Here is a 288,358-nt window from a genome sequence, read left to right as displayed (position 1 = left end):
GTTAATGTCAGTTATTATGTAACTAAAAGCACTCTCCAACTAGGTCATTGTGATCTTTCAGTGGTGTGAGAGTGAGGGTACTAATGAGGAAGCACTGTTTTAACATCATCTGTTCTACATTTAACATCATTTGTTCTACAAGAAATAAAGTCATGATTGTTGAGAGCAATAATCACTAATAATGACTGCAGACATTCTGACTTCTATTAAGGTCCTTCAAAGTCAAACATGGTGCCATTTACCATTTTACTGGCCATCAGATTTGTAATTTGTAATGTTCTTTTTATGTATTTTATATACATAATTTAGCTACTCGCTACTTGTGCCATGACATTCTATCTGTATACCTTGTTTGCTTTCTAGTATTCAAACCAAGGAAATGCATTTCTCACCCAAAGTCTCAAAACAGTGTCTTTGGAGTTCATGAAATAACCTATAGATGTTCTCATGACATGCAATTAATAAAATAAATGCATTCATGCAACAGTGTAGCATTTTCATATCAAATGATTTGCCTAAAGGTGATGTGTAGTACTATGTAAAAGTCTTAGGTTATTCTAGTAATGTCAAGATGACCACTCACCCCCTCACTCTCCTCACACACAGGAAACACACACAGAGCACCAAATAGGACAGAACTAGAGGTGCGTTCAACTTCACAAACATGTTGGTGAACCGTTTTCAGTTTGCCTTGAGTTTTCGGAGAATGTTTGCGAACAGTCTGCGGAGGTAGTTCTCCACAAACATAGTGTGGAGTATGGTCCTCACAACACAGTCAAGGCAAAACATGCACTTTTGCACAGTGATATCCTGTACATTTTATGATTATTTCTGGAGAGTGTTTATGTTGACGTATTAAAGCTGATTATCTGCATTAGAGCAGAGTCCCGTGGCCTTGGCAGATGTCTGTGCCCTCTCAGTGCTCTGCTAGTTTTCTTTTGCGATCATTCTACTCTGCAAGTCTATTTCCCTCACTAGCTCAGTCACAGTGCTCTTTATCTGTCCATCATGCTGTCTCACCTTCTTCCTCAATTCCTGTCAAGCTTCTCCCCTCCCCCCAACACACACACACAAGCATACACACACGCATGCACACACACAGGCACAGGCGCACACACACACACACACACACCAACTTTAGATCTTAGCCGACTCTTGAAAAGTATTCTGATACAAACAAATGTGAGGTGTTCAGGTGTTCTGTTCAAGAACAGGCGGCCTTTCACAGACATGAAAACAGAAGAGTGAGGTTTGCATAGCGTAGGCCTTTAACCACTATGCAGCAAATGTTCAAAAAGATCAAAGACGACTGTCAGATAGGGAAGAAGATCTGATGTCATGCCCTCCATGCTAATATGTATACCACCAGCCTAGCTTGAATACAATTTAATATTTCCCAAAACCAAACAAAAGTAAATATGATGCAGACTATAATATTTGACTCACTCCCATCACAATTACTGCATTGTGACAGGCAACATTTTAATGGAAACAAGTTCAGCCTTGAACAACAAAAAAAAAACAGCAAATGCAATTCTCAAACACTCATTTCAATTTTGTCACATTACATCTTCATTTTACATTGACATACAGCGCCTAGAACTGATCTCGGCCATACTTTATTTTTGTATTAATGTGTTCTCCTTTTGGCATATTGAACACAAAGAGCATTCACTCAGAAAACAGCCTCACGCAGAGAGCCAGCGCACAAAAATCTCTACAGGAATTTCTTTCAGTGGCGAAGCGAGCTGGAGTCGATAGTTCTCCATCTCATGATTTTTTTCCCTCTCTCACCCTCTCTTTCTCTTACTCACTTTTTTTTTATTATTATTTTCACCTTTTATGCCTGTGGTAATGGGAGTTATGCAAGTGCGGCCGTGGCTGCCTACGCAATAAATAAAAATACCCAGCAGCTGCTGGGAGGAAGAGAGGGATGAAGGGAGAGGCTGAGGCGAGGAGGAGGGAGGGAGAGAGAGAGAGAGAAAGAGAGAGAGAGAGAGGTCAGTGAGTCAGCCTTCCATCCAGAGCCATCCTCATCACCCCCCCCCCCCCCCCTCCATTTTTCCCTCCCTACATCACATTTTCACCACCTCTCTTGATAACCCTTCTCAGTCTCAACCTGCATCTAGGCATCTCCATCATCTCCATCATCTCCATCTCCATCATCTCCGTGTTCGTAGTTCTCTAGAGTCCACTCCACCGCCCTCTCCCTCCCCCTCACCACGCGCACATGAGACAAGAGGCTAGCTATCCCCTCTGGCAAACGAACGCAGTTCAACAGGGTTCAGCATCTGCATCCACACACACACTCGCACGACCCTTCTCGAGCCGAGCCAGCTGAGAGAGCAGCTCAGAATTACTGTGCGTTTTCGCCCGCTGAAAGGACTCCATAGTCCCACCTATGACGAAAATCACTGGGCAGTGTGTAGGTAATGTGATACTCGTGCACTCTGTGAAGGTCTTTTGAGGCAGAACGCTGCGGTACTGGACCGCTGCTGCGGGACCGCGGCTCTCTCCCCCGGACGTGAGAGCGGAGAGCAGGTCGGAGGGGGAGGCGATGCGATGTGATTGACAGCTGTAAACAGTGTCTATATTTACACTGGCAGGCGACGCGGGCTGGCCAATCGGGCTCTGGCGTCTCTCGCTCAGAGCGCTGGTGTGGTGGGAGACACCTCTGAGTGGGGAAACAGAAGAACTGGAGGAGAGGAGAGGGGGGGGACAGAAGACAGACTGAATAGAGAGAGAGAGTGGGGTGAAAGGGAGAGACAGACAGACAGACACAGAGAGACAGACAGACAAAAAGAAAAAGAGAGAGAGAGAGAGAGAGAGAGAGAGAGAGAGAGAGAGAGAGAGAGAGAGAGAGAGAGATAGAAGAGGGGGTGAAAATGAGAGCCATAAATCAGAGGCATAATCACACAAAATGAGACTTACTCACAGACAGAAAGAGGTTGAGAAAGAGTCATGGACTGAGGTAGAAAAGATAGAGAAAAGGTGAGAGGTACAAGGAGAGAGAGAGAAAGAGGAGTGGGGGGGGGGGCATGAGTCAAACAAAAGAGGAAGTGAGAATGTAATAAACAGCAAGGATGGGAGAGACAGCGAAAGAGAGATGGAGAGAGAAGAGAGAGAAAGAGAGATGAAGAGAGAGAGGGAAGAATGAGGAGAGCGCAGACTGTGTATACTGTGTGTGTGTGTGTGTGTGTGTGTGTGTACATACATGTGTGTACATATGTGTGTGTGTGTGTGTGGAGAGGGGGGGGGGAGATCATCTGTGGGGTCGTAGCCTAGAGGGGGCGGCAGCCTGTGGAAAGAAGCTCTTCAGATACTGCATAGGGACACCCTGGACAAGAGGAGCTCTTACACACTGCAGGCTTCTCTCTCTATTCTCTCTCTATATTCTCTCTCTCTCTTCTCCCTCTCCTGCACAAATCCCTATCTCTCCCTATCCACCCACACAAACACTGACGAGTTGGGCTGGAGGGAGGTCAATTCACTAAACCAAAGTGAGCACACTATTCAAAAATGGCCTTAACACAGGCCAGTGCAGAGTGGGGAGAGAAGGACCAAGAGGAGGTTTCTGGATAGAATAATCTAGAATGGAGTGGGGGAACCGAGAGGAATGAAAACAGATGAAGACGGAGGAAAACAACGAGAAGCAGACAGACAGACAATGAGGGATGATGAAGAGTTTGTCAATGTAATTCTGAAAAGAAAAAAGAGGAAGAAGTAACATGGGTACTTTCCCATGAAGTCCTTCCCAGATGCACAATGTGTATGTGTGTGTGTGTGTGTGTGTGTCTTGTCACCAGTCTTACACTGAGAACTGTGTGTGTCGGCAGGAACAGCAGGCAGGCAAGTGCATACACCCGCAGTGTGCTGCTGGTGTTCTAATAGATCCGGTGTCATAAATAATAAGGAGAAAGCAGCTTCAGCTCTATCTCCATCTAATAATTACCCCCCCCCCCCCCCCCGGTGAGCTGAAGGAAGCCAGCGTGCATTGAAAAGTAAAAAAGAGAAAAGAGAAGAATCTTTATCCTCTTTTCGCACTTTTGCGTTGACTAACAGACGTGCGACATCAAAAAGGGAATCTCTCTTAGAAAACGGTATTCAGAGAGTTTGGTTTTAACCACTTGGTTTTAAACACTGAAATTAAAAAGCGGTCACAAAACCCTATGCATAAAAAGAAACAGGTAAATGCCAATCCAACTTCACTGTTGAATGAAATTGTTTCACAATAAACATATGCAGTGGTCCTCATCGGTTCTCTCATGTTCTCACAGCTTTCTATGGCTTTTTCAGTGGGATGGATGACAGCGGTGGAGAAGCTGGCACTAGGCTCCAGGGCAGGGCAGGGCAGGGCAGGCAGAGCTCGGGCTACAGTGTGGCCATGTCAACTGCCCCCTCCAGACCAACACACAGCCCGCAGGACATGAGTATGGGGACACAGAGATCAAAAGTGGGGGAGAGACAACCACAACACAAGAGCAGAGAGGATATACTGTACCTGCCAGAACTGGGAAAGGATTTGCTGCAACTGCAGTGCATTGGGCTGCTATGTACAGTATTCTAAAGCTAAAGCTAAATTATGGGAGTTTTTTTTATCCAAGTGACAGGAAGTCACAATGTTCAGTAACCAAACCTGGACCAAATGCTTACCAGATGACAATGCAGCTCTACCAGAAGCTATTTTACTACACACTTGGCTAGTAATGACTAGTAATTACTAGTAATGAATTAAATATTAAGCCGAGTCTAATATTTCCATATTAACATGCATGATGATGATGATTCACATGATGATGATTCACCTGTGGAACTCTGGAGTTCAGAGAAAGCCTCCATGTCGTACCTGAAGCCAGCACAGATAAACATTCTGCTCACAGAACATACTGTACCTGAGGCGGTGCTAGGGTACACGCGCATACAGCATCTCTACACAGAGCAGTCCTTCCCAGTCTCCGCTAAGAGAAAGATGCGTCTGACAATCAAATACCATGTAATACCGCATACAGATTACAGATTGCTTAGCAACCGGGGGGGGGGGGGTGGTAGTGTCCAGACACAAGCAGACAAAAGGCCCCAACTACCTTGCACTCAGTCATTCTCTCAAGGCACAGTAGTGTGTTGCTAAGGGGGGAATTATTTCATCACCATTAAACTTCTCACATTCACCAAGGTCATCTACATTTGTAGATCTCTGCCTCTGAATGGAAAAAAAATGATCCACTATCCCTTTCACTACATTACAGTTAGTCTCATCTAACGCAATAAGCCACCCAAGGGAAGTGCAAACCATCACAGTCCGTCTCATTAAGAAACAAATACTTTGGAGCAATCCAGTAGGGAGACTCTATTTAACCGCACTGGTGCAATAACCCAAATATTAAAGGAGCGCTTGGCTGAAAATAATCGGTGGCAGTGCTCGTATGTGGAGCAGCATGGCTGCGTGAGGTGTGCCGGGCACCGCGCTGATGGACACTCTGTGACAGCGCGCATCCTCTCGTCTCAGCAGCCTGTTGCTTAGCAACGGCAACCGGCAAAAGCCTCGCGGGTTAAGTCATTTCAAGAGTGCCGCAACACAATTATCCAAGTCTTCCTACAGCTAGGACACACACAAGCTCTCTTTCTCTCTCTAACACACACACACACACACACACACACACTTGAAAGCTGACAGCCTTCGCAGATAAACTATGACCATGAAAACAAAGCATTGAGTCATCATCATCATCATCATCATCATCATGGCCTGGATGCTCCTTATACAGTGCACCCACTCGGAGAAATTGTCAATAATGTTCCAGAATGTTCCACATAAGGAGGCCACATGGCTAACAACATTAACAGTGCAGTTGACAGAAAGCCTCCATGGGGGTCTTTGTGAAGGTCAACCACATGTATTCCCAAGGATCACTGAGAAGGGACAAGATTTCACCAGACATACAGTACTGGTCACAGACACAAGACAATGGTTTTACTGACTTCCTTAGGTTCCTCAGGAAACACATGCACACAATCACATAGAGGCTTCTAATGCCATTTATTTGAATCTCTCAGGAGCAGACAAGTAGCAGTTTTGTTTGCTAATGTATGAGCTACAGTAGCCTCCATGAAGCTTCTCTTGGTCATGATTATGATCCATTGGACAATTCCAGGCAACTACACAAACACAATTTCACTCAACTGAATTTCCGGGAGCGTTTAGAGGCTTCCCGTCTGAGTGCTTTGCACTCTGATGTCCCTTTTGACTATTTCTGTGATAAGATCAAGAGAGAAATGAATGAACTTTTTTTTAAATGTATGTCTCATAGAAAATATGGTGACATCCTGAAGGCTCCAACAGGATTTGCTGGAAGGCTGTGGGCAAAAAGGCCACATTAACATCGATTGGGTTGATACGGTAGCATTCATGTCCTGTCGGGGTCAGTATTGATCGGCTGTCAGCTGAGGTTCAAATGGTGTCTCTGGAGTGACGATTGACAGGGCATTGTTAATCAATTTTGTCATTATTAGCAGAAACGTGACAACTACCTATAGATATACAGCACAGCTGAGGCTCATGCTAGTCAGGGCAGCCTTTATGCTGCCTTTGACAGGGCATTAGTGGCTTTTTGCTGGTTGGATAGGTTCAGATAGACTCGCTTATGCTCTCTCACTGTCTGCCCCTCCCTCTCTCTCTCTCAGGTAACTGAGTTTCCAGAGTGAGCCTGTGTCCTAAAATAATGCCGTTTCAATTAAAAGTGTGACTAACAGCCCGAGGATCCTTTTAACCTAGCTGGGCTGACTCACCAGCGTAAGACCGTTTGGATGGGACCAACCGAGCGGTCCCAGTGCTCAGCCCGAATTAGCTCTCACACAGGGAGAACGAACCACCAGCTCCATCCCTACTCTCCCCCACCACTAGACCCTCGGGGCTCTCTCACTCTGTCTGCTATCCAGAAGCATCCAGAACATTGCCGTCGAGGATATGTCTCTTAGCCATTTCAACGATTTTTCGGGAAAGATTTCTCTTCACGTGAATCATTGAAGTAAAAAGAAAAAGCTAAAACAGCATCACATAAGGGAAATTGGTATTTATGTTTTCCAAATGGGAGTATTTGCATTCCACATTACTGCTCTTTTTTCAAATGACATGGTTTGGCATTACCTCAGCAAAGATACCATATTAACTACCTCTATGTATTAACCTCATAGCTGAAGAAATTTTGCAAAATCAATGTATAAACCTTGGCTAATAAATGGGAAATTAGAGTAATGGGGCTTGCACCAAAAAGACATAGAGGGTATGTTCAACCGTGTCTGCCCTGTCCTCTTCCTGATCTCTACCCAGAATGCAGTGCGTGATGTGGCCCAGCATACTCTGCCTCTCTGTGATGTCACACTTTAACGGTGTGACATTACAAGCTGTTATACACTAGACAGCTCAGCAGAAGCTTTAGCCAACTAGCCTACTTCTGTTTACAGGGGCCTGCTTGTGAAGAGGAAATAGCCAAACCATACAAACATGCTGTTTGCATGAACACTGTTAAATGTTTATCAGTGCTTATGACTGTCTGTGTGTGAGTGTGTGTGTGACGTGTGTATGTGTGTGAGAGTGAGTGTGCATGTGTGTGTGTGAGTGTGAGAGAGAGAGAGAGAGTGAAAGGAATAGAGACAACGTGCCGGACCCAGAGATGACAGTGTGCAAGAAGGAAGTTGGTGTGCATGTTTGTCAGTGTGTATCTCTGACAAGTGTCATAGGAGCCATCGCTCAATGGCTCATCTGATCTGTCTGTCAACGGTTCCTCATCTCTTGCATTCCATGAAATCATTCAGATTGGCAGAACAGCCAACCATTCAGAAAGACAGCTCTGCTGTGCACTGTTGGGTGTCTAAAGATGTACTGACAAGCTGGTGATAAGCTCCACAAAAATGATGTCATGAGAGAGAAAGGCGGGAGGAAAGAAAAAAAGAAAAAAAGATTATTCAGTGAAGTTATTCGGCCAGCAGTGTTAGGCAGAACAGGCATGTGTCTCTTAAGGGTGGCTCAGAATTTGGAGGGTTCACTTCAGCCAGTTAGCATCCACCATCTTTAAAAATGGCGTCCCTCGAGTGCTTACTTCTGCCCACATGTTCACAAGCAAGGCAATTAGCTGCCACATCACTGGTGTACACAAAGGGTGTGTTCATCTTCAGGGAGCCTCTCCCTTCAGGGAGACAACGCTGACTTAAAGCAATGCATGTTGGACTTAACACTATGCATGATGCCATTGTGCAGAAGTCCAGCATGCATAGCCATCACAGTAAGCCGCTGTATGAATTTGAACGGCTTGTTTTTTTTTTTGGAAGATGGCGACAGCCCACACTGAGTATATTTTGAGTTAGCTAGCCTCACATCAGCCATCGAAATGAATGGGGCTGGAACTTCCTCCCTCTTTGCCGGTCTGTATAGTACCTCCATGGTCTCTTATCCTCTTATCCTCATCCCAATTGGGCCCAACCTGTAATGACAGGACCTGTTCAAGCTGAAACCCAGAGATGACAGGCTCCGCCTACAGCCCAGCAGGAGCCAATCAATTGCTGCTGTTTCACTCCTTTCTAATCTATACACTCTCAGTGCCTCACACCTTTCAGCTTATGCCAAAACATACTTGATGCACTTACTTTATATATGACGGCACTTTACAAAAAATACTGAACACCTAGCAATACTTTATATTTGTGATCAGTGAGAAGCCCTATATTTGTCATCAGTGAGAAGCCCTACCTTACTTTGTTTTACTAAAGCACTGAAATGGCATTCTTTAAAATGTTCCTCTATTTCTTCATCTCTATATCCCTTCCCCATTATTATGCTGTCAGTTTGAGCACTATCCCTACATACCAGAATGTGCAAAAAACAACATGGCTAAAACCGTATTACCACTTGATTGGACCAGGCAGCCTCACAAGGTGTGTCAACAGGGTGTGCATGATTGTGCATGAAATTCCTTTTGGAACTTTCGCTGCAGATATAAAGGTCACTCTTGCTTGTGTCAGTTCCATTCCATTTACAGCAAGAATTCAAGTTTATATTTAAGAATAAACTAGTGATTTCTTGAAAGTGGCTCAACTTAATTAGATTGAGGTCAGTTAAAAAAAAATCCCATTCATAAATTGTTTAATAATATCACAAATCTGGCCACACTACCGTTCTTGCCATTATTACATTGTCTGTTTTGTATTCAGTTTCTTAACATCCCAAAAGAAAAGATTCTGATACTGTGATACGCCTTCAAGTTTCTCCAGCACACTCAAACTTGATCAAGGTACAGTACATTAATCTGGATGACGTTCATGACTTCCGCATTTTTCATTTTATCTTAATCTAAGTCTTTGCCACTGCCAGCTTTGATTAGCTAACAGAAGTGATCATGACTGCTATGTTTTTCTACTCATAAACTCAACAAATAGAAAAGTACATGCTCGCATTGATCACTCAACACTGAGGAGACATATCTTACAGTGTAGCACAGCAGTAGCTAATGGAGCCAACTATAGCAGCAGCACTGTATGGTATATAGCTTGTCTATAATGGAAAGTGTACATCTGAGAAGCACACACACAACCATGCTGAGGCAAGGCTTCCCCTTTACGACTAGGGGTCGGCGCGTCATTTACCCCTGATAGCGCTAAAACCCGGACAGTGTGGGGCTGCCCCTGACCCAGCCCCGTCTCTCCACTCGTTTAATCCACCCCTTGCCCGGTCAGCAGCCAGTCAGTACACACATCAAATAGGACCGACCCCGACACGCACATCAAACACAAAGCAAAAAAAAGAGACTAGCCAGACCAAAACAAAGGTCACAAAGTGGAGGCCTTTCACCAAAGTATCCTCTAATTAAGAGCATTGAGTTTGCTTTCAGGTGAAGGGGTTAAAGCCGACAAAATGAATCTGCCGTGGCTGAACGTTACATTGATTAACCAAAGCAATAGTAATGAGCGAGAGAGAGAGAGAGAGAGAGCGAGAGAGAGATGGAGAGAGAGTATAATCATGCTTCACCCATAAGGATATCGGCTAAACAACAAACAATGGTGTCTTCTAAACAGTAAACGGTGTGAACACAGTAAGCAAGTTGAAAATAGGGAGGAAGTAGCAACTGATAATCAAATCAGTCGGGCGTGGGGTTAATGGCATTCAAAAGGAAACAGAGTTTGTGGACGCCACGGAGTTCACACAGAAGGATCATAGAGGTAATTGGAGGCCATTATTGTATTATAGCTGAATAGCTCTTTCTTCCCCTGATGCAACCCTCAGGTTGCCATTTCATTATTCTAATGGCTTGACAGATCCCTTTGATACAGCTTCCTCAGGGGAAAAAAGAAATAATGCAGAGGTAATGTGATCCTTAAGAACCTACCGAATCCAATAAACCACATCTGGTTAAATAACCATTGACCATTTGTATCGCCACAAGAGAAAAACACACACACAAACACACGCAGAGGTTAGACACTGACCATTTTTATCATCACAAGACACACACACACACACAAACACTGACCATTTGTATCACCACAAGACACACACACACACACACACGTTAATGGGAACACATAACCATCGATTGTTTCTCCTGTCAAATGTGGAAGAAAGACTGCAGAGTTAGCACTCGCATAGTAATACCTGAATATGGAAATGACAGTTCTTTGATATACTTGCACCTAGAATTGCAGCTAAACAAATGTCTCTTCGTGGCTTACATTCCCATCTTCTCTCAACAAGCCTTTTACTTTTACACCCCATATTATTTCAATGGATCTCCAAAGAGGTTTTAAATACAGAGCTAAAATCCAAAGACATGTTCTCTCGACCTCTAGGACCAAAGTGGAAGGAAGGCACACTGTGGGAAGCTACGCTTTCCAAACATTAAATAATGGAACTTAGATGTCGATGTACATGTATTCAAGAGTAACCCATTCATGAGGCTCAGCTAGGGTGGGGGCAATCAACACCTCCAACCCAAAGCACCTCATTAATCAGACCCTGGCCCATGTTAATGTGCTTCCTCCTGTGTGTGTGTGTGTGTGTGTGTGTGTGTGTGTGTGTGTGTGTGTGTGTGTGTGTGTGTGTGTGTGTGTAAATGAGATGGGCCTATACAGTAGTTCACACAGCCCAGGGGTGGTAAGTTTCTAACAGAGGATACAACAAGGGGGTTTGTGTGGGGAGAGAGTGACGTCACCAAACACACACACAAAAAAACAAATCACAACATTCCTTTTTCCTCGAGCTTCACTTGTTTTCTAGGTGTTCAGATGGGACTGTCACATTCACGGCACTCAACCAACAAGCCTACTCGTAAAAGGGACTGCCATTACAATCAGTAATGTTTCCGAATGAATAATCCAGCTATTCCTTCCCAAAAGAAGCTTGGCCTCTTCAAGCTCATTTTCATGTGTGTGCTTCCACACAGGCCGCCATGCTGGAATATAAATGTATTTTCCTACGCATTCAGGAGCATCGCTCAGAGCTCCTCTCCCCTCACACCTACACATGCCCCCCCCCCCCCCCCCCCCCCCCCTCCTCCTCCTCCTCCTCCTCTACCATTTCACTGGATCTCCATGGAACACTTAGGCTATTTTTAGCGCCTTCAAAGGGTCCACACCTTCACATGCCTGGATTCGCTACAGCAAAGATAAAGGGAGATCGAGCAAAAGGGGAAGCATAAGATACAGACAGAAAAGGAGATAACGACTGAAAAACAGAGAGAAAGAAAGAAAGAGAGAGAGAGAGAGAGAGAGAGGGAGGGATCAATCCATTTACATGTATCTGTAGGATAACTAACATAGATCTATACACAAGCAGCTCCCTATCAGTCAATGCAAAACTGTGGTGATACTGCGATTCACCACAATATGCCACCTGAATGATTCAGCTTCAGATTTGATACGCTGCAGGGGCGATGAAAGCAAAAACATGATGCATGTTGCCGTCACTGTTTTATTCATGAAACAGATTAATGACGCACGCACGCTACAAAAATTCCCCTAACATATACTGGACATGACTTGACCCCATTCTCTCAATCATAAAGGGATCTTATCTAATAAATGCCCAATCCTTCCCCATACACAGGACCATTTTTATGCATGGGCCCATTCAAAAGTGGTGAGAATGCACGCAAAAGCAGAGAAGCTCTTCATTGATAGCTGTTGCTTGGGGCTTGAAGTGTCATTGGGAACACGTACTTGTCTCTTCACTCTTCACATTTTAAAGTATGTGGCTTGAACACACACATTAAAACTTGTTAGGGGCGCTGGCAGTTAGCAGAGAGTCATGTCATGTCACTGCTATTCTCCCCAGTCATCTCCTCCCCATTCTCTCTGTCACTTTATTTCTCTCTATCTCTCTCTCTCTCTCTCTTCCTCTTTCTGCATTTGCATCTCTGCTCATCTCTCAATTCCCCCTCACCCTCATTCTCTCTTTTTCTCTCTCTCTCTCTTCACCCCTTCCCCACCCACGCACAAATTGACACATCTTTTTTTGCTTTTCTGACGCAGGACCCTCCATCCATCATGTCTCGTCTGAATCATCCCTCAATCTCCTGCCTTTGTGAATCGGTGCGACTGCGCTTTATCCACACCGATCGCTCCACCGCCTCCACCTCCACTTTTATCGCCGCCGCATCCTCCAGCGACAATTAGCGATCGGTGGCATGAACTCTTTTATCGTCTCCCCTTGGCACACGTGGGGCTATTAAGTCCCTCCCTGCCAGTCAGAGATCTGGCTCATCCGCAAGTGATAACGCACCTGGCAGCCTGGAGGGAAAGGCCGCTAACCGGCTGAACTGTTTCACCAGCGCCCAAATGAGCCCATTTCAGCACATTCGTCTCTCTCAGCTCCATTAACACTCATTACACCCCTAAAGTGTTACCTAACATAGATGGAGGGATGGTGGGGGTGTAGAGGTGAGGAAAGGGAGAAGGAGAAAAGGAGGGATGAGAGATGAAGAGAGGAAGGGGGGCTGCCATAAGGGGTTTTTCTCACGGCTTACTGTGTGCTACTACCACATGCACGGTACATTCCACCTTCCGGCTCCAGTGACAATTCACTGGAAGATATCCCAAACACAGAAAAACTGAACCTACAGTATGTTACAGGAGCTCTGGTAATGGCTAGTGGTAGATGGGGGTTTTGGCGGTTCCCATATAGGAGGCTATGCCCTACACAGGGCTACACATCACTGATGTGAAATGTTTTATGTTTTTTAATTGATGTACTGAACGGTTTGTGGTGCGGTGGGGTGGTGGTAGCATGGTGGTTAAGGATGGGCTGGGCTAGCATGCAGTAGCCTGAAGAGTTCCACTGCTGCGCCTTTTATCAAGGCACTTAATGCCCAAGTGGGTCCAGGGACAATGGCTCTAGTAATACAAGTCTCCCGTAACAGTGGAATGATAACACAATGCTCTCTCAGCCTCTGAGGCAGAAGCTCCTGTACAACACGCCCAGAGAATCTCCGCAGGCACCATGGCAGGCCTGGGCCTGACCTTGCAAGGGAGAGGAATTCCCTCTTCCCCCGCTGGCTCAGAGGAAGGGATGAGGAAGGGATGGGAACAGGAGATAACAGCCGATCAATACCAGACTTCAACAGAGAGACCCTAGAAAAAGGAGCCTCAAAAGAAAACAAGGAGTGTTTTTTCAAACAGCCTTCCAGTTAAAGGGCACACAAACACAAACACACACACACACACGGGAGACTTCTAACCTCTTTCAACAGTAAAGCTGCAGCAACTGTTGAAACAGCAGGGTATTAGACACAAGTTGCAGATGGACATGAAAAAACTATGGACTGGCCAAGTATGTCTGCTGACGGATCATACACACCGACATCAACGTGGTTCAGACAGTTGGATTTATTTCTCCAACAGGTGTCTGAAATGGTATGTTTTTTGCTTTTTCGGGAGGTGGTCAAGGGGGTTGGGGGTTGGAGGTGGGGGGAATGTGTGTAGAGGACGAGGGGGGTACTTTGCCAGCCTTAAACACCGCAGTAAACGGTGCCCTCCTCCCATTGCCCTCCCTGCACAATTGCACTCACCCCTGCACCAGCAATTAGGCTGCTACCCGCTGCCCGCCACTGGGAAATGGAGGAGAGGAGAGCTGAACCGCTCCACTGCTCGACACGCCAGTGCCATTGACCCGCTGTGACCGGTAATTGTAGCCTCCTCATGAAGCCAATTTTCCTCCTTTCAGCAGGGTGGGATTGGGAAGGGAGGAGGAGGGGGCATTTAAGGAAGGGAGAGAGTGTGTGTGAGTGTGTGAGTGTGTGTGAGTGTGTTTTTTCAGGATTGAGGATGACTAGATATGTGGGTGGGTAGGTAATCAACCCCTGGAGAAATTTGTTCTGTGCCTAAGTCAAGAGAGTCCCTTCTGAGGCCGTCCTCATGAACTACGTCTCTGAGCTTCTTTTCAGTGATACAATTCTGAGAAGGGGCCCCACAAAGCAGAAAACCACACAAGATTTGCACAACAAGCAATAGGTCAAAATATCTTTTCTGTTGAATTTCAAATGTGTGTGTGTGTGTGTGTATGTGGACTTTGTAGAGTCAGACAATGTATGTCCTCATATGATTTCTGTGTGTAGCCTGAGTGTAGCGGTTATTGGTTTGCACTGGAAACTCCATCAATTAGTAAATAGGGTCAGTGTAGGCCAGTGCAGAACACAGAGGTGTGACTAGCTGGTGAACAAGGAGCAAGAGAGCCTCCATAAAGTGATGTGTGTGTGTGTGTGTATGTGTATGTGTGTGTGTGTGTGTGTGTGTTACAATAGGAGTTGAACAGAACATGGAACTAACCCACATCCTTGGTTTCATCAACACGCTGCTCTACCTTATAGTCTCAGAAAAAAAAAAACTGCTTCATCCCATATCATATGCAGCAAATCACATCATTCAGCCATGACTTCATCCAACACAGCCAACAGCCAATTGAGATTCAAATGGTGACAGCTTCTACAGCTTACAGTAGGTGATTAACAATACAGTGACAAGCAGGGGTCATTATTTTGTATCCAATATCTCTGGCACATCTAAGCAGATGATGATTTCCATAGGGGCGGCAGAATAACTTCAGTATTGCTTCATTAAGATACAGATTTGCAATGCAAAGGATTTCAAGGCACCCATCAGACAAACACATATTGAGGACAACAAACCCTCGGTTAACGCAGTCTTAATTCTATTATATGAATACAATGTATTAATGATGCCCACTGCACCATGTGCTGTGTGATCATTGTAACGATAACCTCTCTAGATTGCATTATTGCTTTTAATCACATTCATTACCTGTCACTACCTATGAAAATATTAATTCAAATTCACTTGCATTACCGATGGTGTTATCAGCCGCGGAAGCGCATAGGCTACCATTCCGCAAATTAATATCTATGTGGTATAACGAGATCATGCATTTGTGACATGTTCACAAAACAGAAAAAGTCACTTTCATACAATTCTAAGTTTAGGATACAAATGTTGTCAGGGTCGCGTAGTAGGCCTATGTTAAATACAATAGTTACAGCCAACACAAATGACAGGCTACAAGTTGCGGCATGTTGATTGTACAAAAGAAATCTCTGACCAGGTTCCCCTTGTTGATTGGTTTGTCTTGACTAACGGGGTGGTACAGATGGCGGAATGGGAAAGAACAATCAGGCCACTTTTGCACACAAATGCTTACCTTGACACTGGAATCCCTGTTTCCCGAATCCCCTGCAACAAAACACGGAAATGTTTTACAGTGTGCCTTTGATAGAAGTTCAAATTTTTACAAATTACATCAGACACTACTAGAGCAGAGTCCTTGTTTCCTTTTGTGTTATTTTTGATGATAATGTGTTCATTTAATTCCGCAATAAAATCTAACATCTAAAGACACAAAATTGCGAAAATCACGGGATAAATCCACGTTATGAAGTAGGCTACACTTTTCTAGCTCTAAGCCTAGTGCGCAAGGACGATGCAGTGTGGTTAACATTTAATGACATGTACATTCCTGTACTTTAAAGCGATGAGTTTTCCACCTGTTTGCAGGAATTTGTATGATCGGTTAGCTCTGGCGAAGTGCTGCACAGGCTCAAAGAGAGACGCATCTTATCAGAACTAGCTGTTGCTCACCAGATGAAGTCCGTGCAGTGGCTGCAGAAGGTCGGCTGCTTGAAGAAACGGGCAATAAACTTATGGTCCTTCACTTCGTGAACATTCTTCTGTCTCAGCGCACCTTGTCGAGCAAACCCTCTGGGTACGCTCCTCTCCTCTCCATCGCTGTTTGTCTGCGCTTGGTCAGCCATTTTGAACACGGAAGTATTAAAACTTGTAGTTTGTAAAATGAAAAAAAAAAGTCTGCCAGACTGGACACTAACGGACGGGACGTTAGAACAGCACAGCTCTCTCTTCACTTCAGCACAGTGCCACGAATTGTGCCTTCCGTCACCGCGCAAGTGCGTCCGTCACCGGAACATCAGGGAGTGGGAGAGCGAGAGCAGCGCCAAACACAGGCAGTCTGACATGTGATGATCAAAACTCCTCCCTCCCCACTATCACCTTTTCGGAGCATCGGAGAGTGGTAGTTTGCTGTATCTCAATCTCTGAGTAGCCTAGGCTACCAAGTACGATTTAAATATCTATCACCTAAACTATCTAGGCTACTAAGCAGTGTGAGGAATATCTGTTAGATTATGTTGAACGTAATCTGCTTTGATACAAATTGTTCGCTGAATAATTCGGAATCACTCTGAGAGGGGGATTTCAACAGATAACGCACCCCGGCTTTCACTTCATGCAGAATATTCTACAAACACGCAACAAAGAACAGGTGTTCGTCTTAAAGGTCCAGTATGTAGGAAATAATGGAAAATAAACTGTAACCATTCCAAAAATGATCACCATATGTTGTCAGAGAGTAAGGAAACACGATGAATTGAAGTGATGGCTTATTTGACAACATTACTCTAACCCGTAAAACCCATGAAAAAAAATGAGTTACGGGGCGGAATCTCTTGGAATTTTCGTTTATGTTTTGAACGATTAATTCTAGAATAGCGTATTAATAATGGACTAGCGCGTCCTCCTATTTGGGTTGTCAAATTAGCAAAGGCCAACTGTCAACAGCTGTCAGTTGTAGTCAGGAACGCCTACGAGAGGCAGGCAAATTTCCAAAATTAAAACAAGAAACAAATTAAGTGGACATCGGAGGAGCTTCCTGAGATGGTGACGTCTTCGTCAAACGAAGAATATCAAATCTGACAAATCTTACACAAAAAGAACTGCATTTCCTGGACTATGATAATTGTATTCACCTAACCTCTTTCTATGCTCATCTCCTAGCAAAAAGTAGGTCTACAAGAAGATTACATGTAGGCTAACACCAGGAACACAATAGTGAAATAGGCTATTTCATACAGAAGAGTGACTAATGGGGACAGTACAACTAGAAATCATATAATCAATCAAATAATGCGGACGGTATACTAGAAATCAATTAATTCTGTAAAGTCCCACATGGGGAACGTGGCATCATTACACTAACCTAGAGATTGAAAATTATCTTCTATTTTGCATATGAGGTAAATGTCCTGAATATCAACCCCAGCCTTCAGGCATGCTTCTGCCTGTAATGATGAGATAATGGTTTGTGACTTTGACATGTATTGCCCAGTATTATCCAAGATGGATGAAAGCAAAGTTGCCATTATTTAAATATACATAAGGTAAAGCAGTGGAAGAGAAGGGCTGGCAATAGCTTCACTAAGAAGACATTTGCCAGGTCCAGTATTTTTCCACTGCTGTCTCTCATAAGTGATCTGTCCTGTCTGGTTTCTTTAGCTTTGTTATATAAATTCCTTTTTATATTGTGCAGCCCGGCTCACAGACTGCATTGAGCAAAGATACTTTCATTGCTATTCTATGACGCACAAACAAGTAGGAGGCAAGGACAGCTGAAAAGCATCCACTATGCGCACAGTATACTACAGGGCCATGCTGCGAGGGAGGAGGCTAGCATCCACAACACATGGGGAAACTTGAACTTTGGAATGGACGTGGACATATTTACACAGTATGCTGCTGACTTTGTGGATGCTACTGTCTCTTGTGTGTGCAGTTTTGTTTGTGCAGTTTATTACAGTGGCATGGGGATTTGTTTCTGCATGAGGTGGACTGCATGCAGTACCCAGCATGGGTTTGACCTGGGTATCAACTGTATGGAGTGGTTGTGAAGACAGGGTGATGTAAGACTGACCATGAAGACACAGAGAGAGAGAGGGAGAGAGAGAGAAGGCATAATCAGAAATATCTACAAACACACACATACTCAAACAACATAATACACATTCATGGTTACATAACACTGCAGATGAATATGCTATTTGAGTGCCGCACTTCTGAGCAAGGTGTGGTGGATAGATAGATCCTACACCACTGAACGCATGACCAGCCATTTACATAACACACAACTCTCCGCACTTCTCCAAAACACAACGACAGACAGTTGATCTTTTTGGCTTTACCCTTACAACCCGCTATATCACACACCCCTTCTGTGTCACTGGACCCGTGACAGCCTCTTAGGCTTCACAGTTTCTGTGTGCTCTGAGCTGTTCGATTTGCATGCATGCATCTTTTTTTTTTTTTTGTCACTTGTGTGTCTGTACAACTTGTGTTTCACACACAAGCTGCATAGTGCGCACAAACTCACACTCACACCCCTTAGTAAAAACTGTCACTGCCAGGTTGGTTACATTGGTTTGTTTCTTTTCCTGTAGTGGGTCATAGCAACAGAAAATAGCATTGAAAGTGGCTTCCCGTCCCTGTATTCGTGCCACAGCCCCCTGACGAAGACAGAGAAACCTGCCTCAGGAGTCTAATATTGATTTTTATCTGCCATCTCCCCTTGTTTTGTTGTAAGAATAGACCCAAACAGCAGCTAAAGTCTAGTGTATCTTGCCCATAGCAGCACCATATCATAAAAAGAAACTGAATCATTGACTGTGCATTTGCATCATGGGCCATATCCCATATAATTCTTTTTTTTTGTGGATCATTCATTTTTAAGGCAACTGTATTAAGGCAACATTTACTTAACAACCAAGTATTACAGCATTGGTCACACCAATTCCCGAACAGTGGATGTATATAGATATACGCTGTATATTGTTGATGCAATAATATGTGCATTTGGTCACAAGAATGTCTCACATGTTAACATACTGAAACAGAGAGCTGCACTGAGCGCAAGCTGGTAGTGAGAGGCTGGCATCCTTCTGACAGGAAGTACAGGGGTCGTGGAAGGCCACAGGGTGGGCAGCGCTGGCCCACTAGCACGCTGCTTCTGAGAGCCCATGTACCTGTGCCATACGCCCCCACGCGGACTGCTTTCTCATCTGCCATGCGCCCACTCGCTCGCTAACTAAATTCACACCAGCCATACACAACAGCAGCTTATTGAGTGAGCTGGAGCCGAGGATGGAGGCTCCATGATTTTTTCTGAGTTGGAAGGATGAACCTTCGATGTAGGTACACGAAGGGGGCACAGCCTGTGGGCATAGGCTTCTGCTATTGGAGTTCTGTTGTGTTGGATTTATTTTGATGTTGTTGGTTATATGTGAGTATAAAGAGGAAAAAACGCACGCACATCCCGATCTAATCCTGGGTGCTGGACAAAACACTTACGATGAGAGAGAGGGGAAAAAAAGTCGGCAACACCAGTATATGCTCCCAAGTTATAGTTTAATTACCGTGACGTTTCGGGCCCACTCAAACGTCTGATGAAGGGCTTGAGTGGGCCCGAAACGTCATGGTTATATGTGAAGCATAAGTTGTTAGTTCATCTAAGTCCCTGTTATAACAGGATGCACATTGCTAGTTGCTGTGTGTAGCCTATATATATATATAGTATGTAGGCCATGTATGTGTGCACTTCTGTGTTGCTGTGCACAACCTGTAATCATGTTTTTTGTTTGTTTTTGTTAGGCAGGAGCCAAAAGCTCCGAATTCACACAATTAAATTGCGCCCCCTGCTGTCAACACATGGAAGAAACAAGAATGCTTTCAGAGCCACTGTGCTCTTTATGAAAACACAGTTCCCAGGTGTGTTTATTTCTTTCTTATCGATGTTCTAATGCTCTGTTGGAACTGCATTTGATTTCACTTTATCATTCCATGTTTTAAACAAATCCTCAAGGTGACAAAGTATTGTCTCTTTGTCTTTTCTAACAATGGAGGCTCAGCAAATTGGTTATGAAGACATAGGAAAAGGGGATTGTTGAAGAGTGAGCCGGGCTTGCTCATGACCTTAAAAAGAACGGCTTGCTCCTGTTCTCCACTCTCATCCCCCTGATCACCCCCACCGCTGGCAGCCCGCAAGCTAATTAAAAACACACAGAGAGGGGAAAAAGCGTTGCCTCGGCGTTGCTATGGAAACGCCCTTCCAAAGAGAAATCAGACCTAAAAAGTCTCTCTCTCTCTCTGTTCTCTGTGAAACATCCCCAAACGCTGCTGTTGTTGCAGGCAGCTCACTGCGCCGGGATTAGTGTGTGCTTCACCTCACTGTGTGTTCACTGTGTGCTGAGTGTGTTTCACTAATTCACGGATTGGGATAAATGCAGAGACCAAATTTCCCTCAAGGTATCAAAAGAGTATGGGCTAGGGCAGGGGTCTCAAACACCCGGCCCGCGGGCCAAATCCGGCCCGCGTCCTGCCCAATTCCGGCCCGCGACGTATGACAAAATAATAATGTAATCCGGCCCTTGAGGCTATTAATTGCGACAAACAACGATACTGATTAAAATAGACGATAGATCCAGGTACGGTGACAAATCTCATTTGTAGGCCTACTCTGCTCCACTATGTGCAAGACATCCAGAGCTGGTTCAAACCCAAAATCGCTGCGCAAAGTTTTCAGGAAATACTTGTATTACACGCGAGAAACACAAAGACGTGCATTTGTAATGACGCGGAAGCGATGCATGCCATAGTGTTGCAGAAATTGAAGCAGAAATTAAGCAGAAATAGGCCTACACCAAATGTTGAAAAACGTTCACGTGTGATGAAGTTTTAAGTAAGCTTTGTTATTCACCTATTCTAATTCTGAAGGAGAATATCCTTTTGGAGATTATGATCGATCGTCTATGACAGTGATAGTCATGGTGCGTCTGACCCTCTGCCCAACATAGCTTGGAGGTTGCAGTGGTAATCGTGATGATAGTGTCCGTAATTGATGTGGTACAGACAGCAGGGCTAGTAGAAATAGGGCTCTAAAGAACTACAAAGTCACCCGCAATATGATGCGAACTTCTGGGTACTGCAGATTACCCGCGACAGGAACTGTTTGACCAGAATACTTTATTGTAGGCCTATTTTGTAGTAATCTATTACTAAACCACAACATCTTAGGTGTTGGTATACATCTTAGGTGTTTTCCTGTTAATTTGTTATGTGGGTAATATGAAAAAAGGAAAGTAAACCTGCTTAAATATGTTCATCCAGTATTTAGTGAAAGGTGCATAATTTGAGGTGCTTGCCATCCAGTGACAAATTAGATGGGTAAATGTACCCCCTTCTTAGACTTTTGTTTTACTCAAAGATTTTTACATTTACAGTAGGACTTTATCTCTGACCACTTTCAAGCAATGGCCTTTTGAAATTTTGATATAAAAATCCAATGGTGTTGCTTTCTTAACCCTGATGCCTAGTTTGCCAGGTTTAAAAAAGTTATGAGAGGAAATATTTTTATTTGGTGTGAAACACACACACATACCTGTTTTTATGTTTTTCATTTATTTTATAATTTGTATTAATATTTATTTTATCATTATTTTATTTATAAGCTAAGGTTGCTAGCACAGGTGTCTAAAACTAGATAAAAACACTTGCACTTTGTTTGCAGTTTTGTGTGGTATTTGAAAAAAAAGAACATTGCATTTTCAGAAAATAGCCGGCCCTCCAATCAGATAACGTTGGCAGAATTGGCCCCCAGCTCATTTGAGTTTGAGACCCCTGGGCTAGGGGCTGTATTACGCATGGCTAAAGTTCGTTTTCCACCCGCGCAAAGTTTAATTCGGTATTTTGCACGTTTATTTTTTAAACATTGCGCCCAGGGGTGTGGCAATTAACAACCTAGGGAGGGGCCTGGCGCGTTGTCTAAAAATCGCTATCTTACACCACCTAAACCTGGTCAGAAGTCAATGGCGAGTTGTTCATATGCTATTTTAGGAGCGCATGTCAACAGTCATATTGGCAGGTGCACGCACCATCCTTCTATCATTCATGAACGCACACCAGTGCATGTCCATGCAAAGCAATACAAATTGCACGATTACAATGGGAAACATAATTAGAATAAAGATATTACGAAATACTGTACATCTCATGATGAGTAGTTATTCACCATCATGATAAAAAGATTGTTTTCCTAAAAGCATGGAGTTGACGAAAGAATAAACAAGCAATGTCACGTTAATGTTAAATAGCCTACATCTGGACGCTAGGTGGCAACTTTGTATTACATTTCACTAGTGTAGCCTACTATTGTTGGAAATGTTATTTCTTGTTTATTCTAATTGCAAACCACACACATCCATTCGGAAGCACACGTACACTTTTAATACCTTGAAAAGACTGTCATTTCGTTTATTTGATGTTGCTTAGCAACGGGGACAGACTTCAGAGCAAAGATTCTAAAACAGAGCTTCAGAGAGACATGTTTTGAGTTCGTGGCCAAGTACCTAAAATATCGGTTTCCATGTGTATGTGCTGGATGGTGTGCTTCCTTTATGAAAGTAAGTGATTTATACAGTTAACGTTACAGACATAATGAGTCATGTTGTAGTGGTCCACATAAATGTGCCCCTTCTGTTATTAGAATGCTAAGCAGATATTTTAACATCATTCATTTCTTGTGTGGCTAGAAGCTAGCTAGCTAATGTAGGTCATAGGAGGAGATGTTGCTGTCAAAGATTGTTAAGGCGGAGCACAATCTTTGTTGCTGTAACGTTATGAGATTTATGTTGCTTAGCGTAATGCCATGGTCATTTGATATGAGATGCTTGTACTCGTAACTTCGTCACTTGTAACTTTAGGACTCCTATTTTTTTTTACTAAGAGTAATTCAGGAAGCATTTTAGCCCTAAAAGTAGCGCCTGAGTCTGTGACAGCTTAAGCGAGGACTCCTAATAAGACCGATTCACAAGCAATGTTTTGTTGTGGCATTTCACGTCGCGATGTTTTGAAATGCGTCTAACAATCACGAGGGAACAATTTTGCATTGTAGGCATAACTAAGGGATGCAGTAACACCACCAACAACAACCAAAACTAGCTTACTCATTGTTTACATGTACATTAAATGTAACGTTTCATTGGGAATCAAATTAAAAGATTATCCTCTTTGCAAACGTTGGCATAGGCATATGGTGACAGATTCATTTAATAATGTTGCTGTGTGAATCACGGTAAGCGCGAATGAAGTGGCCACTTCTTAATAGGAGTCACTGTATGGAAGTAGGCTAAGTAAAATAGAGATGTTTAAAGGAACCATATGTAATATTGTGGTCAAAACTGGTACTGCAATCACTTTCAAATTACTAGAGCGGTGTATCCCCTCCCCCCTGACTCAAGGTTGCCAACCCGGATGCCGAAACACTACTGACTTTGTGATTAGTAGATAGGTGGAGGGTGGCGCATCAGGCCAAAACACAACATGACATGACAAAACACAACATCAACATCAGTTGAGGGCTGCAACTTCACTTTTTAAATGACAATGTCCTGGCTGTACTACTGTTGTCAGTGATATAAGTATTTGAAATGAACATGATTTCTTAATGCCTAGTGACATATCAGGGCCATTTTATGATTAATTGAAATACATTTCTTACATACAGTTCCTTTAAAATAGGATAAAGTTAGGATATGCCCGCTTGACAACGGCAGAGATAACTGGCCTTTGGCCATAGCAACCATCCATTTAGAACGACTGGCCTTCATAGCAACCAAGGATCTTAGCTGTGATTCATGTAGCTACAGTATGCATACAATGTGATGCAAAGTATAGAAAGGTGATGAAATATACAGAGACAGGTCAAGAAATATAGTGCAATGTAGACAGTAGTATACAGTTGATTTACAGAAGGTGGTTTAGAGTAATATGAATTAAATATAAATATGTGCAGTGTATTAGCAGTTATCTCATACAATAAGTAGAATAATGTATGTAGTAGTAACATTATAATAGTAGAAATAATAATACAGATATATGCAGTGTATTAACAGAATATAATAAAACAGAATAAATATGGATATTCAATATGACAAATATATAACAGATATGTACATAACATACAGCTATGTGCAGTGTGGAAACAGTGTCATTGTAGTACAGAAACAACATTATAAGAGTAGTAAGAATAAGTTTATGTGCAGGATGAATAGTATAAAGATCAGTAGAATAACTATGTATAAATGTAATTACAGTAGGCCTATGTACATTTGTAAATAAATAGAAAACTATGGGTGAGAGGGATAAATTAATTTTATTTAATCGTAAAAGTAAATTGCATTCAATTAAATTGCAATTAAAAATCTTTCCAGTAGGCTTTAATGTCACGCAAAAAGTACAACCAAAGCTGAGCTTGATCAACTAGAACATCTAAAGAACCAGAACTTGAGTGTAGTTTTTTGCTGGGTCCCAGGCCATGTTGGTCTGAGGGGAAATGAGAAAGCAGACAGTGCTGCTAAGCAAGCCCTCAATGAAAAAGTCACAGAATGTCAAATGCCTGCCCCAGACCTTAAACCTATACTGAACTCTTACATCTCAGATAAGTGGCAATCTGAATGGGATTAATGTACCAACAACATGCAAGGAATGTGAATTTTGGCACATTTTCATGATCCACTGGGTCGTTATGGGCCACACAAAATACGGTGTTGCTAAAATGACTCCTATTGTGGCTATTAGAGACATGCGTTCATGAGTATCCAGCTACATTCAATGAGTTAAGTAAAATACATTCACACACAAAAAAAACCCCCATCACTAATGTTGTGGACATTCCTTTATTCTGAGATACATCAATAGGCTCTCAAAACAATCCCAAACAGACATAAGGTCTTTATAGAGCAAATCCATATAGATTATTTGTCAAATAAACCAGTAAAACAGAATTAGGGGATGGAATATATAACATTCACACTCATAGCTCATATTTCTAAAATAAATCAGTGAAAAAATATCCTGACAAACAAGCAGCATTTTAATGCCTTAGTCATATTTCATAATTTCAAATTTTTCTCTAGGTTACCTGATAGCCCAGTTTGAGAGGTGCAAGACGCGTGACATTATTTATTTTTGCAGCCAATCACTGCTGTTGTTTTATTTTATTGATTTGATTTTAGTCATAGAAGCTAAATTCGAAGGCAGGCCACAGGTAAAAGCCAACGAACCGCATTCACCCCGCAAGGCAATAGTTGAATAGAGCTTTTGAGGTATTGCCACTGCTCCAACACTGAAAGGCACTGTTAGAATGCTTGGATCAAGCCAGGTTCAGCATAGCGTATGTCACTGTCTGCTCACGTTGGTGACCGGACCAGGGCAAGCACACTTTCGCAGTTCCCGCCGGAAATGCAGTCTAGTTTATTATTTTTGATTTCTCCTCCATCTACCCATGTCCTTGATTGCCTAGCCCTTCTGCCCCCCCCCCCCCCACCCCCATCCCCAACACACACACAAAAAACACACACACTTACATCATCACTGTCATCACTTCACATACATACAGCACACTGCTTGCTACAGTAAGCCTCCTCTACATACTTGCTGCACACTGCCCCCCCCCCCCCCCCCCCCCCACAGCACATTGTCTTCAGGATCTTCTCCAACACACATCCTCTACATACTTACAGCACACTGTCCCCACCTACCCACACACACACACACAGTCACTGCTCCACTCCCCTCCCGCCCACATACACATCTTCACTGTCATCACTCACATACATCATACATACAGGGATGGATTACTGCACGGGCCTACTGGGCCCAGGCCCAGGGTCCCTTAATTAGGGATGCACGATATATCGGCGGCCGATATATTATTGGCCGATAAGTGAAAAAATGAAAATATTATTATCGGTCCGATAACAGAATTCTGGCCGATAATTTGCGCCGATATTTTTTAAAGTCCTAATTTAGGCCTACGTAAGGTCCGTCTGGCTACACTAGCTACTTGAGCTTGGTTGGCTATACTTTTTCCTCAATATAATGTCAGCGGTGTGAATGTATTTCACCACTCAAACAAAATCTGTGGATATGCGTTCATTTGGGAATCTGCATCTCAAAATCGTCTCGTGAATGATCCGCCATTTAACCTTACCAGAGCGGAGCTTAGCCCTATCTAGAGCCGTCTTGTGCTGGTGTGTTTGCACTTTACCGCGATGATCGGGGAAACAAATAAGCAAACTCGTTAGTGGGACGAGTACATAAGTAGGTTCTAAGTTCTAAGGTCCTAGTTCTAAGTTGTGTTTTAGTATTATATTTGCATTACGTTTGGGTTACTTCCAGTAACTATATGCATGTGACAATAAACTTCCTTGTTTGGTCGTAACGTGCAATAAACCAATCAGAGCGTCACCTCACATTTCCTTTAACAACAGGCACGCTTGTTCCATAGCGGATTGCTATTATGATGGCGGATTTGCCAGGCGCAACCAGGAACGGTTCACAGTGCTAGTCAGTTGTGAACAGTTTGTTATTGATTTTTCCTCTTGACAAAATGTAATACAGAAATGTCACTTTCCGATGTTTTGAGATCACTCTGACTGAATCACGAGCTTATGAATGCATGGTGATATTTTTGCAATGTAATATAACATTACCTCACTATAGACAATGCAGATCTGTCAGATAAGCTCTCCTCTCCCGTGCTGCTGCTGGGGCATTTGGGTTAAATGGAATCAGCATGCAGTTCGTCTCATTAAGTCCTCTAATATTTCCTAATTTATGTCATCAACACATCCGTGATTCGTGGAAATGTGTTCACAACACAGGCGCCCAAGGAAGCGCTCCTCCAGGTGTAAGCTATGGCTGTACCTTACCAACAGGCAACTAGAAACACTTTCTAAGTTGACCTAACTTTCCAACTCTGCACAATATCCCATTAACTGCATGACAGTGGGCTATTTACAATATTTATTTTGTGTAAAGTAGAGTTTGTAAACACGTTATCATCAACTTAATGCACGCACAACTTTTGTTTGAGCAGGAGAGAGAATAACAATGAATGGATGCAGCAACTACAGAAATTGTAGCGAAGACTACTTGCTGCTTTCTTTTGCTGGTTAACAGCACATAATAAGCTTGTTTAAGCGAATTCACAAACTCAAGACTTCAAGGCCACCATGGATATAAAAAGTTTTTTGAAAACAACGAAAGGATGGAGGGAACATAGCAAAGTTTTGGAGTTATTTCAGATGGGCTACAACAAGGTAGGCAAATTTGTGGTGCTTGTCAAAACTGAAGAAATACAGACCTCGATGTCAGATTACTTGTTTAATGACAAAGATGAAGAAGCCCTGCAGCAATATACAAAATAGCAACATAAGCTACAATCAGTAATTCCTACATGCACATGTCTAACATAAATATCTGTAGGAACTTAACCAACCTTGACAGCAACAAAATAGTAATAAAGAATGACAGTGGACTTACATGAATTATGTTCACAGCTTAATATTCAACCTCTGTAACAGGAACGTCTGTAATGCTGGCAACAACAATATGGCCGACTCCTAACTGAGCTGGTAAGGTAACCTGTCTTAATGAGATACTACCCCCTAGTGGCCAGTGGTAAACTCTGCATCCCCCCCAGTCCGGAAAGCTATGAATGGGTATAGGTTAACAGACTCAGTCCTGTATCCAATGGCCCGACTCGGGTTCGTAGCGTTTGGGTGGCTTCCTTGTGCGGCTCAGCTGTGCAAGTCGGGTCAGCGACGGCAGCAATGCATCCGGGGTGACGCCTGTCGGAACAAGGTGAGCTCGGTCCCTGAGACAAGTGGTTGACTCACCAGATGGCACGGGCGGGGAGGCGTTTAAAGCTGTGTCATGGGGCCCATCTGCTGCTCGTGGGATGATTCCCTGGGGCATCACTGGCTCCGGGTGGACAGGCGGGGGCTGGCGTGCCAAGGTCGTGGGAGGTGGCAACAGCACAGCCGGCCGCTGCTGGTCATATGGGGTAGCCGGCGTGTAGCCGCGAAGGAATCGTCGGTTACGCAAAGTTAAGCGTCCCGACCCGTCAACCTTAATCCGATACTGATCATGACCTAGCGACTCCACCACCACCCCGGACCTGTCCCACTTGTGTGGACTTGATACCTTCTCACCAAGTGCCAATGGGCGGAGTGGTCTTGAGTGAGTCCTCAAAGACTCAGTGGTGCGGGATATCCGGGTCCGAAGGGCATCCTCCTTTGCCGGCCATGCTTGGCGCCAGAGCGGCCGGATGTGAGGGTTTGAGAATTTTTCTAGTCTGTTGACGAACAGAAATGAATCTCGAAGGGGAGGGCCGAATATAATCTGTGCCGGTGAGAGGTTGCAGTCGGAGTCAGGTGTGTTGCGCAACTGTAACATGGCACGCAAAAAGCGGTCATGATCAAGACTGCTAGTTGGGCCAGTGTTGGACATCAGAAGGCGCTTAGCAGTCTTCACTGCAACTTCCGCTCTCCCATTCGATTGTGGGAAACCGACAGAGGACACGCGATGACTGACGTGCCATAGGCGGAGGAAGTCCTCTGTATGGCTAGCTTTGAACTCTGGACCACCGTCGCTTGAAAGCTCCTCTGGCACGCCAAAGGTGTCGAAGAACGTGCGGAGGTGGTGAACCAAGCCAGCTGAGCCCCCTAGATCGGAGCCTGCTGTGGAGCTTAGGACCTCCACCCAGCCTGAGAGTCGTTCCCCGATAACTAGGTAGTGGCAGCCTCCGTAATCAAAGAAGTCAGCAAACACCGCCTCGAATGGGGTGGACGGTGGCTGGTGGCTCGGATGTCCTGGGCCCGCTGCTCCATCGCAGAGGTTCCTTGGTGGGCAGCATGGAGGTGCCGAAGGATTCTGTCACGAAGGGACGGCGGAACTATGACACGATCACGATACAGGAGCACGCCATCTTGTGCATAGATGGACTCACAGACTGGAGTCAGACTCGCCAGGACAGGGTCATTGACGTCAACCCTACCCTCGTGCTCGATCAGGTACAGAAGGTGGCCAAGGCATGTGTCAGCTGCCGTCTCTTGTGCTAGAAGGGACCATGATATGGCTCCAAGTGCTTGTGCATTGTCACGGATGGACGCCATAAGTGCTGATTCTACAGCGTCAGGTATGCTTGGCGATCCCAGTGAGAGGCCGTTTGCAGAGCCCGAGATGGAGGGGTGTCTCGAAGTAGCATCAGCGGCATGGTTGCTAACGCCAGGCAGGTACACAATGTCAAAGCGCCAGGGGAGGGTACGCTGCTTGAGTCTGAACAGGCGTGAGTTTGTAATCTCATCTAGCGTCCGGTCAAAGATCTTCACAAGGGGTTTATGGCAGTGACCACGACGAGGTTGTCACATCCTTGTGTGAAATAGCGCATTCGCTCCAGGCTCCAGGCCACTGCCAGGGCCTCTCCTTCGACGGCCGCGTAGTGTTGCTCCGCCGAGGATAGGAACTGTGAACCGGCGAGGGTGATCCTCCATCCTCCAGAGCAGCAGTCCGGTATGCCTGAAATGCAGCTACAATGTTGCTGGAGCAGGAAGTAGCCAATACCACGCCTGGACCAGTAAGGGCGGAGGCAGGTGCGCTTCCGCATATCGTAGATCTCCATGCCCTCACGGATGGCTCCGATTATGGCTCGCTTGGACGTTTGGAAGGCTTCCTCCAGTTCAGAGGACCATGAAAATTTGCAGCGTGGGCTGAGGAATGGCTTGAATGGCGCCATTCCGCAAATTGAAACTTATCTGGGTTTAACACAATACCTGAACGGCCGACATGTGTCAGGAAGTCGATGGTCCTCCACCAGTGTTGTACAAGGTCAGTGTCATAATGGATAGTGTCATCCACACAACGTTCTTTGCGCTCGAAGTCTGAGAGGACAGCGTCGAAACGGCGGTTGTAGCCGTCCCCAGATGATAAGAAACCCTGTGGCGCCCTGGTGTAGCGCCAGCGGCCAAAGGGCGTGATAAAGGTGGTAAGATGTTGTTCTCCGGAGTGCAGGGGAACGGTAATGCCTGAGGCCGTGGTGGAGGGACTGTACGCTGGGGGCATGAGCACTGAGTGTCATGGGGATTATTTTGGTCTTTGCAGCCACTATTGGTGGACCTCATTGAATTCACAGACAAAGGCTTTTCCGGTGTGTCTCGGGTGCCAGGGCCATGCCCACTGGGCCCTCCTCCACTGTTACTTGATGGGAAGTCCTTAGGTAAGAGGCCGAGGTCAAGCAATGACTCATAGAAGAGGTACATCGCCCGAACTGAGCTGCTCACGTACACCAATGAGCGGCAGGACACCACACCTATATCGCTGGGGGCTGTCGAGAGCTTAGCGAAGAAAGCTCCCTCAATGGCTATGGGGGAACGATTGGCGGCCGACAGGCTGAGATTGACGGGGCGCAGGTCGGCACGTGAGAATCCACAGGCGAGGAACTCCTCCAGAGACCACAGATCAGATTGTGCGCCAGTGTCTGCAATAGCGGATATGGTCACCTCATTGTCCGAGCCTTGGTTGCTGATGCTGTCCCTCGGCCTGACTGACCTGTCAACCGAGATGGTGATTAAGACTCAGGGGTGGTCTTTTAGCTTGGCCTGCCTCCATTCACCCCTGGAGAAAATGTGGTGCTCAAGCCTGATGGGTGTGGGATTATTGACAGTGCTGTGTGTAATCTGAGCGTGGCGACGGCCCCCGCAGTGTCGGCCAAGGCGTGCTCTGAATTGAACCACTGAAATCTGGGAGATCGGCTCTGACTCCAAGGCAGCCTGCTGACTGTTGATTAATGGCTGTCGCCGCCGCTTCTGTCGGCGGGCCCTATAGCAATCGATGCAAATCTGGTGAGGCTTGGTATTCCATCCGCGAGAACCCTCTGTGAAGACCTTAAAGGTGCTTTTACAGTCCGGGCATGAGGCTTGTTTAGCCCTGTCTGCTGGGGCAGGGGCTGGGGTCGGGGCGGGGCTTGTCTGCGGGTTTTTCTTTAGGCGCTGGAATGATGACATGGCTGACAGAGTGGATGAAGGAAAAGCATTGCGGGCCATTTCCTTGTTTTCAACAACTGCAATTACATTGTTTATTGCTTTTGTCAGAATGTCAGGTATCCCCAGTGTTTCACGGCGTATGTCTGAATCATAAATACCGTTGAGTAGAACATCACGGATAATGTGGCCGGTATAGTCCACATCCTTGCCACACTCGCATACTGCGCTGTAGGCGCATGTCTCTGCTTTTCCTCGCACTCTAGCAGTGAAGGCACGGAATGCTTCATCTCGTTCCTGGTGTAACTGAAGCAGCTCGGTGCGCAGGACACATGTGGCAACTGGGATGACAGCTAGTGAACGCATAGCAGTGGTCAGATCCACTAGGGGTCCGGACGCGATTTTGGGATTGGCTTTCAACAGGCTATCTCCAAGTTCAGGACCAGCGCACTGAAATAACTGGAAAGGGGCCTGGGCAGCTCCTATGCCCGAGCCGGTGCGAAAGACATCCCAGCGACGGATGAACACGTTCCATTCCTCTACCATTACGCCAACGTCGACTTTAGGCCGATCAAGTTTTGGGCCCTGTGGGGTTGAGGCTTGGGACGGCGGGTTCTGATGGACAAGTCCGTGATTCGTCAACAGAGCAATGGCGAGTGCTTCAGACACATCTCGGGTTTTGAAAGCGCAGCCAGGAACAGAACATTTAACGACAACCATGGCTTCTTCATGAAGAAATACACTCCTCGATGTCAGATTACTTGTTTAATGACAAAGATGAAGAAGCCCTGCAGCAATACTAGGGTTGGGCACCGAAACACGGTTCTAATATGGCACCGGTGCCGACGCAAACGGTAGTAACTGCATCGAATAACAACGTGGATTTCGGTGCCTCATTTCGGTGCTTAAATAGCATTTTTTAATTTATTTTTTATACGAGGCATCACTGCATGTCATGCGCCATCTCTGTCTTGCTCTGATAGCAACACATTCAGATACAGTTAGCTAACACAAACACTGGATGTATAAACCAGAGGGGTGCACCACATAGGCGAGTGGACAGTGACAGCTTGCGTGAGCCCAAGTAGCTTACTTTAAAGCGATATCGCGAGCTCCTGTCAAAATCTAGCAGTGGGCCTAACTACACACAAGCAAAAGGCTATGAAACAACATCCTATACGTTACACAATATCCTTGCTAATGCGCTAACTGGCATTTATTTGAAATGTTATCAGCATGATATTAATATTTCATGTGCATGAGGCCCATATAGCATCACAATGAATATGAAGATCATGTTAAAAGTTAGCTGGCAAAAACATAAATATGTAGGTTACATACCTGATGTCACTGAGCTGTCAGAGGCTACGAAAACATCTCCATACGTTATTGCTAATTAAACTCAGCTGACTGGTGTTAGCGCATAGCCATAGTTGCTGTTAAAATGCCTACTAGGCTAGCGCTGGGAATCTAAACACTTCAACACCGACATGTAGCCTAACATGTTCAAAACTATTATGTGTTATGGATTAAGACATGACATTTCTTGAAGCATTTGGGAACACACTGAATTAACTGGAAAGTAGAGTCCCTGTTAGATTAGCTTGCTTGCAAATGCAGTTGTCCATGATCTGGCAGTTCTATGGCAAGCGGTTTTAACATACCTTATGGCAAACCGCCTACACTGGGTAAACTTGAAAGCAGAGCTTACCATTGTGTGTGCATGCATGGCAAGCTGTTTTAACATTTAAATGTATTATTCGTAGGAGCAATGTGATATTGATAGGAAATTGAATTTAACAGTTCAATTTCATGTTCAAATTTGTCTTATCAATAAAAAAAAAGCAATTCATGCTTTAGACCATTTTAATTTAAAACATTTTAAAAACAAAGTACCGGTTCAGGCACCGTTTTGGCACCGGCACCGTTTTAAAAGTATCGATTTAGCACCGGTATCGGATAAAACCCAAACGATACCCAACCCTAAGCAATACACAAAATAGCAACATAAGCTATCAGTATTTCCTACATGCACATGTCTAACATAAATATCAGTAGGAACTTAACCAACCTTGACAGCAACAAAATAGTAATAAAGAATGACAGTGGACTTACATAAATTATGTTCACAGTTTAATATTCAACCTCTGTAACAGGAACGTCTGTAATGCTGACCGACTCCTAACTGAGCTGGTAAGGTAACCTGTCTTAATAAGATACTACCCCCTAGTGGCCAGTGGTAAAGTCTACAAAAACCTTAGCGCAGCTGGAGTAATGCTTATAGGCTGATGTTAAAGCGCACACAATGTTTAAAGCCGTACACAACGGTAAATTGGAACAAAACTAAAGGTAGCTTTAGCCTTTATAGGGCTGTATAAAGTTGTCCAAATTAATAGGTCGTAATTAGGCGTTGTTGTTGTAAAGATATTGCATGTAGATGTACTATATAGGCTACTAAATTTTTAGTTGACCAATGCACGAACAAAGCCGGGAAACGGACAAATATTATCAAGGCTTTGAATGTTTCCATCTGTGCACAGGGTGTCTGTAGATCGGTGTGCATAGAATTAATTTCTGCAGGCTTGTGGCCATGTAGGCTATGTGCCCTTAAAATAGCATCTGAATTCGCGCCACTGACTTTAGACCAGGAGGTTCCTGGTCTGTGGCGGAATTTTTTTCTGAAACTGCAAAATATCAACAGGGACCGTTTGCGCCTGTGATGTACGGTAACTGGCTTTCATGTTAACTGGCTGGACTGTTTACTTTGCCTCTGGAGTTAACGTAACCGCCCCCTTCTCTTGCAGGTGTGTTCAGCTGATGATTTGGCCTCCGATACCTGGCCGCAGATTCGTCTGTTTAACTGACGAATAAAAATAAACATATTTCTAATATTAAGTAACTTAAATTGACAGATATTGGATTAACAAAAGTGATCCAGCTGTTGTCGCAAGTGCTGGACGAAAACAGACAAATGAAAGAGGAAATCAGCAAGCTGGGGAGTGACATTAGAGGGCCCTAAGGAGAGAGACGGTGAGGCAGGCAACCCCTGAAGCTTCCCCGTCAAACATCAAACTGCCTCTCAACACAATGGAGGAGTTTGAACAGGCAGAAGCTCTCATCAAGGAAAACCCGCTCGAGAAGCAGAAAATGGTACTTAAATGAGCACTACCAAAAAACTTTAACTTACATTACATCAATTTAAATTATTATGAACATACCTCTTCTTTCCAGCCATCCACTACACCACTCACAGTAATTGTAGAAATAATCCTTGAAAACAAAAGGAACACATTACTCATTATGTGACACAGATGAGTTCGCTAATATGGTACATAATTATTCATGCAATGTTTCTTTTCATCTGTTTGTTTGTTGGTTCATTATGTCTTGTCAGATCTTTACATTTACTCTTGTTGGTGGGCACACTGCTGAAGTGACCGTAAGGCGGATGCTGCAGAATGGCCTCACCAACAACCTGGCTAGCCTTTTCAACTGGGCAGGAAAAGGCCACAAGAAACCTTTTAAAGAAACGATGCTCAGTGATGTACTGTATGGTATGTTTGTCAAAAAATGTAATGTGTTACTATTACAACTTACCCTATCTAAAATGTAATAGGCTAGTAGTGTAACTATTTCAATTACTTTAACAAAGTAATGTAACTAAAAGAAGTTGGGACAAGTCAAAATGTATACATCGAGAGATCATAGGCTTTCAGAAAATATGTTGTTTATGAGTATGTGTTCTTGGTTCATTCTTGATTCAAAAGTCTTTAATATAGGGGACAGATTATGTGTTTTTGACTTTTAGCCTTGAGGGAAAACAGCAAAACTCTAAAGACTAGACCCAGGAAGAACCGGAGCACGGGGTACTTTGCTTTATTTGGTGCAAATAACTGACGGTTCGACGCACAGCGTCTTCCTCAGCGTCTTTATGTTTTTGGTGAGAGAGAGAATGTGAATTCTTTCAACATTCTAAATCCCGTTTCCTGCATTTTTTTACACTGATCACTAAATTTATCATAACTTTTGAAAGATTAATGATATTCCAATTCAGTCTTTTTTGTTAAATAGCCCACAACTTGCTGAACATGTCATACACTCTATATTTTTCTCTATCTTGTATAGAAATATGATGAAAATGATTTTTTATGTGAATGAAATGAAATTTTAACGAATTTCGGTATACATCTGGAGAGGATTTTCAAAGACTGTTCATTACTATATCAACATTACCATAGGTATTTTACACCATTTGATAGAACTGATCCTTCTGATGGTCTGTATATCCCATTGATGGTATGTAATATACTCAAGAAATAAGTTTTTTTGTGTAAGGAGGTCATCCAGCACCAAAAATGGAATGTTCGGCACGGGCACGAAAGGGTTAAATGTATACATTTTTAGACAAGCAATGCTTCCTCAATTTAGGCTGAAGATAGACTACGTGGCCGTGGGCAGCCTGACCAGCAGTCAGTGAAACGTAAAAACCATTAAGCCTAGGCTATACTTTGAAGGTCTAAATGGCTTGGGCAATGCAGCAAGATAAACACAGTAGCCAGTTACCATGATCCACTGTGTTAACCTGCTACAAACACAACAACATACTAGGTGACCTATTTTACTTGTAGGCCTAGTAAATAAGTATGGCCAATTTCTCTAGGCTGTGTCAGCTTGGTTAGTGGCACAAGCAGGTAAATGTCAGGTTATCATGCAAGCAGTTTAATTTAGTAGTGGTTCGAGACCCACGTGGAGTTTATTTACTTTTATTTATTTGGTAGCATATTCGGGTCCAGCGCATGTAGCCTACTACAGACAACCTGACACTTCCAACGCCGACACATCGTGTTGTAAAGCTTTATTAAACAACAAAGTGGAGCATCACAAACATTTCTATTTGAACTGCAGTTAAACAGACGAATCTGCGGCCAGGTATCAGAGGCTAAATCATCAGCTGAACACATCTGCAAAAGAAGGGGGCAGTTATGTTAACTCCAGAGGCAAAGTAAACAGTCCAGCCAGTTAACATGAAAGCCAGTTACCGTATAACACCGGAACACGCCCCCTCTTTTCGCTGAAAAGCCCCCGTGGGCGCACATGTACCTGTGGAGGGAAAATTCCAATATGCGCTGACTGCAAAATAGGAAAGACAAAAGCGCGAGTATACAAAGTCAATTGCGCTGGTGTGCAAAATAGAGCCCTATATATACTTAAGCAATGTAGCACGAGTGAGAGTGGGGTTGGTCATGGATATTCCCACGGGTGTTGTTCGGCCGTAGCCACGAGGCTGGAGGCCGAGTGGCGCAGGCAACAACAGCCGTGGGAATATCCATGACCAATCCCACGATCACGAGAATATATTATATTGCTTTTATACAACAATACTACCACAAACTAAATAATCTGAAAACATCCCGTTATTGTTTAAAAATGTTAATTTCGACATCGTTCTTACGCACCAAAAAATAGTTCCCTTTTCAATAGACAGCGTCTTGGTTGCTAGGTAACCAACATTCCAGATCCCTCATTACGGGTCTTTGTGGTTTAGAAGCTACGTGTCTTCTTGAAAGAAATGTTGAAACTCTGGCTGAAATCACATTCATATCTAGGTTTGCTGCATGCATGTTACAAGGATGGGCCATGTCATGTAAGGGACATGGTACTGCAAAAAAACGGAAACATAGTCTACATTGCAGAACCACTCAACTTTATTAATTTATGGTGAATAAATGTTACACTACTGTGCACAGCCTGACGTGACGATGCTAGCAGGTTAGCAGCGGTTAGCTAACTATGCTAACGTTAGTTATCTACAAGTCTCCTCCAAGTGACAATCATATTACAGTACAGGTGTGCAGTCTTAGGTGAAGAGGGAGTAAAGGAGAGGGCTCAGCACACATCCCTGTGGTAGGCCGGTGTTCAGGGTGATGGTTGAGGATGTGCGGTTATCTAACCTTACAGACTGAGGTCTGTTGGTTAGGAAGTCAGAATCCAGTCACAGAGGGAGGTATTGGTGCCCAGTTCACTGAGTTTGGTGATTAGTTTGGAGGCACCTTTTCAGGTTAGCCCTGGATGAGCTATAGGCTTGAGCATTACCTAATCTGAATGCGATGTCTCGTGCCTTCAGCAGAAGTCTGATCTCACTGTTCATCCATGGCTTCTGATTAGGGAAAGTCATAATCCGTTTGAGGGTGGTGACACTGTTGATGTTGGAGTCGATACAGTCCAGAACGGAGGAGGCATACAAATCAATGTCCGTGTGGGAGTCACGGGTGGCCTGAGTTGCAAACACTCTTCAGTCATAACATAACATAATGTTTCCAAAATCAACCAATGTCTTTACGGTAAAGAGTGCACTCTTAACCGAATGTGTTAGAAACAACACAAATTGTGTTGTCCCTATCTGGACATAGAGACGCGTTAAAAACAACACAAGTTGTGTTATTTTCAACACATACTGTGGACACTCTTAAAACGATAACAAAAGCAATATGTTAGAAACAACGCAAACTGTGTTGTCCCTATCTGGACATGGAGATGTGTTAAAAACAACACAAGTATGTATGTATTAGGGCTGTCAAAATAACTGATTCATTTCGATTAATTAATTTGAGAAAAAATAACTGATTAAAAATTAGTGCAGATTAATCGATTCCATATGACCTTTGACCGTACCGTTTTAGTCAGTAAAAAATAGACTGTAAAATGAAGGAGAGAGAAGAAAATGTGCTGCCTGGATCATTGATTGGAACATTTACTTTTAAAAAACGGCCTGATGGTGTTGATAAAAAATAAAGTGTTGAAAATAAAGTCCTCTGCAATGTCTGCAGCAAGGAATTTGCATATCACCAGAGTTCATCAACTCTATAGTCGCACATCAATGCAAAGAAATAAGTGTTGACATTGAGGGGAGTGTTAATTTATTTTCATTGTGTCCCCTAGGTTATATCTATGGCCTGAAATGAACAGTGAAAATAATAATAAAAGAGTCTTTGAACTTTAATGTCACTAATGCTGATTATTCAATGATTCATTTGAATTTAAATATTTAAAATACTTTCACAGCAAAAATTATATATGCGATTAATTTAGATTAAATAATCACAGAGTATGTAATTAATTAGATTTTTTTTTTTAATCGATTAACAGCCCTAGTATGTATATGTATACGGTTCATTTGCTAAACAACAAACAATGAACCATTTAAAAGTTGTTACAGTCAAAATTATTCACACCCCTGCCCAATTTTAAAACTATTTCTACCTTTTTATGTCTATATAGGCAGTCTGCTGAGAAACATGGCCAAATAAGCAGCAGGGCCTTGATACAAGGCAATGATTCAAATGAAACATACAGCCAAACCAAGAAAGAGATGGTTAACAGAAAACAATATCAACAGTCGCCCACCCAGCGTCAAGACCTGAATGCAATCAACAATCTATGGAAGGAGCTAAAGACCAGAGTGATTTCAGAGTACTTTTGGACATGGCACTTTTCATGAAAATCAAATCTGATAAAATAAATGAATAAATATATGTACTGTGGTGCATGGTAAAATATAAATATGTGTACATAGTGCCTTAACATATTTTGACATGAGTCTGTATCATTTCCAGACAGAAGAAACCTATTGATCAAATGGAAAATCACTTACATTCTGTACTTTGAGCTGTATAGTAAACATGGCTAGGGGGAAGAAATACATTATTATTTGTGAGAGGGATTATCATGACCACAAGAGGGAGCTCTAACATTTTGTATCATTTTATAAATCATGTTGCACCTCCAGCAAAGAATGTTGAGTACACCAAAGATTTATGTTAGACTATGGATGTATACTATGGATGCTAACTTGCATAATGTCTGGCAATTTGCAAAATTAGCACAATTAGCATACATTACAACCACTGATATTTGAGTGGTTTTGCATTTCAAAATGTGAAGTAAAACCGCAAGTGCTCATATTTAATCTCCTAGTGGGATGATTTTGATTAATATTGGGTTGATTTGTAGATTATTTATTGAACAGATATTTCAGAATCAAGAGAGCTTCAAATGTCTTGATTTAGAATTTAAAATTGATTTCTGCTCAAATGAAATGTTTTAGAGGATATTACTTAGAGGTGTTTGGGGAGATTGTACTCTGGATACAATCACATATTGTATATTTGCTTATAGCTTTTGGACGCTTGTTCTACCTCAAACAAGAATAGTCTGGATTGCATGTTAGTATCTTAACATGTTTCCTGTTGGGGATGGCTGAAAACCAGGCATGCTGCTGGACAATCTAGGTTTCACTATCACCCTTTTGAAGGCCATTACATATTGTGTGCACTGCAGTAATCCTTATGTGCATTATTACACAACTCAACTGGAAAACTTTCATCAAACATCCTGCACTTACATTTACTCATTTAGCAGATGCTTCTATCCAAAGCGACTTACATATGTCAACTAGAAATGAAATTCCAAGGAATTACCAGTGCATGAAAATAATAAAATAGTTTAATAAAAGTTGATAGTGTAAACGCAGACAGTTTAAAAGTTGAATGAAGATAGTTTAAAAGTTGTTGATAGACAGATAATTTTATGAATATTGATAGACATACAGTTAAATGAATGATGACATACAGATATTAATGGATGTTGATACAAGTTTAATGAATATAGATAGTTTAAAAGTAGATAGTTTAAAAGTTGAATGTGGATAGTTTAAAAGTTGTTGATAGACTGATAGTTTAATGCATGTTGATATGCAAATAGTTAAATGCATGTTGCTTGGCAGATAGTTTAGGCCTAATGCATGTTGATAGGCAGATAATTCAATGGATGTTGATAGACAGATAGTTTAATGAATGTTGATAGACAGATAGTTTTCAGATAAGTTTTCATTTACACTAACCCGTATATATATATATATATATATATATATATATATATATATATATATATTGTCAAGAGCATGCCAAACCTGTAGGTAGCAGTGTAACGAGAAGCTCAAGCCCACGTTAGCCAATCAAAATCCTGAAAATAGCAACAACAGCAACAAATCAGTTCCTCTTTCTCTTTTGAACTGTGTTTGCAACTGCAAATAGATGACAAGGGTTTGCACCAACATAAATGTGACTGCTACTCTGAATGCATCCATGATCACCATACAGGGCTCTACACTTGTGCGCCCAAGTTAAAAAATTTAGGAGCACAGACAAAAATTTGGGCGCACAATCAGTTCTGTACTTAACTTAAACATAATCTAACATTACACTGCAGCTAACACTTAAACATGCCAGTGCACCAATTGCGAATATTAAGAATGACTGACAACATTTAGGGTACAGGAAATAGGATTTTAAAGATCAGTGCCTACTTTATTTTCAGTCCGTTCTATTTTCCTACATTTTCTTAATGTAAAATAGTATAGTAATAGTAATACATTGCCATATTTGCATTTAGCCTGTATATCAAGTATCCTGCCAAATGTAGGCTAATTTATTTATTTGTGAATCCATCTGTAGCTAATCCAAATATGCCAATGGTGACCTATCTGACTGCATTCTGCCTAATACTACTACTACAAAAGTCCATTTTCTCTTTCACAAAACCCAACATAGGCTAATCAAGGATATATATATATTTTATACTTGTACTTTTTATTTGAAATATCTGCATTGATGGGGGCAGTAGGCAAACGTTAGGCCTACATTCGTTTTGCACTTCAGCTTGTATTCGGTGTAAACAAACAAGCATGCGTGGAAGCCTGGAGTTGTCAGTAGCGTTCTACCTTTGAATATAATGGGAGTATTACGGGAAGCTACTTTTGTGCCTGTTTGCTACAGCTATATTTTGCATATTGCAGCCAATACGTCAACTGGGCTAAAAGGCATGTTAGGTTACCTTTTCTTCTCTCACTGCATTCTCAGAATCTCATCCTGTTCCTCCGATATCCGATGAATTCGGTGGATAGAAGAACTAATTTCTTCAATCTTTGCATCTTGGCTGGCTAGTCTAACTTTCCACTTTTTCTGCGTGCTCTTGGATTTGATAGAAGCGACTACTAGCGAGTCAAACGCGAAACTGCTAACGTTGATGGGAGGTGTAGTTTTTATGCTGCATTCGCGACGTGATTCTATGGTTTGCACCAGTAATGTTTTTTAATGTTGCGGTGTATTTTGTAGACAAACATTGACATGGTTAGAAGTCATTCGCACCAGTGCGCCTAAATATTTTTTTGCACTCGCACGCCATCATTTTTACTCGCATGTGCGAGTGAAATGGGCGCACTGTAGAGTCCTGCCATAGCCAAATTAAAATGTAAACATAGGTCACACTTTTGGCACAGGTGCAAGTTCTGGTGCATACTGTGACGTCAGCTGCCTAAACTCCTTTTTTAATAGTACATGCAAACGTGCAAACAATGTTTTCCAAAATCTCCACTCTGGCCGGAGTTTTTAGAAAGAGTAATTTTCAGAGGAGATTTCTCCGTTTGCGTGTAAATGAAGGGTCCAAACGAAGGGAAATGTCTCTGTTTTTCAAAATAACCATGTAAACGGGTTAAAATGGATGTTGCTAGGCAGATAGTTTAATGGATATTGATAGACATAGTTTAACAAATGTTCATAGACAGATAGTTTAAAAGTTGTTGATGGACAGATAGTTTAATGCATGTTGATAGGCAGATAGTTTAATGAATGTTGTTTAATGGGTGTTGATACACCTAGTTTAGTGAATGTTGATAGTTTAATGAATGTTGATTGGCAGAAAGTTTAATGGATGTTGATGGGCAGAATATTTAATGAATGTTGATAAGCAGATAATTCAATGGATGATGATGGAGAGATAGTTTAATGAATGTTGATAGGCAGATAATTCAATAGATGATGATAGACAGATAGTTTAATGAATGTTGATAGGCAGATAGTGTAATGGATGTTGATGGACATAGTTTAATGAATGTTGATAGACAGATAGTCTAAAAGTAATTGATAAGCAGATAGTTTAATGCATGTTGATACACCTAGTTTAATGAATGTTGATTGGCAGATAGTTTAATGCATGTTGATACACCTAGTTTAATGAATGTTGATTGGCAGATAGTTTAATGGGTGATAATGGACAGAATGTTTAACGAATGTTGATAGACAGATAGTTTAATGGATGTTGACAGGTAGATCGTTTTTGATGGATGTTGATGGACATAGTTTAATGAATGTTGATAGACAGATAGTGTAATGGGTGATGGACAGAATGTTTAATGAATGTTGATAGACAGATAGTCTAAAAGTAATTGATAAGCAGATAGTTTAATGCATGTTGATACACCTAGTTTAATGAATGTTGATTGGCAGATAGTTTAATGGGTGATAATGGACAGAATGTTTAATGAATGTTGATAGACAGATAGTTTAATGGATGTTGACAGGTAGATCGTTTTTGATGGATGTTGATGGACATAGTTTCATGAATGTTGATATACACATAGTTTCAAAGTTGTTGATAGACAGATAGTTTAATGCATGTTGATAGGCAGATAGTTTAACCCTCTAGGCGCCACTGTCGAGTTTACTCGACAAGATGCGGTACTGAATAAAACGGCCGATTTAGTCAAATAGGGTGTCATATTTCGTTCGACATCCACTCCACTAGGTGGCAGACATGTCATACGTCATCCCCGAGTCCGAAAAAGGTCATGGTTTAAACAAAACTTTTGAGCTACAGTGCATTGAATCAGTGCATGCAATACCGGAGCTAGTGTGCGTGTGAGCCACTTAGTCAGAGCGATATTGTCAACTTTAGCGAGTATTTGCATTAGATTATCGTCTAATGGCATCAAAAAAGTTTACCTGAAATGAAGTGTTGGGTCTTCTATTCGCGGACCCTGATTCTGAAGGGGAATATCTGCCTTCAGGAAATGACGGTGATTCGTTTAGTGAGGCTTCAGATGCGTCCCTGCCTTCAATGATGCAGCTGGACAAAGTGAGAGTTTACTCCGTAGTTTAGCTTACACCAAGCACAAACGTTGAATCGTTTGCCCAATGTCACTGGTGGGAATAATGTTTCACGGGTTCGGAGTGTTCATCGGGAAGTTAGCAGGGTGTTAGTGGTGTGGCGAACAAGGCTGGAGGTAGCCTAATAGCGCTAGCTTCTGTCTTTTGCCTCTCCACAATCGCGGCGACAGTAACGTGGTGGAGCCTTTGTCTAATGCGACTGGGTATGTTAGACGAGGTCGAAGTGCTCATAGGAGAGTTAGGGGGAAACGTAGTGGCAGTGTGGGGAGTCGCAATGAGAATGACAGTAGGCCTAGTCCGAGCTGCGCAAATTCTCTCCACTCGGCGCGCGCGAGGCAGATCTGGCCATGCTGCTCGCATGGTGGAGGTGGTGACACGCTCTCTCCCTCTCCCACACACACACACACATACATTAGGTCATGCATAGTCTATCACAAGATGATGGGAATGCCGGCCCTGTATGGATAGGGATAGGGAGTCATTATCTCTACAGCAAAAGGCCTGCTACATAAAAAAAAAAAATGTCAGCCATTTATTAGTAATGATTTACACTGTTGATTTGCTATCTATTTCCCTGATCATTTAGGACATACACTATGTGTTCCTTTTTGTGTGTTCATGTCCTTGTGATGTGTGTGTCTTTGTCAGCTAAGAAAAAAAACATCAACAAAAACAACAAAAAGAAAAAAAAATACTAACATTGTCTCTTGTCTTGTCTCGTCATCTCACTCCTGATCTGTGCCTTGCCGTGGCAAATGAGCTTTTGAACTAAACAGGTCTTGTCTACTTGTGTTTGTGTGTCATCTGAATAATCTATATGTGCCCCATACATGGAATCAGAGTGCCTACTGTATGTAGTAAATGGAAAATCTCTACAGCAAAAGGCCAGTCTACCGCTACATGCATTTGGTTTGTTTCGGCCATTTATTAGTAATGATTTACACAGTTTGTTCACTACTTACTATTTACCTGAGCATTCAGTATTGTGCAATATAGCATACAGAAGGTGAGGGACATTTTGGGGGGAAAGAAGTGGTGCATTTTATCATTCAAACATGCGACTTTTCATGAAAATTCTATAATCCAAGATGGCCGCCACCATATGACGTCATAATATGCAAATTAGATATAAACATTTAATCTCTACATAAACTTTGGGTCATCCTTAATAGTTCTCTAATTTACAGAAAGTCTCTATCTCTTATCACTTTTAAGATATAGCCTTTTGAAATGAAGATGTCAAAATTGATTGTTTCGGAAAAAAACCTCTGGCGCCTAAAGGGTTAATGGATGTTGATACACCTAGTTTAATGAATCTTGATAAGCGCCAAAGTTGCAAAAATCATGACAAACAGCAGTTATGTGGATGAAATGACAAAAAAGAGAGATAATCTGAAATATTCAGTATTTACTGAAAGGTGCAAAATTTGAGGTGATTACCATCCAGTGACGTCATAATATGCCAACTGAATGAGTAAATGTACTCCCTTCATAAACTTTTGATCATATGCAATGATTTTCACATTCACAGTAGGACTTTATCTCTGAGCACTTTCAAGCCATAACCTATTGAAATGTCAAAATCCAGTGTTGTTTTTTTTTAAACCCTGGTGAATAGATTTGTTCTCACAATTAGATTGTTTAAAAGTTGAATGTAGATAGTTTAATGGATTTTTGATAGACAGATTGTTTAATGGATGTTGACAGATCGTTTAATGGGTGGATGGGTGAATGGTTTGAATGGCCTTATATCCTTGTAGAATGGAGAGAGACACAGAAAGAGTTGGCCTAGTTTAGCAGAATGCAATTGATACAGTCGCAATTCAGTTTAATTGGCTCTTTGTTGGGGCCTAGTTGAACAGCTGGTAGTTGATACAGGTGCAAATCAGTTTAATTCGCCCTTTATGATGTCAAAATGCTAATGCAAAGTCTATGTGGGGAAAATAAGCTTGTTTTTTGTATATATTTTAGTATAAAGTATAAAGTGTACAAAAATGAAAAAAATAAAGTGCTTAAGTGTCCTTTTCAAGACCTACGTTACAAAGTTTGAACAAAGTTTCTATGGTAAACGTTTGAAGCTGAATTAGACGCAGAAATTTGGTTAGAAGAAGAAGAGGAAGACTTTGGATAACAGAACAATGCATGTTCATGCACTGTAATTATTAGGAATCCCATCTGCCTATAATTTACTAGCTTACTGAGCTAAACATCAGCGCTGTCTATTGTTTCCAGTTTGTTTTTTACTAGCAGCTAACTATCCAAGATGGCAGAAGTGAACACTGACTGAAGTTGATTTTAAAAATCCGATTGGTTGGAACATTGACTGACTATCGCTTTGTCCAGTTAGAATCCCAGAAAATGGTAAAACAAAAAAATAAAAAACAATGACATAACATATCACCCCAAACCTCATAGATTATGATTATTTATAAAGTGTCAAGCTAAATCAGACCAGTGATATGACTATATGGTTATTAATCATCCCGTTAATGCAAAATTACATACTCCCATTGACTTTGAATGAGGACAAAGGTGACAACAAGCCCGTTAGCAAACTTCACCGTTTCCCACCAGTTATTCCTATATGAGATGACGTTCACAATGACGTTTTCCCTGGGAAAAAAGTTCTTCCCATGCACATGAACACACCAAAGGATTCCTACAGTATATCTCTAGTAGCCTATGCTGATTGCTGTGTGCATTTGATTGACATATGTGCAGGGTAGAAAATTAACTAAATTTGCATTGAATCAGGTTGTTTTAACTAATATTATGCTGCAAGATTTTTTAACTACAATCAAATTCCCTGTTATAGACTAACTTGCAATATTAAAAATTTCCAGTTTATTCCCATTATTCCCCCAGTTTATTCCTGTTTATTCCTGTTAATTCCCATGGAAAGTTCCCAACTTTGAAAATTCCCAGAATTTTGCAACCCTAGTCATAGCACAGTGACCTCAAAACACTCAAAGGCATTTCTACACATTTGTAATGGGATCTGGGAAATCACATAGTGAAACTTATAAATCTGGTACTATCCTTGTTGTCAAGGCATTTTTCATTCTTTCTGCTCCTTTGTGTTGTTCTTTATCCACGTTAAATTTAATACAAAACACCACTTTTTACAGTATCAGATAGGTGCATGTTGCATAACTAAAAGAATGTCAAGTACCTGGCTGTGTCTATGTATTAATTACTGTGAAATAATGACTGTGTTTTTATTTTATTTTACTAAAGCCACAATACCACAATATTCAAACATTTTATACTCCAAACATGGTTTAGAGGTAGCATATTGCAGTCGCTGTAAACAAGGGGTATCAAAGATCAGCGTTGGATCCAAACTTTTACTGTCTATGGATCCAACCTTTTACTCTCTATGGATCCAACCCACCAGCAAATTGCTAGCAGCTAACAGTTGCTAAAATATTCATGCTAACTATGCTAATTATGCAAATTGCCCAACTGTGTGTTTCACTAATTCACGGATTGGGATAAATGCAGAGACCAAATTTCCCTCACAGGATCAAAAGAGTATATATACTTAATACTTATAAGTTAGCATCTGTCTCTCTAAATGCTGGGTACCTACTGTACATTTCTAACATGAACCTTTGGTGTGGCCTACTCTGGCAAATAGACTATTTCTGGAGGGTGCTCTGTTGCACTGGCTGCTTTGTTATTCTCTGCATAAAATGGAAAATATGAAAAGCACTATATGAACTATCCATGTTGCAATTTCATTCAATCATGTCAATCCTGTCTAAATGAGAAGTTATACACCCCCCACACATCTTCTGTGTTTGCTGCAGGAGACTTGATTTAGGTTTCTGTTAAACCTCTGTGTTGTTGATTATGTAGGCCAACTAAAGGTTACTACATGAAACTAGCATGTGACAGTCAAGATTCCTCTTCTATATCCTTCATAGGAACAAGAGCAGTCATTTCAACCAGGGGCACTGTTTGAGGGAAGAAGAGAAAAAAGAAGGAAGAAGTCAAACTGAAACTCTGCCAGAGGAAGATACAGGTTATTGAAAAGAAATACAATCTATGTTATGCAAATGAGTTGACAAGCATAGCTAATAATTTTTACAAACATGTCAGTGTTCTCTTTCTCTCGCACAAAACCTAAACATTTATTATGATTCCTCATAATAAATGTGCATTGCAGGCAAGACTGAACATGCTTGTTAGCTAATCCCCCTACATTCTGCACTGCAACTATTCAGATCTCTGCACTACAGTTGATAGCCTAACAGAACCCATAAATGTGTTTGCACTTTCTTAATTGACATCAATTGAAAAAACAAATGCTGCAAAAATTATATTCAAACATATATACCCAAATCAATACAGTTGTGATAAGTTGTAATAAATGCAATCGACCACTAAAGAGCCTTTAACTTTCATAAGACTTTGATAAGTGAATTTGCAAACCTGCATTCATGTCATCAAGGAAAACAACTTCCAACTGCAACTTATTATCAAAACATGAGAGTACATGCAGTTGCAGTAAGAGGAAATGATAGGTGAGGCTTGATGTCGATTAAAGGCCTGATTTATTAGATTATCAGAGCACTAGTTATCTATAGAGGTGGCTTTTCCAAGCAGTAGCAAGTGGTAGAGGAAACTTCATAAAGCCTGATAGTAAAACTATAATGGAACCACATGGTTTAAAGATAGGATGTGGCAGTCATGTGACTTCAGGGAACACAGTGCAAAATGAAAGTAATCCAGCAGCCGACAAACTGAACTGAAGCTTGAAAGAATGATAACAAAGCTGGAATCCAAGTGATTTTATTCAAACATCACATCTCTGTTTAGGGTTGTGTGTATGGGTCACACACACACACACACACACACACACACACATACATGCCATGCAGGGATGTAGTGGAGGCTAAACGCAAGTAAACACAATTTATCCACCTCTGAAATTTCAGAGATAGTTATTCACCTCTTATTACAGTAGAGTTTATTCACCTCTCAAAAGAGTTAATTAACCAATTGCAACTTTTAACGTTCAAAAATCACACTGTATTATCCACATTTACAATATGTACACTCATCAACAGTCTAGGAACCATTTAATACCACTGGTATGGTTATAAACTTAATAAACATTGGACAATAACCTTCGCCATCATCAAACATGTTCTGAATGGTTTTTAAAAAAATCTGATACCGCATGGCGCAGTCATACCTTACCGTGATCACATAATTACATAATTAAAATAATTACCTACTTATTTTACCACTACATCCCTTATGCCATGCAATGCAAAGGCATGGAAACTGGTATAATAATGACTATGTACTTAGCAGGCTAAGCAGAAAGTATGTTTCCATATTATCTCTCCAGCCCCTCCCATTCCCCCCCTTTGTCCTGTCCAAAAACTGTAAATACATACTTTCAAAGTCCAAAGTGAAAGAGCTTTCTCTGTATTCAAACAGGTGTTTCTAGGTTATGAGAATAGAATACTATCTGGCCTGCTGAGGGTCTTTCAGTTTCTAAATGATCATCCCTTACAAAAAATAACTGCAGTTTTTTTTTTAGTAGGCTACAATGCGGTTATAGCCTACTACAGTAGCCTACAGTGCAGTACAGTATATTTGCATGTCCAAAATACGGCATTTCTGCAGTAAAGTATGGTACTATGCAGTTTTTTGTGTGCAAAATACTGCATTTCTGCATAACTGCATTTTGTTGTCTCTTGAACTCTGCCCAATGAAAATAAAGTTGAATCTAATCTAATAAGAACTATTTCCTCCAAAAACTGCAGTTTTGACACCTGAAGTAGGCTAATGCAGTTATTTTTTTGTAAGGGATATATATATGAAGATATATATAGATATATAGGCTAAACATAAACTCACACACTACAGACTTGCCACTGCGATTGCGTAAACAGAGCTTGGCTTTGCTTTCACTTTCGCTTTCCTTGAAATCATTCTGTTCTGAAAAACGTCGCCGTGTAATTGCGTGTAGGCTATGCCTATCTGCCCATCTGGAGTAGAAAAGAAGTCGTATTCTTAACGATACCGAGGTGCAATTATGTTTTCACTTTTCGGTTTGAAGTGGTTCCTTTATCCCCGTCCCCTTTCTGTGTCTTCTTCAGCTAAGTCAAATCTTCTCATCCAAGGTGAGTCACGCTGAGGCTATTGCCAAAGTATGTGTCCACATCAGATGCGTGAACACCTTGAACACAGATTGTGTTTGTGATTTTATTAAAGCTTAGGCGTCTTTAACATAGTCCAGCCCATACCGGTCAACATTTAGCTTTCCAAAAACGGGAGATTTTTTTTTTTTTTTTTTTTTTTTTGGGGGGGGGGGGGGGGGGGGGGGGATGGGTCGGTGTTTATACTGGATCTGTGTTTGCATATAATACGTTTCGTTACGTTACGTTCGTTGCTTTTACCTTACCATTACCTTACGCATGCCAGTATCCACCAGATGCCTGCCTGCAGCATCCACCAGCTGCCTGCCTGCAGCCTACTCCAAAACTCCAAAGCTGGAAATTTGGTTCAGAGGGCACAAGTTCAGTGTATCAACAACACTAAATAACAGTTTATGTGATGTGTTAATCAATTAAATTCCCAACAATTTCACAACAGCTAGTTCTGGAGTAGGCCATTCAACTAGCCCGCTTGCTTACGACGAGACTCAGGCTGCGCAGTCGGCACCCGCTTCCTTATTTGGGTTTTGGGTTGCCAGGTTGTAGCCTATGACAAAACGGTTGACATTGAAACTAAGTGATCGTGTATGTGTAGGGTGTATTTCATACACAATCTGGCAACCTGAATGGATCATTGATTTTAAAATTAAGTTGATGGCCATGCAAATTACGGGAGTTTTACGGGAGAAATAACAAAACGGGAGGGTGCTGGGAGATGACCTTGAAATACGGGAGAAACCCGGGAAAAACGGGAGTGTTGACAGGTATGGTCCAGCCATGCATAGAGGCTAATCTTGCATCAGGCTGTGCGCTGTAGTCGACAAAGCTTGATTTTCGTCTGTCATATGTCACCATAACAACAGTTAGTTTTTTACTTTCAGTACCTCATGCATATTCAAAATCACATGTCAGTCTAGCTTGTGTAGGCTAATAGCTTATTTTGACATCTAGGATACAAGTGCGGGACATTCTAAAACGCTTAACGTGAAAAAGCTTAACGTGGCTTAAGGTAGGAAAACAACGATGAATCATCACCAAATTTCGCCTGGCCATATCTTGTCATGAACACTTAAGCCTGTCAAAAAAAAAAAACAACCTAAATCCAACGATTATAGAAGATATCTCACATTAACGTTTTCTCCCGATAAGTGCCACCAGTGTACGTTTCCCTTAAATGAGTAATTCTCATTTCTGTTTTACAGTCGTGCTTTTGAGATAGGCAACAAGTAGGCTATGCTATTCCTATAAGTAGGCTACTGCCACCTAACCTGACCCTAGCCAGATGAATTTCGTTCCGCTTACTGTAGCTCCGCCTAGCTTCACTCACATCCATCTGGGACCTCTTCCATTGAGAGTGATTTCTGCAACCGACTTTATGGTTCAGCCAATCAGGACGCAGGGCGGGAGTTTCATAGATGTGATGTAGTGGAGAAGCGACCGTGAGACTGTTATCAGCGTCACGGGTTGGCTTCGATGTGAGTGGTTGAAGTAGCACGTCAATAGATGACGGACAAGTGGCTTATTCAATCATATGCAAGCATTTTTTGATTAGGCCCAGCCTTCTGAAACACCATTCCAATGGATCGGTTCCAGATGGATGAGTGGAGCTAGGCGGAGCGAAATTCATCTGGCTAGGGTCAGGTTAACTGCCACCACCACCACCACCACACACACACACACACCCTTCGTCCTGTCCAAAAACTGTAAGGCCTACAGATACAGCCTACGGAGAGCAGATAGCTAACAAACGTTCAGAAAAAGTCCTGTTGGCAAATTTGAGGAAAAGTCGGTAAAGGGGCTATTTCACACAATTTGAGTGTGCTGAATTCAAATATTTTGTTTACCAAGCTCAATTTTGAATTTTAAGCTTGCTAATTAGCATAATTAGCATAATTCACATACTTTTTGGTTTTGCCATCAGATATCATAGGAATTGCAAAAAATAAGGCATTAATATAGGCCTACTCTTTATGTATCAGATATGTTGTAGGATAGGACAGGAATTACCCCAATGACCCTCAAGTAGCAAATGAAAATAAGCTAAAATTAAAATATGAATTGAAATAATAGCTAAAATTCAGTAGGCCTATGACGTTTAGAAACAAAATAGATTCCTTGATAATAAATTGATAGAATAGTAGGTGACTGCTCATTTTTCAGTAAAAAGTCCTTTGTCACTAACTATTATGAACAGTCTTTAGGGCAAGGACAGTCAGTCTTTACAGAGGATTTACACTGTATTTTTTTTTTTTTTGTACTGTAAAGGCGACTGTGCTTGCCTAGTTAAAACATCTCACTGGTGCTCTTTCCTATCATTCAAATTCCAGCCATGCAGAAAAATGGAAGGGTGTGCATGTTTGATTACTGAAGAGTGCTATGGAGATTGCATTATTGCAAAAAATTTAGACAAGATATCCTTTATAGTGCAACAAAAAGAAACATTCTCCAGTGCATCATCACTGCATATGATGCTGAAAGGGAAGTGGACCTAGGACAAATCCTCAGCTATGAACTGATTAATGTCCCTGTACTGTAGCTATTGCAGATAGCGATGGTTATTTGTGAAGTGGAAATAAGTCTATACTCACTCAAGTGCTGTCTAGCAATGTGGAATGTACAGTAGTGATCACTGCAAAAACTGCTTCAACACTGGCAATAGATGCTCAAGATCTAGCTATGTCTTTAGGACACCCATCTGACTGCCGCACATTTAAGAAGTATGCAGGAAAGTTTGTAAGAAACTTTTGTATTGTTATTTGGTATTTGTTATGTGGTAGCAAATGATGTTAACTATCAAATAAATAGACCTAATGTAGAAATACAAATAGCTATTGCAACAGATAATGGTGTAGGCCTATCTGATTAAGACCTGAGTGGTTGAAACATACTTATTAATACACTGGGAGCAAAGACTATCTTCACTTATTTCCCTTTGCAACTGTCAAAGAAATCCCAGAAACACGGGAAGGCCTAGGGTAGCCTACATCAGATGGCCTTAAGATTAGGTTCTTCTGCATAGCATTAAAGGAGAATTCCGGTGTGATATTGACCTAAAGTGTATTGAAACATGATACCGAGTGTGATTGTATGTCTCATAGCCCATCTCGGCTTGTCCCCTGCACTCCAAAATCTGGCGCTAGTTAGCCGATGCTACCAACAGCTTTTTCAATAGTGGTGCTGTGAATGAACAGGTATGATAAGGGATCAGATTCCAAAAAGAATTCAGTGGAAATGCATGGATTCCAGTTGCTGCTACTGGAAGAAACTGGAATCCATGCATTTCCACTGAATTATTTTTGGAATCTGATCCCTTATCATACCTGTTCATTCTTACTCGTCGCTCGACTTATCGTGACTAAATTCAAGATGGCTGCAAACGCTAAACTTTGTGAAGATACTGTCTGTATAAATCGTCTTGTAAGTAAACTACCAGTGCTTTTTCAAAGTTCTCAATGTCTCGTTTTAAATGTCAGGGCCCTCGGAAGTCTACCAATGAAGTGTGGAGATACATTGAGCCTCGTAAATGGGTGTAAAACAGTGATTTATTTGCATGGCTAGCCCGATGCCGAAGCACCACTATTGAAAAAGCTGTTGGTAGCATCGGCTAACTAGCGCCAGATTTTGGAGTGCAGGGGACAAGCCGAGATGGGCTATGAGACATACGTTCACACTCGGTATCATGTTTCAATACACTTTAGGTCAATATCACACCGGAATTCTCCTTTAAGTGATTTGCATGCAGTAATTTGAACACTGACCTTGATCTAGCTTTGGCTATTTAATGGTAATTTATTGCCAAAACACCACACAATATAAACATAATATGTTTACAATATGACATGACATAAACAATAAAGGACTTAATCACAGACTAACCACTATTTTACTGACTACAAAAAAGAATTAAGTAGGAAGTTTTGAAAGTTTAAAACCCAGAATTGACCCAAAGTGCACCAAATTCAACACAAATGACTCAATACACTTGGAGGAGGCCTGCATTCTTTCTTTTCCAGATATTTTGGATTTGGATATCGTTTCAGTATTGAGTATCAAGATATTTATGGCAGGTATTGTATCGAAGTCATAATTTTGGTATCGTGACAACACTATGCCAGAGCCACTCATATTAGAAGAGCACATTATCAAGCTCTAGTATGGAGGCAAGCACACATACTAAATCCAGTGTTACTAGAAGTAAAATGTTTTTTACTTGTCAGTTGTTGCTAACGGTAGATGCAGTTCTGCATTAGGCTTATTCCCGCTATCTAAATTCATATGTACTGTAGGATATATTCTGAGTTGAAGGTTATCTGTGCAACTTGTTATTGTAATGAAATGCATTAAACACCACATGAGTGACTCACTATGCAATAAAAATATGGTTGTGTTTTGATTAGAATTTCGGAGTTTATTACATGTTAACTGTAATCATGTTCCCATTAAATACATTAATAAACTATAGTATGGGTTCTTTAATGCTCAAACATGTATTTAGAGAACACTTTTATTTGGTTTTAGTGATTACTTTTGAAATCAACCCAATTTAGGGAAAAATAAGCAAAAAAAATCGCTATTTTATGTAAAAATGCTGATTATGCGGCTTAGAACTCAGAATTGAGCTTGGTAAACAAAATATTCAGAATCAGCACCCTCAAATTAGGTATGAAAGGTGGTTTACCAACTTTTCCTCAAATTTGCCGTCAGAGGTTCTCTTCTGTGAAGCTGCTCTCCCTCTATTTAGGAGAAGTCCTAAATGAAAGAGCTTTCTCTGTACAGACGTTTCTATATGAACCGTAGGCTACTATCTGACCTGCTGAGGGTCTTTCAGTTTCTGAATGATCAGATCATCCAGGTGAAATGGCCTAACCTCATCCTATCATTGCAATGATGGGACCCTGGGCTTATCCTTGCAGACGTCGATGACCAACTCTGTTTTTTTCATAAAAGTGCGCAGATAATATGGAAACATACATAGGCTGGTCATTATTATTATTATACCAGTTTGCATGGCTGGAATTAATGCACCTGGACCGACCAGCTGTCTCTCACTTTTCCAGAACTGAAACTCGGGATGAATGGTCTGTCTAAAGTTTCATTTAGCTCGGTTAGCATCCACAGCAAGCCTTGCACTTGCACCACAACCTACCATCAAGTGCTCTACATATCAATTTGTCTATCTATTGTTACATTTGTATTCTACTGTAAAATAGGTTACAGCATTTTCCTGTTAGAGATTAGTATGCTACGAAATTTGAATGCTGCATGCATGCATGCATGCTACATGTACAGTATGTGCTAGACCCCAAAGCGGCAATATGTATAGGCCTATTTATCTCAGCATAGCACATTATGAACATTCTCATCATGTTTGCATGTCCACACGCAAATGATCAAGTAGGCCTAATCTATCACTCCAAATTATGTAATGGGTTATTATATCTACGTTGCTTTGACATTGCAGATCGAAAGACATTTCATTTTAATAGGCCAAATGAAAATAATTAAATGCCAAATAGGTGACAGGCAAGTGTGAAACAGGCCTATACATTTCATCAGTCACTGCAGAACATGAATGTGGTCGGGGGAAGCTATGTTCAACAGGGGGCAGAACAACTTAAAAATATTCACGTGCAGGCTTAGGCTATGCCCTGCATATTCGTATGTAGGCTATGTTGTATGTAGTATGTACAAATCATCATGTTTTATGATATGCCAATGGTCCATGGCCATTTTACTTTGTTTTAACTTGACCAAGTGTAATTTGATGGTTGTGAGAAAGGAATCCATGACATGAAAGCATAGCCTTAAAAAACTGAATATAAAATCTTGAAATCAGAATACAAGCCCACGGAAGGCATCGACCTTAAATGAGTCGCCCTATTGGAAATGTATCTGTTCAATGAAAGTGAAACCCGTTTGTGAGGAGCGTAGAGCCTACAAGAAATGGCAGGAGCCTATAGTGAAATGCTGTTCTATGAACTTGAGGCTCTTCCAGGAATTGCTACGGGGCGGGGCTTAGGCTAATGAAACTTTGTGTAGCCTATAAAGCATACAGAGAGGTTGCGAGTTATACAGTAAACTGTTTGGCTTGGTACGAACTGGATATAACTGTGGAACATGTATGCCCAGTGGAATAAGGCTAACTAATGACTGTGGGAATAGTATCACATCGTATTTGGAGTTGTACAAATGATAATTCACTGTTTCCCATCGTGGGAAGAAAGCTTAGATTTTGGAAGCCTCTCTCCGCACAGATACATCTACGGTAAGGTTAACGTAGTTTTGACACTATAAACAATACGATCATCGTCAATCAATACGATCATGTTATTCACGTCGTTACTTTTTATGTTCACAAGCCATGATTTTATTGAAATTCAGTCTTATTTATATTGATGGAGCGGTCCGAAAAGTGTCATAGAGAGATTGCGATATGGGGTGGGGGGGTTACGTTCACAGACCGAGCAGGCTTGCCAGCGATTTCTCCTTTGGCCGGTCAGTTCTGTTTGTGGGATTGTATGCCCAAGTTGGTTGTGGAAAGCTATTTTCTGTTTGTAATAGGTTTGGTATTTGTCAATTAATTGAACTGTTCAATTGTATCTATTAAGTCCGTTTAATATTTCAGCGCTGTAATAGTCTATCAGTTAGGCTGTGTTAGTGTTTATTAGCCTACGTTGGCGGTGGCATTCCGTCGCTTAGGCTACAACACGCAACAAGTTGTGGATAGCGGTGACCCTCTGGACATTTAATTTATTTGACAAGGATTGTAGCATTTTAATCTAATGTCTAGCCTTTTGTTTTGCAGAGTAGTGAGACTCACCTGGAAGACGTTAACAAAAGACTATGGGAGACCACACAGGCTGGTCTTCCATGTAGGATGGTAGCACACAGTCCACTGGAAGGTAACACAGGCCCAGCTGAATGCAGAGTGAGAATTGAGCCCTCAGTGGCTGACTCCCTGGCTCACCGGCCCCGGTCCTGCCAGCAGACCACCAGGCGGGACGGACAGACACACTTCCGCCCGTTCAAGAGCGAGCAGGACTTTAAAACCATTACACAGACCACCTCTATGTTAGAGAACAGTGGCTTCTACTGGGGACCGATGACCGTGGAGGAAGCCCACCACAAGCTGAAGAGCAAACCCCTGGGGACCTTCCTCATCCGTGACAGCCGCCAGAAGGACGTCTTTTTCACGCTGAGCTACCGGGCGTCTGCGGGGCCCATCAGCATCCGGATCAACTACCAGGCCGCACGCTTCAGCCTGTCCGGGAGCAAGGAGTCTTTCGATTCGCTGTTCAAACTGTTGGAATACTACATAACCTCGCCCAAGAAGAGCCTGACCCGCCCATGCAGAAAAGTACAGGTACAGTCTTTGCAGGAGCTGTGCCGCCGGACAATAGTAGAGGCATGTGGGGAGCAGCCGGACATAGACAGTATTCCTGTCAATCCCATCCTCAAAGACTTCTTACACTCATTTCCCTATCGACTCTGAAGATCATACTGAATGCATTAAGCTTGCTGAGCAACATGGAGGGACTAGCCATGCTCTGCTGGCCAAAGAGGAGTTGTTATTATTTTTGTAGCACAAATTTGGGACCAGCACAAGAAAATTGTGTATGGAATGTTTACACAACCTGTCAATGTTTACACTATTCAAGGAGGGTACTCCTTTTGAAATTATTTGCCTGCTATGCAGGAGTGAGTATTTCTAGATATTTGGAAAATAAATATGATTATCAAAGTTTTACAACATTCTTCTACTGGTCCTTTTTAGCTGTTTTTGACCTTCTGGGATCGAGGTATTCTGATTGTTTTGGGTGGGTGGGTGGGTGGGGTCGAGGAATTGTTCTGATATTCGCAGAGTTGGGCTATTAAGACAAATCTGAGTGCAGAATTGGGTAGGTTATAAATGTTAAAAAGAAAAACTCACTGGTTACAAAATATTCTCTACTAAACAACATCCATCTTCAAATTTAAACTCAAATTAGTAGTAAGTAGGCAGTTATCTTACCACATGCCTTTATATGTCTGAACACATAGAGTAGGATCAAATTGGGACATAGTTCTAGAATATGATTGGCATGGTGAGATTGCATAGTGATATATAGTGTCATCACATGGGAACTTTCCTGTCATTGACTCTTTACCTGCTTGGCTTGACTACCTGTGACTGTCTCTGTGAGTGTGATGTGTGTGATTACTATTGTGATTCATACGTGTAGGATAAGTGGTGGATAGGTGGAGCTATGGTGACAGTAATCGCTGTGCGCCCAGACACACATTTACAAGAAATGAAAGAGGTTGCAATAACTCAGTGTGAGGGAGAGGAGGAGCCATATAGACAGATTGTTGCTAACTCGAGTCATCCATGCTACCAATAAAACAAGATCAGAACAGCCTGATGCTCAGAAAGTGAGTAAGAGTGAAAGCCCTTTATGTTCGCCACACCAGTTCAAGTAAACTTCAGATCAAAGACTTGTGATTACTCTGAATGGGGAAGTATGGGGAGTTTTGTGTGTGTCTGGGTATTGACAGTTTCCCCTTACACATTTGAATGACTACAGGACTGTATTTGGTCCAGACAGACACACACACGTCACTTGAGGTTGAGTTCATTACTTGCAAATCTGAGTGACATAAAATGAAAGAAAAGATTATCCAATTGGCCAGCCCCTGACTGGAGTATTCCAGAAGGATTCCAGGGAATTCAGTTATGATCATGTGTCAAAACAAAAACGAAAGCAAGGGCTGTAAATGCACTGATAAGGCCCATGTGACTTAAAAAAAAACCGAAACCTTATCAGATCAAAATTACTGCTAAATAATAGCTCGTATTTGTTCAGCCAATAAGAGAAATAAATCAAAGTGCAGTCCAAAGAGCACTTCAGCTTTCCTCAGATACTACAAATGGGCAGGTAATGCTTCTCCCTTTTGAAAAGCTTCTGGCAGATGACTAGGGTATCATCTAAGAGATGATAGCTAATCTTCTGTACATGCTGTGGTCAAGGGCTTCCTTGTTGGGCTTACTTGGTGGTTACTAGTGCCCATCAAAACAGTCACTTCCAGGAAGAGACAGTTGTGTTTCCCTGAAAAGTCCTAATCTCTACTGAATCAGTCCTCAGCATGTGTGCAAACACAGACAGACACCAACACACTGACACACCGACACAAGCAGCTCTAGCTCTGTTCACAAGAGGCATCTAATCCCTTAATAGGTTGTCAAGTAACCTTAGGTAGTACAGGCTTTAACTAAATGTTATCTTGTAAAACGGGGAGCTGCTCCTGAAGGTCTCAAGTCAAGTCATGTCAAGGAAAACTGATAATATAACTAATATAAATAAACTTAAAAACACAGAATCTGTGGATCTGAAGAAGGCCTTATGGCCAAAACATTATTAAATTAATCAATATGCATATGGAGCAGAGTGTATAGGACTTTTCCGTTATTTCTGGAAAAACAAACCACAGAAACAAAAATGCCGTTCACAGGTAGCTTTACACAACATCACAAATCACAAATAAATAATGAACAAAATCAATAACACTTCCAAAGACAATTAAAATAAGATTTTTTAAATAAAAGATGAATTAGTTCAATTACTGACTTCAACTGACTAATTAATTTAACTTGCACACAACTTCACATTTTAATTTCCATTTAAAATGAATCACTTACATTTCTATTACATTTATATTTATTCATTTAGCAGATACTTTTACCCAAAGCGGCTTACAAAAATTAATAACATTCAAGCTATAATACAGAGGAGGTAACAATAATTACAACAATAAATACTACTTCCTATATTTCAGCTGTCTGTGGCATGTGCCTCAGCATGAGAAATACTGGTTAACTCATGAATGAGTGCTCTACTCTTAAGTCAACCCATCCAGAACTTCAGACACTTGAGGTAAGTAAGAGTTGGTCTATTTGTGTGTGTGTGTGTGTGTGTTTGAGTGCTTTTCAGCTCACTACTACCTCTGAAGCCACAACTCTGAATTCCAAGAAGCTGCTCTATGAGGCTGTCTGCCTCATGGTTACTATGACAACACTTCTTGTCACTCCACATCAAGGCAGAAGGTCCCTTGTGGTCGACACCGAGAAACAGTGGGCTGGCCTGTCAGCTGCACCTAGAAGCACATGTTCCACTCTACCAGCACAGAGGGGGAGGGTGTCTTTCTGATAAAGCTCCCCCGACCTACCAGCGTCCCCATAACTAGTCGCTTTTTAGTAAAACTGCACAGTTGATAATAACATGAGAATGATCTAACAGGAAGTGATGTCTTAACACATTGTCTGTAAAGGTGGAGGTGGTGATGAAAAAAGTTGCGGGGGGGGGGGGGGGGGGGGGGGGCGAGAAAAAGGAAAAACATAAAAGTCAAACATTGAGTGGATATGAGTGTGTGTGTGAGACAGAGAGAGTTAGAATGACAAACAGACAGAAGGTTGACTTCAATGTTTCTGTTTCAGCCCCAATTTACTAACCCTTTCCTCTCTGTGACAATACACACATAGCCTAATGGGACAGAAGACTGCACCTATAGCCCCAGAGAGTTCAAACTGATAACATCAGTGCTTGAGGATTACACACGATCAGCCCCTTCCTCATCATGACACATCTCATCATGACTTTGCTGGGAAACAAGGGGCCAGACACATTCTTAGTGTTGACTAACACCACAGGCAGCAGTTGAATGGATCAAGGTAAAAGCTTCATGTGATACAATACTTCCCTCACAGTGCGTTTCATGTGAAATTAGCTGCTCATGTCCTTCCTTCTTTTCTTTATTTCTTATTCCCTCCGCCTTATCATTGTTTCATTTGAACTAGGAGGCAATAAGGTAATTTATTCACCCATTTACCAGACTTTGTGTGACTAAATCATGGACATTTCAGTCAACATTTTTTTTTGTATATAAATATACACATTTGTGATTTACAATGGTACTTAATTGACAAACATAACATTAATGGACAAACATAATGTAATCATTTTGAAAATAAAAACTGAATTGATAAGTCTTCCATCAATCAGAAACTAATGTTCAATCATTGTTTCAATTTCCTGGAACAACTATGACTGAAAAACAAGCAAAAACAAGTTTATTATCAGTTGTGAAATCAATTCATACGGAAGCTTCCACAGAGCTTTGAGATCACACAAAGCTGTGGCTGAACTGGGATCATGGACACCAGAGAGCCTTCAACTTCAATAGCAAGAGCTCTCACATGGGACTACACTGTTTGTCAAGTCAAGTCAACTTTATTTATATAGCACATTTCATACACAGAGGTCATTCAGTGTGCTTTACATAAACAAAAGCAAACAGCTGATAAAAGGGCAAAAGTAAAGAATAATAATAAGAAGAATAAGAAAACATAAAGCACACAAGGCGATAGTACATAAAAGCATAAAAGGGCAATAATTTAAAAGTGTTTAAAAAGCATTAATTAAAACATCATAGAAACTACTAAAATGTTAGCTGAAAGACTTTCCCAGATTTAGAAAAATAAAAAATAAGTGATCAGTTAGCAGAAAGCATCTGAGAAAAGTTTGGTCTTAAGTCTAGATTTGAAACTGGCTACAGTTGGGGCAACTTTGATCTCATCTGAAAGTTGGTTCCAGAGCTTACCTGCATAGCACCTAAACCTTGTTTTCACCATGTTTAGTTCTAACAGTAGGTTTTACTAACAAGTATTTCTCCTGAGACTCAAGAGGTCTGGAAGGTGTGTACTGCTGAAGCATGTCTGCTAGGTAATTTGGTCCCGTTCCATTTAGTGATTTATAAACAAGCAGAAGCGCTTTAAAGTCAATTCTGTGACTTACTGGAAGCCAATGCAGGGATGAGAGTGGCAACCTTGAAGTCTTTCCTCCTTTTTACCAAATACAATTACTTCAGACATCGAGTTGTTAATCTTGTCAATACACTGACAAAGAGATTCAAGGGGACCATAGTCATTAGGCGAAAGAGTTAAGTTTGTACCAAAAGGCATGAGTTACTCAATATTACCTAACCACAGCTAGCAAGTACAAAGGATGTTGAATGAATGACTCAACGTCCACCCATATTTTGATATGTAGAATACAGAGTCTGTTGTAGTGTCTTCTACCATCATCTGTTTCACTTTATTTGTGCTTTAATTATTTGCACTTTCTACCTTTGTTTTACTGTATGTGTGCTTTAATTATTTTCCGTACTTGCTCTTTGCCGTTTCATTTCTCTTCACTGTGAAGCTCTTGCAATGGCCTCTGAGCATCACATGTTTAGATTAGAGTAAACTTTGTCACAACACTTGCACTGCACCAGCATAACAAAATGCAGTTTTACATCTAACTAGAAAAGTACAAATTGTAGATGAACTGCTGTTGAGACAATATTTACAAAGTATAGAAATAGTTCCTAAATAGGTAATGAATATCAAGTGCAAATAAATGAGGGCCACTAAGGCCCAAGGTAGACAGACATAGTCTATGTGCAGTATAATAGCAGTAGGCTATAAGGCCATGGACTAAAGAGGGAAAGGGGAGGGAAGTTGTCCGTAGATGTGAGGGGGAGTGGGGTATGGGCTAATGCTAGTGGGGTAGGTGGGCTAATGATAGGTCTGAGGGTTACAATGTGTTGCTTAAATGCTGTACAAACAAACATGCCTTGCCGAGGATGGGGCAAAAACACAGCGGTCCAATGACGTGGAGACAGACAGGAATTCAGACAATGGCATTGATTGATTGTGGATCCCTTCAAACAGCATCACTTTCCTAGCACACGTTTAGCTGGAAACCATTTGACTGAAGAATAACAATACAACAGACAGGAAATAGGCTGTTGTAGGCAAATCAGTCCAGTTTCCAAGGTAGAACTGATGAGGGGTAGCGCATGCAAACAGTGCCTAGGGAAAGCATTTACAAGCCAGCCTCTATGGAATGGTAGTAACTTGAGATCTACTTTCACATTGCTAACAGGGCTGAACTTAGAACATTTAGATGTGTCTGGAGTGGCTGAGAGAGCGAGAGAGAGAGAGAAAAGAGAGAGAGATGAAGGTATATAGCAGGGAAAAAGGGAGCCAAAGGATGAGCAGCGAGGAAGGGACAGTGTGTCCAGTTCCACATGAGGACTGACCAGTAAGCCCCTTTGAAAACACACCGCGTTCAGTCTCTAAGATCAACACAGCCTGTTGTCTGAGCCAGGCCTTTAGGAAATGTCATACTCCCATCCGATAAGCAGACAGGATGTCCCCCAGAGACCACTCAACTAACGGATAAAAAAGATTTTTCAGAGCTTCCACAAATACACTTCATGCAAGATTCCTAGGAATGAAGTGGCATGAAGATTCATGAACAGACTCATTTGGGATACAGGGAAGACAAAAGCATTACACATTCTGTGAATCACTGCAAGCTTTGAATCATAAATCCACCTTTTTTTTTTACCAACATAGAGTTTTTAAGAGAGATTTAATGAGAAAAGTGAACAGAGACAAGGCCAGACACAGGAATAAGTAGAATAATTTATTGCAATTTCTTAGTAATTTCTGCCGGTATGTTCATTACAGAAGCAGATTAAAAGCAGGTGGCATTTATACAGCATACAAACATTCAAAACCACAAATTATACTGTCTGGTTAGTTTCTTCTTCACAAACATATGTACAGTAAACCACAGTATGGAGAGACTGTCGTTCAGTATATGAGCACAGGTAATAACAGTATTGCTTCAAAATTGTGTCCATTTTCCCCCCTTCAAAAACAAAAACAAACTTTGTGTGTGTACTGTATGGAACACTACCCTGGGGCATTGTAGCAATCTAGGACAGAATGCACACAAAGTCATATGTACTCCCAAAGGGGGAGGGGGGCTTTAAATCACTGCAACTAAACATGACGTTTACAGGGAGAATGTGTTCCATGTTATGTGGCCAGCACAAGCATTTAGATAATTCTGTTTTTATTTATTTTTTTACACATCACTTTATCATCTTTTCTTAAGGCGTATGACAGATATACACCTTTGCTAAGAAAATATACACCTCTTTAAGCTTCCGAAAACAGGATGCAACCGGTTTGGTAATGCTGGCTGTCCAGTGGGTATTCCAAATGTGTGTCTAATGCCTCAAATAACTTACATTTAAAGACACTGCACAAGACTTTTACACATACGATTTTTTTTCTTCAGTAAGTGTGTCTTCAGATGTAACTGTTAAGTGTATATGCATGTGTATATGTTTGTTTAGTCATATTTAAAATACAATAGGACGGCTTCTCAATTTGCCTCACAGAATCATTTTTAGCAATTCAACCTCTTCCTTTTCAAAACTTTTTAATACATTTTTAAAGTGTGAGCAATTTAAAAGAGGATGAGAGACAGACAGCTTTGCACTGGAGTGAAATCATATATGCTTTTCTCAAATTCAACAAGTACAAAAATGCCATTAGACACAGAGCACAGTGCCCTAAGGAAACAAAAAATGCATTCTAAACACTACGCTAGATTGGTGTTTCACTAGCTGCAGCAAAAGCAAAGGGGTAAGCCCATGTCTGGTGGGAGACCTACGTGATGATGAACTGCACTAATGTGTCAATCCTGTGGAATCCCTGTGTGTTACAACAGTTGCGTGTTGGAGAGGTGTGAAGAGTCTGTGAGCGTCTGAATGAATGGGCAGTTAGAACAGCTGTGTCCAGCATAAGCGCTGCTGAGATATCGGGGCAGGGCCAGAGCAGAGACCTGTATGTGTGTGTGTGTGTTTGGGGAATGGGTTGGGGGGTGTGTGGTGGTGACATCGTCCCTCCTGAGAGCACCGCTGGTCAGACCCCCTGGGTCAGACCCCCTGGGTCAGAGTACATTCTTCAGTGTTAAGACTGTAAAAGCATGGACACACTCCCTTATTTTCACACTCACTCTCTCACAATCTCACACACACACAAAATAACAAACACACATACATACACACACACACACACACACACACACACACACACACACACACACAAACACACACTTTGACAAACAATATGTGAATTTTCTGACAGAACGTCTATGTACAAACGCAATGAGTGCTTTCCAAGAATACTAAAACCAAATGAAGCAATAGGCTCTCTCACTGTCACTCACTCACACAAAAACATATGCACAGCACCATACTGGATAAAACTGAAAACTGCTGTGCTTTGCAAGGGACAAAAACACCAACACTAATGCCTCACCCTGAACAACTCATTCATTCAGTACTGAAATGCATTCTGAAGAAATGTGTGTGTTTTCACAGAGCAGAGCTGTGGTGAGTTACCAGAGCTTCTAGCTTCTAATTGCATGTGTGTACATGTTTCACTGCAACAGAGGGGAGTCCGAAGCAGCACTCATGTGTGTGTGTGTGTGTGTGTGTGTGTGTGTGTGTGTGATTGCTCGTGTAATTGAAGACCTGCGTGTGTGGGGTTCGTCCGTTTGGTCTCTGGTCTCGCAGCCCGTCCTGGTCCAAGGTCCCGGCTGAGTGTGCGGCTACTCTGGCTCATCGCCGGCTCCGTCTGCTGCCGTCTCTGCTTCTGTTGACTCAGGGTCGGGGCCTTCGCTCTGCTCCTGGTCGGCCTCGGCCTCGGGGACCGTCTCTAAACTCTGACCTTGAGCCTGAGGAGTGGACTCCTCGGGATTCGTGCCCAAGGTTGGACTCCCTTCCAGCTCCAGCTGACCGGATTCGGCTGAATCCTCATCCGCCGCATCCTGCGCTGAGGCCTCCTCTTCCTCCTCCTCTTCCTCCTCCTCCGTTTGTGGCTCTGGATCCTCCTCGGACGGGTCGGGCAGTGGCACCGTGGGCATCATAAGCGGCGCGTCACCCTGCGTGCTGAAGTTGCGGAGGCGCGGGGGGTCGGCAGGGGGCAGCAGCGTGAGCGAGTCCGCGCTCAGGGCGTCGGTGTTGGGGTCGGACAGCAGCGAGATGGTGGGCTGAGCGGCTGGCGTCAGGCTAGGGGCCAGGGCCAAGGCTGGAATGGGAGCAGGCAGAGGGGCAGTGGCCGTCAACGTCTGTGCCAGCGCCAGCTCTGCGCACTCGCCCCCCTCCCCCCCCTCGCCCACACAGGAGGAGGGTGGAGGCGTGCGCTCGGCCAATGCTGCCTCATCTGTCTCACACACACACACACACACACACACACACACACACACATTCACAGAAACAGACACACACACATTCACAGAAACACAGCCAAGCACACAAAAAAAAGACGCCACACCACAGTGGTAGATATAGGCAATTGTGACCTCTGACAAGGACTTGTCATCTTTTTATCTTTCTTAGTAAGCGAGGGTGGTAATTTCGGTTCTTCCAAGTAAATGACAGCATTATTAAGAGTATGTGTCTCTCTTGCTCTCTTTCCTCTCTCTGTGTATGTGTGTGTGTGTGTGTGTCTCTATCTGTGTGTGTGCTGTTCACAGCAGAGGTGTCGCTCCTTGGTCTGATGCCTCAGACACAACTTGTAATTAAAAATTCTCCCACCTTAGTGACAAGTCGTGAATGATCGTGTTTTACACAATGATAGATGCATGGCAATGGAGAATGACTTCATGAAACAAGGAACGTTATAATAACAAGGAAAAAAAAGAGGGGGAAAAAAGATGAGATAGATTGGGATTATAGCTGTAGCTTAACCAGAGCAGAGAGAACGCGCGTGAAACCCAAATCTGAGGCTGGGGATTTGACTGGGACTCAAACTAAGGACTGAAAACAGAGGAAGAGGGCAGAGGAAAGAGAATAAGGGAGACGGACTAGCCCTGAGACTGCAGCTTTTGTGTGTGTGTGTGTGTGTGTGTGTGTGTGTGATAGAGAGAGAGAGGGAGACAGAGAAAGTGAAAAAAACATGAGAGGTATTGGCAGTCAGTGCTGGCAGCGGCTGGAAGCCTTTTAGGTTTCACAAATCTAACTAAACCCAAACTCCATTGGCCAGCTATGTCCACTTACAGAGGAACATGATTGTTACCACAGAAAAGCTCTGTGCGAACTTGCATCAAGGCAGGAAGGATATCATGTGTAAAGATCCTATAGAAGGTTTCAACAGGACCAGGAAGGAGTATTGTAACTAACCCTCATGTCACCCCATTTCCAAAGACAGCTGGTTTATCTGAACTCGCATACATTTGTCAATGTTGTCCCAGTGTTGATGAAAGTGAAAGTTAGTTAAACTGAAAGCAAGCATTCAGACAGCACAAAGGCGGATTTACGTTGGAGACTGTTTTTTTCCATTGGGGTTTGTGTGTGGTTGCACCTTTGCAGCCACACACAAACCTCAATGGAAGGTGAGCTGCAACCAGATTTATTGGTATTCCTTTATCGTTCCTTCACTCTGGATAAAGATAATCAAAGTGCTTCATGTAGAACAAAAACTGCACCGCCTGTTTTAATACTCATTTTTTAATACAAAAAGTAGAATTGTAAGCATTTTCAAATAAATGTGTTTTTCCAGTTAAAGGTACATAGATGTTCTTTATTTTCTGGTTGCAGATAATTCGCCATCAGCGAAGTTTAAAAACACTGAACTTCATCACATGGCTGATTATAGGTACTCTATGAACCATTTGTATGGTTGATGGTCCAATTTGCACAATTACAAATGTAAAAAGGGGTTATTGTGACTAGTTTGGTAGAACATTAAAGATATTGATCTATGGGGAGTCAAGTGTGCTAGGAGGGCATTTAGGGTAGCGCTAACTGTACTATTCTTTGAGAGCAGGACATGGGAGTTGGCCTTGGTGGAAGGGGGGGGGGGGGGTGGAGCTGGGTTTGGGGGTGGGATGGGGGGTCAAACAGAGACATGCCTGGTCTGCGTGGAGCTCTAAACCCATTGTCCACCGCCACTGCCGTCCTCTGACGGACCAAACACGCACCTCCGGCTTCCCCTGCCAGACCTGACTAGAGGAGAACAGAGGGCACAGTTCACAGGGTATGCCAGACCAGACCAATGGAGCACAGAGAGATACAGAGAAAGAGAGAGTGAGAGAAATAGAGACAGAGAGAAAGAAAGAAAGAGAGAAAGAGAAAGAGAAAGAGAGAGAGAGAGAGAGAGAGAGAAAACTGAAATATGAAGGTGACTCTCAAGCAGAGGTGTTAAGATGAAGGTCTGACAAAAGTTGAGGGGTGCAAGTCAAGGGGATGCATTTTATGTAACACAGTGAGCACACAGCACATTGCAGGCAGACAAGCAAGGCAACCGGACTACCAGGTCCACAACAGAACTCAGGGAAGCAAAGGTTATCTGGATGAGGTCAACTTGAGCTGTGGGCTGAGGCTGATAAGCGTTTTTCCCATTTGAGATAAACAATGTTGAAGTGACTCTGTCTGAGCATGTGCATGGCTCTATGACCGTGAACAGAGTAGCACCATAAGGGTGCAACCATGTTGGGTAAAAAAACCAAAAACAAATACTGTTAGATTTAGTTATTTTTTTGGTTGTGGAACAAAATAACTGAAACCCTTCTAGGCCAACAATACTGACATCTGAAGGACTGTCAAGGGATGTTTTAATCCTATCCACTAGTTAAAATACTGGCATGTATCTAAAGGATAATGACTAAGATTCATTCCTGTGTCTTCTGGCGTGCTGATATGTCATTTGAGGCATGTTTTCTGCATTTGGTGTCTATTTAGAGGGCTGAAAACATGGCACAAATACATAAGAAGCAAAAGTAAGCATAGGCAAAGTGTGTAAAGTGGCAGTAATATTGTAGAACTGTTTATTTATCATTCCCTCAGAGTTACCATAGTGTTTAAGTCGTTTTCAAGAGTTTTTGTTGTTTTTACAATGCATGCATGCATACACAGACACAAACACAAACACACAAACACTGATGAAATAAGTGATACTTTCAATTGCAAAGACATAAGGATAGAAGAAAGTTCAGCAACATTCCTTATATGACACTGAGTAAGATGGACTTACTCACTCACTTAAATAACTTGTCTGATGGCAAAACAGAATGCCTTTGCTCTTTCCAGACGAACCATAAGCTTTCCACAAGACACACCGGTCCCTCTCCCTTTCTAGCACTTGCTAAAGATCCAAGCCTGGCTTACAGTCTGCTTTCTACAGAACAAACAACAGGTTCCAACGAATCATGATAGCTTTGGTGTAGACCTTTCTGTGGAAGACCAAAATTATTATATTAGGACAGAAGTGCTGGTCAGGGACCATCTGTGAGCTGTTGCTAAGATGATGTGTGTTTATCACACGTCTATAAAAAACGCATCTTCAGTGGCGGACACGTTTGTGTGTATGCAGATGACGCGGTTGCCATCAGTGTTTGTTTAGGTTAGTGTTTTGAGATAATGATACACTTCCTTTCCCAGAAGTCAGCTACAAGGAAGCTTCCTTTTTTTACCAGTTAGTTAGTACAGCAAGTTTGTGATCTATAGTATCATAGTATCATCGGCTGGCCTGACAGTATTTCAAAGCGTCCTCGGCCTCGGCTAGTCTCAAATCTCCACCTGGTCCACTAATATGTGGAGGCGTGGATGGCACAAAAAAAACTTTTGTGACATTCATGTCACTCGGCTTCCAAGCCCTTTAGGAGGCTGTTTGACCTCACCAAACAGCTCAGTTGTAAAAGTCGTGCGTCCGTTCGCCCGAATTACTACAGAAAACCCAGTGATGAGAACAGAGAGCGACACCTCCCCCGTCTACTGCTGTTCACTATTCATTGGCTTAGCTTAGCCTAGCAGCCTGGTCTGGTAGGTGGAAATGTTCGTCGTGAGTGATTCACCACGAGGCTCGGCATTGCCAGACAAGACGTGCAGCTCTTCAAGGAAGTAAGACAGGGTTTTTTTTATAATGCGGTATCACAATCAAAAGGAGCCGTTTTTTTTTTTTTTTTTTTTTTTTAAATAATCCTCCGCCATGCTGAGCTGAGTTTCTCTTCTCTTCTCTAAATATGCGTCTCTTTCTCTCTCACTCTTAGTTTGTTCCTCTCTGGTTTACTTTGTGGTCTTTCCTCCTCTTCCCAAACTCACTCTTAATCACCAAATGAATTGTGCTACCTGTGGGCTTACAGAGAGAGAGACAGAGAGGGAGAGAGAGAAAGACAGAAAGAGAGGGGGACGGAGAGAGACAGAGAGAGAGAAAGACAGAGAGAGAGAGAGAGAGAGGGAGGGAGAGGGAAAAAGAGATAGAGAGAGTGATGTGTCTGTGGATGTCTGATATCGGGACCCTGTTAGTCTTGTTTAACACTAAAAAGTTGCCTCAGAGCATCTTTTCCTTTAGGTCATCCATCCTCAAAGGAGAATTCCAGCGATTTTTCACACAGATCTCTGTTTCTCGAGGTCACGAGTACTGTCTGTACGAAAAGCCAGGCATCTACAGTGTTACACTCTGGGGGCGTAAACATGGGGGAATTCTCCTTTTAGAGGTTTGTGGGAGTCCAGGTTGGAGTTTCCGTCTGGAGTACATTGGCAGGACATTGGACATTGGCACGATTGTGGGATTTTTGGGGGAACCCTAAAATCCAGTGTCGGTGCAACAGGGAAAAAATGACTCACTGTTGGACACATACTTTTTGGACAATACTTGCTAGCTTCTTGGTGACCTTTGTACACGCAAAAAAATTAACTCACTATTTATTTTAACAATATAATAGCGCTATATTGTTGGTATGAAATAATATATTTATTATTAATTTATCTGAGGTGGCGGAACTGCGACCCCCCTCCCCCCCCCCACTTTAACCCCTGCACACACACACACACAAATTGACATGGCCAAAAGAACAAACATCACATGTATTGCATTACACAGATGCACAGAAACACACATACTCCCAAACATACACACACAGAGTTTATGTATGCAATGGTGAGAAATGCTAATGCATTTCAGTGGGAGGCATGTGACACGTTGGATCACACCAAGCAGCAAACATTACACTATGAACCTCTGGGCTGGTGTGTGTGTAGGTGTGTGTGTATGTGTGTGTGTATGTGTGTGGGGGAGGGGGTATTATACAGACATCCCGTGCATTATGCTACAAAGCACTAGCACTAGCACTCAAGTGAGGTTAATATACGCCTGCCAATAAGCTAGTTAGCCATTTAGTTAGTGTTGTCTGCATGTGTTGTTAGGTGAATTTACAGTATAAATGTATTGTAACTTGTACAATACATTCATACCATTTCCAGTCTTTCAGTGTGTGCAGTATACAGTGGGCAGTGCTTCGAATTGGCCAGCTTCACTCGCGGTCCGCGCGTGGGATCACGCGGTATCACGCGACTTTAATTTGTATTTTTCCAGTGAGACGCTGCAACAACCCAAACAACCGGTAGATGGCTCAAGTGAGCAGGGTGTCTCGTAAAAAGAAATGGAGCCTGGAAAACCCTACACAGACTTCACTACAGACTTTAGCAGACTGGTTTAGAAATAATGTAATAGCCAGAAATATGCCTGCCCTAATAAAGAAATATTTGGTTAACTGCGAGTGAATCCCGTTTGCAGCCGTAGAGACGCAGGACAAATGAAACATTCTGGTTTTCTCCGAGTGCAACGATGATAGACAGACATCATTTGGACAAAATATAGAGTATTAACCTCCGTTGCTCAGCCAAATGCCTTCCTGTTACGTCCTGTTATCACGGAGTTAGGCCTACAGGCGATAAACGATTTTTGATGGTCACAAGTTTACTTCATTAGGGACTGTTCGTTATTTATTTAAGGGGCTACCGGAGGAGTTTGGGGAGCATTAGTCCAAAAAGACGTGACCCTCCCTCGCCAGCAATACATTTTTCTATGACCCTCCAAAGTGATTATGAAAAAATCACTGTCAACTTTTTCCGGGTTTATCGCCTACTGTATTTTAACGTTTTCACATATTTGGCCATAAGCCGTTTATCATAGGCTATCACGAAACCAAACTACAAAGGCGAACACTTTAACAGGGGGAATTAATTGGGCATGAATCATGCTGAACGCTATTTCGCTACCTTAGAATAATAAGGTTCTATCTGCGTTTTGAGTAGGTACAACCGGGACGATTGAAACGGGGACGAATGAAACATTCGTTTTCTCCGAGTGCAACGATGATAGACAGTCATCATTTGGACATAACATGGAGCATATTAACCTCCGTTGCTCAGCCAAATGCCTTCCTGTTACGTCCTGGTATCACGGAGTTACGAGCGATAAACGATTTTTGATGGTCACAAGTTTACTTCATTAGCGGTTTATTTTTTTGGATTATTAAATTGTGTTTTTCATTTAAAGGTTTGACTTCGTGCTTATTCAGAAGAGCATTTAGTGCTCTCCCCAATCCCAGACGTTCACATTGCATGTTTGTTTGTAATGGATGCAACCGCGAGATAGGCTATGCGTTTGACAATAAGTTGTTAACAGAACCAAGACATATAGCCCAGCAGCAATCTAGGGACTGATCGTTATTTATTGAAGGGGCCACCGGAGGAATTTTGAGTGCTTCAGTTGGAAGTTGCATGACCCTCTCTTGCCTGCTAGAAATTGTTCAATGACCCTCCGACAGAATTGTTAAAAAAAGACATGACCCTCCCCTGCCAATTGTCTTCCGCCCGCGCCACAACCACACACTTTGTGATAACATTCTTAAATCAATCTTTCCCGTGAGCTTGCATGCTACCAGTCCTTCCTTTTCAAATGTGTTGCGCCTGTTTGCACAATTTCACAAATAATCATATGTGATTAATAGTATGACAAATAATCCATGTGCACGGGGACCGAAACAATGCATGCCAACTTTTTCCGTGTTTATCACGTATTTTAACTTTCCCCGCTGTCTTGCCGTTTTAATGTTTTCCCGTAGAATATCCTATATTTTAATACTCTCATAACAGCCCTGCCATCGGGCCTGTCTCTGTGTTGCCCTGTTGCTACCCATTGCCCTTCCAACGAAACAGATGTCTTCAAATCATCGTTTTCCTTGCTTGAAGGCGAACTTAAGCCTAAAGTATGGTCCCGCGTCTGCGTCCCGCGCACGCGGCACTGGTGAGCGCGTGACGAGAATTGCGTCATTTTTACAGCATGCGTCGCGTCTTTGAGTCGACCGAAATTTAAGACCGCGCGTCAAAGTGACGCGTAGACTGCGCATGTGTGAAACGGAACTGCTGTAAACACTCCCCTCCAGTAGGTGGACCACATAGAAGAACAACACTTAAACTTAGAAACAAACCTAGACAGAAGAAGACTTGTTTGGTTACCATAACGACGATGGAACAGAGCGCCTGTCCTCAGCTTGCCTGGCTTTGAGTTACGTGAGACACCACGACATGGAGTCAACTTCGACCAATGTAAAGCCACAATCCACAGATACATTCTTTAACATTATATTTAACGGTCACTTTACCATCTATGGTGTAGAACCCAAAGTATTTCAAGACACCACATTTTAGATGTAATTATCTGTCTGCTGGCCGTTCTGTGCTTTACCTTTGATTGTCGAAACAGGGTGGCTGCATGGGCTCATTGTGGCTACTGGCTATTATATTGGCTTGATTTGGCCATGAGCCCTGGATCATATAGCACTGAATGAGATGGTAAACAATAAAATAAAACTAATCATAGACAGTGACAGCCTTTACTCCATGCATGGAGAGCTGACATGACTTCGGATTAAATGCATCTTTTAAAAATGAGCGTATGCTGAAATCAAATCGCAAAACCCAGAGCCAATTAAAGGTATCTATCTACAACGCTCAGGCGAAACCCATGTAACACTTGCTGATCGAGATGCATTCTCGCCTGTTCCTTATATAATACGTTATCAATAGTGATTATAATAATAAAGGGAATGTAGCCTACCTCTCCCAGGTGCAATCATTATCACCTAGCCTACTCCTGAACAATGCTGAATTCAAATCTCGAAACTCGCCTGTCAACACCGGGAAATGCGCTACACAGCACTAAAAACCGAATAGTTTATTTATAGTTCGACTACGGATATTTCACGTCATGTTCGAATAAAAGTGACAGCCCTACTCCCTGCATAGAGAGCTGACATGACTTCGGATTAAATGCATCTTTTAAAAATGAGCGTATGCTGAAATCAAATCGCAAAACCCAGAGCCAATTAAAGGTATCTATCTACAACGCTCAGGCGAAACCCATGTAACAGTTGCTGATCGAGATGCATTCTCGCCTGTTCCTTATATAATGCGTTATCAATAGTGATTATAATAATAAAGGGAATGTAGCCTACCTCTCCCAGGTGCAATCATTATCACCTAGCCTACTCCTGAACAATGCTGAACTCAAATCTCGAAACTCGCCTGTCAACACCGGCAAATGCGCTACACAGCACTAAAAACCGAATAGTTTATTTATAGTTCGACTACGGATATTTCACGTCATGTTCGAATAAAAGTGACAGCCCTACTCCCTGCATAGAGAGCTGACATGACTTCGGATTAAATGCATCTTTTAAAAATGAGCGTATGCTGAAATCAAATCGCAAAACCCAGAGCCAATTAAAGGTATCTATCTACAACGCTCAGGCGAAACCCATGTAACACTTGCTGATCGAGATGCATTCTCGCCTGTTCCTTATATAATGCGTTATCAATAGTGATTATAATAATAAAGGGAATGTAGCCTACCTCTTCCAGGTGCAATCATTATTACCTAGCCTACTCCTGAACAATGCTGAACTCAATCTCGAAACTCGCCTGTCAACACCGGATAATGTTATCATAATAATAATTGAAGGAATAACCTAGGCTACCGCTCACTCTAAATACACCCATTATCACAGTGAGACATACATTATGAACACAAATAGTTACTTCAAAACTTTTATTGACACGTCATATTTACAGGTTTTTGGTTCATACTTTTTGGTATGAGGCAGGTGTGAAGACTCAATACAAATGTAATTGAGGACATCTGTACGCACAACTCTTTCTTACCATGACACTACTGCATGTGTTCAGAAAAATGTCTTTACTTTGTATCGCACCAATATTGCTGCCCTCGCAGCACCGAGTCACTTAGCTACATGAGTAGCCTAATAAGCAAGTAGGCTAAGCTAGTCTCTCAGCTATACCAACAGGTGTGCTGTGTGTGTTCTGGTGGATGATAAATGGAGCGATGTGATGGGCCAGCTTATCAAACTTCCCAGCAGACAGGCGAACGTACTCGTGGTGCTTTTTCCTTCATCAGCTCTTCCTTCGTTTAGTGCTCGCACATCCCAAGTTCTTCTTTTCTTCAGGCGTTTCAGGCTTCTTTGGTGGTTGTGTCCTACTTTCAGGCTCGACGTACCGCCCCCAGTTGGTGGGGCAGAGTATCACAGTTAATCCGTAGTGCGCAGGCGCTAACCTTAACAATTTAACGCGCATTCAGGACAGCAGAAATTGGAGTATGCTTCACGTCCACGGCAAAAATGACGCACGTCTTGGACACGCGCAAATGTGACGCAGGAGCATGCCAGAGCCTTTAGAGTGATGTTAACCTATTTAAGTTTAACGGCGCGATTGCCGTGAGAGCACGATTCATTGGCGCTTGCATGTTCGGCCTTATGTCTACGTGCGCACCTGAGGCTACTCAGCTGCAAGATAAATAATTTCCCCTCTTTGTATGTTCACTGCAAGTTGGCCTACCATAACTTACCAACTCTGCACTGTAGACTGGCTATTTATATTTTTCTGTGAAATAAGCAAATGTATTTGTTCAACTTTATGAAGCAGAATTACGCATAGGGTACTTGGAACATAATACATTTGACAAAGGACAGATGAATGTTGCTAGTGACAAAATATTAACTTTCAGTGTTTTACGATGTCTTTGTCATGGGGAAGTGTTTTTCCCCATGCATTTATTCTAGGTTACTGTCAGTGACTGCCGTGAGAGAAGCGGGTTCTGTGTTTCGTTCATGTCAGTGACTGACGCGAGAGAAGCGGGGTCTGTGTTGTGTTGTGTTGCGTTGCGTTAATTTATTTTCATTGGGCATACCGTGCCGTGCCGTCCACAGCTCTTCAGTTCTGACAAAGCCAAAATTACTCCTTTTGAAACAATGAGTGCAGGAAGGGGGGGGGGGGGGTGTCCCAAGCAGCTTTCAGCCATAAGGCTACTTTGAGAACATTTCAATTCACCCGACACTAATATTCAAAATGTTGAAAACTATTTCGGCATAGCCTATAAAGCAGTTTAATTAAATGGAATGTTAGTTGTAAACAAACGAGCTACTTGGTGAGGCTTGGCCTCACAGATGCGCTCGTGCCTTAGATGGCAGGAAAAATCTTCACGATAGGCCTATTAACTAACCACCCGATTCACGTTGGCTGGGGGGAAGGGGGGCCATCAGACAATTGTGCCCAGTTAATCCGGCCCTTCCCCCAAAAAATCACACCTTCCCACCTCTGACAGCTTAAAAGAAGTCAAGAGGACTCCTTACTCACAGACCTATTCACAAACCTGCGGTTTTGAAATCCTATGCAGCTACAGGAGCTTCCAATCGCGAGGAAGCAATTTTGCATTGTAGGCATAACTAACATGCAATAACGCCGCCAACAACAACCAAAACTAGGCTAGTCATTGTCAACATGTAAATTAAATGTAACATTATTGTGAATCAAATTAAAATGTTCTCTTTTGCAAACGTAGGCATAGTAACAGAATAATTTAATAATGTTACAAGATACTACATCAATCCGTATGTTTCATTGGGCTACTAGGCTATTTGTTTTGCCTTGATTCATTTAGGCTAGGCCTTTTTATTCAGGGGCCATATTCACAAAGAATTTTAAGGCTAAAAGTAGCTCCTAACTGGCGAATTTAGGAGCAACTCCTAAAAATAATGGGCGTGTCACTCCTAACTTTAGGACTCCTAATTTTTTCACAAAAAGTAATTCACGAAGCATTTTAGACCTAAAAGTAGCACCTAATTCTGGGACAGCTTAAGTCGAGAGGACTCCTAACTCACTAAGACCTATTCATAAACAGCTTTTTTGTGGCATTTTACGTTGCGATGTTTTGAAATAGCCTATGCGCAACAGGAGCTTCCAATTGCGAGGGAACAATTTTGCATTCATAAAGGGATGCAATAACGCCACCAACAACAACACAAACTACTCATTGTTAACATGGAAATGAAATGTAACGTTTCATTGTGAATCAAATTAAAATGTTCTCTTTTGCAAACGTAGGCATAGTAACAGAATAATTTAATAATGTTACAAGATACTACATCAATCCGTATGTTTCATTGGGCTACTAGGCTATTTGTTTTGCCTTGATTCATTTAGGCTAGGCCTTTTTATTCAGGGGCCATATTCACAAAGAATTTTAAGGCTAAAAGTAGCTCCTAACTGGCGAATTTAGGAGCAACTCCTAAAAATAATGGGCGTGTCACTCCTAACTTTAGGACTCCTAATTTTTTCACAAAAAGTAATTCACGAAGCATTTTAGACCTAAAAGTAGCACCTAATTCTGGGACAGCTTAAGTCGAGAGGACTCCTAACTCACTAAGACCTATTCATAAACAGCTTTTTTGTGGCATTTTACGTTGCGATGTTTTGAAATAGCCTATGCGCAACAGGAGCTTCCAATTGCGAGGGAACAATTTTGCATTCATAAAGGGATGCAATAACGCCACCAACAACAACACAAACTACTCATTGTTAACATGGAAATGAAATGTAACGTTTCATTGTGAATCAAATTAAAATGTTCTCCTCTTTGCAAACGTAGCCTAGGGATATGGTGACAGATTAATTTAATAAATGTTGCAAAGGTAGGCTACTGCATCAATCCATAGACCTATGTTTCATTAGGCTACTAAGCTATTTGTTTTGCCTTACTCTTTATTCATTTAGGCTAGGCCTTTTTATTCAGTTATTAATCATCTTCCGTCCTTCACACTACTTGTGTAGCGCACGCATTCTCCGACCTGTCACCTGTCAGTCATCATCGGAAGGGAGGTGTTTGGAATTCCCGCGTTACAATCGTCAGCCAATCAAGGTGGTCACTTCAGTCAAGCTCGTGCATGAGTAATGACGTCATCCATAGCCACGAAGACTCACTCCTAGTTTAGGAGTTGTCTGAAAGGCTTTGTGAATAACTTTTAAGAGAAAACTCCAATCTAAAATCTTTAAGTGCGATTTAGGAGTAGCCTACTCCTAGTAGTAAGATAAAAGCCTTTGTGAATAGCCTACGGCCCCAGTTATTCATCATCTTCCGTCCTTGTGTAGCGCACGCATTCTGAGACCTGTCACTCATCATTGTAAGGGAGGTGTTTGGAATCATGCCCGCGTTACAATCATCAGCCAATCAGCCAATCAAGGTGGTCACGCTTGCCCATTTACCCAAATTAATGGTCGAATATTACTGATGATCATTGTTATTTAAGAACATGCAGTGTGCGTAGGGTACCAAAAACATCTTGCTCGTAAAAAAGCATCATAACGCACATTCTGGCGGGTCTGTTATTTACTGTAGGCTGCGCAAACAACATGCCTTTATTTTGGGCAAGCCTGCATTCATTCAACCTTTATTTATTCTTGGAGGGTCATTGAGGGAAGCCCTCATTTTCAATGAAGCCGAAATTACAGAAGCGAAGCAAAGCACTCCACAAACAAGACAACATTCGAGGCCTTCTGTTGAAGAATTTTATATAAAGCCTGCGCTGACAGTAATCCTCCTGCCCCTGATAGGCCTACCACAGCTGTGGATAGTGTGGAATGTTCAAGTAATAACACAATCCAATGTGTGTCTCAATTGTCCCCCGCTGACCACCTCACACATTTCTCTAGATTTTGCAACGAACTTACATGACACAATGCCATAAAATATGCCAGTTTTAGGACACAGAATAATGTTTGTAATGATACCAGGTAGGCCAGGTATTGTCGAAGGTGCATGGTGAAGTGAAATTCTTACTTTGGAAAACAAACATTTGCCGATATCATCGCCGATCATCAGAATATTGCAATAGATTCTGTGTTCTGGACTGCAGGTAACTTGTTAAGCCAGTGGTTATCAAACTTTTATTTCATTCCCCACTTTGATCAAGGGGCATGACTGATGATAGTGGAGATAACGTGTTATCCCGAGGCTTTTGCAAGTCAGCATCTTCGACGGTAGTCTATTAAAAATTTAAAAAAAGTTTTCGATGTCCCAAACGGAGAGCCATACTTTATTGTTTTTAACGATCTCTATGCTACTCACAAAAATGTAGGCATGGGGACATGATGAAGTAGGTTATCCAACTGTCGTGTGTTAAATTATTGTGATTACGAGCCAGTGGTTTTCAAACATTATGTGTGACTCGGACATCTAACTAAATGCAACAGGCTCATATCGTCCTCGCATTCGCAAAATGAGGACCAGTGTTTTGTCAAATTGCAAATAGCTATTCGTTTTAACTATTTTTTTTTTATGATAGTAGCCTATACAAAAAGCACTTTATACTATCTTAATATTGGAATATGGGGAGGGAAGTGGCGCGTCTGCAGTCAGCCAAATATGAATGTAATTCTGCGGCATAAAGCAGATGTAATTGTTTACAGAAAAATAAAAATGACATGTCAAGCAGTCAATTGACTACATTGCAGTCAAGAAGTAGGGCAAATTAATTTACGAAACCAAAACGTGGGTCATAGTTGTCTAAGCCTCTATTGCGTAGCCTGTTAAAAACGTCGCCAGATAGTATTAAATCGGCAACAACATTGTTTTCTGCAGAAGCCTACCCAAGGCTACAGATTAATTCTGAACAGTTATTTCTCTACTGGCTCAATTATCACACCACTGTTTTGATTTGCGTAGTTGCGTTAACCCCAACACTGACAATAATGTAGACGGCAAATTTCGATTTCGATTTTCGTGTAGTCAAGCCTTAAGCCATACCCAAGTAGCCTAAATCGAGGTAATGTTTAATTATGCATGATTTATTTTGTTATTGAATTCGTAGGCTGGGATTACTCTCGGCAACAATTATGTAAGGGACGGCAGGCAGAGCGATGTACAGTGGCAGAGCGACGCACAGTGGCTGAAAGTGGTACTAAAGCTTCTCGCAGCTTCACGCCGCGTAATGCGCGAATGAAGTGGTCATTTGAAAGCGATGCCCACTGTATGAGTTAATAAGAGAGATCAATTAATTCTGAACAATCAAACCAGTGTGTATGAGCATGCATATGCTGTGTGTGTGTGAGTGTGTGTGTAAATATACATGAGTATGTGAATAAATGTGTGCATATATGTGTGTATATGTAGAGTGTGTGTGCATGCGTGTGTAAATGTGTGTAGACATGCCTGTGCAGTGTGTGTCTGTGCTTATGTGTATATAAATGCACATGTGTAAAATGTGTGTGCATGCGTGCAAGTGTGTATGTGTGTGTTTGTGTGTATGTGTGTATGTGTGTGTGTGTGTGTGTGTGTGTGTTACCTGTGGAGGGGGTGCTGGTGGTGACTGAGTCGCACTGGCCAGTGCTGCCGCTGCTGCTGGAGGGGGGGGGAGGGGGAAGAGAGCGGGGAGGGACTGTGCTGAGATGCAGAGTGGGCCACCGCGAAACCTGCAAGAGAACACCAACCAAACCCCGCCATTAACACAGAGAATACCACCCGAACCCCACCATTAACACACAACACCAACCAAACCCCGCCATTAACATAGAGAACACCACCCGAACCCCACCATTAACACACAACACCAACCAAACCCCGCCATTAACATAGAGAACACCACCGCAACCAGGACGCTGCACCGCCGCAACGCCATTAGAGTCCCACCATTAAGACCGAGAATGCCATTAGAATCAAACCATTAAAGGAGAATTCCGGTGTGATATTGACCTAAAGTGTATTGAAACATGATACCGAGTGTGAACGTATGTCTCATAGCCCATCTCGGCTTGTCCCCTGCACTCCAAAATCTGGCGCTAGTTAGCCGATGCTACCAACAGCTTTTTCAATGGTGGTGCTTTGGCATCGGGCTAGCCATGCAAATAAATCACTGTTTTACACCATTTACGAGGCTCAATGTATCTCCACACTTCATTGGTAGACTTCCGAGGGCCCTGACATTTAAAACGAGACATTGAGAACTTTGAAAAAGCACTGGTAGTTTACTTACAAGACGATTTATACAGACAGTATCTTCACAAAGTTTAGCGTGCAGCCATCTTGAATTTAGTCACGATAAGTCGAGCGACGAGTAAGAATGAACAGGTATGATAAGGGATCAGATTCCAAAAATAATTCAGTGGAAATGCATGGATTCCAGTTGCTGCTACTGGAAGAAACTGGAATCCATGCTTTTCCACAAAATTATTTTTGGAATCTGATCCCTTATCATACCTGTTTATTCTTACTCGTCGCTCGACTTATCGTGACTAAATTCAAGATGGCTGCAAACGCTAAACTTTGTGGGCTCTTGAGACTAACATACCATAAATATTTTGTCATCTTGGGTGCAACGGTTCAGGTAGGGCTAGTTATTTAGGGGAGGGGCCACCAAGTATTATGTTCCCTGGTGTTTCAATAACCCGGGAATCACTGACCAAAATTCATGACGGTAAAAGAAAAAAAATAATTTATTTTTTATATTTTAAATTACTTGTTGTCCTGATTCTTCCTGTGGATCTTAGTGGGCACTGAGGAAGCAATAATTTCATTGCTAGTTTTTCATGATTACTATTTCAATTGTTTCATATCAAAATTCACTACTTAATTATGTGTTTTATGTAGTTTGTCGAGGACTGGTTCAGACACGACACATCCATAACGTGAAACCGTCACATCCATAACGCCAGTTTTTCCTACATAATGCATTACTAAAATGATGCATAGTTTCAAAACACACTTTTTGTGTTCCTTCAAGTCTCCTTCATGCTACATATATCATAGTTTCGGCAGTTTCCTTCAAAATTCACAGAGTTTGTAGAAAACCTGTAATCTCTCACAAAAGTGTGTCCATATTATGTCACATCCATAACGCTGATAAAATGCCTTGTATTCTTAGGATGAAATTGATTATATGAAATTAGAGGATTTCTCAGTATTCAGAGGACAGAGGTTACATTAAAAGTTATGCAAATTAATTCACTGATACTAATTTTGCCCCCACTCTAAGGCATTTTGTTTACCAATATGAGTCCAATTGTCACATCCATAACACTGGAACTGCCCCTTAACAGTAGGCTACTTCTCACTGAGGTCACCAACAGGACATACAGAGGAATTACAACTTAGAATACATAATCCAACTTACGTTCCCATTCTTTATTGTGTTTACCTGTGATTTTAGCGTGCAAAATAGACATACTGTATATTCATCATTCACATAACTAAGGACTATGGTTGGACTACTGTTCGCATCCTCACCATGACACTCACTCCTTTTAGCACCTCACCAGTCCCGGCCCTGTCACTACAAGCGTCTTATGCTTGATTACCCTCAAGCACATTGCACTTTCTTAATTTAACTTATATAGTGTATTTAGTATTTAGTTTTGTTAGTTTTATTATCTTTCTTATGTTTAGTTAGTGGAGTTTAGTTATATGTTTATACTTATACTTATGTTTACCATTTCTGCTGTAAGTGCATGTTGTGTTTTAGGTCTGTACTGTATGCTACTGAGACCCTTGAATTTCCCCTTGAGGATCAATAAAGTATCTATCTATCTATCTATCTATCTATCTATCTATCTATCTATCTATCTATCTATCTATCTATCTATCTATCTATCTATCTATCTATCTAATGGTCGTAATAATGTGATGAAGAGCAGACAAAAATGCGATCAAGTTATGAAACGACACGTTGCCAGAATAGTTTGCCATTATCTTTGCTAAGTGAAGGCTATATTTTATTAGGCCTATGAGGTAAAAAGCAGAGAAAGCAACATGTGGTTTAGTCTGTAGCCTACTGCATCAAAATCTAAGCCTACACATTTCCTCACTTTCTTACTCGACTTCTTTCTTATCTTCAAATGTGTTCTTAAGTGACACCGCGAAAAAATATTGCATGCATGGTGCAACAATCTAATCTTAAATAATTACAATTATTTATGTCTGTGTGTTGCATATAACCTACTTGGGATGCTTACATGCAGATGTCAAAGTGTTTCTATTTTCGTATTGATGTGAATTAATGTGTAGATCCGAAGTTTAAACGGTAGGCCTATAGCTGTGACGTACAGTCACCTGACATCACCGTCAAATTAGAGGAAATTTCAGAACTATTAACGTGGACAGCTCCCCTTAAGAGCATCTTAAGAGCAGTGCACGCGCGTTCACGCTACGAGCATGTTCGGGAATCAGTCGGAAAAACCAAACGAACGATCGTAAGATGAATCGTAGAAAACCCTCGTAAGAGTGTGTCTCCGTCGTTATCGGGAAACTGGGCCCTGTTCTACAAGATCATGCCCCGTGTAGATGTGCTCTATGCACAGCTGCAGAAAAGAGCAATTGATGCAGTGGAGGCACACAGGGTTAGAGACAAGTTTGTGGCCAACATGAGAATGATAGGCCTACGTGATGTCCCGTGCCTTTCTGAAAAACATACCGGTGTCCAGGATAAGCGCAGGTCCGCTTTTAACTTTGCGCAAATTGCCTATGAAGTGTGTAACAATCATAGTTACCGCTACCGACAGATTTTCATTCACTGGCCATTTGTCTGCCGCAGGGCTCGAATGATCTTTTTGTCTTTAAGGGGGTCTCTCTATCTCATAAAAAGTTGGCACACCCCGTGCATTGATAACAAGGCGATACAATTAAATAGCCTAGGCGCAAGTGGCGCTTTTGCGCAGTACAGTATATGCGCACGGTAGGCCTAGGCTTTACCTTGACACACGCACACAACAGACATAGATTTTTCATAGAAATGTATTACTTTTAATTAATTTCAACATATTATTGATTGTAATAGTCCATATCTCATTTCAATTTCACAATACAAAGAAATAGACTAAACGATTTAGTCTGTGCCATTCTCAATTTCACAACGTAACTCATTTAAACCAGACCACCGTCTCAGATAGGCTATCCTCAGTGTCAAACACAATAATGCATGTAGTGTAACTTATACACAGGGGCAAAAGCACTAACTGGCAGAAATGAATAAAGCCAGCCAAACTATGTTCTAGTAGGCGAATGTGTTGAACCGTGGAAAATTAATAGACGAACAATTTTGGAGTTTGCACTGAGATATTGTCGGGTAGCCATTGAATATTCCGACATCAGAGATTGCTAACAGGTGTTTCAAAATAGCTGGGAACTTTCCGGAGCTCTAAATGGCAGAGGATAGCTAGATCATCAGACAACACAATCATTGTAGGCTGCATTATGGGCCATAATTTATGGCTTTATCAATCAACATAGAATAGGTGAAGCGCAGGTTCAACAGCAAACAGGACTTTTCAGCACGTATCAAACCACGTAGGCTAGCCCAATGAACGCCTATGCAAATAGACAAAACACTCACATCAAAGCAGGGTGACAGATTTGCGAGTGCGGTCAAATCGATACGGTTTGCTCATATAGTCTAGTGGTGTGGTGGTGAAGTGTCATGCTGCGTTCAAGAGCGTAGTGTAGGTCTACGTCCCTTAGTGGCCTATATTTTAATTTAACGTCTTTAATGGTAAGAGATTGCACAGGGATGGATAATGAGCGGTTGTTTAAGATTAAATTACAATGCCAGACACCTTCAGATATGAGAGACCCCCTCAGGTTTTTGACTTTGTTGCTTTCATGGGAGCCAGTCCTCACTCTATGGGAGCAATCAGGATGTTCTACCAGTCTGTTGTTGCCAGCGTCCTTATCTATGCAGTAGTATGTTGGGGAGGAAGCACAAGGAAGAAGGATGCGGGGCGAATTGACAGGCTGGTAAGGAAAGCTGGCTCTGTAGTGGGAGCTGAACTGGAGTGCATCACTTCACTATCTGATAAAAGGACCCTGAACAAACTGATCAACATCTTAGACAATGAGTGTCACCTAACCTGACAATAGCCAGATGAATTTCGCTCCGCCTAGCTCCACTCATCCATCTGGAACCGATCCATTGAAGTGTTGCTTCAGAAGGCTGGGCCTAATCAAAAAATGCTTGCATATGATTGAATAAGCCACTTGTCTCTCATCTATTGACGTGCTACTTCAACCACTCACATCGAAGCCAACCCGTGACGCTGATAACAGTCTCACAGTCGCTTCTACGCTATGTCACATCTATGAAACTCCCGCCCTGCGTCCTGATTGGCTGAACCATAAAGTCGGTTGCAGAAATCACTCTCAATGGAAGAGGTCCCAGATGGATGCGAGTGAAGCTAGGCGGAGCTAAGCGGAACGACATTCATCTGGCTATTGTCAGGTTAAGTGTCACCCACTCCACAGCACTATTGTTAATCAGAACAGCCTGATCAGCTGGAGACTTCGCTCACTGCCTTGCACAACTGACAGACTGAGAAAGTCATTTGTCCCCAGGGCCATTGAACTGTTCAATGCCTCACTTAAGGGAAGAGGAGAGATAGACTTCTCTGCATAGTCTGTCTGCCTCTTCACCCCCTCCATGTTTGGATACTGTCTGTCCACTAGCCACTTTTACCACTGTCTTTATGCCTCACTGTTTGCGTGCTATATTAGCACATTAGCACATATGCATACCCCCCCCCCCCCCCCCCCCTCCATGCCACAGCCGAACTGTGGCCACACTTATACATGTTCTTTAAATAGTTAAATATATAGATATATAGACTTTACTTTACTTTATTTCTGCATTGTTGCACTTACTCATTTGCACTATCACCATGACCACCATCACCATTGCACTACCACCATGACACTCATTCACACAGAGCACCTTAGAGCACCTTACCATACCTTACTATGCACAGAGAATCACAGGCTCAGTCCCTGCCTCAGTCATTGCAAGCGCCTCTGATTGATTAATCACCACTATGTGGATACTGTTTTTAGAATCGATTTAGATTAAGTGTTAGTTAGTATAATTTGTATTTTAGTATATTTAGCATATTATTTATCTTCTAAAGTCCTTATTGCTCAGTTGTGTTTTTATATTATATACTTTAATTACTCTTTCTGCTGTTAAAGAATGTGTTTGTGTTGTCTGTATGCTGCTGAGACCTTGAATTTCCCCTGGGGATCAATAAAGTATCTATCTATCTAGCTCGGCTCCCTCTGGCTCCCACGTAATTCGAGCCCTGGTCTGCGCCATCCTATCTGATAGTTCAAGCTTCCTCAAAGCACTCACGCAAGCACTCATTCCATGCTATACCCCCCCCCCCCCCCATACACACAGAATATTTACCTTTTTAATGAATAGCCTACTTTTAATTTACTCTTTAAAAGTTGAGCTGGCTCTTGAACACATTAATTTCGTTACTTACAATTTTATGAGTAGGCCTACAGTACATGACAATAAACAACTTGAACTTGACTATGAGAGCTGAGTGGTGTAATGCGGCATGAAGCCTACGCTTGAAGCTCCAGTGGGATTTTGATTTTGATTTTGAATTCTCGGTTAATTTGTTTCCCTCTTAAGTTTTTCCCCCAAAGTAGTTCTCCACTGATCTGAGCTAATGAGCTGATTACCGGTACCTACCTTGTAGCTTTTATTTGTCTGGAATCTTCACTTCTTATGAATAAAATAATTATTAAGTAGGTTAACCATAGGTTAATAATGCATGACAAAACGGTGTTTTGACCGCAAGTGGTAACATTATGGGATTCCACTCCCCAGATTTCGCTCATAGCCTAGCCATAGAAAGAAAGAGCCGTAAAAATGAACAAAATCTCCATGGACGCCCTTAATGTGCCTTTTTTTTCTAAACTTGATCATCAGACTCTGCCCCGCCTATTTGTCAACCCAGGAGCCGCTACTGCTCTTCCATGTAAAGTTAATGAACTGACACAAAAATCATTAATTTCCTTGAATGAAACACATCTGCACTAAAGCTGTAGACCCAACCATGCTTGACAATTACAGTTCCACTACAGAAACGGTCTATTTGCTGCAGGCAGCTGGGTAACAGTTCCTGGAAGAGAGTGAGCTTCATCTAAAAGGACGTCACACCACAGCAGCGGGCAGCGAGAATCTCGTTTTAGTCAGACTTCCCCAGCTGAGGGAGGGGGGTGGGGAATACATTTGTGGTTTTGATTGACACTCAAATCTAATCACACCTACTCACATCTGCAGTGCCCAGGCACAACATCAGGTGCCTCACACTTATCAAAGCCTACCACCCAGTCAGTCTGGTTGCTGATTGGACCGCATTGAGGAGAAACTAAGCAAGAAGTGGAAACTGACTGATAGACTGACTGATTGAAAGATGGATTGACATCAGTGGGCTACAGGTCAAATCAGCATGACTCAGAGTGACAAAGAATGACAGAAGTCTATACTTACTTTGAGTATACCTAAAATAAAAGTACACAGTTCCTCATTAAAGATAAAAATAAAACAGGTCTTGACGTGGGCCATGCCTTCTAATAATGATAAGCACTAAGAACTACGCTATTTCTAGGTTTTGAAAAAGCCTACTGTTTGCAGTTCCACGTACTGCAACTTTCTGGTGGCGCTTCTGAGAAACCCATGCAAAAAAAGATGGCCAACATGAGTCGAATTATCTTTCCCTAAAAAACAATGACTCCATCTGTTCCCTTAATGAATTGGTGGAACAGAACAGATTACTCGAAACTCTAGAACAGAGGCCGTGTTTGCACTCCTGACCAACAACATGGGAAAGGCAGGCAGTGGTTGGTAAGCAGTCTTTCAACTAGTATTTGTCACTCTCAGATTCTAGAGAGATTTTCACTTCTGCATTTCAAAATGAAAAGTACCCCCAAAAGGGGGTGGGTGGTGGGGACAGCAAAGGGACAAGCCTTTCTCTGATGTGAAATGGAGAGGTTTGATCACAGGTATCATTTCCTGGGTGATACCCCCTCACTCACTAAGACATCAAATAAACTCATTTCCAAAAAATCATCACCACTAGCACAATCAAGATTTTTCTGCCACCACACCGCTTTCAATAGTGAAGCCAGACCAGGTTCTAATTCTAATACTACTAATGTTTAACCGAATAAGTATGACTATGGCGATAAAACATGCACAATGAGGTAACTTAACACAGGTCAAGACCCCCGAAGGCAGCGGATAGATAAGTAACGGGTCACAATTAGATAGGGCCATGTGTGAGAAAGCTGTGTCCACTCATCCGTGAGTGAGCTCACTAGAGGGTTTCATATCATGATGCAACTGTGGCTGTTCCAGCTAACTTAAACTGCTTATGTAGAAGTGGACTGACTGCCTTTTTCCACAGAAGCCTATGTTTTCACTGAAGTGTGTTAATCCGCAAACCGAAAAAGAGGAAACATGATTAGAAAATAGGGCTTCATTAATGTTATTTCTCTCTCAACGCTTTGGTAAGTTTTAACTGCCCTTCGTGTCTGCCAGTGCACTAGTGGGACCATTCAGGAATGTCGGCCATGCAAAAACACAACATTCTGAAGAAATTCAACTGTTAGCATGAAATACACTAAAAATAGTAACAGTAGTAAGCGTAGTGTTAAGTATAGCGTAAACCCACACACACGCACATAAACACAGTAAAACACGTGCATTAAACACACACCGACCCACTCCTAAAATTCAGGAGAAATAAAACAGAACCAGCAGCTGGCAGCCACAACATAGAACAGGAACACTGAAACACACACAGACCGTTTCAGGTAAAAGGAGACACTGCCGAGTATAAAAATGGAAATAAAGGCAGAAAGAATAACAAGTTCATATTGTGGAGTCTTTGAGGTCATGCTTCTAAACCAACAAAATTCTTTATCTTTCAAGAGTCTCTAAACAAACTGAAACATAGTAATGCTTCATGTCTGCTTTTCATTGTTTTCAGATGACTTTGTCACTGCTAAACTGTATGTGTGTGTGTTCACTATCCCTTGTGTGTCTTTGTGTGTGTGGTGTGTGTGTGTGGTGTGCATGTGGTGTGCATGTGTGTACACTACCACTACGTGTGTGTGTTTGTGTGTCCTCCTAGTGTGCTCACTGCTTTGCACTGCTCACTGCTTTGTGTGTGTGTGTGTGTGTGTGTGTGTGTTGACCACCCCTTGTGTGTGTGTGTGTGTTTGTGTGCTCACTCACTGCTCCCTGTGTGTGTGTGTGTGTGTGTGTGTGTTCACTACTCACACACACACAGTGGTTGAAAGCACAGAGTGTGTACATCACACTGGCCACAAAAAACACTATTCCCTATGTAGGCGGGGGTAAATGGGGAGTGTGTTCCCTGTGTACACATAAATGAGTTGGGGGTGGTTAGGGACAGGGCTTCCTGTTTGAGGTGTGGTTACCTGGGACCTTGTCGAAGACGGAGCGCTGAGAATTAGAGTCGGCGGGGCCACGGCGAGACTGGTCATAGAAGCGGAAGGGCAACTGGGAGGACGCAGCTGCTGACTGACCAAAACCCAGAACCTCCGAGGAAGGCTGCACTGGAAGGTCCAGCAGAGCTGAGAGGGGGGGATAGAGAGAGGGAGAGAGAGAGAGAGAGAGAGAGAGGGTAAGTGTGTGGGTTATAGAGAAAAGGGGGGGGGGGGGTGAAAAGAGAGCAAAAGAAGAGGAGGTGGTGGTGAGGTAGAGTGAAATAGTGGGAGATAAGAAGTAACAGAAACAGAAAGAGAGAAAAGGAAGAAAAAGAAATGACTGCATCAAAGAGAAACAGAGTCATTCAGGAGTTTCACATCAATCATTACACAGGGGGTCGCGTCATTAGGAAATACTCACAGCAAAAACCTCAGTGGGATTTTTACATCAATAAAAAAAAAAAAACACAGGCATTTTTAAAGTGTTACTATGAATAAATAAACATGGTACCCCCCCCCCCCCCAACTCACTTCCTTATGAAAAATCTCCTACTTCCTCTTACACCTCTGATCACTAATTACAGGAAAAACATCCCACTCAATAGTGACAACAACCCCCCCCCATCACCACACATACATAAACACCACTTACATATAAATGTAACAACACGTCATACAGTAGGTGATGACTGGCACAACCCTACTTACTTCTGTGTCTGAGCCCTGATTTTTTAAGCCAGCCCACACACACACACTCACACTCACACGCACACACACACGCACAATTGTTTGGGACCAAGAAGCCTGTGTTGACAGCTGATGAAGGGCACACCAGGAATACCAGGCAATACAGAGAAGTTCCTAGAACTCACCTGACCTGTAGCCCCTGGTGTGGTGTCCCATTCCTAAGATTTCATAAGATGTCAATTTGACATAAGCCTCTTCTAATTCCTAAAAAATCGCTACCTCAGAAATTAGTTTTCCACAAACCAGTAATATATGTAAGAACTAGCTTTTCACCAGATTTCTATTTCTGTCTGTCTATCTACTGTATGCATCCATCTCTCTATCAGTCATACTCACTTTAGTACATAGGAGAAATTACAGTAGTCCAGAAGTGGGGGATATTTCAGAAGCGTGATTTCAACTGAAGGGAGGGATTTCAGGAATTTCAGGTCTGATCAAACAATGAGCTAGACCCACTGACAAGAAACATGTGTCATCAGACAAAATGAAACCTTTCTTTGAAAAGCACAAAATGCTGTTACATGATACGGGCTATAACTTTAGCATGCTTCAACGATAAGACCAAGTGTGTGAGTGCTATGCTGATAAATGATGATGCTGCTGAAAAGCAATTTTATTGACTTATGTATTAACTTAATTAATGTTATTCACTAACAAAATGATTTATGATTATGTTACTGTTCTGTCAAATTAGGTTGAATACAAATGTCTAAAGTGCTTTTGGCCTCATATTGTCTGTACAGTATGTTGATATCCCTTGGCGTTGAGTCAAAGCTAATCAGTCATGCTCTATCAGTTGCCATTTACGTGCAAGACAATCACGTTTTACGACATGCTGCCCCGCAAATGAGTCATTCCGTGTCACATCAGATGACGTTGTTGCTGCACCGTCTCCGATTTTGTTCAAACCTTGTGTACATCAGACCTTGAAATTCTTTTATTTTTACAGCTTAAAAAACACGTGCCATGTTTGGGCGTTAATATCTTCACAAATATTTTCCCTAGCCACCTCAAATTTTCTAGAGGGATAGACCAACTTATAAAAAGCTTGTGTAAACAATTTAAAGTCTGTACTAAATAGCTTTCGAAAGGGCCATACATTTCGGAAAAATGTGCATTAAGTGTGATGTTTTTTTTTGTTTTGTTTTTTTGTGTGATGTTTTTTTCATTTGGTATCAGTCACTATTTCCTCTTCTAAGACCAGTGTAATAATGTTTTCCAACAATTTGAAGTCTCCACATCAAATGGCCAAATGACCATGACAATAATAAGGATAAAAATATAACCGCAAGCGGTGATTTACGGGGTCCGAGCAAAACGAACACAGGGCTCTCAAGTGTCACGCATTGAGCGTGACAGTCACTCATTTCAGTCGTTTGTCACGCTCTCCTGCCACACATTGTATTTCTCACGCAGAAAAACTATTTATATATTAATATGCTTCGGCAGCGCCCAAAATGTCTCTGGCCGCGCCGCTCTCACTTAGCCTGGTAAACCAGACCCTGGAATCTTTCAGATTAAGGGTCTGGCCACGAGTAATGAAAATGGCCCAATTCGAGGGGCGGCACCAAGCATGCATTTGAAACTCTCACTGCACGCAGTTGGATAACGCTACGACCAATCACAACAATTCATCAGTGTCAGTCATCAGTGTAGCTCGCCTTTGTCCCACCTACACCGATTTGATTGGTCCCTCTCGCTCGAGAGATAGAAGAAATTTGGATCATTGCTCGTGGCCAGAGTATCTTGCGGGCACAATTCAAATTGTGCTCTCGCGAGAACTCTGTATTTCCAGGGTAGCTCTCACTATGGAACCGGCAGGAATCAAGCGCGTCTCCCCTGCAGTTGAGCCTGCCACTTATCAGCCAATCAAAAATAACGAGAGGGGCTACACAATAGCCAATCAGAAAATAACTGTATTGTATCTGGGTAAGATTTAACGCAACAACCAATGAAAAACGCGTATCCTGGAATTGTTGAACGTGAATTATTGAACGTGAACCTGTTACCTACTTCCAAGTTTCGTTCACCTTGGAGCTTCGAGCATCAGTTCATGGTTTCAGCACAGAGTAAGACATCTTTTAATGTTACAACAAATCCACAACTTTTTTGACACAAACAATGACAACGTGACTGCTGCTATAGAGAATGTTTCCAAGATAATTAGCATCAGTTGTTCATGACTGTCTGTAACTTAGCCAACAGTTTCACAGCCTGTTCATTGACAACACTTGCTCAGGACAAGTAGCCTTTCGTTCACACGATGACTGACATATTGTCACATTCTAAACATCTCTCTCTCCAAATAGGCTTAATCATTTTATTAGCACTAAACAAATTAAAGTGTATTGCATAGCCTATTGTTATAGGTCACTTTTAAAATCAGGTCATATTATATAATTATATCCTGGCCATGGATGCATTAATCATTGCATCTGTATTCAAAAATGTCAGGTAAAAAGCAATTAAGCATACTCTCATTCACCCTGAGAGGAAAGCCCCCTAAAAAGGTCCAGGTTAGTGGATGCTCAGAGGTGGTGAAAAGGCCCATTATTGAATTGTCAGTGCCATGTGTTAAAACATTTCTTTTGCAAATCTGAGCAATTATAAATTATACTTTTGCCCCATTTTGACTTAGGAGGGCATACATACTTAAGCCAATAATCAAACGTCTGCTCTCTTTTGGAAAGCTGAGACACTGTTGGAAAACAATTAGAATAACTGTGTGATGTACTGTCACAAAGTTACAAAGGCTAGATTATTCTTTTATTTTTCTACCGGATAACAAGCATCTTTGAACTGATCACATTTCAGCCCTCTAGGTCTTGACTTGATATGACTTGAGTCCTAGCATTAGGTCTTGTCATGCTGTGTGCAAAAGTAGATCAATATAGAATGACAACATGAGTACTTTAGACCATTATTTGCCAAGATATGCTCATGCATTTTGTAAAATGCCCTATGAAAACTCCCCATAGGACTTTGGGTTATCCAAAATGCATACTGGCAATCAAATGCTTACTGCATATGAACCCCTTATAAGCATAATCTTGGCCTCAAATGAAAGGTAATACTCTGAAGTTTCATGCTTGCATTTGGATTGTAGGCTACTTCAGGTTCTGATATGACTACACTAAATATGGAATAATTACAAAAAATACAAATCTTTACAATTTCTATTTCAATTCAATTGGTGTGTATAAGACGGGCTATATTTCTGCACAACTAATATGGGATCAACTGGTAACTGACCTGGGGCTGGTGTATGCTAGCTGGTGATGAACAAAAATATTTTAGACATCAGACATCCAATGCAGTTTGCTTGACCAGCAAAATGCCAGCAGGCAAAATGCCAGCTGATGGCTACATCACTATTCCTATGACTCACAACCAATGTGATGTGCATTCCATTCCTGAGAGCACAACCCATAAACTTCCTCCGACCTTCTGACCCTCTGACATTCATTTGACCTTGGGAAACCTACACGTAAACACACATATTAGTGTAATTTACTATGGTCAACTCAAGTGTAAACTGCACCTTCATCATACTACCTGTCATGACTTTTCCAAGCGTGGAAAATCAGATTTTAAAAATCCATGCGTTTTTCAGGATTTCCATAACTGTAGGATGCCATTCCACCCAGTCATTCCACTTTATTTTCTTCATTTCCACAAGACGGGCAGACTAGAGAACTTCAGAGACCTACGGCAAGATCACACGCCACCTCTCACAGTGTTAGCGAAAGGGAAACTAGATTCCACCAAGCAAATCGGACCCTTTCCAAAACAAAATGGGTCCATGTCGCTTTATATAGCTAAGCGTCTGTTAAATACCAGTCAAGTCTTAGTTAACGTTCACTGTCAGAGGGGAGACAGGGCTTGTGTTGGGTTTTAGAGGGCGGGGGGGGGGGGGGGTACTTACCAGCTATCCTCTGCATCTTCATCCTGCGAGCCTGGATGCGGCCCTTGGCTAGCCGCTGCTTGGCGATGATGCAGCGGATGTGGTCGGCGAAGATGAAGTTGGCCTGCAGGATTGGCATGGGCTTGGCGTGTGGGTTGGACGTAGGCTTGTGGATGATGATGTTCAAGGCCCGGCTGTCGTCCTCCACCCCCGACACCTGCATGTCCTGTGGCATTAAAGACACAGACACAGACACAAGGCATGTACTGTATATTATTAAACACAAATGAAAACTTCAGTCATTTGCATTCATCATACTAAACATCTGACACCAGGCACTACGCTGATGCCTGCGCCCAAGGAAACATTTATATAACAGAGAGAGACATTGAACTTTAAACTCTATAATGTTGGTTTGGCTCTTCATTGATTCACTCATCTGGTAAAATTGTTTTTAAAAATGTGAATAGCAAAAATGGATGAATGTGATTGATTTAGATTAATTACAAAAATCTTGGTGTGTTCCTTGACTCAGATCTGAACTTTGAGTCATATATAAATCATATCACCAGTTGTGCTTTCTATCATCTTAGAAATATATCTAAAGTGCGGCTTCTGCTCACCCAGGCAGACACAGAGAAGCTAGTACATGCTTTTATTACTAGCAGGCTTGATTATTGTAACACTCTCTTTACTGGCCTGTCAAAGAAAAATCCGAACAAGCTGCAGATAATTCAGAATGCAGCAGCACGTGTTCTGACCAATACCAAAAAGAAAGCACACATTACCCCTATCTCAGTGGTGTAGTCTAGTTAGCTGTAGTGGGTATACTGTGATCAACCCCAATTGTTAATACGTATCCTTGCCCATTTTAAGTGGGTATAATGAGATGGTGATGCTTTTTAAGCGGGTATACTGCGTAGTCCTGCGCATCACATACACTAGACTACACCACTGGCCTATCTTAAAATCCCTTCACTGGCGGTCTGTTAGTTTTAGAATTGATTTCAAGATTTTACTTTTGGTTTTTAAAGTCCTCAGTGGACTTGCGCCTGTTCATCTATCAGATTTGCCCTCACCGTACCTTCCATCATGGCCACTCAGATCCTGAGACTCTGGCCTCTTAGTTATTCCTAGGGTGAGGACCAAAACACACGGGGAGGCTGACTATGGTCCTTCTCTGTGAAACAGCTTGCCACTTGAGCTGAGGATGGTCCAGTCAATTGAACATTAAGACATACCTTTTTAGTCTTGCCTTCTCTTAAATCCCTATACATTTCTTATTTTATGACTTTTGTAGGTAACACTTTATTTTAATGTGTCGCTGTTACAGTGTACCTACCTAATTAGGTACAGTGGTACAACCTGTGTAACAACATGTACTATCAGGTACTATCATTGTACTTGCATTATGTATTTGTGGGTACCTACATATAGTTGTTACATTGTAATACTGAGTGCTTTTACAAAACTTTGCCAATTTGCCTAAATTTTCATCAGAGGCAAAGAGCTGACCTGAGACCTGCTGGATGGGGTAAATCTGGTCATGATAGATTTGATATACAAAGCATTCTTAGCTCCAGTCAAGGCCTCATTGTCTTCAGTACATGTAACAGCTGTGCTGCTACAACCTTGTTACTCTTTGATACAGTGGAATAAACCTATTAAGTGTACCAGTTAATTACTTACATGTACATATGACATGTATGTTATGTCTTCGATGTCTTGGAACAGGTCTACTAATTCACTACATAGTACATATATCAACTGTGTTGGTACACACTTATTGCTCTTTGATACAGTGGCATAAACCCATTAAAATGAAGTGTACCAGTTAAGTACTTACAATTACATATTACTGTACATGTATGTTGTGTCATTGGTGTCTTGGAACATGTCTGCCATTACCCTACATATTGTAGTACATGTATCAACTGTGTTGGTACACATTTATTACTCTTTTGATACAGTGGAATAAACCCATTAAAATAAAGTGTACCAGTTAAGTACTTACATCTACATATATACATCCTGTCAATTATGTTATGCATCCTGTAATTGATGTGTTGAAACGTGTCTGCTGTTACACCACACAGTACATATGAATTAGTAGACCTGTTCCAAGACAAGACCTGTTCCAGTTTATTCCACTGTATCAAAGAGTAACAAGGTTGTAGCAGCACAGCTGTTACATGTACACTGAAGACAATGAGGCCTTGACTGGAGCTAAGCATGCTTTGTATATCAAATCTATCATGATCCGATTTACCCCATCCAGCAGGTCTCAGGTCAGCTCTTTGCCTCTGATGAAAATTTAGGCAAATTGGCAAAGTTTTGTAAAAGCACTCAGTATTACAATGTAACAACTATATGTAGGTACTCACAAATACATTATGCAAGTACAATGATAGTACCTGATAGTACATGTTGTTACACAGGTTGTACCACTGTACCTAATTAGGTAAGTACACTGTAACAGCGACACATTAAAATAAAGTGTTACCCTTTTGTACTTTGATTTTTATATTTCTCTATTATCTTTCTTGTATTTACACATATTTTATTGCTTTTATTATTCTTTTTGTTTTATAGCTTATTTTTTTAAGTGTGCTGTTGTTAATCACCTTGTATTGCTGTTTGCACGAAAGGCGCTATATAAATAAAACAAATAAAATGAATGGAATTGAATAGATTAATTAATTACAGAGTATGTCGCTTGACATTTTGACAGTCCTACTACATACACACACACACACACATATATGCGCACGCATACACACATACACATGCACGGACCACACCCACACACATATATGCGCACGCATACACACATACACATGCACGGACCACACTCACACACGCACACACATACACACAAGCACACACATGCACGCTCGCGCACATGCAAATGCACATGTACATGCACACGCACCATCACTCGCATTCCTGCTAATCTCCCTCTGGAGTCGAGAGTGATTATGTGGAATTTCTTTGAAGAGACTACAATTGAAAAGGGCTGAGAGAGGAACATGACACGCAATTACTCATCATAGTCACAAGCATACACACACACACACTCTATGTGGTACCTGCAGCAGGCCGGCGAATTTGACGACACCCCAGCCTAGACGCTTTGTTTCGGGCTCCACCAGGCTCATCTGGTAGATGTCCACAGCCAGAAAGCGCTGGGCCTGAACGCCATCCTTGCTCACCACCATACAGGCAATCAGATCGCTGTTATCTGGCACAAACAAACCAACCAACACACACTTCAGAATGCAAATCATATAGGTAGCATTATATTATCAAAGGAGAGACATTTTCAATGACTGAGCAGAGCAAATATATTTTGCTAGCATGCACTTGGTCTAAATTGTAAAAGTAAAGTAAATAAGTGAAGTTTATGCACATAGCACTTTTCACAGACAGGAGTCACAGTACTTTACAAGGAATAAAATATGAATTTACACCAGCGGAGTACTTCACAGAAATGATTTGAACCCATAACTGGAGCAATGACCAGCTATAGGTGACTCACACACACACACACACACACACACACACACACAGATGCCTACGCACACAGAACATTTGAAAAGAAACAGCAACTCACTATCCTTATCCTACGAGTACCTTATCCCAGCTGTGACTGTTAACCTTTTGTCTATATTTAGCAGGGATGATGTATTGGGGAAGTCAACTCTTTGGCAACGGTGTCTGGGAAAACCATGGGCTTGTACAATCCCTGCTCCAAACACTCAACAGGCTTTTCTCGAGAAAAACGATTTCCATTTCACACTATTGATGTAGTTATAGATAGCAAATTTCCTACGAAACGGGCCTATCTGACAGCGATTACATCTGTGGTGGCCAAACTACAGACATTGCAGCAAGCAGACGTTTTTTGTTTAAGCAATAGGATCAGTGAGTCATTTGTCATAGGGTGTTAGAAAACGGTCGCTGTAGGCCGCTGGATAGCCCAACACCCAAAGGCCTGCGTGCACCCAGTCTGTCAGGGTCAGATCCTAATTTGAAGGCTCACTGAGGTGAGCATGCTGAAACACACAATTATGCACACTGTACGTTTTAAAAATCTATTTATCTATCTACATTTATGCACTTATTTGATTCCATTGTATGCACTTTATTCTCTTTTAACTATGATGTTCCATTTGCTTTTATCTATGTAAAGCACACTGAAATGCCTCTTGTGCATTAAATGCAGTATATAGATAAACAGGTCTTATCATGACTTGCAGTTTGCAATTCTAATCCAAAATACTATTTTTGTCAAATTCTGCAAATTGCTCCTCACAATCCCATTGTCTGTGTCCATGTTAAAAAAAATCTGGCTTTCGTACACCATCCTGATTGATCAGTCTATTTAATCTATTTCTTCATCAGTACACTGACTCTATTGATTAAGTGGAAACTGTATGAGAGCAACAGCTTTTCTCTGCCTACTGTATGTCATAAATCTCAAAGTCAACAGTCAACAGATCAACTATGCTGACCTGCCTGTTGCAAGTTTTTGAGCAATTTTACAGGGAAACCCGCCTACTGATAATTAAAATTCTCAAGAAAAATAAGTTGCCCGATATCAAAGGGAACGTGCCAGACCAACAATGCTCAGGAACATTGCCCAGCAACCTTGCTCAGAAGGACATGTACACATCACAGTCAAAGTTACTCCAAAGTTCTACCATAAACAGGCAACTATATAAGTGTGGGTGAGCCATGTGGTTGAGTGAGTGGGTTGGTGTGAGAGAGGGATTGTATTTGGGATGACAAAATTGTCCCTACCAATGTTTTAGCGAACTCATTCGTACAGTAGTATGTTGTTAAGTTGTATTCATTTGAACGTCTCCTTATTAAAGTGTACATCTCCGAGACAACCTACCTAAGCTGGGACCAAACCTATGCACTTGGTGTGTGTGAGCAACCTACACGTTACTCATCTTGCACTGGATCATCTTTCTGAATCTGAATATTCTGATCACCCAAGAAGTCTTTCCAAATTAGCATGTAGCCTCTGACTGGTGCTGACTTAGTAATGACTTCTTGTGTGATCAGAATATTCAGATTCAGATTCAGATTCAGATTCAGTCAGAGGCTACATTCATTGTTATACACTTTCACAATTTCATCACATCACCAAAAGTATTGGTTTTACCAAAAATATCTGGCAGTATTTTTAAAACTACAAAAATACCCACCTATAGGCCTAAAGTATTTTAATACAAAACATGCAGCCATTTTCTTCAACCCAATAAAAATCAAAGGACAATTTTACTATTTTGTATTTGAAATACATATTTTAAATACATGGATCATAAAGACTGCCCATCCCTGACTGTAGCCTATAGCACGTGTAGCTTGCTTTGAGCCTAGGCCTACTTGATGCGCGGGTCAGGGTTTTTAACAACCCACTCCCATCCGACCCCCGACAAAATATGCATTAAACGTCGACCCGAACCCAACCCACAAATTGCTAATTCTAACGATAAGTAACGGGTTTGCGACCAAATCGTGAAGTAACCATGATATCTTAATGTTTCCTTATTTTTCAAGATGTTCATGAAGGGTAACAAAAACAATTGAGAGTGCTTTTTAATTGATGGGACAATTCAATGCAGTCAACGCCTTGTCTTAACTATAAAATATAGGCTATCACAATTAGAAACTTCTGGATTAAAATCTATTCGCTGACACCAGGTCAGGTGTTTAATGAAATAAAAGTGTCATGCAGGCTATCATTTGGTTACTTAGAAATAACAGTTAAATGTATTGTGTGGATACCGGTAGGCTTTGTCCTCTCCGATGGGCTGCGACTCTCTTCTGCACATGGATGTTTATAACTCAGAACGTTGCTATCCAGCAATTTTTACCCGACCAACCTACAACCTGCAGGTTTAGCCTACATCTTACCGCCGTCAATTTAAACCCACTCTGAGCACAAATATGTACTAATTCTTTGTAGATTTGCTAATTCTTGTAGAAGTGTTAGCAGCAACCCCCTTCCCACACTAACACTTCCACAGCCATCCATAAAGTAAACAGCAGCCTTCTCTGGATGAGTATTAGCAAAGGCACGGACCCCAACAAAGAGCACCTAAACAAAGATGATCTTGGGCAAGACCTGTGTCTCTCTGTCTCTGTGTCTGTCTCTGTGTCTCTCTCTGTGTCTCTCTCTGTGTCTCTCTCTCACTCTCTCACTCTCTCACTCTCTCACTCTCTCACTCTCTATCCAGGAGAAATTCGTTGGAAGAGCCCGTCACAGTTATGCATGGCTGACCAAGAGAGTGGGAGTCACGTTAGGACACTTCTGTTTTCGGATTTCTGCTGAAGGCTACTGCAGGACACAGAACCGGGGGGGTGCATCATGGGTTTCAACTGGCCCCTCGACCGCATGGGAGGACGTTCGTCCACCCGAAACACAATGGCCACTTGTGTCGGATGGGAGGAACAAAGCAACCTCACAGAATGGCCTCGATGATTGACGCGAGAGGAGAGAGATGGTGCTTAAACTGCCTCGCATCACCGTTGTCTAACACTCTAGCGGCTAGCCCTTTTCTAGTTGTATAATTGTTTGTGATCAACTGATTATATATAATATGGAATATGTATGGAATATGTAAGGGATAATGTATAGAACGCCGGTCATTATCGGGAAATAGGTCCCTTCAGGGCGGAACAAGATAATAGCGGAATAATGTATAGAACACCGATAATGATCGGTGTTCTATACATTATTCCGCTTATTACACGGCTACTTGCCATAAAGACAACTCCCCAAGATATGACTCTTTAGCCCACATAGCCTAAGCTATGGCCTATTTGTTACCGTTTCATCGTGGCTTTTGGTGAGAAACAAATAGTTCACAACAGCACACGCTGAACTTGACTCAAACATTCTTTAGATCACAGCTGATCAACCAGAGAGGGTTACCATAGTCACACAATTTTAAACCCCAAAACTTTGTTTTTTTCACATTAAGCAACCATCTCCTCACAATCTGCCGTAGCCTACACTGTAAAAAAAACACGGTCTCTGTAGGTCAGTGTTGGGAAAACAACATATAGGAAAGAGTTGTCCACAATCCATGTGGTTTTCTCAAACAATGCTTAACTTCAGATGAATAAACTGTAGAAAATAGAAACCTGTACCAAGGTTCTATTGGGCTGGTCTGGGGAGATGGCAATCAGAAGCTATAGGACAAATATTGAAAGACTGGAAATCTGCTGTCACTGCTGTTTACACAATTACATCAGGGATCAGAGCTTAAACTGTGCACACAACATAGTTCCCATTAACTCTAGCCAATGCAGCAGATTTAAAATATATTCTTCCTGAAACAGGCTTGATTTCAATATGGCAGTGTCAGCGTTCATGTCAGATGTGTTGCCTTCATGTCGTTATGTAATCTACAGTACCTTCGTTGTAAAACCCTGTGCGGTTATCTCCTATAAAATTCAGCTGAAGGGCACACACCCACTTCTATGTTTCACTTTTATGAATCTATGTGAGTGCCAGGGTGTGTGTGCGCCTACAGAAGCACATGGATGTACACATGGGCGGACTGGCCATCTGGCATACCGGGCATTTTCCCAGTGGGCCGACGCACCTTTTGGGCCGATAGAATAGGCTATATATATAATTTAATTATTTTGGCCAACGATCGGCCCAAAGGAAGGGCAATCAGCGGCCCATTGGTTACATTTCAATATTGACACTGGACTGATCCAATAACAGCTCACGTCACTTTAATTGTTGGTCAGATTGATCAGTTTCCGTCAGACGCCCAAAATTCAACATCGATGGCATGAGTGGTGGTTGGTCTCTCAAAGTAGAGAAGGGTTCTATCTTGGAAGGGTTATCATGGTAAAGAAGGGCTAAAAGACTATAAGACTGACTGAAATGTAGGTTACAAAACGTCACGTCATGCACAAGCCAACTAAGCTACAGTATATATAACCTATACGATAGGCTACTGTAAGACACTAAGATAATTAGTTCATGTAGCTGTACTGTTCCAAAATGTACCAGCAATGTAGGTAGGTAGTATACAGTAAATAAAATATTTCCAGCAACAACCCTGTTTGTGTTGTTTCAGTTGTCCTACACGGATAACTGGTATAAATTACATTAAAGACAATCTGAGTAATTTAACTCTTTACACATAGGCTTCAGTCATTTTTGGTACTGCTGTCAATTGTAGCCTATTGAATAATTTGAAATGATACTTTGAATTCAAGCAGAAACTCTTATTTAATAATTGCTTGATAGCCTACTTGAATATGGAGATCATATGCTCCATGCCTACCTCTGATCAGTCAGAGAGATAACCAATGAGGCCTACATCTCTTTCAGTGCTCCATGACAGTTGAAAATATATGCAAAATAAGATTTTGTATTTAATTAGGTGTGCCCCACTGATTTGAGGGTCGCTTGGGCCAAATATGCCAGGGCCGATTTTTGGTCCCAGTCCGCCCCTGGATGTACATATTCTTATAAAAATCATACAAATACATCTGCATGTATGCATATAAGTGTGTGTGAGTGTGTGTGTGTGTTTGTGTGTGAGAGAGAATGCCACTTCCTGACAGGATAAAAATAGCAGAGACTGAGTGGCATCATCAGACAGCGGTGCACCTGCTAATCTCCTACAGCTAACGGCAATGGCTCAGAGCTCTTTCCACACACTCATTATCTCTCTTTCTCTCATGCATGCACGCACACACACACACACACAGAAAATAATAGTCTGACATTCTAAACTCTCCAGAAAACACCCCCGTCCAAAACACACAACACAAGTGCTTAATCAAACAGACGGGGTGATGCTGCAAACACTGCCTACTAACGCCCCACCGGCAGCTGTACTGGACAGCTACTGTACTGTACTGCACATTTGTTTGCAGGTTTGTTTATTTCTTCTTTTTTTTTTTTTGAAAATGCATTGCTTACAGGGCCACACTAACACGCTCTTCCCCCTGAGTTCCACCTAGGCAACTGTTGAATGCACAAGCAACACGACAGAACACGTGTATTCCTCAAAAAGCCAGCTTACTACTAAAAAGAAGAATGAGTGATATGTCAACATGTCTCAAACAAGTGGTCTTTCAACAAATTTGCCTGAATCCATTTATATTTCAAAGTCTACTCTTATACATTTGTCAATATGTTCTCCTTCATCTGTCTTGCTTGTCTCTTCTAGCCCATCATAATTTCTCACACACACACACACACACACACACACACTACTACTACTGAACAGAGAAGGCAAGCCAAAACTTTGAGCACTTCAGGCACCGCCTGATTGGCTAGCTACGGAGGCATGTGCAGAGAGAAATGCTCAGAGAGGATGCTCCAGAAAATCCACCTGCCTGTCTGCACGCATGCACACACACACGCACGCACACGCACACACATCTCTCTCCTGGGCGGTTTTACAGTAATAGTGTGCAGCGTGTACTGGAAAAGGGATGCGGGCACACATCCTTTCTCTGCCCACGAAGCGTGAGCCTCACGCAGTAACAGCAGCAGCAGCAGTGGCTGCAGCTGAGGCCCCTAGCGAGCGACAGATGGAGCAGAGGCTGTAGGGGGAGGTGGAGGCGATGCTGGCTGTAGCAAGCAGCCTAGCAGCCCACCTTCAAAAAACAACAAGAGTCTGGAATGTCTGAGTCACACAGGGGCGACGCGAAGCTTTCCTTCCAAGAGCTGCCGACTCTCTTTCTAGACTCTCTAGAGTTACGGGTTGGATATGCAGAGGCAGTGGGAGGGCTCTTGTGTGTCAGAGGGACTGTGGCTTTTATAGAGATGCGTGTGTGTGTGTGTGTGTGTGTGTGTGTGTGGCTTTTATAGAGATGCGTCCGGCTTATGCGTGCATGTGTATTGAGTGTGTGTGTGTGTGTGTGTGTGTGTGTGTGTGGCTTTTATAGAGATGCGTGCGGCTTATGCGTGCGTGTGTATTGAGTGTGTGTATGTGTGTGTGTGTGTGTGTGGCTTTTATAGAGATGCGTGCGGCTTATGCGTGCGTGTGTATTGAGTGTGTGTGTGAGTGTGTGTGTGTGTGTGTGTGGTTACTGGGTTTTTAGAGAAAGTGGTAGGCTTTTGAGAGAATGAGGTCTATTTGTCACGGGTCAAGCTCGGGGTGGAATGCGAGGATGACTGCGAGCATCAGCAGGGTGGGCTGCGACGCGTCATGGTGACGGGCTTGTGTTCCTCACATCACACCAGACCAGACCAGACAGATACGAGACTGGGGGCGGTGGGGGTGGAGGTGTGAGGAGCCTGCATGGTGATGGATGCCTGCATGATGCACGCAGAGCAGTGGTGGTGAATGAACACAACAAGGGCTTATCTACTCCTTGGCTCACATGACAAATAACCGTCGTGTTTGCTGACTTTAAGAGACTTTAAGAGAAGCATAGAATCCTTGGCTGTCAACTGTCAACGCACACGTCTTGCAGTAATAGAAACAGACAATCTGACAGGATATTAACTGTGTTTGCTACTCTGTGATGAGATGCGTAAATGCTGCTCTGTGATTGCTGACAGAGGACAGTTCTGTGATTGGTGGAAAGAAAGAGAAGGACAGAGAAGAGAATTCCTTCCGTGTGTGTGTGTGGGGGGGGGGGGGGGGGGCTGAGATGTAGGCCTTACTGAGGTCAAGCACGTCGTCGGTCTTGATGAGGTCGTCTGGGCGAGTGAGAGGCAGCTGGGTCTCGGGCTCAGTCTGCAGCTGCAGTGAGAGCGAGCGCAGCATGAAGAACACACGGATGGCCTGCAGAGAGAGAGAGAGAGAGAGAGAGAGAGAGAGAGAGAGATAGAGAGAGAGAGAGAGAGAGAGAGAGAGAACATACACATACACACACACACACACACACACACACAGGTAAGGTGATGTAAAGGTAGTCACATATTAATTTAGAGTCAAACAGGCAAAGGAAGGGGCAGGTATATGCACACAAAGGATTCAAATATATTCAAATATTCACCTATTGTCAGAGGTGAAACAGCTCTCATGGGTACAGTAAAAACATTGCCTACGAAACACATCATCAAACCTACCATTACCCTTGAATGATTGTACATGGGCATATTTTTTAGAAATATTTCTTTAACAGTACTGAAAATAACAAATATCTCAAGCACTCAAGTTCTTCCATTAAATCAGCTCCTTCCATTAAATCACAGCTGTTCTACAAGCAAAACCTAAATCATCACTGACATACAGTAAGTCATTTCCACAGAAGGGGAATCAATGCTTTAGAAGCACCTCATGAGTCAACGTGACTCCATATGACACCATTCGTACTTCCCAGCGGAGAGCAGACTGGAGTGTGTCGTTGTCAGTGTGAATGAGAAAATGTCTACAGCAAAAAAGCACCAGTGAGCCAAATCCCTGGAAAGTCGGCGCGAGAAACACAATGGGTATAAAGAAGTGACTGAAGGCTGCGGCCCTCTGGCCAACATCTGGGTTTGGTTACTCTGCTGGCCCACAGCGCTGTTCCTAATTTCACAACCTCCCGCTACAGGCCATGTGAAGTTGGTTAGTGTATGTGTGCGTGTTTGTTTGGGTGTATGGGGGTGTGTGTGTGTGTGCATGCGTGTGTGTGTGTGTGTGTGTGTGCATGTGTGTGTGCGTGTGTGTGTGTTTGCACGCACACACAAGTGAGTGAAAGTATGTATGTGTGAGTGTGTGATTTGAAAGTGTTGTGAATCAGCCTCATTTCTGTAAATGTACATACTGCATACTTCTTATGGTCATCTGTGATTTTTGTACCCATGTGTTCCCTGTGTGTGACTCTGGTCTGTATGCAAGCATGCTTTGTTTATCCTTGAATTCAATGAAAACTTGTCTAGAGGCCTTTGCCTATCACCAGGTGTGAAATGTTAATGTTTGTAGAACAGCATGTGTCCAGGCCTCTGAGGAACTTCCCAGGAAAGGGGGTAGTTTTAATTAAAAGACAATAGAAGCTGACCAGACCTGATGAAGGCCTAATCCTCATCCTTCCTTTCTATTGCATATTCAAACTGGGTTGGACCTAGAGGTCACTCCTTCTTTTGTTTGTAACATAAAGTTAGTAGACTGTTTCTGTATAGTCAGAGAAGTCAGAGAATACTGAGAATCTGGTGAAATCCATGATGGGGTGAAACAAAACATGTACTTCTCTCCCTTGAGGGCCACTGGCCCCTCATTGAAAAGAATAAAGCCTGGATCCTGATCTTGTATCGTCCTGATTGAGTCTTAAGAGAAATATGGTAGTAAAAATATACTATCAGTGTGTATGTGCAAGTGAGTGTGTGTACGTGAGAGTTTGTGTGCATGTGTGCGTGTGTTTGCACCCACACACAAGTGAGTGAAAGTGTGTATGTGTGAGTGTGTGCGCAAGTGAGGAAGTGTGTTTGGGTAGGTGTGTGCATATATGTATGTGCAAGTGAGTACAGTAAGTGTGTGTACATGAGAGTTTGTGTGTACGTGCGTGCGTGTGTGTGTGTGCGCGTGGTCTCACTCGGCGCGTCTTCTCCACGTCTCCGCAGGGCAGCCTCTTGACAAAGTCGATGCCCGTCAGCGGAGTGCCCGTGGGGGGCAGCAGGATCGAGGCGTCCATCATCAGGTACTCCACATTCAGAGGTTTACTCTACACACACACACACACACACACACACACACACACACACACACACACACACACACACACACACACACAGAAAAAGAGTTCCAAGTATGCTTATCTGCTTAGTTCCGAGTATGCTTATCTGCTGTGTGTCATTTCACATTGTTATGTAAAGACACACAGAGAAAAGAAAAGCTATGTAACCTCTTATCTAACACTGGGGTAGATGACAAACAAGCTCATTTCCTCAAAAATTGGCGTGTTTCTTTGAACACATAACTCACAGCCATAAAGGAAGTTTAGGTACCAGCATTTTGCTAGAACATACTGCATAAGCCCTAAATGGCCTGGCTGGTCCCATCCTACATTGCAGATCTCATTCACCACCACTCAGCTCCCGGGTCCTTGCATCCTGCAGCTTGGAACTCCGGCATGTTCCACGCATCGGACTCAAGACAGAGAGGCGATCGAGCTTTTGCTGTGGCATCACAGATGCTCCCTCCATCACTAGTTTTAAATCTAGGCTCAAAACACACCTCTTCTCCCTGGCTTTCCCTGTACTGCCCTTTTCTTTAAAAAAAAAAGGAAAAAAAAAAAAAAGTATATATATACTTTATGATTGTTATATCTGTATTCATGTATTGTCTTTTCATTGCACTATGTACGGCACTTTGGTCAGTGTAAACTGTAAAACTGTTTTAAACTGTTTTAAAATGTGCCTTATGAATAAATTTGACTTACTTACTTACTTACTTACTTGCTTGCTTACTTACTACTGTATAAGCTCATCCCTCATAGGACAGAATCAATACAAGACCAGACACTGACAATCAGACATCTGGGAACTCGGTTGAATCCCAGCAGTAATGCAGTAATGGCAGTTGAATCCCAGGCAGTAATGACAAAGATTCTATAGTTAACTGGAAATGAGCTTTTGTGGGCTACTCATAGACTGAGTTCCACGCAACTGGGCTAATGCATGGGAAGCATGTCAGTGTCCGGTGCAGTGACTAACTACTTTGAAAAGAGGAAATCACACTTGGTCAGCTGGAGTGGGGTGAGGTGGGTGAGGTGTGTGTGTGTGAGTGTAAATGTGTGTGTAAAAAAGTGTGTACAGTATGTGTATGTGTGTGTGAGTATATATGTGTGTGTGTGTGTGTGTGTGTGTGTGTGTGTGTGAGTATATGTGTGAGTGTGTATGTGTATACTGTATGTGTGTGTGTGTGTGTGTGTGTGTATATGTGTGTGTGTGAGAATATGTGTGTGTGTGTGTGTGTGTATATACTGTATGTGTGTGTGTGTGTGTGTGTGTTGGGATGCTTACAGTCATGCTTCTGTATTCGTCCTCAAACATGTCGAGGAAGATCTCTTCTCCCTGCAGGGGGAGAGAGGGCAAAGTTGGACACAAAGCAGATGGCTGGCCAGGAGCTTACTGTACAGTGACGCCCAGATGTGTGCGGGTGTGCTGGAACATACACACGCACACACACTGCTAGAGAGGAAATGTGAATGAATGTAGAGCGGATCCCAACCTTTTGGTTAACACAGATGCAGATCTTCCTAATTCATTTCTTCGTGCAACAGCCCACATTATGCATTCACTCCAGCGAGACGAGTGAAATAAATGTTTTTTAAAGCGGTCATCGCCATCATAGGCTATTTAGTACGATATTTACTTCTGTTAGGCCAACAACATGTCGCAATTTCCATTTGTTTTTTATGCGCAGACGTGCATACACATTGAATGGACACTCATACTAATACCCCCTAATTATGCCTCTATATTGATGACATCAAATTAAGAAGTATTTCTAGATCGGGGAAACATTTAGTTTCGTTTTCGTTTGCGGTTCTATGACTCCATTGAATTGTGCTACAAATTAACTGACAGAAGCACTGGGCATAATGTAGCCTAAATTCATGGCTCCATGGACCAGAAATCTTCGCGTCAAGGAGGCTTATACTTTGAGAAACGGTGCAGATCATAGACAGAGAAGGCCTATGCTCTGGGAACAGAAAGCAATTGCTTCCTATCGCATACAGTATGTTTTTTTTTTTGTGGACTGGTTAGGTCCAGCCCACGCTGGGGACCCGTGATTTAATGGACAAAGAGGTAAAACACACACACACACACACACACACACACAGTTGATAGAGACAAAGAAAAGATCTATACACACACTCATTCACTCACTCACTCACAGAGAGCGGATGTGAATGGATATGGAATGTGAAACGGATGACATGGAAACGAAATAAGAGGAGCTGGACCAGTTCCCAGTTCTGGGAAGCTAAACAAGGCAACGGAGAGGAGACCTCCACAGAATTCTGTCCACGGCATAGGAGCAAGAGCTGCTACAATACCACTAAGACCTCATTAATGACCACTCTCACACCTTAAGTTGGAAATATTCTTTCTTCCACTCCCTCTCTCTTTCTCTCTCTTGCTCTTTCTTTCTCTCTCTGTCTCTCTCATTTTCATCTCATGGCTCATTTACTAGAATCTCTCCAGTAAGCGAACCATCAATTAGACTGGAACTCCAACATGAGCCCCAGAGTCCAGGATTGGACTGTGAAAACAATTCATTCTAAGATATTTAGCCCTGAACTAATGGTAAAAACAGCCATTTAAAGATATCCTACCTCTTTATACAATCTAGTACTGCATTCATACTGTGATCATGTAGCAATGAGTAGAATATATTTATAAAGCTTTTTTCTATGTTTTTGTTGTGAATTATACCCTTTAGTAGAGTGGAAACAAAACTATTCATAAAAAATATGTACACTGGTACCAATACCGATGTTGGCCGATATATTAGTGTAATGCATGTTTTTGTTTAACCTGTCTTTCCTGTGCTTATTCTCTATGTTTTATCTTATTTTTGTGCAATGTCTATATGTCTGTATGTCTCCATGTCAGGGCTCCCTTGTAAAAGAGGCTGAAGGTCTCAATGGGCTCTCTAATGGGTTTCACCTGGTTAAAGAAAGGTCAAATAAAATAAAAATAAAATATATCGGTGTATCCCTAAACATTATATTATCAGTGCATGCACAGTGATATAAACTCGATAATAGAATATAACCTACTGTGTTGTAATATTGTGCACTTATTATTATGGACAGTTTAACCAAGAGATCATCACAAAATTATTTATTTGAGATATTATTGCCAGTATTATTGCCTACTTGTATAGTACTGTAATCAGGTATGCACGTCCGTGTCTGCTCACATGACTTAAAGAGTACTGGCCCGATATGCTTTAAATATCTAATCAAGGCAGGAGGTCTCGGCTCTCTTTCATGATCATCTGGATCTGGCTCAGAGGCTGGAATTTGGTTTCACTTTGATTAATGTTGCATGACGGGGCGTGCTTGACTGCTGTCGTTTCCTTTATACTGACACAAGCTCTTCATGCACACTAACGTCACATTTTCAACTAGTTCCTTTCAACTAATGTGTTAGCGATAGACTGTTGTCTGACCAATGAAAGCATTGGAGCTTATTCTGTGGAAACTTTCTTATAGGATTTTGCTGCATCCTTGGAAAAGCAAAAGTCACACATGCAAGCTGTTAATTAGTCTGTGCTCAGCAACAAAAAAATGGCCATGTAAACTCATATGAGACGCTGTTCAAGAGTAATAAATGGATTAAATCGGTTGGGCTTATGATGAGGTCAGCTAGAACTCTTCTCAGAACTAAAATTCCTCAAAAACAATCACAAAGTCAGTTGCCTTATGGGGTCATGTGTCTGGCCAAATGAATGACCCCTTTTGCAGGCAGACAGCCTCTGAATTTGCCGACCTAGATGAAGGAGCTTTCTGAGAAGCTAGGGCCCATTTCCTCTAACTGGAATTTTCAATCTCATACAAAAGGGAGTACAATTCTGGAAACTGACCACAATTCTGAACTAATTCTCTCAGTCAACAAGTAGCCATGATTATGTACAGAGGTTGCATTAGTATCTAGTCAAAACATGACCAAATGGTCTATTAAAAGCAAAAATGCATAATTTCTGTCATTTTCTACAAAAGGTCATCAGTCATGCTGTTTAATATGGTTGGTCATGGCTAAATAAAGCATGAGCTAATTGTTTATGAGTTCAAAGTTCATGATCTACAAAAGGTAATATACCTTTTCAGATTTAAACCACTTTAAATGCACAGCTCCCATCATTATGCCCTGATGGGCAGTTTCTTTGACATCAGCCTGCATGAGTAAGATTTTAACTTCAATTTTAACTTGATGCATCTGCCTGCCCAATAAAAAGTGGCCAGTTTTTTGTTTGCTAGTAATCTTGATTCAAAAGAAAGACAGAGTGAGGAAGAGAAAGAGCAATAAAGAGAAAGAGTGAGGAAGAGAAAGAGTGAAAAAGAAAGAGAGCAAAAAGAGAGACATTGGAGACAACACTTGTGCAATTTTTGGAAACCCGTTGAATTTCAAGAAAAGCATTGGGAGTAGCTCAGATCTGGTCATAACAGGCTCCTCAGGGACTTTCCGAATCCAGCTTATGAGCCAACTCAACATTTTTTTTTTTTAATTTGGCCATAAAACCATAAAACCAGACAATATGAATTAAGATGGGAAGGGGGGGGGGGGGGTGTGTGTGTGTGTGAAGAAGCTCAGACTTTTTAAAGCAACAGCTTTTAAATCACAGCAGAACTGTAAAAGGAGTGAAATGTTTGTGCCAACCGTTTATCTATTTATTCTATTTTTTACTTGCCTTGTAAAATCTGCGAAGGAGATGCAGGCTCTCCTCCCTTGCTCCCTAGAAAATATATATATATAGAGAGAGAGAGAGAGAGAGAGAGAGAGAGAGAGAGAGAGAGAGAGAGAGAGAGAGAGGAGAGGGAGAGGGAGAGGGAGAGGGAGAGGGAGAGAGAAAGAGAGAGAGGCCATGAGCACAAAAGACAGCAGCGTACTGTACACACCGGCTAGACACTCACACACATGATGCAGCCTTAAAGACTAACAAGGAAGCACAAAGGCATTTAAGAGAAGCTTGGACGGGGAAAATCCCGTTGTACACAAGACGATAGAAGCCAATTGCTCGTAGTCGTAAGTGACTTCAGGGAAACAATGGGAGAAGAACAGGAACAGGACTGTTTGCATTTGACACAAAACTTACTGTATGAGAAAAGGGAGGGAGTATGGACACACACACACACACACACACCTCACCTCAAGGCAGGCCAAATGGACATCCTTGATGATACACTGACTTCCAGACAACACAGACTGTTTCAAGAGCAAACAGCCTAGCTCCAGAGTGGCCAACCGGATCTTTCCATCTGCCGAAACACACACGCACGCACGCGCACACACACACACACACACACACACACACACACAATCAGTTATGATTCACAAAGCCATTCTTCAAACTTCTCTGGTAGACAAAGACTATTATCATATTGCATATAAACTCTCCCAATGTTTTGTGGTGTGCTGTTATTGTCAGTTTGCAAGTCTGTATGTGTGCGAGAATAAAACTGCCTAAGGTCACCATGAAACTTTGTCATCACGAGCCAGAATTTTGTTTCACTGTTTCTTCCACTGTAAAACACAGCATCAAGATTTGACGGAGGTCTGCACTCTCCAAGTGCCCTTCTAGTTGCAGAGAGTATTTTCCTCCATGCTCTGTTTGCCTGCGTCACTCCACTCCATTTTAAACGTGTTAGTGGTTCATTCTGTACTCCTACAATCTCATTTATCACATCACTAAAATGATGTAAGATTTAAACACTTTAATCATACACTGTCCCGAGGCCACTTCTGGAGTTTAGAGGACAAGGGAGAGAACTATACCAGAAAACCTGGGCCATGTGAATCTCACGCCACACCTGGATGTGACTGAAATGCAATAAGATTATCGTGTCCAACAGGTAAGCTATATACTGATATGTAAGATTGTGGCCACAGTTTCAGTTTCAAAATGACGAGAGGCAAAACACGTTTTCGTTGAAGCCAGTACAGTGTTTGTTTATAAGCAAACAGCGAGTCTGCACATGCACAAACAGTTAATCGTGGATTGGTACAGTAAATTGGTGGATAGATTGGGTGCTTAGTGAATCACTATGCACCCAAACAGGAAAACATCAAACTTTAAAAGCATCATTGAAGAAGAATTACTCTCAGGGTCCCCCTTCAGTTGAGAAGCGCAATTTTCTGTTACCACTGTACAGCAACCACTGTGAATGTGTGACTCTGTAACTATAAACATAACTCTGGGACGACATATAGTAGGGGGGATTATCAACAAAAAAGGGTCTAATCGTTACGCGGTTGATAGAAGCACCAAAATTGGTACAGACACTTTATGATGCATCTCATCATTTCAGAAGGGGTGCCCAAAATGTCTGGTTCATTAAGGTAATTTTTTAAGGGAAAAAGATGGCCACCTAAAACGACCCAAGGATAACAAAGTCCTTTTAGGCAAGTCCCTCCACTCGGCGGCCATATGACAACGCTTTTTGGGCACTCGTCGGGCATCCATTTCGGCAGAAATGCGCATGTACAAGGCTTCACGACACCAATCTTGCTCCAGCGGCGAGATCACAACACATGATTGGCACGATGTCTTCACAACACACCATATGATTGGCTCAATGTATTCACGTGTCGACGTTTTGCCGAGGAAGGGGTGTGATGTGTAGACAACGTCCATATTGGCGTTACAAACTAGCCCCATGCATTTCTATGGAGGATTTTTTGAGTGCTGTGTCTCCTCATTAGAAAGTCTCTGAGGATCTTTCTCTTCTGCTACTTTATATAGAAGGGAATGCATGGACGGCAGTCTGTAGAAAGAGACCTCCAAATTCCTGCAAATATCAGAAGATTCAAATGGAATGCTGCCACTCAATTCATCTTTTTGCCACTCAGGGAATAACCATGGTGACTTAAGCTGTGAAGTGTGCATAGTGCATATCTTCAGAACTTGTTGTCATGGAAGTAAATGACACATTCACGATCAGACACTTGTTGTGGTTGACAGTAATCTCAGAGACGGTTCATCAAGTATTCTAAAGGATCTTTGTTAATCTTTTTGCAAGCACTTAAATCAGAATAAGAATAGTATGGCTAATTAGCATGCTAGCTGTCGAAGCCATTAGGCATAACATTAGCTATCCAACCGGCTAGTGCTGCCGACTACTTTAATTACTTGGCTTACGAACATAAACTGAGGGATCGTCAATTTTTTTTACGATCAGACATTTATTGTCATCTTTTGTAGGCTTACTCTGTGCATACCGCTTACTGCCTACCTCCACCTATGAGCCTACAAGTGGTGGGAGGGGTTCAGTGTTCCTACCCGCTACAACAACTTGTGTAGTCTATACTGCAAGCGATGCAACCCACTCAGAGTGTGACAGAAGTGCTGTTTGCCTTATTAAGAGTTTAGATGCCATCAACATGATTTTGGAAACATTATTTTAAGGTAAAAATCTCTTAAAGGAACCATATGTAAGATTGTGGCCAAAACTGGTACTGCAATCACTTTCAAATTACTGTATAGCGGTATATCCCCTCCCCCTCACCCCTTACTTGAGGTTGCCAACCCAGATGCCGAAACACTACTGACTTCGTTAGTACTGTAGATAAGAGAAGGGTGGCGCATCAGGCCAAAACACAACATGACATGACAAAACACAACATCAACATCAGCTGAGGGCTGCAACTTCACTTTTCAAATGATAATATCCTGGCCGGACTACTGTTGTCAGTGATAAGTATTTGAAATGAACATGATTTCTTAATGTCTAGTGACATATCAGGGCAATTTTATGATTAATTGAAATACATTTCTTACATTCGGTTCCTTTAAGTAGCGCTTTAACATCTCCCCTAAAATCATGCCACTGGATGGCAAACTGATTTCTGTTGACTGGATTCACATAAACTCCTAACCGGAGGTGCGTTCAAATTCGCAAACGTATAGGCGGACATTTGCAAGTTTTCAAGTTTGCATTTGAGTTTTCTGCTTGCCTCTGCGAATGTTTGCAAACAGTTTGAGGAGCTAGTTCTACACAAACATACAATGGAGCAGGGGGGTATTCCAAGTACGTGGTTTAGTGACAAACCTGGGTAAGTTAACTCAAAGTAAGTGGTAAACCTCCTACAACAAGAGACCTATGGCATTGTTTTGTAAGGAGAATGAAGCCATACATCTCTTCTATTAGGAGGTTTACCCCTTACTCTGAGTTAACTTACCCAGGTTTGTCACTAAACCACGTACTTGAAATACCCCCCTGGACATGAGCTGGATGAAGTGTTACCGTTACAATGGATTGTTTACACCAAATCGTTTAAATTTAACTGTTCAGAGAAAACATATCCGCCATCAAAACTTGCCACTGTTTAACAAGTTTGAACACACCTTCGGTTTCACCAGATGCACTCGCTCTGTGAAGAGTCTGGGTACTCTCCATTGGCAAATTTTTCTAAGCGCTGCATCATAATGGGCATAGACTTTGCATTAACTTTGAAATAAGACTGAGTTTTCTAGCATCATGACAACATTGTTCCAATACCAAATATTAATAAATACATTAATTGCCATTTATTTATTTAGCTGACTTTGCGATTTAGAAAATGAGGAATAACACTTAAGCTACATTGCACATGGACACCTTTGGTAACAATAAATACACACAAACAATAAATAGTAGTGTCTCATAAGGATCCTCTTTATGTTGCACAGCACTTGAAATGACATTTTGATTCTGTTAGGAGGCACAAACACAGTCTAAATTATGTCCCCATAGCAAAGCTTTGTAGCTGCCTGGCTGCACTAGCCACTAGCAGGATAACTCAAGTTAGGTAGCATCTATTTTTTCCCCATTTTTTTCCTACCGGCAGTACCCTGTGACCTCAAATACAGAGCTCTCTAAGTTGTTACCGGCCAGAGTTCTCCTTTAAGACTTTTTGTGGTCCCCCGCGCGGAAACCCTGGGCTGGGAAGACCAGCAGTTCGGTCTTGGAGAGGTTTAGTTGGAGGTAATGTTTCTTTATCGATGTGGATATGTCAGAGAGACAATCCGAGATCCATGCTTTGGCATCATCTGCGTAGCAACATGAGAAACCACGAGGGCAATAATCTGGCACAGCTGTGTCCATTACAACACACTAAGAAAAGAGCCCTGCTTTATTTCCTGGATGTGCATGTGGCTTTTTTTCACTGAAAACGATTATTTCTGAAAACTTTGGCCAAAGTTGACATGTGGGAAAACTCCGTGTTTCACTTTCATCAAGGGAAAACAGCGTGTTTACATTGTGACGTTGTTCCCACATTTGTTTGAAATCTCCGATTGGCCACCTGTTTGCTCGAGGGGTTTGCGACACCCTTCCCTAGCTGTTTATAGCATGATTGCAGCATCAGTGTTCAACAGAATTATTTTTAAAAACGAAGGAGGGGAAATATCCATTTTTCCGAATAGCCTACCCTGCTACGTATTTCGTTGTCTTAGATTTCGCTATCGGGTGTTGTAGGAGATATTGAAAGCACAATAACTTTCACAAAAGACCAGAAAACAATGTTAAAGCATTTGTGGAAAAGAAGGATGGTTCGTGTGTTCTTCCTACAGCTCACGGTAAGCTATTTCGTTGCTCTGATTGGTTAGGTCTATCCAACTGAGTGCAAAGGCATCCCCCCCCCTTGTATCGGTTGAAACACGCCCCATAATTACATCCCAATGGAGCAATATCAGACTCATATTCTAACTAGAATCTGAGTATGACGCGTTAGGCTAGAATCATATAAAAATCATATGAATATTATCTTATACTACAAAACATGCTATGCTCCACTGAGTGTGTGAAATACAAAGTATAGCTGGTCATCTCTGGACACAGTACACTACTTCATCAAATATCTACTATAAATTTGCGTGTGAGTGAGTGTGAGTGTGAATGTGTGCGAGTGAGTGAGTGTACCTGGTTGAGCTGCCTGATTCATGACCCGTATGAGCCTCTCCACTAGGACCTGGCTGTAGGAGGTCCGGTCTTGGTCAGGCGCTGGGAGCTGGATCTTCTCCAGCAGGGCAGGATTGATACCTGAGAACATACACACACACACACCCACACACATGGATAAGCATAAACTTATTTAAGGACACACACACACACACACACACACACACACACAGATGAATGAGCATAAACTTATTTACGGACACACACACACAGAATGGTGCACATAATAAGAAGGGTATGCAAACTCAAGTCCAGACAGACACATCAGTGTTTCCCATACATTGACTTATTTGTGGCGGCCCACCACAATATCAGCACTGACCACCACACAATGATTTTTCATGTTGTACTATTTAAATTAGATGGAATTCATTCATTGCAGAGCTATGTGGACCTTTGCACAGCCACTCCTTGTCTCTCTGTCTCTCAACAAACCTACCTGTATGTTTAAAGAAAACATTAACAATACTGCAATTGTTGACATAAAAGTCAACTGGCTAAATTGTGCTTAAATCTGCATCATAACCAGTCTGTGCTAATTTGTTAAAAACTGTTGCATTCTGCAAACCTACCACCACAAATAGAATTCAATTCTGTCGGTCAGGGACTTGAATGACTTTTAGGTTGTGAGTATATCAGGTCACAGCTAATGCAGCTCAGTGATAAAAGATGTGTAAAAGACAAAGTGATCACAGCTACTTGTGGATGATGTGGCATGGTTCTGCCATTAAATATTCCTTAGAAAAATAACAGGGCTTCAATGGGACAAGAACTTACTCTAATGTTCATGGAATGTTGAACACACACACACACACACACACACACGCACACACGCACACGCGCACACGCGCAGATACAGACACAAACACACACACACACACACACACACTAAGGGTGTCACGATTTCGATTTTATATCGAAATCGTTCGAAATTACATCTCAATCTCGAACATCGAATTTAAAAGTAGAATCGACGATGCAGCCACACCCCCAATGTCACATCCAGCATGTATGCCAAGACGCACAAACGCACGTGCTGAACTGCAGCGTCAACACTCCTCTAATTTTAGGCTGCAGCCAGTTAAAATATACACATCAACCTACCGAAATCAAAGCCCCTCTTGCTACTTTGAAATCACCGGTGTGGAAGTACTCGTTCATTCACGTCAATTAAAACTAACTTACCCTACTCAACTAAGCAAGTGAAAAGATGATCTAGTTACAGTCCAAAGTTACTTTAAGGATTAAAATGCACATTGATAAGTATCCATGAATACTAACCTTGGGTCTCTTCGAAGTGTGCTGAAACGATCAAATTATAATTCTGTGTTGTTTCATTTCACTATGTTCACGTCTCTGTTTTAGCCTAATGTTGGTTCTGTTTACATTACAACCTCGCGGTTGGAACGGTTTCAAAATAAAAAGCGGTTTCAAAATAAAAGCCCCCCGAAACAGAAAAGGCCAAAAAGAGTAAGTAACATATAAGGAATGCATGAATAGTAATGTTGAAAACAATATCGAAAATCGAATCGAATCGTGACTTTAAAATCGAAAATTGCATCGAATCAAGGATTTGGAGAATCGTGACACCCCTAACACACACACACGCGCAGACACACACACTAAAACGTTTGCCTTGGGTGAACTTTCCACTCCCACTGGTCAAGTTTCATGCAGTGCTGTTTGAGCCTACGGGGGTTACTTTCACTTTCAAGATGAGTGTGTGTGCACGCACACACACACACACACACACACACACACACACACACACACACAATGGGGTTAATAATAAAACCAGTAAGCCATGTCCTGAGTCGCTAATGCACACATGCACACACACCACAAACACACGCACCACAAACAATGTGAAAAAACATGCAATTACAGTAACTGCCTTATCAGTTGTGTGTACTGTAAACTATGCATGTCACCATTCTTGCTATCTTTAGATGTGTGCTCTCTGTGTGTGCTTGTGTGCTCGTCTGCATTTCTGTGTCTGTAAGTGACAAAAGGTGGGTGACAGAGCGAAAGAGAAGAAGAAAAAGAGATTGAAAGAGAATGAAAGAGAATGAAAGAGAATGGAGGAGACTGAACAATGAGTGTTTGTGTGGATGCTTGAACCGGTCTTTCTCTTGGGTGCCATGCCTCATTGTCTTTCTGTACTTTTATGACCATGTTTTGTGCATCAGCCATATCATTACCTGTCTGCACATGTGCACGTTTGTGCTTGCATGCATGTGTGTGTGTGTGTGTGTGTGTGTGTGTGTGTGTGTGTGTGTGTGTGTGTGCGCGAGTGATGTAATGACCATGAAGTCATATACCTTTGCTGTGCGACATGGCATACAGCAGGCAGAGCACAAAGAGGGCATGGTAGTCATCTTCGGTGCAGTCGAGTGCGTTGTACACCATGTCCAGGAACGGTCTGGAAGGGAGGGACGAAAACAAATACTTCAAGCAGGTCACAGTCTTCCACAGCTCACACACGCACACAAACACACACACACAGCCTGAGGAAATGGCTGTCACTCACCAGAGACTGAACACTGTAAATACATTGCTGGGTGAGACATTTTGTGAGTGTTCATGCACATGTGAGGGAACATGAGAACATGTGAAAGAAACTCAGGCATCAGTGGACATGCACTTAAAAGGATGTATGTTGGTGAGGGAGTGCACTGTGTGTGTGTGTGTGTGTGTGTGTGTGTGATTCTGTGTGTGTGTGTGTGTGTGTGTGTGTGTGTGTGTGTGTGTGTGTGTGTGTGTGTGATTCTGTGTGTGTGTGTGTGTGTGTGTGTGTATGTGCTTTCATATCATACTTAACACATAATACACATTTACCGGCACCCCAGTTAAAAATGAAAAGAGGTATAAGAAATATATAATATTGGCATTTTATCCTAGGTTCCCAATTAAAACATTGAGGGAAAAATCCAATCTTGGGGGGAAGCAAATTTATTTTGAAAAGAAATCAAATTCTTCTAATAAATAAATATTTCTTATAATAATAAACACACTTGACTTGGGCAGATCCCAAATGTTTTATGGCGCCAGTAGGTCGTATTGTATTTTCCAGTGAGTACACAGAAAGCACTAGAGCTTACTGATAAAGAAAGTGAAAGAGAGTAGAAGACTAAGGGGAAAAGGTGGCGTAAGGAGAGCAAGGGATAGAGTGTGTGTGAGAAAGAAAGAAAGAAAGAAAGAAAGAAAGAAAGAAAGAGAGAGAGAGAGAGAGAGAGAGAGAAGCAGGAAGATAGATAGACTAAGTGTATATTCTTGTAATCGCTATGAGCCCGGTTATGCAGCCTCAATTTACCGGTACCACCGGAGGAGTAAAGAGAATGTCACTTTCGGCTGGTTTCTGACCTCAGCACTCAGCTGTTCTACTGTGGAATCCAACCCAGACCTAAACCGTGGAAAGGGCAGGGCATTCCATTGAACTAGACCAGTTGTTTTGAAGTTGGACTACATCTCTCTCCCCCTCGTCCTCCACTTCTCCTGTGTCTTGTATTCAACTTTTTCTTTTGGCTTCCCTTTTATTTACATTTTGGATTTTGATTTCCTCCTTTATTGTTCTTTTCCAGAAGGTGGTGAAAGGAAAGCATGCTTAGTTTACAGGAACATGCCAGGGTTGGAAACTTGTGGTCCTTGTTATTATACTGATAACATTATTAGAATTCAAAATAAGCAGTTATGAAAAAGGAGTTCCTAGACATATACTGGAGGCATAATGTCAACAAAGTTATAGGGTCCAAAAATATTTATACTATGGAGGAATGTCTAGTATAGACTGTATATCCGGCCTGCCAAATAGCTACAGATCAGTGCCAAGGCTGAATGATAACAGGCTGAGAACGCTACTCCAAATGTGTCTGTGCCATGCTATGTGTGTGCGTGCATGAGAGCCACTGTCTGTGTGTGTGTACTGTACCTCTGTGTGTGTGTGTGTGTATGTACCTCTGTGTGTGTGTGTGTGTGTGTGTATGTACCTCTGTGTGTGTGTGTGTGTGTGTGTGTGTATGTACCTCTGTGTGTGTGTGTGTGTGTGTGTGTGTGTGTGTGTGTGTGTGTGTGTGTGTGTGTGTGTGTGTGTGTGTGTGTGTGTGTATACCTGCTCTGCTGGCCCTCTGCGCGGGCAGCGCTCTTCTCCTCATCTGTGATGTTCTGTTCCGTCAGTGTGGACACGTCAGAGATCTTACACTTCTCCATCACCACCATCTCAATCTCTGCACACACACAAACACGCACACACACACACATTCACACGCGTGCGCACGCACACACGCAAGTGCACAAACGCATACAGAAGACAGTGTTGGGTAAAATACAGCATTGCTTAAGAGCTATCAATATCTCATTCACCATGACAGTTTCTTACAAGACGCTCAAGGACAGTTTTGCAGCACAAACTACTGTTTACAGTGCACAGAAACAGAGTCATACTGAGCTTAGGCATCATGCCTGAACCCTTACTAACATTTAGGTTCTCAGGTTTGCTGCTGAAATGCATGCCAATGCCAGCAAGGAAGCCTACAGCAGTTTATTCCTCTTTATTTGAAATGAGTCAGTGAAGTCAAGTGAAACATCACATGACAAACACGCATAAAGCATGCAGACACACATGGTTGTTTAGTTTAAGAATCAGCATGGCAATTGAATAATTGGTTCTTCTGTTAGTCACAAGTCGAGTTTTCACTTCTCCCAAACACAATCCCAAACACAAACCAAAACTTAACCCCAGATTGCACTCTGCCTGTGATTCACGCCCAGATCTGGCTCAGAACCACCCCAGTTCTGGTCCAGAGACGGGAGAAAAACCCATGCAGCAGCCATCTGAGACTTCAATAACAACACTTACAGTGACAATAATAACTTGACGTGCAGAAAACGCCCACGTTGACCTTTAACCATGCGCTCCAGCAAAGCTCAAAGCATGACGGCTCAGTTGGCAGGCATAACACAGGCGGGAGGCGGATGGATGGATGGATGGAGGGAGGGAGGGAGGAGGTGGAGAGGGGGATGAGAAAGACTGGGAGAGGGGTGAAACAGATGGATCTTGGCCAAACCCAACCTGTGCAGATCCATAAAGACGCCCACAACCAGCTGCTGCGTGCTCTAATCCCCAAACTCAGGGCTCAAAGCACAAAAAAAAGTTCTGTGCATAAAGCGGTCAAAAATTTTCAAAGCTGTTAAATTTGATTATCTATTTTCAATTTTTAATCGGCATGGTCTATACCTCAGATGGAGCACAGTAGCTGAGAACTTAAATCCATGCAAAATTGATGCTTCCTCATCAGCCTGATGCCAGTCTGTCAAGCTTTGGATGGGGAATGGCTGCATCAGAGAAAAGTCCAGCTGGAAGTAGTTCATTTGGCCTACTGAAAGGATTTTAAATGGATTCTAAGTAACTGACCTACAATTGCCAGGTTGATGTGTGTGTGAGTGTGTGTGTGTGTGTGTAAATGCCTGCACACTTCTGTTCCACAAAAGAAAAGAAAAAATCTTTTCAAGATGTGCTAGATATTTCTAGATGTTTTTATTCCTCAAGAGACACAGTAAAACAGACTCCTCATGGACCATAAAAACGGGAAAAAACAAACCTTGGAAGTACTGTGTAGATACAGAAGTTGTATTGTGTTACACCCTAGTGGTGCTCCCGGAGATCTGTGCTCTGGGATGTGGAGATCGGGCAGGCCAGGCTCTACTCTGAGCTCCATGCTCCCACAGAGTTCCGATCACTCCTACCTGAAGCAGTATTGTGGTTCTGGTGCATTCCCACTAATATTGGCCAACCATTTTCGTTTTCTGGAGAACCTTAAAGGTACTCTAAGCGATGCCAATCATTACTGTAGGCAAATTATTATGATCATCTATTCCAATTACAGGATGTGGTTATGTGGTTGTCCAGCAACATTGTTCATGAAGTTACACCACGCATCATCACCCTGAGGTGAGTTAGTCATCGGGCGGCGCTGGCAATGGAACTAAGGTTTGACATGCAGTTTCCTATAAAGGCTCCCATTGTTATTTGTTATCTGGGTAGTTGTGACTTTGGGACCCCAGTGGGCTTGTCAGCACTATACAGTGGCTGACGGAAAACTGCATTTGCATCTCTACATCTGACATAGGCAAGTGGCTGATAAAAGAAAGTGGGTAATTTGGGAAAAAAAAAAAAGTGTTGTGTCATCTAAATTTGGCATCATGGTTCATTTGCTTGAAATTACTTCTGTTTGGTACGTTATGCACTTGTTTATTTAAAGGGTTATTACATGACCCTTTTCATAATTCATCATAATCCATTTTTTATAGCTTTTGGCTTCCTGAATTATGATAAGATAATCATGATAGTTTCATGACCATTCAGGCGCTTCAACAAGTCCATTTTCATCTACAGTATTTAACCATCAAAAAACAAAATCTATTTAATCTATCATGACATCCTTTTTTTACATTTGTTTTGCTCCTTAGATTTTAGTGGTAGAGCAAGTTGCTACCAACAAGGTGACGACCCACGATGTGTGAAATCACCCAGGCATCACCCAGTAATCCATTAGTCTATCATCATATTACAGTTCCTGTAACAGTACCTCTACTTAAGAGCTTGACAATCGATTCGGCAACATTTTTTCCCCGCGTTGCTGTCAGCTATGTGTACTTTTAGAAGCGAACAAAAAAAATCTTGTCTAAGTCCTCTCATTATTAGAATACATTTTTCTGATTTGTACACTGATGTTATACAGTATTGTTAATGTTATAGGTTGTTTTTAACGGACAATTAGGTGACAATGCATCTTAGATGGGTGCTGTGGAGTAACACTAAAGGATATGTAAAGGTTAAAGCAACACCAAAGCACTTTTCCCTCTATCGCACGCACGCCATTTGTTTATCCAGCACCGGCTTTGAAAATAACGATGTCCACAGACAAGGTAGAGTATGTTGCATGGTTTTATGAAAGTATGATGTATTGCGACATCAGAAGCAAGTCAAATGTGTAGTTTCTTATGTCTCATTCCATCGAACTACAGATCCGCTACCCGATCTGGCAAACTTACATAGTTCGGTTATAGCCGATGGAGGGTCACGAAGCGAATGCAGAATTGCCGTTCACCCTGTTACGAGTTGATGAACCACTGAAACGATTTTGGAAACATTATTTTAAGGTACAAAAACTCTTTGGTGTTGCTTTAAGTGAAAGGTGACTGATATTAAGCAGACGCTTGTAAATGTGAAGAAAAGAAGTTAGTGCGTAGTTTTTGATTTCTATTGTTTTTAAGAACATGTGTGAGTGTACAGCCAGTTTGGGGAGTGGAGCGCTGGTGCGGCCGCCTTTTTAGGAGTGGATCTGAACTAGGGCTTACCCCCTCTGCATTAATCAGCTCCGTGAAAGAAACAGCAATTTTTACTTTCACTCTTGTTCTGTGTAGTGCTTCATTCTTGTTCTCTTGTTTTAACTATCTTTTATGAAAATTTTCAATTTTCATTTTTTTTTTATCCCCTACACTGTTGCTTTTTGTAATAAACATTCATAATTGCATGTGACAGAGCAAACAGTCCTTTGTCAATGTCCCTTTGTAAATGTTAGGACACTGCCATCACAGGTCACCAGATTGGAAAATCCCCAAAACATTCTTTGGCAGTTTATTTGGTAAAAGCTCTTGTTCTAAGGAAACCATGACATTGTTGGCTCTTACTGGGATCTGGAAAACAGGATATGGCAAGCGCCTTTTCCTGAGATTTAGGATTTAGCTTTACTCGAAACTAGCTGGTGCCAGCCGCTGCCTCTCATTTCCTTCATGGACCTGACCGTTGCTGATGAGGGCCACCTCACCTCTACAAACACACCCCCCCCCCCCCTCCCCACAGACACCACCTCCAAAACCCCTGCCCTCAGGAGGGAGGGGGGGTTCCTCTGGGGTGGTGCCGTGTCCCCCACTGCCCCACCATCCCGTGCCTCCACTCACCTTCCGTGTCCCCAATCGTCCTGCTGCCCTTTGAACTAGCCTCTGTACCTTTAGCCTTTTCCTCGGCAGGGCCTTCCTCCGCCCCTCCACCGCGCTCCTCTTCCTCTTCCTCACCAACGTTCTTGTAGTTGGGCCTTTTTTGCGTTCGCTTGCGCCCCTTTTGCCGGCTCATCTCCAGGGAGCGCTCCAGGCTCTCAGACGGCTTGGCGAAGCGCCGCACAGCCGGGTTAGCCTGCAACACACACATACACGCATGCACGCATGCACACATTACATGGAGCAAAATACCAACTATTGTACTCATCCACACATTAGTGAATTTCTTTGGGGACTGTATTGAGAGAGGTTCTGATTGTTCCATGTAATTCAGCCCAAAGCCATTCAGGAGATCTGAATGTCATCTCTGAATGGCCCAATCGTTTTACCGCCATTTACGACGATCTCAAGCACAAATGGATGCCAACTCCATGAAAAGAGCTTTTTCACATCTTTCAGTGTTATGAAAGGATCCTGAGAAAGACTGGCTTTCAGAAAGGTTCTGAGAAAGAGTAATTCATAATTAATAAATTATGAATTAATTGTTAACTTAGTAATTAATAAAAAATATGCATCCTGTTGCTGATAAAAATGCAAGAACACATTCACAGGGTGCGGACATGGAGAAATACTAAACATCTATTTTATTTTATTTTTTTTTAAAAAAAACATCTGTGAATTCTTCTTAGGAAATACACAAAACCACTTCACTTCTCAGAAACCCCTTTCTCAGTTCTGTGTAAACATCTGCCAGTATGCCTGTTCGCAGCAAGTGCAGGCAAAAAATGATAAGTCCCGTGGCTGCAGCACAGCCTGTTTGCCTTCCATGTGTGCTAGCTATGCCTTGTCTTGCACCACTCATCGAATGATCACATATTTGCATTTGAAAACTGCTTTTAATAATCCTCTTGTTTTTAAGTTAGCCACTTCAGTGTCAGTAAGAGAAATTCAACCATCACTGAGATCAGAACAGATGTTTGATCTTCAGCCACTTCAAGGCATTCACCTTGTTTAGTAGATATCAGCTCATGTCCTAGCTTAAACTTCCAGAAAGAGTGTGCTGAAAAATCACACTCACACGCAGACCCACACACACACACACACACACACACACACACACACACACACAGATTACAATCAACCCAAATTTGAACTTGTGTCAAATCATTAAGTAGCAAAATAGATGACACGCACAAGAGCACCCTTGGTTTGGTTGAGACATTTTCAAAAATGAAAGCGCCCTCAATACGTGTGCAAATAACCAATTTAACCAACCAGTTCGGGGAACAGTCATTGTGTAACCCTAACACTGACTTCCTTGCAATCAAGCAACGCTAGTAATCCCAATCACAGGTCATCGTGACTGTGACACCCTTAGCAGAAGCCTGCAGCTTACATGTGAGAAAAGGAGCAGCTGCTAGCTAGCATGGTGAGCAGCACACTGCCAGCAAACAGTCTACTGTGGCCGGCCTCTTGTTTCAGAAGCTGAAGACGGCTCTCCGGTAAAACAGAGGTAAAGAGGACAGGTGTTGGCATGTCACAAAAGAGAAACGTGACCAGACCAAAGCGGTTTCAGAAGTATGTGTTCTTACTTACCAAAAGGCATGAAACGTTTTTTTTTTTTTTTCTGGGTACTCATGACTAGGTTGTTGTCAAGGTCATGAGATTGTGCAGAAACTGCCTGCATGAAACAGGGACACACGTCATGACCCGAGAGGGGGCCACAGTGTAGTCAAAGGGCTGGGTGAAGCACTCACGGTTCCTCAGAAACCAATCAACTTTCTCATGAGTCATGAAAGTGCATTTTATAGGGTTTGCAGGTTGAACTGAGAGGGAGACATGAGCAGATTTGGAACAGGGCAAATCTGTGAACAGGTGCTGTGTCTGTGGGTGTATTGAGTGACAAATTCACCATCAAACCTCATGCAGATGAACTGACTCGTCATGTCATTCATTGAGGCTTGGGCCCAGGGCCATTACAAGCAATAGAGAGTGTGAAGAGTGCTTTGCTTGGACACAGAAATGCCCAATATGCACATCAGAAAATTACAATTGTGACGCTCCAGAGGCAGTTGCTTGCAGTATGCTGTTTAGAAACATAAAATAAGGATACACTTGGGGATAAAAACGAAGAAACATCAAAGTTTCACGCTCTGCGTAAATAAATCAGAAATGTGTCATGTTTCGTCTCTCACTTTTTGGCTTTATCTGATGGAAATGTGGAGGCTCTAGCAAGTGAAACCAGCGATATTCTCCAAGAATACGTGGGGCAAGTCAAGACAATGCCTTGGCACACGCCACAATAAGTCGTTCCTAAGCATGAGTTGCCTCATGTCAAATGGAAGCGCGGAAACAGAGATTTCAGAGAAGAGCGAGGAGTTCGCAGCGGAGACCTTCAGCTCGTCGCTCTTCACATCTGATGCAGGTGTTTACTCCCACTGCCGTCTGCAGCAGGTGTTAAACCTTGTGGGCTGCGACGTGCAGAACTGCGAGCCGCAGCGACGAATACAAGGAAAACAAAGAAGTGCTGCAGCAGTGACTTACCAGAGCAGAGATGCATGCTGGCTGGCTAGCCTGCTAGTGCCTCTGAGTGTCAACAACACAGGGGCTTGACCTACCCGCCCCAAAACAAACGTAACTCAACCACAGGAACAGAGGGATGTGAGTGGCACCCATCTTTTCTTTTTTTTTATGCTCTGGCTGCTGTTCCTGTTCTGTGAATCTTAGTAACTGCAAATCCTCTTTACCATGTGTGGGTTTTCTGCTAATTTGTGTACTGGTAAGAGAGCAACAGGAGTACCAACTGAGAAAAAGAAGAAACAAAATCTAATGATTCATTATGGTCTCACTGGCTCCACCTTTCTGTGTGCTGTGGATACACAGAATCCAAGCAGAAAGTTCTCTCTCTCTTTTTCTGTCTCTCTTTCTCTCTCTCTTCTACCTGCTGCAGCTTTGAGGCCATCAGATACCACAAAGGCTGTTCTGCTCAGGCGGCAGAGTCTTGCTGGTAAGGAAGTGACACTGTAGCACACATCTCTCAGGCCTTACTGGAAGGGGAAAGCAGGTTACAGGAGCTGAGGTAGACTTTGAAGTACACACCACTGTGTAGTGTAGCGTCACCTCCCCCCTCTAAACACATTCACACGCACACACATACACATACAGGAGACCCCTTACCACATCGACCAGAAGTGGAAAGTGAAAATCATTACCTGAGAGTAACTTTTGACTAAGTTCTGGAACCACATTGGACCTTCCTAATCTGTGGCTTTCTTTCTCTACAAGCCCAGACAGTTTACAGTTTGCATCATGTCATCAGACATGTGTAACTAGATGAATCAAAGTTAGTTTTACAATGGAACTATACTATTGTAACATACCAGATCCAACCCAAGAGTTCTCGTAAAGTGCATTAGATGACAGACTCAATTTCACTGTGCGTTTGTTGTGATCTATGTCAATGTCTGCTGCAACACCACAACTTCACAAAAACACACACACTAAAAAAAAAACAACCAGAGGGGAAGAATATGACCTGATGAGTGATCTACAGACCCCCGAACCACATGAGTTTACAGTCACTAAGAAGGGCCAGCATTTCCAAAAAGTGTTTGTTCTCTCTGGGGCTGCATTTATAAAACACGAAAACCCACCTGGTGGGGATAGAAGAAAATGGCTAAACTGAGTAAACTGCAGGCAGTGAAGGATAGTGAGGATGCTGGTGAGGATAAAACTCTAAGAAGTGCTTTAGAGCTATCAGAGGCATTTCTGAGAAATGACAGACAGGGACACACCCCCTCTGCTCCAGCCCAACACCACAGGCCAAATTAGCCACCATTTATTATCAGCAGCTCACTATGACTTGGCTGTGTGTGTGTGTGTAGGAGACTAGAGGATGCACCTGTGTGCACCACATACAAATCAACCTGCAACACACACACACACACACACACACACACACACACACACACACACACACACACACACACACACACACACACACACACACACACACACACACACACACACACACACACACACACACACACACACACACACACACACACAGTACTGTAAGGGAGGGTCACTGAACACCAAGCTGCCCTGCCGACAGCATCGCAGCATCAATGAGGACACTGAGGCCTCCCTGCACCAGTTACTTAGCTACAGTAGTCCTGGAGAACCCTCCACCATCGAAGCGTGCCATCAAAGGCAGCTCTCACGACAGCAGGCCCCTTCCGAGAACACCTTCCAGCTAGCACATTAGCATGGGATGGCAGAGGGGGGGCCGAGGAGGCCTCCACATCCTGAAAAACAAAACAGCCTCCATCTTCTGCCGACACTCCACACCACAAGAAGGCTTTCGCAAACGCCCACACAGGCGAGCTGAGAGCCGACTTCAAACAGACACTGCACCAAAAACCGCCAATTTCACTTACCCTCGGGGCCTTACCGGTTCCTGCATGCTATACAGTCATGTCAATAAGCACCTTGCATGGAGACCTAGCGTGCACCTAGCCCATGTCACCACAACCCTCTAATCTGTCTCAAAACAAGTGAGAGCAGCAAAGTGTGTAGACCATGTTTCTGATGGCTGGGGACAATGGCATGACCTTCTGAGCTAATGCCTGTGTCCAAAGCTAAAGGCAGCTGTCTGCTGCCTTGCTGCCTTTAGCTGTCTATCAAGTCAGTTGCCATAGCAGCCACCAAGGTATCAGCTATTAGTTTCAGACGCCCTAACAATATAGCAACACAGAACGCCGTGGCCAGGACACTGGCAGCTAACTTAATCAGTGGGAATTGATTACTGCCACTAAATGCCATCTTAGAGGCAGGAAAATTTCCATTTGGGACACAGCCAAGGGAAGGGACAGGAAGGGACAGGAAGACTATCCAATGTCCCTTATCCAAGCTGACGCTGGGGACTAGACCACGTATGAAACACACTTGAGCCTGCTAGACCTGTAGAGGGGGTGGTCATTTCATGTGGGTATGTGACACACAGGAAGTGAGGGGAAACACTTCCTGCTATGATAAGTTTTCAGATCAGCCAAGTGATCTCATTTGTCACGTTACTAAACCAGGAAGGAGATGTTGAGTTTATTTGGTTGAGATGAAATATTCAAGAGGAACATAGCTATCAAATAATTTACTTAATTTACTTAGTAATGTGAGCGTCTGTATGTGCGTCTGTGTGTGTGTGTGTGTGTGTGTGTGTGTGTGTGTGTGTTTGTGTGTGTGTGTGAGAGAGAGATGGGGAGAGACACACTCACTCACCAAGGTTTTGTGTGCATTGTGCTCGGCTTGAGAGGAGAACACCGAGAGGTCACCATTGAGAATGACGTCGGCCAGTGCGTTCACCAGAGGCTGGTAGTGGATGATGAGGAACACCTGGCACCGCACACACAAGCATATCCGTCACTCATTCAATAGCATTACAACACAAAGACAGGAAACTGGAAACAATATGGAACTGGAAACAATGCGGAACTCCTCTGCAGTGTACTTATATCATTATATTGCTGTAGCTGTAGTTTAAATGTTAAAATGCTTAAATGTTAATAACTTACATGTTATTCTATTGCTGTAAGTCACTTTGGATAAATGCCTTTGGCAGATTAATACATTTAAATGTAAATCCATGGAACTGGCAACAAATGTCTCTGTACAGTAGTTATGACAATTCATTCATCAGTGATGGTCACTGAACATTCAGATATGCACTGAAACAGGTGACCGTCCTGACAAACGCAGAGTAATGGCCTGACTGCTGGGAGGTCCAGTTGAACACATGGCTATCAGATGGCAGAGGGAGTCGAGTTAAGAAACTGTACCTGGGATAGCAGGTAGAGAGACACCTGGGGCGTTATTTTCCGATCTTCAGACTGAAAACAGAAAAGCAACATAAACTTTTACAAAAAAATAAGTGGTGACTCACTTTGTACTATTCTGTAGATTAATACACCAGAAAGTAATGACGAGTCAGATACGCTGTTGCTCATTGAAACTAAGAATTACAAAAAGTAACAGATGTCAAAAGCATACTGTAATTTCCCAACTATTAGCCGCAGTTTATACATTGTTTTCGTAAAATTTCTTCAGCTATGAGGTTAATACTCAGGGGCAGTTAATATGTTATTAATATGCGTTTGTTTTTTTAAGTTGCATAAAACACTGCCCTGCGGCTTATACATAATGCAGCCAATACTCAGGAAATTATTGTAGGTGAAGATCAACTTTGGCTGAATAACCTTGGATCATTAAACAATCATCGTCATGCCAGTAGAGCCCTTTTATAGGGTTCTTTTGCCATTGAACACTCACTGACGGTTTCCTTTACATGAATTAAGCCTAATTCTACACTACAAGTTTCTTTTTCAATGGAAATTTCCATGAAATTCTTTTAGTCCAATCCTAAACTTAATCCACATTTGGGAAACCGGTCCTCATAGTCATCCCAGTCTCATAGTCACCCCAGTGGAGCCGTTTCATAGGTTTCACTTTCCTTCAGTTTCAAGAGTCGGACAGCATTTGTATAATTGGGAAGTGGTTACAACTCTATGACCGTAAACAGTGGTCTGTTTCTGTTACACTACACGTATGACACCACATGTAAACATTTCATAGGTGAGAGAGTACAATTTCATTTTCATTTTTGGACAGCACGTCCATGGACAGAAGGTCTGGAGCACTAATTCTGCCATTTAGTTCACATCCACTGCCATTTATTCACATCCACTGCCATTTAGTTCATATTGCTCTAATTGTTACAATTTACTGCTGCACAAATATGACAGTATGACAGTAAAGTCTTTCAACGTGGAGAAAACTAATCATGACATGACAACGCATTACACAAACGGAATATCAAAGCGTTTTTTCAGGCCTTCCAGCACGAAGGGCCCATTTTGGGCGGGTAGAAGACATAAGTGGGAATAAGTGGGCGTGTGCCTGAGCGGGTAAGATGCTGATTACGGCAACGGGCCACCCCCACCTCCTACAGGGATCAGGCGCGCACACACACACACACACACACGGGGATTCACCCTCGAGATTAAATTTCCCTGCTTCGGAAAGCAACACCTCAAAAACAAACACAACAACCTGTATCAGTGCTCCAATGTCAACATAACTCGGGTCACGGCGCAGTCATTTTAACTTGAACTTTTAAAAACCTGTACAATTACAATGTTGCTTCTTTTGTCAATACTACAACTGTGACTAATACTACTACTGCTGTTATATACACTGCATACAAACATAACTAATTATAACAATAAGAACAAATATTAGGACCATTTCTAATTTTTCTACTACTATTAACACTGTTAATAAAGCCAGTAGAATAAGTATCTACATCCATAATTAAGGCCTGGTATTGCTCCAAATATCTAAGAATTTAGGTGAAGTTGAACTTCAGGTAACTTTGAAAGCGCGTTCTTAAGGCATCTGGGTTCTTGCCCTCAGCCTACTTTTCTACACTCAAAACACAATGGCTTCTCCCAGGCCAAAGAGTGTGAAGTGTGTTAGAAAGTCCCTCTTCAAGACAGGAGGGGTCCTCTGGGGCGAGCGTACCTGTTCCTGGCCAACTAGGGAGTAGACGTAGAGGGGGAGGAAGAGGCGGTTGAGCAGGTGGTCGGTGAGAACGTCGTTGAGGAACTCGCAGTTGATGATGAGGATGTCATTCAGGTAATGCAAGTGGTCCAGATGTTCAGCAACCAGGTCACTCAGCTTCCCTCGGTTTTTGTGCCTGAAATCGAGGAATTGACCATTCAACAGCTCAGCAACCTTAGACATATTTTACTATTTAACAAAACGTAAAATATGCTGTGGGGAAAACAGAAGCCTTTCAGAACCAAAGGTGGTTTTATTCCTGACTGCCCCTCATAAAATATAGCAGGTATTAGATAAGTTGACAGTTACCAATTGTAATCGGAAGAATACAGCTTGTGAACCCCTTCATTTTTCTGGATTTTTACAATTACTATTTCAAGACACCAAATGTCAAGCGTTTCCTATACTGATGGGCAGATTATGTTTGACTAAACTTGTGATTTAGCTTGTGAGTGAGCAAATATCACACTTGCTGGTTGAATCCAGGCCATTTCAAAAGATTTACCCACCTTTTCTTGCCACTTTGTGTGGTCACCAGCCCACACATTTTTAATGATTCAAGTTGAAAGGTTTTGCTGACATCACTGTTAGATGTGAGGTATTTGTCCCACCCACAGAACACCAAGTCAAGAATTCAGAGTAAAGTTCACAGCCCAGAGGATCATGACAGTTGGGGGCAACACCCACAATCATTTCTTTATCCCTAATGCTTTCTGGTGGCATTAGCAATAATTGGCTGTGTAAATAATGACAGAATAAGATAAATAACATCTCCAATGTGGAGATTTTCTTTCAATGACACAGATAGGAGACTGCATAATATGCCTTGAACAACAGCATCAGCATGTGGTGCTGAGGAGTACTGCACCACTATTTCCGAAACCCAATACTGAAAAAGACTGAGCATTTCTCATACAATGCTGCCTCCTACTGGACAAAAAGAATTGCAATCTGAGAGGAAAATAAGGTAGCCACCACACTGCTTCAAATCACTGCCAAAAAGTAAGTAAGTAAATAAGATAAGTAAATAAGATGTATTTACATAGCACTTTTCACAGTCATAGGGTGGGTTGCACCAACAAGGATTAAGTTTTAACCTTGATTTGCAACAGGCTACAGCGCCCATACCATATACGTGCCAAAGTAACCACAAGGGACCCATGTTCGAAGCCAACTGATCCCATACCATATACAGTACGTGCCAAAGTCACCACAGGGACCTACAGTAGGTTCAAAGCCAACCTGTGGTAATTTCCTGATCCCACCCCATCTCTCTCTCCCACTTACTCCCTGTCATACTTCACTATCTGAATAAAAGCAAAAAAATAAATAAATCAAGGTTTATCCATTAATTAATCCAGTTGCACCAAACTTTAAACTTACAGTAGTTTAAAAATAATCAGCTTCACATTTAAACAATCCTTTTAATCTTAGTTTAAATGTTCACATAAACTTGGATTAATTTTAATCCTGTCGCTCAACTGCTTTTAAGTCGGATTTAAATTTCAGTTAGAGAATCATTTTAAACATGCTGCTGAATGTGGTTTAAATTTCTGAAATGGCTGCATATATTAGATGGATTGAAGAAAATCGAGGTCCACAAAGGAAAATAAGAGACCGTATCAATCGTTTTTGTTGATGAGGAATATGTAATAAGATTAAATTAAAAAAAATCATGTATGCAATTAAACATGGCAGTGACCTGATCATCTTTAAACTAGTTTTAAAGTTTGGTGCAGGTCAAAACTTAATCCTTGTTGGTGTAACCCACTGGTCAAGGTTTTAATCATAAGGTTTTAATAGTGGACTTGTTAAACCATGCTTAAAATTAAGTGGTGCAACATAGCTCGAATTAAATTTAAACCTTGATCTACAAATCCTTGACTAGGCCTAAACCAAGATTAATTCCATCCTTGTTGGTGCAACACAAGCTAGAGTCATAAAGTGCTTTCCAAGAGCAGGCATTACGGAGCAGAAAAAATGTGGAGAAGAGACTGAAAGCATGTTAGGTCTTACTCTTCATCTGTCTGTACACACTTGTCCAACTCGATGACGTGACTCCCAATGAACCACACTAGGTTCGAGAAGTACGGCACGGCGGTCTTGTCTCGAATATAATGAAGCATGTGCTGGTTGTCCACTACAAGGGGGAGAGTTAACCAAAGTCACACATGCTTTCTTTCGACTTGGACATAAACAACTGAGACGGAGAGACAATAACCCAGGAAATACAAAAAGGTAAAGAAGACTAGTACTGATTCTTGAGACATTGGTCTGAGTCAGTGAGGGCATTGAGCATTCATTGGGAAGCCATTATAGGTTATGCAGAGTTTTTGGGGGGTGAATAATTTAAGGGTTAATCCCCTGGCAGCCAAAGGAAGCTGTTCAAACTGTAGAAGATCAACAGTAATGGTTTCTCACTTCTTAAAGCTGTCAAAGAACAGATCAAATAAAGAGCTGGGACCGTATTACAGAAACTTCCCAACTCGAAAATCCTATCTTATCTGTTTGGTAACTACGGTAACAAGGGTTAGGATCGGATTTAGGAAAAAGGTCATTACAGAACGCCGATCCTAAAGTCAGTGTTCTTATCTTAACTCCAGATAGGAAATGTGTATTACAGAAATATCCTAAGTTACCAAAATCCTAAATAAACCGTCCTAACTTTAGGATGACCCATCAGCTCTCCTAACTGTCAAATTACTGTTACAAATAAGCGAGATGGCAGCTCTTTTGTTACATGTAGCGCAGGTAGGCTACTGTCTGTATAAATCGTCTTGTAAATAAACTACCAGTGCTTTTTCAAAGTTCACAATGTCTCGTTTTAAATGTCAAGGCCCTCGGAAGTCTACCAATGAAGTATGGAGCTACTTTGAGACTCGTAAATGGCCTAAAACAGTGATTTATTTGCATGGCTAGGCCGATAACTAGTGCCAGATTTCTGAATGCAGGGGACAAACCGAGATGAGCTAGACATACGTTGACACTCGGTATCATGTTTCAACACACTTTAGGTCAATATCACACCGGAATTCTCCTTTAACAGAGGTGACAAAAGCCATTGGTGGATTAGCGCGACATTACATCAAGTTTCAAGTATTGAACTCCACATATATTATTATATTTATATTATTATTATGAGCTGCTAGCTGTCAGTTGTGAAGTGACGTGATCTAACAACAAGTTTCATCTGTTGCTAGGTAACAGACATAAAAGCTGAACGTCGATGCTAGATCGCCTACTTAGGATATCTTAACCTGAGATAAGATAGGATTCCTAAATTAAGATAGGATTTTTCTCAATTTGGTATTACAGAAACATATCCTCTCTTACACTTCTCCTATCTTAACTTAGGACTGGGTTCACAGACACACACACACACAGGGAGATTGAACATGAGTTAAATGCTAGTTTATCTTCAGGGGATCTTAATTAATCATTTCCGGGCCGCTGTCAAATTCTGAGGAAGGGCACGGATTCCAAGAAAAGTCACACATGCATGACAAAACTGTGATGATAAAGAACTTGTGATGATAAAGAATTCTTAAGTGAATTCTAAATTCTAAAGAAATGCTTTGGTCATTACAAAAAATAAAAAATACCCGAGCACTTAACTTAAACCTGACGTACAAGTAGCTAGTTTCCCACAGCAGTTTCCCTTTCTAACAAAAAAAGGATTAAAAAGAGGAAAGTGTCTGCATCTGTGAAACCACTCCAGTTTCTGAATAAACCAGCCATACAGCTTCCACAGCTAACACAACTTCCCAAGGCCCCACTGCTAGTTGCCATTCTATTAAAGCATTAGTTTCTCTGCCTCTTAATGTTAATAACTACAGTTAGTCAATCTCCATAATGGACTCAAGAGTGGGAGAAGGCTTAGTGGGGTGGTAGGGAGGGCTCTTCAGTGCTACTGTGAACCAGAATCTCCAGTATGTTTGTGGACAACATCCACACCTAGCGGAGTCTACCGGCGTCATTCATGGTTAGAGTGAGAGAGACTCAGTCTGATTAGGTCACGAAGACCTTAAAAGTTCACTGCAGGACGTGTGTTTCAGTTTTTCATCACTCCTTCATCAAGAGATTAACAAGTGCGATTACGCAGTCGGATTACGGATGCAATTAACATTACCATACGGAGGGAAGGCAAGAGTACCGTGCAGGAGGATTTGACACAGGAAGATAACAGGGTTATTTTCAGAGACTGAAAACAACTTTTAAATGACAAAAAAAAGAAAAAAGAATAAAGGAAGTGACGAAAGTTCTGAATTGATTTGGACCAACTTACATGACACTGGAATAAGGCACACAGGAGTCACCATAGAAGGAGGAGGAAGAACAGAGATGGAGTTAATAGGAGTTAATGGACTGAACTAATGGAGAGCCTGGACGACTGCAACTACAGAGGACAACAAGAGCACATCACACACACCAAAGGCCGTACACCCAAAAAACAGGAAGCATGCCCACACCCCTGACCCGAGTTGAACCTGAAAGGACAGACCCTCCCATCCCCTCAATAAATAAATAAATAAATAAATAAATAAATAAATAAATAAATCAGAAGCTTTACTCAAAACAGTCAGGAAGTAGAGACTAGTGGCAAACCTACTATTACTATAGGTAAAGCTATACATGCAATACCCAACTAAACCACCACTATAAAAAATAAAAATAAAATCCCAACGTGTCAGTCTAGCATCATTCTACCATAGGTGTCTTTTTAGTCTATTTAAGATATCACACATCCCCATGGACATAACACAGTTGTACTGTATGGCTGTATTTACAATGGCAAATATGGTATATGGTATGACAAATGTATTCTATCAAATGCTAATTATGAGCTAGGTATTCAGGTAGCTGTTAGGACTTTGCATATGAGATATTAGACAGAGACAAAAGTAAACTGACAAGCTAACTACTGGCAAAAAGAGAAGCACTCAGAGATTTATATTGAGAGAGGCTGTGAACAGGCTTAGTGAGAGAACAAGATAAAGCAGTCAGAACAACAGGTGGCAGATCAGTGAAAAAAAGCAAGGTCTATATGCATCTCTGACGTTGAGTCGAGTAGGAAGTGAGACTGCAGACGCAAAAGAGCTACACCTTCCCTTGTGTGCCTTTCAGAGAGCTAGGCAGGTTAAGCATGTCAGCTGGCCAGTGTGTGCTTTGTGTGCTTTGTGTGCTTTGTGTGTGTGTGTGTGTGTGTGTGTGTGTGTGTGTGTGTGTGTGTGTGTGTGTGTGTGTGTGTGTGTGTGTGTGTGTGTGCCAGCCAGTCCTTCCTGCCGATCACAGAGCAGCCGAGTTGCCATGCCCATGCATTGCAGGCACCACAGAGAGATAGCTGACAGTGGAGCAGCAGGAGGAAGAAGAGGAGGGGAAGGAAGAGGAAGAGTAGTGAAGGAGGAGAGGGGACCGGCTCGTGTACTCACCTTTGTACACATTGAGAGTGATAGTACGGACTGCGATCCTGACCATGCTCTCTGGGTGGTTGAAAAACTTAATGGCCTCCGTGTACAGGGCAAAATCATTAGTGTGCTGGAAGCATGGGAGACAGAGAGTGTGGATGTCAACACAGCAGTCAGGATGAGCTGCTCAGAGAGACGAGGGGCCGCAGGGAACAGCCTCTCAGCAGGGACATGCAGCATACTACTGCAATGGCAACAACTACTCTGCCACACTCCTTCTTCTCACTTAGTCACTATTCTACTATAGGCTATTTTGTCAATTAAATATTTTAAATTCAATTGCTTTTGTTTTCGCTTTAGGCCTATGCATTTGACAGCACTACTTGCCTCTACTATTACTGGGCCTATTCAACTACTACTACATTTACTACTCCATATTATACTACAATAAAACATCTTAACACAACTACTAGTACTTCGGGTCTTTATTAGTGACTACTTTACTACTATTAAGGTCTACATTTCTATTTTTTAAAAATCATAGACATGGCATCAGTATGATGATGAGATTATAATTTCTGAGCCTGTCTTGAAAATTATTCTACCTTGTGTCTTTTATTTTGTCTTTTTAATCATTCTCTATTTTTAAATGATTTTACCTTGTATGTTTTATGTTTTCTTTTTATTATGATCTTCACTTTTTGAACTATTCTTTGACTATATTGCCTTCTATGCTTTTATTTGTTATTATTATTTGGTTTTGTTTATGTAAAGCACATTCAATGACCTCTGTGTATGAAATGCGCTATATAAATAAACTTGACTTGACTTGATGACCCATGAATTACACATGTTAAAAACAAGTTGGAATTCATGGCTTAAATAGATGTGACTGCTGTACACAGTCTTGACACTATTGCACGTCAAACCTATCAACATGAGAATTATCTACTATTATTACATTATCTATCTACTATCTACTACATTATCTACTATTATGACTATAACTACTATTTCAGGCAATTTCAGGCGATGTGAACAACCAACCGAGTCATCACCTAGCAATACTAGTGTTTTGTACAAAAGAAACTCTGAGATGTGCCAACAACCACTGGCCACTTATAATCTACAGACGTAGCTGATTTACATGACTGGCCGTCTGCAGCAACAGGTCTCTCATGAGAGCACATCCTTCGACCGAGGCTGTCTTTATTCCGGACACCCACCAATGCTAACTGGCGGTGCCGCAGGACAAAGACACATCGTTCCAAGCACATCCATTTACAGTACACCAATAACTCCCCCCTATACACAGGAGCCATGGCAATGGTTAACATAACGAACAACTCAACAAAGGGCCAAACAACCACCTAAGGGGCTAGTGTTGGTGTTAGGCACTGAAGGGTCATTTGGAAGATAGTAACTGTGTGAGCGTTTGACTTTCTGAAATGATGTGTGCGCTGGTCACTGTCTCTGCACTTATGTAGCCTGTCAGAAGCAGGACGGTGTAGCATATTTGTCTGTCAAGGATGGTGATTAGCATCACACCGAAGCCTACATCCTCAGAGCATGTCACATAACACATATATGGTGTGTCCATAACAAAAGTGTGTTCAAAAGCTTGGGTAACTCAGGTATAGCAAAACATTCCGGGGATCTAAGGGCAAATGTCCACTGGTCTCCTGATGGCTCAAAGGTCTCGAGCATCTTACCTCATTGTAGAAAAAATGCACTGTGTGATTGTTTAGCTTCAGGGACAAAGTCTTCAAGAAGGAGATGTAATAGGCCATGATCTCCTCATCAGAGAAGTCAAACTTGTGGACAATTATTGAATTGACATGGTTATTGGAGAGCAAGTAATCTGGGGAGAGAATGATGCCAAATATGAGTGGCATGAACAGTGTAAGGGTACATTTCTTCAGTCTGCTTGTATTGTGACGTGTTGAGTGTGAGTACTCACAAAGGGATGTCTCGTGACTTATGTTTTCAAAAAGTATGTTGAGTGTCTGTAGAAGTTGCACACAGACATATCGTCCAGACTTCTGACGCAAGATGTTGAGAAAGAAGGCAAACATATTCTTCTCCAAAAAGAAACTGAAAGAGCAAACAAAAGTTTAGGCTATATAACGGCATCAGTAATATGACAAGGCTAAACATATTATTGATAATGAATGAAAAAAATGATAGCCTACAGTCATCAGGACTCTAAGAGCTTATTTATCAATATGCAATATGTTGCCAAATATATGCAAGTGGAGAAATATGACTTACTCAAACACTGAGCTGTCATTTTGATCACCCCAAATAAGGATCTCTGTGATGGAGCGAATGGTTTCTACTAAAAGATTTCTGTTGTGATCCGTCACTGTTGTGTTCTTTGTAAGGACATGGTACATGTACCTAGTGGGAGAGAGGAATTAATTTGAGTAGTCTGCATACCATTCTGGGTTACAGTGTAAGTTGTCAGCATTGCTCAGGGTTCTCAGTCGCTTGCTTAAGGTAACTGTTTCACACTTTGACAGGTGTCATCTGACCTTTTTTATACATACATTTTATATATCTGACACATTACAGTTAGGTGTCGTGCTGTTTACATCTTCTTTATTTTCTCATGCCAGGTACTGTTGACAAACTTGCCTAGTGGAATTAATGTTATGCAAAACATGCAATGTTGTGCAGACAAAAATTGAGGAGAAGGAAGTGCACAGCAAATATCAACGAAACTCATCTGTTTCGCGACAAAGATGACAAAGATGACAAAGATCAGTTTCGATGCATCAGCGACAGTAACCGAAGACAAGCACGATGGCAATAGAATATACAGCATACCTTTTCACCAATAAGTTTGTAGGAAGCTGGTGAGTGACTGTGAATTCTTGCTAGCACAACAACCGCATACGAGGCTAGCGTTAGCGAGCTATGTCAGCTTCGCCCCGCATTTCACATAACGTTAGTAACACACGTTTACAGTTAGATAGATCGTTATCACCTTGCTAATGCCCAATCTAGCAAACAAATTAAAGTGTGTTCAGTAATTGTCAAGATAATGTTAATATCTTAATAAAGGAGTACCTTGCCGTTGGCTAGCATTTGATAGCATTTGAGCATTTGATATCCTACCGTGGCTAATGAGTTGACAAGCCTACCGTTAGCAGGCTAGCACTTACTTCAAATGGTCAAGTGAATGGATGTTTTTGGCCTTCCCCTGTCCAACCCAACTCCTGGATCGACCGAACATCTTTGCACGCGTAAAGATTGTTGCACCCTTTCACTCAGCTTGATGGGGTTGATCAGTCCATGGCAACGAATACCAACATTGATGTCTAGTGGGAAACAAGCTGTCTTGTAATATTGCAACACTGTCTCCTAGCTCTGCCTCTGGTTCCCTGCTCTGCCCTCTTGACATTCGGAAGTAATGATTGCGTATTAAGAACGTTGGGATTTGTAGTTTTTACTCTGGAGGCAACGCGTCCTGTTGACATTGCACAAAATGTCATGGACTGAAATTCCAGTAATATGTTTGAATTCATATTTATGTTGTTGTATGTGATTATATAATTTGCGTGCTATGAGAATTACTAGACTGACCTGAGGACAGCCGCAAAGGAAACCGGGGCGGTGGGTATTTTTAAGACTGACAGCATAACCAACCAATAATAACACACAATAACATTGCAATGCTCACACAAAGTCGGAGCATTTTTTAGGGCGGGACTACGACTACCACTCATTAAACGCAGTATTGTTGAAGGGGACTGAGAAAGTTTTTAGCTATTTTTGTCTTCCTTCATGATGTTTTTCTCTCGTCACGCCGGATCAACCTGGTTTGGAATACCGTAGTTGTGGATCGATACTAAGAACAGTTGGTGTTGTCCTGCTACGAGACGATTTTGTGCGTTTAGCAAATGTTTCTAAATTCCCAGCTAGTTAGCTAGCCTGCTTGCTACTGAGCGTGGTGCAAATTCCGCAGGTTCTGTCATGACAGCCTTCACATGTAACGTTGGAATTATGCATGCATGCATTGCGTTTGATTAATGCAGCACATGTGGTCTGCTTACAAAGTATTATTTTGTAACATTTATTTTAGCTTCTGGTATTTTTAAGAGACACACTGGCAAGTTTTGACAGATATGCTGTTGAGGCAGGCTAGCTAGCAAACTAAACATTAGCGGGTTCGGTGACTCACTGCAGCCATGCATACCCGAAATGAACTCGGCGTCACCACCGTCATTTGCCACATAAGACTACAGAAAAGACTTTGCTCTGACAAAAGGCCTTATTAATGTTGAGTTTCCAAGACTGCCTTGCTCAATCACTAGACATTGCCACATTTTTGCGCTCGGGATTCTATGACATACTCAAGTTATTCTCAGCTAGATTCAGTTGAATCGCTGATTAACGAGCTTCCCTATATGTTTTATCTGGGCCTGTTTTTTGTTAACGTTTTGATCTTGTACTATGCCTTTCTAATGGAGTACATAGTCCTTAATGTCGGGATAGTATTTCTGCCAGAGGACATGGACCAGGCACTGGTGGATTTGGGCGTGCTATCTGACCCGGGGTCTGTTCCCTATGACACGGATACAGAGCTGGATGTTTTCGAAGGGTACCTTGAGTGAGCGTGTTATAAGGTATACAAACTCGCCAATGATGCTCTGCTTCAGTAGAGAGTGCTGGACGTTATGGCACACCTTTTTTGATGCGTGTGCAGTGCCATTGAAAACGCCAGAACCTTTTCATGCAAAAAGGCCCTCTTCATTAAACACGTGAGTTGACTGCGTCTTAGTAGGAAAACATCCCGACCCCTCTTTGTTCATACATTTAAGTTGTTGTCCTTGCTGGATGCTGTGTACTTAGTATGGTGTTGTGTTTGTCTTGGGCAGTATATCCTGGTTCAAGAACTGTTGGACCCCTTGATCCAGATGAAGGTCAGTCTCCCCATGGGTGGAAAATGTGCTGTCTGAACATGACTGGACCAAAATATGTATGCAGAGACACCAATACAGCCCTCCTCCTCCGAGCACAGGTCACAGAAAATCTTGACCTGCCTCTTGTTTCCAGCACTCCAAGAAGAAGGTAGAGGCTTGACCTCCTTGCGCAAGATTAAGCCCATCTCTGTTTGCATCTCAGCACTCAATCCTGCAGTTGCATTTCAGATACAAATCTCTACCTGCCATTTCTAACCTGCATGTTTAGCTAAAAAAAGCAATAAACACTAAGGATGATAAGGTATCTGGAGTAGGGGTGTTATACTGTCATCATTCACATATTTTAAAACATGTGTACAGTTCTGTTACTAAGGCACAATAGATGGACAACATTTGAACAATAAGTGATTAACTGCCAGTAACAAATTACCCAACCAGAAACTGGGCCTCTGTTGATGCCCTTTGGTCCTAAACGTAGGCAAGTAAAAAAAAAAAAGATTTTGTTTATGTTTTTATGAGAAGGAAACAAACATGTTTATCACATGTTCAAAGTTTTCCTTTTTTGACTCCCTCAGAATGATACTGCACCTTTTTCTACAGGATGATTTAATACATCATATTTAACATATATATTTATTATAATTATTATTATTATTATTATTATGTGGTCAGTTAGGCTGATATTTTGAAAGGGTAGTGTATGATTATGACAATCAATGCATGCATCGTTTGTTCCTGAATAGTCCTACTTTTTGTGTTTCTTTTCTTCTCTGATCTAGATTTTCACAAGACAGTAAGTGTGCAGATGTCTCACTTCTGAATTGCTTCAAAGGTTTTTGTTTAGTTATGTTTCGAGTAAAATGGAATTGATGAGCACCCAAAAGTGCTATATTTAGCTTTTTCATCTGTTGCACACAAATGTATAACAAACATGGCAGGAATTGAGAGGAAGATGCATTTATTTTAGAATTTTTATTATGGTTATTTTAGATACCATGTCTTCATGATCATAGTATGAAGAAGTCTACTGTTGTTCTATGAGTGTGTGATTGCCGTACCATGTTAAGGAGCTGTACCTGTAATGCTCTGTGCAAGTACTGTACTTTGCTGGTATGTACAAGAAGGAATGACCTGTCGGCATAGCTGGTATGTGTTTTACAGCTCTGCACCATAGAGGCATAATATGGACTTGGAAATTGTCATAGGTTTGGGAACACATTCATTTATCAGACAGTTAAAAAAAATGAGGGAGAATGTAGCTACAGTTTGCTCCATTTTGTACTTGTACAAAAAAATAAGTAAAAAATGATTCTAACATTACTCATCCCATTTGTATAATATCTCAGCAGTAGAAATATTCATTCCCCCCCATGCTATTGGCCTAATATGGTTGCTGATGACCGCTACTCTAAAATATTAAGAAGATATCAGAAAATGTCATATGGACAGTGTTCTGCTTTATCAACAGAAATGTCAATTTTTGCACAGAGGATTATGTGAACTGCTTTCTCCAGTATAATTAATTTCCAGCAACTGAACTGACCAGCACGGGGGTGCTTCATTAACGTGCAGCCACCATGTAGCCTAGTGTTACTATTACCAGAAAGAAATCATACTGATATGAGAATAAGACTGACTGCAGAAAACAGATGTAATAATTGTTTTATTATAAAAAGTCGTAGAAGAGTGTGTAAAAAAAGAGACCTTAAAAGGCTTAGTGCAGACAGAGCACGTCTGTTACAGACGTCGGGTTTAAGCACTGTAGTGTGCATGGTGGGTTAGCAGCGTGGAGGGACTTCTTTCCTCTCATTATCATCTAGGAATGCTGAATCCTTATCCTCTTGTCCTGTTGATGCAGATGCTGGAGTATACCATATGGTATGTAATGGTTCCACATCCTTTGAAAGAAAAATAGTGCTGTTTATTTTTGCAACAATGTGCAACAAAATATCATCCAATGCAGTTAAGCAATAAATCATCATTTGAGCAGTGTGGGACATATTTCATGTGTGTGTGTGTGTATGTTGAGAAATACCATATTTCCTTGCAATGTTAATGTTGACCCTGTTTACACTTGGTTTTAAAATGCGTCTATTCCTAATGCGTAGATCACTAATGGCAGAGACTTTCTAATGAGGAGACACAGCACTCAAAAAATCCTCCATAGAAATGCATGGGGTTAGTTTGTAACGCCATGGCGTTGTCTACACATATCCCACCCCTTCCGTGGCCAAACGTTGGCATGTGAATACATTAAGCCAATCATGTGGTGTGTTGTGAAGACATCGTGCCAATCATGTGCTCTCGCCCCTGGAGCAAGCTTGGTGTCGTGAAACCTTGCGCGCGCGCATTTCTGCCGAAATAGATGCCCGATAAGTGCCCAAAAAGCGTTGCAATATGGCCGCCAAGTGAAGGGACTTGCCTAAAAGGACTTTGCTAATGGGCACACAACACAACATTGCCCTCTACACCTGTGTCTAATCTCCAAGGCACACAGCTGACCACTTGTGTTCATATTTTACTTTACTTCACTTTTTACTTTTTATGTCATTACTAACTATGCATTAGCATTTACACGACAAAGTATACTGAACATAAATTCAAAAGGTTAAAATGTAAGAAGAAGATGTGAAATTTCTTGTATATACACAAAATGCTTATTGGGGGCCTAGCAGCGAAGCTGCGAAGGCTCCCATTGAGTTACTAGCTTTTCCTATTATTATTATACTTCAGCCATTGGAGTCTATGGCAGCCCATAGAACGCCTGGCTAAAAAGTGCAGATTTTTGGCAGAAAGTTTCGGGACACTCCACTGACCACTCGCACTCATTTACGAACCTCTAAATGCAGCCGTCTAGCGCCACCAACGGGTCACATTTTGGCCGAAAATTGAACGGCTGGGTCTAAACGTATGAAATTCGTTGCACTGATTCAGGACCATCCCATGATCACTTTCACCAATTTACAGAACTCTATGCCTAATACTCTAGCGCCACCAATGGGTCAAACCTGGATAATAATAATAATAATAATAAGCTTTATTTGTATAGCACCTTTCATACACAGAATGCAGCTCAAAGTGCTTTACATTTGAAGAACTTTGAACGGTGCGTCCAATTTTCACATATGTGACCCTGCAAGGCGAAACCGTTTTGGTAAAATTTACAAAATTAAGTTAATGTGCTCACATGGTCATTGACTAAGCTTTCCAACGATATGTATATCGAGGGTATTGCAAAAAGTATCGCTAAGATAACCACATCCAAAGTTGGCATGGTATGGTTGTCCTGTCACGATACGCCAGAAGAGGAGAAAATCACCTTTTTAAGTAAATTGTGACGTGCGATAGTGTGAGGACACCGCTATTATTAGCCTTACGGTAGCGTGACTTTGAAGCGGATGACTGACTATGTCCAGTTTTATCAACCGAGTGAGTGTCTTTCTGCCCCCTAGTTAATACCTGGGACGGTCATAAGGTGTCACTATAGAATATAATTAATGTATTTCGGGGGAAGTAAGGGGAGAAGAAGTTCTGTCAGAGCCCGTCTGGTTCTGTGTACACAGATTGTGTAGGCTATAGGCCCACTTTTAAAATGTGCTACGTCAATGGAATACTTCTCCTGGTCCGTAAAATGACGCCCGGATATTTCTAAAGGTTCGTGTTTTTGACCGTTCATGCCCTGAAAGGCAAGTCTTTCACAGTCATATTCGGTTACATCTGCCAAAAACGATAGAGAGCTTACACATTGAGTAACGAGTAGCCTAATGGGTACATTTTAGCTGTACCGTAAAACCTTATAGCAGCATGGACAAATGGAATGACTGCTAATGTGTTTAATCTTCACCTAAATAAAGTCAGGGTTTAACAGTCAAAACGTATGTTTATCCGTGAAATTTGTTCACAATATGAAAGTGTAGACTGTATACTGTTGAATTATGCGAAAACGTGAAATTCGATATTTTAACCCGTATGTTTGTTTATCGTGGATTTTCTCAAAATAGCACTGTGTGCAAGACGACTGGTTTCACCTTGCAGGGTCACGTATCAGGCACTGTTGGAATCCCTAGACCGACCTAAGTTCAATGACCCCTATTACGTCACTTTCCGCCATATTGGATTCAGTCCAAACTCTACGAAAAGTTTCAGCGGTCACAAATTTCATCCGATTTTCACGGAACTTGGCGGAGATGATCTTCTGCCCGAGCCGCACAAACGATACTTGTCAGATTTTTCAATTTCATTTTTGTTTGCCCGTGACAGCCAATCAAATATGCCGATGAAGCCGCCAAACAGGAAGTGAGCTCATATCTCAGCAATCCTTTGATGTACAAACTTCAAACTTGGTATAAGGACTTGGTACATGATTGTGAGGACGCACTATGAAATTGGCATCATTTGGCCTCTTTAGGGGGCGCAGCAATAGATGAAGTGAACTCGTATCTCAGCAACGCTTTGATGTACGAAGTCCAAACTTGGTATAGAGACTTGGTACCTGATTGTGGGAATGCACTAGGAAATTGGCATCATTTGGCTTCTACAGGGGGCGCTGCAATAAAGGAAGTAAGCTTGTATCTTAGCAACGCTTTGATGTATGAAGTCCAAACTTGGTACAGGGACTTGGTATCTGATTGTGATGACGCAATAGGAAATTGGCATCATTTGGCCTCTATAGGGGGCGCTGCAATACAGGAAGTGAGCTTGTATCTCAGCAACGCTTTGATGTATGAAGTCCAAACTTAATACAGGGACAAAGTAGCTGATTGCAGGGGCGTCATGCAAGCCAAAATTCTTGGGGGGCACAATCAGGATTTTTTTTCTGGGGGGGGGGGGGGGGGTCTGAGGTCTGACTTTGTGATGCTCAGAAATTAAAATATTTTAATCTTAATTCATGTGATGAAGGACTTTGAAAGAAGTTTGACAGGTTTCAGTGCTGAGTAGCCTAAGGTTAACACTAAATATTTGAATATTTTACTAGGCCTAATATATTTCTCATTACCATTATGGCAAGCAATAGGTACCTCATTTGTAGACAAGAGTACAAGAGTAGCCTACGCTACACTGACACAACGCACCAAGTCAAAATGTCCAGGTCAACCACAAATAATTCTACTATTTTTTTCATTGCTTAGCCTACTTACCACTTCAACACCATTGATTGTAACCAAAAACTGTAACTGTAACAGTTCAACTGTTCAAACTGTAGCCTAAAGTTAACTGTAACAGTTCAACACACGCAAAACATTGCGAGCTCAATGTGCGTGTGTGAGTTGGCTATTAGGAAAAGGGCTGCTGATCGGTCTTCAACTATTTTGGTAGCCTACGATTTATTACACATCCAGAAAGATACATTTGAGTCGTTACAGGCTCTGGCTTATTATGGAGCATAATAGGAACAAAGTTATGGAAAAAAAAATATCAGGGAGGAAAAATCCGAGGGGGCACGTGCCCCCTTAATTTCAATGGGCATGACGCCACTGGCTGATTGTGAGGACATGCAAGGAAAGTGGTCTCATTTGGCCTCTAGGGGTGCTGTAATAAAGAAAGTGAGCTCACATCTCAGCAACTCTTTGGTGTATGAAGTCCAGGGACATGGTAGCTGATTGTGAGAACGCACAAGGACATTGGTGTAATTTGGCCTCTAGGGGCGCTGTAACAAAGTAAATGAGCTTATTTCTGAGCCATTATTTATCCAATTGCCATCAAACTTGCTGTGAGTGCTTGCTCATGCCATGGCAACGCCATTCCTGCTATAGCGCACTGCTAGGCCCCCACATTGCTGCTTGCAGCTATATTTTCTCTGAAATTTTGTTCACAAATCTCTTAAAAGCTTTTTTTGAGGAAGTTTTAAGGAATCGTGCTGGCTATGGTATCAAAACAACGCCATAAAGATTGTGTGCGGGTGAAAAGATATTCACATTGACATTGTCTTCGAGGATATGATTCGCACAAGTGTAGAGCCGTTTTGTAGCTGTGGAATTAATTTGTCTGTGTGCAAAACAATGCGTACCTGCAGAAATATTTTGTGTACTCGTGGACATTTGTCCACAGGGATTTAGTTTAAATGTGTGTGGAACAGCTTTATAGCTACAGGCATGGGAGAAGTACGACATCTATCTTTCGTGTGCAAACTGGATCTACGAAGCTACAAAACTTTTTTACAGACACAAATTTTGGCAGTGTTTTGTCTTCGTTTCTGAAGAGCCAATCAGCGGATTTTGGCACGGTCTTTAATTTCCATAATCTTTGTTTAGTGAACACATAAAACCGTCAGTTTATAAGCAAGAAGAAACAATAATAAGAAATCAAGAATTACGATCTTTGAGTTTGTTTATCGTTCACTAAACAAAGATTATGGAAATTAAACACCACTTTTCCATCAAAAAGTTTATTGTAAAAGGCATAACTTGTTAGATTTAAGACCTAAGTTCGTTTGCTCTGTGCCTGACCCTGGCCGAGAGATGTGACACAGGACGTAGACTGTATATATAGTGGACAAATGTTTTTCACAAGTGCACAAAATATTTCTGCAGGTACGCATTTTTTTGCACACAGACAAATTAATTCCACAGCTACAAAACGGTTCACTTGTGCAAATCATATCCTCGAAGACAAAACTCTATTACACATGTAATGTGAATATCTTTTCATGGGCACACAATCTTTATGGTGTTGTTTTGATTCCATAGCTGGCAGGCATATCCACCAGAGCGGCTGTGTCTGTGAACTGAATGTGCAGGTGAAGCGCTCCCTAATACAGATTGTTTTGAAAAATATGATTGTAAAAACCATGTTAGCGAAAAATAAACCTTTTGTGTGCATAGGAGAAGTCTTACATATTTTACTTTGAATGGGCTGGAGTGAAAACAAATGTGTTGTGTGGTGTATTTTTTTTCAGTATATATGTGGTAATAAAGTCAAAGATCACCACTTATCTGTCGAGGTGCAGGATTGGTAGGTAACTTCTAAAAGATTTAAGAAAAATCTGCACACTCCAGTCTGTGCAAAAAAAGGTTTTTACTTAGAATCTGCGCAAGCTTTCGGCCGGCAAGAAGACAGACTGCACAGACTGGAGTGTGCAGATTTTTCTTATGTCTTTTACAAGTATATATGTGGTAAAAAGCATTTCAAACCGACTTGGCAAATGGTTTGAGTGATTGTATCACAGTGTATCTCGGTAGTTGTTTACACTGCTGTTAGCGCTGTTCAATAGTGATCCGATCACCCAGAACACATTATGAAAGCCATGACTAAACATGGCCACTAACCACTGATGCCTATAGAATAACCTCTGCAGGTCCGTCTGGCAAAGACACCATTCTCTCCCATTTCCAATGTTACTAAGACTCGGGCACCAATCACAGCCGTTGAGGCGGCCTTAACATCATGACAGCAGTTTTGAAAAAATTGAGATGTTTTGTTTGTTGAGATGTTTTTTTCTGTTGCTCTGTACATGTCATCTCCTTCATTGCTCTGATTGATTTTAGGTCTATCCGATTGTGTCCAGAGGCATTTTGACTGGCGTCTGTTGGTGACACGCCTTGGAAATGGGAGGTGAATGAATCTTGTCTAGACCCAATCTCAATTTAAACCGAGATAAGGTCTGCTGCTAACCAGGCTAAACCTGTGCAGTAAAGTACATGTGGAATGCAACATGGCGTCATACTGTGCAAAAGGCTTTGATGAGAATTAAATGTCATACCCAAGAGACTTCATCCAAGGGCAATATTTCAGGCTGTCGCTCAGCTTCTGCGCTCCAACATCAGTGAAGTTGTTGAAGCCAACACTGGATATCAACACAACAGACGTTAATTCCTGGAGATATCTGACCATATGACATAATCTCAACTGTACAACAGCGTATACTTACTCAAGGTCTATCAGGGCCCGCATCTCTGGAAGGACCAAAGCAAGTCTCTCTGCGCCACTTTCAGCAATCAGGTTATTGTACAAGCTATTAACAAAGAGAATGAGAGATAGGCTTTTATATTAACTGAACAGTAAACATTTATAGTCACCAGATTTTGCCAGAGATTGTAAAACAATAAAGCATAGTCTGATATAATCACTTTTGGCAAAGGCTGCAGTTTGCCAAGTGCCCTGCTAGAGAGCAATCAAGGGCAATATTTCAGCAGAACTTTCATCGAGTTGCCAAATAGTTTGCATATCTGCTGTGTATATGACTGAAATCTTCACTTTCAAAGAGTCAAAAGTCGGCTATACCTGAGACCTTGAAGGGAAGGCATGGCAGCAAGAGCTGGCGCAAGTTTCTCCAGTCCCTTATCTCCAATTAAGTTCTGAGACAGACTAATAGAGGATAACAAATGCCATTACTTCACATACTGTAATCCACCAACGAGAAGAAAAATTACACATTAATATCACATGTGAAGCATGCAATCTAAAATGATTTCATTGAGGGCAATGAGATGCTAGTTATGTAACATTTTTGTGATCTTTCAAAAGCAATTAAGTCAAAATGGGCTTACTTCAGCTTTTTCAGTGACAATAAAGAATTCAACACATCAGCAAGCAGCTCAGCTCCCGAATCACCGATCTTGTTTTTCTCAAGACTAAAACAACAGGAGATATCTATAAATAATAACCAATGGTACTATCATGTAGGAGAGTTTTACACAGCCATGCTGTGAGGTTTATATCCTCCCATGTAATCAAACTAGGAGTGTTTTGCCAAAAAACATACAGTAGGGCAGTATAATCTCATAAAAAGCACATGTGGCGATTGATACAATGCCTACAGTGTACGAGTAGGCTGTCATTAAAAACAACTCACTCTAAATGCACCAGGCTTCCCAGAGTGGGTAAGATCTGAGCGAGCTTTGGGAAGATCACAGGGCCAATATTGGGACCCAACCTGGAAAAGTCAAGGTCACATAAACAAGGGGTAAATTAGCAGTGAAGGAAGCTGTAGTACTAATGAGACTTGTTCTGTATTTTGTTTTCAAAAGGCTCTTTCCTCTTTAAAACCAACTACATCCCACTTACTCAAAATCAAGCTCCTCGAGTTGTCTAATAGCTGGTATATCATGTTCCAGTAATGCAGAATCTCTGAAAGAAATGAAAGTAACCAGAGACAGCGACAACTGCTGTTAGCAAATATTAAAATATTACTCAGCGACAGGATATCAAGCCCACAGTGTTGTTGCCCTGGCTGAACTAAGGAAGTGGTTGAAAAGTGTTAAAGTGCTCTTGTATCTTTATTGGGCACCTGCAGAGCAAATTCCTCTCACGGTGGATACGAATGAGCACTGTCAGATTGCAGATGTGATCTTCCTGTGTTGCCTTGAAGGGGTGAAGGGTGAGCTTGTTCATGGCTCCCCTCAGTAGATCCAACTCCCCACTCTGCTGTATCTCTTCCCACATGGCAATGGTATCCGCCAAGGGTGCCCTGCCATCAAAGGATAGTATTGTCATATACAGTATTGTCACATCATACAGGGATACGTACATTCTTACTAATTTTATTTTTTGCTGTGTATTAAGATACTGAACTGAAAAAAGAACTTGTGTATATCTTTATATATAAGCAACATTGTTCAGTAATCCTAAAAGGATATTGCTGTTTTATTGTTATTTATAACTAATAACGGCCTTATATATGGTCCTTATTCTCAGGCCTTACCTGTAGGATGTGATGCAGTTCAGTCCAACAAGCTCTTTCAGACCACTGAGAGTGATGCCTGTGTCCTGCAGATCGATGCAGAACTGCCTTTTCAGGGCCTTGGTGTCCCGCAGGAGATACCAAAGCACATAGACGTCCGGTGGGGTCAGCTGAGCTCCGCAGAGACTCACCGTGTCGGGGAGGTTCTTCACCAGCTGCTTCGCGAGCTTCTTGCTGCCCGTTTCGTACACGCAGTGGCATAGCTCCAGGAGCCTTGCTGGAGCCATCTCCCCGGACTTGAGGGAGTCCAAGTGGGCCTCCACTGCCTTTTTCTTGGCACGTCTGCCAGAGGTGGTGGTGGAGTGTGCGATGCCACACTCGGGGAGCTTGCTTTTCTGGAACAGGAGGCCCGCGGTGAACTGCTGCATCATGCCCAGCCACTCACACTGCAGCCTCCTCCTCCGGCTGGTACTCATGGTCTGATTGACCAGTGCCTTGTCACTCACGCTCTCCGACAGGACCAGGTGCAGGGAGGCCAGGAGGTTTTGGATGAGGGCATGAGAGAAAGAGTGACCGGTCATCTCACCCGCTCCGTCTGCATTGCCCACAGTGTGAGAGGTGAGCATTTCGCTGGCAAGCCCATAGTCCCTAAGTTCTGTGGATTCTAGCTGCTCATTCGCCACAAGAGTGCTGTGCGCACTGAGTGACTCCCATGCTAGCGCACACAGCTGGGAAATGTCTGGGGTCTCCTTGCCCTGCGCTTGGGAGGTCTGTTTAAGGCACAGGGAGAGCACTCTCAGCGCCAGGCCTGTGAGAGTTGAGGGCAAGGCGAAGCGCTTGTTGTTGTCCAAATGGTCAAGTAGGAAGCACGTGTACCGGCACAGCAGGGGATTGGAGCACAGGCTATAAATGTACTTTTGGAGCTTCATTTTGGTCAGGGCTCTGGCACCATGCGGTGCATCGTCCATGAAATAGAGTGAGGTATACAGGTCAATCTCCACGGGAGAGAAGCCACAGAGCTCCAAAATGCTGTCCACTTTGCGCAGCAGGGGCATTAGGCCGCCACATGGTCTGGCAGCAATCAGGAGCGTGCATCCTTTCAGCAGGTGTTTCAGGAAGAGGCCTGAAAACAGCTGCTTGATGCTGTAGCCGCCTGCCTCCGTGCATGTGGCAGGGGAGTGCAGGAGCCCCTCGTGGTCCTTGAAGTCCTCGAAGCTGTCGAAAATAATGAGAACCTCTTTGGGAGCGGAGATCATGTGTTTGAACACGGCCTCGGGGTCCTCGCACTGCAGAGAGGTGGGGAGGTCAAAGAGCAGCCTCTTCAGACTGTAGTTGGACCGCTTCAGGTTCAAGGTCTTGCAGTTGAGCGAGAAGACGTAGCGAAAGCGCAGCAGTTCGCCCTTGGCCCAGTCGAGGCAGAGCCGCTTAATGAACGCGCTCTTGCCCGCTCCGGGCTTGCCCAGGAGGGCGATCACCTGCTTCTGCCTCAGCTGGCCGTCGGCAAACACCTGTTTCCTGGTCAGCGTAGCCTTCTTCCGCTCCGCATCGCTGAGGATGACCATCTCTTTCTCCAGACACTTGTTGGCGTGCTTCCCAGACTTGACCAGCACCTTCCTCTGGAGTAGATGGACGTTGACGTAGTGGGACTCCATGCTCCTGTCCTTCTCCAACTCACCACAGGACTCTCTCATGCATGACTTCACATGCTGCAAGTACCTCCCAACATAACCTAAAACATACGGCATACATAACATACAATTACACAAAGAGTCCTAATCTAAATGGTGGGCAAAGTGCAAAGCAAAGCAAAAATCAAAATCAATTCTATTCCATGAGTTATAGCTATCGTGTGGCATGTGGGAGAATTGAGTATTGACTCATCAATGTTTGTGCTAAAGGTTTGTTAAATTAGCCGATTGACTTTGCCTTGATTAAATTAGCTGTAGAGACTGACGATTTTGCACTTTGCCCCTCATTCTAATAAGGGCTTAACAGTCAATTTCAATGTTAGCTCTACTGAATATGAATACACATGGAAAGGTAAAACAGGTAAAAGGCTTACAGGGTTCCTCTTCCACATGCTCAAGTTGGGGATTTGCGGCAACAACATCAGCTGATTCACGAGGGTTAGTTTCTGTAAGAATGAGTCCAATAGAGCTAGTATTAAATTATAAACTTTATCACGCTTTGATCTCTGAAAAGCTTTGCCGCTGCCAATATTATTTACAGACTTTAATTGCTGTAACACTAGCATGTTGGTCAATATAAAGCTAGGGGTTCACCTGTAGTAGGAGAGGAGATGGTGACAGTTTCTCCAGGTGTGGTTCTGTCTGATGATGAACTTCCAGGACTGGCCACCCCTCGCTCAGGGGTAGCCAATGAACCAATGGCTAAATGGAGGCAGACAGTTTAAATGAAACACAATCCACATTTCTGCCTGTCACTACAGTCACTGACAAAAGTACTGGCACCCCTTTAGAAATGTTTTTTAAGCAAAATACACACTTTTTGACTTTTTTTGAGAAAACAAACAAACCAGGACCATTTCAACAGCTCAACACAACTGAAACAACAATTGCTTTCCCCAAATTCAACACAAAATATCACCAAAATGCTGCAGGAAGTGAATACTGTTAAACTGACACGGTCAAAAGTCTTGGCACCCGTCACAAAAAGTGTTAAAATCCAGTGCTAAGGTTATGTGTAGTCAGACGTCAGCTGTGGTAGCATTCCTGAGAAATATCAGTCCATTTCTAATGGACAATAGATTCAGGTGTCCTCACAGTACATTTCTTCTATTGATTTCAATGGACAGTATGATGTTTTCTCCAAGGATTTCCAAATATTTTTATATCTCTACCTACTGTACCCCTTTATATGCAGCTGATTATCAGTGCCAGAGGAAGCAAAATAGGTCTAGAGTATCAGTTGTGTTGAGCTATTGAAACCCAATACTTCTAAAGAGGTGCCGATACTTTTGTCCATGACTGTACATTTTTGCAAATCACAAGACAGCCAGTCAGTGTTTTTGCTAACCAGTGTCAAACTAAAACCTGCTTGTCACATGAGCTAGAGACTATTTGCATTTACACACTCACAGAGAAATACAATGGAAAAGCTGAATTGTCACTCCATTAGCACACAATAATGAACATATTGTCAACATTTCACCTGGATGCAATGAAACAGCATGAAATGTCACAGACACTAAAGTTAGAATTTTCACCTCTAGTGGGAGATGATAGTGTAATGGGCTCTGGAGGTGTGCTTCTGTTAACGCTGTCTGATAACGAGCCCCCTGGGCTGACCAACAGGAGCTCTGGGGCCACCGTACCACTTACTGAAAGGACACAGACACAGTTCAGATGTACAGTACAAACATTCTACCTTTCGAGTTTTCTATTTGTGTCCTCAAGTTTGGAAAGACCAGCAGCACAGTTGCTATTCGGTTGTTGATTTTATGTCACAAATTGGAGGGGAACAAAAATGTTCTTACTGGGTGAGAGGGGAACAATCTGGTGCATCTGCTTTTGCGGGGTTGTGGGTACTGTGGGAGTAAGAGATGTGCTGGGTCAGGTGACGTGTATGGTGATGGGTGGTTCAGCAACAGAATATCAGTACTATTTCCACACTCACCCAAAATGTAAGTGGGGCTGGTAGGGCTTAGTGAATGGGTCTGGATGATCTGAAATGTTGGAGCACCTGGAGATGATGAGATGAGATGACTTATGAGATGGCTAGGTATTACAGAAAGGATATCAACCATTTATTCAACTTTTGGTCTCCACAAGTGTCCATTTTCTTTTGTTTCCTTCTTCCTATTTCTATTGAAAGGCTTTGAGAAATGACTCCTATGTGCATACTGTTTCTTTTGTTTCCTCCTAGTTCTATCTATTTTGAGAAATTACTCCCCTGTGGATGTTTACATGTACGACATCCTCATTCCAAAGAATGCAAAAGGAAAAGGGACGCTTTTGACACTTACCGCCAGTAGAGGGAAGCAGAGTGGCCGTGTTAAAGTTAGCAATGTTGGCGAAGGGAACTATGGCTGCAGTCGGACTGATCGGAACAAACTGTTGAGGGCTGGACAAGGTGACCACTCGTCTGACTGACTGAAAGTTCCCAGGAGTATCTACATTGACAAGAGGGTCATATGTAATATGTGTTTTATATCTTGTTTTAACACCACAGCTCATCATTAACCACATTGTCAAGTGTTGGTAAAGGTGTGATCATAGTTTAAATCTCAGTCTCACCTCCCAAATTATCTGATGGGATTTCTTTGACCTTTTGTGTGGGTTTGGTTCTCTTGGGCCTTTTTGATGGGAAGGCACCATCTGAAAGGTCAGACCAAATCCATCAGCACCACAGCTACTGATATAGCAGTGTTTTTACAGTGGATATCATTATTAGTGAATATCATTTGAATATCATATGATTCAAAATTGTATCACTTCAAAACAACTGCATTGACATATAGAGCATTTCCTCATACAAAGCCTCAAAAATAAATACTTTGAAAAGACTTTATTGGTAAAATAGGCTTCAGAGTATAAACTTAAGGGCAACTAAAGTGAGTACACCTTGATCGCTATCTCACAAGTTAGAAAGCATGCGATCACTGTAAACAGAATTGAGAACATTTATGAGTTCAAATTAGTTTGATGGTCTGAACACTGGAAATTGAACAGTTTTTGAACCTATGGGGTGTATAAATCTGCCTGTGTTTGCCTCATGGCTTCACCTGTCGATGCCCCCACACAATCAGAACAGATCTACGACTGTTAGACAATGACTCATTTTTGATTACATAAGAGCTATGTTTGAGCAGACACTTTCAAAAACCTTGAGTCAATTCAGACTATGTAGATGATTTTCATGTGAATGATTTTTAAAATGGTAAATATTATAGTTGGCATTGCTCCACTATTATGGATGGGAGCACATAACATGATACATTTGCTCAGATGTGATCTACCATGTTTGCCGTGCACCTGACCAGGACTTGAGAATCCTGACAGTGATGCGTGGAGGTGATAGCATGATTATATAAAGCTGCGCGATATAACAATGTTTTGGGAAGATAATATTTATAGATGGCACCATGAATGCCTAGATATACCAAAATATTGGCTGACAAGAGGACCTCCAGTCTTCAGAAGCTTGACGGAAGAGGAATATTCCAGAATGATATCGATTCCAAGGCATACTGCCAAAATCACTTTCTAAAGTGAAAACTATGGCCTGGCCAAGTATATTGCCTGATTTGAATTCAACTGTGGGGCATGGGACGAAAAACAAATCTCTCAGAACACATCTCCACAAATTTGTGCAATACTGGCATCCTCCAAGCCAAGGTAGACTGAGTTTATAATCAAATACAAACTAATAAAAAAAAAATAAAGATTTAAATCTCTTTAGATTTAAAGTAATGAAAGGTGTACTGACTTTTTTCCCCTGAATTCCTGTGGTGATTTTTAATGTGTTTTTAACTTCGCCCAAGAGTAAATGCTCTAAACTAGGAGTAATGCGACCAATAAGACACTGTATTCAATTGTATTGCATGTAATGTAATACCACTGGCATATCTTGAAGAGCACTACTACATTACCTGGTTCTTTGGATTGGGATTTACGACATCTTGACCTTTTGTGCAGTGATCTGTTGCCTTCAAAGATGAAAAAACATACAGCATTTCAAAACATCTTTTTTAAGGATATTTCTAGAAAGTTGCATTTCTCCAGTTTCTCCAACTAGTCTTCTCAAATTTGCATGAAATCCACCATTATTGTCTATGTGACTATCACATATCTAACACCATTTCACAATTTCCATAGCCCTAGCTAGGGACAATTACAATGCAATAGCGTTAAAAGCGACAGTAAGAAACAAGGAAAGTCCTGATTCCCACACCCTGCATTCACACTCAAAGGAGCATGCATTCTGTGCATTGCATTCTTGCATATAGGGCTTTTGAAATACCTGCAGTCTTCTGCGTGTCCGGGGCCTGATCAGAGTCTTTGGTGACCGGTAATGCAGTAAATGGACATGTCACATGCACTGCAGCGGGAACAGAGGTAGCGCAGATTAGTCAGTGTGCATGCTCAGCTATCATTCAGTGCAGAGTTAGTCAAATGAGTACTTAAAAGGAAATTCCAGTGTAACAACAATCTGACAGGGCTCTAGAGTGTGATCAATTTGGCCGCAAATGTGGCTACATTTTTTCCTGGGTCGCACAGGTGCACCTAACGTCATAAGGGTGAGCGCCCTAGATTTTCCTCGCATCTGCTGTCTCTCCACAAACTAAGACACTCTGGCTACAGCTCTCATGTTAGTGTCCTGTCCCACTGTCTGTCTGCGTGTCTGTCTGTCTGTCTGTCTGTCTATCTGTTTGTCTGTCCGTCTCACTTGTCTATCTGTTACCTTATTGCGTTTCATGTGTTTGATGTTTCACTTCACGTGGTGCTATATGATTCCAGGGTCACATAAATGGTTGAGGTTGGACAAATTGTATTTGCATCTGAAAAATATATTACTTAATTAAAAATAAAGTTGTCCTCCGAAGAGGGGGTGTGCAACAGTGCAACACTAGTTAAAGGTGAAGACACTTAAACGTTCCACATACTTGACGCACCCGACCGGTAGCGCGACAATGTGACGTCACAGAAGCGCCGTAACCATTTATACTCGCGCGTCGTGGTCACGACACTAGTTGCAATATTCGATAGGTCCCATGGAGGCAAGTAGAAGTGTGTGTCCCAGTGACGCCACTTCCATTTGCCTCCATGGGACCTATCTTTCAAAAAATGTTGAACATATGGCACGTTACGTGTGGACAGAATTTGGGTACACTGTTAGGTCTAATAGTCAATGTGGCCTTAATTCCCTTCATTGTGCCTAGCTTTTTAGAGAAAACAGCTGAGTGTCTCCTTAACACCGTCTCCAAGTTGTCTTTCTCTCTCTGCTCAATTGCATGCACAGTCTTTACATTACATTACATTACATTACACTACATTTGGCTGACGCTTTTTTAACCAAAGCGACTCTTTAAGTCTTTCCAGTTCAGTTTAATAACTCTCAGCCACTCTCTACCAAACAGTGCGGGTGCATCAACTTTAACTACATACAAGGGCAAATCAGCACATTGCTTGTTTAACTTTACTTGCACCTTGATGACCCCTTCTGGTGCCAAAGGCTCTCCAGTGTATGTCTTGAGCATGATATCAGTGGGCTGCAGTGGCAGTTGGCCCAGCATGCTTCTGTACTGTTCCCATGGAATCAGAGACACAGCAGCCCCTGTATCCAGTTCCATCTCCATTTTCTTTCCATTTACTACAGGCAGCACTGATATTCGTGAATATTTGCCTTTTTGTGACATGGAATACAGTCCCAACTCACAGTCAGTGTCGACTGTAACATATACGAGTTGAGGCCGAACTAAAACGACTGACTGAGCTTGGGGTGATCTCACCAGTGGAGCATAGTGATTGGGCCACGCCCGTGGTGCCTGTCAGCAAAAAGGATGGCACAGTGAGACTTTGTGGAGATTTCAAGGTCACCCTCAACCCAGCACTGTGCGTGGATAAGTATCCAATTACACGCGTTGAGGACCTTTTTGCCTCTCTAGCAGGAGGTCAACGCTTCAGTAAGTTAGGCTTATCAAATGCCTATCTACAGATGGAGGTAGAAGAGAAGTCTAGGGAGCTGCTGACTATCTCTACACAAAAAGGGCTATTTCGTTTTAACCGCTTACCGTTTGGAGTAGCATCATCGCCCGCCTTATTTCAAAAGGCTATGGACCAAGTGCTTCTCGGACTGCCGTACACGCACTGTTACCTGAACGACATCCTGATCAGTGGTCCTGACGAACAGACTCACCTAAAAACTCTGGATGCAGTCCTGGGCAGGTTAGAGGAACAGGGTCTGCATCTCAAGTCAGAGAAGTGCCTGTTTTTCAAGGAGTCCGTGGAATACTTGGGCCATATCATTGACGCAGCTGGACTCCACAAATCACCAGAGAAGGTACGTGCCATTGTGGAAGCACCTGCACCAGGTGATATCAGTCAGCTACGTTCGTTCCTAGGGATGCTGAACTATTACGGACGTTTCATTCCCGACTAAATAAAGGGAAGAAATGGCAGTGGACGTCAGTGTGAGTCAGCATTCCAGACATCTAAAGCACTACTTGTATCACAGGAAGTATTGACCCACTACAATCCTAAGCTGCCGCTCCGCCTCGCGTGTGATGCTTCGCCTTATGGGGTCGGAGCTGTGCTCTCGCACGTCATGCCTGATGGTGAGGAAAGACCAATAGCCTATGCATCTCGAACGCTCAGCAAGGCGGAACAAAACTACGCCCAGATCGAGAAGGAGGCGCTAGCGATAGTCTTTGGAGTACGTAAGTTCCACCAGTACCTCTATGGTAACAAGTTTACCCTACTCACTGACCATCGCCCGCTGACCTCCATCCTGAGTCCATTGAAAAGTACACCATCAATGGCTGCCGTCCGAATGCAGCGTTGGGCACTCCTCCTGTCAGCGCATGATTATACCATTCAATACCAGAAAGGTACATGCAAATGCCGATGGACTGTCACGGTTACCACTCTCCTACACTCATAAAGAGAAGCGGGGCGCAGTAGAGGTATTCTACACATCTCAGTTGGACACACTACCAGTCAGTAGCACCGAGATCAGATGTGACACCTTTTCTGACTCCACCTTGTCTCGTGTCTTAGCTCAGGTCTCAACTGGTCGTTTTCCAGCTGCAAAGGGAGCAGGTGAAGAGCTGTCGCCCTATCTGTTACGCCGGCATGATCTCACAATACAACAGGGATGCCTCATGTGGGGTGTGAGAGTGGTCGTGCCACCTAAACTGCGCCCCCGGGTTCTGGAAGAGCTCCACTCAGCACATCCAGGTGTAGTGAGGATGAAGAGCTTGGCATGCAGTTATGTTTGGTGGCCCGGCATAGACTCTCAAATTGAGCTCAAGGCCAAATCTTGCCACTCCTGTAAGAGCGTACAAAAAGAGCCTGGGCTAGCACCTCTACACCCTTGGATGTGGCCCTCCAGTCCTTGGGAAAGGATACATGTGGACTTTGCAGGTCCATTTGAAGGACATATGCACTTGGTCGCTGTGGACACTGGCGCCTTAATGCAGGGGCTTACCTGGGCTTCAGCCCAGGGGCCTCGACCAATGAGGGGCCTCCTAATAATAATAATGATAATCAATAATAATAAACGGCCGTGTCCGTATTCGCGGCGTCAGTCATTAGCCTACTCTACATCGCACAATGACAATGACATCCTTGCAGAGACCCCCTTTGTCTTCTCTTCTAAAGTGTAACAAAATGTAACAAATTTAATAAATCCCAACGGGTGTGTAGAGGAGCTAGAGGAGAGGCTGAAACTGACTGACAAACTTACAAACTCTGGAGATAACTCTCGATTGAAGCAACGATAACGAATGACGTGGATTCCTGTAACTGTCCATGAAAACAGAAGGCATATAGCAGGTAAATATTGTAGCAAATGCCTGGCAATGAAACGGCTTTAAAAACATGTATTTCACTTGTCTCACTGGAGTGAACGCAGAACATGGGTTGTTGCGCAAAGAAATTAATTAGTGATCTACATCTCCGTTCATCAAAAGCTAAGTTTGTGCTAACCCATTCGTTATGTTTTCTCCATTGTTAACGTGAGATATGTCTCCATGTAGGGTAGGTCTACGTAGTGATAATGCATAGGGTAGGCCTAGCCAATGTTCACGTCGCATGAGCCAGCTGCTTGTTCTGTAGGCTAAAAGTATTTCTGTCCCTCCCAAACTGCGTTTAAAAAATGGTGTGTTATGTAGACAGAATTTAAAAAAAAAACTCCTGGGGAACCCCCCGACACGACAAACACATGCACGTTTGAAAGCTTGAAACGTCCATATGTGTAACCCATCTTTTAACTTAGCCTACAGTCAGTGTAAAAGTTCAACGCTTGTTTTCGTGCAGTAGGCTAGCCTTTTTGATAAGCGATGTCATGGGTAGATGACGTGATTAAGGAGGGCTACACTGCATGTTAGGCTTTATTAACCAAAAGTGCACTAAATAGGCGGGTCAGATCGCGGGCCGGGTATCATTTAATCATAATTAATATCTGCGGTTGGGGGGGGGGCTTAAAGACATGTAGCCCAGGGGCCTCAGGTGGTATTAAGGCGCCCCTGGCTGTGGATGCACATTCTAAGTGGCTTGAGGTGCACATCATGGACAGCACCACTGCCACCATGACCATTCAAGTGCTCAGGGGCCTTTTTAGTCACTATGGCATTCCACACATTCTTGTGAGTGACAACGGACCACAGTTCTGTGCTGAAGAATTCAGTGTGTTCCTGAAGTCCAATGGAGTCAAGCACATCCGCTCAGTGCCATACCATCCTGCCACCAATGGCTTGGCCGAACGCTTTGTGCAGACGTTCAAACATGCCTTAAAAGCATCCAAAGGCACAGCACGTGTGCGCCAGCGACTTGATGCGTTTCTACTGAATTACCGAAACACCCCTCACGCAACAACGAAAGAAACGCCAGCTATGTTGTTCCTCAGAGGCAGGCTGCGTTCTCGACTGGATTTCCTGAAACCCAGTGTTGCTGGAGCAGTACACAGGTCATAGGATGCCCAACAACAACACCGCCAACGTCACTCTAGGGCCAGACAGTTTGATGTTGGGGAGCCAGTCCTTGTGCGTGATTATAGGGAAGGGGAGGAAAAGTGGGCACAAGGTGTTGTTATGGAAAAGACAGGACCGGGGTCGTACAAGGTAAATGTGGGATCACCAGGGGTATGGAAACGTCATTTGGACCAGATGCTGACATGCCTGGAGCCCGAGCTTCAGCAGACTGCGGTGAACCTTCCTGTAAGCCCACAGGTGTTACTACCCCAGAGTGATAGTTGCACCACACTGCACCCTTATACACCTCCACCAGAAAAGAATGATGATCAAGTTCCTGAGATCATCGAACCATCAAATACACACCAGTCCACTGAACTACCAACGACGGGACATACGCAGGTAACAGAGACTGTGAAACGCTATCCTGTGAGGATCACAAAACCACCAGTACGTTACCGTGATGAGTGAACAGTGATTAGCTCACAGAAGTTTGTAGTACAGTTTGAGTTTTGGGACATATTGTTTTCAACATAGTTATACCGAAAGTAAGATAACTCCTCATTGTTATTTTGTTGTACAAAAAAAAAAGAAAACTGTACAAATGTACTTGTGCACGGAAAAGTGTATCATTTAGGTTGTGTTAAAGAAAATATATTTTGTGTTAAGGGACAACCTATCTTAGTGGGAAGGAAATGTTATGTATGTAGCTAAATGTTGTGCTATATAAATAGTGACCACTAGGGCGCATCAGTGTTCTGTAATTGGTTGAGTTCTCGTATGTAATAAACCAGTCTAGAAGAAGTGAGTGAACCAGAAAAAGCGTGTGAGTGTTGCTCTTTGTGCGAATATAGAATTGTCTATATAAAGACATTAGGAAGCAACATAACAGCCATCAACTAACATCTCAACACAGACATGCCTGAACAGGACCTGTGCACTCCTTACCACCTGTGTGCACTACTCAAAAAGCCCCAAGCGATTAAGCGAGGCATAAGATTCGCTTTAGGCTGCAGTGATTTTGGGGGAAGCACACCCTTGCTAAATACAGTTGTGGTCAACTTAAAGCTCTGGCAACGCCTGTAAGAGGAAGGGAGGGCTCTTTTAAACCTGTTAGCAGGGGCAGCTACAGGAATGAATAGTATGGTACACACACCTACAGACCCCCCCCCCCCCCCCCCACACACACACACACACACACACTTCTTTCCCATCTGAAATAACTTCTCTAGGTTTGACTCCATCCTTTCTGTTTTCGTTGTTTACAAAAAACTTTTTATATCCATGATGGCCTTGAAGTCTTGAGTTAGTGAATTAACATTGTGTGCTGATAACCAGCAACCACAGATGTTAAAAAAAATAAGTAGCCTATGTTATTCTTTCCTGCTCAAACAAAAGGTGTGTGCCTGCATATAGTTCTGCATTAAGTTGATTTTGATAACGTGTTTACAAACTTTATAGAAAATTGTAAATAGCCTACTTGTCATGCAGTTAATGGGATACTGTGCAGAGTTTGGAACTTATAGGCCAATTTGGTGTGAATACACACAAGGGTTTGAGTTTATTACTGGACAGACACCAGCAGGCCACAATAAAAAAAATACCAGCGAAAATCTTTTTCAGGAGAAGGGTTATCTGCTCTCTCTCCCTCCTTCACATCTTTTCCTGATAGTTATGGAAAGAAGGATCCACTAGTTCCTCTGTCGAGTGATGTATGCCCAGTCCTCTCTGACTACCAACACTACTTGAGCAAACAACGAATGCTGCTATCGCTAACCAGCTCGGAACTCAAGGTCAACAGGAAATATCCCGCTGAATGACATACTCCGTAACCAATTTGGTAATCTCAAACATTGACTGTATTTATTAAAAAAAAAAAAAAAATATATATATATATATATATATATATATATATGATGCGTGCCTGACTTTAACTTTGTATGATGCATTAGGCTACCTACTGATGCATATGCAGTAAAACATTTACTCAAAACACCATGTCAAATGTACCTGTAGCCCTGAATCTCCCCTATCTGAGCAACAACCTGGCCGGGTTCCTCTGTCACTTTATAAATAAAATATTGATGTCATGAGCAGTGACATAGCACGACTCAAATCTCGAAGAAGACCAGTAATATTCACTAGGTCTATACCTAGCCTATAACTAGCTAACACTAAAAAAAACACCATGTCCTTATTCAAGTTCACCTGCTGCTGTGACCCTGCCACACCAACGCTGTCTGATAAAGGGAGCGGCTGGGTAGCTTTTTCTATCTCCAGCACGTCAAGACCATATAAATGCATTTGTTTTCACTGACATCCTCGTGCCATTTTCATTCATTTTAGCAAACATTGCATTGCTGGTTAAACGCATGCATTTCCTTTCCTTAGTAACCATTGTCATAGTACACAAATCTGCTAGCGCAATATAGCTGAACTAGCTGGTATTTGGTTGATTCCAACGTCCATTTAATAGGCTATACACATATAGCACTGTCAACTAAATGTGTAGCCTACCAGCCTACCTGGCATTCATAACTAGTGCATAATATTATGACTTAGGGCTACACTTTGTTTCTTGAAATAACTTCTGATGTCCTCCACCTTTCTTTTCATGCCCGACATCCTCGAATCGACAGCCAAGCAAAGATTATAGGGCTAAGATCTTTGCAGCCAAGTGTGCCAAAACTTCTAATCGACAGCATTATAGCAAAGATGGTTGATTACGAAGATACTTCATGAGTGGCCATTTCCTTTCCCTGGAAATTTATGCAAATAGGGTAGCAGTACACGCCCCCGCACATTTATGCAGTGATGGGGCTCTCTTTTTAACATTGAGATCTATGGCAGAATCCAAGAATTTCCCAGAATTTGTCAAAGCCTTATTTTTCTGAGCAATGGACAGCAGTGGCGTCGTTAGACCTGGGCATTCGGGGCTATAGCCCCGGATCCTCTGGGGATAGCCCCGGATCTATGGGCCGTCAACAACAACAAAAACTCTAATCGTGAATGAAATAAATAGCCCCGTAGAAGAGACTTTTGTGTTTGTGTCCATTGTGTGCATTAACAGCAGCGAAAGAAAATTTGACGTGATCTGCGCAGGTTTAGAATCATTTGTTGCAAAATGTTGCAATTTAAATTCTCCTCTACGCTATTACGCATTGCAGTTTCGTGCTTAGACTAACTAGCCTCAGCGAAATAAGTGTACAGAAGGACAAATGGATATTAGAAGTTTCTTTAGAGAAAAAAAGGGCAGAGCAGGGACAAGAAGTGGAAACTCACAGTGTGTCATCATCTCCCGCAACCCAGGAGGACATTTCGATCAGCTCAGTTTCAATATATCGTGAATGATCACATGCGCAGTAAATATGGTAAACCTGACCTCGTTTGAGGCTTCCAAGCAATGCATGTTGGGCTTGATTTTGACAGAATGGATCTTTTTCTTTGGGCAAAAGTTCGTGATAGCCTACACAACCCAAATGCATTGCTTTCAAGGCACCCACAGCCCATTAATTGAAGGGGATGACGTCCAAATGTTTATCCCGAGACGAACGCTCACACCTGTGCACTTGACAGAGGTGCATGACGATGTTTATTCTACAGGCTGTTCTAATGTCATATTTTGGGTGTTGTATGTGGTGCTCTTTGGCAAAAGAGACGTTCTCCTTACACGGTCTTTAAACATCAAAATATTCAGAATGCCGTGACGTGAGCCATTACAATTGGCCTTCCTTTTCATTCTCAAAGTAGGTTAAAATTGCATGTTCATCAGCCCGATTTTCAAAATCTCTCGGGGGAGAAACCCCCGAACCCCCGGACAAAAAGGTCTCTAAGTTCTGGGCTCTAGACCCGAATGTTTTAAAAAGCTAGCGACGCCCCTGATGGACAGTGTTGTGCCAGTTCACAGCTTTTCTGAACTAGTTCAAGTTCAGTTCATACATGCTCAAAGTGAACAGTTCACGTTCAAAGTTCACAATTTTAATTCTGAACTAGTTCAAAGTTCAGTTCATTTTAATTTTTTCGTGAGATATTTAAATAAAATACTTTTTTCACACTACGAGCTAGAAATCACTATACGTTCTTTGAAGCTGCTCATTAGACATTTGCTCATGACACTGCAAATGTGGGTTTCTTACCAGGTGATAAAACTGGCAGCAGTACAGACAAGCTAGACCAGTTCTATACTTAGTGCAATGAAATCCAGCCCTCGGCGCTCTCGTCGTTGCCTGCTATGCGGCGTTGCTATGCCTACCCCGCTCTGCTGCAATTCATCACGGGTAACGTTGTGCGGAAGCCAGTATGCTCAAAGATCCTTGATTACTAGCTCCGCTTTAACCCTCTCTGGTATGCTATTCAACTATTCTCAGCCGGACACTACGTTGCCCGCAATGCATTGCGCACACAATGTCAAAACCATTTCTGTCTGGTGATACATGATTTAAGCGGCACCAGCGAGAATACAGGGAGGAACTTTCTCTCGTTGCGTTTCAAACAGATGTCACTCAGTTAACAAATTCCAACGTTCATTTACAGTGATGTCTGCCGTTCATGACACATAATGTGAACTAATTCACGTTCAAGTTCTTTATTAAAAAATGTGTTGCGTTCAGTTCAACGTTCACGAAAAAATGAGCGTGTTCAATGAACACGTTCTTTTGAACTCGTTCACGCACAACACTGGCAATGGATGCACATTTCGGACATGGTATCATGATCTCCAAACCCTCCTCCCTATTTCAGTAGAATGTCGTGATAGTATGACCCTCCAGTTCATTAATGAAGGTGTACACCAAGTTTATTTTGTACTCCGGCTTGTCTGGCGTGGAACCGAGGCTTTCAAAGTCAAACGTAAGTCATATGTCAGTGACACGATTTTTATATTCCAAAAATAATTCAGTGGAAATGCATGGATTCCAGTTTCTTCCAGTAGCAGCAACTGGAATCCATGCATTTCCACTGAATTATTTTTGGAATTTGATCCCTTATCATACCTGCATTCTTACTCGTTGCTCGACTTATCGTGACTAAATTCAAGATGGCTGCAAACGCTAAACTTCGTGAAGATACTGTCTGTATAAATCGTCTTGTAAGTAAACTACCAGTGCTTTTTCAAAGTTCTCAATGTCTCGTTTTAAATGTCAGGGCCCTCGGAAGTCTACCAATGAAGTGTGGAGATACATTGAGCCTCGTAAATGGGTGTAAAACAGTGATTTATTTGCATGGCTAGCCCGATGCCGAAGCACCACTATTGAAAAAGCTGTTGGTAGCATCGGCTAACTAGCGCCAGATTTTGGAGTGCAGGGGACAAGCCGAGATGGGCTATGAGACATACGTTCACACTCGGTATCATATTTCAATACACTTTAGGTCAATATCACACCGGAATTCTCCTTTAACCTTCTAACACTGTTCCGGTCAAAAATGACCGATTTACTCATTCCCTGTACCATAAATATGGCTTTTTTTTTATCAAAGCCTCAAGATCTTATGATATCCTTCACAAAAGGCTTTTGAACACAGAATTAATTTTGACTACTTTCTTTGAATTTTGAGTGATTTATTCAACGTAGAAACACTTTTTTTGTTTACGGTCAAAAATGACCGCCATAGGAAATTAATGGGAAAGAGTATACATTTCATCCAGGAGATAAAATATATCTCCTTACACACACTCCTACAACTTACCACCAATGTTCCCACACACATGCATGCATGCACACACAAAAGCGCACACACCCACAAACAGACACACATACAGTACACACACATGTACACCCACTCACAGACACACACACACACACACACACACACACTCAGTACATGTTGTCAGTTCATGTTGTCATGTTGCCACTTGTACGTGTAAACCACAAATGTCCGCACAGGCATTCACGCACATACGTGAATAGGGGTGAACACAGGGACTAGGGAAACACACCCACCCACACACCCATAAACAGACACATACACATGTACACCCACTCACACACACACACACACACACAGTTCATGTTGTCTGTTGCCACTTGTGCATGTGAACCACCAATGTTCGCACACACAGGCATGCATGCACACCAGGGTTGTGCACAATTCGAATTGCAATTCTGCTTCCTGTTTGCTACTGTACCTCAATTAAAATGCAAGTGAAATTCAACAATTGAATTGGAATTTAAGAGCCAGTTTCAATTCAATTCTGGAATTTTGCACAAGCCTGATGCACACACAGAAACACACCCCCCCCCCCCCCCCCCCCACACACACACAAACAGACACATACTGTACACACACATGTACACACACACACACACACACACACAGTTCATATTGTCATGTTGCCACATGTGCAGGAAAACCACCAATGTTTGCACACATGCATTTTTCACATATGGAAACACTCACACCCACACACAGAAACAGACACACAAACAGACACACACACACACACACTCTCTCTCTCTCTTTCTCTCTCTCTCACACACACACACACACACACACACACAGTTCATGTTGTCAGTTCATGTTGTCATGTTGCCACTGTGCATGTGAACCACAGTGTCCGCACACATTCACGCACATACAGAAACACACACACCCACACACACAAACACACATGATGTAGATGTTAATGTTCTAATAAGGGTCTGTTTACAATGTTCTATTAAATAATACTTTTTGTCATGGTATTGGTATTTAAGAGCAGTTAAAACTGTTCGGTCAAATTTGACCGCGAACAGTAAATTAAGGGGGGTAGCAACAAACAGTGTTTAAAGGTTAATACCACCCGAGGCCTAGCCTGGCTAGCGCCACCACTTCTCAATGAGACGTGGTCTGGGAACCAAACGTTCATTTTCTCGTATTTGAAAAAAATACCCAGAACCATTTATTGGGTGCCACGGATGTCTATCAAATGCGTCTGTGCATAGCTCATCATCGTCTTGCTCTTCCCCCTGTTCTGTGATTGGTTCCCTATCTCAGGCGAAAATTTGCTCCATGCCTTAGCAGCGTGAATCAAATCGCGTGCAAGGCAGCATGGGAACACCCAGGCTACCCGAGGCCCCTGGGCTATATGTTTTTTAAGCCCCCCGCCCCCCCAAACGCAAATATTAATTATGATTAAATGATACCCGGCCCGCGATCTGACTCGACACATAGCGTGTGCTTTTGGTTAATAATATGAAGTGTAGCCTATTATTCAGCCTATGTAGCCTAAAACCTTTACACAAACAGGAACAGAATGCCCTCGAATCACGTCAGCCTACCCATGACATCGCTTATCAAAAAGGCTAGCCTACTGCACGAAAACAAGCGTTGAACTTTTACAACACATGTAAGTTAAAAGATGGGTAGGCTACACATATGGACGTTTAAAAGCTTTTTTAAAAGTGCGTGTTTGTCGTGTCGGGGGGTTCCCCAGGAGTTTGTATGATAAGTTTGTCAGTCAGTTTCAGCCTCTCCTCTAGCTCCTCTACAGGATTTATTACGTTTTGTTACATTTTGTTACACTTTAGAATTGGAGAAGACAAAGGGGGCCTCTGCATGGATGTAAGAGCAGTATGATCAAGCTCAAGGTCATATAGGAATTGTCAAAGTTTTTTTTTCTTTTTTTTTTTCCGTCATCTACTTCCTGAATTTTTGGTCAACGATACCCGGGACACCGAACCACCGGGGCACATGACATTTGGTGGGTATATATTAAATATTATTCTGCTTTAATCGCCCCTATCTTCAGTTAAGATGTTCAGAACTGCACCAAATTTTATGTGTATGATTGACCTGGCATTCTCTGGGGGTATGCCAAGTTTCGTAGAATTTCATCCATGGGGGGGGGGGGTCTAAAAAAATTAGGTTATGTGTACATTTAGTGACTGTACACTCATTGGCCTGTAGATGGCGGTGCACACATATACACATGCACACACACACAGGCACCCACATACTATCGGTATTAGAATGGCCGATACATAATTACAAATTCAGTATGATTAAAAGAAAGCCAAAATAAATAAATAAATATTCATCATCATCAGCATGGCTGCATTTCCAGTATTGGCGATAAGTAGTCGTTTGTCCACTAGATGGCGCATCGTTGCAGTGAGACGTAATTTTGTTGGAAGTTAAAAGTGGGTTGGAAAAACAATGGACGCTTCCTACAAGGACTGTAGTTTACCGCAGAGAACGTCTAATAAGGATAGGACGATGTTCACATGAAATGTAATTCCCATTTCTTCTTGAAGCCGAAATAAATCTGAGGATGTTTATCGGACATGCTTGGTTTTTACTGCAGGTACGTTAATCTTATAATATCAATAAGGACCTAGGTAATGTTACCGTTAGCGTTGGTTGAGTGATGGAGGCCAATTTGATTGATTGCATTTGTAGAAAACTATAAATGCGGTTATACCAAGCAAATTGATAGCAGCACTGTAATTGTATCTTTCGACTGTCATTTGTTGCACGTGCTACAAAAATCATTCTGTGCAATGGAAGATTTACCAACGTTACACCGGTCTGATACAGTTTTGCCTATACATGCGTGAGACTGAGACGCCTGTTTATTTTGTTTTAAGTGCGTGCAGGGTGTGAGAGGGGAATCGATGTGCTTTCATTCCAGCTTAGTTGTAGTCTGTGAAATTAAAAAGCATGTGTGTGTGAAGTATGACACCTTCATTTCATTATGGCTGCTTTAGCAACACACCTTAAAGGAGAATTCCGGTGTGATATTGACCTAAAGTGTATTGAAACATGATACCGAGTGTGAACGTATGTCTCATAGCCCATCTCGACTTGTCCCCTGCACTCCAAAATCTGGCGCTAGTTAGCCGATGCTACCAACAACTTTTTCAGTAGTGGTGCTTCGGCATCGGGCTAGCCATGCAAATAAATCACTGTTTTACACCCATTTACGAGGCTCAATGTATCTCCACACTTCATTGGTAGACTTCCTAGGGCCCTGACATTTAAAACGAGACATTGAGAACTTTGAAAAAGCACTGGTAGTTTACTTACAAGACGATTTATACAGACAGTATCTTCACGAAGTTTAACGTTTGCAGCCATCTTGAATTTAGTCGAGCAACGAGTAAGAATGAACAGGTATGATAAGGGATCAGATTCCAAAAATAATTCAGTGGAAATGCATGGATTCCAGTTTCTTCCAGTAGCAGCAACTGGAATCCATGCATTTCCACTGAATTATTTTTGGAATCTGATCCCTTATCATAGCTGTTCATTCTTACTCGTTGCTCGACTTATCGTGACTAAATTCAAGATGGCTGCAAACGCTAAACTTCGTGAAGATACTGTCTGTATAAATCGTCTTGTAAGTAAACTACCAGTGCTTTTTCAAAGTTCTCAATGTCTCGTTTTAAATGTCAGGGCCCTCGGAAGTCTACCAATGAAGTGTGGAGATACATTGAGCCTCGTAAATGGGTGTAAAACAGTGATTTATTTGCATGGCTAGCCCGATGCCGAAGCACCACTATTGAAAAAGATGTTGGTAGCATCAGCTAACTAGCGCCAGATTTTGGAGTGCAGGGGACAAGCCGAGATGGGCTATGAGACATACGTTCACACTCGGTATCATGTTTCGATACACTTTAGGTCAATATCACACCGGAATTCTCCTTTAAGCTACTGTGTAGTAGTGGGTCCCATTTAGAAGTGGCTACTTCATTCGCGCTTTCCTTGACTCATGGAGCTGCGTGAATTTTATTACAACTTTTCGCCACGATATGGCAGTTTAAGTCCGCTTGAAACTGTAAGGCGTAAGCCAAGGAGATTTTATTTGTGTCGCCAGCATAGCCTATTGACAATTTATGTTGTAAATAGGCCTACCTTATAAGCCTACCTGTAGCTTAGGGAAGCTAACAGCTTTCTATTAGGATCTAGTTTGTTAGTTACAGTTTTGTCATAACTCCCTGATGCATTTTTGCATTTAGAATAGCCAGAGCGTGGATATCTCAATCGGAAAATTAAACAATATCGGGTGCCTATATGGACTAGGCTGGGTGAACCCGGCCTGTTCTGCCCACTATTTATTTTTTGATTTCTTAAAAGATTGAGCTTGGTCTGGTGAAAGCCAGACTAGCCATGGACCTCAGTTACACAATGCAAGGGAACATGAATCAGCCTATATTTGCACGAACAATAACGGACAACAGCTCTTCAACTTTGGCCCGTTAAAATGTGTATGAACAGTCTAGCGACGCATTTCATCAAGGCCCATTTGGACAGTTATTTGCACCACTGGTTAGATGTAAAACAGCATTTCGTTTCAGACTACTGTTACTTAATTTGTGCATTAACAATAACGTTTCAGACTACTGTTACTTAATTTGTGCATTGACAATAAAGTATTACATGAACTAAAGATGACTAAAATCTTAAAAAATCTCGTAGAAGAAGAAACATTCACAAAAAATCCATCCATCCAAAAAGGACCTTTGTTTTTGATAGCTGTTGAAAACGGCATGGAACTGACAGAGATGTTTTTGTTTATATATAAATAAATAAATAAATAAATAACATTATGCTGATACCTTTTGCTTTTCCCAAATACAATGTAGCCTACAGGTGTAAGTGACCTTTCATCAATCCAGTTGCGATGGATGAACTGTGATGAACTGCCCTACTTGTGATTGTTTAGAGATTTTAAAGGTTTTATAACAATGCTACATCTTCTTTGGCTATTCTACAATCTATTCACCTTTTCAGCACCAGTAGGCTACTTTCTGTGCAGCCGCACACACACACTCTGAAGCCCAGGTAAGCCCCTGCATCAAGGCGCCAGTGTGGACATGTCCTTCGGACCCCACGCAAATCTACGCCCATGAATGCTGCATACGCACAGTTTCATACATCAGGATTTTTTTGTGCGTAGGCTACGCTACTTTTCAGGTTTGCACTGTACGCAATGTTTTAGTATGAAATACACGCAAGTCTTTGTACATGAGATCATTTCCTGATCCCATTAATTTTCTGTCATTCTTCACTGTTCTATCGAAATATAGGCAAAATTCCGCTGAAATGTACTTATTATTATTATTATTATTATTAATAATAATAATAATAATAATAATAATTTACAGTCAGCCTTTACAAGAAAGTTGTGTCATGATGTTATTAACCATGGATTAAGGAGTTAAAATAGGATTAAAATAGGACAATCATGGATTAAATAGGATTAAAAAAAATTCTCTTTTTAGGCAGCTGTAAACCACCGCCCTCTGCACCAGTCCCATTACACAAAGGCAAAGACCAAATTATATTTTCCAAATCACAGTGAGTGCAGCCAAAGTGTCGAAATGCCCTGCCTCTCACAGTTTATAACGGGCCAGTAGGCTAGAGGGAACTGGATAACTGCGCAATCTCCTCCAGCCTCGTCTTTGTTGCCTTCATGATTTCCCTCTCATGTGTGCTCAGACGTGTTCCCAATTAATGGAGTAGCATAACTTTCAAGTTAGATCTTAATGGAGATTGAGAGAGAACCCGAAAAGTACAGTATAATTGTTATGTAGCATGCTGTTGGTGTATATTGCCATTGTAAACATTCTCTAAGGAGATTAAAAATCAGTTTACAGTAAAGTTATTTATTGGCTACATTGTGGTGCCCCCTCTGTCCCTTGGTGCCCTACGCACAGTGTGTGATGCCCATGGTGGTAGCGGCGGCACTGTCTGCGTCTGCTTTCTGTGTTGACTCTTTGCAGGTGAAGGTTTAGTTATTTCTGTTCTGGTTGCACATCTTTCTTACCTTTCTCTGGTCCCATGCCGTGCCCAAAATAGTCTGGCTGCTCTAGTAGTGGTGGAAGCATAGCCTCACCTACACCATGAAGCAGAAACCACAGTCACTCTTCACTTGTATTCCCTTACTTTATTCTCTGGCTACTTTCACTGTAAATGTTTAAAGATAATGTTTATTGTTAATATTGTACAATGCAGTGTATGCTAGGAACCATAACCATAAAGTAGCCACGATAGGTGCAATATATTGTAATACAGCAGACAAAAACACATCATTAAGAAAGAAATGCTATGTTCCTTTTACCTTTTTCTGTTGCGCTTTCCGAGACTGGAGGGAAACAGACTGTCTCCATTAAGGTCAACTCCACCTCTTCTGAAGAAAAGATGTTATATTATATGGACAAGTGATTACAATTACATCATTAACCTTTATTCATTTAGCAGGCGCTTTTATCCAAAGTGACTTACATATTCCAATTTAAGAAGATTAAGATTAAGAAGAAACTGATCAAGAAGCAGCTGAAAAACTAAAGATGGACTATTTTAACTGCATATTCACCCAGTCAGTCCAGAGTGTGGTAGAGAATGGTAAACAACCTCTGAAGTTGGCACCCCACATAATGAAAATATAATTAAAGGATATTATGGAAATTTGTGCAGGCAATATACAAATTCATGGTCATGGTGGTTTGTCATATTGGTTGCTCTAAGTAAAACATCAGTATGAATTTAATTTCGAGAGCTGCTTCTTTGTAACCTGACCCTAGCCAGATGAATTTTGTTCCGCTATAGCTCCGCCTAGCTTCACTCACATCCATCTGGGACCTCTTCCATTGAGAGTGATTTCTGCAACCGACTTTACCATGCTTACCAGGATACAAAGCAAAACATGGCAAAAGATGATTTATGGTTACATTCATTTACCCTGTTCAACTAGTGTCTTATCTTCAAAACCTATGCTATGATGCTAAATAACAAGGTTAAAAATTAAGCTTTAAAAACATAATTATCCGTAATCAGCCCCCCAAAATTATGGGAAATATATTATGGCCTGTTTACAAACTCTTCTTAAGTTTGCTGCAAGTACACTTTTTTAATCTGTCACTTAAATAGGCTTCCCAGTGCATGAAATGAAAACAGTGCTCTTCAGGACAGCAGATGTTGTGTGTATTGCATAAAATATGATAAGAAAACAAATCAACAATGACACCACTGCCTTACATTAAGTTCTCTCCAGTCAGGCTCACTGAATAAAACTGCCATGATAATAGACAGAGGGTCCGAGATAAAATCACCCTAATCACATTAATACAAGGTCTGTATTCATCCTAGGTATGCTTCCTGTTTCTACTTCACATGCAGCACAAAACACTACATGGCCCAGTTATGTTTCCCTGATGGCAAGCGGATGTGGCTACCTGTGTCTCCTTGAGTGCCATGGTCTTGATCACTGCTGACATGATCCAGGAAGCAATCTGTATTGCTGAAGAGAGAGACGAGGGCGCTCTCCTCATCTCAAAACAAGAAAGTACAAAACGAGACACTTAGCCGAATCCCAGTGAGGTCAAAGACACAACATGAAAGGTGTGGATAAATCATGATGTTTTGCCCTGACAAACACTTTCACTTGTACCAAGTAAACTTACCAAAACCATCAACATCCTCATCATTGAGAAGGTCTATGTTCTCTACAAAAGAACAGAGGGGGACATCTTATATAGGTCGCACTTGAGTGTCAAAGAACAATATAGATTTTTTATTTTCTAGGCATCTCCAAGGTCACAAGATGACTAACCTTTAACGTTACACTCTATTGTGTCCACGTTCCAAGAGTCCCAAAAGTTACCTATGGCATAACACAGTTCAGTCAGTAACTTCTGATTTAAAAACGAAAATAATAATTTAATTTGTCACCGGATGATAGGCCTACAACGGAACATTGATGGTGGTCGTGGGGGGCGTATTGGAAATCAACAAGCATGGCGATTGTAGAAAATAACGCACATGGAACTCGAGGGAGTCGTTTCGGGAGCCGAAGTTTAAATTATATATACAGTATTGCCCTTCTGAAACTCAAGGTCGCTTTACATTAAAATGTTATGCGAAAAAAAAAAAAACGAATGTGTCCAAAAATAAACAGAAGATGGTGCAGGGTGCAGTTGCGCACATTAGGCTTCGAGGCTGGTATTCCCCTGCAATACCTACAGTTTGCCTACCATTATTAAATATAATTCCCAAGGCACTTTAGACGCACTGTCATCATGACAAATAATTTGATAACTGGGATGTATAGGCCTACTTACCATAAAATTATATTTTGTTAATTAAGTCCCCATTTTCCTTTTTAGACTACACAATGCGCAGAAGTTTTCAGTCACAATCATCTCATCAAACGCCAATAGTACTAACACATTAAAAGAAAAGTTACCTTGGTCGACGTTGCACTCCATATCATAATAGTGTTATTTGCAGTAGGTCTTGCATTTGTGAACTTGATGTTAGCTGTGCTTGCTTGCCATTCAGCGCGCAAATGAAAAGCGCTGGGTAGCCTATGTCCTCAAACGATTTCTGTGCTTGGCTTGTTTCACTTTCACTTTGACGACTAATGTTTGAGGAAAATAATGTTATACACAAAAGCTACTAATGAAGGATGAATACCATTTTCATGTTATTTGCTCGTTATTTTGACATGTAGGCTAGTTTCAAAATATTTGCATGCGTCTGTAGGCTACATCAGCACACCAACTTCTTTCATCACCATAGGCTAAATTAACAGATGTATGGGAAATGCGTAAGTGGCCTGTTGCGATTTGCGATATTAATAGCCTAGCTATTTTAGTGCTAACTTTATCAGTCAAAAAGAAATCAACCATTGTGCCTATATTTTTTTTTTGAGAATATAGGTCTATCTGCTACCAACAGGGGAAACTAGACATATTCAACAATTACCCCGACAAGTCAAATTTTTCAAAACTTTCAGATTCTCCCCCGGACATACAGAACTGAATTCCTGATATTAAAAGGCATCTACTGTATACAGCGAAAGGAATGTCATCCTACCACACCCTGAGGGGATGGTATTTGATTTTGTTTGGCTACCCTGGTCTGTGCCCTACCCTTTGCCTTACATAAATAACACTGAAACTCGGAAATGGCAGCCCTTACAAGAAATGCCTAAATCAGTGCACACCACCATACTCCTACACTGATCATTAGCCTAACCTACTGAGTCTCCCTAGTGCTGATCAAAAAAGGTCACACTCCAAAAACTTTTGTTTTTAATATTTATATTATATAACTTTTGTATAAAACAAAAGTTTCTAGAGTGATTTTGAGATAGGCCTACTGCATTTGGAAATTGCACCTGCTGCATAAGAAGATTGGCACAGTGTTATGTGTACTAAAACTGTAGCAGCCATAATGTTTGGCATATATTTTCATGACACTAATGTAGGCCTACACTTCGGGCTACCATCACAAGAGACTGAATTTATTTGTTTTATTATTAATTTTGGAGTTTGAAGATTTACGTTATTTTGGTTTGAGTGTGTGTGTGTTTATTATGTGTTCATATTATGTCTTGCATTAGTATGACTAGCATACTCCTGTCCCGTGCCCAGGGGCCAGCGGCGGGGACTCTAAGGGCCCAGCACTGACAGGGGGCCCCCAGAGAGCCCCTGATAATACTATATATTATCAGGGGGGCCCAGATTTATTGTCTGTCATAGGGCCCAAATTTTCTAGCAGCCCCCTGCCCGTAGCCGATATCTAGGAAGCTTGGATGATTGGAGAAGACGAATCTGCAATACATGCTATGTTAAAATCTGTAATATTCTGACTTTTTAAGTGCATGACAGGCTGACAAGTTATGTGCCAATGTGCCCTTTTCATTCGTTCAGTCAAGTTACAACAGGAATGAATGAACAGATTACTAATGAAGAAAAGTAAGGCAGTTATGTTACGGCCTTCATACACTTTTAATCACTCTGAATCAAGGGATACGGCCACCGAGGTGTCCCGATATATGGAATTAATGGACAAGGTGGATGCAAAGAATGCCACAATGTGCAGCGGGGTGGAGTTTCCGCCGCTGAGTCCATTAATTCCGTATATCAATACACCTCGGCGGATGTTTTATTCCGCTAATCCCCCAGTTGCCACTATGTATATAGGCAATAGACATGCCTTTATAGCACGCAAACGAAACAAGAGTTCAGTTTAAAAAGAAGCTGATTTGTTCAGTTTGTTGTAGTACTTTCTTTGGTCCTGACATGAAATAACAGCTTGTTCACAGTTGAGTCCATTGTTGTGAAGCTTGTTTCTGGCCTGCTTTCAGGCTCAACCCTCAACATTCAAATGAACATTGATATGGAACGGTGATTATTGTTTTTTTACCACATCTACTTCAGGTGTCAGAATTAATACACCCCCTACCAGCCAATCAGAAAACAGTATTTATTATCTGGGTGATTTGATAACACATACACATTCCTCCACCAACTAAAGCAGAAAGCTCAGAAAAAATGGCCTCAAGTAAAAAAAAACAAAGAAACAAGAAGAAAGACAGAAAGAAAAGAAGAATGTGATTCCAACCCTTATATGAAGTCAGGCGCCAACCCTAAAAATGAGATCAGAGCCAACTGATACCTCACCTGACTCACAGGAGGTAGAGGTAAATTCTAAACTGGAGTCTGCTTCCTGGATAAACATTGACTGTAAAATCCCCTGGCAGGTATCCCATCTCTGCCACATGGGCAGGGCCATTCTGCGTGCCAGGTCCTCCTGGTCCGTATCGCCGGCACCGGCACTCTCCGACAGGCAGTGCGCCTCCTCGCTCAGTGACAGGTAGTGGTAATTGGGGAAGACCTGTGTCTCCAACATCTTCTGAAACAGGGAGTGAAGCTCCCAAGGTGAAGCCACCTGCAGCACCCATCTCAACTGGTCCAGCACCTGGTCAAAGGTGACCTTCACACTATCCTCATACATGCTATGAAGTCAGCTGAAGGTTCACCAGCTCCACAGTAAAAAATAAATTATCTTCAGTGTAAGATTGCATTATTATAACCACACATAAAACGCCTTATAATCAAAATGTTTCATATTTAAAAATAAAATCCAAGAAATAAAAAAGTTATTCGGTCCAATCTTGTGCTGTATGTTGCTGCCTCAGAGATCAAGAGATGTCCATAGAGTGACAGACCGGAGACTGTGATCCACTTGCCCTTTAACCAGTGGGAGTGAAGTTTCACATGTCCTTTTCCCAATTAAAAAAAAAACCTAAATACTGATACGTGCAAGCAGCATAGCAATCACAGTGAGTCTGATTCACTTCACTTTTTTTTCACAGTAGATAAAACCAGAACAGGAAGAGCTATCCAACTAATTTTATGCAATCTGAGGTGACATTCTGAGGCAATATTCATATAAACTTTGCCAATGCACGTCAAAATCCCAGGTCTTCCCAATGCAGGTGTGAATGCTTATAGTAAATACTGTACATACAATGAAATATGTCAAAGGATTTCACACCCAATTATGAAGCTGAAATCGTGATGCTCCTTTCATAATACAAATCATGAATAACAGCATAATTTCCAACTAATGATTCCACCTACTAAGAAGTAATGGTTGTATGTATGGTGACCTGTCAATCAAATTGTTATACTGGCAGACATTAGACTTCAAATCATCTCACTAGATCTTTCCACTGTCAAATGGAACAAAGAATAAAACCCAACATAGCCGTAGCTGATTTGTTGGTAGTCTGTGGATTTGGGCTTGTTGGTTACAAATAGATGGCTAACATGATAAGTTTTACAGTTAGCTAAGTACACAAAATGAACACAAACCCTTGTCCCTATCTGGACATAGAGATGTGTTGAAGCAGTTATGGAACAGAACCCCTGACATACAATCCAAATACTCTACAAGAAATCTCAGTGTTACCTTTCATTTGAGACCAGGATTATGCTTCTACACCAAGAGGTTGCCACACAGTAATATTGTCAGTATGCATTTTGGGAACCCAAAAGTCCTATGGGGAGTTTCCATATGGCATTTTACAAAACGCATGAGCATACCTTGGCAAATGATGGTCCAAAGCACTCATTTTTTATTCTATATTTTTTGCACACAGCTTCACAAGACCTGGTGCTAGGGCTCAGTTGTGTTTCTAAGTCATCTCAAGTGACCCAGAAGTCTGAAATGTGGTCAGTTCAGAGGTGCTTGTTATCCAGCAGAAATATAAAACAGTATTCTAGCCTCTGTACCTCTGTCCCAGTACTTTCCACAGCTATTCTTATAGTTCCCTAAGAAACTACAAGGTCTTAGCTTTCTAAAGAGACCAAACATTTGATGGTAGGCCAAACTAGGTGGGAACAGTGGCCTCTGAAGTAGGCACAGTGCCATTTTGAGGGGGCAAAGTCTAAAAATGACCATCCCATATGAAGTTAAAGTTATTTTCAACACATACTGTGTACACTCATAAAACAAATAAGAAAAGCAATATTAGAAACAACACAACTGTGTTGTCCATATCTTGACATAGAGATGTGTTATAAACAACACATTTGTTTTAAGATTGTAAATCTTCCAGCATGGATGGGTGGCTCAGTAAAACACAGGCACCCTCAACCCCAGTATGCCTTCACTGTTGAGCACATCTAACATTACCGACACCAAGCAGCATTACTGCCACAAAACCCTGACACATTGTCCTCCAGCTCTGCTGTATTTGCCTCTGATGGATATGGATATCCCATCTCAGCCAACAGTAATTTGTTAATAGGCAAACAAGACATTTCTTTATATTGCCCACCCTAATAATCTTTGGATAATAATCCAAATGCCCACCTAAAGATGCCATCATAGTAACACCTCTGGCATAAGCCTACCATCAAAATGAATTTGAAGATGATACCAAAACTAGTTGCCAGATAAACACATTCCTCAAAATGTTCACAGCATTGTTTTAATGCAATACGCCAACATTTTGGGAAATAAGCTTATTCGCCATCTCCGCCAGAGTTAGATAAGATGATACATACCCTTCTCTTCTCTGTGCATGCAGTAACTCAGTCTGACACACCCACCGTTAGCCTAGCTTAGTTCATTGAGGTGGTCAGGCTCAAGCTGGCACAGTTGGCCATGTTGACTTGGTCAGTCAGGTTACAGATAGCTGAATGTTATCTAATGTAATCTAGATCTGAACTGACTGGCATTGATTGGCTGAAGGACCTTTCATTTGGAGGAACATGCATCCATTGTTGACATCCATCTAGATCTCGGTTTCCCCCCACCTTACTTCTCATGAATAGCCTACAGCACAGTGCAACATTTTCAGGTATGTTAAGTGTACCTATAGTGAAATTGATAGCATTATATAGCATTTCTCCGAGAGTGCCTAACTTCCATGGTACCACTTGAACCATACATGTGCATATTGATACAAGACTGGATTTCACACCTCTACTTCCTTACATTGTGTACTTAACGTAACCTCTAGTTACTGATATAAAAAGTGCCCTTTAGCACAATAAAACGATCTACTCAAAACCATGGATCTAAACAAGTACATAATACCCACAGGGATTATCACACACAGCGAGTTTGATGCATACAGTACAAATGGGTGTTAAAACAGACTTGCACCTGGTTTGGAGTTTTGTAACATTTCTGTATTTAACCTCTGTATAAACAAAAACTAAGACAAAACTACACATTATTTACATCATTTTTATTTTGTTGTAATTTGACAAGAATGACAAAAAAAAATATATATATGTACAAAAATTATTTTTAAAAAGAAAATCCTTATACAATTTGTGTGATATGAATTCATTGTCAGAACTAGACTATAGAGGAGTTTGATTATAATCAAAATTGTTTTGTTTACCTGGTTATCATGTATTGTATACATTGGTTATCTAAATTATGCTGAAATCTTAATCTTGAAAACTGCATGCTTTCCTGGAGCTACAGAGACATTTCTGGGAGAATCATTTAAATAAAATCACAGGTAGCAGAGAGCCTATCGATGAGCATGTCTATGTAGATACAGGCAGCAGCCACATTATGAACTTTGTGCGTTTGCAAAGAGCAAAGGTCTTGCTCATTTCATCAGAACAGGGCAGGGAAGCCACAACACAGCGCCGCATTCCCACCCATCCTCCTCTCTCTAACAGTGCATCCCAGCCATTCACAACACAGCTCTACATCTCCATACTGCTCTCTGTAATAGTGCATCCTAGACATTCCTCAGGGAGTGCCTGAAGTGGCTGTCGGCAGACTTATATTAGTTAAATATGGAATTAGTCAGACATCATTTCAGAGTCATCTCCGGATGTGGTCTGTGAAGCGCAATAGTCCTTGATCTCTGCAAGATAACAAATAGAAGGAATTAATTGGTTAGTTGTGGATGCTTTCCATATCATAACAGCTGATGTGCCCTTTTTTTGGCACGATAGTTCTAAGTTCTAAGGAACTCTGTTTCTTAATGCACTGCCAACACCATCATTCCACCACTTCTGTATTCCCAGGAGTGAAAAGAGGAATAGAGGCTTCCTCTGACCGCAGGCACCCACTGACCAAATGTTTCTTATAATCTGAGATGCTGCGGCTTATGTATCAATGTATGCAATGGAACGCAGATAAGAAAGAAACAGACGATCAGACAGCACAGAAAGAAATAAAAAGACTGCACTACAGAAAGAAATAAAAAGACTGCACTACAGAAAGAAATAAAAAGATTGGTCTACACGGTCATCTGGTTATGTGCACGTCTAGTCAACAACATTTCATATTATTCCAGTATCAGTATTTTCTCTATCTGGGGGGCACTGTGGCGCAACTGGCTACAGGGCCTGTACCACATACGGGCCCAAGTGCCCACAGGGACCCAGGTTTGAGTCTGACCGGGGTGATTTCCCGATCCTACCACTTCTCTCTCTCCCCTTCTCTGTCTCCCTCTTCACTGTCCTGTCAATAAAGGCAAAAAGCCAAAAAGATATACTTATATACTACACTTGTTTTCTTTATCTGATACCTTTCTGATGATGCCACATTTAATAATTGATAAACAAATAAGACCTGCAGCCTGGTCTGTGTGACAGAGCGCAGTGCGGCTGTCACTTGAACTGACAAATCTCCCGACGCGGTATGGACAATAAGACTGAATATTTAAACAAAACGGGCCATTTTAAATTAATATGATCTGGGGGGATGATTGGCATGATTATGGACAATGTAGTTTGTACTAGGCCAATATCATGTGGATGAATGTATGTATGTATATACGGAGGGCTGAATGCTTGAATGCGTGGTGAAGGGAATTAGGGGTGGAAGATTCGTTTATCGGTAAAAGCGCTAAAAGGTATCTGTTTGCATAGCGCAACATCAACGCAGTTTAGGGGGTTGCAAGCGTGCACATAACATCTTAAGGAAAGTTCTTAAATTTGTGATTGCATGTTAATGCTGTACTAGCGAATCTTCTCACCAGGCTTCATGGCTGCCTTCCGTGTACAGGGGGCAAGCCGGTTTGCAGACGGCGAGACCTTATCCAATGTTCGGGGCATGCTCCCGTAGGGAAGCGCTCATTAGCGCAGGGGTGTTTGTGGCAAACTTTTCTTTGTTCATTGTTTACTTTTGGAAACGCAGTATTTTGTTATTGCACAAGAAAGCTTCTGAGTATTGTGCTGCGCAAGGGTTTCTAAGAGGTGAAATATTGTTTCAAGATGTTAATTGAATTGTGACCGTGATTTGGTTGTGACCAGTGCTATTTAATTCCTGGAGTTGCTTTAGTAAAGGGATGCCAGTGTTTCCCATACATTGACTTATTTGTGGCGGCCCACCACAATATCAACATTGACCACCACACAATGATTTTCCAGGTTGTACTAAATTGTGCTTAAATCTGGTTAGCATCATAACCACACTGTGCTAATTTGTTAAAAACTGTTGCATTCAAGTTAATTCTGCAAACCAACCACCACAAATGGAATTCAATTCTCTGGGAAACACTGGATGCATCTCTGACGAGAGAGGACGTAAGTACTATTTCTATAACAGGGGCCTAGAAGCATGGGCATTGTCCTATCTTTGTTTTCTGTTTGTCCAGTTTTTGTTTGGTATTTGTTTGTCACTTAAACCTGCAGGTAGCCTACCAGTAAATAATAATAAAAAAAATCGTTATTGGCACTTGGATTTCCACCTGAGTCTTCTCTCCACCTGCTCGGACAAACACTCCTTTACAGTGTGCCACTACTCTTCTTCCTTCTGCCTGATTGCACTGAGACTCCTATCTGAACATCTAGAGTGGACTCTAGTCTGTACTTTCAGACATGCAATAATCTGCAGCACTGTCCTGGCAAAACAGACAATGACCTGGCTATAACAGGTGCCAGAGGGAACCATATAAAATAGGCCTGCTATCAAAGAGTAACCAAACCGGTAGTGCAGACAAGCTTGATGGGGTTTGGTATGTAAAAACACCTTTCACAACAGGGCAGCACTATCGGTGGAATTTGAGTTACGTAATCTCATTGAAACTACTACTGAACTACTTAATTATAAACCTGACAGGCGATTTACGTTTATTTTGCTCCTAATTTCCCAGGCCTTGGCCTGACCTATTTGTTTAAATGAGGCAGGGTAATATGGACCGATTGGGTGCTGGACTTACTCTGTACTATGTTCCCATAAGCGATGGCTGCAGGAGAGTCTGGCACTTGACCGAGGAACGATTTCCCCTCATCACAACTTCTCCCTTGAAAGACACGGAGAGAAAAAAATGTTACGTTTATGTATGCCTTGGACGGACCGAAGAGGAAGTAAATCTTTATCTATTGTCTGTTTTTTTTTGTTTAATCGAAGATTAAAAACAGGTTTCACTGTGGTTTGAAAATCCGCATGATCGAACGAATGAGGAAACACTGCACCTGATAAACAAGAACTAAAACACAGAACACAGAGAAGGCCAAAACAAAAGCAACCTTAATGTTGCTCCATGTTGTTCATGTTTTTTTTTTTTTTTTAAAACAATAGAGGTGGCTATTGGAAACCATTTATGACCTGTCTAAAAGGCACAATTCTGTATTAACAGCCCTGCCCCAGCCCAAACCATAGCCAGATCACTGAACAAAGTGGGTGTCACTTGAGAGGTTGGTAGGATATGAGGTGGCATATGAGCCATGGCAGCATGTTTGATCCTGACAAGATATTTGCAATATTTTGCATTGAGTTAAAGGGAAAGTGAAAGTCAATTGGTAAGTAAATTCAGAGTAGTTTACTCTTGTGAAAGTACAATATATACTATGCAAATAAAGTAAAGTGAAAATAAAGTGAATTGGTAAGTAAATTCAGAGCAGTTTATACCAGGGCTTAGCCTGTAAATCCAGACCCGGGAAATCTAGAAAGACTAGGGTCTGGCCATGACTAAAGTAATGGCCCAACTCGAGGGGCGGCACCAAGCATGCATTTGAAAATCTCACTGCATGCAACTGGATAACACTAAGAGCAATGTTTACTGACTGATTCCAGACTTCATCGCAATTGGATAACACTACGACCAATGTTTACCGGCACTGACTGCTTCCGGACGTCGACGCAATTGGATAACACTGCAACCAATGTTTACTGACTGATTCCGGACTTCGACGTTGCAGCACTATCGCCATCTGTTTACCTCGCCTCTAGCCTGGTGTATATCAGATCCACCGATGTGATTGGGGCACCTCGCTACAAGGGAATAAGTAATGAGCATCATTACTCATTGTCAGAGTGACTAGCTGAGCAAATTCTAATTGTGCTCCTGTTGTGCGGCCCTTGAGCCAAAAAGTTTGCCCACCCCTGCTTTAAAGTAATTTTAAGTATTTTCAGGTATTTTTGGTGACTCTAGAGCAGTGGTCTGGCTCTGGGACCCACAATTTCCAATGCACATTTAGAAAGTATTCAAGTACTTTGAATTGTGACATCAGGAGTTGAAGACTGCTTTTTGAAAGCTAAAAAAAAATCTATGGGTTGTGACTCTTGTGAAAATACAAATCCCGATTATTTTGTCCCTCTTAACTATTGTCCTCTCACTCAGCGCTCAGTACCTATTCGGGGGTCCAGGGGCACTTTTCCCAAAAGAGGGAGTTTCAGCTCTTCGCACATCCTCTCAGCTCCACCTGTGGTTGGAGGGAAGATCTGGGAAGTGTTCTGAGAGAGAAAGAGAGAAAGAGAGAGAGAAAGAGAGAGAGCGACATGTACATTTCAGTTTAAAGCCAATCAAAAAAATAATAATAATAATAAAAAAAGGTCTCAACTCTGTATTATTATTTGCCTTTTATTAGCACCAGGGTCACAAATTTAAAGTCAATTTATTGTGAAACATACAGAGCATAGAAAGTTGATTAAATACCCATCAACTACATTCCATCCCATTCTACTGTGTGGATATGAAGGGCTGGGAAGGGTATGATCACAGTTGAAAAAATTCATTCTTCACTTTTGATCTCTGTAATACACACATTCCCGAATTTTGTGGAGAAAAATAATGAATGCAAATGAATGCGTTGATACTATCAAAGGTCAGTAGGAAACATCTGTGAAACATTCAGATAGTGTCACAAGCTCGGCCTAGCTTAGATAAGGCGCACTAGCAGGGATTTAATAGACAGCCCAATATCACATTAGTAACTAGCTAACCAGCTCTCCAAGCACGTTGGCATTGTAGTCTGTTGCACACATTTATTTCCCCCACTTCCTTCCTACCATCCTTTAATTATTCTATTCATCCCGCCCAAGAGGCACAGACAGCATGGAAAAACAGATGCTATCTTTCATGCTGGTGCATTCCAGCCAAACCTTGCCAAAAACTTACTTGCTGTTTTTTACTGAATAACCTGCCCCAAACAAGTATTCTAGATCCAAACAAAGACTTGATATATCTCTGTTTTATGATCTCTGTGAACTTTGCTTTCAAACGTTAGCAGCAGCAGCAGGCCCACCCCTATACATGACTGTGGCGTGAGGGAAAAGTCACAGCCAGCCAGTACGTTTTATCCAAGAAGCAGAAGAATTCCGGGAAGGATCTGGGAAGGATACGGGCTCAGGACCAGCTCAGTTCCACTTAGCTGCCCTCTGTGGTAAGGTCACCAACGGTGATATACTGGTGGTACTAAAGTAGATGTGGAACATTTACATTCAGCTTGTCTCTTGGGTAACATTCATCTAGTCGGCATGATGCCAAAGTTCTTTGAATCCTGGTTCCCAGAATTTCATTGGATTTCCTCCCCGCCAATTAAATGCTATTGAGAACTTCCGGGTTTTCTCTGACCAAATGAATGGGGTGGGAGATACCATCTCTGAACAAGCCCACTGTCACAGGTGTACTGGTAGAGGGTGTGGCGGAGGGTGTGTGTGTGTGTGTCGTTCATAATTCTGAATGGCTGACCTGAGCTGGTAGTAGCAACAATGGGGTGGGTCAGTTGGACTTACCTTGCACTTGGGGCACACAAACCCGCTCATGTTCTCAACCACGCCGATAATGGGCAGCTTGACCTTCTGACAGAAGCCGATCTCCTTCCTCACGTCCTGAAGAGAGACTTCCTGTGTGAGTCCAGGATGGAGGGAGTTGGGCAAGTGTGTGAGGGGAAAGAGAGAAAGACATGAAGAGTAGCTATACCTTGTTAATTAACAGCAGCTACTGTAGATCTAAACAACTTTAATATGGGAAATGGCGGCTGTTTTGACATATGAACCAAACACCAGTGCCACAATTGTACTGCTTAATCTATTAACTAATCTTTTAATCACTTGATTTACAGATTACCTAATTATTATCTGAGCTAGGTCTGGTAGGTGGTTAAGTACATAGAGGGGACGTTATTTCTTATAAAACTGGAGGAGTCTAGTACAGGCCAGTTCATGAGATGACAACTTAAAAGACCCACATTTTTCCTCTTACAGGAAGGCTACACCAGGCACATAATTTAACTGTTGTGCTCGCGAACCATACAATTATTTTTCCCCATGCTTTCTGTCAAGCCCCCAACCCCCTTCTATTAAATTTCATGGTTCTCTGCTTTGATCTGTATTATGCATTTGTCTTGAATTTTATACCTTTTATTCATCATTCATATTTTACCTCTATTTTACTTTGGATGCAATGTTTTTGTTTTCTATCTGTTAACTCTCATTTGGTTTTGTGCTTGTATTTATAGTTGTGTTTCCTCTTACTTCATAGTCGTTCTTCCTTTCAGTCATGCACAATCTGATAATGTTACTCCATCAAAGCATTCTGGATCTGGACCTGTTGTTTTTAAGTGTGAGTGTGCGTTCTAAATAAAAGTGACTTTTGATGGACTTATTGCTGTCGTCAGCGATCATAGGGAAGTGAAAGTGTCTGAGGCCTCACTTCCCCCTAGTATTCGTCAACATTTCATGCTTCACTTAAGTGGCTTGCCAAGCGTACAAGTTTTGCATAGTTCCTAGCAATAACATTTTGTCCAGGCACGACGACCACGCTATCAGGGGGTGAAAAGAGAGGGGGGGGGGGGGGGGAATGTTTTCTTCCTCTCGAATGGGAGTTGGCCATCTGTTGAGTTAATGACCTGGGGAATATTTTAGTTTGACCTTGTTCCGTTGTTGTTTATTTGACTTGACATAGCTGAGATTATGCGTGCTGTGTGAATTATATTAATTAATCAATCAATGAATTAATTAATAATACATTATTTTAATATGTAAATGTAATAATACATTAATTAATCAATTAACAATGCAATCATGCATCAGCAACATGAAATATTCCACATTTCTCTCTCTCTCTGAATACTTCCTCATTCAGGGCTGGTTTTATTTTGTGTGTGTGTGTGTGTGTGTGTGTGTGTGTGTGTGTGTGTGTGTGTGTGTGTGTGTGTGTGTGTGTGTGTTGGGGCTGTGTGAGACAACACAAGTACAGTATGTCTGATTGCAGCACTGTCAGCTAAATGTTTGCTTTTGTACACATGCTTCTAGACATAGACATTCATGGTTCAACATGCGACATTCAATACCAAACAATGTAGCCAACACGGAAGTTCAAATATCTGCAGTAACTCAGGGGCTGACAGTCAATTTCCCATGTTAAAGGTATCCAATGCATGTTAAGCTTTTTTGCTACAGTATTGCACTCCCCCTGCAGTTGTGGAGTATTTGTATTTTTGTAGAAAAACTGATTAAAATACAGAGAAACTCGAAGAGGCTGAAAATACTGAAGACTGGCAGCTTTATTTGCAAGCTGGACTGCATCTGAAGATTGGTCCATGGAGCAACTTACTGTTGACCTGTTACTGCTTATATCGATCCCACAGGTGTATGTTAAGAAGTTCCTGTGAACTTAATGTAGAATTTGAACCCTCCCCGGTTCCAACCGGCTCCTTTTCCAAGCTAGAGCCGGTAACCAAATTAGGTAATAGGACTACTCCACCATCAATGTGTGTTATCTGCCCTTTGACCCTTTGTATTGCGGAGATGACAGGATTTCCTAGAATGATGGTGGCGCCTCCCTGGGTTAAGAAAAGGCCTTGCTGTGCGCTAACCCAACAGCTAATTAGTATCATGTTCTGCTTTAGGGGGTAGTTTGTGGGTGGTCAGTACAATACCACCCCCCCCCCCCAATCAAACTACTATAAATGATTAACAAAATATATAACAAATATGAATTCCAAGCCATAAGCCATCACGTTCTATGTGTGTGTGTAGAGGATCATCAAAGTGTAGGATCGCAAATGATGCGAATGATCACACAATATTCAATATTACTGATGGCATCAAGATGGTGGGGGATCCCAAATCAAATCAAATTTTAAAAATGGATGTGTCCCCACCAAAGCTGAGCCCAAACCTACGCCCTTGCTTTGAAGCTGTTGTATTAAGGTAAAAAACTTGTGTGGTGTGTGTGTGGTATGTGCATGTGTGTTTGCACGCAAGGTTTCATCTGTGGCATGGTTATGATGATATTAATATGCCTGTGTCTGTGCTTGCACACAAGTTTTCAAGCTATCAAGCTAGCAGAACAGCTGTTGAATCACTACCATCACCGAGAGTCACTGCTCTGCTAACCTTAAGTATCTCATGGTTAAGTGTAGACCTTTCTATCTGCCCAGAGAATCTATTGTTGTGACAGCTGCCTATACCACTGAATGCTAACGCTAAGTTTGCCATGAAAGAACTTCATTCTGCTATCGGTAAACAACAAACTCTGCATCCCGAGGCAGCCTACATTGTTACGGACTTCAACCACTCGAACTTACTGCCTAAATTCCATCAAAATGTATCCTGCCCCACTAGAGACAAGAAATTGGACCATGTCTGCACTAACATGACTATACAAAGCCATACACCTCCCCCACCTAGGACACTCTGATCACGTCTCATTATCTGCTTTCAGACCTTGGTATAAGTCTGCATGTTCTACGGCTGTCAATCGGTTGGACCGTATATCTGAACATAACCGGCTATTTGGAATTCCTAACTTAGCCGGATCTTACACTACCCCCCGCCCCCCCCCCCCCCCCCCCTAGTATTTCCGACACACATTATGTAAATGAGCTCGTGTATGAACGAAGCAAAGAACATGTGGAGATTCTGTTCATGTGTGTGTTCAACCACGTTCAACCTGTTCAACCACGCGGAGATTCTGTTCAGGTGTGTCGGTGTCGTTCACACATATGACTGCATAACGTCAGCATGTTAGCATCATATCTGAATCACCTGGGTCGGGCCTCCGTTTGACAAAGCTCCGCATATACTGTGGAGGACGTGTCTGAAAGCAGCTATTGTTTCTACTGCCCAAGTACTCAGCACTCATCAAACGTGTGAAACCCACAGTGAGGACAGTCAAAAGCTTGGCCAGAGGGACTGACTCGGCACTTAAACAGTGTTTTGAAAAGACCGACTGAGTGTTTCCCTCTGAGGTCACCCATGGCTCCCACACGGACTCCCAACAGACCGCAGTCTGTTAAGTTAGATAACCTCACCTCCTCAACCCTCACCCTGAACACTGGCGTACCACAGGGTTGTGTGCTGAGCCCTCTCCTGGACTCCCTCTTCACCTACGACTGCACACCTGTACATGGCTCTAACACCATTGTCAAGTTTACAGATGACACTACGGTGACAAGTCTCGTCAGCAACAACGATGACACGGCCTACAGGGAAGAGTTCCAGCACCTAACATCATAGTGCACCGACAACAACCTGGCTCTTAACACTAAGAACACCAAAGAGTTCATTGTGGACTTCAGTCTAAAGCTAGCACACACACCCCAATCCTTATTAATGGGACTGAGGTGTGAGCATGTCACCAGCTTCAAGTTTCTGGGTGTCCACATCTCTAAGGACCACTCATGGACCCTCAACACCTTTACCCTGATCAAGAAAGCTCACCAGCATCTCGTCACACTAGACACTAATGAAGGTCCACTTGTCTCCTCAGATCACCTGTGGCACGGTTATGATGATTTAGTGTGTATGTGTCTGTGTTTGTACACAAGGTTTCACCTGAGGCACGGTTATGATGATATTGGTGTGTCTGTGTCTTTGTTTGCACGCAAGGTTTCATCTGTGGCATGACTGTGATGATGATGTTAGTGTGTATGTGTCTGTGCTTGCACACAAGGTTTCATCTGTGGCATGGTTATGATGGCATTATGAGTATGTGCGTGTGTGTGTTTCACCTGTGGCGTGGTTATGATGACCGCTCCATCTATGCGTGCTGCCCCAAGGTACTGAACGATGGACAGGTGCTCATCCGAAGTGCCTGGGGGTGTGTCCACTATCAGGAAGTCCAGGTCCCCCCAGTCGACGTCCCTCAGAAACTGCTTGATCATCCCTGCAGAGAAAATAAGCTCGGCAGTTAAAGCCAGAGCAACACCATGTAAGAATGGGCATTTAGCCCATGCCATCTATTTTCAACGTGCCAAGTACACCTCTCACATCATCACGTTTCAACGTGCAAGTCTATCGGACTGCCTTACACAGGGCTTAAAGCATTTATGAGGACGTCATATATACCAGTGGTTCCCAACCTGGGGTCGCCAGATATTGCAGGGGGTCCGCACAATATTGCCTGGGCTGAGGTTGTAAGGTTACCAAAATTATATTTGTGCACATTAAATGTATAAAATCCCAATAACACCCCAATTGGATAATAAAAATTCTGTATAATCCAAATTAAAACATTTTGTTCCACGTTTAAATTCATGTAGCTATTTTTTACCTCTGACCTCTGACCTAAAGCAATTAATCACTTTATTCTTTTTGTGTGTGTATGCGGGTAGGAGTTTGGGTAGGGGGGTCTGGCTTGTCTTAGACACAGGCAAGGGGGCCTTCAAGATAAAAAGGTTGGGAAACACTGCTGCAGTCTGTCTCATTGCTCATTGTCGGTCTCATTGTTTTCAAATGTTAAGCATACCAGCTCACGCCTGAATTCAGGCACGGTGCTTGAACACTTAAGCCCTACTTACATATTGAGAAATGACACTAAAGGGTCACCTGGTGTGTCGAAAAGTGAAAAATGACCCTGCAAAGTTGCATAGTGCAATGCCAGATGGTGCTGGCATGCATTGGTATTTTGCCAGAGATCTGCATTCTCCTTCCCTCTCGACTACCCAAAACAAATGTCTGCATTCGGAGACAATCAAGGTTAATCTGATCTAATTCACACGATGACGGAACAGATGTACCTTCAAGTTTCCAGGAAACCAAGGCATGCTTAAACCAAACAGTTACGGGCAGGAAATAAATTATAGTGCATATGGAGTTTTCTGCTGTACTAACGTTGCTCGTCTGGAGCTCATGATGCCCTCATGACCCATAAGATCTTGAAAAACCAGTTCACCAAAATGAGCTTTCCATTATTCAAGCTAATGGCATATGGCTTCATTATTGAATTCCTTCTGTTTTGACAAAGCACACAAATGCAATGTTTTCTTCACCACTGACACTATTCTAAAACGGATAGTTCCGGTGCTTGATTATGATTGGCTGAATCATGTTCGATGCCGTTGTAAAATCCAGCACAAACATACACCTTCACCACATTTCGTTCTATATTACTGCGCTACCATAACTTGATACAAAAGTTAAAGTAGCGTCTTGACTTTGCTTGGCAACCATTCAGATAGAGGAAATATATTTCATGAATAAATCATAACATTTCTCATTGCTGTGCCTTTATTTTATTAAATCTTGGCAGATATATGTAGTATCCATTTTAGAAAAGCAATAAGGCACACGAGTCCGTAGGTTACACTGATTTTAGAACAGCTAAGGAGAGTTTATGTAGAGCAATTTGAGCTGTATTCTGTGTATGAAATGTGCTATACAAATAAAGCTTATATTATTATTATTATCTATCTATCTATAAAGCAAGAAGCGTCTTGTGTGTCTCTGTGTGTGTGTGTGTGTGTCACGCATATCTCGCTGACCGTTTGTCAGACTGACCTAAGATTGCGTATGTGGCGCGCGCGTGGCACAAAGGTGTGCACTCTCGATTTTGAAGATTTTTGAATGCATATTTTAAAATATGCTTATTTACGTAGGACGTTTATCGCTGCACTGCACTGTTTCCAAGGGGACCAGTTTCAGGGGAGCTCCACCCCATGGATCGTGTATTGACAGTTGCTAGCTAGGTCTCACTTTGATGATAGTCAGTTGCAATTTAAAAAACGGATTACTCGGGAACCGCTTGTGGGTTAAGATGCAAGATGATTATCATGTCTGACCTCAACAACAACAAAGACTCCCTGTATGCAGTTTGCTTGCATAAAATGATTACGCGGATTTTGCAACAACACGCCAACAAACACGGGTATATAGTGTAGTGACCACTCAAAATAAAAGTATGTGCAATAAATTGACGCTTCGAATAGCCCAGGCTACTTTGGACATGAGACTTTGACTAAACAAACGACAATTCTTACTGCAAGGTCCCAAATTGAAACGAGCGATAGGCTAATGCCACATAGCTAACGTTAGACAACAAGTTGCAGACTGAGCGACGTCACTTATCACGCCATCAAACATGGGTAGGCTATGTAGTGACCTCAAAATAAAAGTATGTGCAAATTCTGCAAAATAAAAGTATGTGCAATAAACTGACGCTTCGAATAGCATTAGGAAGTTATTCAGTAAGCTTAATACACATTTAGCCTCAACTCAAAACAGTTGTTAGGCTTATGTCATTCTGATCTGTAGAAATGTCACATGCAGCCATGCCTAAATTTATTACACATGTTGCCTATGAGAGGCCACATTAATTATAGGCTAATATATTATGATATTCAGTATACATTATTGAATGCTTAGCTGGAATGATGTTTCTCTATCATCCTATTTTCAAAGCAGGCATACCTGTGGGCATATAATTGAGCTACGTGTTTTCTTCGGGAATGTTTGAACGGGCACTGCACTAGTTATTATAATAACAGATAACATACAGGAAGTCCCTCCTTTCCATTTCAAGGCAAATCGCATGCAAATACGGAATAGAAAAGCAAACAAAAGTGTCTGACTAGGGTATCTGAATGAACATCTGGACTTGCGGTCTTGTTAAAACAATATTTAGATATTTGAAACAAATTCAGTAAAAACTGTCACTGCATGCTTCAGTAGTCTTAACGAGTAGTCTTAACGAGTAGTCTTTCAGTAGTCTTAACGGTCTCCTCTAGACCATAACAACATGCAAACGTAGTACATAAATGTGATGGCTTTGCATGCAACGGTATATTTCTTCAAGAATTTTGCAGCTCGACTTATATGGGCGTGCAGCTTTATTATTATAATTATTTATCGTTTTTATTTGTTGTAGTTCTCTTATTACTATCACTCCAACACAACTCTTATTTGTTCTCAGGCTGAAGATGCTGCTTTTATTTTGTGTTCATTGTTGTGTGGTTTGTGTTGTTTGTTTTTCATGTGATGTATTCCTGCCGCACACAACTTGCCCTTTTGGGACAAATAATAAACTGAACTGAACTAAACTGAGCTGCTGAGATGTGAGGGTAAACAAGTCAAAAAAAGTACTGTTCATGTGCAGAGAGCAATAATAGGGATGTGATACTAGCCGTGTCTAAATCCAGTCACAGCCTCAAAGCCCTATACTAACAGCACCTTCTTCACACACAGTGATGTTAACCACACACAGGCTTAATCACCACCGACACTAGCATCAGTCACTAGCTTATCATTAATATCAGAGGTAGAAAAAAAAACATTATGAAGTAAAAGTCCTACCAAGAACAGTATACGTTCCATTCAACTGATTCTAATTAGCACAACTCTTCAATCAGTTAAATAGAAGGTAGAAGCAATACATGGTGGGACTTTCACCAGAGACTCTATAATGAGGAGACACAGCACTCAGAGTCCTCTATTCAAATGTATGGGGTTAGTTTGTAACGCTGATATGGCAGCTGTCCCCCCTTTTCCTGTAATTCCAACTGCATTGCTGGAAACGGCATGACTGAAGTTTTGCCTTCTGTTTACTTCTCTGTCACCATGGTAATAGGCATTCCACTAGTGTTGACATGTGCAGTGAGCGCATCCACATATGATTGCACATTAACCTTTCTTTTACTATCTATTACATTAATCCAGGCTGGTACTATGAAGCCAGGTGACTTTGATTGGGGTGCTGGCCACTAATACTGCATGGAAGACCTTTATCTGAATATTTCAGCCATCATAACTCACACAAAATTCATACATTCAGGTGTCAACTCTTTATACAATTATGCATGCACTTGTCCCCTCCTATTTTGTTTTATATGCCCTGAGAGAAGTCTTTACTAACTATTGCCCTCTCTCTATGTCTACTCAAAAAGAGGCAAAATAAAAGCAATTCAAAAGGAGATAACAAACAAACGGAAAAGTGAAAAAGATGAACAGATAAGCAGCTGGCGGGGGGAGTCGGACAACAGATTGTGGGAATTCCAGTGGCCAGAGGTGAAACTACAGACCGTTTTTTTTGGGCCCCCTCCAGATGACCGCATCATCCGGGCTGCTCAGCAGGAAGCCGATGGACATGACGGCCAGGTTATCCTCCACGTACTGCAGGAGGCGACAGAGAGACACAGTCAACATGAGCCAGGGGGCACCCTGTACAGCACTTAGGTCATTTTATGCTGTGTTTAAATGTGCTTTATAAATTAAATGTACTTACTTACTGGTACTTACCCTCCCAATCACTGAGCCCCTACTACACAGTTTAAAGTCATTCTCTTCTATGTGAGTAGTACTTCTTGCTGCACTAACAATATGCTAGTGGCACTGTACCTATATTGTACCTTGATTGTTGTTAAGTCGCTTTGGATAAAAGCGACAGACTAAATGACTAAATGTAAATGTGAGTAACACAATACATGGATTCCCCTTTTTCACCTGTTTTCAACATACTGGCCCATTTAGCAATGAGTCAGCATCCATCTCACCTGACCGAACGCTAACTATTTTATGGTGCATTCTTTGGTCTTGGTAAAGCATTACTTTTTAAAATCAACAGCCAATCAAATTGACTTTCTGTGCACTTTGGAGCACAAGTGCCACTTGTTGTTGATTGGTTGGAACTGTGTATCGATTAGCCACTTTCTTTGTTTCCCATTTACAGGGCCAGGACTGTAGCCTGGGTGAAGCTAGGCGGACCAGTTAGCTCATTTGAATTTGCTCTGCGGGTCTATCTGGAGACCTCCCCAATCATAACTGCTTATCCAGCATAGGGCGGGGTTTATATGATGACAGACAGAGGAGTAATGTTAGCAGTGATGTTCAACACAACCAATGACTGTGTTGATGCTAACTAATTTATGGATGTAAATTTTATTAGCTGTTGAGAAAACAACAAGCACTTAACAAGAAAGATGTGTTTGCCGTCCTTCCGAAACGCTTTGAGTTTGAGTTCAATGTACCAATTTCAGTTTAGTTTCACTGCTGGTTGCGCCCTTTGGAAATCGGAAGCGAATGAGAGGTCCCAAGACCCATTGTCAATCTCATTTGAGTTAGCACAAACTTCATTGTAAATGAGGGCTTCCTTCAATGAATTAAATAAAGCTATACTATTACTACAACAAACGTCTGCGGGGTTTTTGAGTGCATACTGTACTCTATCGGTCAAAAGTCACTTCGAAATTTCTATTCCACTCCATTATAGACAGAATACCAGAAAATCAATTACATTGTTTTTTTTAGATTACATTATGTGCTTACCGTTACATAATTGCAAAAGGGTTCTCCAATGTTTTCTCAGCCTTTTAAAATGATATCAGATTAGTAAACAGAATGTGCCTTTGGGACATTGTATGAATGGTTGCTGATAATGGGCAATGTAGATATTGCATTAAAGATTAGCCATTTCTTTCTACAACAGTGGAGAGCCCTTTTGCAATTATGTAAGCATATAATGTAATCTGAAAACTGCTGCCCTGATTAAAAAACAATGCAACTGATCTTAACTGGTATTCTGTCTATAATGGAGTGGAATGGAAATTTCTAAGTGACCCCAAACTTTTGACCGGTAGTGTACACTGAATGGATAGATATAGAATATCAATGTGAAGAATTTCACTGAATTCTACAAAAAGAGTAACTGATTACACTACTGCATAAAGTAATGTAGCTTTAGAAACACCAATGTAATCAATGTAATATCAAAACTCTAAAACAATTAAAAATATTTAAGATGAAGGTTCTAGTTTATAGGGCATCAGTGGAACGCCAAACAATCTTCCAACACACATCTCATGAACTTTAGCAGAACTGATGTTTATGACTAACCACAATAGCTTTCCACCTCCACACTCCACACAAGCATGCAAACACCATCTTCCTGTCTGCCTAAACTTACCACAGGGGACCACCCAGAACCACTCTGGTGAACCTATACACCAAACACACAACATACTGTATGAGCTCATTCCAAACCAGCACCTTCAAATGTCTGCACAGAAAAAGACAGACAGACAGACAGACAGACAGGTTGCAGCCACTGCAAGTCAGTTTGTAATACGTAAAAAACATCAAGATTATGTAGACGGTACAGTCTAGCTTTTGTTGTTCTGAACAATGATGAAACCATGATTACGAGCATATTTGCACAAAAGCACATTTTTGTACTTCCAGAACATTTTCTATCCAGCATATTTGATTTATAAAGGAGTTTATTATTTATTAGGAGTAAAATAAAACAAATGGAGGATTGGGAAGGACATAACAACCTCTCAACATGCCCCTTCAGATTAACATCGCTATTATACGGGTCATTCCACGTCAATTCAACCAGGGCCCACGCACTTAGGTCTCAAAAAATTCTGAAAAAATTACCAGACCAAACGTGACGATTTTGCTACATACTATTCCTATTTATGTACCAGCATGCAAAATTTGAGCCTCCTACATGGTTTAGTTATTGCGCTGTGGGCTTGTGAACTTTGACAAAAAAAGAGGCTGAACAAAATCGACACCCCCCTCCCCCTGTAAAACTGGCTGTATCTTGGAAAGTGTTGATCTTACATAAGAGTAATTTTGCAGTGTGTCTCCTGGGTAACATAGGTACACCTGGTAATTTTTTCAGAGTTTTTTGAGACCTAAGTGCGTGGGCCCTGGTTGAACTGACGTGGAATGACCCATACGTGAAGCCATAAGAAATTGACAGCATATAATTGGTGAGGAAGATGTTCTCAAAACCTGTCTTAAGAAGCACAGATAGAGTTCAGGGACTCCAGAAGACTAGCAAAACATAGCATTAGCTAACACAGAAACAGATGACATAAGGTGTAGGAGCCTGATGTACCTGTTCTCCTTCCACACCCATCATCCTTGGAATGGAGGGACCACAGATGTCCACATCCAGCAGAGCAACCTGAGATATATGAGAGAGAGAGAGAGAAAGACAGAAAGAAAGAGAGAGATTACTTATTACAATATGGAAACAAATATGGGATTACCATATTGCACCACAAGGTGGCAGTGGGGAGCCATTCACCAGGACACTGGAAATCAAAAGACACTGCAGAACTGTCAAGGAGTCTGAGTACCGCCACACACACACACACACACACCACACACACACACACACACACACACAAGCAAGCAGCACAGACAGCCCTCTGCAGAATCTGCAGTCAGCCTTTGCATTCAAGCCAGAGCTCCAGTGTGAGGATGATATGCTCTACTCAGTGCTTCTGCAACATAAAACTTTAGCTTTCACAGTGACCCTCTCACCATGAAGAACAGCACGACTCCCTAAAACAGAAGCTACTTTTCACTCACCACTACCATACTATTTATCCAACAGTTTTCAGAATACACTCCGACAGGGAGCGAACGGTGACAAGAAAGAGATAGGGGGGGGGGGGGCAGGGGAGAGAAAGAGAGAGGGAGATAGAGAGAGGAGGGAGAATGGGAGAGGGAGAGCGAGAGATTGATAGAGAGGGAGGAAGAAAGAAAGAAGGAGAGCGAAAGAGAGGAAGGGAAAGAAGGGAAAGAGAGAGAAAGAAAGGGGGAAGAAGGGAAAGGAGGGTAGGGAGGCTACAAGGCTGTGAGGCAGCAGCAGGTGCTGTACGGCAGACGGAGTGTGTGAAAAGGCCGTGGAGCAGCCAAGCCATGGCCAGCTAAAAGCCAGAGAGCTCTCACAGGGACCAGAGAAGATGACCCCATGATTGCTTTACTTCTCAGGGCAGAAAGGAGGGGCGGAAGGAAGGGGGAGAAAAAGAGAGGGAGAGAGAGAGAGAGAGAAAGAGAGGGAGGGGTCTAAAACTCCATTATCACTCTCTCACTCAGTTAAATCAGTATGATGTCCAAATAATAACGCTCAGTCACAAGGGAGAGTGGGAAAGACAGAGAGAGAGGGGTGAGAGAGAGTGTAAAGGCTTAAGGTGACGGCTTAATTATGTGCAAAGACGTGAGAGGGTCAGCTCCACTGTCCCAGCCTTCCAGAGAGACGCAGACTGGGATGAAAAGTTGTGGACGCCCTCCACTGCGAGAGGGAGGACAGGCAGACCAGCTGGCACTTTGTGTGCGTGTGTGTATGTGTGTATGTGTGTGTGTGTGTGTGTGTGTGTGTGTGTGTGTGTGTGTGTGTGTGTGTGTGTGTGTATGTGTGTGTGTGTGTGTGTGTTATGCACATACTGGACATAAGCCCTGGGTAAAGTCCTTTTTTACATCAAACATCAATTACTTTACTATGATGAATGTTTTGCTTTCTAATAAACACACACGGAGTTTGAATGATGTTTTTTCAGATTGCTGCAGGAAAACATCATACTAGCAAGCACTAACAAACACACACACATACATACAAACTGACATAAACACACACACACACACACACACCTGGTAGTGTCATCAGAACAGACCCGCAGAAGGGAGCAACTCTTCTCTTTTCTTTCCCCTCTCCAACCTCTTTATATGCATCCCTCTGTTCTTTCCCTCTCTCTCTCTCTCATTCTCTTTCTATCCCTCCCTTCCTGCCTCTCAGCGGTGCTGGAGAGTGGAGCGTGCCTTTCAGATGACACTGGGACACTGGGCTCTCCAGCAGATGTTAAGGACATCACACACCAGAGGCGGCCTCGAGCTCAAGCGCCTCCTACTCCACATAACACACCTCAGCCCAGGAGAGAGAGAGAGACAGAGAGAGAGAGAGAGAGAGAGAGAGAGAGAGAGAGAGAGAGAGAATGGTTACAGAGAAAGAGAGAGGGAGAGAGAAATGGATACAGAGATGGAGAGAAATGGTTACAGAGAAAGAGAGAGGGAGAGAGAAATGGATAGAGATGGAGAGAATGAGAAAAATGGATACAGAGATGGAGAGAGAGAGAGGGAGATAGAAATGGATAGAGATGGAGAGAGAGAGATGGAGAGAATGAGAGAAATGGATACAGAGATGGAGAGAGAGAGATGGAGAGAGAAATGGTTACAGAGAGAGAGAGGGAGAGAAATGGATAGAGATGGAGAGAGAGAGATGGAGAGAATGAGAGAAATGGATACAGAGATGGAGAGAGATGGAGAGGTATAGGAAGAATAGAGCAACTGATGAGAAAACCAGATGACTTCCCTTTTCACCACACCCCTCTCCTCCATCTCCATGCTTCTGCATCTGGAGAGAGAGAGCCTGATGCTTGCTAAGTGATCCACAACCAAATGATAAACTCAGAAAACCAAGAGGAAGGGCAGAGGCTCTGGATCGGATTGTTGTATTTTCCTCCCCCAGATTGAGTCTGAATCTCACTTCCTGTATTGTTCTTTGAGTGCAGAAATGAGACAAAAACACAAATAAAAAAACAGGTCACGCCACTTTCTCTCTTCCTGATGGGAATTATCTAAGCAAACCGGTGTGCTAACAACACCGAGAGAACAAGAGAGGAGATGAGAGAGTAGAGGAGGAGTAAGAAGAACAAGAATTACCGCATTGTGGTGTTCTGTCTCCACACAGCCATGAATCTCTGGTTGACATACTACATTTGTGTGGTGGGGCATGTGATACATCAATTCTAGAGTTGAAAGGAATCTAACCAGTGGATCATTTAGTCCAAGAGAACGTTCATACCAAATTTCAAGAATGTGCCTCAAGACATTCTTGAGATATACCTTTCGCAAGAAATGGACACATGCACACCTTGACCTTTGACCAAACTCTATTCAGGTCATCTTTGAGTCCAGTTGAACATTCATACATTCAAACATTAAAAGCATGTGCCTTGGGGTGTTGTTGAGGTATTGCGTTCAATAGATCGGCGTGGACAGACGTAACTAAGCCGCTGAGCCCCCGTTCCAAATGCGATGGAAGTGGTTGTTATGGCGATGCATGAGCTGGGCAAACTTAAAGAGTTCCTCTTTCCCTATAGAATAGAGGAAATAGCCCACTGTTCTGTGGACCTGGCTTACACTTTCTTATAACATCCCTCCTTTCCTCTGACACACACACACACACACACACACACACACTTCCATGTCAGGGTCAAGTGAAGTGGGTTTGGGAGGGGAGGGATTCCCCCATTCACTCGCTGCAGAGCAGGAAGTCGCTCTGCACCCGGCCCTCAACGAAAAATACTTTCCCTTCCTCTTCAAGCCCTCAGTGTTCTTCCAATTCCTCTTCTCCTTTCTGTACGCTCTGTGTGCACCCACTTCTCCTTCCTATACTCTCTCGCTGAAACAACACCATCCTGTTTTTAGAGGCCCTCATACGACACCAACACGTGGTACACGTGGTATGCCAAAAGTGTGTATGTGTGTGTGTGTGTATGTGTGTGTAAGATATCTGCAGGTGTGTATGCATGAGTGTTAAGAGCCCAAACATTATGCATTGTGTGTGTGTGTGTGTAAAGTTGCAGGTTGCATGCATTATGTATACGTTCATGTGTGTGTGTGTAAAGTTGCAGGTTGCATGCATTATGTATACGTTCATGTGTGTGTGTGTGTGCGCGTGTGTGTTACCTTAACTTCTGCAGGAATGTAAAGAATCCCCTCATGGCTTGGCTCTGGTGGGAGTTTGGCAAAACCACATGGAAGGCGTGTAGCGGGGGCTGAGGGAGCCCGGGGGCCAGGGCCCCAGAGACAAGCTATAGGGGCCATACATTTCCGCTCCACCCTGGCGAGAAGTGGAGGAGGGTGGAGGAGGAGGGGGGGGGGGCTTGCATGGGCAATGGGGGAAAGGGAACTAGGAGAAGGGCAAGGGGGTTGACTGGGAGAGGCTCAAAGGCTCTTTAATGTCTACAGTACCCACACTGGCTTCAGCTCAATAGCATCCCCACTGTTTACATTTAGTAGGAGTCAACAGGGCCTACACAGCAGCGTCTATACATCCTGCACGCGATTCCTGGATGCTGTGTAACAGGCCTTCCTTCGGTTGGCTTATGGGGCTGTGCATTACACAAATGGAAATAGATTCGTCACGTTAAAGTAACAAAGAAAAAAAAGGGACATAAGCCTTTGGTCAGTTTGAGAGAATTTTTCTTCGGAGCAAAGTAACGCGAAGCTTTAAAAAGTAGGGGCAGGCATCCAATGAGAGTCTCCGGTCTTCTGTTTCACAAACCTTTGGTATGTATTAAAGGGAGATGCTGGACATTTCTCAACAGAGCATAATCAAGCAACTCCCCATAAACAGTGTGAGCGGCAGCCAGCTCCGTCTCGTCCAGCACGGCGTTTCCTAACCACCACCACGTCTTAGGCAAGCGGTTAAGGGAGGACAGCCGGAGTGGAGTGGAGGGGGCCAGTGGACAAGAGAAGTTGGATGGAGCTGTGTGTGAACAGTAGGGCAGGGTCTAGACACACACACACACGCACGCACGCGCACGCGCACACGCACGCACACACACACACACACACGCACACACACACACGCACGCACGCGCACACGCGCACACACACACACGCACACACACACACACACACAGTCTAATGGATGGTGGTGAAATGGAGGGTGGGGTGGGATCAGGGGCAATGGCAGAAATAAAAACTTCTTAAGGGAGTTAGCACAGGCAAAGGAAGAGAACAGGAGCTAAAGGGTGATGATACCCCCCCCCAAAAAAAGATCATAATTTATATATAAAACATATTTTGTGAATGTTGTTGTTGTTAACACTTTCTGCCACACCTTACAGTACATATGAGTGTCTGTGTGTGTGTGTGTGTGTGGAGGACAGTGGAGGGGAAGAAAGAGAACAGAGCCACTTTAACTGACGTTGGGTTTGAATTAGATACGGTTTGTGAGGCTGGGGGTGGGGTTGGAGGGTGGACTGAGTTTGAAATTCTAGTGCTGTCAATGATCAAAACTTTATAAGGGTAATTGGTGCAAAAATCCTCTCGTTCTGTCAAACGCTTTCAAATCCTCATCAAAAAAGAAAAGTTGTGTTTTACCTTAAGTCTGAATGGACGTCATTTAATTTCAGCTTCTTTTTTTCTCTTTAAAGGCTGTGCATTTTAGGTGTTTGAACACACAAATATCACCTAGCTTAGTCGTGCAAACCTACTTTGGGGGGAGGGTTAGGGAAATGTTTCTACAGCCAGCCAGATCCAATTACACTGATCACTTTCTCTGAGCTTTTGCCATTCATCACGGTTGCCCATGTCGTCCCCCACACTGCGTCTGCTCCCACAATGGACCTAAAAGTCAGAGTATGACGAGTACCAAAGCCCAGACCCTGAGAAGAATGCCAAAATACCCCTGGAGAAGATGGGGTTAAACCAGCCTAAATGCAGTCTCCAAAAAAAGGAAAGAAACAGAAGAAATAGAAGTGTCTGGGTGCTGAAACAAAAGATTTCTATAATTCCCCATGTCTGTCTCCAGCCAGGATTTAACCACCGTCTGCACAGCCACAAGATGAAGCAGACACAAAGACACATGTATCCAGACCCATATGTGCAAGCTCTAAAGAAAGACATGCAGGCAACGCATATGCACGCACACGCACACACACACAGTCTGGCTGGTAAACCAACCACACACTGCTGTCTACCATCATGCATGCCTGTTCTGGATGTGATGTTTGGTCAAGCATAGAGCAGGTTAAAGGAATGCCTAACCACAACACAACAGGCGCTAGTCACTTCTGCAGCCCCTCACTCCCCTCAGCTGTGCTTTGTGACCTGAGCAGGTAGAACCCCTCTGCGTACGCCAGCCCAAAGCACTGCTAATGGACTGAGCTCTGGACTCAGAGTCCCAACACTGAGCCCTGGCCTGTAAGATATATAGACAGCCAAGAAGCAGATTTTTCTATTAGGGAAGATATTGTGTTATTTCCAGCAGGGTTTAGGCCTAAAGCTTTAACTGTATTTACTGTTTGGATTTCTTTGTGAAGTACCTCACCTAGCTTCACCTAGTACTTTGTTAGCAGCAAGGCAACACATCTGACCTTGAACATCAAATAAAATATTGAACAATGTTCATGACAGTCTCACTGGTTGTAATGAATGCCTCCTGACCAGCAGTGGCATGCAAACATTGAACTGTTCAAAACAAATGCATATCGCCAAATATTGGTCAAAAATATCAAATTAAATGTGTTATTTGCAGTAGTAATTTATTACATGCAGTATATCCTACTAGCCCACTCCACGTTGTGACTGGCTTCGTATAAAGTTACTGTAAGGCAGCAGGCACTCCTACAAGACCAATTAGCCCCTCAGAAAAAGCCTGCATTCTCACAGGATGGGCCCAATCTTATGCCTCATTAGTACATTTTGCAATGTCACCCCCTTGCGGTCTGAGAGAGAGAGAGAGAGAGAGAGAGAGAGAGAGAGAGAGAGAGATGTGGGGGAGAGAACGAGAGCAAGAAAGAGACAAAAAGAATAACAAAAAGTAGAGAAAAAAAGGGGGGGGGGGGGCAGCCCCAGTAAAGCGTGGCGCCCTGCCAAAGTCAATGTTTGCCTAGGACGCAGCTCCTTATCCCCTGGCCTCGCTGCACGGTGGCTCGTGCCCAGTGACACCTCAGAGCATGGGAACTGTGGGAGATAAACACGTGTGCAGGACAGCAGACATTCCAGTGCGCCTACGATACTACCGGGAGGAAGAAGAAGAAGAAGAAGCAGGGTGGGGGGGGGGGGGGGGGGAAGAAAAGAGAGAGTGAGAGAGGCGGAGAGAGTGGGAGCTGTGAATGTGCTACTGGGGGCAATGTCCCTCATCCTGAGAGTGTTGAGAAGCCTGCTTTTGAGCTTGTAAAGATGTCACAGAGTGCCCCCTCTGTTCACCCTGAACAGACTGCGGCTACTCCATGAATCTGCTTTTCTAAGAATAGCACTCGGGCGTCGGACAGAGCTCCACTTCGCTTTGTGCTTGTTTAAAAATGGATTGCCGCAGAGAAAGACAAAGACAGGGAGAGAATGAGAACTAGTGAGAGGGAGAGAGAGAGAGAGAGAGAGAGAGAGAGAGAGAGAGAGAGAAAGAGAGGGAGAGAGAGGACAGAGAATAGATAAGTGTGGGTGTGTGTGTTTGAGCAAGAGAGAAAATGTGTATACTTTAATGTTACATTAGGAGCCAGCAACACGGCAACACATTCCTGCGCTCACTCACAACTTCTGAGACTAGGAGAGAAGCGTGGTTCACCAACTGCTCTAGGCCCTGCTGTGGGGTCCACTCTGCATTATTTAAGGGGGAACAGAAAGTCACCCGGGGCAGGTTGAGGTGAGGTTCAACCACAACAATATGAAGAACAGACATTTTTTTAAAAAATGCCAAGAATTGGAAAACATCTGACCTCTCCCAACACAGCACACTCAAAGCCACCCCTTTTCATTCACATTATGGCTTACACACGATCACACTCCAATCAAAACACTCAACCCACCTTGGTCTTTCCCTGTGTATGCGAGAGAGGCCAGGCTCTCACCTTCTTAAACACAGGGACTTAGCTGAGGGGTTTTCTTCTTCTCAAAGCTTTTTATCAACAGGAAGACAGAACAAAACACAAGACATACAGGAAGTGGCTCCTCACGCTCTCCTCGTTACTCCATAGACACGCCAAACACAGGCGCTTCCCCCGGCCGGACACACCTACCCTGTTGTAGGCTTCTCGGCCAGGCCAAAGGGGAATCCCTACGAAGGTCAACACTAACTGATTTGATGGATCCAAAAGTCCATTTTTCAGTTTACGGACCTGGCTGGAAGATCCCACCCTGAGCTATGCCAAAGTCTAATTTCTGCTTACAGAAAGTAAAGCATAATCAGTCCTCTTCCCTGCACGCAAATAAACCATGACAAAAGATGACAGAAACGGAAGAGCTTTGTTTTGAAAAACAAAAGTAATGAATCCATATCAATACTTCAAATTAATAAAACATTAAAGGAATTATCCGGAGTAAAATGTACTTTAGATTAGACTTTAGGACTTTAGGAAGTGACTTTAGGAAGTGACCCGGGCATGTCATTTCGCCGCTACAAAACGCTATTTTTATACCTCTTCTACAGTTCCAAACAACATTACACTTACGTGTAATTACGTCTTTATGTGGTCGGATAGAGAGTCCAGAATGAATTTCATCAAGCCAGTACCTTTCCGGAAATGTTGCTGCTGCAGCTGCCATCTTTAGGGGACGAAATTGTGAATTTCCAGAGCGTGTTACTCCACACTCGGCAATCGACTCCTACAGACTTTCCCCTAAAGCTGGCAGCTGCAGCAGCAACATTTCCGGAAAGGTACTGGCTTGATGAAATTCATTCTGGACTCTCTATCCGACCACATAAAGACCTGGGGATACTTCAGTTTGGCTTTAGGGACCCTCTACTCACTACCACGTACTGTAAGTGTAATGTTGTTTGGAACTGTAGAAGAGGTATAAAAATAGCGTTTTGTAGCGGCGAAATGACATGCCCGGGTCCCTTCCAGGCTAACGAGTTTTGACTAAAAACGGTAAAATCAAACTTTCTCAAAACACATCCGAATGACATGATTTTGATGTCAACTCAACGTATGTACTCCCAATCATCCGTAAATTGATCTAAAGTGCATTTTACTCCGGATAATTCCTTTAAGTATGTAGCAGCAATTCCTTGCAAGACTCAAGAATCCTTCAGGAGTCTATGAGCCTGAGACTCCCTTCCCGTGAAGTTCTTCCACAGCACAATTCACTGCAGTAGAATATGAAGAGGCTTGGTGCCGCTGAGCTGCCAGGTGGTAAAAGTGTGTCTCTGTGTGTGTGTCTCTGTAGCTGCCCAGCCTCTGACAGGCCCATCAGAGCTGCGGCAGGCTTGGCCGAGAGGAGATCAATAAAGCACTTAGTAGCCCTTTCACTCACACACACACACACACACACACACACACCTAAGGTGGCTACAAACGAAGACACACTCACACACCAGGACTGGGCACCTGCAGCATGGGCTGGAGTTCTGCTGCACTCTGGTCTCTGCATTTATCCCAATCCGTGAATTAGTGAAACACACACAGCACACAGTGTACACACAGTGAGGTGAAGCACACACTAATCCCGGCGCAGTGAGCTGCCTGCATCAGCAGCGGCGCTCGGGGAGCAGTGAGGGGTTAGGTGCCTTGCTCAAGGGCACTTCAGCCGTGCCTACTGGTCAGGGTTCGAACCAGCAACTCTCCAGTTACAGGTCCGAAGTGCTAACCAGTAGGGCACGGCTGCCCTAATAGTACAACAAATAGTACAAAGGAAATTCTACACCCCCAGTGAGATACCTGTATGAGAATTGCAACCTGCTGACAACAGTTCAGTTTACTTGAGCATCAGCTACAATGGACAAATAAAGCACACAGGTACATTCTGTCTGATGGGCCTCTTCATCGCTTGAATGAGGGCCAAAATACAAGACAAAATACAGACTGTCTGTCTGAATGAATGAAATTCCCTTCAGCTTGAACGGAACTGCCACTGTCAAAAAGTTGTTCCCACTGTTACTTAACCACCGTCTTATGGACATGCCCATCACCATTAAAGCCGGCTAAATAACATTTGCTATCTAATTAGCCATTGTGAAATCAATAACTCTTGATGTCATTTCAAATCAAGAGGGCACACATAAATAGATAGATAGATAGATAGATAGATAGATAGATAGACAGATAGATAGATAGATAGATAGATAGGAGATACTTTATTGGTCCCCAGGGGAAATTCAAGATTCACTGATAAATACCATGGACCATAGTATTACCAGATATGACCATAGTCTACCCAGATGTCAGCCTGTTTCAGTTCATCAGATATGCTTGCACCTGGAGGAAGGGTTTGGTTTATTGCACTTGGAGGAAGGGTTTGGTTTATTGAAATGCTCTATCAAGTGTGTGTCTTTTTCATTTCCCCATACTTTGGCTGCATAATTGCCTATATTTCTGGCTGTCAGGATAACAAATGTACTGAGCTAATTCCCTATGTAGCCTTTTGTGAGGTAAAGAAGTGAGGTCAATTCATAACTTCAGCCTGAGGCACGGCCCCTGAAATTAAATTATTACATTTTTTCAGAATGATTGTATTTTTAGCTCACTTCTTATACATATGTGTCCACAACGTTTAAGTTGTCAAGCAGGGTTATTGAAACCTCAACATTATTTCCCGGTTGCCCTCTTGATTTGTTTGAATGAGTCATATCCAAACATAGCAGCCTAAAACATGCATGATGCTTAAATGCAGAAGTCATCGCATCCGCTAGATGGCCATGACAACCACACAGTAATCTGATTCAAAAAGGGCAACAAATGACACTGACTATGTTTCCATGGACACCATATTCCGTTTTTCATTCAGAATGATGACAATATTCCGATTGTGCATGAGTCATATAAACACCTTATTCAAGCTGCCATAACCCGAATAAGCTCATATTCTGAATACTAAAAACCGGAATAACACCCCTAGCATATGCCTCTTTTAACCAGGATATTGTGGCATGTAAACACATGTCCCTTTCAGAATATTACATTCTGTCTGCGAATGTTCATCCAAGGTCATCATAGGCATTTTGGTAGCTTGGTCTGATGCTCTGACACTTGGCAAACAGCGAAAATGTGGCAAAAAGTTTGCACTACTAGAGTGAAGATGAGGTCAATTGGTGTATTAAAATCTGAAAGTTTAAATGTCAAGATGGAATTTATTGATGGGTGAAAGCATCGTAATGCTCAAGACGCAGGTTTTGCATGCACTGCTGACATGAAGAATAGGTGAACAACCCTCAGCAGCCTATTGTCAGGCTCTAATCTCAATTCACCTATTTTATGGTCATGAATGAAATTCAGGGATAGAGAACGTTGAGACGTCATGACGCAGATACCACTTCTACTGCACGTCGCTGCTTTATTCAGCTGATCAACATGTATACGGGAATATTCCGTTTCTACTACACTACACATAGAAACATCTTATTCTGAATATTGCCATAACCAGAATATGGTCCTTAATTGGAATATGGTGTGCATTACATGCAACACAGAATCATCAGCCTTACAACCCTGATGATATCATTGTTTTTACATTGTTATTACATGAAATAAAGTAATAACGTGTCCAAATAACTTTAAGGTCAAAATAAATCTTGTCCATAATGCAATAAACACATACATCACATAATCATATTCATACCTCTTTGGTCTCATCACTTGCAAGGGCATGTGCCAGGTGGGCACTGAATGTACTCTTCCCAACACCACCTTTTCCTGACAGAACCAGGATCTTGTGCTTCACAGTGGCCAACTTCACCTTGATCTCTTCTATTGCTGTGCATCATAAATGGATAAGGGAATGGTTAGCACCAGCACAGGAGACAAATGACTTGATGATATGGTAGAACAACTTTTTTTGGAAATTGTTGTAGAGACTTGTTGTAGAGACTGCATGCATTTGTTAGGTTGGCCACTAAAACTAAAGTAAACAAAAAATAATCTAAAATTAAAATCATTGTGGCCACTCCGTACATAAATCTAGGCTACATCAGGATCCTGCTCCCATGGTCACATGGATACAAGGGGACACAGAGTGGTAAAACAGACCATTCCTTACCAGGATCGGGAGCTTTGGCAGCACCAGAAGCACAAACGTTTTGATTTGGGCATCCCTGGCATGCCGACGTCTTCCCGGCCTGGTCACTGGAGGTTCCAGGACAGTCTGTAACAAATTCACAACTGTATAATGCAGACTTAGCAAGCCGTCTTGGTACTTTGCCTAAGAATGCGAAGAAAGAGGACACCGACAAATGGTTCTGATTACATAACGACTAGGCAGGGGAAAGTTAGAGGAAATTACTTAATCATTTAGTATCATTATATACTTCGTAAACTAAAATCAAAAGACGCTGAAGTTAGCTCCAACTTCAGTCATATTTGCGTTTTCGTGAAAACAACGTTACCATAATCAAGCCTTCCTGGTAGGTGAAAGGTGAAGCACTAACAGTAAGACTCGGTTATGGTTCGCATATCAGAGAATAGCAGTTAGAAAGGTAAATAGCTAAATATCTAGCTAGCCGGTTAGTAGCAGCGACCCGCTATGTCAGCTAGCGACATGCCGTAAGACAGGTTTGTCATAGGCTCTCTAAAATGACAATAACTTGTCTGTACAATGTATATGCCGCCGTTTCTATAATCTACCAGACGAAATGTTTTCGAATGTCCGTATTCACCAAATTAGGGTTAAAAACATTGTTAAACTCACGTTGTGGTGCATTAGTAGGAACGTCCGCCATCTTTTAAACAATGGTGTTACATTTCAGGTACCGACAGAGTGTAAGTTTTCATTTCAAACGTTCCACGTCCCGTTGCAGTGGGCTACCAAAGGCTTCCATACAGTCTATGTTCCATACTCATTTTAAGCCAAAATAGGGGTCAGTGTTGAACAAATTGCAACAGAAGAAAACTTAACTGATTTTGTATCCTCAATATGTCCTGAGTAAGAAAAAAAAGCCCCGAAGAATCCCAATAGGGGAAAGTTAAGACCTAAATATACCCTATTCATGCGCCTACACAGTATTTTTCTCACGCAAATAGGGGAAAAAGAGTAACCTTCACATATCACCATGAAAATTACTGAGTTGATTACTTACATCAAGACAAACAAAAAATGTATTATACGTTTTTTGAAATTGTTTGTTAACATGGGCAAACAGGGCATAATGTAATTATGTATAGCTAATAAGTAAGGTCTGATCCAATACTAATACAATACTTGCAACATTTGATAAACAAATTTTCCAAGGCATGGAGGAAGATAATACATGTCTTAACTGGTATAATATCTCATCTAGAGGGTATATGCTTTTAGAAAATATAGTTTAGGGTGTTTAATTTGTTTTCCCTGGACAGTATAGGTCAAAATGTATCAGCTGTTCACTTGATTCGCCTATACAGAATAGAGGAGTATGTGTTATGCATGGTATGGAGGAAGATGGTTGATTGATGCTATATTTCATGTACAGTGCATATGCTTTTAGAATATGTATAGTTTTGACTGTTCCATGACTTTGGTAAAACCATGACCCATGCATAGGCATGCATTGTTAATTATTAAACTTAAACTATATTTATTAGTATAGCATGCACCTTTTTGCCAGATGTCACAACAATAGAGTCACCTTTTTGGAGGCTAACTTCAGTTATCCCATCTGCACCCTTCTGTCGAATTTGGACATTATCATATCCATCTTCAACTTTGCCTTCACAATTTTCCTGCATTCACTAACATAAACATACTGTGCTGTCTGATTATTGTTTTAGACAAAATTGTGCAAAGTAAAGGGGCTTCACACAGGCCCCTCTGATTGGACAGACAGTCTATCAGTCAACCCCTGGGCAAGAGGTCAATTACTATAAGTCTTGGAAAATGATGGAGTGATACTTTAGTGTGATATACTGTATATGTTTCAGTGACCTCTAAATCAGATTAAACACCAAAACCACTTTCCTAGGCTGAATAATGCTTATGTGTCTGTACAGCTTGAACATTGTGGAACACTTGCAAAAACACACTGGCTCTATTTAAAGAGTCAACAACCATTTCCATTGATTCAAAGGGCCAAAATGTAAAAATAGACACCAATTTTGCAACAACCCATCTGAAATAAGCCAAAGAAATTCACTCTTTGAAAATAAAAGAATGTTCCTCAACAATGCAAGATTCTAAAATTCCATGTTAAGTTAGATGGGGTTAGATATTCTTTAGAATGTGTATTCTACAACATTCTAATTACAGTTTTGTCAGTATTTGCTGAAGAATAATGCACAAAACAACCCCTTATTTTAACATATTTCCACCAACTGGATTTTCATGGACTTTTACTATGATGTGTTTAGATCACCAATTGAAATATAAAAATGTGAAAATAAATTCTGTTGTAATTAGTTTTGGGTCAGATCTTAATTCGCCTGGACTATTACCTGTAGCTCCGTTGTGGTATTTATACAAATTAGCTATACGTAATTACATTATGCCCTGTTTGCCAATGTTAACAAACAATTTCAAAAAACTTGTAATACATTGTTTGTTTGTCTTGATGTAAGTAATCAACTCAATAATTTTCATGGTGATATGTGAAAGTATTTTTTTTTCCCTATTTGCGTGAGAAAAATACTGAATAGGCACAAGAATAGGGTAGGCTATATTTGGGTCTTTTTCAAAACTTTCCCCTATTGGGGTTCTTCGGGGCTTTTTTTTTCATTAGCAATTGGAGTGTTCAATTACTAAGCTGAAACAACCATGCTCCTTGATTGAGTTGGGTTCACCTACAATAAATGCACTCAGTGAATTCAGTCTCCCTGCTGAAAGTTACATCTCTGGTCTCATCACCAAGTGCAACTCCTCCACCTGTCAGTTGGACCCTGTTCCGACAAGCCTGGTCAAGATGTGCCTACCATCCATCATCCCAATGATAACATCAATAATAAACACCTCGCTCATCACTGGTCAAATCCCTCCTTCATTGAAGACTGCTATTGTCAAACCAACCCTCAACAACTACCGACCCATTATTTTTATATGTATATATGTATCAAAAAAGGAGAAAAATTATATATATAATTTTCTCCTTTTTTGATGCATATTTTTTTTCTTCTATTTGTTTTATCTGTGAAGCGACATTGGGTGTCCTGAAAGGCGTTTTTAAATACAATTTATTATTATTATTAGTAGTAGTAGTAGGCCTATTATTATTATTATTATTATTATTTACAAGAAACACAGGCAGCTACGTCACAAACAGTGACGTCTCAAATAAACTAAATTACATCATGTTGCTTTCTTGCCCGTAAATATCCACCTCACTTGCGCTCAGACCTCGAAGCTGCAAAGTAGGCAGACAGGTCGTGTCTTAACATCAAGAGAGCGCTTGACAGCTGCCTAGATGGACTTCATGAAATCAACTCAGTCATGTTTTCGACCCAACACTGCAATAGGCACTGTTTTCACTAATTTAAGATCTACAACAACGAACAGCTTCAAAGGAAACATGTCGTCACCTTTGCTTCCGCCCAGGCGGATGAGTGGTAGGCGAGAGGCCTTTCGGCTCAGAACCGCCGATACCAGGATGCCTCCTCTGAAGCCAGCGATGTCAATGAGCTCACACACAGGTCTCACACCTGAGCAGTGGACCTGGACCAATGCGACGAATTATAAGCGATCAGACAACAACCGTAAATATGCTGAGACATTTCGAAAGGACACCATGAGACTGATCCAGACTAAAGAACAATTAACGTGTAAAACCCAAAACGAGAGCAATAAATGGATATGTGAGAGGATTGAGGACATAACATTCTGGAGCAACGAGATGAAGCATGAGGCTGAGCAACTCACGAAGGACTCGGATATGCTCAAACACATAAAACTGCGGCTTGACAAAGCTATTGCAGAGACAGATGGACCATTGCAGGTAAGGTAGCCAAGTCTCAATTGAAGATGGAATAATGTACATTTCCTATAGCTTGCATTACAGGCCTTCCATTTCACATTGCATGATAGGTGGCTCAAGAGTGCCTTTGTCAGAGGCAGAGAAGGGTGGGCGCTGATATAGTAAATGATGGAGTGGAGAAAGAGCTGATGCAGGTAGGCCTATGTCAATTCGGATGCCCATAAGCATTCAGGGCTAAATGTATTGATTGATTGATTGATTGATTGATTGAACTCATTTTTAACCTGCTTCCACAGGAGGTAGCTGTGATAAAGAATTGTCAGGAGCAGTTGGAAAGAGTCAGAAATAAAGTGAAAAAGCAACTTGAGTAAGTAATTGGCCATCCTCTGTGGCCTAACTAAGGAAGAGCACTTCTATCCTCCTATGTGTTGAACTGCCTTAAATCATCTGTGCAAACTTAGACATTAAAGGAACCGTATGTAAGAAAAATATTTCAATTAATCATAAAATGGCCCTGATATGTCACTAGACATTAAGAAATCATGTTCATTTCAAATACTTATATCACTGACAACAGTAGTCCGGCCAGGATATTGTCATTTAAAAAGTGAAGTTGCAGCCCTCAACTGATGTTGATGTTGTGTTTTGTCATGTCATGTTGTGTTTTGGCCTGATGCGCCACCCTCCATCTATCTACTAATCACGAAGTCAGTAGTGTTTCACCATCAGGGTTGGCAACCTCGAGTCAGGGGGGAGGGGGAGGGGATACATCGCTCTTCAGTATTTTGAAAGTGATTGCAGTACCAGTTTTGGCCACAATCTTACATATGGTTCCTTTAAGGCTCATTCAAGTTTCTGTAGCGCTGCGCAGATCTTGCTGAACGGGGTGCATGCCCGACAAACATGCATTGTGTTAAGTCCAGCTTATCACGTTCAGCCAGATCTTTATGAACTGCAGATCTGCATGAAGTCGAATGCGCCTTTTACCTTGGTTGGAGTGTTCTCTCTCAGTCACTGGGCAAAACTTCAAAATCCAATAATTCTGCATTGAGTTATACATTTCAGTAATTATTGATTAATAACAACACCGAGAGAAACAGACTCCGACTACACAATGTTTAGGCATGATTATTGTTACTGATCAGTGACTAATCTGAAAATTCAAAGGGAGTTTAATAGCATGAGGACCCGCTTTTCTTTTTTCCATTCTAGAGCTAATCGCATGGCCCAGCTGAAGTTGGAGAAGGACCTGAATGACAAGCACGTAGCTTTTGAGATTGATACCAGATGTTATAAAATGACCAACTGCAACAGCAACATCCAGTTCTACCCTAACCTCAACAAACTGGACAAGAGGTAAGTTTGTGATCGTCCTGGTTTTGGATTTCCTTTTGGTCGTGGTTATTCATGAAAGAGTTGTCTTAAAAAAAGTAACGCTTCAAAGTCGGTCTCAGTAATAATGCATGGCTGAAGTATTGCAAACTACTCAGCTATCTGAAAATACAGGCCAAAACTGCATGGAGGAAGCATATCCCACTGCTGGAGCCTGGTTTCCTTGTGGTCCCTCCCTGGAGGGCTTTTTCACGGGTAGAAAGGCCTGCTCTGCTGTGCTATGGAGGTTTCTTTTCAAATGTCAGGGAACAACATGAACTAGAAGGGGATTGGCTGACGGCTAGTCATTTGTCACCCAAAATCATAGGCGTTAAAGTGCAAGTGTGTGTGTGTGTGTGTGTGTGTGTGTGTGTGATGAGGAAATAATCTCCCATTTGTCTAGACATGGTAAACAAAAGGAATTTACTTTGAAGTCCACATGGTTTTGCTGTAAACTTTTTTGCTGTTAACGTTTTGCTGTGGTGATGGAGTATTCAATATGTGTTTGCTGCAGTTAACAGATTGTCTTGACTGCTTGATCGGACATGATCATTTACCCTGGGTATCGTGGGAATGCTCCATACCAAAAGAGCTTCCAGACTGAATTGTCATGTGGCTCTTGTGTGAAGGTGTCAAGGCTAAACGTTGATCCTTTCTCACTGTGAAGTGTAGAAGGAGAGAAATGTGATATGCGTTAAATCTGCCACACCCTTTACACACTCCATCTGAATGCTCCCAGGCTCTGTCAGACAGAGTCTCACGTTTGAAAATGTTGGCATGAAGTTAAAAAACATTTATTGTCATTAACACTGGAAAAAAAAACTTTCCTAATTAAACCAAAAGAAAATCAAGCATGTGTAGAAGCAAACTGTCATTTGCATGCAGCCTGATATAAAAGCAGACCTTGCTTAGATTTTGTTTTTCTTGTTTCTTCGTCATGACTATCATGATAAACCTTCAGAATTCACTGGACTGCAGAATATTTCCCCTCATGGCCCAGTGCCACACACAGTCCTGCAGGGGGTGTCAGAGAGGTCAACACAATTTTAAACCTAAACAAAAGCTCTTTTCTAATTGGATGGTGTTGGAAGCTAATTTGTTTTCCATATGTAGGCTTTGACCGTTAGACTGCTTTGTAAGTTTCCTCAAACATTAGGCATGTTGGCAGTATGTTGGCTCGCTGCCAATACAACACAGATTATTTGCAGGGAGCATGTATCTTACAGCTGTCAAACGCACCCTCAAAACACATGGCAGAGAAAGCCTTGAAGGTACTTTGATCATAGTGACAGCTCTAGTCACCCACATCTGGAGCCTAGCTTAGCAAAGCTGGAATAATTTCTGTTGTTTTCTTTCTTATCGTAAATTATGTCACATTAGATTAGACTAGACCAGTTGAAAGGAAGTGGAAAGTAGGACGCGACAAACAGACTGTGTTTCTGCGTCCACAAAGGCATCTCTGTAACCTCACAGAGCCAGGGGCAAATTAGGAGACAAATGTCAGTTGGTTGTCAAGGAAACGAGTCTACCTTGTTCCCCTTGTTCCCGCCCCCATCGTGAGCACCCCTGAATGTTTGTAGTTCATAGAGTTCTCTGTAGTTGTATTTGTACAATTGCGTGCATGTGTGTGTACATTTCTATGTGTTGCCATAAAAAGGGGAAGAACAGGTGTGGCACATGAGCACCTGAATTTAGAGTTTTAGTGCCCTCAGGGCCATGTTGGATCCCTAACCACACCCAAGTATGCACTGGCTAGTACACAATCCCAGGTTTAGTCTAGACTACCTTTGAACTGGTTATCTCCAGATTAGCCATAGTCTCAGACAACATCTCTGTGCACTGAACGTAAATCACTTTCATCCGAAGACATGCTTAAGCACAGCCTCTGATTTGTGTAAGTGTAAGATGACAACAGCACCACTCACCATCGAGCTATTATCTGTTCCGCATTTTTGGCCAAACTATTTTTTTTAAATCTGTATTATGACGGAAGAAAATGGGTCTGTCTGACAACATTTTATACATGGAAAAATGCAGTGTAAGCGTACTGTCAGCAAGTCCAGACTGTAATTCATCAGAAAGTCTGCAACTACAATGGCAAGTGAAAGAGACCTCAGGTTATCTTGCTATTTAAGGATACACACAGGCCCACTGTCATAAACATGCTGCCTACGTCAAATAAAGTTCTGCACAGTTCTGAAATGTTATAGGGGCATATGACTACATAAGCCAACCAAAGGTTAATATGTCAATTTTTATGGAGTGACAGCAAATGCACATCTGTGATCAACCCTCACTATAATTCCCTTGCCAGCCATATCAGTTCTGTTATCAACCCTGTAAATGTCAGACAAAAAAAGGTTGGGACAGTCATTCATACACTGTTAGAATAAAGTATCTTTAGCTGTATTACAATCCATTAATGTGAAGAATTATTCCATTCTAAAAAGTGTAGTCTTTATTGTAATCTCTTGGTCGGATACCCTTAGCTATCAGTGCAACATAACTCTTACCCCAAGACCACATTGAAAGCACAGCTGAAGTAGAGCGCAAGTGCTACACAAAAAAATAGAAATAGAAGATGGGTCTATTTTTTAGACTATCCACAGCACGTATGCACCACTGGTGTAGCCAGTTCCATTGATTGTAGTGAAAGCTAATTGTTGCAGCATATACCCCACGAACATTCCGCCTCATCAGTTTCGTCTCTGGTGTAAAACAGCCGTTGGACTGACCAAAAGACGCCTCTCCAGTGTTTCAGTGCCTGAGACGTGGGCCAAGTTCACCGAGGACAATATCATGCTGTCCCAGAACGAGCGGGTCAACACCAGGAGGATCATGGAGGAGGCCGAGAGGGTGATGGAGGGCACCTCTGCCGACATGTGGAGCCAGTTCCACAGTGTCAACGTGGCCTTCACCAAACGCATTGCCGAGACGACCGAGGCCAACAACCGGCTGCAGTACCACCTGTCCAAGGTAAGGAACCCGGCTGCAGTACCACCTGTCCAAGGTAAGGAACCTTGCTGCACCAAACCAAACCAATCAGACTCCCTTCTAGCACCTCTAACCAAACTCCCTTATAACAACAGACATATGACATTTATTTACTGTCAGAGCCGGACAGTAACGGAGTACATTTACTTGAGTACAGTACTTGAGTACAATTTTGATTTGGGATCTGTACCTTACTCGAGTATCATTTTTGGGGAGTACTCATGACTTTACTCAAGTACATTTGAGAGGCAAATATTGTACTCCTGACTCCACTACATTTCTATCCATAACCGTGAGTACCCATTACTACTTCTAAAAAAAAAGGAAAAAAAAAAAAAATCTCGGAAACCCTCAATTTGTTGTTTCCCTCTCAAATGTGATTGGATTGTGCAGGCGCCACTGATTGGGACAGCCTATCAGCAATCACCTTCAGCTTTCCGCCAAAGTCAACTCCATGGTCAGATTTAGATAAGAGACGAAACCATGGACGAAACAATGGATGAAGACGCAGCAGGTCCATCCCAGGAATGTGCCAACCTGTGGCCCCACCTCGCCAGACTATTCAAAGTTTCAAAGTTAATGATAGTTTTCGCTTCAAGTGTTTCAATTACAAAATAGTATTTTGTATTTGAAATACGTATTTTAAATACATGTATTAGAAATACTGCCCATCCCTGGCAACATGGTAAAAAGATGAAAATGACTTGATTTTACTTCCAATTCCTTTTACATTGTCCAAGGTATTAACATTAACATTTTTCATAACTCCACGTAGGACGTTTCTGTACATAAATGTAAGCACTGTGGCAGTAGTAATGCAATATTTAGAAAATGTAGGCTACTCTTGTACTCTTGATACTCAAGTACTTTTAAAAACAAGTACTTCAGTACTTTTACTTAAGTAGACATCTGACTGTTGTAGTTTTACTTGTACTTGAGTAAAATTTAGCTGTGTACTCTGTCCGCCTCTGTATACTGTCATATATATACTGGGCTCACTACAACGACCACCAATGACAGCCAAGCAGAGTTATGTAGTTCAGTCTGTTCCAGTGTTTCCATCTGCACAAGAATTTGGTGGCATCCCCCTTGATTGGCTCTTGATATCAATCAGTGTAGGTTTTGAATTAGGAGTGGGTTTGAAAAGCAATTAGTTTAGCTCTTTGATGCAAGGGTAGGGCAGTGTGTTTGGCAGACATCGCAGTGTGTTTACTTTCTGGTCCTACTTTCATTTTTTTTTTGCACAACACACACACCCTGATAAATTCCCCATTAGCTGCTGGCAAATGCTGTTTGTGCACTGCAAGCGTTCTCCCCTCGGCTGACAAGAGAAATTCATCACTTAGACAAAACCACACAGTACACCCTAGGAAGACATTTCCCTCTCCTATGTTGCTTGGGTGCAGTATGCAGTTGTGCAGAAGGCCTGGAGGGGCTGAAGGCTGGGGTTGCAGAGCTGGCCAGGATGGGGGACTGTTGTGGGGTGTGTATGTGTGTGTGTGTGGGTGTGTGTGTGTGGGGCGGGGGGCTGTTTTGATGCACAGTTCAAGGCGCTGGGACAGGATAGCATTCCAGCGTGCTAATGAAGATGTTAGCAGTAAGCTAAGGGCCGAGCCCGGCAGGCTACATTAGGACACGGAGGGTAAAAACTCCTACACGATCCCCAGAAGGCCTGCTCTGGATTACATCTCGCCCGAGGCTGAGATTTCTCTCTCCCACCCTCCCTTCTCTCTCTCTCTCTCTCTCTCTCTCTCTCTCTCTCTCTCTCTCTCTCTCTTTCCCTGACCAGAAAGAAAGCAATAAAGCAAGCCTCAGCAACACAAGTCGTCCTCTTGAAGGGATTAAGCAATGCTCTGTGAGGCTTGAGCCAGGCCCCTCACTGGGCAGTCCTGTCTGCTGGAGCGGACGGGAGCGGACGGACTCTGCGCTCTCTCTGCCTTTGGTCAGCATGGGGCCGGCCCGGCGGCCGGTGCGCACATTCCACCAGGCAGGGGAGAATGCGCTACTGATACCGGTTTAGCCCAGAGGCCGGCCACTCGCTGACTCCGACTTGGCTTGGGAGTCTGGTGGTGCACGCTTGCAAAAACCAGGACCTTGAGTGACCTAACAAGAGTGCACATGCTTTCGCAGGGGCACAGGTCATGCTGAACTGAAGTCGTAGGGGTTTTCTTAGTACTCTGCACGGTAGCTGTGTGTGTGTGTGTGTGTGTGTGTGTGTGTGTGTGTGTGTGTGTGTGTTTGTGTGTGTGTGTGTGTGTGAGAGAGTGAGAGACAGACAGAGAGAGAGCAAGAGGGAGTGAAAGAGAGGAAGAGCGAAAATGAATGAAATCCTAGATGGTGTTTCTAACTTCGTATCTGAAAAAAAAAAACACAATATAATTTGGGCCTCATGGATTGTTTCCTCTTCAGCCTCATTCAGCCAATATCCCAAGAGTCCCTGTGAGTAACCCAAACATCTGTTAATGTCCTCCATTTCCCAATATAGAGCTGTAGCCATGAACTCTGTTGGAGCAAAAGGTTTAAGAGGCGTGGGGAGTGGAGGGTGGGTGGTTGCTAACATGGTTGTTAGAACTTTAGTGTGCGCGCTATGAGACAGGACAGGAGAGACCCACTCTGTGGATTAAGGATGTTCCTGGTTTTTGTGGTTGGCTCACAGGGTGCCCAAATCTTTTCCCCTTTGAAGTCCGTCAGTTACTGTCATTTTCATAATGGGAAATATTGACTCACGTTGTGTTATTCTGACCCCAAGATGGCTTCCCACCTCAGAGCAAGTGGGATGCTTTCCACCAAAATCCGAGGCATATATTTTACATGCAAACCAGTTTCGCTCTGAATAACCCACTGCATTATTAGTTTGGCAGCCCAAGCTGCACGATGCATAAATGGAGCTGAGGGCTTATGGCAGTTCAGCACTGGCAATGCTGTTTGTAATCAGTGGCCACCACTGGCGTACTGCCTCATAGTGTGCTGTGGAATATGAGGTGGCATTATCCTTATGGTATGTTAAGAGGACTCTCTCCATCCGTGTTTTAACATGAGAATTGCAAAGTGTTTTGTCCTGTGCAATATGGAGAAAATAGCTAGAGATTTCATTGAAAATGACAGGTATACACACACACACATACACACACACATACAGGAGTGCAGTTTAGTTCGGTGCACACAAACGCACAGACATAAATAGACACAGACACACTTCACACATACACACACACACACACACACACACACACACACACACACACACACACACCACACACACAAATACACTCACTGGAGCACACTTGCTGCTCACGCCCTGTTGGCACCTGCCACATGAAGTGTATGTGTGTGTGTGTTTGTGTGTGTGTACATGTACATGTTAAGTTGCGATAAGATAAGAGATGGTGGCAGCGAGCTGACATGAGAAATGGAGGCTGAGAGACGCGCTGACGGGAATCGGAGTCGACGAGGCGGCCATGCCTAAGAGCGAGTGACTCACTGGCGGCCCGCACTTCATCATCATCACCATCATCATCCTCATCCCTATCACCAGCACTCTCTACCTGCCATGACATGTTGATCTGATTCGGGGGTGGGGGGTGGGGGGGGGGGATCATGAGACTCACTTCCTATTTGTGTCTGCATGGCAGTAGCCAATCCACAAGCAAGCACGTGACTGTAAAAAAAGTCTGCTTTTATCCTAAGCATGAGCATGACGTGGCGGTTGTCTAGGTGGAAGCCCCTTAGAAATAAGATTAATCATCAGGATTTATGGCCTGCCAGTCCACTAGTGTTTTATTTATTTGTTTTTTTTGTCTTTTTCATTTGGTTTGTTTGTGTTTCTTTGTGTTTTTTAAAGACCCTGCAGGAGATGTTCCAGACGGACAGAACCATCGCTGATCTGGAACGCACCATCAACGACAAAAAGTTCCCTCTCAAAGTGGCCCAGAGTCGGCTTGAAGAAAGGACCAAGAGGCCCAACATGGAGCTTTGCAAGGATCCTCCGCACAACATGTAAGTACTGCCAGAGGCCCAGGACAGACAGAGTGCTGATATCCATGTCCCTACGTATCCAATATTCCCTACTCCACATCTACATCTCCCTCAGTTTAAGCTTAATTCACACTAATGTTTAGTATGCAATCCAACATCACTGAATATATTTTGTATTTCCCCACTCTTGTCCATACACTGAACACACGGTGGAAGAAGAAACTATAATAGGAAACGCTTTAACGTAATGATATTTTTCAGAGGTCAAACTGTCTCTGACTTCACGAGCTGGAGAATGGCCTTTACTAGCAGAGAAGAGAATGGAGAGTAGACGCACCTCTGACGTTACATCTCCATCAGACGCAGCACTTACACGTTCCTTTCCCCCTCCCGAAACCGTTTATTTGTAGAAGGGGAGCTCGTAATGAGGACATTATGGAGAATCATTGGGGGATTAAAAGAATGCTGTCCCTGGACGTGACCATTTCTGTAACGGCGAAAGGCATTTTGAGCATGGCCAGGATTGACCGTGGCATTTTGGGGCCCTGTGTGTCTTTCCTAACCTCTCTTGGTCACTAAATGCTCAGTCGCATTCTCAGCTGCCAGTCCCGTTATGGAGACACATTGTGGGATACCAGGGATCCATTCTGAAGGGTCGCGTTTTTACACCCTTGTTGTTTATACCAGCTGCTCGTTGTTGTGAGAAGACTCGGCTGTGTTTGGGCTGGCGCGACTTGCCAGATTTCAAATTCGCGCTGATTTACCCTAAACGCATGAGCCTCAGGAGTCATCCCTTACCCATAAGTAGTCATAAACGCGAGTTGTGCGAGTGTGTTAGGCTAAGGTGTCTGAGTGGCAGTTATTCCCAATGTCTGGGAGAGAGGAGGTGAAAAGGTCAACTGAAAAGATAAGCTGTGGAGTATGTACAGTTAATGTGACAGTCTCCAAAGGCATAAGCTAAGTGGAAGTGAACATTTAGATGTAGCCTATAGTTCATTGGAATAGAGCAAGCACAGGTGCCTAGTATCAAAATAGAGACACCACATTAATATATGGATCTTTAGCTGTGATAACTCGATGTTTATGTGTGTGTGCATGTGTGTGTGTGTGTGTGTGTGTGTGTGTGTGTGTGTGTGTGTGTGTGTGTGTGTGTGTCACCCGCCCCCTGACCCCAGGCTCCTGAGCGAGGTGCAGCACATCCAGAGCACGATGAGTACGCTGAGCCATCGCCTGGCCGATGCCATGGCCCTGCTGCAGCAGCTGGCCGACACCAAGTCCGTCCTGGAGCAGGAGCTCTTCGTCAAGGCCCACTCGCTCTTCATCGACCAAGAGCGCTGCATGGGCCTGCGCAAGGTCTTCCCCAGCAGCCCACGCCTGGTGGGTTACACATTAGCTAAACCAGTCAGGACCAGTCCAACCCAGAGCAGCTCAGCTCCAACCCCATCTACCCCACCGACTACCCCATCCGTATCCTAATAAAACCCCCACATAGCATTTGGTCAGCCTGCTGTTGCCTTTCTGAAATGTTAATGTTTATGTAGTCAACAATGATGATTGAGTTTCTGCCAGTGTGCCAATTTTTAGGGAGATTTTTCACATGCCAAGATTTTTTTTTGCTTGAGTGGCTTGAACACCTGATTGGTATTCAGTGCTCGTGCCTTGTACTCACGTGTATGTGCAGACAACACTTACTCACACACACATGCACACACACACACACATCCTTGTACGCACAAACAAACCCACAGCCTTTTCTTCAGGGTTAGTAAAAAAAACAAGAGCTGTCCTTGCTCATCAGGACTGTCATTGATATCCATCAGTTTCCATTATGAGACAATGGCTTAGGTGTTTATGTGAGATGAAAGCACCCTTCCCCCTGGTTGCCAACAGCATAACGCAATCCATCAGTCCAACCGCACAGCAGAAGAGCGCATGTGACATGCAAAGCACCCTCGCTTGCCTTAAGGCGGCGACAGACGCAGATGCAGGCGCAGATGCAGGCCGGGTCCGTGCCTAGTCAGGGCCAGAGTCGTCTTTCAGCACGGGCCTGCTCTCGACCACAGAGGGAAAAGGACAGCGGGCCGTGGGCTTCACCTAACACATGCAAATCCCTGTCTATGTGCCTGATCTGATCATTTCACTACTGCAGGCTTCTCTGTTGTCGTCATCGTTGTTGTTTTTGTCTCGTGACCCCCCCCCCCCCCCCCCCCATCTGCTCAGAATGGGCCAAGCGATCCAGGTGTAGCTCCCGCGGAAATGACCGCAAAGGACGCCTGAAGTTCAAGTTGTTACAGAGCATTTTGTCATTGATCCATTCCCGGATCTGTTATCATACTGATGGTGTCAGTGGGCAGTAATTTATTTTAAAAGCCTGGTATGACAATATCTAGGTCATTTCTTTTGTCCGTACTATAAAGTTAGCAAGAATTAATTAAAAAACAGAAAATTGCCAGTATGTGGACAGAACAAACTGGCCTCTTGGTTATGAAGGAGAAACTGGCCTCTTGGTTATGAACAGTGGAGTAACATAGAACTTTTAAAAATGAGATTGTTTTTTTTGGAGGGTGGGGGTGGGGTGCTAAACAATGTCCTCCTGGCAAAGAAAATTGACTGTGCTCAAAGTAAGCACAAGGCCTGTGGAGATGGAGGCAGCTTGCATATCTACTGCTTCTTGGAAGTGAACAAAGGCAGGGACATGTCACAAGTCTCTCTGTTCTTTCTTTCTCTGCGACTCTTAACCTCTGAGCCAGCTGTGGAGGGAGCAACGTGGACCCATACAGTGGGGAGTAAGGTGGATGTGTTTACGTAAGATGAACATGTTTGCACGAAAATAACACCATTGCCAACATTGTTGTTGTGCCAGCAGAGAGCTCTGTGCTGCACTTGACAGAAATGACCTTTAAAAACCAACTGTTTTTTTTTTTTTCCACCAAGGAGACGTGTGAAGATGAGATGAGCTTTTTTAAATGTCCCTGGTAAAAGAAGTCTAATGTAGGTACCAGTAAATTACTGCAACTTCCTAATGACCTTTATGTCCCTGGGGGGTATTCCAAGTACGTGGTTTAGTGACAAACCTGGGTAAGTTAACTCAGAGTAAGTGGTACGTGTCTATCTGTAATAGTCATTCTCGGATCACGAAGAATAGATGCAGATATCTATCTTGCATGTGGAACAGTCTCCTCACAGGAAAAACAGCCAGCTTAAAAATAAACTGCAGGAAGGAACATCCTGCGCTATTTTTCACCACTTGTGACAAATTAGAATTTACCCTTCACTGAGCGAAGGAAAAAGACAGACGTGCATTTCCTTTTGATAGCCATTTCCTCTCTTATTCTATGAATAGTGTGGCTGGTTTGGAGTGACAGCCGCACAAACGGAGCCAGCACAGTGGTGGTGGTGTTGATGCTGGGTGTTCGTCTGGACGTGCCGTTTAGACATACTGTAGTAGCCAAAGTTTTTGGACTGTCGGCTCGGGCGCGGGATCCCTTGGGAGGAGAGCCCAGTGTGACCTCACACAGCTGTGCAAACACATTCCCGACCCACAAATGACACACGCACACACACACACCAGTACACCATGACAGCAATGGGCGTATTAGTAGCAACCTCACACACATACACACACGCACAGGGAAAGGCAGGAAACAGAAAGTATTTTAGCAAAGAATAAGAGGATAAGTGGTCATACGAATGACCTCTAAATCAGAGTGGAATTCTGCATTAGGCACAACGACATTTTTTCCAATAGAGCCATGTAGTTAGGACAGGCATGTCTTTTCCTTCTTTTCCTCCAATCAGAAGTCCTGGGTTAGAGACAGATCCACACAGAGTATGTGGGACGATGATAAAGGTATGTACATGTATGCCCTAATCAGGCGAAGGGCAAAGATTAAGCAACATTTCCTATTGGTCAAGAAGGTGTGACCTGTTTGCTCAACTGAGCCAAATCCCTTCAGCCCCTTTGGATAAATCAGAGGCTGTGTTCGTCCGAGTTGAACCCGGACTTTGGACGGCACTGGTCAGTTTACATTGTTTTGAAAATACCCACACGTCTAATCTGGCATTGTTTGTGTTCTACAATCCACTCTGATACTTAAGATGTCACTGTTTACGTAATTCTATGGCACTTTGATGTAAACGTACCATTGAGGAATGCTATTTGGCAGAGCAGAGTGTTAGGGCAGGATGGGAGCCTGGGACAGCTGGAGCTGGAAGCTGGAGGAGTACTCATACCACACAGCTGCACCGTCCGACACCAACCCTCCTCCATCACTCACCCCACCTGCCTCACCTGCCAGTGCCAGGTAGGGACTAGGGAGCCCCATCTAAGCAAATGAGAGCAGAGAGCAATGCAAATGCTTCACCCCCATTCAGTCAAAGCAGAGGAAAGGGAGGAGGGAGTAAAAATACTTTAACAGCCGTATTAGCAGAACCATCCCTTTCCCCTCTCTTGAACACACACGCCCACACACACACATGCATACACACTCACACACACACACACTCACTCACACATACACCCACATACATCCACATCTACATACTCATTCCAACACATAGACCCACACTTACACTCACACACACACACACACATGCCCTTTAAAAAAATATTTTTTTAAAAACAGGCGGAGTCTCCTTCCAGTACCTTGAACTTTTTTTTCTATCGTTCGTGAAACAGAGGAGAAGGGGAGGGAGGCAAAGAGCTTGAGTTCTCAACAGGATTCAGAGGAGGTGGGAGGGTGTGTGTGTGTGTGTGAGCCTCAGCTCAGGGGCCAACATGAGGTTTGAAGACAGATCGGAGGAGGCATGTTTTAACTCTGACAGGAAGAGATGGAATTTGTGGACAGACAGTCAGACAGATTACTACAATTCCGCCATTATGAATATTTTTGTGCATCTTCCTTCAATGCAATTCCTTTTATCCATCCCTGTTGCTCACAGTATACATGTATCAGCGAATGATTACATATTTTTCACACATGGTGAAGAAGGAACGTCTCTTTGTACCTTGTTTACTAGCTCAATTCAGTCTGTTTCATCTGAGACTCCAATGCTGCAGGGCTGTTGAATTAAAAGACTAAAAGAAAATCCTGTATGTGCATTTAGTGGGTCAACTGACTGCTGAGCCAAGGGGCTCGGCGTAGTTGGAGCAGCACACCATTGCCCACACTCTTAAAACGGATGTGTTGGAAACAACAGAATCTGGACATAGAGATGTGTTAAAAACAATGCAAGTTGTGTTGTCTTCAAAGCAAGTTGTGTTATGTTTTTTATCACATACTGTGTACACTCTTGAAATTAAACTCTTGAAATAACAAAACCAATGTGTTGGAAACAACACAAACTGTGTTGTCCCTATCTGGACATAGAGATGTGTTAAAAACAATGTGAGTTGTGTTGTTTTCAACACATTCGTTTTAAGAGAGTAGTCCCTGACAAACGTCTGAGCCACTCTGCGAAATCAGCTCAGGGCATCAACCTACCTTGACCCCCGACCCCAACACCCAACCAGATTTTCTCCTGCTGAACAAGTGAGGTGCTCTTCAGTCATTAACAAAAAGAATGAAAAAAAGACACTGTGATCCATTAACCAGTGAGCCAAACTCTTCTTTTTCCTTGGTTGAGTGGTTGGATAAGCCAGAAGCAGCTTTTCCAAGTTTATTTTCAGAGAAATCAGACTGGTTGGAGTTACATTACATTACATTACATTTAGCAGACACTTTTTGACCAAAGTGACTTACATATGTCAGCTATATTACAAGGGATTACATTGTCCCCGGAGCAACTTGGGGTTAGGTTAACAAGGGCACAACGGTGGAAGCTGGGAATTGAACCAACAACTTTCAGGCTACTGCACGCTAACCCAGCTCCTTAACCACTACACTACCATCGCTCACAGAGGCGCAGACGGGGTTCGCACCTGCGATCTTCGGTTTATGAGACCGACACCTTACCACTTGGCCACCGAGCCCAATGTTCCACAAAGAACATACAACTCATAATCACATTGTTTATTCAGGGGAAACTGACTGAGCATTAAGCTATTTTACAGCAATGCCCTAAGTTTACAAACAAAGTGAACCAAACAAAAACAAGGTGCTGGGCAGAGCATACTTAAGAAACGGGTTTTACTTGCTAAACCTTAATGGTAGGAGAGAGACACTTTGCATACAATGCTATGGTTGCTTTACATTACATTGCTGTAACACATGAAAAGTTTCATGGTATTTGAGATCAACAGCCAATCTTGTCCTATTTAAAGTGTCAGGATTGTGTTTGAACACTAGCATTTATTTTACAATGTACACTGAACAGACAGCCACAGCACCTTGAGAACCAATTTGCTCAAATTGGCAACAAAGTGTATGGGATTAGACTCGTCAAATACGAATTTAATGTTGTCCAATGTCCATCTATATCATTCTAATCAGTAATAGCATGAAGGAATGACTAGTGCAAAAATCCTATGTATGCTGAGGTCCTGAGCCAGTTAATCCCGACCCTGGTGAGTCCCACTCTGTTCCACACCAATAACATGAGGAATGACCAGTGTGAAAAAGATCCTGAGGTATAGTGTGTGTATAGGCCATGGCTAGACCAGGTGCCCCTTACTGCCAAGCCCCTCTTTGTTCCTTACACCTTGGCAGCGCTCCTGTTCATCTCACAGCTGTCACCGGGGCCAAGGTTGCACAACACCAGACGGAATGGGACTCGTCCCAATCCCAGGCCTCAAAGCAGTGCTGCCTCCAGTGCTCCACCCTCCAGTGCGTTGGTGATTGGTGATTGGCATTGGTGACTTGATAATGGATCCACCTCATGACCTAACCAAGCCCACTGAAAACAGTCGCCCCAAAGCCGAAGCTCTGTAATAGGCGTGCATGTGGTGTTCTGTGGCATTTACAATGCAAATCCTCCTCTGGAACTGGCTGTGTGCATATACAGGCCTTGGTGGCGGTGACATGGGGACGTCAAAACCCCTCTTGTTCCATGACATGAGGAGTATGGTTGTATGGAAACAGAATGAAACAGAAGAAAGCCCGGTAGACCTCAGCATCACTGTGATGAAATGTAATTATAGCAGAATAATGCACGTCTAATAATACTGATTTAGGTTAAAGTTGGGGATACTGTTATAACTAAACTCTCTGTAAATGCCCTTTGCATTTATTTCCACCCCTGGTAACGTTGAGTAAAAAGTGGTATTCATCTTAACCTCATAATTAAAGGGACACCAGGCAAGCCTGATGCTTTTTCTCTATGAAACTCCCCCTCGCTCGGTCTGAAGCTCTTTTCCTTTTCTTTGCATCTTCCATCAAGGGTTTTCCCTGCTTCTTTGCCGGCTCTGCCATTATACACACGTTTGCAACAATCTCTAGCATTTCGTTAGCCTGCCTCTGTGCTGTGGATGCAGGATGTAAACTGATCCTGCTTTGGTCGGCGGGTACGATACACTAAACTTGCAAGCGGGATATTCTTCCTACAGGCAGTAGGGGTGGGCGAGAAAGTCTTCATTCGCCCTGTAATGAGTCATTTAACCATCCCTAGGTAATGAAGTTCCCATGGCCTTTCATAAAAACAGCCCCACAACATCCCAGACCCTCCAGCATATTCGTATGGGGTTCTTTTCAGTATAGTCATGCTTCTATGTATGCCAAACCCACCTTGAGTATTTGTTGCTAAACAACACAATGTTCATTTCACCATTGAACTCGATTTAGGACAACCTCCAGTAGCCATTAACAATGTCAATGTCATTAACAATGTCAATGTGAAATGCTTTCCTTGGCGTGTCTTTTATTAGACTTGGTGACCCTGAGATGCTACTTTTTTTTTTTAGAACTTTCCAACACAGATCCCTGTGGAACTCTCTGGTTCTCTTACCACCCTCCTTATACTGTGCCTGTGGGCAAGATCAACACACCTCGTCCTTTTCCAGGCATGCTTGTCAAAGTTCCAGTCCATAAGAACATCTTGATTATTGTCTCTTATTATCTTACTGATAATTACTCACAGTATACATTGAATTACCCAAATAATGAGAACTTGTCTTGCATGCTCTGATAAAGAATTCTAGTTGAAATATATATCAGCCAGGATTAAATAAAGGCTCTAAACTTCATACAGGAGTGTCTCAATTCTTTTGTATTTTAATGACAACTTGTTTTTCCAGACTTCTCATTATTATTTATACTTAGAGTTAATTGCTTCACTTTTATATCTGTCCAATATATTCCAAGTCTTCATCGTTATTTGTCTTAAACTGAAATAGAAGCAGCATCCTCACTCAGGAGAATTTACACAGGTAGTTGAAGATAAGCACATACTTCACAGTGGCATAAATAATTAAAGAATGCTTTTTAGCAACTTTTTGAGCAGTATTGCTCCTGGGCAATGTTCCTGAGTACTTTTTTGTTCTGGAGTACTTTAATCATAAGGCCATTTTTTATGATCATCTTATGAGAACACATGGAAACGGTGATGTGGTTGCACAGCAGCATTGCTCAAAAAGTTGTCCCATGTATCACCACCTTCAGAGTCGCAAAAATCACCCCAAATAACCAGCTGAAACATAATATTGTGGTCTACCTCAGTAAATTGTCATTTTCTAAAATATTATCTTTTCCCAGTTCATTTGGGCAACCCAAATGGAAAGAAATGGCTAAAGTCGTTAGATTGGTAAGTGTGCAGAAGTTGCATCACAAGGGGTTTCCTCTTAATAAAAATTAAGAAATATCATTGGAAGTTGATGTTTTAAAAATCTACTGATCCCATGCCTTAAAGGAACATGCCAACCTTTGGGGATATAAGCCTATTTGCCATCAACAGCAGGGTTAGTTAAGAGGAGACATAACCTTCTCTTTTCTATGCATGCAATAACCGAACTGATTGGGATCAAGGAAGTCAGTCCACAAGAAGAAAATCTGTATTAGTCTTGGAAAGGACTTTGGATTGTAAGACTAAGACAAATTGCTTAAAGGTGTTTTTACACCTCTTTTATGGTATTTACCAGAGGCTCCAACTATTGAGGTGGACCCTGCATGTGCAACCTTGGTGCTGCTACAGGTAGTGGGATGGGAATTTTGGTTCCATACTGCCATTTCATTAGGAATTTTATTTTCATATCTAATTTGCATCTCCTACAGACAGTGAGCTTGCCAAACCTGTGGGCCCACCGTCTGGTCGCCTGTGCATTTCATTTTTAATGATCTAATTAATTAGTTCAATGCCCTTCTTGTAGAGCTACATGTTATTACAACATGCAATTACAGTTAGAGTCAAGGGTCATAATTTGTCTGAATATGTGGGCCTAATTGCATTTGTTAAAAGTCTTAATTAATTAATAAAGCACGTTTTACCAAGGGCCACTGATACAGTATATATATAAATATGTGTGGCTGAATATTCTCTGAATACACTCTGCAAGTGTGCAATCCCACTGACTGGCACCTGTATAGGTCAGCCAACATTGAGCTGATAAACCCAGTCAGTGAGTGAACCAGTGAGCCAGGCTCCTTCACTCTCCCTCTTCTAGGCAGCGCACTCTCTCTCCCTCTCCTTCTGGGCTTTTGAGAGAGTCTGGACACTCCACACCAGATCCGAGCAGGATGCGAGGTAGGGGAGGAGCAGAACCTGTTTTACCACCTTCATATGTTACACTGCAGGGGATTCTCACTGAACCTCCACCATGACCTTCAGTTCAGACACAAAAGAGAGCACTCGGAGTGGAGAGTGCAGAGATCTCTCCTGTGCAAACTCGCTGGCTCTGAGAATGAACTATATAAACATGCACGCACGCACGCACGCACACACGCACACACGCACGCACACCACACCACACACACACACACACATACACACACACACACACACACACACAATGAGAATGACTTGTGCATTTCCAGTTTTCAAATAATACAAATGCAATAACAAAGCATCTGCATCACATATTGATGGTCAACAAACACTGAGCTACTCTGTTGAAATGCTTTTTAGACAGAGAATAAAGGGGTTTATTGATTTAAATGTGTATATTCTCAGGGAAAAACAATAACATGTGTTTGATATTTGGAGAAGACAGCAAACGACTGTAAACAATACAGAATAAATATACTGTACAGACAGATGTGCAAAAGAAAGGGAAGGGTAGAGTTGGGGGATGTTGAATGTCTATCCATATGGCATGATGAGTCTAAAATCAGAAATCAACAAAAGACAGAGGGGAAGGGCTCACTCCACAGATCATTGTCAAAAACACTTGAAACACATACTGTAACTGGCATGAAAACATGTTTCTCATGGCTCTGCATACATGTAGTGCATTCCAGGATTTCACCATTGCCATAATGATCGATGGCAACAGATGCTCCCAGTGTGTGTGTGAGTGTGTGTGTGTGTGTGTGTGTGTGTTGGGGGGGGGGGGGGGGGGGGGTATGGACTCCAAATAAACACTCTAACGCATGCTGTCTGCTCCTATAGTATCCTGTCAAAGCATTCGCTTTTTAAATTAAAAACAATCGCACACACTGATACACTCTTAATACATGTATTAATGACCGACGTTTTGACGCACAGCCTTTATCAAGGACAAGCGCCTCTACTTGTGTGTGCATTCCTCCTCCATGCTTTTTCACAGCATTCGCTTTTATCTGCTGTTCCCTCTAAACACAACAGAGAATATACCAATGCCTCCAAGAAGCAGGAGGAACTCTGAGATGGCACTAGTGCTGACAGGAAATGGATGATGCTGGTCTTTACCGTGAGCAATGAGATGAGATGAGACAGACAGAGACAGAGAGACAGAGAGAGAGAGAGAGAGAGAGAGAGAGAGAAAGAGAGAGCAAAGCCTGTGGAATCAGGAAACCTAGGGTGGGAGGTGGGGATGACAGGAACCTATGGATGCAAAAGGGAGCACTGAAAGGGAAATGAAAAGACCCAGCCTTTAAGCTGCAGATGATATGATATCTACAGAGGCACAGTGCTGGAGCGACTTCATGACAGATGTGAACTCTGGATAAAAAAAAAAGGCCATTGGGAAGCTTGACGGGAAGTTCGAGGAGAAAATACATTTCAAGTTTTCAAGAATAGACAACTGTATTGCAGTAATACTGCAGTTACTCTGCACTGTGTAAAAGCATGACAGTTATGTTTCCAGTCATTCAAAAGTAATGGACAGGAAGGGGGTTATGGGGTGGATAGAGAGAGTTCTGGAGAGAGAGAGAGAGAGAGAGAGAAAGAGAGAGAAGTGGGCAGAAATGGGAAAAGAGTTCTCAGTGGTTGAATTTCGGGGGGCGAAGCAGCAAGATTTAACTGCTTCCTTTGTGAGTAAATCTCCTTCTAGTCCCTTCCTGTTCCTTGCCTCCTGCTCAGGAGGACAGAGAAACAGGATAAGCTCTGCACTCTAGTTTCTCCTCTTCTGAACAGCCGCGCATTTGCAGGACTGCACCTAAGCCCGCTCACCAACTCCCACAAACCCAAACGGTGATTCTCAACCACACACCACAAGACAGTGGACTTTCCCATCTGTGCATTACCAACATAACAAAACTTTTTGAATTTGTAACTCACAATATAACATGGAACCTTATCATGTAAATATACGCAGTTTTGACACTTCATAAAATTAAATATTTTGGAATGGTTTTAATAATAGAAGATAAAAAAAAATGTGCAAAGATAAGCATACTTCACAAGGTCTCACACACGTTCTTCCATCACTTTGTCACTCTGAATAGCATTTACACACCAACTGGTTTGATGCCAATCCCCTCCCACCTCTCCATCTGCAGCACAACAAGTATTAAATTCCAGACCACACCCAGTACTGGGCAGGAACAATTTGGGAGAGGAGGAGCCCCACACTTTTGCTCATTTCACTATTACTACAGTACTCCCTGCCCCTGGTCACGTTTCTAGGCTACTCACTACACATCATTCAGGCTCCACGTCTTACCATTTTGACCAAAAGAAGGCCATACTCTGAATTCTTTAATTCTTCTAATCTGTAAGTATTAATTATTTGTTTACTCAACATACTTAATTTATTTTGCGCCTGGAATAGGCAGCCACTAGACAGTGTGTTAGTGACCGTTTACTTTTTTGGATAAGCTACTTTAGAGATGAATATTAGCCTACTATATCAAAAGCTTAACGAGAAGCCTGGCATAGTTTCCTGTGTGGTATTAAAAGTTTGAGGTTGCCTGGAGTTTTCAGAGCGTGCGGTGAAAGGGGCGTTGTCAACTGCGTGAGCGTGTGGGACGCGCGCGCTGATGGCGCTAATTGAACCACCGAAGCAATAGGAATTTGTCTGGTGCTGTGTTTATAGTTTGCAGTGTCTGGTGAAACTAATATTAGATTGAGGAATTTAAAGTGTTTATTTAGGCGTCATCAGAATACTGTGTTGTCATTTGAGTGTTTTTGTTAAAGAAAGAGCAATAAGCTCGAATAACTATCTGGCTGAGCTATAATAAACAACGTAAATCGACTGTCTAGACTACTTTAGTGGAGAAATAGTCGGAGTTCAAACTTTTACCTACCACATGAACTTTTTCTTCCCCTGGTGTCTGGTATGACGCCCCCTGGTGTCAATTTACAAGGTCGTCATAGTAAGTGGTGTGATCAAACTCAATGAGGCAAAGCCAACATTCAGTAAACAGCTTTGTTTTGTTTACCCATTTGCCCTTTGTTAATTGACTTCATGAGTGCATGTGTTCTTTTTTCATAGACCTGTAGACTCTTTCAACCATGTGTTTTGTGTGGGTGAATTAATAGGTTTCAGAGCACATTAGATGCAATTCAGTTTCATTTGTGACCCGTTTGTGTAAACAAACAAACAAACAAACAAAAAAATGTCAAAAAGTTATTATAGGCTATAAAATCTCTACTGATATACTTTCTTGTATCATCATTGTTCACTTGTTTGTGAGGTGGTCACCTCTCTTTCCATCTATCTCTCTCTCTCCATCCCTCTCTCTGTCTCTCTGGCACATGTGTGCAGTGAGTGTTGGGGGTTGGGGAGTCGTGTTGTGTTTTCATGAGTGGTCTCGCCCTCGCAGCGTCGTGGATTTCCGGAGGCCTGGCTCCTCTGGGATTAGTGCACAAACAAAAGCCAGTATGGCCGCCACGATCCACACCAAACCACGCAGCATGCTGTGCTCTGCCTCAGACTACTTTCTTGTCTCTCTCACACTTACAGTATAGCCAGAAAACGAACGTTCACAACAAGCATTGAGAAACAAACAAACAAACAAAAAAGTGGCAGGAGCAAAGAAAGCGAGGGATAAAGGAGCACTTATTCTTTCCCCTGGACGTCCCTCTTTAGTGTGATTTATGGGCTCTCAATCCGACGGTCCGGCATGCCGGCCTGATGCTTATCCCTAGGTTGTGTGGCAGCAGCTCATTGTATCTTCAGCTGGCAGGCTTCCAGGCCCTGACTAGCGGCTGCTGGAGGGAAATCTCTCGAGGGCCCTTATGCTACGTGTGTGCTTCCATAGGTGTCACTATTTATGCTGCATCGCACGTCTCTTCCTGCTCCTCTCGCCTCTGTGGCATTTTATCCCAGACATTACCCGAGAGCCACTCACAGATAGGCCTTAACTCTGATCCTGACTCTGCTGCTGAGAGCATCCCTGGAGATATAAGAGTGAGAGAGGCCTTTTAGCCAGCATTGGAAAATAGCTGCAATTCCCTGTGAAATCGGGCGGATGGCAAACGTAGAAGTGACATGTAGCCAGTTAAATGACCAATGGCTCACATGAGCTAATAGGCAGACTCTGATTTTCCATGTGTTAATTTTCCATTTTCTAAACACGTGTGATGTGTGGGATTTTTCTTTTTCTTCAACTCCCCATCACGCCACTTCACTAAGTGTTCTGTCTTTGTGTTCTCTGGTTTATGTGAAACTCGTGCTCACGAGTCCCCCCAACTTACACACCCTTTCTTTTAAAAAAAAAAAAAAAACAGCGAAGAGTGAAATCATACCTCCCATTGGCATAGCGAAAGGCATACTCACGCATAAAAGTGCTGCTTGCAGGGCTTTTTGAGATTAGGTGGCGAGTTTTGCGCCTGGCCAGTCAGGGCAGAATAGGGGGCTTGTCAACGTTCGGATCAGGAAAGAGCCTCTCCCTCTATTTGCAAGCCAGGCTGAGCTTGCGGCCCTTTTGTGATTCTAAAAGCTGACGGCAAAGCAGAGCAGCCAATGTACTCAGGGCCTGATCACCACTGTTGTCTTTATACTCTCTGTGTGTGTGTGTGAGTATGGTGGTGGTGGGGGGGAGGTTGACTCCGCTAGAGCAAAGACCGGGCCCGAGGAAAATGCAGGCATTTTGGCTTTTCTTTTTTGTCTTGTTTTGTGCTTTCACAACAGATCTCAGGATAGCATGCCGGTGACTGGTTTTCTCCCTATCAGACAATAGAGTGATGATATGTTGCTGTGAGATACCTTAGAGCCATACCAGCACTTACTGACGCCCCCTGAACACTATGAGCTTCATTGAGAGACTGAATGCTCACTCTCCAAAGCTCAGTGTTGAGCATGAATGCTAGCACACTGGAAGGGAAGTTCAAGCAAAGTCTGGATTCTCTTTTGTGTCCTCTAAAGTTTGTGTCAACCAGTTCGAGTTTGTTTTTGCCAGTCAGAGAAAGAATGTGGATACAACCCATCTGTTGTTAATGAACATGGAACAGAGGTCACAAGGGTGTGTGTGTGTGCACGTGTGTTTGTATGAATGTGTGTGTAAGGAGGTGGAGAAGAAAGGGAAAGTAATTCAATGTCTTTTTTTTATCTGAGTCACACATTACAGCATTTCAGTGGAACAGGTGATGACAGATGGTCATGTGCTGCAGACTCCTCTGCATTCTCTCTGTTTCTCTCCTGCCTGACCCCTTGGCTTCTCTCAGTTGGTGTTCGTCATTTCTTTACATGGTGGCTAAATTGTGTGTGTGTCTGTGTGTGACTTATTAAGGGTATATACAAATATAGTACAGTGTCCAGTGGTCTTAAATAAACAGATAGAATTGGATAGAGATTGAATGAGATAGACAGAGAGAGAGATAGACAGACAGAGAGAGACAGAGAAAGAGAGAGAGAGAGAAAGAGAGAGACAGAGAGAGAGAAGCTGAAAGTTGGAGCTCTTTAATCTGGCACAGTGTGTTTTGGGCAGCCTGTGTGGTTCCCATGAGTGAGGCGATAAATTGCAGATGTCTTGCAAACGTTTGTTGGATTCAGAACCGCATGGAGGTGGAACTGCTGCTCACGTGCACGATCCCAGCCCGCCGGGTCAAGGCAGCCTCAATGCTGTCTGCCAGCAGTCAGACAGGCTGACACACACACACACACATACACACAAACATGTTAAAAGGGGGCAGTAAAATACAAAGGGGTAGAGAAGCAAGAACAGACATGCACATGACTTCAAATAACCACACAGACGTACATATGTTATGTACTGTATACACTAGGGGGAAGGGCAAGGACAGCATCTTCAAACAATCTTACCGCACTGCAGAGACGTTCATGTTGATGTGTGTTTGTGTATGGGGAGGAGGTATTTGTCTTCCTCTTTCAGACGTGAGGAAAGACACACACAGTGAAAGGAGACAGTCACTCACTAGTGCACTGCACCGTAAGACTACAATGCAAAGGGAGGGGGGGTAGTGGTGTCTGGTTGAGGGCTGACACAAACACCCGCACACTTTTAGGAGGAGCACAGACACATATGGCTTTGCTATTAGGCTCTCCATAAACCTGGTCAGTTGTTGGCGCTACTATGCAATGCGCTCTTGCGGCATCTGCTCCTTGCATAAAGCGATCGGAGCGAACGCCAAGCAGCCACTGAGGAGGCCGTAGATCAAGGAGCGCCTCGGCCCCTGGCGGCCCATCGCACTCTTGAGCAAAATAAACCCAAAATGTTTAGTCTTGCGTTTCGCTGATTCAGCAAATGAGAGCTCTAGCAAACATAAACACACCTCGCTTCTTCTTTCTTGCTCTCGCTCCTCTCTGTTCGATAGGGACGGACCATAAGCTGGAAAAAACATCCTCTCTCTCTTTCTCTTTCTGTGTGAAGGCTCTCTAGTCAGAGATGAAAGTTACTTGGCTGGGACCCAGCAAGTGTGAGATAGAGGGGAGATTGGCATTGGCCACGTGAAACAGACCCGCCTCCGTGGGGCATTCATGGTTTCTTTTCTTGTGTGTGTGTTTAGTTTTTTTTTTCCCTTTCTTTTTTTCTTTGGGCTCCGTCACGTCTGTTTGGGGCCTCCATGTGGGAGCCATTACTCATGCCTGTGCCCCGTCAAGCGCGGAATGCTGTGTGAAAACCAAGGCAGACAGGCAGCACCTGCCCAGATGGCAACGAGCACCAGAACCAGACCCGGCTAGCATATGGCTCTGCACTGGCCCTGACCTGGTGCCGGTCTGCTGAACTAGTCGGTTGTGGGCTCTGCTGTTCTGTGGGGTGAGCGCTTGGGGTGGAGGGTTGTTGGAGTGTGTGTGTGTGGGGGGGGGGGGGTTTAGTGAGTAGTACAAACCTTCAGCGGGCTCACACTTCCGAACGTCCAACCCTCTGGTGGCAGATGCCTTGGAGATGAAAGCTGTGCAGGGCTGCCAGGCTTTAGGTGATAGGCTTTAAACTCAGCAGGCAGCTAGCGAGACGACTACTGAGAGTGGAGGTGTGTGTGTGTGTGTTTCTTTCTCTCTCTGTTTGTGTGGAGGGGTGGGTGTGCATGAGTGCCGTGCTTTGCAAAACATTTTGCCATCTTTGGCAACAAGAAATGCTGCAAAATGAGCTTGCTTTAAAAAATGACATGAATAGTTTTTACTTCCCAATCAACAACACACAAAGAGCATACAAATTATTGTTTAAAAAACTAAATATATACACATAAATATATGTGTGTGTGTGTGTGTGTCTTTGTGTATGTGAACATGTCTGGTAGTGCTTGTGAAATAGACACTCTGTAGGAATTCCCTTCACAGGGGTCATGACCCCAACAGCCCCGTCATCCTCCCTCTCTGCCTGGTCATGAATGAGCGAGTAGGAGGAGTCCCTCAGATAGATGCTGTCTGTCTGTCTGTCTGTGCCAACACTACTGATCCATAAGACTAATGAGGCAGAACACTACTTAAGCAACATTTATCTTTTGTTCATCACATCATTCTGTGTGAATGTCTGAGACCTCTCTCTCTCTTTTAGTCTGAGCCTTTTGTCCGCCAAGTCACTGCCTCGGGGCTGGAGTTTGGGATGCCTGTTTGACACAGCATTCTTGTTCACTGAGGGTGCTTCCTCTCCTTCCCACTTAGTCTTCTGCCGCCTGTCTGTCAGTCTCAGCTCAGCTGGCCTGTCTGGGTTACAGTGGCTGGAGAGCAGAGCAGAGCAGCGCAGCGCAAGGCTAGGCACAGGGTGGGGCTTATCGTTCTCTTGGACTGTACCCAGAACAGCACAGGGCTCTTGAAAAAAAAAAACTCCCCTTCCACTGGACTGATGCCAGGGAAGAACTTTTGGCCTTTGTGTGTTCTCTAAAAATAAAGTCACTGCCACTGCCATTGTTGTGCATACACAAATGATGGCGTATAGGATGGGTTGTGTTTCACACACAGGCAAACAAGGATGAGGGTGGGAGGGGAGGGGTGGAGGGGGGGGGGGGGGGCACATCCCAAGCAGCACAAAACGAAGGTCTTGATTTTTCCTTTTGGACTGAAAGTTTTCAAGGTTTGTCCCCACTGCACCCTCCATCCTGCCACCACCCTCCACTTCCAGGCCAGTCATCCACAGTAATAATGTGTTAAAGCGTGGTTGGAGTTGCGCCTATGCAGTAAAAACAAGCCCGTATAAATATCTCAGTGTTGAGCTCAGGCATGGCATCTCTAAGCAGCCCCACTCGCACTGAAATGGCCCTTTGTCTAAGTCTTGCCTGAAACAAAGAACGGGCTGTCAAAGAAAAATGGCTATCACAGTTTTGAGATTGAATGTTACTTTGCTTTGTTTGTTTGTTTCTCTTTCTCTCTCTCTCTCTCTCTCTCTCTCTCTCTCTCTCTATATATATATATATATATATATATATATATATATATATATACCGGTGTATATATATTGTTCAAACTGGAGAGACTGAATGAAGGAGAGACGGAAAGAGAGGAGGAAGAATATTAGAGTTGACAGAATGCTTCCAAGATGAGTGCCGCAGGGACATTTTCATCAATTTGACACGGCAAATTGAAAAGTAGCCGCCGGCTCCCTGCCTACAAACACCTTGAACGAAAAAAGGAGAAAGCAAAAAAAAAAAAAAAGAAGAAAGCGCTGGAGCTCCGTCGCTACTGTTGTCCTCCCTCCTTGTGTGGCACATCTGTTTACAATGAGACGCAGAAATGAAAGTAAATGCATTACGAGATATCTGCGGCTTTTTAAAAGATTGCTCTGTGTCGGGGAATATTGATCGTAATTAAATCATTGTCTGCGGGTTTGGGGGCCCGCCAGCGCGTTCCTCCCTGCAGAGCAGATGGGTCTTGCTTGTAGTCAGAGTGGCCCCAGTGATGTGCAACATCAGTGCCAGAAAACCTTATCTGCAACCTCCATCCTCCCATCCTGTCCGTGACAGACGAGGAAGATGGAGAATCCTGCAGGGATGCTCCCACGCGCATCTCTCTGTCGGCCATTTAACTTTCTCTAACTTCCGCTTACACAAACATAGGTGAAGTTATAGGATTGAGGCTGGTTGTAAATTGCTTGTGTGGAGTAGTACCTGGGTACTTGTCTTGGCTGTTCTTGTCTTGTAGTGTTTATGTATGGCATGAATGTAGAGATAAGGCTCAGGGCCGGATTTCCCTATACACTACAGAAGTTGCATAGGGCCCCGCAAGTTAAATGAAGGCCCCCTTCCGCGTCTCCCCCATGTTGCTGGCCTAGCCTAACAGGGAAGTGAATCCTCACTTTAAATACGTTCATAATATGCTCAAGATGAAACTAGCAGTTTTTCAGCAGAAACATGCGAGGACCCATCTAAACTGATCGGTGAGCTAATCATTGGCCCATACATTTCCAAAAAAAAAGTAAATGGTTTTACAATAGCCTATTTCAGTCAAGCTTTATTGGTTTAGATACAACTGCAACAAGTTACATTTTGGCCCTCAGAGTTCAGGTAGGAGGGCCCCTTAGCAGGATTTTACTTAAGGCTTATGGAGGTCTGAACCGGCACTGATAAGGCTCATGCAAAAGGCCTGCTACAGGTTGTTGGGGAAGCTGCTTTCAATGGCCTTGGAAATGTCAGAGGTTATAAGTGGTGTGTAAATTTGCTTCAAATAGTTGGACAAGAGGGGTTAATTTGGGGTCACCCATTTTTATATAAACACACACAGCTTTAAGTAATCATAACTAAAACAGACCTCCAAGACAACAATGGCAACCATGACAAAAATGAGCTGATCAATCAGCTGGGAGCAACTGCTGTGACAGGCAGGCAGGCTTGTGAACTTCTGACCTGTATGGTAGCTGACTCCAGAACAGATTCAGCTCAGGGACTGCTGCATTCCGGAACGTACAGCTCTGTGCATTTGCAGCAGACCTGAGACCTGTAAGTGAGCAGCAGCAGCAGCACACTGCAGCTCCGACCGTGAAGCTCACGAGGAAATACCAGAGGCAAACGAGAGCGCATCGTCAGCCGTCCAGCCGCTGGCCCCGAGTCAAAGACACGTTTCCTGTGCGGAGTGATGGATGTGTGATGGCCACTGTTCAGGCTGAATTGGATCCCCCTCTCTCTCTCTCCCTCATCGGTCTCTTTTCCATACCAATGCTTCTCGCAGAGTAAGAAATCACACTGTTAAGGTTTAACTGTGGTTTACCTCTTGGGTCCCAGGCAGGTCACCACACAGTGGGAGCTGCATGTATGTGCTGTTGAGTACAGGCGGAATGTATCGCTTCACTGAAACACGAGTTGTTAGATGTAAATATCTGCCACGTGGTTTGAGGTAAATAACATAAATGATGCAACATGATATTCTTGTTATAGTGACGGTCTGATATTAAAGTGTCACTTATCTTCCCTCCACACACACACACAGATAAAGCAAGAGCCTTTTGAAAGGTTGTACCCTGAGAGTCACGTGACTTGAGTAGAAAGCTGTCAATCAAGCAGCTGGAAACAGGGTTGCACCAGGCACATGACCTAAGAGGGAGAACTCTGAGCAAGAGTGAGTGAGTGAATGAGAGGCAGACACTGACTGCCCATAACACATATACACATGTAAATCTCTCTCTCTCTCTCTCTCTCTCTCTCTCTCTAAAAGCCACAGACGGAGCTTTGCAGGGTGGCGTTTGCAGCGTGGAGTTTTCCCTTTGGCTTTTCCATCATTTGTTCCATGACTGCAGTGTCTGTTTTCAACAGTGGCTGATTTGGAAGCATGTTGGCGACTGTGGCTTTGTTTTATGAAAAAAAAAAGACATTAAAAAAGTGAAACTCAAGTCAGCGTTTTCCATCGAGCTTCGCGGGAACCAAGATGAGGTTGTTTGGCAGAGAGAGAGAGAGAGAGAGCGAGAGAGAGAGGGGGGGGGGCAGTAACAGTAACAGCAGTAGCAGCAGCTCTCTCTAAAAAGCTGACTCCAATTCATTTGCTAATGATATTTTATAGGTCCACAAACCTTCGAGAGGGAAACTCAACTGTCATTACCAAACCACAGCCTTGCAGATAGGGAGCCCTTTACAGCACAGCGTAATCCTGCCCCCTTTTCCAAGACAAACGCTCACTGGTCTTCATGTTCCATCGCACATTAACTTTTAAAGGATCCATAGCCCCCTACCCCATTACGGGGCTCAACTAAAACCTGGAATGACCCCTTCCTGTCCCCCCACCTTCTTATGAGCAAAAGCAGCTGCATTGCAGATGTGTGGGAGCTTAAGGGTCCACAGTGGGTGGGTGATTGACTCTGATGTACGGACGGGCCCTACTAATTTCATTCATCATAAAATGTAATTGCGAGTCAATTACTGCGCTGGGTGACGGGGGCCGTTTACATTGGCGATTAATTGCCGGCATATTGCAATCAATTGTGGTTATTTGTCACGATTACATCAGGGCAATGCTGTGTGCGTTGTGTGAGTGAGACCAAGTCATGTGTGCTTCTCAGAATCTGGTCGCGGCGAGGAGATATTTCCCAGTGTGGTGGCACAGAGATGACATGAGATATCCCATGTAATACATGCTTTAAGAACAGGGGACTTATCTGAAGAATGCATGGGTGAGCATTGGCACACAGCTGTTATGTGTTGTGAGACTTGTGTGGAATTGTCCATAAAGCCGGCTTTTTTCACGTTCTTTATCAACAGCCGCAAGAAGAAAAAAAACTCCACAATGACCGCTTGTTCCTTTAGGGTGTGTGCACACAATCAAGTGCAGGAGATAAGACACATCCGGGACTGAGTTTGTGTTAGTCAGGGTGTGAAAATGTATGAAAGTGAACGTGGGCTTCTTGCGTTTCCATGGGCCTCTTTCTTTAATTGCCTTTACATTTTAGCTGACTTAAAGCAACATGCCCCCACCACCACACAGTCAAGCTCCAATGGGACCTCTGTATCGCCAAGATCTATGGAGAACAGTGTTTCTGTTGTGAGGCCCTCAAGATACAGCACCAACGGCGGAGTGCACCAACTGGAGAATGTCAAAATAAGTGAAAACTTGCAGGACTGCTTGACAATCTATTCAAAAAAGGGAAGTATTGAACTTGTCTAGAGTTCCCATAGATTGTATCTGACTCAAACATAGGGTCAGACAGTGTTGTGTCCAGTGAAGTCATCCAGTTCCGATTTCTAGCTCCTCTGCACTAGCATCCTGTCATTCCAGAACACTCGTGTGCAGCAGTGATCGGCCAAGAGCAGCAAAGTTTGGTTTCTGGATGTTTTCATTTGCTCTCTCTCTTTCTCTCTATGTCCCTCTCTTCCTCTCTCCCTTTTGTCTTTTCTTGGTTAGTTTTCCTCCCCACCTCTGTGGAGATTCCTTTCCCTCCATTTCCAGCCGTCTGTCCCTCCCTCTCTCCTCCTCCTCCTCCTCGTCCTCCACCGCCTCCTCCCATCGCTCGCTCCGCCCTACCCCCGTCTCAGGGCCAGGCATCTGTGGAGAAAATGAGAACCATGTGTGGAGCAGGGACCACGCCGCCGCCCCTCCGTCCAACCAACCAACCAGCCACCCACCCAGCTCCACCTCACCACTTCACACTTCAGGAAAAAGCACAGCAGCAGCAGTAGCAGTAGCAGCAGCAGCAGCAGCAGCAGCAGCAATGCTTGGAGCCAAGGCTCTCTTGGATGGTGGCACAGCTCTGATTGGTCTCACCCCCAACCCCAGGGGGTTGTTTTTAATGAAAAATAGTGCTTGTGTGTTGTCTGCATCCTTCTTCCACACATACATTTGGTTTGGACTAAAGATATGGTGTAGAGAGCTTCGCTGAGTTGCCAGATAAGTGCGGTTGGCTGTGTGTGTGTGTGTGTGTGATGTCCACCCACGGTTCGGCCCCCTGTCTTTCTCTCTCTCTCGCTCCCCTTCGGGCACTTCCCTTCTATCCGCAAGCCTCGGAGGCCAGTGCGGGAGCCTGCTTCCTGTCAGCTGATGTGGTTTGCTTTTATTGTGACTCCATGTTGGCGGGAGCTTAATGCCTGCTTGGCTGGCTGACTAGGCTGGGCTGAGCTGGGCTGGGCTGGGCCGGCTGGCTCGCCACGCGTGTGCCAAAACGGGGAACACGGGGCGTGCCCATTTCACACAGGGATCCTCCCACAGTCAGGCTTGTTTGTTTTGAGGACAAACACAGAAAATGTGCTCATCAGTCTCATGCGGAAATCACCTTTTAGATTTCAGCAGGCTGGTAAACAGGAAGCCATACTGTCAGGCTGTCAGTTAGTGACACGTGTTAGTCAAATCTTTTATTCTAGAGGAATACACATTACTTTCGCAGCATTCACAGGTGTTTGCTGAGGTCTTTGTCTATATCAGGGAAGTCTTAGTTAACACTCACTTGCCTTAAGCACATTAACTAGCATCATGACAATGTTTTTGTCCAGAGCCATAAGTCTTCATGATGCTTTGTTGAGTAGTGTGTTGAGTGAGTAATTTTTTACCATGAACGGAACTCATTAACAGGGAATCTTGCTTTGAATGAATCCATTTGTAGCTGCCAAGCTTCTCTTTAACACCCTCTAACATTGGTATCATTTGTCACAGTAGTTAGGGAGTGGATCTTGGCTTGCGCACCAAAGAGAATTCACAGAGGGGTCACTGGAGGATGCACGAAGAGGAGAACGCTTCTTGTCTGTGTTGTTGTTAGGCAAGACTGAAAAAACGTTGATCTGCTAAATCATTGGCTCTGCAGCTATGAATGGCGCTGATCTTTATAGCAGATGGCTCCAGCCCATTTTGAAATTAGACGAGAATGAAGTGGAGGATGAGCTGCGGCAAATGTCTCTCATATGATTAGGCAGCGCATTCGGAATGATCTTGTTACAGCCGGAGATAACCAGTCAAGTGGTTTGACGAGTGCGGCACCATGACCTGTCATTGAGAGCTGTTTCTTTCCTCGCGTGTATTGAACTGAGTCATTGAGTGACTCAGATGCCCTCTCGCTCCTTCGCTCTCTCTTCCCCATCTCAAGTCCCATTTTCGCTGCCACTTGCACGACACAATATTATGGTCTTTATTTGGCTAGTGTCGCAGGATGTGGTGAAGTGATTCAGAGAGCAGGAAATGAAGTGCTATCATGCAAATGTGAATGGGCACATATTTAATGTCCCGCTCACTTACTCTGCTTCTCTGCCTCTCTCTCTCTCTCTCTCTCTATCTCTCTCTCACACACACACACACACACACACACACACACACACACACACACACACACACACACACACACACACACACACACACACACACACACACGGGACTAAGAAAAAAAAATCCTGGAGCTTCCAGAATGACTCAAGATTTGGAGGTTTGGGTGATGCAGAGATGTGTGTGTGTGTGTGTGTGTGTGTGTGTGTGTATAGGGGGTGAGGTGAGGTGAGGGTTAGGGTGGTGGTGGGGAGGGAGGTTTTCAGAATGTTAGTTTTCAGCCCTCAGTCCTGAACAGTGTGGCCCATCGGGCTCTGAGTCCATGCCGTAGGGCTTTGCGCCCGTGACTGGTTGTATTCGCTGGTGAAAAGAGGAGCAGACGCTATCTCAGTGCTACCGCTGCCACACCGTTACCTCATCAATAAAGCAGACAAACGTGTGGCACGTTCTGCTGCACTCTGGATGGATCCCTCACTCCCTCCTTCCCCTGGGACACATGAGGACCCACGGCTCAGAGCTGCACACATCAGGGAGATGTAGAGAGAGAGAAAGAGAGAGAGAGAAAGTACATTTCTCCTTGCATCGGGCACCTCTAGCTGAGTAGCATATGTCTTTGGGTGTTTTTCAGTAGCAAGTACTGTACATCAACATAACTATTCCAGTATCTTAACTGAATCATAAAACCTTATCCACAGTCTCTATGCTCAGACTATGGCCGTAAGGTAACTTCCAGGCTTATTGTATTAACATTTTTATACATCAATAAGTAAGCATATTACATGGCAGCCGTTACTTCTACAATCAGTACTTACTTTGGTTCATGAATCTTAGCTTACGGAAGCAGAGAGGGAAAGAATCTGGGGGTTACATTTTCATAAAAGTGTTTAGTGTAGACTGAGGAATACATTCCACTTCTCTAAAGCATTTAGCCAAATTTAATTTTCCAGGACAAGTCACTCGGTGTCTTTTGTTTTGTTTTGCAGCTGTAGTCTACGTCTTCTGTAGATATAAATAGTCTCATGGACGGATGTTTGGATCTTTTCTTGTTCTTTTGTCTCCAGATTCCTCGCTGCTAGTCCTGAGTTCTCACCACCATGTTGGTAATACTGGCCTTCATCATCCTCTTCCACATAATCTCTGCCATTCTTCTATTCATAGCAACAATAAACAATGTGAGTATGACACAGGCAGCCTTACCTTTAATGGTATATCATATAATAAGTATAATAAAGTATAATAGCATAAAGCATAAGTTATAAGCCTCTGTCCCTCTTCCTCTGCTATTGGGACTCCTCTTATCTGTCTTGACCATCTTATATGTCCTAATCTCGACCTGCTTTAACTTTTCTCTCCTCTCTCCTAGGCCTGGTGGGTTGCTGGACCAGAGAAGAATCCCCTCTATGCTGACCTGTGGTACATCTGCAATAACACGCATTGCGGACCCATACCAAACAGCGCATCCACTGAAGCAGGTATCCAAAAGTAGTAGCACTCGCCTATGACTTATGCATGCGGAATGAGTATGTGCCAATCTGTAGTCATGCATAATACACACTGATTTATGTAAAGCTGGACATAGTTTCCAAGCGAGCTGGGGGGGGGGGGAGGAAGCTGTCAATAATGTAGGAGTCTGTTTTGTTGACTTCCATTGGTCACGTGCACAGAATCTCCTAGGATTCTGTGAGAGTTCAGGCATGAGTATACTGTATAGTTCATTTGGAGACATCAGAGTGAGACACACTGTAACACCCGTCCCCCCCCCCCCCCCGCTACAGGCTACCTCCAGGCTGTGCAGGCGACTATGATCCTGTCCACTATCTTGTGCTGTGTGGGCTTCTTCGTGTTCATCCTGCAGCTCTTCCGTCTGAAGCAGGGCGAGCGCTTTGTCTTCACTGCCATTATCCAGCTGCTGTCTTGTGAGTCTTCACTCTCGATGTTTGGGAAACAGCTGTTTAAGACAACGGTTTAAAGTAGCACACAAAGTCACTGAAGTTATTACAGGCTGCCATTGCATTATAATTACTTGTTTTGTAACGATTTCTATAGGAGAACCCAATTCAGATAAATCATCTCGTTTTCAAGGGGTCATTTACGACAATACAACACATAAGACACATCACAGAAATACACCAACACATAGAATACACCAACACATTTGCCAGAGTTATCAACAGAAGCTCTCCCAATCCCACTTCATAACACAATCAAGACAGTAGTAATGTTCTAATGATTTGAATCTGATTTTTGCCTACATGTCCACCAGCTGAACTGTTCCAACACGCACATTCCAACTAACTCTCAGATAGATGTGGCTCAGAGACTATGGTCAAATCCATTTTAGACCTTTCCTGATAAAAATCTAAAATGACAAAATTGCCCTTCTTTTTGCCTTTGTCCTTTTCCCTTCTCTGTCCCCTCCCAGCACTGTGTGTGATGGTTGGAGCCTCCATCTACACGGCCCAGCGCACATCCTTCCAGGAAAAGAAGTTGGAGACGGGCAACTATGGCTACACCTTCGTCTTAGCCTGGATCGCCTTCCCCATGACTTTGATCAGTGGGCTGATGTATCTAGTTTTGAGGAAGCGCAAATAGACAGAACTCACCTCACCATCGCTAAGAAGCTATATTGCCTTGAGCAATTTCTCTGTAAATATTCTTATTTTTATGTGTAGTTTTAAATACCAAATGCCGAAAATATAAAAGTACATCAAAAGAAAGCGTCTTATTAAGTGTAGTATACTGGAATCTTTTTTTCATTAGGAAAATGAAAGTAAATGTAGAATTTTAACCCTTTTTTGTCAATAAAATACAAAACCTCCAAAAAAAATCATTGTTGAATCAAATCCATGAAAATATGCAATGCTGTGATTTCAGGAGCTTTACACCTGGGAATGAATTTGCAAACTTGAAACCAAAGATGCTCCATACTTCAACCTGTTCAAGAACAAGCACTTACAAAACCACTATGCAGTTTATTCATTTGCTATAGGTTCATGGTCCAGTCATATTCCACCGGGACACAGCTCCTCTCCAAAACATGGCCATCTGGCTGCAGTCTCAGCAGCATCTTTGACCATTAGATGAATGAAAAGCCAAAGAAGGAAAACTAAATAAGGTCAGGTTGTTTTTGGGCAGGGCACTAGACTATACTTGAAATGGAGTAAATTGTTGACGGTTGGAGGGAAAAGCTGCATAATTGTGCCTGTTCTTGTGAATTAGTCTTTTTCTAGAGTTTTATCCATAGTTCTTAATTGTATTGCATGTTTTGTTGTACTTTGCTTTATTTTAGCTTAAAACGCATCAGTAAATCTATTATTGTGTTTTAGATCATGCGTTATACATTTAGCGACCAATACCTCCTGGGGCTTATAGGATTATTTGGAATATTGAGTAATAGGTGGTTAGGATTGTGTATGAACCCCAGACTAAAACCCATCAAGTCACCTCTCATAATGAGCAAAGACTTGAGCAAATGTCATATATAAAAAGTAATACACATTTAAGCAACTTTTGACAAAGACTGTATTTATTGTGTAGTAAATGCATTGTGTCGCTGTTAATATTTTTGCAATGAAGTATTTCTTGACCCAAAAGCTTGAAACCAATTTCCTTCTGGCATATGATATGAAGTAGTTTATGTAGGTTAGGATCTTCAAATGTTTGTAATTGGATGCAATCTCAGCCAAAGGCAGCTTCTTTTGCTCAGCTTACATCTTCTCTCTTGCCCAACCTCTCGCCTCTTCCTGTATTTCCAAAGAGACAGACCCCCAGCCAGGGCTCGAAAAGTGTTTTTTGTGGTCATAATTAAAACGCATTTTACATTAAAGTGCATCATTGTGTTTGTCTCCCTAAAGAAATACATACATCTACACCACCTACTTCATCTATGTATGGTCTATGGACATGACATTAACTCCAGATGTTCTTTCATATCACATTTATTTAACTTCAAAACAATTAAATCTCTTTCACCATGCTATAGGAATGTAATGTTTGTTACGTACAGTTACTTCATACAGACTAGTGCATATATTGGCATTTAGCTGAGTTTTTAGTAACAGTTTGCATGTACGGACATAATCTCAATAATTGATCTCAAATCCTAAGAAGAAAAACTAAACAAACAAACAAACGTCTTGCAATGAAGATTTTCTCCATAGGAAGTAGTTGAAAAAAACTGACCTGGATATCCACTTCATATTCAAGGAGGCATAAAACAAAAAAACAGTACACAACTGAATGGTATTCTATAATATTAGCTACATTATATGATGACTTAAGCCTACTAGATGCACATTCCTTTTTGTCCCGATCCTATGGCCTTTCAGGATGGCTTTGCGGATTTAGCGTAGATGCATTCCACTTCGCTGAAGGGTCCATAGCGGCCAAACTTGTCCTTGCCCACCATGACGAAGCAGAGGCGGCGGATGCTGGCGTAGTCGGTTAGGCGGCAGGCCATGGGGAGCGGTGTGGCGGACACGTGGCCGATCTGGGACCAGCGGGAGAAGTCGCCGACCTGGTTCTCCTGGGCCACGTAGATGTAGTAGCTGTCCATGGGAGGCGCGTGCGGGTCCTCCTCCTGGACCGCCCAAATCAGGCAGATGCTGGGGACCGACGTGTCGGTCATGCGCACCACCTTGAGCATGAGCTTCTGGGGGACGTTCTTGGTGGCGGCGGCGGCTGGAAGCACGGAAGGGAAGGGCGTGTCTGGCAGAGGGTGCAACTTTTGCTTCCAGTCATCCTGGGGGAGGAGGAGCAAGGTGGAGGCAGATTACAAAACCTGACATTCGGTTGTATCACATATCAACTAAGGTGTACAACAGCCTGTACTTTTATGAATAAAACTAAATGACCGGCTATAGTAGCACCAAGACATATATATTTTGTGTCGCACATAATTCGCCACATGAATGGTGAAAGCTCTCGCTGTTCTCTTGGTTTAATTCAAACAATCCATATCTAATTTGATGAGGTTTAAAACTATCCTCAGAACATTTTAAGCTCACAATTATTCTTCTCTTTGGCCTTGATACCACTAGGACTGTCCTTCCAAGAGGATTCTGAGGTAGTACAGGCCTTCGGGCAGCCTTACTTCCTGTCAGAATCATCTCAGTGATTTGGTGGCACTAGAGACTTCCAACAAGCAGTAAAACACGTGGATGCACAGCATACTGTGTGTAATTTATTGATTGATCAGATGTTCTCAGCGGTATTTTTGAACAAATGTACAATATACACAGAAAAAGAAGAGCTTAAAATGTTAAGCCAGATGTCTCCATGCTTTAAAGACAACATATCCTATGGTAAATAAACATCTCCTAGGGGAAATAAACAAACATCTCCTAGGATAAATAAACAAACAAATAAAAAGAGAATGGCACTTAACAGTGCACAGATCCTCCACCTTTCACCTGTGCTTGTTTTTGTTTGTTAACAGGATCGTACTAAACCTCTTGGTCCATTTTACAGTTCTCTCCTAAGTCAAATTTAAAAACGCCCAGTAGTTTTTGTGTAATCTTCTACAAACAAACCAACCAACCAACAAACCACACAATTAAGAAATGGACATGGGCAGAGGTAATGATGATTGTTACAAAAAAGCTGCGCAACACTGTTTGCCTTCCTCGGGAAACACATCCACTCAAGACCTGCTGCATCTAACTTTACGCAGGCGTAAAACCCGAACATTAAAAATGACTCTCTCACAAGGTCAGCACATTTATTGAACTTAAAAAATTGAAACAAAAATTACTTCCACTGCAGTGTAGGAAAGTGATGTTAGTTCAAACAAACAACTCGAACATACAGACAAGTAGTTCTGTGTCTAAGAGCATGCAAAAATCGAAATACACAGAATAAGAGGATAGAATGTCTGGTTCAGGTAGGGCACAGAACATGCAACAATGACTGCACAGACGGTATGTCTTAAATGTGCAAGAATGGGAAGGTCTGCTGGCAACACACCCCGTTGATCCCAGTCCTACTGCCTATTGTCTTACGACTGGCTTCACTGATTTGGCATAGATGCCCACTACTTCGCTATAGGGTCCGAATCGGCCGAACTTGTCCCTGCCAACCACGGCGAAGCAGAGGCAGCGGTAGCTGGGGAATTCTGAGAGGTGGCAGTTCATGGGGAGGGGGGAGGCGGGGACGCATCCGGCCATGGACCAGCGGGAGAAGACGCCGTCGAGGTTCTGTTGGGCCACGTAGATGAAGTAGCTGTCCATGGGGGGTGCGTGCGGGTCCTCCTCCGCCACCTGCCAGCGGAGGAAGAGACTATTCGGGTCGCTCCCGCTGCGCCACACTTTGACCGATAGCGCCTGCGGGACGTTCTTCGAGGCGGCGGCCAGCGGGAGTGTGGTGGGGAAGGATCTGTCCGGCAGAGGGTGCAACTGTTTCTTCCAGTCATCCTGGGTGAGGGTGGGGGGGAGTGTACATGTCAAGACATGACACTTGGTTGCAGTTTTATGAATGAATAGAAGGACACTACGAGAGCAGCTTATACCACGGCAAAACTAACTGGTTTCACATGTATAGTGGTGTGCGTTTACACCTCCATGCTAAAGTTGACTACAAAGAGGAATAAAAAAAATAATCTTTTGGAAATTTATCTTAATATCTTAATTTAAAAAAAGAGGAAAAATTCAACCTTTAAGGACACCAATTTTCTTTGTTAATGAATAATGTATCATAAATAAATAAATGTTCTTCCTTAAAATACAGGGGGTATAAGTATACACCCCCCTATGTTAAATTCCTATAGAGGCAGAGACATTTCTATTTTTAGAGGCCAGTTATTTTGTGGATCCAGGATACTATGCATCCTGGTGTAATTCCCTTGGCCTTTGGAATTAAAATAGCCCCACATCGCCACATAACCTTCACCATACCCAAGAACTTTATTCTTAAAGGCATTAAGATAAATTTCCAAAGATTAATTTTTTTTTTATTCCTCTTTTTAGCCAACTTCAGCATGAGGGTGTAAACTTATGCACACCACTGTGGCTCTCCACATCAATGACCAATGCTTGTAATGTACATACATGCGCTTCATCAATTTTCCTATTCCTAATTCAAATAATCCACACCTACTTAAGACAAATAGAGTCCTCATTGGAGGTTTCAATTAAACTCTATTAAGTCTTCTCTATGACCCAGTTTACATGTCAGATTAGTATATCCCAAGGACTACTTCAAACCTTGATTCCGAAAGGGATTTTGAGGTAGTCTGGAGTTAAGGCCTTTGACAGACTTAATTCCTATTTAAATCACCTGTAGTAATTTAGTGGCAGCACTGCCTTTAGGAGTACAGAAGAACCCCCGTCTACTGTCAAATAAGGGTGTATTGTCAGTTTTTGTTGTTCTATCTGATTTTAAGAGTCTAGGGAGAGACAGTTTGGAGGCAGTGCAAAATAGTCTCATTGATAATTTGATTAATTGAGACAGTGGCAGTATAGAGGCCTGCTTTACACAGAAAGTTCTATTACTTTTTGGTTTGAAATAGCCCGCTACTATATATTTTATTTAATACTCATTATTATCCATTTTTAGGCTTGTGACAGCCAGAGCAGAATAGAAAGCAAAACAGGTTCTTCCAACTCATTGCATTTTTATGCTATTTTTGTGGCATATCAGTATCAGCACTCGACAAGTGCACAAATGTAAAAACTGGAACTCGTACTCTGTTTGCATCGTGCATCCCTACTCAGCTGAGCTGATGTCAGTTTCTTTTATACCCCCCCCCCCCCCCCCATCGTTCTGATATCAGTTAATCCTGGTTTAATCTGTTTTTTTATATTTTCTGGAGAAGTCTGCTGGCCTCCAGTTCTTGGATGATATTTTGCCAGTTGTAAACATTCTGCTTTGTATTCATGCAGGCATATCTTGATATGAGATGATGGGAGCTTTTTTATTCACCAAGGAGAGAATTCAGTGATCATTCTTTAGTGGCCTCCCACACCTTTTGGTGTTGTTCAGCTCAATAGTGCATTCCTTCTTGCTAAGAATGTACAACATTGTTGATCTGGCCACTAATAAAGATCCATTCTACTGGTGTACAAAGGCAAAATTACAAAAATTGTGTCAAGGTCCAAGTACTTCTGGGCGTAACTGCAATGTTAAGTCAAAAGTTAAGCACAATGGCGCGGAGTGAAGGCAAATTTAAAACATAAACCGTTCATTTTCATAATTATATAAACAATATTTTTGGTCGTGATGAGCCGTGGATAACGGAAACAGCGGATCCCGAGTTGGCGGATACAGGGCTTCCACTGTATTTTTCACCTCCGTCACAGGACTACACCTCGATGGGAACTAAGAATCGCTCTACGTGATGTCCGTCATCAGTACGTGGGGACAGGGGAGAACATATTGAGAATGGGTCGCTATAGGAAAAAAACTTAACACCTTACCCCATGTACATTGGCATCGCGAACAAGGATTTTCTTCAACTTTGGATCATCGCCTCCTGTTAGCAGCAGAAATATAGCGATTCAGTGGTGACTCAGGCAACATCAGACACAAAAGGGCGAGAGTCTTACCTTTTATATTTGCCTTGACGTCTTACCTTTTATATTTGCCTTGCTATCAGTTGTGTTGTTCTGTGCTGCTAGACTGGATGGTGGAATTGGGATGGTGGAGGTTACTTGGGAAGTATTCTACAGGTGAAATAACAGACATCAGTAAACATCAGCACCGTGAACAGATTCAACAAGACTAAAGAACATAGCTCTCAGACATGACTACATGTTCATCAAGGGAAAGTGTTACCGTTGCTTGTTGTTGCGTCGCCGATTCTGAAACGGCTTTGGAAAAAACAAAACATAGTACGAGTGAATTAAAATTCCTCTGGCAAAACAGCCAGCAATCAATCTGAATGACTGAATGGACAATAAACAATAAAGCTCTGGTTATTACCATATGGTGTCTCTTCAGTCTTTATGCTCACAGGCTTGGGTGATTCTGGTTCAGCCTGGAAATGTAAAAAGAGGTAAAAGATTTCTGGATCTACCCATTTCAACAAAAGGGTGTACTACGAAATGAGGTTACTGGCTTTTTTCAGTTAACTTCAGGTCTCCAAGGAACATTTCCTTTTTGAAACCTTTGATACTTGATCCGGTACTCTTTTAGAGATCAGTAACTACCAATTTAACCTAGGTAATTTTGCATTATGTACTGTAGGTCTATTGTGCCAACTGTGTGCAATGGACTACCTTTACTAAGCGCAACGGAGGTGATGGGCAAGGTTCTGGAGCAGGTTGGGGTGTAGACATGCTCTGAGGTGGGCCTGAGGAGAGTCAGATGGTGAATGAATCAAAGTGAAATGCAATACCAGAATCTTTAAGGTGAGTGTTTCATACAAAAACATCCATATGAAATTTTTCCAATGGAGAACTGCTTTACTGAACTAAGCTTAGGTGGCCTAATACAGTTAAATTACTCTGAAAGCAAACCATGCACTTACATAGAATACTCTAGTATATTGAATACTAATATAGAAAATGCTAAATAGTCTAGATTTGGTCATTACCATTAGAGGAACTCCTTTCTTCTTCCACCTTAACCTGAAAACCAAAAATCCAAATAATGAGGAGAGCCTACGGCATAGGAACTGTTTGAAATAGCTTATGTGAATCTAGTCTGCAAATGACTACCTTTACTTCCTTTGGAAGGCTTGTGGTAACATGAGATGATGTATTGCTTCTCTCAGAGCAGCTTTGTTCAGGTAAGTCTACTGTGAGAAACAAAACAGAGACATTTAGGAAAATCTTTTATTCTAGCAACAAGCAAAACATACATATTTCTAAAATAACTGACCAAAGCCAATATGAGGGCAATTTTCTTTCTGATGCTGCTACTCTATTTTACTCATTGATATGCCCAAAACATGTCTGAAATGTAAATAGTTGTGAATCTATTTTGAATCTGTTTCCATGGTTTCCAGGTATATCATTGAAAGAAAGCTTCTTGCAAAATGATTCAATATAAAAATAGGACTGTGCTGATTTAACATGACTGCACTGAGAAGCTAAGGTTTCTTGGTGTAAACAAGTGTCTGGTAAAAACCTTAAGAGTATTGTACACCCCAATGAAAGACAAGACAGTTTCTTAACATTCAGGCCACAGCCATTTCAACATACAGGTTTACTGAATCTCCATGAGCCACAAGCAATACAGTTTGGGATTTGCTCTGCTGCTGTATTCGGATACACTAGGATTTAGATTCTGATGACCATCACAAAATAGATGGTCTGAGAAAAAAAAAGACCACCACAACTAGCCTTGATTGCATAATCTGCATCTGAAATTTCTACCGCTTGTATTCACCAATCAGGAAACAGAGACAGACATCCAGGCATCCAGACAGACAGCATCCAAATTAGTAAGGTCAGGGTTTCCCGCAGGAAATTTAAAAAGATATTGGCCATATAACCTAAGTTCGTTGATGGGGATGGAGTTAGCTAAATAATTTAGAAAGCACACGCGTAGGCACGGATGGGCCTGGACGGGCCTAGGCCCGTCTATTGTCAGTCTTGCGCGTCCGATTAGACGGAATGGTAAGAGGTTTAGTTATTTAGAAGGAAAACGTCATTACTGCCAAACCATGCAAACTTGCAGCAATGAAATTAAGCAGATGATGAATATTGACCCTATATTGATCTATATTGTTTTAAATAGAAAGCCGTTCTTAGGTCAAACAATGTTGCAGTAAATTTGCAATAAGCTGATCCAGCTTTGAAAACCAATCCCTTAGAAGTCAAGGCCATAACAGCCAAACTGAATTGTTTGGGGACATCAGTCCAGGGATGGAAATTAGCACCAGACTTCAGCCAAATGCTGCTTAAATATGAAGTTGGCTGGTAGATTTTAGACACAAAAGTATTTGAGTGGCTGGTAATTTTCACCAAAAAAATCTGCCAGTGGCTGGTAGATGTATAATTTAAAAAATAAAAAACTTCCACCCTTGTGAGCGGTATCAGTCCACAGCTAGGTTTTGCTTGTGGTCCCAGGATCAGCATCCTCCAGTCATATCTCATATCATAACAATGACATTTCTCAGAAATGAAGACAATTGGCCTGGGTGGCTCCAATTCAGCCCTTACATAAAGGGTCACATGAACATACCTGGGATGTCCTCAGCGGTCAGGTCCACTAATTGCATTCTGCCCCGCTAGGGAGGAACACACACAGAAAACAAAATTATTATTACTATTACACTGCACTTAGAGAGTATACCCAAAGTATTCACTTTCTGCACATTTTGTTATGCTGCAGCCTTATGTTATGCTACAATTATTTATTTTGTTCTTTCATCATCACATAGTCAATACCAATTCTAACAACTTTTTTTGCACTGGAATACTGGAATATCACACTGATAGAAGTATCAAAATTAATTTATGAATGCACTGTATAACATCATTCATTGACATGTACATCCATAGTCATGTCCAAAACCATTTACAATACTGTTATGCACTGAAACCCAATGACTTGGTGTTACTGGCCGCATGCTTCGAAATGTTGCCTCCTACGTTACACAGCAACATGAGCCACCCCTGTGCGTGCATGCTTGCAAACATTTCACCTTTGACCCGTCATCATTCAGTTCCATCCCCTAGTCTTCTCTCAGTGTCTACAGGAAAGTCACTTCTGAGAAAGTCTTACCCAACCCTGCCAAAAGCCTTCCACGGCCTTCCTTCTGGATTGGCCACTTCCAGCTTCTTCGTTGTCGTTTTCTACAGTGGGACAGAGGAGGGTTATTACTATTTTATTCAACAAATACCCCTTACTGTACCATCCGTAGAACAAAATGTTGCCTGGAGAATTTTGGTCAAAAATGCATTTTGGGCCCAGTAGAATTCTTTTTAAGTGGTGAAAATACTTTTTGAATGACTGTAATTTGCATTTTAAATATACAAACAAATACATAGTACTGCAGACACAACTCTTTCTCTGTGATGCTCATACCAGCCATCAGCCATCCATCACTGGATCCATCTCCACTGTCGGAGTTCCTGTGTAAGACAAAATTGAGTAGTTACTGGAAGATGCATTAGTTACATGATAAACTCTGCCTCACAATTAAGGTCTATTCCGTTCCGCAACATTTGCAGGTTCTAAAATCCTATGTTGAATTCAATGAACCCAGATTTTCTTTAGAACGTTAATTTTCCAACATTCCTGTCACACCGGGACCGATTTAAGAGGTAATCACATAATACTACAGGGGGTTTAGTAAAGGCAGCTAATACAATCTAGCTACACCAAAGCACATGGTTAATTTCACAATATTGCAAACTATGCCATTACAGTTTTTGTTTAGTAATTACAGAAGGCAGCCAAAGGACATGCTTTTCTCAGATTTCAGAACCAAATGAATGCATGACATGAGCTTCTTAAAACATGTTCTCTCACGGGTAATCACTAGATGGCTCCATTTCACACGCACATCATACTGATGTGCCTTCTGAGTTTTGACTGAATGGACTGAGCAGGAAAACGATTTCATTTTTACCGTTGCCCGACAAGAGAAAAAGAATCATGGATGATGGACCTTGAACATCTTTGGCATAATTCTGCAGTTTTTTTTTAATAAGATGAAGATTATGCACTATTTTGTTTTCAGCTTTTCAGCTTGGACTTCACCAATGACAATACTTCTTCCCACACATTTCAGCTTATTATGGGATGCTTAAATATGTTGAACAATTTGATTACTTGGTTGTAAATATTGAACATCAACTTATTTAGCTATCCATGCAGGTCAGATCATACATTTCAAAATGCACTACACTGAAAGTGTTGACCTCAGCTTGAAGTGCTTAGAAATTTGAACCGCCCAGGAGATGGTTGTAGACTTTAGGCTTAGCCTACCCCCCCCCTACCAGCCGTGCACCTCCTTCTACAAGTGCGGAGTGGAGAGCATCCTCTCCTCCTGCATTAACATGTGGTACGGCAGCTGCTCTGCTGCAGACAGGAAGGCACTGCAGCGGGCTAAGCTATCTTATCTCTGATCTGACCATAGACTGCTCCTGACACCCTCCACTTTAGTCATGAACTTACTCATGGACTTTGAGCACCCTGAACACTGCTGCTGCATATGGTCTTAGCGCTGACAGGCTGACCCCCCAACCCCTTCAACCTCAGCAGCAATGCTGGCAGCACTCATACGTCTATTTTCCAAAGACAACTTCTGGATATGATGCCTAGCATGTGTACTCAACTTCTTTGGTCGACCATGGGGCCTGTTCTGAGTGGAACCTGTCCTGTTAAACCGCTCTGAATTAACAAAATTGGTGCTTTCCTAAAGATAGGATAGAACAGAATTGTTTTATGGTGTTTTAAGCCCCGACGTAGTCTTCCAGGCAGAGCTGCATAGAAGGCACTAGGGTTAGGGTTAACCCTTTAGGCGCCAGAGTTTTTCCCCCGAAACGTTCGATTTTGACATCTTAATTTCAAAAGGCTATATCTTAAAAGTGATCAGAGATAGAGACTTTCTATAAATTAGAGAAATATTAAGGATGACCCAAAGTTTATGAAGAGATTAAATGTTTATATCTAATTTGCATATTATGACCTCATATGGTGGCGGCCATCTTGGATTATAGAATTTCATGAAAAGTTGCATGTTTGAATGATAAAATGCATCATTCCCCCCCCCCCAAAATGTCCCTCACCTTCTGTATGCTATATTGGACAATACTGAATGCTCAGGTAAATAGTAAGTAGTAAACAAACTGTGTAAATCATTACTAATAAATGGCAGAAACAAACCAAATGCATGTAGCGGTAGGCTGGCCTTTTGCTGTAGGAATTTTCAATTTTCTACATACAGTAGGCACTCTGATTCCATGTATGGGGCACATATATATTATTCAGATGACACACAAACACAAGTAGACAAGACCTGTTTAGTTCAAAAGCTCACTTGCCACAGCAAGGCACAGATCAGGAGTGAGATGACGAGAGAAGACAAGAGACAATGTTATTTTTTTGTTTGTTTTTTTCTTAGCTGACAAAGACACGCACATCACAAGGACATGAACACACAAAAAAGAACACATACAAGGATACAAGGATACAAGGAAGTTTATTGTCACATGCATATAGTTACTGGAAGTAAGAAATGCAGTGAAATTATGTCTGGTGTCAGCCTATTTGTGCATTAATGGGGGGGGGTAAAAAGTGCAGTAGAAGAGGGGTTTAGTAGATTAAGTGGCAAGGGCTGCATAAAAAAGGTGGGGGAGGATTGGGATTGGGTGGGGGGCACCAACAAGGAGCACCCAAGAGCAACAGGGGCAAGGAAAAACTCCCTTACCAAGGAAGAAACCTTGGGCAGATCCACGGCTCAAGGGGCTAACCCAACTGCCAGGGGTCTTGGTGTGTGTGTTGGGGGGATGACAGGGGAGATGGGATAGTGTGCTGTGTATGTGGGGAGAGGGCAGTGTGCAATATGTGTGTTGGAGAAGCTTCCTCATGAGACAATGTGCTGTGTATTGGGGATACATAGTGTATGTCCTAAATGGTCAGGGAAATAGATAGCAAATCAACAGTGTAAATCATTACAAATAGGCTAAATGGCTGATTTTTTTTTTTTTTTTATGTAGCAGGCTGTAGAGATAATGACTCCCTATCCATACAGGGCCGACATTCCCATCATCTTGTGATAGACTATGCACGGCCTAATGGCTCCCCTGCCCAGTGTTACCACCTCTGCTCCTGCTGCGAGCAGCATGGCCAGATCTGCCTCTCACGCGCGCCGAGTGGAGAGAATTTGCGCAGCTCGGACTAGGCCTACTGTCATTCTCATTGCGACTCCCCAAACTGCCTCTACGTTCCCCCCCTAACTGTCCTATGAGCACTTCGACCTCGTCTAACATACCCAGTGGCATTAGACAAAGGCTCCACCACGTTACTGTCGCCGCGATTGCGGAGAGGCACACGGTCAGAAGACAGAAGCTAGCGCTACATGGACATTACCTCCAGCCTCGTTCGCCACACCACTAACACCCTGCTAACTTCCCGATGAACACTCCGACCCCGTGAAACATTATTCCCACCACTGACATTGGGCAAACGATTCAATGTTTGTGCTTGGTGTAAGCTAAACTCTCACTTTGTCCAGCTGCATCATTGCAAGGCAGGGATGCATCTGAAGCCTCACTAAACGAATCACCGTCATTTTCTGAAGGCAGATATTCCCCTTCAGAATCAGGGTCCGCGAATAGAAGACCCAACACTTCATTTGGGGTAAACGTTTTTGATGCCATTAGACGTTAATCTAATGCAAATACTCGCTGACGTTGACAATATCGCTCTGATAAAGTAGCTCACACGCACACTAGCTCCGGTATTGCACGCACTGATTCAATGCAGCTGTAGCGCGAAAGTTTTGTTTAAAGCATGACCTTTTTTGGACTCGGGGATGACGTATGACATGTCTGCCATCTAGTGGAGCGGAGGTTGAACGAAATATGACACCCTATTTGACTAAATCGGCCGTTTTATTCAGTACCGCATCTTGTCGAGTAAACTCGACCGTGGCGCCTAGAGGGTTAAGGTTAGAGTTAGGTGCCTTGAAGTCCACGGTCGCAGCCCTGCCTTGAAGTCCACGGTGGGGGCTTAAAACACCATTGAGCAACAGCATTTGTGGTATAAATTAAGGTCTGTAAACATCATGATGAGAAAGAGTTTTAAACAGTAAAAGATGTATTTATTTCAAGCGTTCACAATCCAAAATTTACCAGATAGAATAAATGTGGGATCGCTTTATCTAGGTCACTAGTCAGGGTCCTCACGAGCTTCTCGGGAACACGGCAGCTCTGCGCGAACGCTGCAGTGGTACCGGCAGGTGAGCCTTGACTAAGTTATCTGGTTAATAGGAAGTGGATGCGTGGCAAAGTTTCGTCACATTCCTCATGAACTTCCGTTTGCAACGACATATAACCTCAAGTAATACCCTGACATCATTTTTATATAATAACCTTTTATAACTTTTTAACTAACAAGTTTAACTATTACAAATAACGAAGCCATCCTACCAGAATGTGCACTCTGAATCCTGATGTCTCTTTTTGTCGCACTGTGTCTCATGCTGCCTTAGCAAGGGCCGTTTGAAAAAACCATAGCTGGCCTTGCAGCTGCAAGATAAGGCGTAAACAGGGGCGAGGTCTACTCAAAACAACCAGTAGGAGAGTGCAGGAGAGCGAACGATATTTAACCCATGCACGATGTAGGACCTGTGATCACTCTGTACATCCCTGAACTTTCTATAAACTTAAGGTGAAAAGTTCGTACCCTTGAGAGCAATATTGCTGATTTGCGAAGATAAGGCCGAACAACAATCCTTTCATAACGCCACCTGTGGGTTCAGGGTAGTGTTGTGTCAGCATTTTGGAGGGGTATAAGTGGGGGAGTTAGACCATTGTTCGGGAGTGCCTTCTTGAGATACACTCACGGTTTATTGCTGTTGGTATTGCTGCTAGCATCAATAAAATCCATTTTGCATTGAATTCTGCCTGCTTGAAAACTCCTTTTTGCTTTAGCATAAGTGTCATTGGTGAATTTTTCTTGAAGTCGTGAGCTCAATTTTCTACTCATCAACTGGCCGATTTGATGACCTACCACGACAAATGCCTCTTGCTTATCTGTATATCTGGCGTGTGGAAAAAACAAGGCATTTGCTTTGTTTCAAGGCATGTTTTAGACATTTGGCAAGCCTTCCCGATATATATCAGCATACAGAGCTAAAGAGAGCTAAAGCACCATTTCACTCTGCTCAAGGCTGCCTGCATCACAGTCCCTGTCCTTGTCTAGGACCTGTCTACGGTTCGTGAAAGGCAAATCTCAAGAGACATCCATGGTGGGCTTCAATCACAAACCCTCAAAGAGAGAGACACGGAAGACAGTAAGGTACCTGGAACTGGTGACAGCCCCTGGGGCACAGCTGTCAGCAGGAGGGGTGGTCGAGAGGGATCGCAGGCCGGATCTCTGAAGACAGGCAAAACCAAACAAATTAAACAGCCCAAAAATGGACGTTGCGTCTTTAGACAAATACAGAATGGTAGCCAATTACTCCAAAGATGGTGGATTTATACTGAACTACGACTAGGGTAAATTACATTGTAAAAGGGCAGTATAAACTTACATACAAGAAACATTTAAAATTTAACAGAAACTTTGACCAGAAACCAAAAGACAAATTGGACATTAACTTTTAAGAGTAGCTTTGTGGCTTTACGTGCTCTAACAATGGCGAAAAAATGTCAACTGGCCGTAGCATTACCTGATCAAGACAGACTGTCTTGCCCGGGGTATGGCGCTGTCTTAAATAAGCCATGGCAGCATCCCCTCTTCTCTTCACCTTTTGTATGTGAGCCTACACGTGAGAACAACAAAAAGTAATCAGGTTAATTAAATGTCAGTTTCACAACCTCTAAATCTAGTCAACATGTAGAATAGAAGAACAAAAACAAAAGGAGATGGCATGATCTACATGCACACACAGCAAATTATGCCTGATAAAAGTACTAAATTGGGACAACATAAGACCAACAATCTACCAGTGTCAGCAGCATCAAGCGCTGTGCTATTCTGTTATGATCCCCAAAACACCACTTTACATACTTTGAGTTTCTTCAGCTTCTCCTCGAAGTTTTTTTCGTCAACGTCTAAGTCTTTCATTTTTTGTTGTTGTTCTTTTCTTGTACTCTCCAGTTCTTCTATTACAACACGGACCTTGCTATTCACCATTTCTTCAATCTGGGGGGTGGGGGATAAAGAGACAATTTTAGATGTAGATGAAACAGACACAGACTACGACATCAGTCAGATATATTCTAGTGAGCAGTGTAAACCTAGGCCTGGTTAATTAACAATTTAATCAGATATCACACATCAAGGTCTCTGAACCATTTTTATACTCTCAAGTGTCATTTGAAATGCTATTTGATAATATCACCAGCTCGACTGGTGATGAGAAAAAAGAGGAGAAACAGGGCTATCCATTGGTACCATGGATATCGATCTTTCTGGCTTATAAAAACAGACGAAGTGACTGCAAAATATTAACATCATGTACACAAACCAACGCTGCACATCCATTACTCTCGTTTGAATTACTCGCGGCCCCGTGATCGGATATATATGCCACGTATGTTAGATGAAAGAGGAGACACAGAGCTATCATTTGATACCAAATACATCCTTCTGGGTTATACAACAGACGAAGTGACAGCAAAATAATAACTTCATATAGCTGGACTTACCCCACGTTTTTGTCTGTTTTTGTGGCAAAGCATGTTTATAATCCAACGCTAACGTGTGTTTCTCTATGGCAAAACATGTTCATAATCCGGTTTTGAGATCCTATCAAATTCCTGCATGGCATCCAATTCAAGGCTCACATTGCATCCCAATTTGTTCAACAAAGAAACACCTTTTTTGCCTTTACTTTGTTCATGGCAATGCAGTAAAAAGTTGAGAATCATCATGAGTGTATACACCATAGTCACACATGCTAACAGGCAAACTTGGGTCAAGTCAGGTCAGATCAGTTCGTGTCACAGATATGGAGCGCAGAACGGTCATTTTTCATCGCTAAATAAAAAATGGCATTTATTTCCGTAAATCACACACCACATATTTCTGTAAATTGCTCAGCCCCAGAGTATCCCTCCAACATGGCAATTATATTGCCCGTTTCAGGACAGTCTGCCCTACACACACATGAAATGCATGTAGAGCTATGAGCTTGCTGTGGTGAGATACAGGTCAAAATATAAGAATTTTCTATAATATGATTTTTATATTTTAATTCTTTAAAAATCAAAATAAAATCAATGCTAGTACTAATACATGAAATGATCTGGATAGCCTAGACTCTGCTGAAAAAAACAATATATAATATGTGTGTGTGGCACTTACAATGACCAGAATAAATCCTTATGAATAAAGGTAGTGAAAATGCCCTAAAAACAGCTTAGGGTTCTAAGGGTTAAGGGCCAATGGAAAAGGTAGCGTCGCCACCTGATAATAGCCACTTTTACATGGACAGTTTTTTTGTCATACAGATTGAAAATGTTGTGCCGTCTGTTTACATAGGGTACGTTCTATTCCGATCAGGTGCTCTCAAGAGCTTTAGATTCTTTGATCGGAAGCCGTTGTTGCCTTCTTTTCCTTGAGAAGATTCAGCAGGCAATCCAATTGACTGTATACATGGCTGTTCAATCAGAATTAGTGCTGGTGCGATTAGTTGACTTAATCAATTTTTTTAGTCAACATTTTCTCGTTGATGTCTCAACTGACATTTAAAACGAGACATTGAGAACTTTGAAAAAGCACTTACAAGACGATTTATACAGACAGTACCTTCAGGAAGTTTACCGTTCGCCGCCATCTTGAATTTAGTCACGATAAGTTGAGCGACGAGTATGAATGAACAGGTATGATAAGGGATCAGATTCCAAAAATAATTCTGTGGAAATGCATGGATTCGCGTTGCTGCTACTGGAATCCATGCATATCCACGGAATTATTTTTGTTGCATGTTCAACCTAGTCTGGAAGCCAACCCAAATTTACCCTGCCCAAAAAAGTCTGTTCATCTTTTAAAGTTATTGAGCTGTCAATATATTGTATAATAGACACTTCTCCAGCAGCAGTGACTGTCATAAACATAATCAACTCGAGTGAGCTCAGATAAAGTGGATGACTGCTCCATCTGTTGCTCGTCTTTCCATCATCGTAGAAATGTAGCCCATCCAAATTATTTAATTGGCCTGAACACATCTTAACCGGCATACAGACTGGAGGAGCCACTCCAGACCAAATCTCCTGCCCTCAAATTTGGGAAGGGTAAATTTGAGGTGGCTTCCAGGCATCCCTTTCAGCAGAATAGATTTAATTTGTCTGATGTGGCACTTACAGTCTTGGAGAGCATCTGAGGGCCGGGCGGTTGTCTTTCAGGGGACCTTTTTCTTTTCATGGCTGAAATAAAATAATAATAATAATAATAATAATAATAATAATAATGCACATTCAATAGAAACATCAAGCAATCCAATTCACTTTACACAACTGCATCTGGTATCTGGAGATATAGTGAAGTGAAATGGAATGAACAAATTCTACTGAAGCAATACAATCTTAATTTTAATTCCAACCCTGTTTACATTGGATGAGTGCTAGTTTATCCTGTGGAAAATAATAAATCAGATTGTCAAAGGCTGCCATTGACATTAATGCAGCGTTTCTCACTCACAATTTTTCTGGGGACCCACTTTTTAAAAATGACAGACTCGTGACTGTGGTAGTTAACAAACTAATGCCTTTGGTGTTGGCATAGCCTAGGTTTGACACTTCCTGCCTCTGTCACTAATGTCTATATATCAACATTTTCAAAAGTGAAACAATGTTTTACCCAGATAGGGAGCAAAGTGCCACGGTTTACAAGCTATAAACTCTGGCGCATTCCAACAATGGTGACAAACGCTAATGCTTCATGACTAGCTTACTTTCTCACACTCCTGGGCAGAATCTGCAACGCTGCAACAGACTGGTAGTTGTTAGAAGTTAGTAATGAATGAAGTCATCGATATATGGTAAATAACGATGTCTGCTATCCCTGATATCTCCCCACAGTTGGAGCTAAATGCAGCATGTACAAACATAATGAATATACGGATCACATAAACATAAGGACAATCTAACGCTGTAGCACTAGCCCTAATTCACAACAGTAAACGAACAGAAGTAAGCTATAGCATGGTAGCTAACAACAAACTGCTCTCAGTGTAGGGGCTAGCTAGCATGGCGAGCTAACTGTTAGCCACACGGTATCATCTGACTTACACCTTTTTTTCTTGTAACAAACATGGTTAATAAGCAGTCTCCCACCTACAACAAATACTTTTTTTCTGAAAAGCGTTTGAATTTACCGCTCATTTGACTGATAACATGAAATCTGTAGACTCGTGCAGCCAGCGTGCGCTTCACAATAGTTGGACTGATGTCTTAGAGGGCGGGGCCGGGCCGGGCCGTCAGACCCCTAAAAAAGACAGTTTTTTACCATAGGTTTTTACTCGTATCGGGCTCTACGGAACCCCTAAGGGGACAAGAGCAAAACAATCTAAAGTTTAGTTTCATGTGCTCACACGAAATTTTCATGTGCGCGCATGAAAAGGTTTTGTGTGAACACCTGAAAGTTTCGCGTGAGCACATGGAAATAAGTAGCCTAATGATGCTTTGTAGTTTTACATAGGAGAGCAATGGGTCTTATTAAAGACTTTGTTTGTAAGTTAACATTACATTAGCCTATGATGCTGCATAATATAATGTTGACTTATAAACAAAGACCCTCTCCCATGTAGAACCTACAAAGCATCAATAGCCTACTTTTCATGTACTTTCAGGTGCTCTGTGCTCACACAAAACCTTTATGTGCGCACATTAAAGTTTCGAGTGAGCACATAAAAGTTTTGAGTGAGCACATGAAACTTTTGAATGTGGGGATGTGGCCTCTTGTCATCAGGGGGTTCCAGAAAGGAGGTTTAAACACCAAGATAAAACTTAACCTCTGCCAATACCGGTTACCAGTTAGTTCAATCAAACCTTATTTTAGTTAACCCAGAGCGGTAGGTAAAACTTGATCTTTTTCTATGGAAGTTGTGCGCGTTCACGGCGAACTTAAGGCATCATCTAATGAGAGTCGAAACCATGAGCGAAACTGGCGAAATGAAGAGCACTGTATTTTTCAGAGGCGGAGTAGAAAGTTGTCCTCGAGGCTTACGATGAGAGAACTGTAATACCAAAAAAGAGCAATACTTGAGCGTCTGCCAAGGAAAGAGACCTTGCTTGGCCTAACTAATAGCCTAACTGACCGTGTATGCGTAAACTGATAGCATATTAATGTCAAAAGCACAATTAAATAGCCTAATTCAGGATTTCTCAGGATTTTTGTATTGTAGCCCAGAGCATTTCTAATGGGGAGACACAGTATAAATGCTTGGGGTCCGTTTGTAAAGCCAGTACGGCAGCTGAGTAGCCGCTCTTTCACATAGACTAGGCTACATCTACACGAAACCGCCGGGTGAATTCTCTTACCACTTTCACACCTTTAACCAGTAAAGAAAAAACTTGCGTGCACACAGAGGTGAAAGCGGCTAGTAGTGATATGCCAGACCAGTCGATGGCGCCGGGCCGTGCAGAGGCTTCACATTTAATTTGCGTGAATCGCGTAGAATAAAACATTGAAACAGTTTGTTAAGCAGTAGCATGAAATAAGGAGACTATAGACGGTTTTCAACTGTTAAACTATAAAGTTCATTTTCAAAGTATGTGACTTATGTGGAATTTCAAATGCGTACGCATTGCATTAGGTCTGAGCACCACTAGAGAATACATTAACATACAGTAAGCTAATGTTTAACTAAGTTAAGCTAACGGTGTGCTTCTAACTTAGCCACAAAAGGCTGATAGGCTACATTGTGCACATAAATCATGACAGGGGAAAGAAAAAACTTTAATATGATAAACAAATGTTTAATTGTTTTTTTTTTTACAAGCGTGACAGGTTGAGTGTGGTGGCTGAGTCGAGGTGGGGCTATGTTGTCATAAAATTGCTGGCTGGGCCCTCTCCACACGTCTACATGGCAAAAGTTAGCCGGCAGTTTCAAAAATTCCCACTTTGGAACCCGGTTACAAAAACTATCGGTTGTCTCCTAAACTGCCAGCGTTGTGTACACGCAAGCCGTAACTGATAACAAAAATTCACCAGTTTAAAAAAACAGCGTCGTGTAGACGGCCCCTTAGATAGGAAAGCTTGCCGATAACTGCCCATAAGTGGGTTACAAGATGGCCGCCGAGTGACTTGCCTAAAAAGACTTGTGTACTGGATTGTACACTGAAAAGACTAGTGTACTGGCTGTACTCTAAAACTGATTAAATATTCGGTACATTTTATTTGTAACAAGAACGCAAGCAGGTTGAGGACACAAACAATGCGGCAAAGCATACTGTACACTTTGTGCAATTCCGTGGAAATGCATGGATTCCAGTTGCTTCCAGCAGGGGTGTCAGACTGGGGGTAAAACCCCTACTGATTATAGGGGCCCAAGGGGAGAGCCCTTGCAAAGTCTGGAATATATTTTATTTTACCTGGATATTATAATTTCCTAATTACATGAGTAACGTTACGTTTCAAAATTATTAATTTGCCTTCAATTCACAATGAAACCATGATTAACTAACGTGAAATTAGCCTTGCCACACTAGTCACTATATTAGCCAACTCCAAACTTGTTCTCTATAAGCCTTTATAAGACTGATAAATACAACAACAAAAAACATAAACGTGCGATTTTACATGTACAAAGCCATCCCCGTATGTCTAGTATCATCTCCAAATATGTGATTATGTATGATTAAGTTTAACAACGTTTTCTGGACAAATGTATCCCTCGGACTGCAATCTAAATAGATTTTGCTGTGCAGTACTGTAAAAGTAGGCCTACAGCCATTTCTTAGAGTGGCTTGAGATTAACATAGCCTAAATACTGTAATGTTGACACTAATAAAGATACGTTTATTAAGTAGGCTAACAAATGAAAAGTGTTTTCAGCTGAAATGGCATGAAGGCTAGACTATTTGTTGTGGACCGCCTGGACCTTTGAGCAAAACATCAGCAGACAGAGAAGCCCTCAGTGTCTAGTAATGCAGACTGCTCGGGGGAACCTGCTTATCCAACTGTGGGTCGCCAGTCGAACTGACAGGCTTATAATAAATTCACATTTATTTCAACGATAACGAACAGGCTACGATTAAAGTTTCTATGGTTCACAACTACTCGCAATATGCTATCGACACTAGTTAACCACAATTTGTAGCCCTTGGTCATGTTAAGCGTTACTTGCAATGTGAAACTAAAATCTAAGATAGTAGAAAATTATGTTTAAAGACAAATAAACAGACAAAATGCACCAAAAACAAAACCTCCGGAGAGGTAGACTACAAATTTGTTGTTGCATGATAAAGCAATGAACGTGCAGGTAGGCATTTGTTTTGAAGGGAGGTTTTTGGCATCATTCCCGTGCTATACCAGTGATCTATCGGTTGATTGTTGCCCTCAGCAATATGGAAGCACCGTTGACATACGTTCTACCGGGTTCTCCAATGACGCAGTATGTCTGCTTACTCGAGCAAGTAAGGATGTGTAATGTCACACACTGTAGCATTACACTTTTACGTTTAAGTAAGACACTTGTGAAAGAAAGATATGCAGCTTTCAAGTGACAAAAACGGCAAATTCCCAAAGTTCACATTAAAACGGTTGGACATGAAAGGCCACATGGACTACAAATGAACTACAATGTGACGACAAAAGTGATGACGAGCCCCTAACTGTGCAACTCTGTTAGCCAAATCTAGCCCCAGTTTCCGACCTCTGACTCACCTACTGTAGCATTCATGGGCTTCGGAAAAACCTTTTTCTGAGCCAAAACATCATTCCGCTAGCCTGACGAGCCAGACCCACATTAAAATGTAGGGTCTGGGCTCTCACCGTTCGCAGTGCTCAGTCTGAGGGGCGGGATAATCAGTTGTCTTTCAAATTCCCTCTGCACGCAATAGGACAGCGGCAGCGCTATGAGTCCCATGCGTTTCCCACCAGCGGAGCTAGTTGGCTAGTTCAAACGTTTGCCAACTTAATAAAAGCTTAACTCGTGTCACACTGTTCACCAACAGCAGCATCCATCTTATTTGTTTTCAAGTAGCAGGGAATTCCAGCCAAACCGTTGCAACTCTGCCATCAATCATTATGTTAAGCCCACCTAACGACTCTATACACGATTTCATTGGCCTGATTGAGTTTTGATTTCTGGAGCTCACAAGCCAACGGAGAGTTGCTAGACTAGCCCTGCGCTAGGCGCGCGTCTAGATTTCTAGGCTATCATTCCGCGTCATTCATGTCACGTAATGTGTGAGTCAGAGGTCGGAAACTGGGGCTAGATTTTGCTAACAGAGTTGCCCAGTTAGGGGCTCGTCATCACTTTTGTCGTCACGTTGTAGTTCGTTTGTAGTCCATGTGGCCTTTCATGTCCAACAGTTTTAATGTGAACTTGGGAATTTGCCGTTTTTGTCACTTGAAAGCTGCATATCTTTCTTTCACAAGCGTCTTACACTATATTTTAAGTAAATAAATTTGTTTATTCAGGATAAGTGAGCGTACATGTACAGTATGTTTTAACCTTTGTTGTGGCATCCATGTTTGTCACACATTCCAATGGCAAAGCACATGAACACTCGCTGTGGGAAAAACAAAGTAATCACGGGGGCGGTCCTTGTCATTCCCAGGTGCCATGTATGCACCATTAATGAGCAAAAACACAGAAAATTGCAACATCCCAAAATGCGCTTTCTGATGACGTCAAACATCGAAGTTTACAGAGAAGAACATGTAGGCCCTAGTGAAATTGCTTTTTTAATTTCACTGTTTTAGATTTTCAATTTCAGGGATTGGATTATGTCGACTATAGCTGTTATTGTCTAACCAGTTTATAAAGCTGATAGAGGCACCATCAGTCACACAATATAGCACATTTAACACGGCATGGAATTGGAATGAATAGAGACGCATTACCATTGACATCTTTGCCACTGATTCAAGAAGCCTTGAATGCAAATAATGTAAAATGTGTGAGTGTAAATGCAAGTTTTGAGTGAGCACATGAAAGTTTCGTGTGAGCACATCAAACCAAACTCATGTCCCGGCTCGGCTTACGTAAAATAATAATAATACATACACCTTGCTTGCTATCAAGACCTGTAATTGCCTGCTATCAAGACCTGTTAATTTGTGGATCCTTGGGAGATAAAGCGCCACCCTGTGGTAGGCCAAGACGGACAGTTGTAGTGAATCTTTTCTTCCTCACTAATCATCTTTGAGGCTATCTTTGAAGCACTCAGGCGACTGAACATTACTGCTAGAGAAAAGAACTCCTCTAAAAAAATACTCTCTAACTTACAACGCAGATGATTATGACACTAACCCCTCATATTTGCTGCTTCCATTAGGAATTACACTTATCTCACAGTCTTTACTTTAAGTCTAGAGCTACTGCACTGACTAAGTGGATATTAGGCTACAAGATGCTACAGCCATTACTTTTAAAATAATGTTTGTAATGAGGAATAATTCCAACAAAGGCTGTAGGAGGAATTCTCCTTCACTTGACCTGACTAGTATTTCTTAACTTGGAGGACACAAACTTGGGGTAAGAATGAAGTTCTCATAAATATATGATGACAATAGGATTGCCTGAGTTTTCTGACAGGCTAAATGGGGCTGAGTCCCATAGCTGAAGAACACGGCCCAGCTCCATAGCTACTTGTCATGGCCTACATGAAGCATCTGCTGGAAGTGACGGATGTCAGTGGCCTAATAACTGTGGACATGAGGAGGCTAGCCCAACGACCTAAACTAAACTTTGTCCATCTCTGAGGCTAAATGGCAAGGAAAGGTTTCCTCTAGGATGTCCGCCAGGATCTCACTAATGCAACCAGACTGTCTGGGAAAAGCCGTGCAGCAGGTTAACCTATATACAGGAACCTTTTGATCCTAGGAACAAAGGGCATTATTTAGAAGAACAATGACTCTGGCACCTGGGGCCACATCTGCCACATTGTCCACAGTGGTGAACCTCAAACTTGCTCTACACCTGACTCAAATCTGACCTGCTCTGTCACTGAGGGCAGTATTGCCCTCTTAACCCTGAACTATTATATATAACTATTAATTATAACACACATAGCAAGAGTGGCTACACTTAACAACAGGGTCACCTTGTAACAGTAATGGCCAAGCATTTCTCACTAGCCATAATGAGTGTATGTTGGTATCAGCTTATCACTAATGATTACTCATACAACTTTAAGCATCATCAGCTTCAACACTTCAAGGGAAAGAACAACTTTAATAACAACATGTGTCTACATTACATTACACAGAGGCTGGTGACATTTTTCAGTAAAGTATTGTTGTGCCGTTATCGTTGTATGATTATGCTACCATATTCTGCTGATTTGGCACACAACACAAATACACAAACACAAATGTGCATACATACACACACACACACACACACACACACACACACAATAGATAGATAGACAGACAGACAGACAGATACAGATAGATAGATAGAGAGATAGATAGATGTGGGGGGAAGGATCATCATTCCGTGTGGATCTGTGAGAAAATAGGGAATCTTGTTAAGTCCTGTTACCTCATCTCCAGTCACCCGGCCTGGTGCAGAATGTTTAGTTTCTTGGGCATGGGAGAGGCCCCTCACTTCTCATTAGTTCTCAGAGATGTGACATCACAGCTAGTGTTCCCTCCTGACATTAAAGCCTGCTCTCTTCCTCAGCGCATACATGTTGGCAGGGAATACAAATCCCCTTGGGCGAACTGAGATCCTTGGTTTGGGCTGGAATGATTGCTTGAGTTGTTTAGCTTGATCTACCCAATGTATTTATGCAATGTGGGTTAAGGGCCAGAAACTGAGAGAGAGTGAGGCAGAGAGAGAGAGTAGGAGAGTAGGGATGTGTGGGTTTGCGTGTATACATGTATATACATTAGTGTATATAATATAATAATATTATAATAATAAGCTTTATTAGTATAGCACCTTTCATACACAGCATGCAGTTCAAAGTGCTTTACATTTGGAACATGTAACACAATAATAAAGAAGAATCAGTCATTCCTCTTCGTTGCTGTGGCTATTTATCATCCAATGAACAACTTATCAGAAATATAGAAAAGAACATGTAACACAATTATAGAAAAGAATCAGTCATTCCCCTTCATTGCTGTGGCCATTTATGATCCAATCAGTATCAGAAATTCTTCGAAGTATATATACTATCACTGGGTGAAAAGGCTCTGAATCAGGGGATATACCGACCGGACATGCAGCATATCAGGAGCATCTTTGATCATATCCTGAGTTTTTAAGAATCAGTGAAAATATTGATTTATTTTGACTCCTGATATGCCAATGAGATATCAGGGGTATGCATACCCAAATCACAAGTCACACATACCATTTCTGGATATCTTTGGGTAGGTCTCCACCCTTGGATAGGCTTAGGCTATCATATTAGATAGCCTAGGCCCAAGATCTGCCTAATTAAGTCACGCATGCCCTACGCCCAAAACGTACCATAAAACATCACTGATAGGCTATTTGCTGTTTGATTTCTATCTAATTTCGGGACATTCAAAAATAGACTATTTACAGTATAAAGACTACCTTTTTCAGGTCAAGGCTAGCCTACTTACCTAATTATTTTGGTTATGGTTCAATTTCAGTGATATCGTTGAGATTTTATAGTTGCTATAGTCTGTAGGTCTAGCCTACTTTTTATGTATAATATGCATGAGATCTGTTGGAGGAATAAAGTCCACATTTTAAATTATCTGCTTTCCCCTTGTCCCCAATGCTGTCTGCCAAAACGAATTCGGTTCAGCTGGAGTTGCCACATAACAACAATACAAAGTTAAATTTAACAGTAGCCTAAACAATTTGAAGTAGGCCTACATTAAGAAGAATAGCAATAATAAACAACAATTCAATCAATAGCCTATAATGAAAATAAATACATACTCTATGCTACAAACCATAAGACATAAGAAAGGCTTATTAAACTTGTTAAAGTTGAGCATCTATAATTTCATACTATTTTAACATTACAAGCTTCCTTGTGGGCCAACACAATGGATCAATCATGTTGTAATTTGTCTATAAAACGTGGGTGACTGATAAACCAATGTTGATTTAATTAAGGAACAAGGCTTGAAATGAAATTGACGTCAAACTATAGAGAACCAATAATGTTAATAATCAGAATAGTAGTAATAGCCCACTTGGCTACTATGTTTTGACACTTCTACAAAATCAGTTTGGTAGTCATTTTAATGTAACTAAAATATGCAGGCCTAATAATTTCCACGATTTCTTATGCTTTGCCTCTCGATAAGCGCATGCGCACACACAGCATACCCATCCCCCACCCCTGACTGACTTTTCAACGAACTCCTTGGTGGTGACTTCAACCGTCACTTTTCTGTCATGCATCTGACTGCAAGCTGTACAAACTCTGCCTTCATCATATCCAAGGTAAGAACTACAGTACTTTTGTATGCCAATTGAAAACTGGAATTAATTAGGAAAATGCTGTTTTTAGCATTAATGTTAACCAAAACCGTTTGTTAACCGTCATGTTAGAATCAGCTAACGTGTGCTAGCTTGCGAGCTAACATCGCTAACGTTAGCTGCTAGCTGTTAATGTTAACTTTTCCAATAACTAACTTTACCATTGTGTGGAATATCTGGAATGGTAGTAATATCATATTCAACAATAAGTCTGTCTGAGATTTCGTTATGGATGTAAAGTTTTAGTTTGAATGAAATGGCCAAGGCTATCAGGTACGAGTAGGTTAGCTAACCTAGCTATAACTTCTAGAAGCTACATTTATAGTGGCTGCTAATGACTATGCAGGCTAACGTGAATAGGGGGTTGACGTACCTCAATATGATGCTGACAAGGTGAAGGGATCTTTAGTTTGTGAAGGGTAACGTATAGTGTTATATTAAGCCATCCTTACACCAGAAGACTTGACCAGATTTGGGTAAGATTATTGAAAGATTGTAGTCTTTTGAGTAAAGCTTGAAAGCCAAATCTTGTCAAAGGTTTCTGATGTATGGGTAGCATTAGGCAAAATGTTCTTCATTTCATAGCCCTTATTTGGTTGTACCTGACTTGTGCCAAGGCATGTGTTTATTTAAGATGCATGTGAGGGCATTAGTGCTTCAGTGATAGTCTTTTCACGTTATGTGTAAGCTTATTTTGCAATTTATTAATCTTAATTTCCCTCTGTTCTCTGTTTGCAGGCAGTGAGTTCTGAGGACTGCTTCCCTGAGAACACTGAGTGCATTCTGGAATATTCCAAATGTGTGCCACTTCCATACAAAAGAAGTTTCAATCCCGCAAGAGAGTTCACTCACCAGGTAGAGACAGACAGACAGACACACACACGTAGAATAGCAAATAACATTATAATGTGTGTGCATGTATTTGTGTCTGTTGCTGTGTTTAGTTTATCCCCTTTTTTCATGTGTCTGTTGTTATGACTGTAGTGGGCTCCATCAACAGACCAGGGCAAAGTCGGTCTGTCCTGCTACTACTACATGCTACTTGACTATGTCTGGAAGCCATGGCTGCTGCCCTCAACATGCTGTAAGTGTTTGTGTGTTTTGAATGAGGGCTATGTCACTGTGCACACTCTAATTTGTTTGACAAATGTGCAATGTAATGCATTAATACAGGAACTAATCATCATTATTGTCGTTTTTAATAATAGTCTTGAATTTTGAAGTTTAGCCATGTTTACCATTATGTTGGTGGTAATGTAAATAATGTGTTGAATATATGACAAACTGAGCATAATCATAATTTAGTTAAATCTTATTTTCTATTTACAGAAACTGAAACCCTGACAAATAAACTGATACCAATAATTAACATTGATGGTGATGGTGGCAAGGATGCCTTCATAAGGTAATTATCATTTTTGTTTGAACACCTGATTGACTTACCAACTTATTTTTTAATGTTTGATTTTTATCTTAATCAACAATAACATAATGTATAGCAATTGATGTTTTATTTTTTTAGGTGCCATCCAGCAAGTCCCAGCCTGGAGCCAGAGGCTGGCACTGCACGTCAGATGGGGGAGGATCTATGCATCAGAAAGGTGGTTGAAGCAAGAAGGAAAGAGCTTCTGCAGACAGTGTTGCAATTAGGTATGATACTTTCCATACCAAAATTTCCAAAAGTATCATACCTATCACTTTTTGATAGGTATGATACTTTTGGAAATTGATCTTAATGCCTTAATTAAAAAAAATAGGAAAAATCCAACCTTTAATGACAGCAATTTTCTTTGTGAATGAGTAATGTATCGTAAATAAATAAGTGTTCCTTAAAGGTTGGATTTTCTCTTTTTTTTTTATTAAGGCATTAAGATCAGATGCTTTTTAAATGTATGTGTATGCTAAGGTTATATAAACTTATGAGCACAACTGTAATACATATCTCCATTACTTCTAACTATTGCACCTGACGTCTAGGCTGCTATTGTGGGTTTGCTTTTATCTGTCACACAAGCTGAGTTAATTATATTCACGGACAGGGTCAATTGTAACATATACTTTCTTTCTCTTTTTACAGACACCTGACTTTTACTGCCAAAGGGACCATCAGAGCACCTCTCCCTACCATCTACTGTATACCAGAAGAGTACGGACAAGGGCCCAAAATGTTTTAAAGGACGTTGCACGCCCAGACCATGGACTGTTTAAACCACTGTGGTCAAGCAGAAATCTCTGTTCTCACTCGAGGCAGGTCATTGAAAGGGGGCACTGCGTAAGCCCCCTACTGCAGGCGAGAAAGCCATGTTGATTTGAATATTGATTGATAAATACAATAAAGGCCATGTAACAAATTGTATTGCCTGTCGTACAGTATATGAATTTTCATGGTAAAGTAAAATAAGTCATTGGGATTTAGCAGGTGTAAGTAAATAATGTAATTAAGTGTATGTAAAATTAATGTGAAATATTATTTAAGTTAAAGATGCACAATAAGCTCAGTGATGGTTATGTACTATCTCACATTTAAAACCATTACATAAATCACCATATATAAATCACATGATTAATTTTAAAAATAAAGGCATAAAGCCTATCGAAAAGCAAATAAAGGCATACACATAAATGCCTGCAAAATTAGCTGTATCTGGCAGTATATGGGCTGTATATGCGTAGTCCCATGTTTGACATATCAGGGGGTATATGGGAACAAGAACAAGTGGTGTCCGGGGTCATATAAGTAGCTAATACTTGAAACATGGATCATATCAGGTGAGAATATGAAGTCTGGATATCTTGCATGTCGTCGCAGTCCCATTCAGGACTTTTGATATGCTCCTGATATGGCAATTGGCACTAAAATATCAGGAGCATATCAATCAATATATTTCCTGATATTACACATATCAGGAAATATATCACTATGAATATTCCCTGATTCAGAGCCTTTTCACCCAAATGCTTAGGCTAACAAATAGGCCCCGTTGATGTGGACTCTAAGCAGTTAGCATATGTTCTTATGTGTTGTGATTATATGACTTTATAGACGTTTATGGAACACAACGACAGGAAGACTAGCAGCCTTAACCCTTAACCCACTAAAAGCACGCCATATGGCAACAGTGGCAAGAAAAAACTCCCATATTCCAGGAAGAAACCTTGAGCAGAACCTGACTTAATAGGGGGAGCCCATGCTTCTGGCTGTCTGCAGCTGTAATGGCAGCAGTCAAATGTAGAATAATCTGAAAAAGTAGTCTAGATAAGATGAGTTAACTACAGGCTCACTTATACAGGTAGTTTTCAGGTCTTTTTAAAGATATTCACTGAACTCACATGTACAGATGCAGGGTGTTCCTAGCTTTGGGTCATAATGGTTAAAAGCAGCTTCTCCACTTTGTTTTTGGATCACTTTGGGTACAATTAAAAGATTAGCATTAGAAGATCTAAATTTCCTTTGTGGTCGATAAGATATTAAAAGCTCAGAGATACAGTATATGAAGGTGCTGCCTGTGTCTGAGTGTGTGCCGCCTGTGTCTGAGTGTGTGTAAACACACCTATTGACCTACACACACGCATGTGTACACATGAACTCACACACACACACACACACACACACACACACACACACACACACACAAATGAAGCTGTCGGCATGTGTGTGCAGAGCGGAAGGCACACACACACCTGATCTTCCTGGTTTGTTGACATAAGGTGATAGACTGGAGAGGACAGGAACCACTGGCTCTGAGCTTGTCACTTGGGGGCAAGCTGAGGCTATCTGTGTGGGGAAAATGATTTCCCACTGCAACGCAAAGATGAAATATTATTGAAAATTTAAACTGTGATGTGTGATGTGCAACTATTAAAAAACAATTTGTGTGAAATGATAGGTGACTGGGTGTATGATAAGGAATGACATGAGTGGGTTCAAGAGAAGTTGGTATGTGTATGAGCATGTAGGCTAAAAGGCTCAAAACAGTGATCAGCTATTGTGTTATGTTATCTGCACAGGATGCCAGCATGCAGTGTAGCCTATGTGTCTGAGAGGTAATGAGTTTACAGGTATGCTAACTGTTAATGAAAGTCCTCTATTTTTGGCATCACAGATAGTCCAGTTCAGTTTAGGTTGAGCCCATTCTTTACCGGCCCATTTCACATAAATGGCATTAACACATAAATATATGAATAAATAAAAAAATATTAATAATGGTGGTAGAACTGGTAGAACAGCGTGCTGCTGGCTCTAAGCACTATATGCTGTTTCTGATATACTGCATTATCTCAGCTATCTTTCATATAACAATTACAGATACCCTATTCCATAGCCAGAATTTTGCAATTGGTTAGCCAGGCTTTCATAACTCTAATCAGCCCTCGGGTCATTCTGGATTCTTGCCAAATTTGTCCCGTTCTGAACTACGCCAATACAGACAGGAAGGGAAAACATCATACATCAAGATGTGTTAATGAGTGGACCCTCACGCAAAAAGTCTGAACGATATATTGTTGCCTATTTTCTAAGGTTTCCTATCAAAAGTATCTTTTTGTCTGTAGATCATCAGCCTTTCTGCCAGAAAACAACTTGTAGCCTAATCTTTATTCTGATAACTCTCTCGGTGCACTGCTAACCTGCATCAAGTCCCTTTTAAGCAAAGCTATTCTTGCTATTCACAGCTTGTTTAACTGAACTGTCTTTGGTTTCTTCTAGTTTGCGCGTCTGGCACACAAAGTGGTGCTGAAAGAACAGCGACATCGTGATGTATCATCGCAGAGGTATCTCGAGTCCAGATAAATTGTCTTTGAACGGACAAAGACTGTTTGCAGGCATTTGTGTACCTATCAAGAAACATAAGCATAGCCTACTTTAATTGTTGATCAATAATTCCTTACGCTAATAGTTTGAATATAACTCATGTAGCATTTCTTTTAAAGTAAACGACACGATTAGGCTACTTCAGATACATAAGACAGGACAAAATCTCGTTTCGAAAAATGAGCATTGATGCGCAGACAAGTATGGTCAAATATGGATAAGCAAGACCTTGTCGAACTGACGTCTTTCCAGGGTGCAGATCAAAAGTGAACTGCATTGAACAGTGGATTCTGCAGTAAGGTTTGGTGGTGGCATGTGGAATTTCAAATGATTCTACGTCACCGAAAGGCAATCCCAACCCGAAATGGTTCAGATTACTGACAGACAATGCCGAGGAATTACACTGCAACAAAGCACATCTGATAACGAGGTAATTTCATGTTAATTGTTGTCTCATTGTTCTTTTATACCTCTAATACATGGTTCCATTTTTTCGACGTTTAAAATTTGACAAGTTTGAAGAAGTGACATTTATCGTGGCATTTAGATAATGTTGACGACCACTGTCTAAAAACATTCACCATATCAAAAGTTTTACCAGGTTGGAATGAAATTTTTATCGCACTGAAATGCTCGAATTATGATGTTCTCAAGAGGTGCCTTGCTCTGAAATAGGGTGTAATTCTCATTTTCACCTTAAGGATGTGTTACTGACGGAACCCCTCAGTTCCGAAGAAGCTACGAGGAACGCAGAGTGGAACAAGGGCTGTTTGGCTCTGTCCTGCACTCTTGCTGCAGAACAACATATTCGCATTTCTCGTGGATTTCATTGGCACCGTGGTCTGCAAATCTCCTGTTTGTTTTGGGAATCACGATGCATGTCCAAGGAATTCTCGTGGATAACGCCAAGAAAATGAAAACGGTTGGATTAATGTGATTTTGTGGCTGGGGTTGAAGTTAGGGCATCCATCGGTGGGATTTTTTTTACCCATATTTTCAAAAAGGCGGGCGAGAGGAGGACTGTTACAATGTCATCTCAAACATCAGTTCTGCATCTTTGTGGAAGGGGGATGTTGTAAGTATATCTATTTATTTAACACGTCTTTTTTTCCGCGGCAAGGTCCCTTTTTACGCACTCTCTCCAAAGTACGGGATGATGGAAAATACATCAAAACATAAAACGTGGATACTGTTCCAGCACGACGCACCACGATTTATGTTTTAGTCTCATGTAGGCTACTTTAAATTGAAATCGTCTGAACTGAACATACATTCCTAGGTCTGGTGCTGTCTGCATTATGGACATTATTTTTGCACTGTCTGAAATGGTAACCTATCTATTCCACATAACTATTCATTTGACTCCCCAAATAGGTTCTCGTCCTTTTACGCATACTCATACACAATGCGGCGGTTTAGCATTGCGTTTCTTATTTAACATTAAACAGCACATTTTACCTTAGAGAAAACCCGTGTCATGATCATGTGAGCGCCAAATCTCAGAGCTTGGTTCAGTCACTCTGCCCTGCATGCTGCCGGGGTTTCTGGGTGCAGTATTATCCTATGTGAGGACCGACGAACTACAGTGGTAGAAACATGGGTTTCTGTTCTCAGCGCACCTTGCGATTCATATTACGAGAACTAACCACAGAAAATGTAGCCTATATGTATTGCTTTGTGTATTTATAAAGCATTAACCATTTGCCATTAACCATTTTCTCTCCATTTGTTGATCAACTTTAGTACTTTAATATCCCGACAGCTGTGCAGCGAAGATCCCAACCCAATAATGTTGTTTTTAGATCCTGTATGCTAATTTCATTGCCAAAATAACAAATCATATGTTTGTAAAATAACGCGTATATCTAACTATGTGAAACACAAAATATTGAAGCACGTTTTGTGACATTGAAGAAATGCCCTGAAAGGTAGCCTAACTGGGCGCAATATTTCAGTAGGGGGTGACAACGCGAAGACGAGACCGTTAGGGGTCGCACTTGTATAATGATCGTTTGAGAGAAGTTAATGAGGAATCACAACGAATTTACGTCCAAAGGTTTTCTTCCATGCTCTGAATGCGGTCACGTTGTAGTAGCGCATATTCAACATCTGATCGTTTTAAAAATAGCTCGTCTGCGTATATCTGCTCCAAAAGCTTTCCGAAACCTGTTTTTTTGTATGTAAAATACCATAACTAGCACACAAAATGCATTTACCTCGTAGCATCACACACGCACCTAGGCGCGCATGAAACCACACACGTCACATGGGGCTGTGTGTGTGTGTGTGTGTGTGTGAGAGAGAGAGAGAGAGAGAGAGAGAGAGAGAGAGAGAGAGAGAGAGAGGTGGAAGGGGGCAAAGCGTTCAATAGTTGGCGCAGCTGAATTATGATTTATTGTCACACAAAATCCATGCCAGTTTACAGCCGACAATGGGGGTTTAAACTCAGGTGTTTGGCGTTTACCACGTTTAAAGTAGGCCAGCTTATACTGTTTGGCAAATGAAGATATAAAGGTAGGCTACACTCTTACATGGCAATGGTCGTTCAGAGATGAGAAGCAACCTTTTTGTTGTCGTCATAGTATGATTTAGCCACGGAATGAACCCAGTCTATAGCATATTCTATATAATGGGCTAGGCCTACAATTACAACGTATAGGCCTAAACAAATGTTTATCCAAATCAGAGCACAGCACTCACTAACTGAAATAATCCATCAGAAAAAAACACAGAAGGTATGTAAGAAGGATCCTGGAATCCCTTGACACGAGGCCCCAACTGCCTCTGTGCCATATGCTGTGCTTTTGTAATTATTCATGCCTTGATTTACAGTACATTCCACTTGCTTGCCCCTATAAACATCTAGGCTGCCCGCCCCGGCTTGCCTGTAACACACAGTTCCCCTCTCTGGTCCATTCCCACTCTCCAGTCGAGGGCTCAGAAAAAGATGATGTCAACACTCTTCTCTTCTGCTCTGGTTGCTGCTCAGACTTCATGTCATGTAGGATCTTCATCATTTTGTTCATTACCAGTCGTTCATTGCCCAAGTTCCTCCATGAGATACACGCGTGTAGAAACACCAACCATTTGGAGGAGACCACATACCCTACAGGCCAAATACAATCCCTATGCCAAATAGTGAAAAAAAGTATTAAAATGCCTTAAATAAGCTGTCTGGGTTTTGCCACTGGAACATGTGTAGAATGGGTCAGATTCTCATGTCTGTATCAGAATGGTATTTTTGATGTCACTGAAGTGAAGATTTTCACTTGTTACTGTGTACATTTCAAGCACTATTAATTGTTACGACCTGCACAGGCAACATACTTTTAAATATTGATCAGGATAAAGGCATATTTGGTTGACGATGGTAGTTATCTGCTTGAGTTAAATGTTGTGAACATTGTACATTGATACTTTGACTAATCTGTGTGTGTGTGTGTGTGTGTGTGTGCCTGTGTGCGTCTATGTGTGTGCGTACGTGCTGCATTCCACAGGGGATGAAGCGGTCCACTATGGGGTTCTCCAAGTTGGCACTTCTGACCCTTCCAGCCCTCCTCGCCCTGATCAGCCTGTCTCATGAGGCGGAGAAGGTACCCATACTGAACATTGCAGTGATCCTGGGAAAAACGCGCTACATCTCCGACAGGGATATCCGGGCCCTGTGGAGCAAGGATGACCCCATCGACGTCAACGTGGTTACCCTGCTGGTCAACGAGACGGACCCAAAGAGCATCATCACCCACATGTGCGACCTCATGTCGGGCACCAAGATCCACGGGGTAGTGTTTGGGGACGGCACTGACCAGGAAGCCATTGCCCAGATTTTGGATTTTATTTCCTCCCAGACGTTGATACCCATTCTGGGGATCCATGGAGGATCGTCCATGATCATGGCGGACAAGGTAAGCCCCAAGTAGACTGCACATCAATTAACCCCCCCCCCCCCCCCCCCCCACACACACACACACATATGTCCCCCATGATGAGAAGAGAATGTAAGATGATCAATAACTTGAAAAGAAGGTAAATTCTTGTCTTTTTGCTGAGTTCACACAATGCACATCACAACACAAGCCCTCTGGGTGAGCAGTCATCCCCTTCCTCGACTCCCATGATCTATTGTCCAATAGTGAAATGAGATGAAGATGCGCCAGCCAAAGTGGCAATTATTATGAGGAAATTTCAATGTTTCACTTGGAACATCTAATACAGTTCTTTGCTTGGTTGGCCAAATAACAAAGACCTGCTGTCTATTTGCAATCCTCCCCACAGCAAAATAACACTAAGATAATACATCTTTGCATAATATTGCTTTGTACTATCCACAGGGTATTATTGAGTTGTTCCATTTCCAGAAAATCAATTATCACAGTAGTTCAAACTTGACTCTCAATTTAGCTTCATTTTTTGAGCTGGCAGGGCCATTCTACTGATTTTGAGATGATGAAAAAAATTGGAAGATTTGCAATAAATCTTCCCGAAGACATCTGATTATTTCTCCTCTGTCTGAACTGTGCCTGGAGCTTACCTTATCTTGTAGATCTGTTTCGATTTTACGGGCTGTCACAGAAGCAGCATGTATCCCCTGCTGTCTTGAAGCCACAGCCGTGACTGTTTTTGGTGGTGAAGGTGCTCACTGTATAGACAGTGGCAAAACCCAACATGTGTATTACGTCAGTCTCCATGAAAGTAAAAAAAAAAATAAAAAAAAACGCATTGGTAAACCCAAATAGGATCTTGGGGATGGGTGTGGGGGACGGAGTGTGTGGGGGACAAATAATTTCCCACTCTGTTGACTTTTGCCCTCTCCTCATTACCAGGAAATAGCTCTGCACCTCCATTCCCTTCTATTTGTGAGCCACCCCTGTTAGATGTGCATCACAGAGTTGTATAGATTTTCATCATCTGTGTTTCACATGGTTACTTCCTTCAAACCCCTCATTTACAAGGCCTGGAGCTGCAATGTTTCCTTCACTCTCTGGGGAGACTGACAATATAGCAGACACGCAATCATGCCTATAGAGTGTAAACTCAGATAAAGTTAAGACGCCTTGAATGCCAAGAGAGTCTTTCTTGGCTGAAGTTAGCCAGCAATATCTCCTGTTTTTGTTTAAATTTACCCGCTACAGGCAATTTTCTGTGGTTCATTTGGCTAAGAAAAAATAAATTACCCTCCCGTCCATTCAGTTTTGAGTCCCAGGGTCAGCTCTTTAGTTAGCTATTTTATTTATGGCCATGTGCCCGGTCTCAAAAAACAATCACCACCATATTCCGTGTAACATAATAGATGCTTTATTTATTGCATGCGACACAAAGATGCCAATGCGTGTCAACACAATGAGCATGTTTTCATTCTCTGTCGCAGCATTTCCGTAAATGAGCTGGCCTTTTTGGGGCTGCTGTATTTTCAGTGCTTTGCGTGGATTACAAACAACAAGAGTTCCACTAACTCAAATGCCATAGACTGATAATCATCCGCCTCCTCTTTGCTGATTGTGTTGGAAAGATAACGTGAAATTGATTTCAGGCCTGTCTCTCCATTTATGTTCTCTTCTGACAGTTTGTGATCGAATCGGCCAAAAAAAAGAAAAGAAAAATGGGTTGGTGGTAATTAATGGCCGACTGTTAAGACAGGTAGCAGTTCATTTGGTCTCCATATAGAAAGAATGGGCCTCATTAAGTCACTGACTCACTGACACGTGTCACGATGTCTATTGTTTTATTTCCGTTGTGCCCACCTTGCCGCTGTGGTAATGTTGATGCACAAGCACGCACAACAGCAGTTACCACAGAAGAATGACATTCTTATCGGCACATTGGAGGTCAGTCTTTCACTTGTCGTTGGGAGATGAGTTTACAGCTTGTCCTGCTGATGATGAGCAGGAGCTATCACTTTCTTGTTCTTGTTGTTGTACAACATAAAGATAAACAAGCACTATCATTGGCTCATGTAGCTATGGTTTGTGTGGAACCTATGGATAATACAGTTATCTGGAAACCAAAACATCTTATTGGATGAAGGAAATATCTCTACAAAAATAAATAGCATTGGACGTCTAAGTAGGATATTGTGACAGTGATTGCTAGAGGCAAAGGTCTGGAAAAGGAAAACTTTGTTTGAAAAAAAAATTGTATTGAAATTCAATAAAAAAAAAAAAAAAACACTGAAACACACTTCCAGATCCTAAAGCATATTAACGATGGAGGCAGGGAGGCGGAAATACTGTTTTGGAATGATTAAGTGAAAAAGATTAGAACACACATTGCATCACTCAACAGCTGCCTACCCCATCCTGAAGTGAAGCGAGAGACAATGCAGAGCGAAGACCATCGCGTCTTCCATCTTGAACTTGCACTCCACTCAAGATGGTCATGTTCATTGTGCCATGGGGACTCTACTTATGAACACCACCATGATAAAGTGCTCTTTTGGATAAGAAATGGCTTCCTGGCTTGCAAGTGGAATCAATTCAAAGGCTGCAGATTGGAGGGGAAAAGGGGGGTTTTCACCGCCCCATGGGACCACAGCTGCCTCTGAAATGCGGTTCAAGAACGTAAAAGAGCATAAAAAGGCATTTGTAATGCGTGCGTTGTTGTTTGAATATGCTTAATGACCTGGGCTGTTTCGTGTTTTGCTTTGCTGCTGCTCCAGTGTTTTCTCATGCTTACTGCCACTGATGAATTAAACAACACAGAGCTCCATCTCTTTGGCTTTGACTGAGAGAAGGGGAGGAGAAGGGGGATGCGGGGTGCGTCTCTGAGCAAAGGGAATAAAAGGTCTCTCCAGTGTCCAAAACCAGTGGGCCAGCTCTTCTCCTTCTCCCCTGCCTCCAGGGCTTGGACACGTGGCTCAGAAATATAATTGTCTCCCTTGTTTTCTCTAGATCGCATAACAGCTCCATAAAGTTCATTCTGCAGGCTTAAAGGTCATTGTTTGAAGACCAAAAGAGCATCATCCTGAATACCACCCCCCTCCACCTCACACACATACACACTTGTTTTGCTATGGTGTGATATTAGTACTAGGATGCCTAGTACTAAGATGCAAAACTGGGCCACCCTTACTGTAAAAATGTAATGTAAAAAAAGGAAAACAGGAGATGATCTATAATATGCATCATGTGGCACGTGTAATATGCTGACCTTCTTTACCTCCCGTTTGCTACAGCAGGCTCTAAAATAACCTTATGAGGGATCAATCCTCCCCTTAACAACAAGCACGGGAAATTCTCTAAGCCAATTTACGGTATGCATTGCATTGGCCTTGTGCACACACACACACACACACACGCTGCATACTCGCGTCCTCTGCAAGCGCATTTGCCGCTGTTAGGGGGGGTGGAAAGGTAGAGGGGGATTTGTCTTAAAGCGATAGACAAACAAGGACATGCTGCGAGACAGCCAACTAGCCATCACTAAAAGCACAGTGTTTGCCTATATTTTTAGAATAAGGCAAGCATCTAGCAAGGGATTTAATTAACCCTGGTGTGATATCCGTTTAAGGCTCGATAAACCTGCAAGCTGATGTTTGCCTCAGACAGTGGGTCCCTCACAGTTAGCTGTGTGTAGCAGTGTGCTGTAGACTGCAGGTGTTCTGCAGGCGTTTCATAGTTGATCTTGTGGCAGACGTGGAAAACACTGGCTCCAGACATTAGAAGTCACTACAACATATTTGTTTCAGCCATTTACTAAATTGATTTAGTGAATCTACCGCAAGAATATGCACTCAATTGATGTAGTGAATCCGATGATTCTAATGGACTCTTCAGCCAGATAGACATGCTAATTTGTGAAATAGCCTGTGTTAAGTGTACAGGTCCAATATATTGTAGAACCTTTACATTCTGAAGCCAGAGTTTTCCATCTCTTTTTTCTGGCTTAATTTTGCAGTTGTCTTGTGATTGAACTGTTCTAGTGCAAACCTGATACATAGAGGGCATTGTCTCAGTTATCTGAGATGTGAATGCAAAGCCTTGGGCTCATTTGTGACAGGATGCGCTGGGCTGGCGGACCAAAAGTCATATCC

The 288,358-nt window shown here is 42.3% G+C and overlaps 9 protein-coding genes, 2 long non-coding RNA genes and 1 pseudogene across 23 annotated transcripts in view; 7 read left to right on the top strand and 5 right to left on the bottom strand.

The window, feature by feature from the left end:
* LOC121704771 overlaps positions 1-16,818 on the bottom strand; it is a 144,363-nt pseudogene extending 127,545 nt beyond the window's left edge.
* LOC121704772 lies at positions 16,755-38,743 on the top strand. Of its 2 annotated transcripts, none has more exons than XR_006030649.1 (3): positions 16,755-16,828; positions 19,984-20,100; positions 38,490-38,743. It is a non-coding gene; the product is annotated as an uncharacterized LOC121704772 (long non-coding RNA). The 2 variants fall into 2 exon arrangements; XR_006030648.1 differs by having other exon boundaries at positions 16,786-16,843.
* A 10,429-nt stretch (positions 38,744-49,172) lies between these two features.
* Positions 49,173-57,136, top strand: socs1a (suppressor of cytokine signaling 1a). Of its 2 annotated transcripts, none has more exons than XM_042087503.1 (2): positions 49,173-49,356; positions 56,195-57,136. In XM_042087503.1, exon 2 carries the CDS (start codon positions 56,267-56,269, stop codon positions 56,879-56,881), a length of 615 nt encoding a protein of 204 aa, XP_041943437.1. In that variant the 5' UTR covers positions 49,173-49,356; positions 56,195-56,266; the 3' UTR covers positions 56,882-57,136. The 2 variants fall into 2 exon arrangements, with proteins under 2 accessions (XP_041943437.1, XP_041943436.1); XM_042087502.1 differs by lacking the exon at positions 49,173-49,356 and adding an exon at positions 55,250-55,654.
* Positions 57,137-62,884: 5,748 nt separating this feature from the next.
* clec16a (C-type lectin domain containing 16A) lies at positions 62,885-140,344 on the bottom strand. The gene is given in 26 exon segments (XM_042087256.1): positions 62,885-65,498; positions 68,391-68,398; positions 79,749-79,815; positions 79,817-79,875; positions 88,679-88,834; positions 93,360-93,564; positions 96,428-96,579; positions 104,005-104,125; positions 105,858-105,986; positions 107,287-107,337; positions 110,687-110,731; positions 111,145-111,254; positions 115,896-116,015; positions 118,256-118,356; positions 120,043-120,157; positions 123,894-124,125; positions 129,207-129,320; positions 129,764-129,814; positions 131,505-131,679; positions 133,560-133,683; positions 135,829-135,834; positions 136,973-137,078; positions 138,661-138,809; positions 138,909-139,042; positions 139,220-139,348; positions 140,116-140,344. Coding segments are annotated over 26 exon segments (3,348 nt in total). The 5' UTR covers positions 140,187-140,344; the 3' UTR covers positions 62,885-64,880.
* A 210-nt stretch (positions 140,345-140,554) lies between these two features.
* On the top strand, positions 140,555-143,877 carry dexi (Dexi homolog (mouse)). 2 transcript variants are annotated; one of them, XM_042087255.1, is made up of 3 exons: positions 140,555-141,714; positions 141,832-142,024; positions 142,656-143,877. In XM_042087255.1, exon 1 carries the CDS (start codon positions 141,298-141,300, stop codon positions 141,565-141,567), a length of 270 nt encoding a protein of 89 aa, XP_041943189.1. In that variant the 5' UTR covers positions 140,555-141,297; the 3' UTR covers positions 141,568-141,714; positions 141,832-142,024; positions 142,656-143,877. The 2 variants fall into 2 exon arrangements, with proteins under 2 accessions (XP_041943189.1, XP_041943188.1); XM_042087254.1 differs by having other exon boundaries at positions 141,832-143,877.
* ciita (class II, major histocompatibility complex, transactivator) lies at positions 143,522-179,183 on the bottom strand. 3 transcript variants are annotated; one of them, XM_042087252.1, is made up of 24 exons: positions 178,535-179,183; positions 175,678-175,728; positions 175,529-175,570; positions 175,301-175,396; positions 174,187-174,252; positions 173,893-173,961; positions 157,478-157,555; positions 157,107-157,163; positions 155,752-155,832; positions 155,481-155,627; positions 155,132-155,197; positions 154,992-155,042; positions 154,722-154,835; positions 153,778-153,885; positions 153,558-153,629; positions 151,517-153,224; positions 151,103-151,282; positions 150,880-150,942; positions 150,668-150,748; positions 150,363-150,446; positions 150,097-150,180; positions 149,744-149,827; positions 149,576-149,659; positions 143,522-143,774 (listed from the first exon to the last, which is right to left on the bottom strand). In XM_042087252.1, the coding sequence occupies exons 1-24, from the start codon at positions 178,866-178,868 to the stop codon at positions 143,693-143,695; spliced, it is 3,882 nt and encodes a 1,293-aa protein (XP_041943186.1). In that variant the 5' UTR covers positions 178,869-179,183; the 3' UTR covers positions 143,522-143,692. The 3 variants fall into 3 exon arrangements, with proteins under 3 accessions (XP_041943186.1, XP_041943185.1, XP_041943187.1); XM_042087251.1 differs by having other exon boundaries at positions 174,187-174,255; positions 178,535-179,182; XM_042087253.1 differs by lacking the exon at positions 178,535-179,183 and adding an exon at positions 176,311-176,911 and having other exon boundaries at positions 174,187-174,255.
* A 2,468-nt stretch (positions 179,184-181,651) lies between these two features.
* Positions 181,652-211,111, bottom strand: nubp1 (nucleotide binding protein 1 (MinD homolog, E. coli)). The gene is made up of 11 exons (XM_042086458.1): positions 210,990-211,111; positions 210,342-210,446; positions 209,925-210,058; positions 198,691-198,759; positions 197,746-197,778; positions 195,866-195,956; positions 191,582-191,736; positions 187,359-187,469; positions 185,975-186,077; positions 184,561-184,644; positions 181,652-182,256 (listed from the first exon to the last, which is right to left on the bottom strand). Exons 1-11 carry the CDS (start codon positions 211,018-211,020, stop codon positions 182,192-182,194), a joined length of 981 nt encoding a protein of 326 aa, XP_041942392.1. The 5' UTR covers positions 211,021-211,111; the 3' UTR covers positions 181,652-182,191.
* Positions 211,112-213,568: 2,457 nt separating this feature from the next.
* LOC121706178 (tektin-3-like) lies at positions 213,569-224,010 on the top strand. The gene is made up of 7 exons (XM_042087698.1): positions 213,569-214,197; positions 214,287-214,370; positions 214,473-214,543; positions 215,389-215,532; positions 218,301-218,523; positions 222,383-222,537; positions 223,692-224,010. Exons 1-7 carry the CDS (start codon positions 213,670-213,672, stop codon positions 223,990-223,992), a joined length of 1,506 nt encoding a protein of 501 aa, XP_041943632.1. The 5' UTR covers positions 213,569-213,669; the 3' UTR covers positions 223,993-224,010.
* A 10,379-nt stretch (positions 224,011-234,389) lies between these two features.
* On the top strand, positions 234,390-250,133 carry emp2 (epithelial membrane protein 2). 3 transcript variants are annotated; one of them, XR_006030713.1, is made up of 6 exons: positions 234,390-234,517; positions 247,369-247,479; positions 247,671-247,779; positions 248,083-248,223; positions 248,730-248,953; positions 249,182-250,133. XR_006030713.1 is itself a non-coding variant. In XM_042085842.1 (6 exons), exons 3-6 carry the CDS (start codon positions 247,402-247,404, stop codon positions 248,897-248,899), a joined length of 498 nt encoding a protein of 165 aa, XP_041941776.1. In that variant the 5' UTR covers positions 234,390-234,517; positions 242,564-242,692; positions 247,369-247,401; the 3' UTR covers positions 248,900-250,133. The 3 variants fall into 3 exon arrangements, 2 of the variants coding, with proteins under 2 accessions (XP_041941776.1, XP_041941774.1); XM_042085842.1 differs by adding an exon at positions 242,564-242,692 and having other exon boundaries at positions 248,730-250,133; XM_042085840.1 differs by having other exon boundaries at positions 248,730-250,133.
* A 96-nt stretch (positions 250,134-250,229) lies between these two features.
* On the bottom strand, positions 250,230-267,430 carry atf7ip2 (activating transcription factor 7 interacting protein 2). Of its 6 annotated transcripts, XM_042085836.1 has the most exons (17): positions 267,246-267,430; positions 266,823-266,863; positions 266,234-266,295; positions 263,936-264,070; positions 263,595-263,687; positions 263,226-263,299; positions 258,278-258,324; positions 257,975-258,045; positions 257,432-257,477; positions 255,961-256,040; positions 255,837-255,870; positions 255,520-255,593; positions 255,224-255,278; positions 255,077-255,111; positions 254,874-254,964; positions 254,719-254,774; positions 251,470-252,717 (listed from the first exon to the last, which is right to left on the bottom strand). In XM_042085836.1, exons 3-17 carry the CDS (start codon positions 266,291-266,293, stop codon positions 252,295-252,297), a joined length of 1,374 nt encoding a protein of 457 aa, XP_041941770.1. In that variant the 5' UTR covers positions 266,294-266,295; positions 266,823-266,863; positions 267,246-267,430; the 3' UTR covers positions 251,470-252,294. The 6 variants fall into 6 exon arrangements, with proteins under 6 accessions (XP_041941769.1, XP_041941770.1, XP_041941768.1 ...); XM_042085835.1 differs by lacking the exons at positions 251,470-252,717; positions 266,823-266,863 and adding an exon at positions 250,230-251,048 and having other exon boundaries at positions 267,246-267,426; XM_042085834.1 differs by lacking the exon at positions 266,823-266,863.
* Positions 267,431-275,194: 7,764 nt separating this feature from the next.
* LOC121705474 lies at positions 275,195-277,870 on the top strand. The gene is made up of 6 exons (XR_006030806.1): positions 275,195-275,483; positions 276,258-276,374; positions 276,504-276,603; positions 276,849-276,924; positions 277,042-277,169; positions 277,597-277,870. It is a non-coding gene; the product is annotated as an uncharacterized LOC121705474 (long non-coding RNA).
* Positions 277,871-280,724: 2,854 nt separating this feature from the next.
* Positions 280,725-288,358, top strand: part of grin2aa (glutamate receptor, ionotropic, N-methyl D-aspartate 2A, a) — a 124,933-nt gene continuing 117,299 nt past the window's right edge. The window contains exons 1-3 of the mRNA XM_042087600.1: positions 280,725-280,759; positions 281,031-281,404; positions 283,827-284,234. Coding sequence (XP_041943534.1) covers positions 283,830-284,234 — 405 coding nt within the window. The 5' untranslated portion in view covers positions 280,725-280,759; positions 281,031-281,404; positions 283,827-283,829. The remainder of the gene's footprint in view (positions 280,760-281,030; positions 281,405-283,826; positions 284,235-288,358) is intronic.

This window comes from Alosa sapidissima, chromosome 3 (assembly GCF_018492685.1).
Source record: "Alosa sapidissima isolate fAloSap1 chromosome 3, fAloSap1.pri, whole genome shotgun sequence".
Classification (NCBI taxonomy): Eukaryota; Metazoa; Chordata; class Actinopteri; order Clupeiformes; family Clupeidae; genus Alosa; species Alosa sapidissima.
Note: the sequence above shows the minus strand (reverse complement) of the source record. Positions and strands in the feature narration are given on the sequence as shown.

Bases quoted from the DNA above. Each gene is read 5' to 3' on its own strand.
- dexi (XM_042087255.1), top strand. From the start codon at position 141,298: ATGACATACTCAAGTTATTCTCAGCTAGATTCAGTTGAATCGCTGATT.
- LOC121706178 (XM_042087698.1), top strand. From the start codon at position 213,670: ATGGACTTCATGAAATCAACTCAGTCATGTTTTCGACCCAACACTGCA. The intron at 214,371-214,472 runs GTAGGCCTATGT...CTGCTTCCACAG, and splicing joins TGGAGAAAGAGCTGATGCAG to GAGGTAGCTGTGATAAAGAA. The intron at 222,538-223,691 runs GTAAGTACTGCC...CCCTGACCCCAG, and splicing joins AAGGATCCTCCGCACAACAT to GCTCCTGAGCGAGGTGCAGC.
- ciita (XM_042087251.1), bottom strand. From the start codon at position 178,868: ATGTATGAGGATAGTGTGAAGGTCACCTTTGACCAGGTGCTGGACCAG. The intron at 153,630-153,777 runs GTGAACCCCTAG...TCATTCTTACAG, and splicing joins CATCTCCTCTCCTACTACAG to AAACTAACCCTCGTGAATCA. The intron at 149,660-149,743 runs GTAAGTATACGC...GTTGATATCCAG, and splicing joins CGGGCCCTGATAGACCTTGA to TGTTGGCTTCAACAACTTCA.
- emp2 (XM_042085840.1), top strand. From the start codon at position 247,402: ATGTTGGTAATACTGGCCTTCATCATCCTCTTCCACATAATCTCTGCC. The intron at 247,480-247,670 runs GTGAGTATGACA...CCTCTCTCCTAG, and splicing joins TCATAGCAACAATAAACAAT to GCCTGGTGGGTTGCTGGACC. The intron at 247,780-248,082 runs GTATCCAAAAGT...CCCCCGCTACAG, and splicing joins CAGCGCATCCACTGAAGCAG to GCTACCTCCAGGCTGTGCAG.
- socs1a (XM_042087503.1), top strand. From the start codon at position 56,267: ATGGTAGCACACAGTCCACTGGAAGGTAACACAGGCCCAGCTGAATGC.
- atf7ip2 (XM_042085834.1), bottom strand. The intron at 255,594-255,836 runs GTAATGACCAAA...GACTCTCCTCAG, and splicing joins AGAAAGGAGTTCCTCTAATG to GCCCACCTCAGAGCATGTCT. The intron at 255,279-255,519 runs GTAGTCCATTGC...TTACATTTCCAG, and splicing joins CTCCGTTGCGCTTAGTAAAG to GCTGAACCAGAATCACCCAA.
- nubp1 (XM_042086458.1), bottom strand. From the start codon at position 211,020: ATGGCGGACGTTCCTACTAATGCACCACAAC. The intron at 191,737-195,865 runs GTCTGTAGTTTC...TTTTCTCTGCAG, and splicing joins GAGGGGGCCCAAAAAAAACG to GGATGATCAAGCAGTTTCTG. The intron at 182,257-184,560 runs GTAAGTCCAGCA...GTTATCTTGCAG, and splicing joins TTATGGGAACATAGTACAGA to AGATCAAGGACTATTGCGCT.